This window comes from Glycine max, chromosome 11 (genome assembly GCF_000004515.6).
Source record: "Glycine max cultivar Williams 82 chromosome 11, Glycine_max_v4.0, whole genome shotgun sequence".
NCBI classification, from domain to species: Eukaryota; Viridiplantae; Streptophyta; class Magnoliopsida; order Fabales; family Fabaceae; genus Glycine; species Glycine max.
The window spans coordinates 37,954,940-38,203,231 of NC_038247.2; the positions used below are offsets into that span (position 1 = coordinate 37,954,940).

Below are 248,292 nucleotides of genomic sequence, written 5' to 3' on the forward strand. Positions count from 1 at the left end.
TTTCTTTAAATCATGATTACGTTCCGTTAAGGCACGGACCCATAAATGAAAAAAGTTGTTAAGTCAATGCATATGCCATATGCTACGACCGGTTCCACTAACAAAATCCCGGCTCTCATCGTTATTTACCATGCTGGGGTGCCACGTTGACTGGTTCCACTATTTATTTATTATATTATAAATAAATATAATCAATTTATAATAAAAGTAAAGAGATAAGGAAAGTGATAAATTTGTGTGAATCATCAGGGTCATTCTCAAGAGAGGTAACTCCTTATGACATACTTTTTGGTTTTTTGGTGTAATTTCAAATTTTCAAATTTTGAATTTAAAAACTTGAAAACAATTTTAATTCTTTTAAAAGAAATTTGTAGACTTGATTTAAATTAATCTAATGGCCAAATATGTTTATTGGAATTTTTTTTTTAACAATTTGACATAAGTCTTAAATCTTCTAATTACTTGACTTGTTGGTGTTTAAGATTTTTTTATGTTACTTTGCTTTCACCTTTTTATCATTTACTTGCTGACATCATCAAAACCTACAACATTACATACATAATCACATAGTTATTCACCACCAAAAAGTATTAGTATTCTAGTTCGGTAACTCATTTTTAGTTTTTTTTACTAATTAAAAAATTGTTTGATTGTTTAATAAATAATTTTTTAAGTAATTTTTAGTGCATTTTAAGTATTTTTTTAATGTTTTTTGAAATGTTACTTAAAATAGTATTTTTATAAAAATGCTAGTTTTTATATATATATAATCCTTTAAATATTTATTTAATTTCTTTATTATCCTTTTTAAATATGTTATTTAAAAATTTTCAACTATTAAAATAACTAGTTTTACCAAACACTTATAATTTAACCAGTTATCTTAAAATTGTCTAACCATCAGCTTTCAGCTTTTCCACGAACAATTAACTTTTCCAACTTCCAGTTAATTTTTTCAATTAATTTTGCCAAATATAACCTATATATTTTATTATTATTTTTACTTACCTTTTTCGGTCTTATTATTTTTAAGTTTTATGGTAAATATATAAATAATTAAAAATTAGATAAAGATAATAAATAATATTCTATTATTTTTTACAAAATAAATGAATTTTTTTAATTGATACTTAAAAAGAATGACTATATTAACTAAAATTGACTGCAAGTTAAAAAATTAATCGATAACTAAAAACTCAAAAATTAATTATAAAACCTTACCGAAGATCAGTAACAAATGGTCACATGGATAAAAAGAAAGTGATATTTGTGTCTGAATTTTTATTTTTTTTTTGCTACTTTTATCAAATGTTTCAGTTCGATTATCATTTATTCTTCTACAAATGCAAAACTACGACTTATTTTATACTAGTATTATTCAACGGGACCTTCCACTATTGCTGTGGAGATAGATCTTTCCAATCATGATCTTAAAGTAACGGTGCTGCTTTTTTTTAAAGCTATATTAATGGAGAATTTAACTAATTAAATATTATTGTTGAGAAGAACCGATTTGGAAGGGTGAACACAGTTTTTTTTTTATAATAGGCATCGCTCATCATACTGTGAATTGTGTACATTACATTACATGTACTATTTTTTTAAAATAAAAGATTGAGATGTACTCCCAGCCCCAGGTAAACATATTGTATGAGCCTGATTAGTAGTTACTATTTGGACATTTTTTTTATATTAATAATTTGTTACTACTTACATATTGACTAACGAGTCTCAAATAAAATGCTATATGAGAGCAATCTTATGTGAAATTCTTGAAACCAATTACATTCATATCATATACATAAATATCAATTATAAAAAGAGCTAAAAGTGTACACATAAAGAAGAGATACACAAATAAGTGATTGATTATAGTGATTTTGGATTTAATTTTCTCACATAATGTTTCGTTTCGTAGAGGAAAAAAATGTGATTAAGAGAAAAGATCATACTAAAGATAACCAATTATATTCTCCAAGAATATTCTGCACTAATAGTGATAAAAAAAAAAGAAAAAATACAATTCAAGCATTTTACTTAAAAGAGATTATGAAAAAATTGAAGAGGAAGAATTTTATTAAGACAATAATATTTAAAATATTACAATAGTATTATAAAAAAAATAGAACATACTATTACATTACTATAGTACTTTTTTTAATACAAGTATAAATATTTTTATTAGTACTCCAATAGTTAAAATAATTTAAATATGACAGTACTCAAAAGGACAAACTTTTTTTATATAAAATATTAAATATAATTTTTTGAAAATATTTTATTGATTTAAATTCATTAGCATTGAATAATTTTATGATAAAAATAGAATACATTCATTACATTATGAAATATTTTCGAAGGACTCATGAAACAATAAATTTTAGATTGGGAAAAATCTCCCATTTGAAAAACACATTAAATAAATATTCAATGTGTTTAGCATTAAATAATTATAACTAGGCAAAAAAACATTAAATAATTATTTCAAGGACACATTAAATGTCATACTTTTTTTATATAAAAGATCAAATGCAAAATTTTGAAAACATCTTATTGGTTTAAATTCATTAGCATAAAGTAATTTAATGATAAAAATAGAATACATTCATTACTATAATAAATATTATTCAAGGACTCATGAAACTACATTAAACAAATAAATTAATTAAGGTTTTGTTTGATTTAGAAGATGAAAATAAAAAGAATGAGAATAAAAGAAATTTGTTTTGAATTAAAGTAAATCATTAAAGCCCGTGAATTTCACAAAATAAAGAATATTTTTTTAATAGTATTTTTCTCTTCTATAGTGAACACACCGTTAAAGTTAAGGTGTATACATGCTATGCTGTTTGATTAAAGCTACCTTACGCGTGGCAAACGTTTGAAAGCAACTTAAATATTTATTCAGAATTGGCCCTCTCCTTGAATAAAAAGCCAGTATTTGATACTTAGTACAATAAAACTCGAATTTGGATTAAGATACGACAATTTGACACTATTTATTTACACGTTCGATATTTTTTTTACTCAAACTTAATTATTATAAATATTAATACAAATTTTTAATAGACAAAAAATAATCGTAAACGTGTAGTTTCCAATAATAATAACCTTTATAGTTAGGTGAGAGACTACTTCAATACATACTTGATGAAAGATTCCCCGTTCCATCCAAAATATTTTTTAAATTCCGAAGAATCATATCACATGCTTGGAGTGTCTTTGTTTCAGAATTTTTTATATATTTTACTTTCCATATTTTAAGTGGATTCCATCATTACGCATCACTATTTTTTACTTTTTATAGTTAAAAATAATTTTTTTCCCAATAAAATGTCTATTTTTTTTACTAAATGGGTCTCATAAAAGAACCCTAAATTCTTAAAATTTATGTAACGTTTTATTACTAAATGGTTCATTACAATGCATTATCAACGTATAAGCGCATGACCGTTGAAAGTGTGAAAACGGACATTCTAATGCAAGTTCGACGGATACTTCTAAGTTACAAAGGGGATATTTTGGAAACGTAAGTTGGAGGCCAATGCATTAAGTAACTTAAACTTGCCTTAAATAAACACTTACTTTTTGAGAGGTGCTTAATAGTAAGTGAGAGTTTTCATGACCTGATCAGGCTTAAAAATATTTTAAGAAATTAATATTAGTAACATAGTTATTCTAATATATATTATTTCATTGCTTAATACTTATTAAAAATTACAAAATTAAGAGAGAAATAATGATCCCACCTCCCTTAAAATCCTTTGTGTATATATGAGAAAAAAATATAAGTTAATATTTGTTTAGAAGTTTTCTAGTAGATCATATCTCTAACTTTAACCATAAAATCAATAATAATTTTTTAAATTTAATATTTGTCAAATAACTATTTATTAGAACTTAAACATTTAAATTATTATGTAAAAGAAAAAATTGGTCACCAATTCAATACACTCTTGTATCCGTCTAGAAAGAGTCATTAAATAAAAGTTGAAACTTAAAAAAATTTATGATTTTTAATAAATTTCATCCAATAATAAATAGTATGTTAGAAAGAATGTCTTGTTAGCATTATAAGAATGAGCACAAATTCAAAAAAGTGGACCAAATACATTATAAGAACATGTTTTATATATTAGAAGCGAAAAAAATAACTTTTTTGTCCTAATTATAAGAAATATAGGATTATTTTATTGTTAAAAAAATTCACTCCTAATTAATTGTGAGTCTATTAATAATCTATTCATTTTCTTATGAAAATAAGTACATTTATTGGGCTATTAATAAAATAAGATATAGGCTGAATTTAAACAACGTACCACCTCTAAAAAAATTAATTTCATGGATAATTTTAAAATAAAACTAAAATTTATGACAAATTAATTAATTAATAAATTTTATTGACCTTGATGAATTAACTAATTATTTAGAAGAATTATAAAATATACCATAATAGTATATATGATATTAATTATAATAGTATACTTTAATTCTACCATTTAATTATATGTAATAGTAATATATTGTATCAATAAATCAGATTCACCTGATGTTATTCCCCATATTGGTCGATTGACCCTATTAAAATTTCAAACCGGATTAGAACACAGGCAAACCCTTCCACTTAAGGTACAAATACCCCTATTAATAAGCACAACCCCGACAGCAGGATCTTATTGATATCATTGACATCAGTGCTTGAAAAGTAAATTTAATAAGTTAAACGTGAGTTTTTGGTCCATTATATTTAAATATTTGTCTATTTTAGTATATTAAATTTTAAAAAAATTATTTTGACATTTTATATTTTTTAAAGTTTTAATATATTAAGTTTTAAAAGTTTTATTTTAATTTTTTATATTTAAAAAAAATTATTTTGATTTTATTTTTCATTTTTCATTAATGCTTCATCAATATTTTAAATTTTAAAATAAATAGTTATTTTAAATTAATTATTTTAGTTATCTTTAGTGTCAGATCAAAATTTAAAACACTGATAAAACATAATCGTTTTTAAATGAAAACAAAAGAAATACTCTATATGAAACTTTAAAAACATAAAAAAAATTAAAAACTTAATGTTTTAAAATATCTTTTTTACAAATATAAAAAATTAAAATGAAAATTTTAAAAGTTAAGGTAATAAAAATACGAAAAAAAAAACACTAGAACATAATCAACAAAACCGAAATTTAGTCAACGTAATATAAGCACCGAGGTTGCCTTGATCCACTTTTGACTATAATCAATAACACTATATAATGCGCACTCCGATAAGAAAAGTACACAAATATTGGAAACTGCCATCATCCATTCTTTTGCTTTATGTTATGACAGCAAACTGAGCTAAAGCAGAAGAAGCGCCATCCATGTCTCGGCTTCATAAGTCAACAACAGGTCAGCAGCAACAGTTTCATTCCCTACACCAAATCCTGTCCCCATACATGTCAAGTGTTGTTGTATCCGTTTTATTATGGCATGCCATTGCTGTGCTTTTGCTTTCAAATTTGGCCTCTGCTGAGGGCATTGAGGCCACAAATGGAGGCACAAAACACAGAGGTGAGGTGATCTATGCCCACAATGGCGCTGTTGCCACTGATGACGGTAGATGCTCAAGGATTGGGAAGGATGTTCTGAGAGAAGGAGGGCATGCAGTGGATGCAGCAGTGGCTTCTGCCCTTTGTTTGGGGGTTGTGAGTCCTGCTTCAAGTGGCCTTGGTGGTGGTGCCTTTATGCTTCTCAGGTTTTCTTTTTTTAATTATTATCTACAAATGTTAGTCGTTAATTATTAGTTTTTTTTTATTTTTCCCTCCCTCTTTTTTCTCTTTTCCCACCAAACCAATCTTATAATTCCTTATGCTTCTCAGGTTGAATAATGGGGTGGCAAAGGCTTTTGATATGAGAGAAACTGCTCCTGCTCTTTCTTGCAAGGTACCCTTTTAACTCTTTAACCATCTAAATCATTATTTCCTTTTTCAATTTTTGGATTATTCGTATGCTTATTATAGTTTTTTTTATTTTAAAATTGATGGATTTGTTATACGATTGAGACTCAAGAGAAAAAGAGAGAAAACCATTAAAAAAAACTCAAAATTTTGATCCTTGTTTATTTCATTTTCTTTCATCATTACATAACCTTGTATTGATTTTTTTTTAACACAAAGGCTAATGGTGTCTTTAGGCACTAAATTATTAAAGAAATAAAATAAAAAGTATCTGATAAAAATACAAGGCATGTTTATTTTTTTTTCTGTTTTCATTTTCTGTTTTTATTTTTAATTTACAAAATTGATACATTGTTTTAAACTGTATTCTTAGTTTTCAAAGATTTTTAAGGACGGGAACCCTGAAAAAAACTTTTTTTTTTTGTGTTTTCTGTCAAACATTTGAAAACAGGAAATAGATTGAAAGCAATGTGACAGTTTTACATATCAAAAGTAAAAACATAAATAAAAAAAGGAAATGAATGCAGAAATAAATTAAGTAGTTGTTATATTAAAATAAAATATTTAACCAACATGGGGTGTTAGGGTTAGAAAATAACCATATAGTACAAACATTTGAAAACAGAAAATATATCAAAAACAATGTGACAGTTTTACCAATTAAAAGTAAAAACATAAAATAAAAAAGAGGAAATGGATGCAAAAATAAATTAAGTAGTTGTTATATTAAAATAAAATGTTTAACCAACATGCTGTGTTATGGTTGGAAAATAACCATACAGTACAAACATTTGAAAACAGAAAATAGATTGAAAACAATGTGACAGTTTTACAAATTAAAAGTAAAAACATAAAATAGAAAAGAGGAAATGCATGCAGAAATAAATTAGGTAGTCGTTATGTTAAAATAAAATGTTTAACCAACATGGTGTGTTATGGTTGGAAAATAACCATACACCTTAAGCATGTGGTTAGGAGTTTGATCCTTAGATCCATGTGCATGCTAGAACACATATTGGGAGATATTAATCCATTAAATAGATTTATTTTATCTGGAGGAATCCTTTCTGAGACAAATTTTATTAGGGAAGACAGTATTATTGCATTAGAAACCCAAGTGTGGTAAGTGTTTCCTTTCTTAATAAAATCGTGTTACTTTTGGATGTTTAAAATCAGCACTGATTTTAAAGTTTAAAACATAAAAATTATATAGTACTTAATTTTTTAAATAGTTGTAAACAATTCATAAGGTGTATTAAACATGATTTATCCATTTTTGTCAGGATATGTATGCTGGAAATACTACTTTGAAGGCCAAAGGTGGCCTATCTGTAGCAGTTCCTGGAGAACTTGCTGGCCTTCATGAGGCGTGGAAACAACATGGGAAGCTTCCATGGAAAAGACTTGTAAAGCCAGCTGAGTTTCTAGCACGTAGAGGGTTTAAAGTATCACCATACCTCCACATGCAGATGGAAGCATCAGAGTCAGATATATTGGAAGACAAGGGTCTTCGTAGCATATTTGCACCAAATGGAAAACTCTTGAATATAGGTGACATTTGCTACAATAACAAACTAGCTGAGACTCTCAGAACAATATCCGAGTCTGGTCCACAAGCCTTCTATGATGGATTGATTGGTCTTAATTTAGTTAAAGATGTTCAGAATGCTGGAGGGATATTGAGCATGAAAGACCTCAAAAGTTACACTGTTAAACAGAAGGAACCCATATCTAATGATGTTCTTGGACTAACGCTCCTTGGCATGCCTCCCCCTTCAGGTGGGCATCCAATGATGCTAGTAAGTCTATCTGATTCACTACCTATGTGTTATTGTTAACAAGTTTTTTCTTTTCTTGATATCTACCTTATTATTAGCAAATTAAGGGACTTAGCCAATGCTGTCTTTTGTTACAGCTGCTGAACATTCTAGATCAATATAAGCTCCCTTCTGGCCTTTCTGGTGCCCTTGGCTTCCATCGAGAAATTGAAGCTTTGAAGCATGTATTTGCCGTGAGAATGAATCTTGGTGACCCTGATTTTGTAAATATAACTGGGGTTCTTTCTGATATGCTTTCTCATAGTTTTGCTAAAGTGTTGAAAAATGACATCAATGATAATAAGACTTTTGGCCCCAGTCATTACGGCAGCAGGTAAGCTCCTAAGTTCATTGAGTTTACACTAATTTTCACATTGATTCATGCCTGTGCTAGTTAATTAGGTTCTTTAGATTCCATGTTTGTCTTATGCTACCTCACACACTAGCAATATGCAGCTTTTGGTGTGAATGACAAGAATAAAATGCAGCAAATGTTGACAATTAATGCATCATAACTTGCGCGTCTCCATAAACTAGAGTTGAAAGATTCAATGAAATCAATTTCTTGACCAATTGGTTTCATAATATAGTCAACTTGAAACATATAGAAAGATATATCTTGATTGAGGAAGTGTCTGCAACTTGTATATAAAGGTTGACTTTAGGTGTTTTAGGCATTTGGTCAACTTGATTATGCTGTACGTGTCTATCTAAATTGTATTTGTCCTTAAAAGTAGCCCTGATTTCAGTTTAGTTCAAATTTAATTTAGTTTTTGTAAGTACAAATGATTTTAATTTATAGATGCATTTGGCTTAACGGAAACTGAGAGGTGATGCAGCTATGTTACTACGCGGTTTACAACAGAACAACTATGTAGTGAACGACACGGTTTACAACAGAACAACTATCTAGTATCTAGGCTTATTCAGTTAGAACCACCAATGTCATTTAACCGTCAAGTGAAGTAATGAATTCAATCTTCACAAACCAGCATATAGTAGCAGCCTCACATTACATTCTGTTACTCACAGTGTTAACATGACATGATAAAAAGGAAGTTTAAAATGATTGTATGTATGGGCACTAAGTTGTATTATATATATAAAGATCCAATTAAAAATAAGTTCTAAACTAAAATTAATTTTGTGGCAATACAGAATTCTCAGTTGTGCTGAACTGTGTTTGCAGGTGGAATCCGATAAATGATCATGGTACAAGTCATTTAAGTATAATAGATCCCGAGAGAAACGCCATTTCCATGACTAGCACTGTAAATTCATATTTTGGTTCAAAGATCCTTTCACCAAGTACAGGAATAGTACTGAACAATGAAATGGATGATTTTTCCATCCCTAGAAATGTTACCAAGGATGTTCCACCACCAGCTCCTGCCAATTTCATCAAGCCAGGAAAGCGGCCACTATCATCCATGTCACCCACTATTGTCCTTAAGGTAATCAATCCTTTATCAAGATTTGACTTTCTTAAATGTGGATATCCTCTTCCACATTACCATCCATGTCACCCACTAACATTCATTTCACCCACTACTGCTCAAGTTGAGCTTCATCAAGAGATAGAGATAAAAAGAATTTTAATTTATTAAAGGTTAAATTAGTCAATTGGTCCCTGAACTATTTGAGTGTTTTCAAGTAGATCTTCAAACTAAAATTTATTAATTGGGTTCTTCATCATGTAATTTTTTTAAGTGAATCACTAGGGTTTTTTTGTTTAGGGACTTAATAAAAAAAGAAAGTTTCAAGACCTATTTGAAAATGTTCAAATATTTTAATATTTTAGAAACCAACTGAGTAATTTAACCTTTATTAAATAACACAATCACTCTTATCACGCATACAAAAGAACAAATCTTGATTGCAATGGTTATGAAATCCTTTCACTATTATTAATTCAAGGTACTCATATTCTTTACTTGCAATGATTTCTTACCATGCCTATACAGGATGGGAAGCTAAAAGCTGTAGTAGGTGCAAGTGGAGGTGGTTTCATCATTGGTGGAACTGCAGAAGTACTTTTGAATCACTTCGTTAAAGGACTGAATCCTTTTTCTTCTGTAACGGCTCCAAGGGTCTATCATCAGGTACTCTATTTAAAGTTTTTGGGGGGTTGCTTGTTATTTCTGCCTCTGATTGGTAAGCTCTGATATGCAGAAACTGATAAACAACTTAATTATGTGCTTATTGAATAAGTGTTTGTCATTTAAGTGATGTATAAGTTGTTTCTTTAATTCAAGAGGAAATTAAATATGATTAAACTGTTTTCATAAGTTGTAATTGTTTTCATAAATTATACTGGAGAACAAATTGAATTAAGCTAAGAGCAACTTATGGACAAAATAATAGGCTATTTTCATAAATACTTATGCCACAAGATAAACTGTAATAAATTCTTCCCAACGCACCTTAAGAGTGTTATAGATATATTATATATATAATGAATGGCAGCATTAAAACCGAGGAAAATTTTTATTATCACTTATCAGAATTTAAAACTTCTAACTTGAATCCATATTTTTGTCCCTGTAAGCTGTTTCTCTTTCTCCTATGTATGGTTCATTTCAATTGATAAGAATTTTGTCTTTATGTAGCTACTGTTATTCTGATATTTTTCTCTTTTGTGATTGTGACTACATACTTATCTCGACATGTTGTTTTATGCAGCTACTACCTAACGTGGTTAATTATGAGAATTGGACAACTGTGTTCGGTGACCACTTTGAAGTTCCAGCTGATATCAGGAAAGCCCTTAAAAGTAAGGGTCATGTCCTAAAGGGTCTTGCCGGTGGGACTATTTGCCAATTCATTGTTTTAGACACTATTGTGCCCTCCAAACAAAATAAAGGGATTGAAAACGAAACGCTTGTGGCAGTGAGTGATCCAAGAAAGGGTGGTTTTCCTGCAGGCTTTTGAGATAATTCATCTCATCTATGCAAGTTTTCTCCTTTACATGATTCTTATACTGCTTGCTGTATTTCGTTAATGGGAATAAAAAATCTATACAATTTGGCTTCTGGTTATCTCAAAGTCTCTACAAGTTCAACTACCCTGCTTGTTCTCATCTATGCAATTTTTCTCCTTTACATGATTCTTCTACTGCTAATTGTATTTAAATTGAATAATGGGAATGAAAAATGTACACAATTTTCTTCTGGTTATCTCAACAAGTCTCTACTCCTACTCCAGAAGTTAATTACATCACTTTGCTTCCTCTTCTGCCCTTGAGAGCTTCCTACACCAATCAAATTACAAGAAAAATGATGAAGGTCTGAATTAATTTATACTGGAGTGGATATTACACAAATAGAAGTAATAAATGATAATTTCTATAAACTCTATCAAAATAAAAGGGGAATGCATAGAATTAATCTCTAATTTTCACTTATGAAGAGGATTTATCACTTGATGACTCAATTGATGTACATTTATAAGTCTGCCATGATCACTCCACTAGGAACACACAATCGAGAATGACGCTCTCAACCAGCTTCTTCTGTATATATGCCAGTGTTTTGGTTAACTGTTTTCTCTTTCCTCTAAATTTCCCTAAAATTGGAGTGGAGACAAACATGGAATAGAGATTACAACTCCTTCATTTTCTCTCCATTCTTCATATTTCTAAACCAAATGTGATAATAAAAAAAGTGACCTCTTATTCATTTCCCTTTTATTCAAACACATCTCCCAATAACCAAATGTGTAAAGTCGTGAAGATAGCTTGATCCCATAACTTCATAATTCATAAACACATCTCCCAATTTATTTTTTTAATATTTAGGATTATAGGTTGTCATAGCTGCTACGAACTTTTTTGTTGGTAAGTGATTATTGACTGATTATAGCTGCTATAATTATAACATTTGCTTACCTCAATTATATGATATTAGGCGTGTTTTATTTATTAAAAATTTTCCCTTTAATATGCTAAGAAGACAAATGAGACAAAGCATTCTTGGCCTCCTTTAAGAAATTATTTAGAGATCGATCAGGACGATGGTTGTAGTTGGGCGATCAATTTCAATTGCAATTATACTCATTATATGATTATATTATCATATTGAAGTTCTTTTTATTATAAAATAAAATGCGATGATGGATGGTGTAATTATACGAAGCAACCAAGTGGGGAAGAAAAGGCAATAAAACCACATTATTCAGTCTACTTTTTTCTTTTTTGCTTTAGCACAATCATGGAAAGCAATATATATCTAATAGATGACTTAAAAAATTATTAAACTTTGCATTATCATTTATTACATTACTTAAATAAAATGAATTGCCGCTTAATCTTTTTTTAAGGCTAGCTAATCCAAATTAACACTCTATTAACAAGATTCCATGTCAATTATTCGTGAGACATAGCATGCAAAACATTACAAAATGGATGAGTTTGAGACAAAGGTGTAGGTAGTAGTGTTTACTAAAAGTGGTTAAGACATGGCGATGGTGAAGAGAAGCATTGGTGTTTGTAAGAGGCTTCCTGGTTCTTCTTCTTGTTTGAGCACTTCAACTGCAACAAGTGATAATGATATTGCTCGGAGGCTTCAGCTTCCACCATTTGATTACAAACCACGGCCATACAAAGGACCTTTGGCTGATGAAGTTTTTGCCAAACGGAAAAAGTTCCTTGGTCTTCCTTGTTCCACTTCTATCAAAAACCTGTGAGTCTCCAAAATTGATCAACCTTTTATTAGTTACTATATGATAATCTTTTATCTATGTTTTCTTAATTTTACTTTCTGTGAAAATTGAGTCAAAGAAATGAAGTATAAATAATTGTATTATTTGAAAATGAGTCTCCACAAGGACTATCATATATTTGGCCCATCACCATAAGTGAGGAGGAGTTATAGCTACACATTATTTAATACATTTTGTATGATACTCTTTCATTAAAATTTATGGAGAATTACAAAATTATAAATTATGGAGTAGAATTTATTCTTGGGGTGTCTTTGTTTCAGAATTTTTTTATATTTTACTTTCCATATTTTAAGTGGATTCCATCATTGCTGCATATATATAAAAACACATATTATTAAGGCCACACGAATTGCTCCTTGGCTGAAAGCCAAGTATTTGCAGATTCATAAGTTGAGGATAGCAGAATATGGAACTTATCTTAAAAACAGGAATTTAACTGTAAATAATACAGCATCACAAGAGTTTATATTGTGTAAATGAGAGGCCACGTCATGCTGTGCAGCCATATATATCAAATCCTATTCATGTCCAAAATATTAAGTCCAAAATATTACTTCAAAATATTCTAGCCATATATATTAAGTCCAAAATATTACATCAGAATATTCTAGCCATCAGAATATTTTTTGATGTAATATTTTGGACTTAAGTTGAGGAAAGCCAAGTATTTGCAGATTCACATCATGACGTGGCCTCTCATTTACACATATAAACTCTTGTGATGCGTAATAAATGGATTATGCTCTTAATTCACACGTGCTCTCTTTATGCAGCTACTGTTATTCTGATATTTTTCTCTTTTGTGATTGTGACTACATACTTATCTCGACATGTTATTTTATGCAGCTACTACCTAACGTGGTTAATTATGAGAATTGGACATATCTACCTCTGAATTTAGCCGGACAACTTTTTATGTTAGTGGGTCCAATTCTGACTGGCATAAAGAGAGCACGTGTGAATTAAGAGCATAATCCAGAATGACTATATTAACTAAATTATGCTCTTAATTTACACGTGCTCTCTTTATGCCTGTCAGAATTGGACCATTAACATAGAAAGTTGTCCGGCTAAATTCAGAGGTAGATATGTCCAATTCTCATAATTAACCACGTTAGGTAGTAGCTGCATAAAACAACATGTCGAGATAAGTATGTAGTCACAATCACAAAAGAGAAAAATATCAGAATAACAGTAGCTGCATAAAGAGAGCACGTGTGAATTAAGAGCATAATCCATTTATTACGCATCACAAGAGTTTATATGTGTAAATGAGAGGCCACGTCATGCTGTGAATCTGCAAATACTTAGCTTTCCTCAACTTAAAATATAAGTTCCATATTCTGCTATCCTCAACTTATGAATCTGCAAATACTTGGCTTTCAGCCAAGGAGCAATATTCGTGTGGCCTTAATAATATGTGTTTTTATATATATGCAGCAATGATGGAATCCACTTAAAATATGGAAAGTAAAATATAAAAAAATTCTGAAACAAAGACACTCCAAGCATGTGATATGATTCTTCGGAGTTTAAAAAATATTTTGGATGGAACGGGGAATCTTTCATCAAGTATGTATTGAAGTAGTCTCTCACCTAACTATAAAGGTTATTATTGGAAACTACACGTTTACGATTATTTTTTGTCTATTAAAAATTTGTATTAATATTTATAATAATTAAGTTTGAGTAAAAAAAAAATATCGAACGTCTAAATAAATAGTGTCAAATTGTCGTATCTTAATCCAAATTCGAGTTTTATTGTATTAAGTATCAAATACTTGTGAAATATTCATATATTCCAGAAGATGCCCAGATATCTCAGTCCTTAAACCCCTTGCTAAATCCATATAATATATTCAAAAGACATCGTTACTCGTTAAGATCTATCACTAGTTTGATAACTACTAGAAAACCCCAGATGAAAGAATATGTCCAGTCTTCAAGAATGGACCAATGCTCCTTAACTGCTACTTCTGAGGAGCAATATGTCGATATCGAAATCCCCGAACAACTTATCAGAGGATGGCAACAATAGGGATACACTCATCTTCATTATGGAGCCATTAGACTGGTGTTATCCTTACATGGTAGAAGAGGGCTTCTCGTGACTGCCAGAGTCTCTCTTCTAGACTCCAGTTATATCCATTATGAAAATGCTATGATCGGAACCGTTCTAACTACCCTTCATGCGGGAAGCGTGGTTCTCACCATCTTTCCAAATTACAACGTCAGCTTGAGAGATCCCACTCTCTCACAAAGAATGAAAGTCCAAATCCAGATCACTGGAGCAGAACAAGTATCTGAAGCTCATTCAACTACCTTGCACCATCAGATTATATATAGATTGCAGAATCATGCTGTAAATCTATCTTTGCCTACTAGCCATGACAGTGCTCTATTTGTTCTGGCTAATAACCAAGAAGAAACTCCATCCATTGTCCAGATCCCCAGAAACATTTCTAGGAAAGAATTGCAGGAGTTGATCCCTCTTCAATGGGTAATTGGTTACGAGAAGCTCAGAGAAAATACTAAACCTCTTAGTACTTCTCAGGCTACTTTCAGAAGATCAGTAGATGAGCTTGTGACCACAACCTTCAAGAAACCTGATGAAGCCAGTAGTAGCAACTCTTCAGAAGTTTTTCATTCTTTAATGATAAAACCTAAAGTTAAAGAAGACAGCAGAATGCCTATATTTGCTGTCAAAGCTGATGGAAGTGTGATATATTCAGATAAAGTAAATGGACACTTTATCTGGGATGTTGCTCCAGAAATGTGTGATCCAGACTGTTCTTGTGATGAACACAATGGAGACACAGATGAAGAGGAAGATGATGATGAAGAAGATGAATGGAGGCCAGATCCAAAGCCTTGCAAACCGCCTCCACCACCACAAAGAAGAAGCGATCCCGAGAATGGACCATGGATGAGGATAAAGAAGAAATTCCCGGAGGATCCTTTTTGGAAAGAAAAAAGGATGGCAGAAATCCTAGGTTGGAGTCATCCATCTCTAAAGATTCCAGCAACACCTATACCTTGCATGATGTTTTCCTCCACATCTATGATCAAGAGTTTCCATCTCTTGAAAAGAAGACAGATCCAGTGACAAAAGTTTCAACCAAGCCCTACATAATCCCGACAGAAGTAGGGCCAGAAGGAAAGCTCAAAAGCCCTAGTCAGGCCGAAGAAGTCTTAAACTGGCAGACAGATAATTCCAGAGCTCAAAATCATCTCTTGAAAAAGATAGATGAGAAGATTGACAAGATATGTACCCAAGTGAGCACAAATGATGAGAAGCTATAGTATCTGTCTGATAGGATGAAAAAGCAATACCATCAGCTTTCCAAAGAAATTGTTCGCCTTGAAGAAGAATGGAGAAAGACTACTTTTGGGGCAGCATCTGATGCCAAAGAAAGAGAAATAAGGAGGCTTAAAGCTCAAGTTCAGGATCTAGATCGATACATAGGGTCAAAGATGACAGAAAAACAAAAGTCTGTCTTAGATCCGTATTCCTTTTTAACCCCTCATTCTCCCACTTTCTATTCTCCATTTCCAAACCCTCCAGACTATTTATTTCCCAAAGCTAGCCAATCTTGGTCTTTGCCCACAGCTTCTGCTTATAAGAAAAAACCAGAACCTCCAAAGAAAGAATCTACAAGATTAAATATCTCTTCCCAATAGTCAACTGGATCTCCTACAAGAATGGGAGAAACCCAAAACAATGACCCTCATAACTTTCAGGATTCCCAAGATCCATATTCCCAGTTTTCGATTAAAAAAAAAGCAAAAAGCCTCAGAAGAAACTGATGAAACTGAAACAGAATCTGAAAGATCTTCGTCAGAAACTGAAAGATCTTACTCTGATGAAGAAGAAGAGAATGGATACATGGACATCTCAAATACATTGATGGTTCGCTCCACAGAAGAACCATTCTATGATTCACCTGTAGAAGAGGAACCGGTGATTTCTAAGAGTTCATCTTCCAAGCCAAATACAGGACCCTGGTTTACCCTTGATGATACTCCCCCAAGGGAGTGGAGGAAAAAACTCATCGAGATGGGAGCATGGCTGGACACAAAATTCATGAAAGATGCCGATCCTTACAAAGTGATTGAAGAATTTTGTTGTCGAATGACGGGAACACTGAAGGAATGGTACCACAATCTAGGAGCTGTGCGTCAAAATCAGTTCCATGAACTGGGATCTACCACAGCCGTTCTAGGAACTCTCCATCAATAATTTATTGGAGAAAGGAAAATCATTGAAAGAAAGATGAGGCAAGAATTCGTTGAGATGAGGTGTTGTTCTTTAAAAATAAAATATTTAGACAGACACTTCCAAAGAATGAACTAGAGATTTTATCTTCTCAATGGCCTTAATGATCCAAGCCTAAAGATACATATGTAGCATCATTATCAGAGGAGATACAACCAGAGTTAAACAAGATGGTAACAGCCGCCCAAATGGATTTTTCGACCATGTCTATGGGACAAATCCACCAATTTACTCTGGAGGTCGTTGACAAATTATGCAGGCAACACCAGTATTTCTCTGACATCATGAACAGAAAAGCCAAATATACCAGAGCTTGCAGAAAACCTTACTTGGAGATCAAATGCAGAGAGAAAGCTTGTCACTGCTCACCGAAGAAAAAGAAAGCTATACAAACCCAAACAAAGGAGAAAAGGAGGCCACTAAAGTTCTTCAGGAGAAGCCAAAGGAGAGGAAAATCCAGAGGACAAAGATGTTTCATATGCAACCAGACAGGACATTTTGCAAAAAATTGTCCAAAAAAGTCACAAAAAGCCATAAGACTAATCTCTCATCTCCAAATTGGTGAATATGAAGATATAGAATCTCTGTATTCTGAACAAAGCGAGCCAGATGAGGAGACTGAATTTGCCTTGAACCAGACCGATTCTTCTGATGAAGAATCCTCAGCACCTCCAATTCCCATCTTCTCCATACAAGAAGAACAATCGATCAAGCCTGCAATTCCTCGACCATGCGTTGAAATTCAGGTATTGGCAAAGAAGTTTGAAAAACCAATTAAGGTTATTGCCTTTATTGATACTGGAGCTCAAAGGACGATGATGGATCCAGATATCCTTCCACAAGAATGTTGGAAAAATGAAGTGGCCTACTTTGTAGCAGCGGATGGAAAGGTTTTCAAAACTGACCTAGTGACACATGCTCCTATAGGTATCAAGTTTTTCCCTGATTGTATCATCTGGACCAAGGTGATTGGAAGCAAATTGCGTGATAGAGATCTCCTCATAGGAATGGATGTGTATACTGCTGCCAACAAACTCCAAATACATTCTACTGGGATCAAGTTCAAAAGAGAATTCAAGCCTTTCTCAGAAACTACCAGGCTCTTCTCTTTGGCGGAAGCCCCTCTAGAAGTTGGAGAATTTAAACAAAAAATTTCTTCCCTGTGTGCAGACAGTCATAAAGAATTCAATCATCCATATCCTTTATAGAAAAATGAAGAATACTTTGTTGACTTGAAATTTAAGCTAAATGAAGATATTAATCCAACAAAAGCAACTCATCCAGGAATGACACCATCAGATCTTCAAGCAGCCAGAAAAGAATGCCATGATCTACTAAGGCAAGGATTGATTGAGCCAACTAAGTCAAACTGGGCATGCCAAACTTTCTATGTAGAAAAAAGGGCTGAAAAATTAAGGGGAAAGAAAAGGTTAATCATTGACTATAAGCCTCTTAATCATTTTCTTAAAGATGATAAGTTCCCTATCCCAAAGGCTTCATCTCTCCCCACCTTGATCAGAGAATCAAACTTATTTTCAAAGTTTGATTTAAAATCAGGTTTTTGGCAACTTGGCCTAAAACCAGAAGATCGATACAAAACAGCATTTTGTATTCCAAATGCTCAGTATCAGTGGACAGTCTTACCTTTTGGTTTAAAAGTAGCACCTTCTCTCTTCCAGAAAGCCATGACCAAAATCTTTGAACCCATCTTGGAAAACACTCTTGTCTACATAGATGACATTCTCCTTTTTTCAAAAGATATTGCCTCTCATAAAAAATTGTTGAACCAATTCTTTGAAATAGCAGATCAACATGGGATCATGCTTTCAGAAAAAAAGATCCAGCTTGCCCAATCCCAGATTGATTTCTTAGGGATGCATTTTTCCCAGGGTACCTACAAGCCTCAGCCTCACATAGCTCAAGAGCTATTAAACTTTCCTGATGAAAATCTCACGGTTAAACAAATCCAACAATTCTTAGGAATTGTGAATTATATCCGAGATTTTATCCCCAGAGCAGCCCAATATACCAGTTCTTTATCCAGACTTTTGAAGGAAAACTTTTCTCCATGGTCAGAAGAACAGACGATAGCTATCAAAGAACTCAAAAAGATTGCTCAAAATCCCCCAGCGTTGAAGATCCCTGGAACAGGCCAGAGGATATTACAAATTGATGCAAGTGATCATTATTGGAGAGCTATCATGATAGAACAAGAAGGAGAGAAGAATTATTATTGTGGCCATGCTAGTGGACAATTCAAGGAAGCAGAAAAGCACTATCACACCACATTCAAAGAAGCTTTGGCGGTAAAAAATGGAATCAAAAAATTTTATTTTCATTTAAGGGGACACCGGTTCCAGGTTCATATAGATAATTCATCATTTCCAAAAATCTTGGAGTTCAAAAACAAGATACCACCAGATCCTCAAATCTTAAGGCTCAAGGATTGGTTCTCTAGATATGATTTTTGTGTGAAACACATCAAAGGGAAGAATAATCTGATTCCTGATTTCCTATCCAGGCCAACCCACAAAACTGTTAAGGTAATAACCTCCACTCACTCCTTCCCACTGATATTCATGGCAAAATCATTATCTGAGACAGCCAAGACTGTTAAGATGTTCCCTCCAGGACTAGTCACCCCTACTCCTGCACAAATCCTTGAATATGCCAAGTCCCATTATTTCCATTTTCTACATGAGACCATGAGGTTCAAACATACCCCAACAGAGATATTTAACCCTGAAATACCCTTTGGAGGTATATTTGAATTGTTCTGTGATGTTGGGTGGGATCTGTGTGAACCAACCATTTGGGCCATCTGGTGTAACACAGTGCAGTATTCAATTTCCATCGCCATAAAACCTTTGATGACATACAACATGTTGACAGATCCATACAAGGATGAATATCTTTTATGGACGATGTTAGAATGGTTTTCTCCTTTGGCATGGTGGCGTATGAAGTTGAAGCAAATTCTGGATATTGAAAGACAAAAAGGGATTTTAGAAGATCACATAGAGAATTTAGTTTCTATTGTGATTATTCATCGTCCTTATTTCATGGAACAGGGACAACTCTGGTCTAGAAATGAAGCTTAAGTCTGGGGAACTTTTGAAGCATATCCCTTGGAAGAAAGTTATCGTCATCCGCTAGCAAGGCATCTCTGTGAGATCAATAATTACTCATACAAGACTGTAGATCCAAATCTGCCAACTTCATCTCAAAGGCCAAAAGAAAGTTATCCTACTGATAGGATAATACCCCAGAATACTAACGATGGACAAATCAGAACAGAGTTTTATATTCCAGAACCAGTGTTTCAAAAGGCAGAAGATTTAGCTGATGATTATTCTTCATTAGACAGAGACTGGGAAGACTATAATGCTCAATTAATGGAGGATTTATTGCACAAGAAGAAGTACTGTTATCATCACCCGGTATATGGAAGTCTCACAAGATCAGAGGTGCAAAATTACAACTTGTCATTATCCACCAGATCCGACTACAGGTCAGACTAATGTCGGATGGAAAACAGCTGTACAGAGGTGTGCTGTAGAGAGAGTAATCTTCAGGATAAGGATAACCCTTATCTTATCCTGGTTGTGTGCCACGTGTCAGTAGTTTAAAGGTTGCCTTATCTTGTGACTATGCAACCTTATCTTATCAATAATAAAGTAGATTCTATGTTGTAATAATCTTATCTTTTCACGGATAAGATTTTGGATGTTAGTTTCGAATCCTCTCCTATATAAAGAGGATGAGTCTGTATGTTAAGGCACACTGAATTCAATAATGCTCTCTTCTTACTAAAATGTCTTTCTTCTAAAATTTCTCACTTCTCTGAAACTCTGATTCATATAATGATTATCATTTGAAACTCTCAACAGCTAGTATGTTCTACACTCGCCTCTTAGGAGGATCTTGTGTATCAGAACGTCGAATATTGATATCAATTGGTGTGTTATCTCTTTAGTTTATAGATATCTTGCATCAAAGTTATCATAAACTGCTTAATGTCTTGGGTATGGCTCAACAACATATCGGATATCCTGAGATAATGGATATCTATAATGCTTCAAAGAGACAATCCATACGCTTGGTATAAGTTGCTTTCAAACGTTTGCCACGCGTAAGGTAGCTTTAATCAAACAACATAGCATGTATACACCTTAACTTTAAGGGTGTGTTCACTATAGAAGAGAAAAATAATATTAAAAAAATATTCTTTATTTTGTGAAATTCACGGGCTTTAATGATTTACTTTAATTCAAATCAAATTTCTTTTATTCTCATTCTTTTTATTTTCATCTTCTAAATCAAACAAAACATCTTAAGACCTAAGTGACAAAGTGCTGAATCAAGTTCTGAAGTAGGACGACGAAATTCTAAGGACGAGGTTTTTCGGGGACCACTTGTCCACACCAATCACGTGTTATATATATATATATATATATATATTAACCACGTGTTTATATATATATATATATATATATATATATATAATGAGCTTTTAAATAAAATTAGTATACAGAAATTAATCGGATTTGAGAGTTGGCTGTGAAAATTTATTTTCTATAATGAAGAAAGGAAAATTTAGCATATTTTTTCCATCTAAATGATGAGCACTTTATATAATTTATTCTTAATTAATTTATTTGTTTAATGTAGTTTCATGAGTCCTTGAATAATATTTATTATAGTAATGAATGTATTCTATTTTTATCATTAAATTACTTTATGCTAATGAATTTAAATCAATAAGATGTTTTCAAAATTTTGCATTTAATCTTTTATATAAAAAAAGTATGACATTTAATGTGTCCTTGAAATAATTATTTAATTTTTTTTGCCTAGTTATAATTATTTAATGCTAAACACATTTAATATTTATTTAATGTGTTTTTCAAATGGGAGATTTTTCCTAATCTAAAATTTATTGTTTCATGAGTCCTTCGAAAATATTTCATAATGTAATGAATGTATTCTATTTTTATCATTAAATTATTCAATGCTAATGAATTTAAAACAATAAAATATTTTCAAAAAATTATATTTAATATTTTATATAAAAAAGTCTGTCCTTTTGACTATTGTCATATTTAAATTATTTTAACTATTGGAGTACTAATAAAAATATTTATACTTTGTATTAAAAAAAAGTACTATAGTAATGTAATAGTATGTTCTATTTTTTTTATAATACTGTTGTAATATTTTAAATATTATTGTCCTAATAAAATTCTCTCTCTTCAATTTTTTCATAATCTCTTTTAAGTAAAATGCTTGAATTGTATTTCTTTTTTTTTTTTATCACTATTAGTGCGGAGTATTCTTGGAGAATATGATTAGTTATCTTTAGTATAATCTTTTCTCTCAATCACATTTTTTTCCTCTACGAAACGAAACATTATGTGAGGGAATTAAATTCAAAATCAGTATAATCAATCACTTATTGTATTTCATGTGTACACTTTTAGCTCTTTTTATAATTGATATTTATGTATATGATATGAATGTAATTGGTTTCAAGAATTTCACATAAGATTGCTCTCATATAGCATTTTATTTGAGACTCGTTAGTCAATATGTAAGTAGTAACAAATTATTAATATAAAAAAAATGTCCAAATAGTAACTACTAACCAGGCTCATACAATATGTTTACCTGGGGCTGGGAGTACATCTCAATCTTTTTTTTTTTTAAATAGTACATGTAATGTAATGTACACAATTCACAGTATGATGAGCGATGCCTATTATAAAAAAAAACTGTGTTCACCCTTCCAAATCGGTTCTTCTCAACAATAATATTTAATTAGTTAAATTCTCCATTAATATATAATATATCTATAACACTAGAACATAATCAACAAAACCGAAATTTAGTCAACGTAATATAAGCACCGAGGTTGCCTTGATCCACTTTTGACTATAATCAATAACACTATATAATGCGCACTCCGATAAGAAAAGTACACAAATATTGGAAACTGCCGTCATCCATTTTTTTGCTTTATGTTATGACAGCAAACTGAACTAAAGCAGAAGAAGCGCCATCCATGTCTCGGCTTCATAAGTCAACAACAGGTCAGCAGCAACAGTTTCATTCCCTACACCAAATCCTGTCCCCATACATGTCAAGTGTTGTTGTATCCGTTTTATTATGGCATGCCATTGCTGTGCTTTTGCTTTCAAATTTGGCCTCTGCTGAGGGCATTGAGGCCACAAATGGAGGCACAAAACACAGAGGTAAGGTGATCTATGTCCACAATGGGGCTGTTGCCACTGATGACGGTAGATGCTCAAGGATTGGGAAGGATGTTCTGAGAGAAGGAGGGCATGCAGTGGATGCAGCAGTGGCTTCTGCCCTTTGTTTGGGGGTTGTGAGTCCTGCTTCAAGTGGCCTTGGTGGTGGTGCCTTTATGCTTCTCAGGTTTTCTTTTTTTAATTATTATCTACAAATGTTAGTCGTTAATTATTAGTTTTTTTTATTTTTCCCTCCCTCTTTTTTTCTTTTCCCACCAAACCAATCTTATAATTCCTTATGCTTCTCAGGTTGAATAATGGGGGTGGCAAAGGCTTTTGATATGAGAGAAACTGCTCCTGCTCTTTCTTGCAAGGTACCCTTTTAACTCTTTAACCATCTAAATCATTATTTCCTTTTTCAATTTTTGGATTTTTCGTATGCTTATTATATTTTTATTTTTTTTTAAATTGATGGATTTGTTATATGATTGAGACTCAAGAGAAAAAGAGAGAAAACCATAAAAAAAAACTCAACATTTTGATCCTTGTTTATTTCATTTTCTTTCATCATTACATAACCTTGTATTGATTTTTTTTTTAACACAAAGGCTAATGGTGTCTTTAGGCACTAAATTATTAAAGAAATAAAATAAAAAGTATCTGATAAAAATACAAGGGCATGTTTATTTTTTTTGTGTTTTCATTTTCTATTTTTACTTTTAATTTACAAAATTGATACATTGTTTTAAACTGTATTCTTAGTTTTCAAAGATTTTTAAGGAAGGGAACCCTAAAAAAAACTTTTTTTTTCTGTTTTCTGTACAAACATTTGAAAACAGGAAATAGATTGAAAGCAATGTGACAGTTTTACATATTAAAAGTAAAAACATAAATAAAAAAGGAAATGAATGCAGAAATAAATTAAGTAGTTGTTATATTAAAATAAAATATTTAACCAACATGGGGTGTTAGGGTTAGAAAATAACCATATAGTACAAACATTTGAAAACAGAAAATATATCGAAAACAATGTGACAGTTTTCCCAATTAAAAGTAAAAACATAAAATAAAAAAGAGGAAATGGATGCAAAAATAAATTAAGTAGTTGTTATATTAAAATAAAATGTTTAACCAACATGCTGTGTTATGTGACACCCTCTACCCCTCACATATATATTAATAAAGGAATAAAAATTCAAATATTAATTAAAAGTATTTTTAAAACATTTTTAAATACAAGCTTTTCAAATGGGTAAAAGGCTCACATTCACTTTCTTCTACATCATATTCAAATTTGTCCAAATAAATAATAAAGTCATCTCGACTCAAAGAAAGTCATATAAGTCTCATACAATTAATATAGAACCTATATCCTAATATCACATCCTATCAGAGCGTGGTGTTCTCGTGTCCTCTAGCATGAGGTTCTTCATAGTCATCCACCTATTCATCTGCTCCCCCGAACACAAAGTTCAAGATCATCACAGGATCCAAACACAAACAGCAAACCGGGAGTGAGTCATCACATTGCTAACTACTAGAGAGAAACAACACAACATATAATAGCCAAATACAATTTACTTAGCATATCTCACATTATTTCATCACTTTGTCATTTATCAATCACACTTTTCATCCATCAATCACACCTTTCAATCATCAATCATTATACACAGGAATCACACACTCCGATCAAGACATAATAACACATCAATTTCATAATAAACAATTAGCAAGCGTATGCGACAGTTATGCTAAGACTCAAGCCTATATGCAATGTGGTACCATGTCAGTGAAAAACCACCCTGGGACGCTTAGGAGTACATAACAAGACACACTACACAATGAGTTTGTCAGGTCACTCTCACTAAGTAAGATCATAGGGAGACCAGTCAGGGTCACGATGTTTTGCGAGAATGCTCCAACCATATGGGATCAACATAGGCTTAAAGGAGCACTCAAACCCGGTGACCCCCAAGGCCTACACTCCGAAGAGTCCGTCAGGGCCTCTCCCTTTTGATTCAGGTCCAACCCCTAAAATTATTTTAGCACACAGACACTGTTTGTGAATTATACAATACCCATGACCTCACACTCGTGTTTTAAACACGTACAACATATTGCGCTACAATTTAACATTGGTTCCTAAATAGGAAACCTACGCTTTCTGTTTAACACTGCGCATTTACACTTTTCTCAAGATAACACTGGTCGGGTTATTGTACAATTCACAGCTTACAACACAAATAATGTCACATCAAGAGTTAATCACACACTTATTTATAACCAAAACTCATTCATAATTTCACATCTCATAATGTCACAATCCACCATCACATATTTCATTTATAAGCACTACTCATGAATTATACAATACCCCCGACCTCACACTCGTGTTTCAAACACGTTTAACACATTGTGCTACAATTTAACACTGGTTCCTGAATAGGAAACCTACATTTTCTCTTAAACATTGCGCATCAACGTTTTTCTCAAGATAACACTGGTCGGATTATTGTATAATTCATAGCTCACAACATAATTATTGTCACATCAAGTGTCAAACACACACACTTATTCACAATCAGATATCATGCTCACAATTTAACATCTCATAATATCACATCAATCATCTCATTTTTACATGTATCTCGCAAATTGACACATTCAACTTTGTACTACTCAATCTTCACTATAATATTATAATACCATTATAATAACTTATTACACCTTATAACTTATACACATCACACAATAATAATATTTGCATGATACAAAACATATATATGTATATGTATATAGTAAATTAAACTACATTGTTTTTAATCAAAGAATTTCTTTAACAATCAATTTAATATTACATCAAAAGAAATTACCACTAGACATTAACTTTATAATTTTCTTTAATTTATTATTTTAGTATTACAATAATTATATACACATAACATGTTGATTATCGTCGTAGAAAAATTAGAACAAGATAATAATTTGTATAAAATAAGTCATTGAATAATATTATTTAAAATATAATTTACGTTAATAAAAAGAGCTTAATTTTTCTAAGGGGTTCACACTCAACACAAGAACACATTAATTTCATAGCAATTTCTCATTGGGACATCAACTGATTCATCAAACATATATAATTCACTGTAATAATTAAAAGGATAAAATAAAAATTGCAAGAACACCCCAAAGCCCATTCCAATTGATATCTCTAAGGATCCCTACACATGTTCTCACTAATCTCCAATTGTGAATAACTCATCCCTTACCTCTAAGCGGACTCACGTTCCTGAGATTCCTCCAGTTATTCCTCCGACTGCTCCGATAAAATTCTCAAACGTCAGAGAGACGGAGAAGAGATTGAAGCCTCCACTTGTACTGTCTTCATGCGATTCCTTTTTCTCCTTCCACGAACATTATCTCACAAATCCCAACGGTGAAAGTGTGCGAAATTGAATTTCGAACAACATACCCAAATTTCATGAAAATCCAACGGTTAACGAAACCGGGATCGTAATTTTACTGAGACCGTTTTTGGTTTCTGCGGGAAAGGAAAAGACTACAATGCGAAAGGTATTTCTCTGAGCTCAAACATGATATCAAAATTTCCAACGGTGAGAATTCTCGGAATTGAGCTGCGAACTTAGTGTTCAAATTTCACGACGATGAACGAGTCCGAGATCGTCGTTTTTCTGAGATAGGTTAGGTGGCCTGCGGAAAAAAGAGAGGGTTTTGGGAGAAGAGAAAAAAACGAAATTGTGAGGCAGAGAAAACTGCGGAGTCAGTCTGAAAACTGACCTAGCATGTTGCTATTTATAGCTAGGGGCATTTACGACCTATTATTTACTCTATTTATTTATTTATTATTTTATAAAAACAAACTTTATTTTATTCTCTATCAAACAAATAAATAAAATACTCTTTTTATTTTCTCTCAAATCATTATTTTAATTAATAATTATATCTCCTTATTTATTTATTTATAAAATCTCATCATTTTTTTAAAACTCTATTTATTTATAAATAACAATCTTTTTTAATCTAGTTTACGAAAATTGGGATGTTACATGGTTGGAAAATAACCATACAGTACAAACATTTGAAAACAGAAAATAGATTGAAAACAATGTGACAGTTTTACAAATTAAAAGTAAAAACATAAAATAGAAAAGAGGAAATGAATGCAGAAATAAATTAGGTAGTCGTTATGTTAAAATAAAATGTTTAACTAACATGGTGTGTTATGGTTGGAAAATAGCCATACACCATGTGGTTAGGAGTTTGATCCTTAGATCCATGTGCATGCTAGAACACATATTGGGAGATATTAATCCATTAAATAGATTTATTTTATCTGGAGGAATCCTTTCTGAGAAAAATTTTATTAGGGAAGACAGTATTATTGCATCAGAAACCCAAGTGTGATAAGTGTTTCCTTTCTTAATAAAATCGTGTAACTTTTGGATGTTTAAAATCGGCACTGATTTTAAAGTTTAAAATATAAAAATTATGTAGTACTTAATTTTTTAAATAGTTGTAAACAATTCATAAGGTGTATTAAACATGATTTATCCATTTTTGTCAGGATATGTATGCTGGAAATACTACTTTGAAGGCCAAAGGTGGCCTATCTGTAGCAGTTCCTGGAGAACTTGCTGGCCTTCATGAGGCGTGGAAACAACATGGGAAGCTTCCATGGAAAAGACTTATAAAGCCAGCTGAGTTTCTAGCACGTAGAGGGTTTAAAGTATCACCATTCCTCCACATGCAGATGGAAGCATCAGAGTCAGATATATTGGAAGACAAGGGTCTTCGTAGCATATTTGCACCAAATGGAAAACTCTTGAATATAGGTGACATTTGCTACAATAACAAACTAGCTGAGACTCTCAGAACAATATCCGAGTCTGGTCCACAAGCCTTCTATGATGGATTGATTGGTCTTAATTTAGTTAAAGATGTTCAGAATGCTGGAGGGATATTGAGCATGAAAGACCTCAAAAGTTACACTGTTAAACAGAAGGAACCCATATCTAATGATGTTCTTGGACTAACGCTCCTTGGCATGCCTCCCCCTTCAGGTGGGCATCCAATGATGCTAGTAAGTCTATCTGATTCACTACCTATGTGTTATTGTTAACAAGTTTTTTCTTTTCTTGATATCTACCTTATTATTAGCAAATTAAGGGATTTAGCCAATGCTGTCTTTTGTTACAGCTGCTGAACATTCTAGATCAATATAAGCTCCCTTCTGGCCTTTCTGGTGCCCTTGGCTTCCATCGAGAAATTGAAGCTTTGAAGCATGTATTTGCCGTGAGAATGAATCTTGGTGACCCTGATTTTGTAAATATAACTGAGGTTCTTTCTGATATGCTTTCTCATAGTTTTGCTAAAGTGTTGAAAAATGACATCAATGATAATAAGACTTTTGGCCCCAGTCATTACGGCGGCAGGTAAGCTCCTAAGTTCATTGAGTTTACACTAATTTTCACATTGATTCATGCCTGTGCTAGTTAATTAGGCTCTTTAGATTCCATGTTTGTCTTATGCTACCTCACACACTAGCAATATGCAGCTTTTGGTGTGAATGACAAGAATAAAATGCAGCAAATGTTGACAATTAATGCATCATAACTTGCGCGTCTCCATAAACTAGAGTTGAAAGATTCAATGAAATCAATTTCTTGACCAATTGGTTTCATAATATAGTCAACTTGAAACATATAGAAAGATATATCTTGATTGAGGAAGTGTCTGCAACTTGTATACAAAGGTTGACTTTAGGTGTTTTAGGCATTTGGTCAACTTGATTATGCTGTACGTGTCTATCTAAATTGTATTTGTCCTTAAAAGTAGCCCTGATTACAGTTTAGTTCACATTTAATTTAGTTTTTGTAAGTACAAATGATTTTAATTTATAGATGCATTTGGCTTAACGGAAACTGAGAGGTGATGCAGCTATGTTACTACGCGGTTTACAACAGAACAACTATGTAGTGAACGACACGGTTTACAACAGAACAACTATCTAGTATCTAGGCTTATTCAGTTAGAACCACCAATGTCATTTAACCGTCAAGTGAAGTAATGAATTCAATCTTCACAAACCAGCATATAGTAGCAGCCTCACATTACATTCTGTTACTCACAGTGTTAACATGACATGATAAAAAGGAAGTTTAAAATGATTGTATGTATGGGCACTAAGTTGTATTATATATATAAAGATCCAATTAAAAATAAGTTCTAAACTAAAATTAATTTTGTGGCAATACAGAATTCTCAGTTGTGCTGAACTGTGTTCGCAGGTGGAATCCGATAAATGATCATGGTACAAGTCATTTAAGTATAATAGATCCCGAGAGAAACGCCATTGCCATGACATGCACTGTAAATTCATATTTTGGTTCAAAGATCCTTTCACCAAGTACAGGAATAGTACTGAACAATGAAATGGATGATTTTTCCATCCCTAGAAATGTTACCAAGGATGTTCCACCACCAGCTCCTGCCAATTTCATCATGCCAGGAAAGCGGCCACTATCATCCATGTCACCCACTATTGTCCTTAAGGTAATCAATCCTTTATCAAGATTTGACTTTCTTAAATGTGGATATCCTCTTCCACATTACCATCCATGTCACCCACTAACATTCATTTCACCCACTACTGCTCAAGTTGAGCTTCATCAAGAGATAGAGATAAAAAGAATTTTAATTTATTAAAGGTGAAATTAGTCAATTGGTCCCCGAACTATTTGAGTGTTTTCAAGTAGATCTTGAAACTAAAATTTATTAATTGGGTTCTTCATCATGTAATTTTTTTTAAATGAGTCACTAGGGTTTTTTAGTTTAGGGACTTAATAAAAAAAGAAAGTTTCGAGACCTATTTGAAAATGTTCAAATATTTTAATATTTTAGGAACCAACCGATTAATTTAACCTTTATTAAATAACACAATCACTCTTATCAAGCATACAAAAGAACAAATGTTGATTGCAATGGTTATGAAATCCTTTCACTATTATTAATTCAAGGTACTCATATTCTTTACTTGCAATGATTTCTTACCATGCCTATACAGGATGGGAAGCTAAAAGCTGTAGTAGGTGCAAGTGGAGGTGGTTTCATCATTGGTGGAACTGCAGAAGTACTTTTGAATCACTTCGTTAAAGGACTGAATCCTTTTTCTTCTGTAACGGCTCCAAGGGTCTATCATCAGGTACTCTATTTAAAGTTTTTGGGGGGTTGCTTGTTATTTCTTCCTCTGATTGGTAAGCTCTGATTTGCACAAACTGATAAACAACTTAATTATGTGCTTATTGAATAAGTGTTTGTCATTTAAGTGATTATGTATAAGTTGTTTCTTTAATTCAAGAGGAAATTAAATATGATTAAACTGTTTTCATAAGTTGTAATTGTTTTCATAAATTATACTGGAGAACAAATTGAATTAAGCTAAGAGCAACTTATGGACAAAATAATAGGCTATTTTCATAAATACTTATGCCACATGATAAACTGTAATAAATTCTTCCCAACGCACCTTAAGAGTGTTATAGATATATTATATATATAATGAATGGCAGCATTAAAACCGAGGAAAAATGTTATTATCACTTATCAGAATTTAAAACTTCTAACTTGAATCCATATTTTTGTCCCTGTAAGCTGTTTCTCTTTCTCCTATGGTTCATTTCAATTAATAAGAATTTTGTCTTTATGTAGCTACTGTTATTCTGATATTTTTCTCTTTTGTGATTGTGACTACGTACTTATCTCGACATGTTGTTTTATGCAGCTACTACCTAACGTGGTTAATTATGAGAATTGGACAACTGTGTTCGGTGACCACTTTGAAGTTCCAGCTGATATCAGGAAAGCCCTTAAAAGTAAGGGTCATGTCCTAAAGGGCCTTGCCGGTGGGACTATTTGCCAATTCATTGTTTTAGACACTATTGTGCCCTACGAACAAAATAAAGGGATTGAAAACGAAACGCTTGTGGCAGTGAGTGATCCAAGAAAGGGTGGTTTTCCTGCAGGCTTTTGAGATAATTCATCTCATCTATGCAAGTTTTCTCCTTTACATGATTCTTACACTGCTTGCTGTATTTCGTTAATGGGAATAAAAAATCTATACAATTTGGCTTCTGGTTATCTCAAAGTCTCTACAAGTTCAACTACCCTGCTTGTTCTCATCTATGCAAGTTTTCTCCTTTACATGATTCTTCTACTGCTAATTGTATTTAAATTGAATAATGGGAATGAAAAATGTACACAATTTTCTTCTGGTTATCTCAACAAGTCTCTACTCCTACTCCAGTAGTTAATTACATCACTTTGCTTCCTCTTCTGCCCTTGAGAGCTTCCTACACCAATCAAATTACAAGAAAAATGATGAAGGTCTGAATTAATTTATACTGGAGTGGATATTACACAAATAGAAGTAATAAATGATAATTCCTATAAACTCAATCAAAATAAAAGGGGAATGCATAGAATTAATCTCTAATTTTCACTTATGAAGAGGATTTATCACTTGATGACTCAATTGATGTACATTTATATGTCTGCCATGATCACTCCACTAGGAACACACAATCGAGAATGACGCTCTCAACCAGCTTCTTCTGTATATATGCCAGTGTTTTGGTTAACTGTTTTCTCTTTCCTCTAAATTTCCCTAATATTGGAGTGGAGACAAACATGGAATAGAGATTACAACTCCTTCATTTTCTCTCCATTCTTCATATTTCTAAACCAAATGTGATAATAAAAAAAGTGACCTCTTATTCATTTCCCTTTTATTCAAACACATCTCCCAATAACCAAATGTGTAAAGTCGTGAAGATAGCTTGATCCCATAACTTCATAATTCATAAACACATCTCCCAATTTATTTTTTTAATATTTAGGATTATAGGTTGTCATAGCTGCTACGAACTTTTTTGTTGGTAAGTGATTATTGACTGATTATAGCTGCTATAATTATAACATTTGCTTACCTCAATTATATGATATTAGGCGTGTTTTATTTATTAAAAATTTTCCCTTTAATATGCTAAGAAGACAAATGAGACAAAGCATTCTTGGCCTCCTTTAAGAAATTATTTAGAGATCGATCAGGACGATGGTTGTAGTTGGGCGATCAATTTCAATTGCAATTATACTCATTATATGATTATATTATCATATTGAAGTTCTTTTTATTATAAAATAAAATGCGATGATGGATGGTGTAATTATACGAAGCAACCAAGTGGGGAAGAAAAGGCAATAAAACCACATTATTCAGTCTACTTTTTTCTTTTTTGCTTTAGCACAATCATGGAAAGCAATATATATCTAATAGATGACTTAAAAAATTATTAAACTTTGCATTATCATTTATTACATTACTTAAATAAAATGAATTGCCGCTTAATCTTTTTTTAAGGCTAGCTAATCCAAATTAACACTCTATTAACAAGATTCCATGTCAATTATTCGTGAGACATAGCATGCAAAACATTACAAAATGGATGAGTTTGAGACAAAGGTGTAGGTAGTAGTGTTTACTAAAAGTGGTTAAGACATGGCGATGGTGAAGAGAAGCATTGGTGTTTGTAAGAGGCTTTCTGGTTCTTCTTCTTGTTTGAGCACTTCAACTGCAACAAGTGATAATGATATTGCTCGGAGGCTTCAGCTTCCACCATTTGATTACAAACCACGGCCATACAAAGGACCTTTGGCTGATGAAGTTTTTGCCAAACGGAAAAAGTTCCTTGGTCCTTCCTTGTTCCACTTCTATCAAAAACCTGTGAGTCTCCAAAATTGATCAACCTTTTATTAGTTACTATATGATAATCTTTTATCTATGTTTTCTTAATTTTACTTTCTGTGAAAATTGAGTCAAAGAAATGAAGTATAAATAATTATATTATTTGAAAATGAGTCTCCACAAGGACTATCATATATTTGGCCCATCACCATAAGTGAGGAGGAGTTATAGCTACACATTATTTAATACATTTTGTATGATACTCTTTCATTAAAATTTATGGAGAATTACAAAATTATAAATTATGGAGTAGAATTTATTAAATATGAAAAGAGACCTATTTTTGTAAATTTTAACAAATTTCAATCAATACATATACATAAGTATGTGTTTTTTTTTTTTTTGAAGAAGCATAAGTATGTGTTAAAAAGTGTGTAACTGACTTTTCTCGATAAGTAAATTAGTAAAATACAGAGGACTTCTCACTGAGAAAACCATTTTTTTGTTTATGACTTTATGTAGCTCAACATTGTGGAGGGCAAGATGCAATATCTATTCGATGAGAATGGTAGGCGTTATCTTGATGCTTTTGCTGGAATAGTTACTATCTCCTGTGGACATTGCCATCCTGAAGTTTTGAATGCTATAATGGAGCAAAGTAAACTCTTGCAGCATACAACAACCATATATCTACACCATGCAATAGCTGATTTTGCAGAGGCCTTGGCATCCAAAGTGCCTGGAAACCTTAAGGTCAAATTCATCTTCATAATGTGTGTTTCAGTTACTATATCCGAACAAGGGAAGGATCCTCTTGCATTAATTTTTCACATGATCCAGTCCCATAAAAAATTTGTAATATTTTATATCTGTTTCTCTTAACATAAATATTTACAAATTTTAATAAACCTTTGCCAAATTTAATGTCTATGAAGAAAGATAAATAATGCAATGTGGCATGGCCAAAAAGCCAAATTTGACATTGGAGTACTTCTGCTTAAGGCTTTCATTGGTGGAAAGCAATGTTTGACTTTATAGTGTGCTAGATTATTCAACCAATTGCAATATGGAACATGATGTTCAACTAAGCAATTTATATTGCAGGTTGTTTATTTTGTAAATTCTGGTTCAGAGGCAAATGACTTGGCGATGCTGATGGCCCGTTTATACACTGGTAATATGGGTATGATTTCCTTAAGGAATGCATATCATGGAGGAAGTTCTAGTACAATTGGACTCACCGCGATGAACACATGGAAATACCCAATACCAGAGGTTTGTCCACACACACAAACACGTGTATATATGTATCCAAAAAAACACACAAACATGTATATCATTGTAACCTACTCCATGCTACTCTAGTTGTAACCATATCATTGATTTTTTTATTGACAAATGTTAGTTGTTAGTATTATTAGTTTTTGTTAGTTGAGGGATTCGAATCCGCGAACTCTCCCTCCTTCCCTTCTCCCTTCACCACTAAACCAACATTATATCTCCTATAAGGCAGTAACCATATCATTGTAAACGATGAATTAACTTTGTATTAAAGATGTGGAATGCTAATTTTTTTTTTACAATATTTAACTCTTCAAGGGAGAAGTTCATCATATCATGAATCCAGATCCATACCGTGGAATCTTTGGCTCAGATGCCAATAGGTACGCCAGAGAATTGCAAGATCATATTGACTATGGCACATCAGGAAAAGTTGCTGGATTTATAGCTGAAACAATTCAGGCATGTATAATCCATCCATCATGTTTAATTTCTAAACTTCAGAGTGGTATTTATAGCCACACACACCTTAGTGTGGTTTTCCTATGACTTTTTCCTCATGTCATGGCTTCTTCTAGGGAGCTGGAGGAGCAGTTGAACTGGCACCTGGGTACCTAAAACTGGTCTATGACATTGTACACAAAGCTGGTGGTGTCTGCATTGCTGATGAAGTGCAATGTGGGTTTGCGCGCACAGGAAGCCATTTTTGGGGATTTGAGACACAGGGTGTCATTCCTGATATAGTTACTATGGCAAAGGTCTAGACCCTCATCTCTTCTTTCTAAGTTTTTATTTTTAACTAATTGCAGGAGACAGTGACACCTTAATAATGTACTTCAAGTGCAACATCAGTCTGTTGTAAGGTTCATTATTATTTATGCATATAGGAAGCATGTTCCCATTAGAGGAACTAATTTGATGATACAACTATAAATAGATAATTAAGATTAGGTTTAAGTAAAGCAATCTTAAACATTTAATATATAGTTGAATGTTAAATTAATTCTTCTCACTTGTTGCACTCTTACTGTATAACTTTTAAGCAAAAATTCCATGTTTTTCCTTTTATTGTTTTTAGCTTCATTTTTTTTTTTTTGTGTGTTTTTTCAGTATACTATGTATTTTGTTCTAGCATTACCTTCAGATAGGACCAATTTTTTTTAAGTGCCTCTCATGTACCTTTTCTAGAATTCCATTGTATGATTTGTACCTCATGTTAATATGCATCAGGGTATTGGCAATGGTTTGCCATTAGCAGCTGTAGTTACAACTCCAGAAATAGCGAGTGTGATGGCTCAAAAGCTTCAATTTAATACTTTTGGAGGGAACCCTGTATGTTCTGCCGGGGGACTTGCTGTGCTCAGAGTTCTTGACAAGGAGAAGCGTCAATCTCATTGTGCTGATGTTGGTTCTCACTTGATTCAGCGTTTAAGATCCCTGATGCAAATACATGACAGTACGGTTATCTTGAATCTTATATACCAAAAAGATTCATGCTTTTGTGTTGTGATATATTTTTATTTTTTGATACATTTGCCTTTTCTTATGTATCTATATGAAGCTTCATTACATAGAACATACATATGCCATAATTTTGTTGATTATTTTGATAATTTTTATATATGTCCAGTCATTGGAGATGTAAGAGGAAGAGGCTTAATGGTGGGGATAGAATTTGTCACCGATAGAAAAGAGAAGACACCTGCAAAGGCTGAAACAACAGCATTGCACGAAAGATTCAGAGGTAAGAAATTTGGTTGAATAAAAAGAATTGCATATGAAGCTTTCTTTTCCAAAATTTCTACAAAACATAGTAACTGTTTACTCCTATAAATTGTAGAGCTCGGTATTCTAGTTGGAAAAGGAGGGCTGCATGGAAATGTTTTTAGGATCAAGCCACCAATGTGTTTCACCAAAGATGATGCAGGTATATAAATAAATTCTGTCCTGGCTCTCTTTAACCAAGTTGTGGAGTCCAGATTCTTTGTTGAAGTCCACTGACTGGCTTCCTGATGTGCAGATTTTGTTGTGGATGCCTTGGACTATGCTATATCTAAGTTGTGAGATTCTGCCTGGAATCAAGATATGATTATATATCCTGCTAGCTACAAGTGGATCATCAATCCAATTTTCTATAAGGAAACAAATCCTGCTAGCTGCACTTTTGTACGTGTGTTCATTGCTGTTGTGTATTTCACATACTACCAATAACACTGCAATGCTCCCATTGCAAAGTGAAAATCCTGTAAACAATTGACAATATAAATTGAATGTGAATAAGTGGATTGGTGTGTATGTTTAGTTTCCCAATAGTATATATAGAAAATCAAATGAAAACAAGAAACCTTCAGCACATTAATATTTTCTCACTCAGCATCTTGGACAGAAACTCAAGTATCCATCCAAGAAAAATGAAATTCACGATGAATATTGTTGAGCACTATCACTATCAGAACTTCAAGGAACGAGACAAGTAACACCAACATATTGTGGCCACACACCATAAAGACCAGAGTAGAGAAGAAGATTATCATAGAAAATCATTTTGTAGTTGATTGAATAAAGATACAATAAGACTGTATGAATGCTCTAAATATAGAGCCTATTAGAGTTAACAACTTTCTAACAAACTAATAACAACTGATATTTTTAATAAACTACTCTTAGCAATCACAAAAAATAAATTACGTCCACTAAGAGAGTCTAGAGTTGATTCATTTTCCAAAACACCCAACATAACATTATATGAATTTTACATGACCAACTTCCACACAGACTCATGGCAGATTCTAAATATTTCATTTTTGCAACAATCCGATATACACCATGCGTCCAAAATCAATTTATTTACAAGCCCGTATGCATAAAATGAGCTAGCAGTCATATTTACAACTTCTCCATAACGCAAAACTGCAGGAAAAATGTGAGCAACCTGGACCTCTCATGACACATGGTTTTGATGCTCTTTGCCAAAGAAACTGACCCATATTCATCATCACATCACGTTCATGTTATGAGTTTGCGCTCTTGTAATCTTGTTGTGAGACTAAGCAGGTTCCCGGGGTCTATTAGACCACAGTGAGCTCAAAGCCCTCAGGCGTTGGAAATATTCCCCCAAAGCAAGCAAGCATCGAGCCGCCTGACGGATTGTAAGTATTCGAGACATTTGCTCCAAGGTTTCTTGCCGAAGATGGTCAGCCTGTTTCACATAGAGCATGGTTAAATCTCTAATATTCATTAGCCAAGCTAAAACTTTTTGAAGTTGTAAATTGGTAGTGTATATATAGCAGTTAATGATCTTCAAAGATGTTTCTGTTAATGTATCATTCATTAACCATCACTGTACTTTGTGACCTTACATTTACACTATATAGGCATCCTCAGTGAATCCACCTAAATGCTAAATGGGAAGTTGGTAACGCTAAATGAAAATTTGGCTAGCAAGCACTAAGTGACCAAGATGAATGGGTAAAGCTTTTGAAGTGAATCACAAGTCACAGCTAACGTAATAGATGAAATTAAATGCCAACGGTAATGAGATGCTGAAAATAGATCATAAATCACTAATTATGTTTTTAAACTTTGAATTTATTGATTAAATTGTTGTTTTTCATTTCTACTGAGGATTTCTTTAGAATGGAAAATATTTCAGTTTCAGTATCCGACTATCCTTGCTAAGAATTTGGGAATGGAAATTATTTTATGAAATATTTGTCATCTAGTTGGAATCAAATTATGGGTTTTACACATCAAAAAGTAAATTTAAAATCAACTTCTCTATAGAACAATATATAGAGTGATGTATAACAACTAGTTCAGATATGAAATATCATTGACTTTACAAGATTAATAGCTTCAAATCACTTCAACAGTACCCTCAACCCAAAAAACTATACATTGAAAATAACCAAACATCTGATCCTATTTCATATGACACAATCATGATATTTAAAGCACACCATACAGTTGCTTTTCTATTTTGGATCTATAGTGAGTAGAGCCAGAGAGACAGGCACACAAATAAGCACATGTGGATTAGAAAGTATATTTACAAGAACACATACATAAATTATTTTTTTTCATAGAACACCTGGATAAAAATTGCAACCAGCAGGAGGCATCCATTGTTAGCATGGCAAGTTGTGTAAAGGAAATTTCTACTAAATTGAGAACTAGTGTCTATCAAGAAAACAGGATATATTACCTGTTTCACAAAGCTCACCAGATCTTCCAACTTCTCCATTGCAGAAGTCATCTGTGGAATATACGTTCCTTCCATGAACTGCCCAGCTGCTACACTATCAGCAAGTGTTTGGCGGAGTTTGTCCATACCTTGTGAAAGGGCATCTTCTGCTTGCTGACATGATTGTCCAAGGTTATAGATATTCAAACGCTGTTGCTCCGTCAGGGGTTCAATCAGGGGACCAAGAACCTGCAATTAAATAAAAGTGTCAGCAAGCACCATAGTACATTACAAGCTTACAGCATGATATAGTTGAATATGGCAATAGAAATAATCTCAAATTCATCAAGCATCTCAATAAATCCATTTTTATAAAATTTCAAATTCAGGTGTGGAGATGCTATTCTTGACCAAGGCAAGAAGTCATGACTAAATCTTAAGAGCATTTCAGTAGATCTTGCCTAAAGTATAAAAACTGTAATAAATGAATGCAGTTTCAAATTTCCCCCATTATATCTCTCAAGAAGACTGTAAAAGAAGTTATTAATAAAAATTCAATAATAATGAGAAAGTCCTCAAAGGCAGTGACTGAATTTAGATATACACATTCTATATTTCTATGAAAACATTTTTAACTACTTTCGTTTATTAAATATGAGGCACCACCTTTAGAAGCTCCGAGGGGTGAAAGCCTCCAATCCACAGGAAAAATCTTTCAGCTGTTGTTTTCCACATACCGGACATAACATAGAAAACATCTGCTTTTGCAGCAGCAGATTTCATGCGAAACATTTCGGCATAGTGGCTCATCATACCATCTACTAAAATCCTGAGCTCTACGTCACCAATATGAGCATTTAAAGCATTTCTCAGTTCTGTGATTTGTCTATTTTGCTCATTCACCCAGTGTCCATACTCCATCTCAAAGGTTGTAATTCCTGCAACTATTGTATTATTAGAATGCAAGAACAAATTGGAAAATAGAGTATAACACAAGAAGAAAAGCTGCTCATGGAAAACCAAGAACAATATTACATCAATCAAAACAAACTAACTTAAGCTTGCATAGCACCATGAAAAATTCTGAACAATTAAATAGTTGCATTGCCAATAAGATTCCCGAAAGTTGTGCCTGGGAGCTAGTATAAGACACTTTCAAGATATGTGTACGGTACACAAATTTTTCTCAACTTACCAACAGTTTAGTTATGGTTTTGTACAACATCCAACATAGAAAAGGAATAACAATTTTAATGTATAAGACCTGATAATCTAGCTTGGCAGCACATATCATGCAAGATACATATTAAAAGTTCTCCAACTGGCATATACCAAGACTCTAAACATTCTGCCATTTTCTGGATATTTGGAAGAAAAATAACAAATTCTATTTTAAAACTAATTATGATTTTAAACCAAAAGGTTGCTACAGGACTAAGAAAATGTTTTTTAATATTTTGAGATGGCAGACACAAACAAGATTTTAGTATTTAGATGTCCATTAGTAAGAGATTTAAGCACATTTGGAAAAACTGATTTCGCCACAGAAGAAAATTTTAAAACATCAAGTTACAAAGACATGGAATAGCAAGACACATAAAAACTCCAAGTGCAATGCAAATATATGGCAGCAATAGCATAATAACAAACCAACCTGAATTTACTGATCCAGCAAAACCCAGATGATTAGAATCCAACCCACCACCTATATACATTCCCTGCAGTTTAGTTTCCTCAAGATATTAAAGTGAGAGGAAAAGGAAGGAAGATGCTGATCAACATAATGTGATCCACAAGAGAAACTACAAGTATATTAACTCATCTTCCCCAAACCTGCTGTCTTGCACGTTCAAGTTCTTGCTCCAACTGCATCAACTTCAAACGACTTGATTCTAACTGCTGCACATAGGCCTGTAAGGCAATATCAGCAACCACATGATCATTAGTATATCTAAACACTAATTGCGTGTCAGACAACGAATCAATGCATATTCATTCAAACCTTTTTCCTCAATCGGCTCTTACGAGCAGCCTCTCGATTTTGTGCAAGACGTCTTTGTATCTGCATGTTTGACCATATTAGATTCCTATTTGTTTCCACCATATATAGGCATAAAAGAGAGTATGAATTCAAGCCATATATTGAAATTGAATACAGATTCCTCAAAGTCCAAAATGGCAGGACTAACATACTTGTCACCCTAATTGTATACATGAAGCTCAAGATGGAGGGGAAAGAAATGTGAAAAGGCTGTGATTTGCCATGCCAAAACATTCCCAATAATAACTCTCCATAATTCTAGATGGTTTGATTACTTCATTACATTATAGAACAACACCCTACGGAATAAAACTTGAAGCTTCAAAATGACAACATATTTAATGAAAAAAACATTTAATGTCAGACAAATGTCCCAACGAAAGAAATTAGAAATTTTAATGCTCAATTATCTACATCTGCATTTACAGGTAAGTTGAGCTGACAATTCAGGTATTTTTATTTTATGGAAGTCAGGGAAAACCCTCTGACAGAATGTATTAGAAACCACGTGGGTATGAAACAGTATTTACATCTGCTCTCAGCGGTAAAGAAGTATATATAGTTGCAATTAACAAAATACTACCAAGAAATAAGCCTTCTTTCTTTTCTTTTGTTTGGGGAAGAGATAGGGCAAGACAAAACGAGTTTGCATAACATGTTCTTACCTTATCAGTAGGTTTGCTAGCTTCTTGGTCATACTTATTAGGTTCTCCCAGTATACCATGAGAAGCATCCTCTGACTGGGTATTAAACAGCACAAACGAATTTGGTTAGTAGGCAGAATAGGCCTTATAATCTTATTTACCAATGAAACAAAGCACGGATTTCATAGACTTGCACCTGACTATCAAACTTCATGTCTGCCTCATCAATTAAAGGCATGGCTGCACTTAAATTTCCATTACTTTTGAAGCCTTCTCCCCACATACTAATCTGGTGGATCGGATCGTACACACTCATACTTCTCGGGGAAACAAACTGCGGGGATGCTGAATTCATGTTCTAAGAACTGATCAGTGCTGCAACTCAATAATCATTCAACACATACTCCTATACAGAAAACTGCTGTCAGGAAAAACAGAAAAAAAAAAAGATGAATTAAAGCTTAATCAATCTTAAAATGCATTGAAGATTGCAAGCCAAACACATTCACTTAAAAAATTAATAACTGAAGAAATTTTGTAAGGAAAAAGAGAAAACAAAATAAGAATAAAAGGGTAGCAGGAGCAAGAAGCAAAAAAAGACATAAAAGGGTAGCAAAGTAGATCATGCAATTGCCACTGTTCCAACCTTTCTGATACCAGAAAAGTGACTATGAGAGAGACGAAGAGTGAAATTCCTTAATTAATAGCTACCAATCCATGATAAACAAACAGAACTTTAAAATCTCAAGAAAAAACAGACATCACAAGCTAAAGAGAATCACAAAAAAAAAAACGAATAATTCATTTAATTAAACCGTGTTTTAGTTTCTTCCCCAACCGCGGCCACGTTTGTACGACAACCGCCACAGACAACGCCTATGCAACAGAATCTATAGTACGATTTTCCCATTAATAAGGCAGCAAAACCACCTCATCATTTTTAGTAAACATAGGAACACAAAACCAAATCCTACATAGCACCACCCTTTTACCTTTTTTTTGTTTCCCTTTTTCCAAAGACAACAAAAGTTTTAAGTAACAACTGCCAGAAGAAAAGTACCAGTAATCATAGTAGTTCAAAACAAAGATAAAAATAAAGGCATCAATCTATCTAAGTATCTATTGATGTCATGATATTTAGTTGGCAAAGTACAACCAAACTTTGATCTGTACCAATTTCCTCCCTTGACAGTTATAGAATTATCCACAAAAACTGTAAAATAAAAACTAAAAAGCCAAACCTTGTGATAATAAAAAAAAAAGCCACTTTGTGAAAACGTTATATACGTTGTCTTATTATTTTCCCGCTTAAATCTTCATGCCAACATGGCTAGCTATCAGAACTGCAGAAGAACGCAAGACCCTTCCATTCCATCATTGCGTTGGTTCGGAAGACGACGCTTTCAGAGACAGCCTCTAGCTTCAATTTTTATTATATAATAAAAAAATGGAAACGTAGCCCACCATTTTTAAATGGGGTTACATTATTTATTTATGTATATACAAACAGATAGAAATAAGTTAATGATTCGTTGGAGTGTTATTCAATTCATTTATCAGTGAGGTTTTGGATTGAATTCTATGAATGAAAAAAAAGTAATTAATAAGAAAATAGTATTTTATGGGTTGTCAATTAGATTTTTTTATAAAAATTAATCATTTGTAAAGTTAATAAATATTCGGTATAAACAATATGTTACTAAAATAAATAAAAAATGTATTAGAGGAGTTTTTTTTTGTGTGTGTCTTGTTATTGGAGGGTGGAACTTTTTTTTATGTGTTGTTGTTAAATGCTTGTTGGTGTTGAGCTACAGAGAGTCAAATATATTTTCACAAACCAAGTGTCACAGTCATCGTCATGTTTCCACTATGGCTAATGTGCGCACCAGGTAGATCACGACTGTGACTGTTCCCCTCACTGTTTCAACGCCACCGGAATATATATCATCGCCGGCACTGCTACATTTATATCATATACTATTATAGTATACTATAATATGTAATAATGTAGCATACCATCATATAATATTTCATGGTTGGTTTTGTATTTATATAATTATTTGAGGTAACCTATACTTCTTAGTTGTTAATTATAAGTTATTATTGGTGTCACCATCCACGAAATTACTTACAAATGATAACTTAAGTAGAATGCGGGCACTAACACGGCACCACCAACAATATTAGAAAGTCAAGAAATTATGAGTTTTATATGATTAATTGAGGGTGGGGTGCAGTGTTTAGAGTAGAAGGGAACGTCATACCTTCACACGAGATTGGACAAAACCTAATCATTTCAATATTCTTTTCGTGTCTTACATTATACACACAGCCTAACATTAGGCTGGTTTTATGCGTTGCTTTTCATGCTATTTAAATTACTAATTAACAAATTAATACGAATATTTGTACCTTTGCATTCCCAGCGTTATTAACTATTAACTATTATTGAAATTGCATACTACTTGCGTAGATTGTTATCATCAGAATTGGCAGATACTTACCCTAAACAACCTATTTAAGGTTATTAGATCACTTTTTTGGGTTTCATTATGTCAGATAATATGTAAGAATTTTTATCATTTTTTTTTCTTTTGTAGTAAAATCCAACTTAAATTCTTAGATTTAACTTATATAGAAAAAAAAATAGAAACTCTTTTTTTTTCTCATATGATATTAAAAAATAATATTTTAAAAAAAATATAAATTCTTAAGAACTTTTTTCTTAGAATTCAACTTCCAACGTAAAAAACTTTTAAACAAAAATAATAATAGATTTAATCAACATGTATTCTTTAACTCAATCTTACGTCTCTCTGTTAGATTAGATATTTGATAGGCTAAGGAATATGAATATTAATGAAGACTTTCGAAATGTTGAGTACTTCTATTAGGCTACTTGGCTAGTGATTCGATGCATCCCACTCCACTTTTTTAACCATTGACCTGACCTCCACGATAAATATACCAAATTCCAAAAGCATCTGTGCCTAATAAATCAAAGCATCTAAAGCACTAAACAAGTATCTATCGAGATTAATTAAATCGTGTGGACCCTAAGCATAATATTTAATGCTTATTGATTTCTTTTACGTTAATGTTTATTGATATCTTACCATATGTATCATTCTTTCAGTAATTAAAATATAGTAGAAAAGCATTCAGCAAAAAAAAAAAAAAATATATATATATATATATATATATAGTAGAAAATAATAATAATAATAAATAATAAATAATATGTCAAATCATTATTAAATAAGATTTAAATCATCAATTTCGCCTCACATTATGTTCCACAAATAAAAACTTCACATATAAATTAAAATTAAAAAATTGAATTTTCTATTTTTTTTATCACAATCTTTGACAAAGCATTGTTACGGGTTTTGGTTATTCTTCCTTCCTCGACCTAATCAATCATTCTCCTATTAAGTTTATTTAAGCAATTCACCGTTAATTATAAAAATGTGAACAATTCGTTTTCTTTTCTTAACTGCAATCAAAGCGAAGCTGCTTCAGACCGACTAAATATAGAACGCATGAACAACGGTTGATTTCTCCCTCGATCACAATCAATTTATAGTCATGTGATATCAATGACTTTCGTTCCCGAATAGAATTAAAACAAAGCTTGATTAGGTTTCTTCTAACATCCTAAAATTTTAATATAATAATTATTATTAGTTTTATTTAAAAAATTATTAATATAAGAATTTATTTGAATTAAAATGATTATGATAATATATATATATATATATATATATATATATATATATTTTTGAAATACTTGTATTATGATACATTAAATACCGTTGAAATAATTGAATAATAAAAATTATGTTTGTTTTAATTACTTTATTTAAAATTGATCGAGTTAAATAATTAGTTTATCAATAAAAAAATTAGATGGTTAATATAAGATTTTTGAAATTATTTTTTATAATTATAAAAGAAAGTGTAACAACTCCATATCCTAATTAATAAGATTAAAAGATTATTATTATTGTAAATATAATTATTATAGTAATAATATAACATTACATATTTAGTTTGGATAAGATATTTATTATATTTGAATTTGTGATCATTGAGAATAATTTAAATCTTATCATGTTTTATATTGATGTATCTTGAAGGAAAATAAGATACTAGATTTAATAATTAGATAAATCTATATAATAGAGTAGAAAAAGATAAAGAAAAAATTGATTAGTCAAATCTATCAAGAATATATCTCATGTGATCTAATCTTAAATCATATTCTCTTGTATTATATAAAAATAGACAATTCTCTTATCCTAGAACTCTATAGTGGGTCTCTCTCATAAATAGAACATTAGTAAATCACATAAGCTTGAGAAGACAGAAGAAATAAAGAGAATTTTGTTGACCCACTAAATGGAGAAGATAAATAAAAACGAAGAACACGTGAATTATTATGTGCTTCAAGAGGTGAGTAAAACAACCTTCTTTTTTTAAACTTTCATGCTAAAAATTTTTAGAAATGCGTCTTTTTGAGTTTACCCATTATAAATCGATAAATTGATACATTGATCCTTGCGAGAATTAATTTCTGTGATGATTGCAAAATTTAGATTCCATAGTATTCTTGCATGAAGTTATTTAAGTGTATGATATAATCATACCAACATGTAGATTTTACTATTCATGATTTTACAAAAAGTGGTATTGCAATGTACAAATCTTCATTAGTTGCATATTAAATCTTAGAATTTATTTGAAAATTCATGAATCAGCTTGCTTGAGTTTTACGTTTAATTATCATAACTTATATGATGTTTTAATTTGGGGTATGACTTTGTAATGTATTATTAGTGTATATGATATTAGAGTATTTATTTGCTAGTTATCTCGAATGATGTTTTATAATTATGTGTAAGTTAATCATCATCTTCTAGGAAGTGGTAGTAGTGTATCTTTTATTTTGAGAATTAAATATACATGAAATATCTCTATTTAGGATGAAAAAGAGATATGAAATGCTTCCATCTAAAATGAGAATGAAATAATAGATATATTCACCTGGGACAGGAAAAAGATCCTGAATACCTCCTTTATGACTTGAGAGACAATGTGTGTGTTCATAAATGAAATTTTAAAATTTTTATTCATAGATATTTTAAATTATTTTTTTATGATAACAAATGACGTTACATTTCTAACACACGGAGAATGCAAAAATTGTTTTATTCATAATTATGATCAATTTAGAACAAGTATTGTTTCAAGGCAATTCAAATCAAGATTTTTCTCTCAAGTAGGTTGATGAAGCAATTATTTTTTAGATAATACTTTGATGCATTAATTCAATTCTAGGCAATAGAGCAAAACACTTCAATTGATAATACGTTGAGGGAAATGCTGATTAGGTTGGAAAAAGATGGATAATGACATGAACGTATAAAGGATTCGCCAAAGGTAGTGATAAAAACATTAAAAAATTCGCTTTTTATTTTAATTCACGTGTTAAGTTTTTATTGATGAGGTATAATGTGATATGTGAGACACCCAAGTAAGATTGGTGATTTGAATCCTAGTAAATGTCACTATAAAATTCTAACACTATTTGTTTGTAGTATTAATTAAGAATGCTAGCTATGGGTAATGTATCCATACGAATATCCGCATCTAACAAAAAGATTTATCTGACTTTATATTTATGCGTAAAGCAATGTTTAGCATCATGATCCAGCCTTCCAAAACAAATCCATACTTATATTATACTCAAATGGGTATGTATCCAAACCTGTTGTTAGTATTTTATTCATGGAATATATTTTCTTTTCGATGTATCTTTTTTATAAGTATTAAAGCAAAAATATTTTTTGACATTAAAATTATTTTTATGAAATGAAAATTAAAGGTACAATTTTTTATTTTATTTTTTTAAAATATCTAAAATATTTTTAAACTAATTATAAATATAATAAACAGTTATTTATATAATTATATTTACTGTAGGGGTAATATAGATGTTGGATGAGTGCTATACTACATATATCAGTACCTGTACCATTAAATAAAAAGCTTACATATAAGTAATTATATTGCGTATCCATTACTCTTAAATCCAATTATCATTCTAATACTAATTAAATTCATATTTATTATTTAATACCCTCTTCGCATGTAAATATACAAATTTATTGTAATTAATTTTTATACAAGTAAATTTTAAATATTACATGCAATATAATGAGTTTATAAAAAAAATTAAAAGTGCAATACAATACTAGTAATTAAAACGAAATAGACTACTGATTCACAAATTTTATGGAATTTGAGAAAGATTGACTAAAGCACACACACACAAAAATAACATTTTAGTATAAAAATGAAATTTAATGTGTTAAATTACTTGTTAAGTGTAATATGATATTTTATATTCTTTTTAAATGACATAATTATATAAGATATGAAATTTTATGGAATTTGAGAAAGATTGACTAAAGCACACACACACAAAAATAACATTTTAGTATAAAAATGAAATTTAATGTGTTAATTACTTGTTAAGTGTAATATGATATTTTATACTCTTTTTAAATGGCATAATTATATAAGATATGAAATAGACAGGAGGAGTTTGCATCAGGCCCACATCTTTTTTGTTTTCATGGAAAGATCACATTCTTACACTTAACCCATAAATATTTTCTTATACAATAGTTTCTCCATCCATATTTCTTTACATAATCTTATTTCGTAAAAAATTCATGTAAAGATACCTAAGCCAGTTAGAATCAATACGATGTTGCGTGTAGGATATATTAAAATCCGCATTAATTAATGCTACGCTATGCAGCGCGCACAAACTTGTTCCATTGAGACAAAAGAGTTCAAAACTGACTCGGTAAGTTGTTATCTACATGTCATTCTTTGTCCCTTTTGTCTTTTGGTTTGATATTTTAATTAGCAATCACCACAAACCACACACCTATTTTGTGTCACATATTGGCCTTTCAGATCGTGTTGGGACGAGGATGATGATCATCACACATTTTTCAGTTCCCTTCTTATGGGATGACTTCTTTTTTGTGTGTGCTAGATCCATCGGTTGTATACTATACTTGTATTCACCAAACGTAAACCAAACCAAAACAAAAAATTGGTGATGCGAAAATGCCCATTATGCAAATACTATAGTCGAAAGTGATAAAAAATGTTGTTGCTTCCGTGAATTTGCAGGATTCTAGACCCTCACTCACAGAAGTTTTCGTTATGATTTTGGTTTGAACAATTTCTTACAAACTTTATCTTAAAAAGAGGTGAAAAAGGAAAAGTGCCATTAGAAATTTCTTACTAATAAAAGCAAAGGAAATGCTATGACTATCATTTGTTTGATGATATGAAGTACTGCTTCACACGCGGAAGATAATTTGAGTCCATGTTTGGTTCAGTTTAGATTTGTTTAATAAACTACCCCCAAAAACTATAGATTTATATAATAATGTTTTAAACAATAGTGCAATTCATTGATTCTAGATTATTTTTACACCGATAATAAGTCACAACTGAGTCATTTCCATAGTAAGGTTCTTCCCCTTTTCCTTAATTTATTGTAAGTTACCTTTGCCTACCACTTTAAAATAACCCTTATTTTCTAACTTCGGAATCCAAATCTACTTTGGCACTCTTTTTGGTTCTAGCAATATCTGTTCTAGCCGAACAGCTCAAGTAGGCCCAACATTCCCCAACTAACAATTTACACTCTTTTCTTTGCCCATTTTCTTTTACTTGTTCTCTTTGTTGCTTAATTTTTCCTAGTGACAAGATAGGAGATCCGATCACACTTTAATTTTTTTTCCAACAAGTCAACAATTAAGCATTATACAAACCATGTTAATTTATCAGATTTATTAATTTTAGGGTTATTAATTACTTACTCTTATTTTTTTATGATGAAAAATAATGTGGCTGAAAGTTAGTCAAATTTTATAATAAAAAATAATTATTAATAAAATTAATAAATATTTCACATTTATTACATGATAACATAAAAGTTATATAAAATTCTAAACAAAGTACTTCAAATCAAGACAACACTTGTAAGTTTGAACTACGAGATGCAAGGTTCAATTTTATTTTATTTTCTTTAAAAAAGGGGATCTTTGAATATTAGCTTTTTTTTTTCTCAACTTGTGTTCCTTATTCATTCTTCAATTATATTATAGGTTTATGTTATTTTCAGATAACACTTATTGATGCACATTATTTTGACTAAGACTCCAAATAATGTTTTATTTTAAAAATACAACGATGAAAAATAAGAGTCGGAGATCCTTGGTACTAAAAAAGTAATCAACAATGGAAATTAAAGACAAAAATTATAATGACTATGATTTCGAAAGTTAATTATTAAAAAAAGTTTATAATGATTATTGATAGTTAGGATTGATATCCTAAGTTTTAAATGTTTTTCATATTGACAAGTGGCTATAATATTTTCAACTATTTTAATTTAGAATTTTTATTTTAATATTTTTTATCAATAAATATTCATTATTAATTTATTAGTTTTTTCACTTTATTTTAATACTTTAATTCTTGAACCTACAATTTTAACACTTTATTTCCAACCATTTACATTTTTGCAACATCTCTTTCTCCCTAATTTATCTGCTCTAAACTCAAATCTATTTATATTTTTGTGGTTTCTTTATCCTTATTTTTCTCTCCGCACTATTTTTATCCTTATTTTATTTTTACATTTTTGCAGTCTTTCTCCCTTAATTTTCTACTCCAAATTAAACTTAAACTTATCCATGTTCTTGTAATCTCTTTCTTCCTACATTTTTCTTCTCACAGCTTACACTTTAAGTTTTGGCACCAAAAAATCCCATGATTAGATTACCTAAAAAGAATCAAGTTCTAGGAGCGAGTTCATGGCTTTAAGAATCAAGTTCTACAAAATAAATTTATGAATATACTTAGTATTTATCCGTAAAAAATGTTAATGAATGGATTATATATTTTATTAAATAAATTATGGATAGATTAAGATTATATTAATAAATCTTTAATAGATAATAAATAAATCAATAGATTATTTTAAATGCCGGAAGAAAAAAAGCTTGTCTATCACTTAGAATGTGTGTGTACGTAGAGATATCGCAAAGAAAATTTAACAAGGTGGAGTGAAGATCCGAGCCATGCACCTACACTACCCTTTAGGAGGTCTAGGTGCCTAAAAAAGGAACTTTAATTTCAATGGAAATTTGGAAACACCCTTTACCCAATATGGCCGTCTGGAATCTTCGAATACTCTTCCTAAAATTTTGGGATCTTCTGGTTCTTAGTTTCTATGATTATTATTAATTATTATTATTCCTTTACATTGCTGACCTTAATTTATTCATAAAACATTTGCAAGTAATGAACCATACGTGTATCGGAAAAGGCACAGACAATGAATGAAGCATAAGGGGCGCCCATTGTACTTGCGAGGGACATTGGGACACCTTCACCTTGTGTATTGTATGGTACAATGGCGTCACCAACTGTGTAAGTCTAATATTAAATAAAAAAAAAGCAAAATTGTTGTAATTGTAATTGTAATTGTTGTAAAAGAAAAAAGGCCGAAACGATAAGCAATAGATAAGATTGGATATGGATTGGATTATGTGCTTAAGAAAAGAAGACATTTAAGAAACAATAATTAAAAAAAAAGATTGGATAAGTTTAAATAATTGTATGCAATTAGGTCTCGGTGTAAATGATGTGCATAAAGCTACAATGATGGTGGTGGGTGCATTTGGAATGGCCGATTGACACAAGAGTGATTTTCTTTTTCATATTCCCTATTTTGTGTTGGTTTGAATATAATTAATAATGGCAAGTGATACGTCAAGCAAACACACCCAATTGGCTTTTCCTATTGGTGGTTTTATTTCAAATGGCAATCCAAAGTGGGTTGTCACTAAGAATGGCTATTGGGGCCTCTCAAGTTATGGAAGAATTTAGATTCCCAAATAGTAGCAACCCAACTTGTGTATTTTGGCAAACAATAAAAAATAGCAAGGGACATCAACATTGCATATTAAGAAAGACAAATGTTAATAAGTTATTTTAGGATATTAATTTAAAATTTTAAAATAAAAATATTTTTATTACAAGATAGAAAATTACATTATTTATAAATTTTTTTGTTTTTTTATAATAAATAATTTTCTTTTAATTCCTTAACTATATCCTATTAAAAAAATGGAAAGAAGATGCTAAGTTGGTAACTACTTTCATCATTTATTCAAGACAGTTACACATGGAGATATGTTTTGCGTAATCGTTTAGCATGCTGGAAATTACGGGGAGGAGAAATGTGTTTTTATAGCTGCTTCTATGATGTCTTCCTCTTGCGTCATTGAATCTTCGTTTGATTTTATCAGTGACATCAGGCAATACCTTATTTAGTAACACCATTTCAATGTGATGATGCAGAGTAGTGTTTTTAATTTTTTAATATTTAATTAGAAAAAATATGTTTCTTAATCATAAACGAAACTCAATATTTTTTTTTTCTTTTTTCTTGAAAGAAGTGTATAGGAATGATGAAGAATTTGTAATAATAATATTTCTAAATCATATTGAATTAAGTGAATTCCTCAAAACCCAGCTGCACAATATGTAAAAACAATTATATTTATTCTATCAAGTTCATAGATCAACTACAACAAAATAAATTTAGCTTAATTAGTAATTTTTAATTTAAGTATTAAATATGTAATTAAGTATTAAATATTTAAAGGGTGAAGAATAATCGTGATCTATAAAAATAATTATATTTATAATTTGATAAATACTGAAAAGTCTATGTAATTTTATTTCATTTATTGGCAAATTGAGAAAAAAAATTATAACAATTGTTGAGATTATTTATTTATTTTAAATGGAAAAATATTAATAATGATCATTTAATGTTTTTAGGGAGACTAACCATTTATCTAATACAAAAATAATGATACAGTTTAGTGGAATCAATTTTTCTTTGATTCTTGTAACAAAAACTTTTTGTTTGATTCTCCATCTTTTATTTATTTGTCTTATTCTTGAATTAAAGAATAAAGACCATGCTAAAAGAATTAGTGGATCTTTTAGTCAAATAAATACATGTTAGCACATTTTCTTCATGATAGTTAAATCCTTACTTTGTATTATATATATATATATATATATATATATATATATATATATATATATATATATATATATATATATATATATATATAATTTACATTTTTATACAACATGACACATTTCGAAATATTAAGACATTATCAACAAGAGTTTTTTTCTTCTTCATAATAATAACAGTTCACTTACTGATTAGATAGTTGCCTCAATGGGTAATTTATCACATGCACAAGGCTTTCAATACAACCCCACCTTATCCCTTGTCCCCTTCTTTTTATGTTAATCCATTGTGAGCCTTTTATCTTCCTGATTTTATAGGATAACCTTTAACATTTCATTTTGTTAAAAAAAGAAAAAACATTATAGTTAGTTGACAAAAGGAAGACGTTGAGTCTTACTACACGTTATCTTTTACTTTAAATAAAAGATGAACCGTATTTTAAAAATATTTTATACTTGAGTTAATTTAAGTTGGATCAAGTTGTTTATATACATATGGAGAGTAGGGCTTCTATCATAACATTATCTTATAAGGGAATATAAAAATAACTAATAATAATTATCATATCAAATTTAAAATAATAGTCACTTGAAATTAAAATATATAAAATTTTAAATTTTAATATATCATTAAATCTCTGAAAATTTATCAATAATAAAATTTTTATAAAAGATCTCAATTATCATTTTCTGAAACATCTCAATCAACTCATCACTGTGAAAGTTAATGTCACTGTTACGATTAACGTTACGATTATTGTCGTCACCGATATCATTAGCATAATTATTATTATCGTCGTTACCACCATCATGATCGTAGTTACTATTGTCAATGTCCTCGTGGAATTGTGGTTTCGTGCTGCTAGTTCTTACTAAGAGTGAAAACTCATACATTTCTCTATCAACATTAACATATTTTTTTTCTTTATAATTGATTTCGGATCAATTTACTCATTTTATCATATGCAATCAATTATATATGTAAAAAAATTATGATTTTAATTCTTGAATATAATAATATTAACTTAGCTTAATTATAAATTTTATCACTCATTTTTTATTATTTTGTAAATTTTACAACCTAAGCTTTATTTTTGCAAATTTTGTCATCCATGTTTTCAATTTAGTGAAAAAATTTACAATTAAGGATATTAACTTAATAAAGACAAAAAAACATATTTTAATCTATTTATATTAAATTTATTAAATAAATTAATAAATAATTTATTTTTAATAAAAAGTTGTATATTTCATATACTAAAAATTAACTTTAATTTAATGAGGGTTTTTTTTGTCCCAACTTTAATTTAATGGTTAAAACAATAAAATTTTATATATATATAAAGAATTATTAAAAAGGTAACTTAATTTTCTTTCTGTATATAATTTTTTTCTGCTTTTGTTTTTACGTTAAATAAATAAATTTAATTGACCATTATTTGCACGTGATTAATTGAAAACAATAACGACGACGTGATATAAGTTTGAATGACATATGACGTGATAACATCATATCATTATAAGTATGGATAATAATCTCTCCCGTTTCATTTGTGATGCAAAATGATTATAAAAGAATAACAAATTTACTAGTTTTTTTTTTTATAACAATAGATATTTCAATTTGTAGTTAAAGATTATTTTTTCAAAATATAACGTTTATTTAAAATAATTTTTACTTTTTTTAACATAATTTTTTCCATGAATTTTTATAATTAGACAACCTTGTAATTAGGGCTGTGTCCAACAATTATTAGGCCTAAGACAAAATTTACATTTAAATTTTAATTTATTATTATTTTATTTAATCTATATTTATCAAATTTAATATGTAAATATTTATAATATTTTATTTCAGTATATAAAACGACAAATTTAATTAACCTATTTTTAACATAGGTAATGTTATATAAGATTTAAATAATTTAACTTTTTAATTTTTCAATAATAATTATAGTTGTAATATCTTTATTTTTTAAAAATGAATTAAGAGTTTTAAATTTATTCTCATCTAATATTTTTAATTTTTAGAATTCAAATAAAAAATTGAACATGATTTCATATTTGAAAATGTTTTTAAATTGACTTCCAATTAAAAATGTACATTTGAATACAAAATGGTTGATATAAATAGAATTTTAGTTAAATGTATGATGTTGACATCAATATTTGCACCAAATATTTTTTCTTAATATATATCAATTATAGATTCATTCATTAAAATTAAATTTAAATTTGATACTAATTTCAAAATATATTTTTAGGAAAAAAAGAAAATAGATATAATATAATTTGCTTAATTTTTAAAAATAAATAATAAAATTACACTTAAATTATTTCTAATAATACTTACATCTAAATTTAATATTATGGTCTTATTAATAAAAATAATACTGAATAATATATTATACTATAACATAATTTATCATTTAATAATTAAAATTAATAAAAATTATTTTATTAAAAAATGTATAAAAATATGGAGGCCCTAAAAAAATTGGAGGCCATTTGCTTTAGTGACTTAATCGCTTACACGGCCCTGCTTGTAATTTAATATCATGATGCATGGATGTTAGAGATCTCTTAAGAAATATTTACAATAACAATGATTAGTGATTGAACCCTGGTGCAGAAGCTCTTATTTATTAATTTATTATTATTATTGTTATTATGCGTGGTTGAGCAGAATGGATGTTGTAAATTTTTTAACATAATTTTTTATTTCTATTGATAAAAAAATACTAAATAGAATTCCATGTTCTTTTTCTAAAGATATGGGTATCTGGACTATTAATGAGCCCAAAAAATTGAATTGATGGTCCAAGTCCAAAATCTCCTGACAGCCAGTTCATATCAACTAACACCTAGAATAATTCTAATAATTCTTAAAAAAAAAAACAAATTCTAATAATGTTTTGACCGGACACATATCAATGTAAATTTTCTATGTATTTCTAATTGTTTCAACTTAGTTATTGATGATTTTCGTGATCCAAATGTTAATATAAGATTTTTTTTATACTTAAAAAAAATACTACTTTTTCTTCTTCAAAGATTTTTGGAATGATTTTTAATGGTAGTGGGGAGAAAGAGTTTTTTTGTTATTTTTTTTAAGAATTTAAAACCCTATCCCTAATACTTCTATCATTATCAAAAGACTTAATTAGTACATTTTAACACTTTTACTATTATCCAAAGGCTTAATCATACCTTTTGTTCTTTACTTAAAAAAATTCGTGTATTTTTATCTTTATTTGGACGCCAGAATATCAATGTCGTTCAATGAAATTTATCTCAGCAGTGAATAAAATAAACTAATGCCAATAAATAGTCAACAAGCCGATGACTAAAATTCGTGAAATTTTGAAAATAAAAAACAAAAAGCAGTTATGCACAGAAAAAAGAAAACTTTAGCGACAAATTTCACAAAAATTATAAAAGTAGGAGTGGAAAAACCACAATTAAGCTAGTAATTTGAAATTAAAGAGGTTAAAACGCAGAATTGATGATTATTATTAATCGCAATGGTTAGTTTTGGGAATTCACCGGTTTCACTTTCACTGTAGTTTCGTAACTTGTGTATCTGTGATAACGAAAACTTGAAAAATCAATTCGCACTGGGCAGTTCTAGAGAGAGAAAGAGAAAGATCATCAGTGAGAGATTCTTCATTCTTCTTCTCATTCTCTATTCTAAATTCTTATCTAAGCTAACGATGATGATGAATTAGAAATTCGTGGTTTCCCTAAACCAAACTCGATTCACCCTCTCATTTTCTGAATTTCAATGGCCGATCACTCAGATTCTTCTCCTCTCGTTCCTCCCCTTCCCCTCACCGACCCTTCTGAGATCGACCTCGAAGCTGGTCCCTCCGAACAAATCCAGTGCCGAATTTGTCTCGAAACTGACGGTAATTTCACTTTCATCCTTTTTTTCTTTTTTCTTTTTTCAGTTTTCGTTTTCAGGTTAGGGCAAGGTGCACTTCGATGTCGTTAGAACAATCTATTCTTAATTCTATAGACTAAATAAGCTGTGATTTCGAATTGTACTCGTTCGGTTTATTTAATTCATTTTATTACTTGAATCGGGTGAAGCTGAGAAGCACGGTTATTGGTCAAGCTCGGCTGATTTTGGTTTCAAAGTAAATGAAATGGTTGTATTCGAATAATTTGATAGCATCGCGTTTTTGGCAGTTATGTGTATAGCTGCTATTGGGACTGTTATTGTTCCACGTGTTGGGTATTGCAGCTATGTCTAAGCTTCATGATATGTTTTTTTTTTTTTACTCAGGTAGAGATTTCATAGCCCCTTGTAAGTGCAAAGGTACATCAAAATATGTGCATCGAGAATGTTTGGATCATTGGCGAGCAATTAAGGTAATGATTCCTGATTTATAACATAACAACACAACTTTATAAGTGATGATGATTCGTGATTGATAGCAAGTAAGGATGGCAAGCTACTACTGTTATGTAAAACTGACTGAAGGCTATTTATGGTGCTTGGTAAACCTTTTGTTTGGTTAATCAATTAATCAAATGATCTATGCTATGTTCTCATTTGTTGATCTCGTGATATTTTTTTCTAACCTGTGTCGATTACCCTGTGGTGACGGATTCGAGGGGAGGCATTGCCCCCCATCAAGACTCTTTGTATATGTGAGAAAAAAAATATTAATAGAGAAAAATAAATAAAAAGATAGAATGTTGAGTTAGTGTTTACTTAATTTCCTTCTAGTATTGAATCATATCTCTAGTTTTATACATGAAATTAATAATAAATAATTTTGTGAAATTCATAATTTATTAAATAATCATTTATTAAGTTAAATTTTTAAATAATTGTATAAAAAAAATTCCGACCCCCCTTTCATATATCTCTGGATCTGTCCCTGATAGCCCGTACTTGACTTGGTAACATTTCATATTCTTTCTGATGATTTCTGTTGATTCTTACCCTTCAGCTATCTCTCTCTCTTTGCTACCCATTATCCTATTCGGTGATGAAAAGAGTTTACATGTTTGTCTATTTTATTTTAGGCAGTTTGTGTTTGCAGTTTTGATTTACTCTCCATGGCTTTTAACATGTTTTCCTTGCTCTTGGATCTTTGACCATTGACACATTTTGGTTTAGTAGCTATCTTTATTCTTCCATTCTATTCTTCCTTTTTTTAACGATATAATTATCTTTAAAACGAATTGTTGTGACTTTATCTAATGATGAAAAGTGTAGACCACGGGCTAATTTTTCTTTGAAAATAAATCCTTGAATGAACATGGTGCATTTTATGTGGTGTAAAGTACTGAGTAAATAACCATTGATGGAGAAACACCTGGATATTCCATATTATATACAAGCATCTAGATAATAATATGCACTTTTGTGATGTGCAACCACCTAAACCTTAGTCTTTAAAGTGTGACCCAATATAGGGTGGCAGGACACTTTTTTCCTGTACTCTATGGTTCCATGTGTAAAATGATGTACTTTGCAGTGCTTGACCCAAGAAATATATGGATAATATTTTTTTTTTTAATTGCAGGAAGGGTTTGCCTTTGCTCACTGCACTACATGCAAGGCTCCTTATCATTTGCGTGTCCATGTTGCTGCTGATAGGAAATGGCGTACCCTGAAATTTCGATTTTTTGTCACCAGAGACATGTTGTTTATTTTTCTGTCTGTCCAGCTTGTAGGTGATTTGTTTCCATTAATCTTGCCATCTATATACTTATCCATTTGTACTTTATGAATGCATATAGATGATCTAATTTATCCTCTTAATTGCCTTTATATGCAGGTCATTGCTTCACTGTCATATTTGGTTTATCTAATAGATGGTTACCAGCAGTATTGGCTTCGTCTTCTCTGGGGTTTTGATAGTGAAATGAGCTTTTACTACATATGTGGTAAATTGTGTTAAACTTAAACCATGTCATCAAAATGCTTATACAATATTAGTTTCTGCAAATCCATTTTTTCCTCCATCGCCTTGAGTTTATAGTTTTCCTTGCTCCACATAAAAAGATAGTGTTGGTGTTTATTTTTTGTTGGTATTTTCTAATGCAGGAGCTCTATTGTTTTTTGCCTTGCTTGGCCTCTCTGGGTGCTTCATTACCTGTTATGATCGAAGAGTTCGCAATGATTTAGCTCAGCCTTGTAGAGAATTATGTCTTTGTTGCTGTCAACCTGGGTAATAACCTTGATTTTACAAATTCACAAGCCTCTTATATTGTCAGAACACATGATGAAACTCTGAGCATCTGCATGAGGCATTGTTATAATGCTTGTTTTCTTGCTTAATTGTAGGATGCCAGAAACTATGCTTGGAGTGTAATATATAAGATTTAATTTACACTATATCGCAGGCCCTTCTTTTATTAACTTTTTCTTTCAAAGACAAATTCAGTTGTTAAATTATTCATGCTTGCTTATGCTAAACTGAGAAAGAAGGCTGTCTCATGTTATTAATGAAGTAGGTTATATTTGTAGCAAGTTTGTGACTCAGAATGGCAGTGATTTGTGACTAAGTTTGATTTTTGTTTTGTATGATGTTGCAGAGTTTGTGCAGACTGTCATTTGCCAGGCACTCTTTGTATGTGGACTGATTGCACCACATGCTTTGAGAGTTGTGGAACCATGGCAACTGAATGTGGTGGTTGTTTGGGGGGTGCTGGGGAAGCTGGGCTACCACTATTATTCATTATGGCTTTGATTGTTCTGGGACTTTTTACTGTAATTGGGATATTCTACAGTGTATTGGTTGCTACCATGGTAGGTCAACGGATATGGCAACGTCATTATCACATACTTGCAAAAAGGATGTTAACAAAGGTGTGGTTGGTTTACTTTCTCATCTTTTTGTGCTTTTGGTGCATTGCTATGAGCTGTCAATTCTTGTTGCAATTCAGCTATCAAGTCGTGCTAAATTCCTAACTGATATATGCAATTAGCCCATTTAGCCATCACTTGTTTTTTTTTCCGCATCTAAGTCCTATATAATATCTTCACAGAAACATTTACTAGTATCCAAGAATCTCAACCATAAAATTTTTCTGCTTTTGTAATTGACTTGTTTTTTAGATTCTCTTGCATTAGAGTCATATTGACTGAGGATTTTTCTGATGCTTGATGGTTTTGCGAAAGTAAATGTATTTCAACTACTAGCTTACCTTTACATAATCTTAGAATGTGGGGTTTGTGTTTTTCTCAACATCCCCCCTCACGTCTAGCACTATTGGGTTTGGCATGCGGATGACATGATGGGTGACCCGTTTAATAAATCTAGGATAGACTCTGATATCATCTTAGAATGTAGGTTTGACCCTAACTCAATCCCAAAAGTTAGCTCATGGGGTGAGGGTTGCCCCACTTATATACTCTATATATCTTGGTCTTATTATCTCTAGTTGATGTGAGACTTAGTTTTTCTCAACACCACCCTCACGTCCAGTACTATTGGGTCCAAAAGCTAGCTCATGGGATGAGGGTTGCCCTTCACTTATATATTCTATATATCTTGGCCTAATTTTTTTTTTGATCAGCAAAAATAAGTATTTATATTAATGAAGTACCAGGGGTACTTTAAAGTACAGATATAGGGGTCAGATTTTTGGTTCCATGGCAGACTTAATGTAGTCTAACATAGAACCAGTTTCTGGGTACATAAAATATAATAAACTCTAGTAACAGTCTAACATTACACCCTGAGCTACCTACTAAAACCACTTGTAATGTTACTAGACCAGTGGTTGTAATGGGTAACAAAATCCTTCTCCAAGTTTCGAAGCCATGCCCATAACAAAAAAACTGCATCGTCCATCAGTTTGGTAGCGTCAAATGTTTCATTAGCAAAGATGATTCTGTTCCTATGCCGCCAAATAGTCCATGTCAGGGCTAACCACCACCATTTCCATCTATTGGTCCTTATCCCAAGATTCATGCCTAAAATGTGCTGGAGGAAATGCTGTTTTGGGTTCATTGGGAAGACCCCTACCATGTTCACCCAAGACCATGATGCCCACCAAACTGGTATGACCTTGCTGCAATGAAAAAACAGGTGCCCTTCAATCTCATCCGTACTTCTGCAAAAAGGGCAGCTGCTGTCATTTACCTCTATATGTCTCCGCTGCAAATTAACTTTTGTCGGGAGTCTATTGTTGAGAAGCCGCCATGCGAATACAGAAACTTTAGATGGGATCTTGAGATTCCATAATTCTTCAAAGGTGCTGTCATGACTCTCCTCCGCTGACTCAGCCAGCATCATTTTGTATGCGCTTTTTACAGAATAATGGCCAGTTGGGTCTGCTGTCCACAACCATTGATCTGCTGTGTGAGGCTGAATTGACTTTCCTTCAATATCTTCTAGAAATGATACAGCCATATGTATTTCACTGTCGAACAACGATCTCCTCCACCTAAAGTCCCACACCCATCCTGAATCTTGCTGAAACCCCATCTGCTGAATAAGTTTATCTTGCTAACAGGATATGATGAACAGCCTAGGGTACTTGGTTAGTAGGGAGCCCTCACTGTCCAGCCAATTATCCTCCCAGAACTTAATCTTGTCTAATTATTTCTTAGAATATGGGACTTGTGTTTTTTTCAACACCCCCTTCATGCCTAGTACTATTAAGCTTAGTGCATGAATGACATGGTGGGTTACCTGCTTAATGGATTTAGAATAGACTCTGATACCATCTTAAAATGTGAGACTTGAGTTTTTCTCAACACATAATATGCATTGCTTTTGATGTAGCTGTTTTGATTGACTTCAAAAGGACTTTTTAGTATAATAAAGATGGACAGAGAACTGGAATTATAATATGAAAAGTACTTCCAAACTCTTGTAATAATATACATCCTTGCTATTGATATGTTACCATTATATAGATGAGGATCTTTAATATTGTATAAAAGCTCAGCCAAAAGAAGTAAATATAGAGATATGACAGACTTTGATGGGTCTACTTTCTTCTTCCGAAACTCTTGCTCAGTACATGCTTGCCTCACTTCTTCCTCCCTCCCCCTGATTCTGCTCTCAAAGCAAAACTCCTTTGTCCCACCTGCTGCGTGTGCAGCTGTGTTACATCAAGTTTATCCTCACTCACACCCGTCCCAAGTACATGGGTATGCATTATGCAATCCCCTCCTGCTCTTCCATTGTTTGTATAATTTAGCTAGGGTGGGGCTGTGGTGCTAGGAAGTACTGATGTAACAGAAAGGCTGCCATACCGTTGTCGGACATGTCTCTTATGGATACTCTGAGGACACATTTGGATGTGTCACTGTGGATCGGGATCCTCTCTTGGCTCTGCCACAGGATGTTCTCTGCAGTCAAAATTTGGACCATTTATAATATTTTCTCTCTTTATTAATTACTGTGAAATAACCAATCAACGGTTAAGATTTGGCTGCACACAAAATTGGCTGGTGAGGATGGGATTTGACTCATAGTTTGAGAGTTGATGGGTCTTCACCATTTGGGAGTTGCATTCAATTCATTAGGGAAGTTTACCATAGTTTGAGTTTTTCATCATCTTTTATTTGAAGAGTTTTGTTGGATATATTCTCTTTCCTTAGTCCTTTTTCTGTCTGATAGGACAAGGGTTTTAGATTTGATTTTGCAACTCTCATTTGCTTTTCCGGGTGTGATAGTAATTGGGCTTAGACTTGAATCTGGTATTTTGATGCCTTAAGGCTGGCTTTTGGGCCTCTTTCTGGATTACATTTGACATGGAACACAAACAGTTTGAGATTAGTTGAGTACCAATAATCCCATGTGCTAACTGCGTGTTTTATGAGAACATCATGATGTCCTGAAAAATTCTGACATGGTCTTGATTGTTGATTATGAAATTGTTATTGCTTCTCATCATAGGAGTATGTGGTTGAAGACGCTGATGGAGAGCTGACTGGATCGGATTGGTCTCCCCCGGCTCTCCCACCCGAACATGTTCAGCAGTTGAAAACATTGGGCCTACTATGAGTCCATGAGTTTGGAAGAGTCATCAGTCATCTACTTGATGACGTGAATGCCACTAAAATGTAGATATACATTGGCCCTCCCCATGTTTTGGTAAGCTGGTCCTTTTCATGAAGACCTGCAGTTTATTGATAATTGTGTAATAGGCACTCAATTCACTTTGGCTAGAGTTGTACACTTGTGCTGAACCGCTGATATGTGGAAATTTGTGAATGTCTGACACGTCTACCTAAAGAAAATGGAAGAGGATTCTTTTAATGACCAATAACAAGTTACAGGTACATCGCCATTTCTTTTCCTTGATAGGATTCTGCTTGGCTAGTCAGGTCTTATTGATTGCTGGTCGTATTTGTTTTAAATTTTTATTTTGATTTGGATACTTTACTAATCAAACTCGTACGGTTGCCCCGTGATACAAGCATATTGTTTGGAGTGAGGAAAAATATATGTTTGGTCATGTGTGTTGTTTGTTATAGGTCTTAGTTTTGTCTTCATTCTCTTTCTCCATTAGTTTTGTTTTTTAACTTCTTTTTAGTTACGATGATTTTGTTTCTGTTAAATCTGTTGTGCCGCATAATGGAAGTGAATCTACCTGGCATTTGCATCATTAACTGAGTCTAGAGTTGACAATTAAGCATCCCATAACGCTGTTGATTTGAACAAATGATTATATTGATAATTTTGCATAAAGAAATTTGTTGTTTGTTAGGATCTTATGATCCTTATCATATTCTTAGACTATCTTAGATTATGGCTCGGTTGGTTTAAATTTTAAAAAGTGATTTTTTTAAGAAGCAAATAAAATTTGTTTATGAAAAAAAAGTAGTTTAGACAAAACACAAAAAAAGAGTAGAAAATTGTTATTTTATTAATTTTTTAAAAAAAAACTTAAACAGACAGGCCCTATATCTGATGATTAGTTTTCTCTATTTCCTTGGTTTCCATATTTCTAAATATCTCATGAATTATTTTCTTTTGTAGTTGGGATTATTAATATAAATAGGATATACCGATATAATACTTTATGTTTTCATAAACATATCAGCACATTGTAATAAATTTCATCATATGAATTCCATATCAATCTAATAAAATTTAGTCTATTCTCTATTCTCTTTTTCCTTCGTTTAGTACCTAGAAAAACTCCATTATTTCAAGAGTTCACGCTTCCCCCCATTTTGTTCTTTTACCTCCACACAGCTTTAGCCACCGCAAACCACCATTAATACCTAGTGGTAGTTATGAGAGTTTGCAATATTGGTATGGTTTATTTAGGGCTCAATAGGATTATCATTATTTTTTTTGCGTCAAAAAAGGATTATCATTATTTCTATTTTTCTTCATCCTATTTTTTTAAAAAAAATGTTTCCTTTTGTTTTTTCTATTCATCTGATTTACTTTTGCCTAAAGCAGAGGCAGCAAAAATCATTCGTGTATTTCATTTTTGTCAAAATAAGGAATATCAATCCCACAAAATATTCTTGATAAAATCATAAAATCAAAGCTTGATAAACTTAAGAGCAAAGAAACAAAAATTCATTGAAAAAGAGTTTCAATTTCATGCATGATATTTATTTATTTATATTCTTTTTCACTAGGGAGAAATAGTTTTAACATGAAATGCCCGTTAGCTTAATATTATAAGACGTGTGACTTGGAGAGTTGGTGCTTGGACGTTGCCTCTTGCCTAAGGCATTAATGGAGGTTTGTGGTTGTGGGGATGAAGCTGTGAATGAATCGGAGTTGTGGTTCCTTGAAAAAATAACGAATTTGTGATCGAGTCAAAGCCTGATTCGAACACAGGTTTTTATCGGATTGTATGTAGGTTTACGAAAATAGGCGCGTGTATAATGTTGCATACGTCGTATATCATCACCGACTAGCAATGCCGCGTATATTTTTTTTACATAAACAACGACACATAATTATATTATTATTATTATTGTTGTGGTAAATCAAAGCTATAATGTAAGTATATAACGATAATCTGCACATTGTTTACGTTTAGACATAATTTAGTCTCGTGTCACAAATTATTGATAGTTAATCTTCTTAATTACAGTATTAATTTAGAACTTATATGTGTAAATGTATTTCTAATTTATTATCTGTAAGTACAGCGCATTCAATTAAGAATTAAGAATGCACAGGTTTTACTTGAATATAATGTGTGAATATTATAAATTATATGATATTTTATTCAATTCTTACAAATAAAACAATAATTATTAAGAATCCAATACATAATAAAAATTAAATAAGAATGTGTAAGGGGGTTTATAGTTGGCATGACCATAAGAATTAAATTGATAATATTTGCACGGAGACTAATTTAATAAATTTTTATGTATAAGAGTTCAATTGAAAATTTATGACACATATTAACATATTGAGATTAAATTATTTGTTTAATCTTTACATTTACAATAGACGATGTTGATATTCATACATGTTTTTACTTTCTATTATAGCTTTTATTCAATTCTTTTTTTAACTGCCATAATTTTTACTTTCTATTATAGCTTTTATTACATTTTTTTTATTTCTCGCTTTTGTTTTGACAGGATCTTTTTGTTTCATCATATATACACAATTTTTACTATTATATTTCTTTGGTACATAAAATACATGAAAAACTTTTTACTATTATATGATCTACTATGTCTCTTACTTTTTTTTTATTTCTCTCTTATTTTACTTTCTGTATTTTTCTTTGTTGTTTCATCTTATACACTATTTGTTTATCACATGACATTGTATCTCTTTTCTTTCCCTCTCGTTTTTCTCTTTTGTTTCAATTTGTACACTAAGAAAGTAGGTTGACAAAAATAAAATATATTTAACATATATCTATTTTTTTTTATAACATCATATATTGCATTTATTATTCTTTTCTTTCCATTTTTTCTTTCTAATCTAAAAACCTATATCTAAAAAAAAGGTAGTATTGCATTGCATTTTTAGGATTCCAAAGATAATGGTCCATTCCCTTGTGAAAAAAAATAAATAAAGGACAGGGACAGGCTTGGGCATGTGCATGTCGGTTCTATACGGTGAAAAAGCGTTACACGTGTCCCACGTTTCAATATTTTGTCATTTTCCGATTTGACGACCGACCACAGGGAATGAAATATTAATTTTACAAATCATGCTAAACTCTTGTATGGATTATTACCACAATATTTCAGTTTTTTAAACTTGAAAATTTAATTTCTTCAAAGTAAGAATCTACTTAATACAAAAAAGTAAAAGTATACTTTTGAAAAGGAATTATAATTGTTAATTCAAAAAGTCAATTACTAAAACTGTAACACATACAAATATAACAAATTGTGAAATTATTAAAATTTAATCTGTTTATTTATTTTGTTAATCAACCTATATAATTTTGTATGCTTATCATCTTTGGCCTTTATCGTACAATTTTTTGTACAACATTTATATATAGAAAAACAAAACATTTTCTTATTTTTTTCTCCCTTTTATTTAGTTTCTCCCATATTAAATCTGTGGTATTTGTCCAATCAGATTCAGGACATGTGAATAATATGGGTACGTAGTAGGTTGAAGAAATATCAGTCCTCTGTATTTCCTCAGTAAGTCTTCAGAATTTTTTATGGAAGGACACGTCATAATATATGACCCATCCCTACTGAAAAAGTATAATAATCGAAACTTAACACAATTATTAGGCTTGAGCCTTATCCGAAACTGCTGAACTCCACGTGTATAGAGACGTAGAGTTCCGTCGCTATAAATAGCTTTTGCTTTGAACAAGGTTTTTGTAAGAGCAACAACAATTAACATACATTTAGTGAGAGAATCAATCATCAACCAACCATGTCTGATATTGCCATGTTGGTAGCCGAAGAATATGAGAGAAGGACAAAGCATTATAGGAAGGGTGGTGCTGGCGCTGTACAAGAGAGGAATTTGAACGTGGTTTCTTGTGCTAATTCTTTTTTGGTTCTGAAGGAGAAGATTGAGGTGCAGAAGAAGGAGCTTGTCAAGTGGGTTTTGGAACCCAAAACCCAATTTGCAATTGCTGCTTCTAACAGTTTATTCTCTGCTTGATCGAACAAGTTCAGCTTTCTGGTTGCAATAGTTATTGGCTGTTGGCACCTTATTGTTTTATTATTTTTCCTTTTGTAATCTATATTTAGTTATATTTTGAATTAAAGGTAACTTTGTTCCACGTTCAAAATCTTCGGTGACTCTTTTATATATACTTGGATGCTTATAAATATCGAAAATGTTTGATATTAAATGTTGAGTATGTTTTTGGTCCTCATAAAAAATAAATGTATAATATTTTGATTGGGAGATGATTTTGAGAGATTTCATCCTACATATCAATGTATCAAGTTTTAATTGACAGATATAATCAAGTTTTAATTGACAGATATAATGAACCTGATATTAATAAGTAGGATTCGATATTCTGAATCCAACTTTAAATTAAAATATTACATATTTATATTTTGTAAAAATAAAAAATATACTTAAAATTTTGTAGGGATAAATTTTAAATATTTTAATATTTATAAAATTAAAAAATATATTTGAGCATACATATTTTAACATCTGATCTTATTATGCTTTGTAATTTTTAAACTATTGATTAGATTGACTGGAATTCTAGAGGGTCATAAAGAAACTCATTAGGAGTTGGAGGGATATCTATTGATATAAATAAATTGTAGTGTAAACGCTAGGAAATTAGTATAGATATTTTGATTAAACAAGAAATTAACAGGACATGAAAAACTGTAGTAAATATATGGCAAACGAAGTTGTGTTCGAATGGAAACAGATATCCATGCCCAGCCATATGCGATCTACTTCACAATTTAAAAAGCTTAAATGATGAGAGCTTAAAATTGTATAAAGTTAAATGCACAATAAAGAACGGAAGAGAATGGTTGAAGCAAGTGCTTGAAGGGAAATTTTCAACCAGTACTACCACACACAAGTAAATTTATCATCATATTTTAATTTAAAATTTGTTGAATATTTTTATTCTTATTTAACGTGAAACTTAAAAATTGATACTTAATCTTTTTATTCAATTTTAATATGATACTTTATTTCATACTTATACTTTACATCATAACTTTTTTATATTCTTTTACAAAAATATCCTTTAATAAATACACATTAATGTTGTGAACTCATCGTAACAAAAACATATTTTTATTATAACATAACATAAAAAAGGGATTTCACTTATTAATATATAATAAAAATATATTTTCATTTAACACAATAGTTATTTATTGCAAAAATTATAATAGAATGTAAAAAAAAGTCACACCCAACATAATTTTGAGTATTTTAATAAAAAAATTCTTTCAATTTCTTAACCAATATTTTAAAGACACCTTTATCAATTACCTTATTTTTTAAATAAAACCACAATAATAAGTTTATGTTGTCAACGACTCACTCGCTTTCTTCTTACACTACAACCACTTTCTCACAATAACATCAACACACACCTTCTCACTCACCACACCTATATTTTCTCACACCACACTGACTTTCTTACAATTACATTTACAGTAACACACTAACACACATTCTTTCCCACTGACCACGTCCATTTTCCTACGTCACTTTCTTCTCACACCACATTCTGCACTTACTTTCTCACAATTACAACAACACACCTTTTTTTTCACTCACAATAATAGTGTCATTTTACTTTTTTGTAAAAAAAATATAAAAAATTTCAGTTAATGAAAATTTAACAGAATAAAAACTTGTTTTGGTTGTATTATATTTTTTTGTACAATCCACAATAAAAACATTTCTGTCAAGGATAGTTTTGTTACAAAAAATTCAAGAAAAATATGGGGTGTGAGAATAGAATAACAAAGCCCTGTCTCTTTGTGTACTGCTGGGCCACCTCTTCGGAGACTATTGTTTTATTTGGGTCTGTCGGACCCGTTCTTGTATGATATTGGGCCTAAAAGGGAGGCTTATGGAAATCCAAAACTCTTACGGCTGTCACTTCTTCAATAGTTTTTTTTTTTGGACCATTCTTTTTGGTTAATTTATTAATAGTTAGCCTTTTGTTCTTGAAAAAGAAAATTTGAACTCAACGATCTTTTCTTCCTCCCTTTCTTCTTGAATGATGAACCCAATCTTATAACTCCACTTATTTAATAGTATATATTTTTGAAAAAATATAAAAAAGTATATTAATAAAATTGGAAAATGTAAATAACAATTGCCTTATGTGACCCAACTAAACTCTCAACTCTCCAACTCCAACCCATTCCAGATGTTATACATCATCCTTTACCATCTTGCCTATTAGTATCATGAGCGGAGTTACATATCTTCCTCTTCATTTTTTCATGCCATGCTTTATCTCTATTATGTTTAATTTAATTCTTAACGTTATCGAACCAAAGAAAAAAAATATTTTGGCCTAAAAGATATCACAATTCTTGTTTTGTTTTTATAAAGTTCTAGTTTACATATCGTAATTTCTCATATTTTTTTAGTCTTCATTAGTTTTATCATTTAAGAGTTGTTTGTATGTGTCTTTTCTAAATATCATGTTTTCCTATTGTCTCTAAATATTAATCCCTCATGTTAATTAGCAGTAATATTATCGTTCAACGGATAACAAAATGGAAGTTAATACAAGCATTAGTTACATCAGAATATTTTTTAAAATTTAATAGTGTTTTTCATAAAAAGAAAAATTAAATAAGAAAATGATGATATTTTGAGTAAAAAAGCACATAATTTAGTCCAAAATCAAAATACAAGTGAACAGATCATGCAGACCTAAGAAAATCTCATCATTAAGTCTTTAATGATATATTTGATAAGAAAAAAAAATACAGATAATAATATTTTTTTTCTTTCAATTTTTTTTCTCTCCACTCTCTTTCCTTCATTCCAAACATAAGATAAGAATAAGTTAACACACCCAGCTGATAATGTAGGAATAATGTGTACTCCTATATCTCCTAAAATTAAACAGCAACATTTTTATTTTCCTAAAAACCTGCACAATATGAACCTCACAATTCTTGTCCAACCAATGACGGATAAAGATGAAGAGTACGGATGTCTGGTTAACAAACGATTTTAAAATCACACTCCAACAAAGTACCTGAAAATCAGCACCCCAACATAGTAACTATTTTTCCTTTAGTTAAAATTTTAAAAATTTCTGTATCTCATCAGTTTTAATTTAATTGTTTGAAATTGAAACAAAGGAGCGAGTTAGTGGGTGGAGTACATGATGCTCTTCCACAGGTTTTGTAATTCAATTATTATGTTCACATTCACTACTTCACCGACAGTTCTTAACCATCACATCGATTGGTTGAGCTACTATTTCAACAACTACTCCACTTCCACTATGATCATAGAACCCAGTGACTTTCATTTTCATATAATTTAGTAGTACTATTTTAATACATGCAATGGAATGGAATAGGAATTTCTAGTATAATCCAATTGATGAATAAAAGCTAGTACTTGCTCACTCCACTACGACCAAGTTGCGTACAGTGATCCTTCATTGTCCACAAAATTTGTTTAAACTTTTGATGATATATAATTAAGAAGCTATTTCTAAGGTGACTTTAAGTAGCTCGTTAATTATAAGAAAAATATTTTAAACAGAAAAATGAGAAATTACAATTATTCATTAAAATAATAGTTACAATTTGTAATTTGAAATTTATTACGAAAAATTCGTAACAGAAAGTATATAATAAAGAATTCAGAAAAGAAAAGAGACTGGGACGTGTGATAATATAGTTAATGTGAAATAAAAAAAATATATCATAAAAAAAATTGTGTCTGAAACGCATTTTCCTACTAGAACCAGCAATCCACCGAACATATACATACACATGTCCAACACACCCCAGCAAGAGTACCTGTCAGTTTGATGCATCCCCTGTGTCCAATGATATTGAATTTGTTCATCTACCTCTCAACCATATTATTGAATGTCCTAGGTCACATAATAATTATTCTCCTTTGGTTCTGACACATGATTAGCAAATGACCAAAAGCGATGACAACTTTTTATTTTTAAGTCAAGTCTTTTAAGTTGATGAAGATTCATGTCTTTCCTAGCTATGTGATGACAAACCATCAAACATGCAAGTCAATTAAGCTGGTGGAAAGAAGACACACAACTTTATCGTTACCATTTACTCTTACCTTTTAGTTTTAGGCACATATTCAACCAATCATCTTCTCTTTTCTTAACTTAGGATGTTAATCTCTTTAACCCTTTTTATTGCGTTTATGTAATTAAATTGATTTAAGTATATCATTTTGCTATTTTTGAAACAATTTTGACTGACTTATGGTGCTTAGTGCAATTTATGTGCTGGTAGAAGATCCAAACATAAGCTTTTTGAACAAATTACAAACCTGATATCATTTCTAATATTGGACTTGGTCATATGTATGGAACCCAACCAAAACCTAAACCTATATTATTTAATTCTATGATTTTTATGTTGTGTAATTCTGTGTTTTTTTCACTATTGAGACTATTCATCAACTTTCTTCCATTTTTAATATATCCTTAATTCATATTTGTTTTTAAATCCATATTAACATTAAAACAAACTTTATGAGAATTCAAAAGAATTGCTTGTAGACGTGTCAAACCATAAATTTATTCACCTACCAATTTATTTACCAGTATATTAAGAAAGGGTCTTCCTAGAATATGAGTAGATATCCGTAAAAGAATTAATATGAATACTATGTGTCTGAGAGACTCCACTACCTCATTTGACCAACCAACTGAACTCTACCGTCGGTAGGCATTGAAATTGGGTTTCCTCCATCCAGTGATCCATCACAGTCACAGGATGTTTCTCACCCAAGAATTAAAATGTCCACTTACACAGAAATATGAATATGAATATGAATTTCTAGATAAGACAAACCTTAATTCAAATAACAACCAGAAGTGTGAAATAGAAAAAAGGTAACATCAATCTTTCAATATCTGTAACTATATATATGGTGTACATCCATAGTAATATTCTTCCGAGGAATCCTAGTAAAGGAAGAATAACAAATTAATCCTTTTTCTTCTAAAAATAAAAAACAATTAGGTGGTTTTGTTTTAGCTATATAGTACTAAACTACTATATATATATATATATATATATGTTGAAGGTGATTGAGAGAGGGTTGTTATCTGTTCAAATTAAGTGTTGCCACCACGAAATGCTGAAAAAAGATAGAGAAGATTGTCATCATTCCCATTATTAGAAGCAGCCTCTGCTTGATTCTGATGCAGACGGTGCTTGAACACAACATCATCTGGCAGCACCTGTTTCCGACAAAGTGGGCACGTTGCCCAATACTGTTGCAACCACTTGTCCAAACAATCCCTATGAAAGGTGTGTTGGCATTTCAGTTTCCTCACCTTCTCCCCTTCCTCGAATTCGGACAGACATACCCTACACTCAGTAGCTGTAGCAGCGTGCTCTGCCTTCAAGTTCAATCTTTTGGTGTAGCAAATGGTGGGGTTCTTCTTCTCGATGAGTTTGAGGTATTGGCGGGTGCTGATTGGACGTGATTCCCTTAGTTTTTGAATGAGAATTATGAGTTCTATTAGCAGGGATGCTAATAGCATTATCATTTTCCCACAAAACTTGTTCAAGAGCTTGGAGAGAGGTTTCATGGTGATGATGGCTAATTATATTATGCAACACTAAACTAAAGTCTAAAGGGATTTCTATAATGCACCAATCTTTTCTTGCTTTTTTATTTATATCTAAATACACATTCATGATGTTGTGTTGTTTTGTCTTCACTTTCAGCAGCCAGGCACAATTCTTTAATACAAAAATTTCTCGTCCTGCCTCGTTAAGCGGTTTGACTTATCTATGCTCAAGCGGTTAAGCTTATCTTTGCTTAATTTGTTTGATACAAATAATATGTTTAATATTTAGAAAAATGTTTGTTGTACACTTCTTATATGGACACACGTCAGAGCTAAAACATAAATAATTGATTTAATAGATGGTATAATGTGATAGAAATAAATTAATAAATTAAAATTAGTTATTTTGTTGGTATATATACCTTTAGAATTTATGCATATCCAAATATAACCACCCTTAATATTTATATTAATAGTTTAATTTTGATTGAATAAAAGTTTTACCAACAAGATTTATCTAATATATTAAACCTTTAAGTAAATGATAACTCCTTTCTCAGTGATTGTTTACATTATTTAATTCCTATGGCTACTTTTATCTTTTAGCTTTTGAATCTTAATTACACAAAATATTATAACAAGACTAAAAATATAATTGGGAATCCATTTCATTCTTTAGATGAGATACTGAAAAGAAAGAATATTACTGGAAAAATTATTTTCTTAGTTCTCAAAAATTAAAAATATTTGAAGATGAATCAAATTATATTAGAAGTGACATATAATTAGAGGTGGAAAAGTATATTAAAAATACATTTATAATTAAAAAATAGTTATTTATTATATAGTCATTTTATTCACTAAAAATTCAATGATATGATAAATAATAACGTGTTAAAATATTGATAAACACTTAAATAGTAGTATTATATTTTTCTTCTTCTCAGAGATACAGGTAAAACCTGTCTGTTCAATTGGGAATTGAATACTTTGGTCGCAGTGGTGAACAAGGAAAACAATTAGGATTATAAAATGATTGGAATGACGTGCGCGTTCGGATCAAAATTCTTAAAACGGTGGGTAGCCGGTCAAATTAAGTGGACGAAGTAGTAAGAATTACTACACTATAAATATTGGAAGAATACTAGAATACCATTTTTTGTTGAAGAAAAAGTATCCCAATTCTGACTAGAAAAATAAAATACACAAAATATGTTGCATTTTCCTCTTTGAGCGGCCAAAAAAACGTTATAAAAAAGAAAAAATAAATCAAAGCAGAAGACTGCTTTGCATGGAAATATGAAAATTTTCTTACTTAGGAAGTTGCATTGCACATTCTTGATCCTTATAACCCGCAGTCTTTGAGCAGCCACAAACGAAAAATTACATCAGTTAACCCTAATTTCGATTTGTATTGATTTGTAACATAAAAAATGTGCGGGGCACGATGGCTTTGTGCCTTTTTTTAATTGGAATTAGTGCCGTTAGTCAACAACTAATGCATAGAGATTAAAGGAGGGGGTTCTTTTTATATATATATATATATATATATATATATATATATATATATATATATATATTTGTAATTTTAGTGCTTCATATTTTTCATGTCGTTTGATATATAATTTATATAAGAAAAATTGATACGTACTTATCTTTAACAATTTTTTTTAAAAAGCTAATGGATCAAATTTATTAATAAGAACAAGAAGCACAAGTTGTGCACCGATATATGTATTTCAAAACACGTATACTGCTTTATGTTTTGCAAAAAAAATACAATACAATATGAACAATGCAAACACATATATAACTCATGATTAACCTTCTATTTATCTTCGTTACTGCAACTGCAATGACTCGAAGTTGCAAAAATCATTTTATCTGCGCTATTCCTCAACACAGCAGCTTCGTCAATACAGGGTAGCTATCTAGGCACACATTCATTCTGGTCTGTTTCTTTTCCTTTGACACCAAAAACTCCATTTTTTGTTGCACACTGCACAAGTCCCCTGAATTGAAAACAAAAAAAAAAAAAAGTCACTACCTAGTTCTCGTAACAATTATAAATTGAAAAGTTAAAATTATTCTCCTAATACGCTCTTCTTATCGATCTTTACCACATTTTTCCATGTCCACTCATATTTAACGTTTCAAAATTTTCTGGGAGGTCCTTGCTTCCCATTCCATACGATCGAGAAAGAGTAAAAAAAAATTTCACTATTCATTTTTTGTCTCTTTTTAGATAATTACATCTCCCATTTTATCTCTTTTTTTTTTCTTTCTATTTTCTCTTCTTATTATAAATAATATCGGGTGATATTACGAGAACAACGCTGCTATATGAAGTTTTTTTTCTTTGAGATAGTTATCTTTTTTTTTTTTTTTTGTGTGTGTGTGTGTGAAGAATTTGAGATAGTTATCGATCATATGTAACAACTTGCATCTCTATAATTCTACTGCTCAAGTTTTTATTTACAACAATAAGCTTAAATTGAAAATATTATTTTTGGAGTGAATGTCAACATGCATCTAATGGTTGTGGTACTTCATTTTAGAATTATTAATTATTAACATGTATTTATTTTCTCTTCTATCATCTGATCACCTCATTTTTCTTCTTATCTTCTTTTTTCCATCACATTAAAAAATATAATACTCATATACTAAAAATCAATTAATTAATATTGAGACATGTGTATATTTCCCAATTAATTATATATATCAAAATATATTTATATTATATAATATTATAATTAAGATTGAGTACTTATTTTTAATCAAAATATATTACAAATCAATAAGCAGATAGTTTAAAATTAATCGAATATAGATAAAAATAGTAAGATAATAAAATTATTTTAGAGACGGAACAATTTCTGTATCTAATGAATTATAATTTTTAAAATATTAAAATAAATACATATAAACGAGTTCAGAGACTGATTATGTTAGTAATTATCTGACTAATGTCGTCTCTAAAATCCGCGTCCAAATATTATTAAACAATATAGAGACGAAGTCAGACAAGGAATATTATTATAGAGACAGATCCATTCTTCTATGAATGCCGTCTCCAAGATACAATATTTTTGTTTCGTCTCTTTGTATATACATTTTGTCTCTGTTTTGGTCTTTGATAGAAACGGATAACCATCTGTCTTTGAATTCTGTCTTTATTTAAGTTTTTCTAGTAGTATATAGTAATTTTTTTTTCTTATCCCTTTCTTTTTCCTTATTGTAAAATGTATTTGAAAATAGAGTAATTATAAACATACATCCTAAAATGGGGGGTGTGTTATGGTGGAAAGAAGAGAGAATCATAATGGAAAAAAAATAGAGGGAGAAAATGATAGATGGATATAATAGGTAATGCAATAGAAAAAGAAGAGAGAAAAGGATAAAGAAAATGAAATAGAAATGAGATGAAAGAGAAAGTAAGTAGATTCATGATATTTTTTTTCTTGAAAATATGCTATTAATATAATATTACTCTTTAATTTTTTTCACTATAAAAAATAGGTGAATTGAATTATGAGAATTTAGTAAAATTAAAACAGATATCAAAAGTCAGAGAATACTTAACAAAAATATTTTTAAATTGTTCACCATCAACTTAAATTAATATCTTTGTAAAATCTGAATCATATCTTATCAACTAGTTAGTTATATTATTAGTCTTAAAGTAGATGTACACCACTAACATATATATTATTATCATCCAATCTTATCTTCTCTAAGTTGACCTGATCGAGAGCATGAATTATAATTATATAATAGAATTTATTTAATAGTCACTGAAGAAAAAGAAGAACTTAAATTAAATCGAAGAGGAATTCCATGCAATCAAAGTGTTAGATTGAAAGATAAGCTCTTGTTCCAACATAAGGTTTCGCAATTGCAAGGGTTGGCTAGAACAGAATTTTCGGCTTAATTCCATTATGCAACTCCTGGTTTCATGATAACCTAGCTTTCAGTTAATGGCTTGTGCTTTTAAGCTATAAATTTAATAATATACGTCTAAAAGTTTAGTTGGTGCTGTGTATAATATTAAATCCTACCTCAAACGCTAACACAAAAGCTGCAGTTTCCACGATTAGTGGTCATTAATTAAAGTGTCCCGTGTATGAACTAATATTAGTAATAAACAAAATTAAAGTATTAATTCTGTCTAAAACGTTTCTTCGCTTGTTCTTCGATGTAATCCAACACTTAAGTACCATGCCAATGATTCTTACATTCCCTCTCTCTCATTCTTGCACGTCTGTTGCTCTGTGATGACAAATTATGTATATATATTCATTACAAACCCGTTTTAGGTTACTGCATGCATATGCTAATTGAAACACTTGAATCTTATAATTGATTTATGGCCTTTGCAATATTATAGGTCAATTATTTTGGAGGCAACTTACTGAATAGTCAGAGACATGCAATATATGTGCCATTGTGCAGCCTCCAACTCCTCCCACAGAATATATTATCATCTCAAGCTGACTTGTCATCTGTGTGGCAATAGTGGTTAATGTTGGGATGGCACATAATTAAACTAAGAAGCCCACTTCGGTCATTTTATATTTAATCCATTTCCTGTGTGCTCCGAACCATGTGTATTTTAAATACTTAAGGAATATATTAATACAAATTGTTGCATTAGAACCATAGGATTGTCTATCTTATAGTATTTAGAAAGTTTAGAACACATAAAGATGGTGCGCGGACCAAAACTTCAATTTCCATGCAAAGTATAATGACAACATGGCATTCTATTATTTTTGTGTGTGAGTGCAATTAAGATAATTAATGCTGATTATGCTTGGTTGTAAAGCAAAGCCACAACCGGTACCACAAGGGCATTGGAGAAATGAACGTGACTGCTTATTTGGTTATTCCACATGCTCTCGCATCCAATTCCAACTCCTATAAATACCATCTTTGGCAATTCTAATTTCACAAATTAAGCATTTCTTAGTAGCCAAGTCTAATAATTAGTAAACATTTTTCCAATATTAGTTTGTTGTTTTGCAGAGAATAACATGTCTTCCATTGGGGCACGTTCAGCTGAAATTTATGTTATGGAGAAGAGGCAGAAAGAGAAGTTGAAGAGAATGGAAGAGGAAAGAGTACGAAGAGGTGAGGTGAGTACTGAAGAGAGAAAGGAGATTAGTTCTAGTGTGGGAAAGAACAAGGTGCATCCAGGTAGTGAACAAGGAGTCACATCCGATAATGTCTTTAGGGCGTAATGTAGGATAATAATAACTCCCCAAAACTATAGTTTTTCACATGCCCACCACCATTACCTTTTGTTTTTGTTCTATAACTCTACATGTTTTGTGTGATTAAGTTTTAAATGTTTGTTTGAATAGCTCCCCTAAGCTCACCGAAAAAGAAAACCTTGTTAATTTAGTTATTATATAGAAGTGATAATAGACTGTTAATGTTATTAATGGCGTGGGCTTTTAAATTAGCCGTTTGTAACATGTCTCAATATTGAATGTGTTATGTCAAAAGAGTGCTTTGCCGCTTTGTATCTACGATCAGAATAAAAGCGTCTTCGTGCATATGTTTTCCAAATCTATCTTACTTACTTACATATTCTTTCTTTCTTTTTCCCCCCTTCATAACACGTATCCATATTTCCTATTATATATATAGAATATATTTTATTGGATTGGAGTACTAGGATGCTTCTGCTTCCTTAAGTATAATCTTCCACTTATGCCTCACAGACCATCATTTATATATCACGGCCTTTTTGTTCCACGATATAAAATTGGACATGGAATTGGATCTAATCATCACTTAAATTATAACATTTTTAGAAAAGATGCTAAATATAACACAACTTTTTTCTTCCAAAAGAGAGTTAAATTATATATCAAAAATATTATTACGCAGCATCTCAGCTGAATACCTAAGCCATACACAAAATGCATACCGGATTTGAATTGTCATGATCATATATCACCAAGATAAAATAAGTGATTATTCCTGGGGACAATTACAACACACAAAATATACCCTACACCTAAGACAATACTATTCTTTTGTATAGGTGTTAAGTTTATCTCTTCTTAGTATAATTTTAGTTAAACAAAAATTAAAATGTATAGTAGTATGAATATTGTAATTAAGTTGGCACCAATAATACGATGCATCATTTTGAATGAAGTATTGGATCCATCAATCAAACAAAATGAGAAAGAAATGCAAGGGATGTAAACTATAAGATTTAAGCATCATAAATGAAATAAATGAATGTCTTAATTAACTTTAAAAAAAGGAGTGTCTTGAACATTATAATTAAAATGTAACCAAAACAATATATCATAAGGCCTACAAATATGGATACACTAAATGCAGCAGTTGTTCATTTGCAAACATATTTTCTCACAAACTGTTAGCATCTGAGTCATTTTTCAATCAGAGGTTCCAACCATATTCATCATTTTGAGGCAGCTATGACTCACTATGAGGAAATAACATCGCTACATTAAACGTGCATCAAGTCAAGGGTTATTCTTTCCTCCTTCAATTGCTTGCATCTAGTGATTCTAATTTGGCATCTTGTCCTACAACACCGGATTCTGTGTGTTCCTCGGTTCCTCTTTGATTTTGTGGAAACTCAAGAAACAAAAAATATTATGTCTTGCTCCTCCTCTCAAGTCGTGTATATATCGTCCTTTTGCCTTTCAGCCCTTTCTATCACATATGTGAGGTTCAAATGACTGCCTCGGGTTCTAGCTACAAGATTATTTCATTCTTCACACTCCTGCATTATTGTATTCTGACAGTCAATAATCATCTGGACATATCGTATCTAATCCTAGTTTTCATGAACGCAAAAAGCATATATACTATATATAGTAATCCTGAGATCGAAGCTTTGACTCCAAACCCCTTGAAGCATATTACTTTAGTTATATAGTCACTTCCTTACTCTCTCTATATACGATTGTGCTCTTTAAAAAATCAACCAATTCATTTTGTTTCTTCATCATTATTCTAATAATAATAATAGTATAGAATGATAATATAGAAATGCAAAATTAATTAAGACATCTGTTTTGTCCCCTCTCTTATTAAAGACAAATCATTACATAATTCAAGAACACAAATGTGAGAATCCAAGACCTCGATCATACATGATCTCGTCTCACTCCTAGACTCAATATAGTCTATGACTCCATATTTTTTTCCATTTCCTTCATCTTTTGCAGAGGCCTCAGCTTCTTCTGCTTCCTTTTCATCAGCCATGACAATATTCCACCACTCTTGTCTTTCACTCACATGTTTCACTTCCTCTTCAACTTCAGGTCCCAAGTGAGACATGCAGCTGATTGAGATTCCAAACCTGGTACCCAACATCAACCGAACCGAGGAGGAGACACAACATTCTCCAATTCCTCACCTAAGACACAGGAAACAAGCGAAGCGTACTCAGCAGAATCAAAAAGGCGAGTGTAGTTACTTCCTTGGCGTGACTCAGGTGGGTTCGTGCCTTTGATCTCCACAAGGCTACTTGTCATTGTCTTCAAACGCATGCTTTCCATTATCATCTTTGTGATCGCCGACATGCGACACGCCCCTGTGATGTTGTGGTCTTCCATGCAGAAACCAGAAATCCCTGGGATGTTCCCTAACTCAAAAAGGGTAACTCTTCCAATATTCCTGGTTCATATTGTAGAGTTTGAAGTTAAAAAATAAGATGCATGAAAAGTAAGAATTAATGAAAATTATTCGGTTGTTATAATAATATATTTTTTTCCAAAGAATAAGTAAAATTTTCGCTATTAAAAATATTACAACATTTTTTAATCGTGTAGCACATTGAATAAGGCTTACCGTTTTATTTATTTATTACAGTATATAATTATCCTACGCATAATATAAACATCTTTGTGAGTCACACTGTATGGAGAAGTGCCTGCACGGCCACGATGAGGAGGAGCAACCCAAACGTGTGGTTCTCATCACAGGATATTCCATGGGAGTTCACGGAGAAGAAGTGCAGAGTGGTGGCCACCAGCAGGTTGCGGTCGAGCATGGTAGAGCTGGAACACGACACACAAGAATTCGATGTTCAGTCCGATGAGAGCATGAGTAACGTGGTTGATGCTGTTGTTGACAAGTATGGTCGCAGCATCTATTGAATGGATGGAATAATTAAAATTTTATTCATTTACTAAGTGTGAGTGTATAATATATATATATATATATATAAAGGAATAATAAATTCAAAAATATTTATAACTTAAATTTAAATTGTAATAATTTATCATTAATTACTTTATCAGATTAATAGATTAACATGTACAAGATGGTGAGAATAAAGATAACGTAAATTTTGTTTATGAAAATTTTATGATGCAAAAATATAAGATTTTCGATGAAAAAGTTTGCACATGTCTATAAATATAAACTTAACCATTAAGCATATATCATAACATAAGATTTAACCTCTTAAGAGAAGTAAACACAACTTAACCATCATAAAACAAAATTTAATCATAAAAGTTAACTTATAGAATGAAAATTATCTTCCATTTATATATCATATTGAAAGAATGAAAAATAATTAAGATTTTATTCATACATTAATTAAGGTATATATCTTTCTTCGTCTTTTAACTTGCCTTCTTCATATCTAGAGGGCCAACTCACGATCACTAAGACTATATATATTAAAGTTCAAACTTTAAAAACATCCAAAAAAAAATTATTTGTTTATAATTTTTATAAACAAAACGACCACACATGTTAGAAAAAATCTGAACATAACTTTTTCATTTTAAAAAATAAAAATATCAAAGTCTCACTCTTTTTTGGACTCACATGCATTAGAAAAAGATCTGAACATAAATTTCTCATTTAAAAAATAAAAATCTCAAATTCTCACTCTTATTTTGACTCATCTGCATCAAATCAACTAGAGGCAAGAGTAATTGCAACATGCATAAACCAGCTTGTTCTAATGTTCTTATACAAATTGTTGCTTTGTTATATGTACAAGTTTTTATATAGGCTTCGGTTAGCCTAAATCAATGTGGTGATTTATGGAAACTGGAATCTAGTGGAGTTTAATTAATTGTTTATCGGTTAGGCACTATAATAGATTTTTGTGCATGTATAATATAAAGTCAAAATTTAGTGAATGCAACAATACACAGGTTATAATATACTGAAGTTCGTACCTTAGTAGAATAGGTGGTTGCTTAGAGCATTTATATAAATATATAAATGTTTAGATGAATTGTTTATTATAATTTGATGGTTTTATAATTTCACATAAATTTAAATAATTTACATAAAATTTACTTAAATGTTAAAATTGTTAAAGTAAATTATTAACTTAATTTTACTGGTTCTATAATATTTGAAAATTTTTATTTATGCCACAATGTATCATCTGTTTCAATGAGAAAAAAAGATTAAACAATATTGTTTAAAGTTGAACGAACTCATATAAGCACACGCATTAGAGATGTTATTAGTTGTAAATTAGTGGAATAGAGCAATTATGTTCCATTACATCATGGAGCACTTTGGAGATATATAATTCAATGCTGGGAAGGAAGATTTCAATTCGATCCTCGCCGAATCTTGGAAAAAGGCAATACAATTTCGCAAAAGTGGAAATACATACATAAATAAGGGATGGGATGGAATGGGATGTGGTTCCTGAAATTCGTAAATTTCGCCCTCTTATATTCTGCCAAATGCACCTAATTGAATGTTTATGGTGTTAAATTAAAGTGATCAAATTGATTATCTAACTATTTATAGATTCATACGGAAACCGTTCTATAATTAATTAATTTCTTTGATGCATGAGCTAGAGTACAATGAGGAGTAAACGGGTACCTAACCAATATGTGTATTTATTGTACTAAAGAAAGTGAAAATCGCTGAATTCCCCCTATATAAAAACTTAAACTGTGCCACATGAATGCCAAACAAGTAAAATAACACTTATCATTTTCTAGTTGCGAATAATATGATCTTAGAGAGTCACAGTTTCCTACTAGTCATTTTGGGTTTTCTGGTTATCTGCAAGAGCCAGAGCCAGGGCAATGTTCATTATTATGATTTTGTTGTATGTTTTCAAATGTCCATCACATCAAGTATTTTATAGTGATCAAATATCGTCCTTCCCACCCTAGGGGGGGGGGATATTTACTTACCAAACAGAGAATATCTTTATAACTTCAAGCCCTTGTCTGAGTTTTCTTATATATTACATAATATTATCATCTTGAATGTACTAATAACAATCATAACTTAAGATGTTATTATTATTCAAATTCCCACTCCCCCCAATTAGTAAAGTGGTTTTGTGTTTGGTTTAAAGTGAAAAAAGGAAGAAATGATAAATGCGTATGATATTTTTCATTGTGGGTGGTTGTTGCAGCTGAAAGAAAAGAGTTTCACAAAGTTGTGCAGCACCAAAAGCATATTGACTGTAAATGATAGTTTTCCCGGGCCAATCATTCGTGTTCATAAAGGAGATACAGCTTTTGTTACTGTCCACAATCAAGGAAAATATGGGGTCACTATTCACTGGTTACTTCTCCCTGTCTAACTCTCTTTTAAGTTTTTATCATTTTGCTTCTTCCTTCATTTGGTGTTTGTGCACAGGTAGTCAATCAATTCAATAATTATAGGATAAATTTACATTGACACATAATTAAGTTAAATTAGGTTCACCAACAATATTTGACACAATTAATAGATACTTGTGTCGATCTCTTGAGCATATTATCAGGATTTGATTCCTAATTATGTGCATAAAAAAAAGTAGAGAAATAATACCCACATCTTTATCCTTTATAGGAATTAATCTCCAATTGCCAATTGCAAATCCAAAAAAATTATGTTCAATATTCTTCCCTTTCTTACCTCATATAGATACCCTTAATTTCTATATTAATTAATAACAGAACACCTATCTGATGAAATATTGCTTAAGTTGAGGGTGTGAATGTAATTTGATCATAATTATATGCATCAAAATAGGAAGTTGAAAAGTTGAAACACTTTTACAGGCATGGTGTAAGGGAACCAAGGGATCCTTGGTCAGATGGACCTGAGAACATAACACAATGCCCTATTCAGCCAGGAACAAGTTTCACTCAGAAGGTGGCCTTCACATTGGAAGAAGGAACTCTTTGGTGGCATGCACATAGTAGTTGGACTCGTGCCACTGTCCATGGTGTCATTGTCATTTTACCTGCCAATGGAACTTCATATCCTTTCCCTGAGCCTTATGGACAAGAAACTCTTATCATTGGTCGGTAACTGTCTAATGAAAATTTCCATTCAAATCCTTTATTTATTCAATCACACAACCTCTTAATTATGCTTTTGGTGTTCTTTTAGGAGAATGGTATAAGGGAGATGTGATGCAAATTATAAATTCAGCCCTGGCAACTGGTGACGAGCCCATTACATCAGATGCTTACACCATCAATGGCCAACCTGGTGACTTCTATAATTGCTCAAAAGGTACATTGTTGTCTTGAAGATCTATCCTAAAAGCTACGATTTTTATATATTTACACAAGAGGCCTTTGGACTTGAAACATAGAGAATGCACATGCCCACATGTAAAAAAGGCTACTGGAAACACTAGTGAGGAGAGTAGAATGTTTAGCTTTTAATCCTGTGAAAAAAGGCTAGATGGAGACCAAGAAGGGTATTAGAGAAATTGTTAAAAGAGATCTCATAATAAATAATATTCTTGAGAGTTTGTATGAGGTCTAATAATGTCATATGATACATGTTAACTGATGGGTAAATATATCAATTTTATTATAAGTAGTAAAGATTAAAATAGAAATCTAAGTGTCGAATCCAGAGACCTCGGTTGTACTTAAGTGATGCAAATATAATTATTAAGCAACCACAAGAAGAAATAAAAGAAAAAAAAAATTGTAAGTGTGAAAATTAGGGATAAAAGGAAAAGAAAAAAGATAACAAGAAAATTACACGATAATTTAAATGCAAAAAAATAAAGTTGAAATGTGATAATGTTGGGGTCTAGCATGCCAAAACTACTTATAATGTAATTAAAAAAATTTCTCATCCTTGTTTCCACCCGCATTTACCAATTTATTCTATCTTTGGTTTTCTACACGAAGAGTCTAGTTTATTTATCCTTTTCCCCCAAATTTTTTGCAGAGATAAAAGTAACAAACCACATTATGATAAGAAATGCAAAAATTCTTGGGCAAAACAAATATCAATCTATTTCTAGCAATGAATTTATTTAGATACCCTTACCCAGTTCTAAAATAACCATTTTTCTTAATCCATTACCCTCTAAACATTATATGGATGATTAAGTCATAATATCATAAAAGCACATAGAAGAATAATAGAAACTTAATTGCATTAATAGATAATGGGAAAAAATTACATTACAAGAGTTTGATCTCCAAAAACGAGCTGTCCAATCCTTCTTCAATGTTTTTTCTTTCAGATTTTTCATCAATTTCTTCTAAAAGTACTTGAAATTTTCTTCTTTTGACTTATGTTAATAAAAAATTATAAAGATATTAATTTCTTTGTTATTTCATTAAAATTAATAATAAATTGAAAAAATTATTATCATTATTAATAAAAATTGACTATCAAATTAACTTACATTTCACACTTATGAATCAATGCAATTAACTTCACTTAGTGGGATACTTCTTTTAGTGTTGCGGCATTTCTAAAAATTAATTATAGTTAAGCAACAATTAGATTGTTAGGCCGATCTTTTCTTAGAGATGCCTCTTGTTTTACAGATTATAAAGTTCCGAGTAGCTATTGTTTTTGATACTATGTTTCACTACTTTGATCATTAACATTGTTTTGCAGAAACCACATATCGCTTTTTAATTGATTATGGAAAGACATATCTTTTTCGTATAATAAACGCAGCAATGAACGAAGAACTTGTCTTTGGGGTTGCTAATCACAACCTCACAGTTGTAGGCATTGATGCTGCCTACACAAAGCCCTTAAACACCAATTTCATTGCGATAACACCAGGACAAACAATGGATGTGTTGATCACAGCAAACCAAAAAAGGGGTTTCTATTACATTGCTGCTAGTCCTTTCTATGATGGCACTGCAATGTATGACAATACAACCACAACAGCTATTCTTCAGTACAGTGGCAATTACACACCACCATCATCATCCATTCCCATGCCTATTCTTCCTGCATTGAATGACTCGGGAATGATATTTAATTTTACTAAGAGCTTGAGGGGTTTGGCAAGTCAAGATCACCCTGCCAAAGTGCCAACAAATGTGACTAGAAAAATTTATATGACAGTATCCATGAATGAATTACCTTGTCAAAATCCAAATGGAAGTTGTTTAGGACCTAATGGAACAAGACTGGCTTCAAGTCTAAACAACATAAGTTTTCAGATCCCACAGATTGATATACTTAAAGCATACTACTGGTATACACTTTCATTACAATCCCCCTATTTCATTTAGGGCATGTAGAAAACATTGAACACATGTAGTTTTTAATGTAAACTAAATTAACATTTTTTTTTAAGATTATATGTATTTGCAGGAACATTTCAGGAGTTTTCAGTGAGGACTTTCCGGATCAACCACCTTTCTTTTACAACTTCACAGGAGATACAAGAAGCAATACTCTAATCCCAAGCACAGGAACCAGGGTGCTAATGTTCGACTATAATGAGGTTGTTGAACTTGTGTGGCAAGGAACTAGTGCTCTCACTGCAGAGAATCATGGCATGCACCTTCATGGTTTTAGCTTCTTTGTGGTGGGTGTGGGGACAGGAAATTTCAACAATGTGACAGACCCAAAATCCTACAATTTGATTGATCCACCAGAAGTTAATACCATTGGTCTTCCTAAGGATGGATGGCTTGCCATGAGATTTGTAGCAAACAATCCAGGTAGATTTTTTCACATGCACATGCCAGCGCACAGACACATAAATTAAGATTTAATTTCAAACAATAATTGATCAAATAACAACCAAAAAATTGCTTTTGCAGGGGTATGGTTCATGCATTGTCATCTTGAGAGGCACGCTAGCTGGGGTATGCATACTGTGCTCATTGTGAGAGATGGAGGTACCATGCAAACCAGTATGGTTCCACCTCCTAAATACATGCCACCTTGTTCTTAATGAAGACTAAGTAAATCTCAAACCATCATATGAATAAGTTGAGTCAGGGTGGAATACAGACAAGAGAAACAGACCATGTGTATCTTGAGTCACTGGATCAGTTGATCACGACATTTCAGGGTTGCTTCACTTCTTTTTTTTAAAATAGGTGTAATAAGTTGTAAATTGTTATCTATCTGGAATAGTAAATGTATTGTATCTTGTTACAAATCTTCAAACAAAATAATTAAGCGTTAGAATTGTTCTATCATTATACAATTTATCTAGCAGGGTTGAACTGTTAGCTATAGGCTTCGAAAAAACTAACCCAAAAAATAGTTGGAAAGCTATTTAGAAGCAGAAAGTTGAAAACTAACTAAGTAAAGTATAAATGTTCTATAAGAATTATATGTTAAAATAGTTAAAAATGTAAAATAACAAAATTATGATTTACTTAAAAAAATAACAAAGAGAATGAATAAATAAGTAAAAGATAAAAGTGAAAAAAGATATAAAAAGTTAAAAACTAGAAGTTACATATTAAAAAATATTACTGTAATATTTCAAAAAATGCTAGAAATTACTATTCAATTATTAAAAACAATTTATTTATCAAACATGCAAATAAATTTTTGAGCTAATAAAAAAAAGTTAAAAATTAAACTAAAATGTCTAATTAAAAATAGTTTTAGCATAAATATTTTGGATGCGGTAATTAGTATGATGTATTGTATTATTAATATAGACTTGCAATATTTGTACTAACAAATTAAATAAAAGTTATACCAACGAACGTTAAAACTATTAATTATTAAAATATACAACATTTTTGTAGTTTTAGGATTTTTTTAAACAAATAATCACTTTAAATTTTTCTAGAAGATATATTTCAATATATATATATATATATATATACATATAACTATTTTTTATGAAATAAAATAAATCAAATATTTGTTTAACGGAACATTGAACATATAAGAATGAAGAAAAACCAATGCCATCGTATATAAGCATTAAGTTATAAGAATTGTACCACAAAAAGATAGACACCCGATTTATCTTTCTTAATTAAGTAATTCAGATTTTGAGTTCTCATTAATTATTGTACATGAAATAAATTTTGTTAATAGGTAAATATCTCACATTGTGTGTAATTATGATCCGACGAATATTAGTTACGGTAAAATTAATTCATGTTCAGGAAAAATAAAAAAAGTTACAAGAATTGCTTAACTATAATGAATGGAAGCACCAGACCAATTAAATTAATTGATACCAAATTATTCAATCCTCGACAAGTGCAATATTAAGGGTCAAGCTTCTTTAGAAACACTTATAAAAGAAGAAAAAAGATGAGATGAGCTTTTCTATAAACAAAAATAAGTTTTCCATGAGTTAATTTTTAGAAATTCACTAATACAGTTTCTCTAAAAGATGAGATGACATCTACAAATTAATTAATAAAAAACTCATTTTAATTAATGGAGAATCTTATTTCATTTTTTTCTTCTTATTTTCTTATTCTAGAAATACTTCTAAACAAGCTTACACCCAAACAGGTTCTAAAATATATTGGACGTCTTCTTCATATGACAAACATAAGACTATATATAAGCTATGTTGTTTAGCATCTGAGCCATTTCAATCAGGTTCCAACCTCGTACATGATCTTGTATCACTCCTAGTCTATGACTCCATATTTTTTTCATTGCCTTCATCTTTTGCAGAGGCCTCAGCTTCTTCTTGATCCTTTTCAGCCATGGCATTCCACCACTCTTCTCTAGAACTAACGTGACTCACATATTCCACTTCCTCTTCAACATGGGGTCCCAAGAGAGACATGAAAGACAAAAGGCCCAGCTGATTGAGATTCCAAACCTGGTATCCAACATCAACCGAACCAAACCGTAGAGGAGACACAACATTTTCCAATTTCTCACCTAAGCCACAGGAAACAAGCGAAGCATACTCAGCAGAATCAACAAGGCGAGTGTAGGTACTCGCCACAGCATAGGCTCTTCCTAGGTGTGCCTCAAGTGGGTTTGTGCCATTGATCTCCACAAGGCTACTTGTCATTTTCTTCAAACGCATGCTTTTCTTTATCATCTTTGTGATCGCCGACATGCGACACGCCCTAAGGAAGCTCGAGTTGTGGTCTTCCATGCAGAAACGAGAAATCCCTGGGATGTTCCCTAACTCAAAAAGGGTCTCATGTGCTATGTGTTCAAAATGAGGACGCAAACTTTCCAGCATTCCTGGTTCATTGAACTGCATTGAGCACCCACCTGCATGTAATTAATTATAACCAATATCATCATTGATTTATACAACGACATAGTAGGATTTAGGACAAACAAATGGTTCTAAATAAATTTAATTTTGCACCCGAAAAAGGGAAGAAAATTAGAACCAAATTTATCTGTAATTAGGTCAATAAAAAATTAAGGATACGCATGTAGAAATTCTTATTAATAAATTAGATTAGATAAAATGCAAATTCAAAATTTATTTTTAAAATTTTATACAAAGTATAACGTCTGACAGTCAAACCTTATGGAGAGAAAACTGTAGTCAAAAGAGAAAATCTTATTAAAATTAGTCAATCATATTTTTTAATAAAAATAAAATAATTATGAAAGAAGCCAATGGTAACGAAAATCTTTATTGTAAATTAAATAAAAAATTATTTTATAACAAATTTAAATAAAATTGAAATTAATGAGGAGAGAGACCTAGCTTTTGGGGTCTAAGATCCTGGAAGTGGCCATATTTCGTAAAGACATCTGAAAGGATTCTTAGACTTGGTCGAGTGCAAAGGCTTGGGAATTGAAGGGCATATAAGAGGCCAGGGAGGGCAATGACGTAGGTGCGAGTTGTGACTCGGAGAACAACAGTGTCCTTAGTGAGAGGCCACTTAAATTTATCCACGCAACAGATATGAGCAAGAATGGGACAATTTGTTTGCATTATGATTTTCAGGGTGAAGGGCCCCGTGCTCAGTCTTCTCACTCTCCGATCATTCTCATACTCCATCATGCTCAGTGCACTCTCATGGAACCTAAAAGGTATACTCATGCTTCCTCTGGAGATTCTGCTTTCATCTGGTATCTCTGGGGTTCTTAACCCGAACTGCATCCTACAAAGAAGAGAAGATGTTAATTTGGAGGGATGAATTGAACAAGGGAGGAGCAAGAGTGAAGATTATATAGTGAGGATGCATGCACATAACTAGGGCAATTGTAGTGGGAAAAGACAATCTTATCCTTGTTACCATATATAATTCTAAATTGATTAAGGAATGTTGCTGACTAAGATACAGCATGCATACTGATCCTATGTATGTTTTGTAGAGGAAAAACAAAAATGAAGAAGGAAATGAAAGTTATAAATTTAAATTAGAGAAAAAAAGCAAAAGTTAAGAAAAATTTAAATTTTTGTTTTTAGAAGTCAATTATTTCTTTTATATTTTCTTTCCATTTCCTCTCCAACCAAACAAAAAATATATAGTAATATGTATTTTATTTCCTTTCATTTAATTTTCATCTCTTCAACCAAACAAAAAAAATATCTCAGGAGATTAATTGGGTTATTATATAATTTCAAAATCTCCTATATATTGAGTCTATTTTTTTTTCATTTTCCATTTCGTTATTTGTGTTATTTATAATTTTTTATTTTCTTTTATATTTTCTCTCCTCTATTTCATGTATTTGTGTAAAAAAAACAAATACATCGGTAAAATCTTATGATTTTAATTTTTTTTGTCTTATTAAGTATTTTTCTTCAAAAGTCAATCTTATTAGAGGTTTAAATCTTGATGTACGAGGGACTAATACTTTTGGCCAGACCCAGCCTCTAATAAATTATTATAATTTTAATTATTAAAATGACATGTGAACAAATTGAGGAAATTATTTAATGAAAAAATAGTATATTATTTTGTTATTAATTTATACCATTTATGTAAATTTTACACAAGACTTTTCCCTGTTATTTCATATGTATAAAGAATGGATCCTTAGTTGTCATGCATTCTTCAGATTTCACTAATTAAAAAATCCTTTTGTTTCTTTTTTTATTTTTAAGATGGAAAAATATGGTTTGAATATTCCAGCAAAAAAAAACTTATTCATATTAATTAATCTTTATAAAATCTTAAAGAATTTTAGATAACACTTTAAATAGTAAAAAAAATATTATCTAAAATACTTTAAGGATGAAAAATAAAATAATCACATTTTATAAAGACTAAAATGAAAAAAAAAACTACAACAATAAAAATAAAAAAGCGTTAAATTACAAAGACAAAAAGATATTTAAACCAAAAATATTTATTTGGGTATGAGTTTATTTGACACAATTTTAAAATATTTATTATTATTTAACAAAATTGAAACATTTAAATGTAAATTGTTAATATAAATATATTATATAAAGTGAATTATTTTAATTAATTTTAATTAGAATAAAAGTAAATTTAGTATTTTTTCCAATAAAAAAATAAATTTATTGACTAGAGTAGAGTAAGCAACGCATTGTATCTAACTCGCATTCGATTAGTTAAAATTTATTAATAAAATACAAAATTAGAAGAAAAATAATATTTTTTAATAAATGAGTCAATAATAAATTTATGATTTAAAAAAAATACCCAATAATAAGAAATGTACTAGAAAAGTATGTTATAAGCCACATCACAAAAAAATTGGGTGATACATACCGGGCACATTGCACCATAACTTTTATCATATATATTAAATTAAATTCTATATAAAGTAATATAATTGTTAACTCATTGATAAGTGTATTAATTCGTTCAAGTAGTATTTTAAAATGATGAGTTTCAAGTTCATATAGACTTTAAGTGTACTTAGAGTTTAGGTATATTCAATTTTCAACTAATTAATAAATTGATTCAACTATTTGTGACATGTGACATTAAAAGTAAATTGACATAAAATTAGACAAATCAATTAGCATGTGTAAGGGCAAGAAAAATAAATACTCTGAGCGGTGAAGTAACAGTTGATGTAGAATTATAGATATGATGAGACTTAACCTACCGAAACTACTCTTGATGTAACATTAATAATTTTTTTCTATTCAATATTATTTCAATTATTACCTACATCTACTCGTATACTCTAGTCATGATTCCTCACACGAAAGAACTTAATCTACCTAATTTTTCCCCTAATCCCTTAAGAAATAAACTAGAAAAATTGCATTATAGACAAAGATGTGTAAAACAAACTAAATAACATCATTTTATCTCTAAAGATGAATTATTTAGATGTTCTTTTCCTGTTCTTAAGAGATAAATATTTTTCAATTCCTAAACCCTAAAACATAACATGAACATGGATGATCAAGCCACAAACATGAAAATAAGCGCATAAAAGAAACAATGAAACTGAAATAACATTAAATAAATAGTAAAAATCATTACATTAGAATGTTTGATTGTTAAGCTCCCAACAATGAGTGGTTTAGCCTCTCATTATCATGAGAGACTTATAATTACAAAAAGGGTGAAGGTAGTGGAAGAGAATGGAGGAAAGTGAAGAGGAAGTGAAAGGATGACTCTCAATGGGTGATTCTTCTTTCTCTTAGACGTGCCCTAGCTTTTCTTCTGTGGGAAAATCTCCATTCCATTCCATTCCCTTTCTTCTTCCCCACTTAAAATGCAGCTCAATTCTATTTTTTGTGATTCTGCACGCAAAGTGAGGTTGCGTGTACCACGCGCTACGTGCGTCTTCACATGACATCTACTTACCCAAGTGACTTCTTCGCACTAAGTGAGGGATGCACACTGAGCGATCATGTCGCACTTAGCAAGTGTGGCATGATGAGCGAGAGTCTCCAGATCTTTAACTTTCTTCCATGTCTTCTTTTGTGTTTCTACAAAAAAATATACCACAAAAATACTATAAACGTACCAGTTTGATTAACTATTGGATAAAAACTCAAAAGATGTCAAAATCCTAATGTTTAACCCAAAAAGAAGCAAAAAAGAAAAAAAAATCAAATAATCTTTATGTGACTTATTTACAAAATTTACTTATGCAAAACAATTATCAATAATACGACAAAGAACCTCTTCTCTTGTATGCTCTCGATTTTCTCTCTCCTTATATGCTTGGTAATTTAAATTAAAGGAGAATAATGTAATACTTGTATCTCTAAGGAGAAGTTGAAAGTAGTTTTTCTTAATTTTATCTTTTAAAACAAATTACATCAAGAAATATAAATAATAAAATAATAACATAATCACTTACTTTCTTAAAAATTTAAATATTATTGTATTTTTCTTTTATAATAATAAAAATAAATAATAAAAAACAATTTTAATTTTTGACATGGAATAAATCAATTAATTTTATATTTTTCCTTTTTCTATGAAATTAATGCGTTAGGTAAATGTTCATTGTATCTTAATATTTAAATTTGTTTACTAATAATAAAAAATTAACTTTTTTGGAAGAATAATAATTTTAATATTTTATTAAAAAAGTCAACTTAATTGAAAAAGCAATAAAAAATATTAAATAAAAAGAACAACATTGGAACAATGAAAATTGGTAATGTTAAAAGCTTCTTTTTGTGTATAAATTTATGTTTAAATTTTTATTTATTTATTTTTAATTAATAATAATTAAGTATAATTTTTATAATAAAACAGAGATAGACATAAAATTCAAATATAACATATCCATCATGTACGTGAAAAATGTCTATTTTATGGTAGGATAATGTAACACTAATATTTAAGAATTTCGCTCAATTTTTTAAAAAACTAAAAATAAGGATATATAATTAATTGTTAACAAAAAAATATTTAAATTGAATAATAAAAAAATTCAAATTATAAAGAGTAAATTATAATTTTTAGTATGAAAAGAAATGAATACCTACAATAATTAAAAGTCAAGCAAAATAAAGAGTAAATTATAATTTTGCTTATTGATAGATTAAAATATTAATCTGACAATTAATATGGCACTGATAATTTTTTTACATAAAATAATTCAAAACTTACTATTTATTAGGATTGACCTTATATTGTACGGATGGAATAAACAATATCAAGACATAAAAGCATTTTTAGCTTAGTCCCAGCTAGATTATATTCAATTTTTTTGCCTTGAGGAATTCTTTTTTATGTGGTACTTTTTAACCTGTTGGATTTTTTATTTTTTATTTTACCTAACTCGCGCGAGTTAGGACCAAGTAAGGTAAACTAACTCATTTTAACGACTTTAGTCTCTAATCGTGTTTAGAAGTTTAATATATATATATAAATTTATTAAAAAAATTGTTTAGTCTCTATAATATGATAATATGAAGAACAACAAAAATAAGTAAAAAACTGAAAGTCAATTAAATTATATTGATAAAAATCAAAAGCAGTTTAAACACTAAATTCGTAGATTCTTATAGTATTATTTTTTAGCCTTGAAATTCTTAATAGATATATTCTTGAAATATTATTTTGAGCATTTTTGTAATCATTTGTATAATACTTTTGCTTTCATTGACGATTCACGAGTAACGTATATAGATATAACAGCTCATATTGATATTGATTTTAAAGAGAAAATTATTAAATTTAATCTCAAGTTTTGTTTAATTTTATCACCTACTTAACTTAATTTTAAAATATAGATTATTTATCATAAATTTAAAATATAATTTATATGTTAAAAACATTTATTATAAATTTTAATTATATTGATGTATATATTTAATAGTAATTATTTATGATGAATTTTAGTCATATAAAATAAATATTTATTAAAAATACGAGTTTATATATATGGAGGATTAATATGAGTTGTGTACGTATGCGTCTGTGTATTTCATTCTGTGGGTGTGATTGAACTGATTTCCAAAATTAAATTCAACATTCAATTAACATAAAAAAAAAATATTTTTTTTATTTTCATTTTATTTTCACAGTTTGTATTTAATTTTTCCAATTTTTTTATATATAAACAACTCTTCCTCATAAGCTGTATTATTTTCTGTCCTTATCTCTATTCAGTAGACAAACTTATTTTTTATAAGATATAGATAACAAAAAGTATATTTTCAATCTTATGAAGAGGCAATCTTTTTGCTTTGCTTCTTTTCCCAGTCGCCATTCACCAGCAAGAGGCAACAAAAATATATAGAGAATTTTTAATATATCATCTCAATATTAATATTACTAATTGGAGCAGTTTAGTACCTGCTTATATTTAATTTTCTTTATTAAGAGTACATAAGTAATAATTTCTTATATGCAACCGAATCAACAAGTTCAAGAATACAACGACTCTACACGATAAGATTCTTACTTTATGATAACAGGTTAAGAAACCACATGTTCTAAAAAAGGAATCAAATCGTATGTTGCTCACCATTTTATTTCTGTTTCTTATTAAATAATAATATCTGGATAAAAGAAAATCCTGAGAAATATAAAAGCATCATGTGTATGGAGAAGCACGGCCATGATGAGGAGGAGCAACCCAAACCTGTGGTTCTAATCACAGGATGTTCCACGGGAGGGATAGGCCACGCGCTTGCACGATCCTTCGCAGCGAACAGGTGCAGGGTGGTGGCCACCAGCAGGTCGCGGTGGAGCATGGCGGATCTGGAACACGACCACAGGTTCTTCTTGCAAGAATTGGATGTTCAGTCCGATGAGAGCGTGCGTAAGGTGGTCGATGCTGTTGTCAACAAGTTCGGTCGCATCGACGTGCTTGTTAACAACGCTGGTGTTCAGTGTGTGGGCCCCCTTGCCGAGGTTCCTCTCTCTGCCATTCAAAACACTTTCGATACCAATGTCTTCGGTTAGTATTGCTTTGGCTGTGCTTGTACTACTACCCTTTTTATCTAGTGTGCTTTTGATAGAGTGGAATGAAATGAATTGAAGTGAAAATATTAAATTAGAATAGAGTATAAAAGGTTTGGTGGATTCAAATGAAATGAAACGAAAATGTATTGAAGTGAAAATATTAAATTAGAATAGAGTATAAAAGTGTGACTCCATTTCATTATTTTTTAGTTCTCTTTCACTTCTATCAAACATAGGGCTAGTCTCCAAGAACATGAATTTCATGTTAAACTTGATTGATACTAGATTTCATTGGGCATAAGCATGCAGGTTCGTTGAGAATGATTCAGGCCGTTGTTCCTCATATGGCTGTTAGGAAACAGGGGAAGATAGTCAACGTTGGTAGCGTTGCTGCCTTGGCCTCTGGACCTTGGTCAGGCACTTACAATGCTTCCAAAGCTGCTCTTCATGCTTTCACTGATACATTAAGGTATTAAAAGTAATTGGCAACATAACCCATCTTGTTCTAATGTTCTTAACTTCTTATACAAGTTGCTTTGTTATGTTATGTACAAGCTCAGAGATATAAGGTTGGCCCACTAGCAGAGAAAGGGTGAATCCTTCCAATCCCGATTAACATTTCAAACAAAACTAACAAATTAACATTTGTCATGTCATGTACAAGCTTTTTAGGCTTCAGTTCGCCTAGATTGATGTGGTGATTTCATGAAAACTGGACTTTAGTGGAGTTTAATTGGTTATCGGTCAGGCACTATAATAGATTTATATGCATGTATACTATTAAGTCAAAATTTAGAGAATGCAACAATACACAGTTTAGGATTTGGTGGCTACACAGTGTCCAATTAATTATTTACATTTCATAGTTGATACTCTTTCTTGGTAATTGTTTTTATTTTCAACATGTACATGTCAATGCCATACACAGATTGGAACTTGGACACTTTGGAATCGACGTTGTGAATGTAGTTCCTGGAGCCATCACTTCCAATATTGCAAATAATGCCCTTGCCAATTACAATCGAATGCCTGAATGGAAGTTATTCAAGCCTTTTGAAGCAGCAATCCGAGACAGAGCTTCTTTGTCTCAGGGGTCCAAGTCGACCCCTTCGGAGGAGTTTGCTAAAAACACAGTAGCAGCTGTTCTTAAGAAGAATCCACCTGCATGGTTCTCCTATGGCCATTACTCTACCTTCATGGCTATCATGTATCATTTACCACTCTTTCTTAGAGACTTTTTTTTGAAGAAATTGATGAAATGCTGAGCTACGGTTTCGTGTATCCATCTTTTCCCATGTATAATGTATGTTGATGGACACTGATTAATCTACTTTAAGCACGAGATTTCATTGGAGGGTGTATTGTTAAGACTTCAAATGTTATATATTCAGTTCCATTTTACCATATTCAGTGGCGAACAAATTTTCGAATAAGATTAACGTTTCTCGTGCGAGTCTGTCTGACTATACGATTCTGTAAAATTATTTTTTTTAATAATTAAACAGAAAAGAGAGATATTAATAAAGGAGAAAATACAAAATTTGAATCTTTTAAGAAAATCCTTACAAATTAAGCGAGGTACAGGGTGTACACAAACGATTGTTAGCTGGTAGTAAGTGTACCTACCAAAATCTGAGGTATTTATATTGATGGTCAAGTCAGTAAATGATTAAAATTTGTATCTAATTATTAGATAACCTTACATGTAGTGTACCATGTTATTTACAATACTGAAGAATTTGTACCTTAGTAGAATAGGTGATTACTTAATTGTAAATTAGTGGAATAGAGCAATATGTTCCACTAATCACTTAAATTTATAACCATGACTAGTGCAACAAGTAAATTAAATCCCACCAATAGTCTACTACAGTTTTGGACAATTAATTGCATGGATGAAAAGAAAACTCCAAAACATTATTTTGCTAATTGTGGTGTGTAGGAGGGACAATCGTTGCTCACTTGCTCGGTGGTGTTTCAGCTTGTGACATCTGTGAAATCAGCATTAATTGGATACTGAGACGTACGAGATCAAGGTGAAGCAGTACCTACTCCATTACATCATGGACCACTTTGGAGATATATAATTCAATGCTAGGAAGGAAGATTCAATTCGACCCCGCTGAATCTTAGAAACATGCAATACAATTTAACAAATGTGGAAATGCATAAATAAAGCAAGTGATGGAATATGGTCCTCTTACCTGCCCAAGGCACATGCACCTAATTGAATGTCACTGTTAATTCAACTTTTTTATGGTGTCAAATTAAAGAGATCAAATTGATTAGCTAACTATTTATAGATTCATTCGGAAACCATTCTATCATTAACTAATTTCTTGTCTGATAAAAAATTGAGAAGGAAGAGAGTGCGATTCCCGTCAATAAAAATTAATCATTTACAACTAACAGTTGCTTTGCTGATAAAAAAAATATAAAAAATCTTGTCTGACTGTCTCTGTAATGTATGCTATGGAGACGTAACAACGCTGGTGTTCACTGTGTTGGGTCACTTACCAAGGTTCCTTTCTCTGTCATCCAAAACACTTTTGACAACAATGTTTTTGGTGATCAGTGAGTATTCTGTCCTTTTAGTGCTATCCTTCTTTTAATTTATTTTCATATGGTATTCCTTGTGTTAATTTGGTCTAATCTACGAGAACTAGGTTGCATGTTAAACTCTAGATTAATTCTATATTTCATTGGACACATATATACGCAGGTGCCATGAGAATGATTCGGCTTGTTGTTCCCCATATGGCAACTTGGAAACAGGGAAAGATTCTCAACATTGGTGGTGTTAGTGCCTTGGCCTCTGGACTTTGGTCAGGCACTTACAATGCTTCTAAAGCTGCTCTTCATGCTTTCACAGATACATTAAGGGGGTTTTCTTCTTCTTCTTCTTCTTCTTCTAACTTACCCTACAGTACTTGTACCCTTCATGAATCATGTTAATCAAATCAACAAGAGGAAACATAATTTCTCCTTGTTTTTACAGAAATTAATTAATGTGATTATTTCGTGGAAACTGGAACATATAGTGTAGTTTAATGGCTTAGCCATATATTTGTACTATTAAAGTAAAAAATTAGTGAATGCAACATTAATACACATTTTGTTATTCTCTCTGTGTACGTGATAATTGTTTTTATTTTGAACATGCACATGTCATATATATATACATATTGGAACTTGTACACTTTGGAATTGATGTTGTTAATGTTGTCCCTGGAGCTGTGGTTACAAATATTACGAATTCTGCCATTTCCAACTACAATGGATATGCCTGAATGGAAGCTATTCAAGCATTTCGAAGAAGAATCTACCTGCATGGTTCTCCTATGGCTATCTCTCTACCTTCAAGGCTATCATGTATCATTTACCACTCTTTCTTAGAGACTTTATTTTTAAGAAGTTGATGAAATGCTAAGATTAGGGATGAAAACAGAGCATGTTGGGGAAGGTTTGGCCCTCCTAGTCCTCGCAAAAGACAGAGCAAAATCCATTTTCATACCCATCGAGTTTAGGTATATTTACGGATAGTCTAGTATAATTTTTTTATGTTTAATTTATTTATATATTTTTAGATAAATTATATATTAAGTTTTTAATTATATTTTAATTCAAATAATATATAAATATAATGAATAACAAATAAATTAAATTTAAAAAATTAAGAATTCAATTATGTTTTTAGTTAAATGTATATTTTTTAAGTTGGTTATTTAATTATTTAACTATTAAGATAATTTACTTATATTTTCAAAAATTATAATAATAAATTCTTTAATTTATATATTATGTATATATATGCTATGAAAAAAAATTATATAAAAAATAATAATAACATGTATATGTATGAGTATGAATATGGATATGGATATAATTTGATATTCATTGCTTAAACAACTTATATAATACCCATATCGTATTTATATCAGATCAAAATGAATATTTGTGTTAAAGCTCAGAGTGGATTCAAATGATATATGCGAATACGAGTTTATTTGTTTATTTGTCATGTGAGCTAGGGCTGGGTGTATTTATCTTTTCGCATGCATTCTGATGGACAGTGTATTCACTTTAAGCACCAGATTTCATTGGGGGGCCGGATAACATGTTACAATTGTTTTCAGTTCCACTTGACCGTGTTGTAGTGAACAACATTTCAAATAAGCTGTCTAACTATACATTCTATAAAATTTATTTCTTTTGAAAATAACTATAAAAAAATTAAAGTTGTGGATTTGAATCTCTTCACAATCGGTGACTAATATTTGTTGATAAAAAAATATTGAAAAGAGAGAAATAAAAGAAATATATTTTTATAAAGTTGTTATTGTTCTATATGTAATATATGCAATCTTTTTAAGAAATAAGGTATTTTTTATGTAATTGTGTATGTTAATATGGTTAGTGGATCTCTGTCTCTAAATATAAATATCATTTAACTAATTTAAACCCTTTAAAAAAAATTTCCAATAAAAAAACTTAAAAAATTGATTAGTTTAGTTAATAGTATTAAATTTATTAATAATTTATATTATTTTTTTTAAATCACCCTTAAAAAAATTGGAACTCGTTATCTTACTCTTTTTATTTTATTATTTTTACCTAATTAATCAATGTATATTAGTCTTTTTCTTTAATCTTTTATAAGAAACACAGTGAATCTGTCTTAATAATTTATAGCATATTTATAAAGTAATTAAGAATATTTTGATAAACAAATAATTGATACATAAAACAACTTAATAAGAATCTTATAAAAGTGGACAATTTTTTTTAAAATCTTATATTTAATTACGAGGGTAGTTACATTTTTACTTATAAAAATTTATTCAAAACCTTTAATATCTAAGTTTTCTACTGTGAAGTAGGGATCAATGATAATGTGGTAACTGGTAAGGTAGAAATAGTTAGTAACTATCTTTACTTATCCCATGGGATGAAATGTTATCTTATTCTTGTTTAATATAAATTTTTTTTATAGGTGAAAATTGAACTTAAGTATTAAGAGGTTTACAATAATGCATAAATATCATTTAATCAACTGAGAAAGACTCTTGATTGTTCTACACTAGGAGATTAAAAACAACTCATACATACCACTTAAGTATTCACAATTTTAATAAATATCTATGGATATTTGAAACCCAAAGGTTTGATGTAATTGTATAAGATTTGGTTACATTCATTTATGAGAAAATGATCTATTTAGTAGGACAATTCGGGTTCAATTATCTCTATCGGTAAAATTTCTTTGAGTCAATTACAATCACACACCGCAAACAAGATTAGTCTCTGACTGAATAAGTTGAGAAATAATCATGGTCTCTAACCCAAAAAAAAATCTATGGATATTTTAGTATACTTTTTTACATATAAAATTTTAAACAAAAATTAAAATTAGTAAAATTAATTTTTTTAAAATAGATATATTACAATAAATTTATATAAAGAGAGAGGAAAGAAAAATCTTGGTAATGGCCCAAAGCAATAAAATCTGGTTTATATAAATTAAAAAACAAGAAGACCGATGAGCCCAAATAAATGCCCACAAACAAGTGCACAGGGTATGAAAATGGGCCGGCCGCGTGGGTGTGAATGTGACCCGCTAGGGTTTAGGGTACTGGATAATAGAAGGCACTTTTTTATTTCTTTTTTCCCCTATAAAATCAAAACCCTACACTCTTAAACCCTAACTATTTCAGTAGTTCGGCTGCCTATAAAATCCTCTTAACAAGTTGTTGCTGCTGCGTTGAGCATCAGTTTACAGCTATCGAAGATGGCTCCTCCCAGAGGTAATTTTCCTTTTAATTAGAAAATGGGGTTTGATTATTTTGGTTTATACATTTTACATTAGAACTTTTTTTAAATCGGCAAATGTTAGTTTGGTTAGAATGTAGTGGTAATAGCTTCATTTTTGTTGACGGGTGTTTGAATTTGTGCAGGTCGTGGTGGTTTTGGTGGTGGTGGTGGTGGTGGGTTCAGGGGTGGTGGTAGGGGTGACAGAGGCAGAGGAAGGGGCGGTGGAGGAAGAGGAGGAGACAGAGGTACACCCTTCAAAGCTAGAGGCGGTGGTAGAGGTGGTGGAGGCCGTGGAGGAGGCAGGGGTGGTGGCCGTGGCGGTGGCAGAGGTGGAATGAAGGGTGGTAGCAAGGTTGTTGTTCAGCCCCATAGACATGACGGTATTTTCATTGCCAAGGGTAAAGAAGATGCTCTCGTTACCAAGAATCTTGTTCCCGGTGAAGCTGTTTACAATGAGAAAAGGATTACTGTTCAGGTTCCTTTTCTTTCTCACCATTATTTCTGTTTTTCTTTCCTTGTTGGTACTGAACCATGTATGCATGAATTGATAGTTTCATTTTGCAGAATGAAGATGGTACCAAAGAGGAGTACAGAGTTTGGAATCCTTTCCGATCCAAGTTGGCTGCTGCCATCCTTGGTGGAGTTGACAACATATGGATTGTAAGATTGTCTTTACAACATGAGCTCTGTTTAGTCCTAGTTCTTCGAATACAAACATCATGTTTTTTTAATTATTTTTGTCTTGTGCCTTATGAAGAAACCCGGAGCCAGAGTCCTTTACCTTGGAGCTGCTTCTGGGACCACTGTTTCTCATGTGTCGGACGTTGTTGGCCCTGTAAGTATAATTTAGAATTTAGAATTCCACAATCTTACATTTGTGGAAGTTCTGATTCGAATGTGTTGTTCTTTGTATGTAGACTGGAGTTGTCTATGCAGTAGAATTTTCCCATAGAAGTGGACGTGACTTGGTCAATATGGCAAAGAAAAGAACTAACGTTATACCCATTATTGAAGATGCTAGACATCCAGCTAAATACAGGATGTTGGTTGGAATGGTTGATGTCATATTTTCTGATGTTGCTCAACCTGATCAGGTGTGATTTAAATTTCGTACTACATACCTCTTGAGTTTGGTTTTGGCCTCATTTTTGCAGGCAATATACTAGTGTTCCAAAATATTGATGTACTTAAATCGGTAGTGCCATATGATTATTGTTTGTTTAATTTTCAATTCATCTAGTATTTCGTTTGGTTGTCAAATATTAGCCAGCCATCTACTTACATTACATGTGTATATTTTTGGTGCATCTTCTCTTTTACATTTGTGTATAATTTTTTATTTTTTATTTTCAATGTTATTTTTTTACTTGAATATATTCTGTTAAATTGGAATAATCTGTGCATATGATGAGTTACTCGGATTCCCCTTCAAGACATCATGGATGATGCAGACCCGAGTTTCTGATGCACATAAATTTCTTTTCTTTTTTTTCTAATATTTCATTATTTTGTTTCTTTAAATAGACAGCAGTGGTTGGTCGTCTCTTTTTAGCCTGTTTATGTCCCCATTTTGAATCAACAAGTACTGTATTTTTTTCAATTTTATGTATGTGAATGTGAAATAGTGGAGGGGTGGTTAAAGTCAACTCTTGGAAGTGGATGAAGGCAAGGAGAAAGGGTTTTGTTTATAAAATGTCTTGGTTTTTAAATCCTGCGGCTTGTCTAGGGGTGGTTGCAAATTAGCTTACATGTGTTGGGGTGGGCCTCAGTTGTTATAAGCAGCCTCAATTGGATTATGGACCAGACAGTGTGTGATGATGCGTTATGATAGTATATATCTGCGGCTGGGTCAAGAGGAAATTGTGGCTGTGGTTTGAGTGGTGCATGGATTTTATATTTGTGGATTCCTTTTTAAATTTAAAGGAAATGAATTCTATTCTATTTGAAGATAAAATCCTTTTTGAAACCCCAGTTATATTCTATATTCTATGTATTGGTTTCTTTATGATTTTTGGTGACCATTGCAGGCTAGGATTTTGGGGCTGAATGCTTCATATTATCTGAAAACAGGAGGTCATTTTGTTATTTCAATCAAGGTATGTTCAGATATCTAATCGTCTTTTTATAAAACTTTACGAGTTATATGATCAATAATCAATATGGTAAACATTTAAAGAAAGGGTGACCCAGTACAGATAGTTCCCACCTAGTGGGGGGTCTAAGGAGAGAGTAGAAGGAATCAGCCTTACCCTAAGGCTGTTTTTAGAATTTGAACTTGGGGCTTTCAGGCCTCAAAACATCAAACATATGGAGGTGTCGAGGCTTGCCCTCTATTTATAACATTGGAAAGACAAGTGTTTATGATTACCTTGAATCAATGTTTAGGTTCTTCTGTTCGTAAATGGGAAGTCAAAGTTGTAAAGTGATCTCTTATGTCTTACTATGTCTTAATTATCTGCTAAAATGTTCTCACTTACATTCATTTGTATCTTAGGCTAACTGCATAGACTCCACAGTCCCTGCTGAGGCAGTGTTTGAAAGCGAAGTGAACAAGTTGAAGGCAGATCAATTCAAACCATTCGAGCAAGTCACCCTTGAACCATTTGAGAGGGACCATGCCTGTGTGGTTGGTGGATACAGAATGCCCAAGAAGAAAAAAGATGCTGCTGAGTAGATTGTTTTCCAGTAGCCCGTAGGCGTGTACCAATGTCATTTCATGAGATTTCGTGTTAATTTTGTTTTGAAACCTTGGTTATCAAAATACTTTGTACCTTTTATAGTAAAGTAGTCAAGTTATTTGCCCCCAATATTTACCGTGTTTGCTGTAAAAAATTCACATATAATCTGCCCAAAATTACTTCCTTAGCAGAACGAGATGAGATCAACAGCAATGCTTGTACGTTCTACATGTGAATCTAGTTTATTTAAGTATTGAAAATCTATGATCTATTATTATTAGGGTATGTCAACTTTACACTATCAGTCTATTGTTAATCTATGATCTATTATTATTCAGGTTTGCCATTTAATCTTTCTATATGCTTGAAAATGTATTTATCAACAGCAATGCTTGCACGTTCTACTTGTAAAATAATTTAAATATATTTTTAATGAACATAATATATGTTCATAGGCATAACAAATAAACTTGGATAGGTGGTATCATCCCGAACCGAATATTCGTTTTGATCACATATGGATACTCGTACTTGTTACTAATACATTTTTTATAATTTTTTTATCACAGCATATATATTTACTATTTTATCGTCATAATTTTAAAAATTATAAATTAATTAACTTAATAGTTAAATAATTAAATAAAAACTTAAAATATAATTGAATTCTTAATTTGTAACTTTAATTTACTTGTTATATATTGTTTGAATTAAAATATAATTAAAAATGTAATATGAAATTATAATATTAGTTTTTGTAGTGAATGAATCAGGAGACATAATGGAATTATTTCAATTACTCTAACAACAGTTCGGCTATTGTTATTGTCTTTTTAGTGAATAATACAAAAGAAAATAATACAAGAAATTCTTTTGAATAATAATTAAATAATTCCTTCATATTTTTAGAGATAGGAGATAAAATTTATATGGATATAATAAGTCTTGTTTGGGCTGCTTTAATGATAGTTTTTTCATTTTCCCTAAATAAATTAAAATTATAAAAAAAAGAGTATAGTAGATTACCTGCATACATACTCAAATTTGACGATATGGAAATGAGTTTTAAAATGTCAAACCGGTCTTTTTTTTTAATGGTATCCGTCCCATCTTTTGTATTGTTGACTTACCATTATCAATTAAACTTAATGTGGAATATTTATTCATTACTAAAACATAAAACAGTACCACATTCTAGCAGCACTCTCATTCTTAAATAGTTTATAACACGAAAACCAACTCATATATCCCTCTTATTCTTTATTTGTCACCAAGAGGTGTACGAACGACACTTTCTAATACACTTTTTTAAGACACATTCTAGTATTAATTAAAATATATTAAAAACTAAAAAAACAACAGGAGGTTAAAAAGAGTGTATCATATATTGTGTTGCTTGTTATTGTTAAAAAATGCTTGAATAATTATGAATGTTTTTTATAAAAAATAAATAATGGGCAGATAATTTGAAGAAAAAAAAAACTTATAAAATACGGAAAGCAGTAATTATTTATAAGAACTGAAAGTATAAAAAAATGTTTTCTTAAACTAATCCCATACTCTTTTATGGGACACTAGTCCGTCTTTTAGTATGGGAAACTAATCCCATACTGTTTCATGTAAATAAAAATATAAAATGTATTATCATCTAATATAAACTTAAAAATAATGTTTATTTTTTCTTTTTGATGAGAACAAATAATGTTATTAGTACGTGTCGTAATTAATAGTTGTCATAAATGGATAAATGTATAAGCCATAATAAATGAATGACAGACAAATTTGGTTCTAATAGCTGCTTCTCATTTGATTGTTGTGTACTGTACTGTACTGGTATAGGAATTAGGAAAAGCTGCCATAAAAGTCTCGCGTTTGTTTTGTTAGGTTCCCATTGTTGGCATAGTAACAAGTTGGCACTAATCTCTGTGTCTCTCTCTTTGTATTCTACGATGGATTAAATTAACCATTGTTATAGATAGATTGTAATTATTCTGCAAATGGCTTCTGTTGACTACAGTTACTCCTTGCTAGATATAAATAATGGATTTTGGAATCACCACTCTAAATTAATCTTTTGGGTACCTGAATGTTTCTGTTTGAGATTTTGTTTTCGTTCCAATTTGTCAATTGTTGCCTCAAAGATTGGGCGCAAACAGAATTAGTACTTGTTTGATACCAGTTGAGAGAACTCAAAAGTAGTTTTACTCCCCCAAACTCTAAATTCTTTCTTTATTTTGTGTCTTGAAATCAAGGAATGTACATTGGAACTAAATGCTATGTTGGTGTACAAAATTCACATTCCCAACTTTTATCCAAAAATAGCCTTAGTTGATGCCCAAAACCATGATTTGCTTGCTTAATTAACTAGATGCTATGCTTCATTGGGCATACGCATGCAGGTTCCTTGAGAATGGTTCAGGCGGTTGTTCCTCATATGGCCGTTAGGAAAAAGGGGAAGATTGTCAATATTGGTAACTAGTGAAAATGGTTGCTGCCTTGGCTTCTGGACCTTGGTCAGGAACTTATACAGCTTCTAAAGCTGCTCTTCATGCTTTGACAGATACATTAAGGTATTTTTCTTCTTCAAACTTGCGTTACTCTACACTTGTGCTTCATGTCTGCATCTAGTCAACTAGAGGCAACAGAAATCCCACCTTGTTTTGTTTCTATAGAAATTGTTGGTTTGTTATGTACAAGCTTTTAGGCTTTGGTTGGTCCAGATCAATGTGGTGATTTCATGGAAACTGCAATATAGTGAAAGTTTGTAAAACTTTATATATGATGCACTTCAAAGTCAAAATCGAGTGGATGCAAATGCAACAATTTGGGATTTGGTGACCGGATTTCGTCCTAATTATTTACTCCCTCCGTTTTTTTTATAAACAAAAAAAAACTTTAATTTTTTGATTTCAAATCTAAGTAAAATTTAATTACTTTTATCTTATTTAATAAAATTATGTTAAAAAATCCTTCATTTAATTGGGGATTGTGTTTAATATTAAATTTCAACAAAAAATAATTTAAGAGAAATTATTATTTTTTAATTAAAAATAACACAATTTAATAAAATAAACTCACTTTCTTAATAAGTGTTAAATAAGTTTTTTTTCCTTATAAAATACAACCGAAGGAGTTCATTTTATGCACTAAATTGTTCTCATCTTTAACACGAGTATGTGAGCATACAGACCAGAACTTGGACATTTTGGAATTGATGTTGTCAATGTTGTCCCCGGAGCTATCAAATCAAACATCGGAGATTCAGCCATAGCCAGTTACAACCGCATGCCAGAATGGAAATTATTCAAGCCTTTTGAAGCAGCAATCAGAGATAGAGCTTATTTTTCTCAGAAGTCCAAAACAACCCCTACAGATGAGTTTGCTCTAAACACTGTAGCTGCTGTCCTTAGGGAGAAACCACCTGCATGGGCATTACTCTACTGTCATGGCTATCATGTACCATTTACCAATCTCTGTTAGAGATTTTCTTTTGAAGAAAGCAATGAAAGGTTGAGCTATAGTTGGGTGGTGCATATCAATCTTTCCACATGGACAGCCTATAAAGCAATTTTACTTAACCTTTAGCAACAGAAGAGATATCATCAAGGGATGTCTTGTTCGGTATCATATTCTATTGAACAAAGTTTTTGAATAAAACTTGACCAAACGGAAGATATAGTTTCTTGAAAGTGTGTTTGAAACTTCCCCATTCTTTGAACATGGATCAGCTATTTTTTTTTTCTGCATTTGTTAGTTTTTCTTAGCATTAAAAATGTGTTTTTTCTTGTTTGCATGGTTTTCCATCTCATAAGTTTGCCTTACGGGGCTCCTTTGATAGGATTAGGATTGATTACATCCACAAAAACGTCTTAACTTGAATCCTAATTTTGGGGCATGACAAAGACAGACAACCTCCTGTCTCCTTCAGTTATTAAAAGCACAAATCTATTACAGTTTCAGTCACTGTTCCAAAACAGTAATGCACAATACAAAGTTGTGCAGTCCTGCTAACTGCTTGCTTCCTCTTTCCGAAACTTGGAGGGTGGCTTATGACCTCTCTGCAATCCTTCAATTCTCAAAGTGTGTAACATTTTTTTATACACAGATTGTTTATTTATTAATTTTTATTAATAAAAAAATATTAAATTTATAATTTTTTTTTCTTTCTTAATCATTTAATCAATTTTATATTTCTAATCTGAGTAGCCATAATAATATATGTAAAGATTTAGTATGAAGCAGTATCTTTAATATTCCGGCACTTGTCGTGTCACCTAATAAATTTGACCATTTAGATAAAATCAATTTAATTAATTGATTTTTTTTATTTCAAATTAGTCATATTTAGTTTGGGTCTCAAAAAGAAAAGAAAATTCAGAACCAAGTCAATGTTTCAATTTTTTTTTTAAACTCTTACATCAATATATTTTAGACTTTAGCATTTCAATTTTTTTTACGTTTGTCTATATTTTCTTTTTTATCTTTTTATGATAATATCTAGAGTTATAAAGCATCTTAATTTCATAATGTTTTATTATATAATTTTCTTCAAATTTTTCATTAAAAAATGATTGAAATATATAAAATGATCGGTATAGACAAAATATTAAATAATATAAATAATAAATCAGTATAGAACAAATAATATTTTTATTTTAAATTAATATAAAATTAAAAACTAATAGTATAGATAAGTAAAAATTACAACTTAAAAGAATATAATTTATTTTTATCATAATTCGACAACTCAAACCAAAACTACACGATCTTAATTAAATTATTTTGGTTTCAAGTTGCCAAAAAGTATTTTCTAAACCTGAAACAAACCAACTTAATTAAATATCATCAGGTTAGACTTTACCTAGCCACAAACTCAAACTATTCCAACTCATAAAAACTCCTAATTCTTTAGTTAAATTTCCTTTGCAAAATCGGGGACTGGGTACAGAAACGCCCAGCTAGTTTGAATGGTTTTTACGATCACCAATCTTTACGCGCAGGAGCATTGTAATAGATAAATTATTTGATTGGCCAATTATAAGGACATTATATTAAAAGTTTTCCGGCAAAACACTTGTTTATTTCATTCTTATCATGTTCTTCTATTGCTTTTGTTTTTTGCTTTTTTGGGGGGTGATGGTATCAGTGCCTGGTTCATGAGATCCCCGTTCGCATTAGGGTCGGTCGACTGAATCAGTAACTCAGTTAAAATATTGGGCAAGAGAGTTTCACGTCCCAGGGATGTGATAGTCTTGCTTCCAACATTTGCCAGCTCCCGTCCCAGGGTAGCACTGTCACAAAAATAAAAATAAAAAATTCCAAGTCTCCAGAATTCGTTTGTTTCAATGAAGTCAATGTTAACTACAGTCTACTTACTGTATCGAATGCTGATGATTAGTATAGTACACCATTCCTGGTGGTTGAAGTGGTCGGAAAGTAGGAGGTGCGGGGGCTTGCTGTGTTATTGGTATTTGTTGATGTGGAGTTATTTGCAGGGTCTGATGTGTCAAAGGCACCATAGCCCCAACATGAGTTGGCAGTTGGGGTGCGGGCGGTAATGGTGGGATGCTACCATAACCATATGGAGTGATGATCCCTCCAGTTGACTGCACGAACTGCTGGGATGGCGGATTACTAAGCATGTGAAATTGACCTTGTGATGAAGGAGCAGCATTTTGCAAGGGTGGTGGTTGGGCTACCAAAACTGAAGGATATGAATGGTTTGGTGCGGCAATCAACTGTTGTGGGGACCTAAACATATGGGGATCTGAGCTAGTCATTGGAATCTCGTGTTTTGATGTGGACTCAGAAGTTAGACCAGCATTTTTTGCCTCTTCTGCTGCAAATGTTGACAGAACAGAAGTCATGATCAACTGCGATGACGAAGAAGCTGCAAGCTTATCTGCAACCTCAGCAGCAATTGCTGCAGCCGACTTGGCAACGGACACTTTCTGAGAAAAATCTTCATTATCAAGTATCCTCCGCATGTTGCAAGCCTCTTCTATTTGTGCTTGGGCAACCTAAATATCATTAAACAAACATATAAGCATAATAAAATTCAAATTTGTCATTGTGGTTAGCTGAAAAGCCGCAAACGTATCCAAATGTCAATAATGAAAACAGACTCAACAAGTAATAAGTCGCATTAAAAAAGATTAACAAGAACTTATTTACTCTATAATTGTGTACGGGGATTTCCTAAGCAATTCTCCAACCAAAACTGTTTCTGCTTTCATAAATCGAGATTATTACACTAACCTCCATCAAGATTTATGAAAACTTAAAAGCACCCTATCTAGTTTCAGAAATTGCACTGATCTTCCCCGTTTAAATTTCATCAGGCAAAGCATTCCCTCCTATTTAAACATCTTCCAGACACAACTAAACCCTTGAAAATAAACTATAAGGAGGCGTTCATGTAGGTTTCATAAACTACAAGGAGGTTGAATCCACGTAATTTCTTCTATTACATGTTTTACCACTGTTAACACTAACTATTAGCACTGCAGTGACTTCATCATGTTTAGAATTTTGATTTGCTGATAAAAAAATCATTGTTCGGAATTACCATGAGAGAAGTAATTAAAAGGCAACAAACAATGAACAAAACATATCACAATCACATATGATAAGAAACTAGTCAAAATATGACAACCTTCTGCGCAAAAGAATCATGAATAGTACATACCTGCATCTGTGTACGAACATTCTCTAGTTCAGATTCCTAATACAAAAATGCAAAAACAATTGAAAGACACAGTCAGGAACAACCGAAAACTCAATATATGCACTACAAATACAGAAAATATTGAACATTAGTGTATAACTTACCTGCTCATGCAAAGCTTCTTTTAACTGAGACACAAGGGCTACTCTACTTGCTTCAACTAATTTAAGTTTTTCTACGCATCGTTTCAAAATATTTTCCTCCTCCTCTAGTTCCTTTGCCAAAGTTTTTCTCTTGGGATCTTTGGCTGAAAAAGAAAGCAATATTAGAATCCTAACTTCCATAATTCAGGTGTTACTTCTGTAACTCTGTTCTGCTGTATGCTTACCAACAGAGCATGCAGTATCAACATCTTTTTCCATCTTCCTCACACGCTGAACAGAAGACTTGCATTTACTTATCTCTGCATCTTCAACGGATTGCTCACTGAGCACCAAATGAAATGCAGACACTATTTTTTCCGCTGTACCTCCTATGGACAGTTTCTGGCATCAAGACAATATCAAGAAAGTGAGATATGAAAGAATCATAGCAAACCTCTATGAAGGATGAAATTATCTAACATCAATAAAATGATTTAAGTATGAAACGGGAAGAGGAAGGAGTGTGGTCCCAAAGGCCCTCAGTAACTCAGTCTCACCGATTTGATGGAGTGAGAATCCCTTTTCACAATTCTTACAGAACGTGATCGCTTTTTGCCAAATTCCAATGGTGGAGGTGCATCTTCTCCAAGCATCAAATCTTTAAGGTTCCTAGCCCGGGATCCAAATACTCTCCTTTGCTCCCATATTTCAATCTAAAGTTAGGAAAGATCTAAGTTAATAGATCAATATCGTGGTATGCAAATCATATGATACACCATATTAGGAGTTTCAGCCAAGCATGTAGAACTATCTGCTATGATTTTATATTCAATTCTTTCACAACCCCTTTCCCGTTCATTGATTAACATGGTTGTATTCACTTGAAATACTTGCATCACATACTGTAAAAAGGGCTTACCAATCTAGATACCACACGCGTTCCATGATCATCACCTTTCTTGATAACATCTTTAAGTGCTGCAGGAAGAACCTTCCAAAACTCTGTCACAAATTCATTCCCTTTATGCTTACTGTTCTGCAGAATATCATTTGCAAGATACAAAAGAGGGATCCTTTGAATCATCTCTGATTTGTCAAATTGTTTTTTCCAAGTGGCAACAAACAGTTCAGCTTTGCTCCGGTGAAATATACACCAATGTGATAAAGCTATATCAAAAGTTAAAGGCAACAACTTACATTGCATTAATGACTAATACACAACAAAAACAACAGAAGCCATTTCCACTAGGCAAGACCAGCTACATGGATAAAATAATGTCATTGTATTCTGTTAACACTAATAAATTCAAGTTTCATGAAATTAACTGAAGCTAAGTATGCCATAAACTAAACTGTTTCGAAGAATTAAATAAAATTCATATATAAACACTAGTTAAAAGAAGTCGCACTCCATGTTACATTAACCAAGCAATTTCAAATTAATCCTAAGAATGAAATGTGACTGACAGTAAAATTTCGATGCACCAAAAATCTGACCTGGTAATTAGAATTAGTCCAATGTATTAGTTCCAAGAATGTATTTGTTTCTCTTCCTGCAGTGTTACTATCCTAAAACAATAGTAAAACAGAGCAATGCTACTTACCCAAAAATTGTTAACCGGGCTAACATACTAATATGGCTATATGAAACACCTCAGATTCCAGAAATGAATTTTGTACTCACACACACATAATGAATGAATGAATGAATGAAAGAGGTTTCTTTCTTGATTGCCCTCTTTCTTACTTGATTGCTTTCTTAGTTACTTCAAGATACTTTTAATGCAAATTTATATTGCATTAAACTTCCAAAATAATGCAGTACAGCCCAAGAGTCAATATTCAAACAGAACCAATTGTTTATAAAGGGGGGAAAACTATTAAAGTGCAATAAAAAAAAGGATACTTTCAATGCATTGTTGGGTGTTATTAAGCTTGGACAGCTTGTCTGCAAGTATCTGCTCGCTGAAAACGCCATTCATGTTCTTCACCTCTTTCCCCTCACCAGATATAATTTCAGCAAAACCCTATGCCCCATTGAAACCTTTTATCGAAAACAAACCATGTAGCATCTCAATTTTCGAACACTAAAACCCTATAACAGAATTGGGACCGAAACGAGCTTCAATATCAATAACAACGAGCTAAAAATGTGAAAAGATTAGGTTCGATTGAAAAACAACGAATCCGAAAAATTGAGCTAATGCAAGCATAAAGGAGAAGAAATTGAGCAGAGAAATAGTAGTAGCCACAATGCTGGGGAATCGGGACTAATTGAAACGACCACGTTTTGGGCAAATCAGATTCACGGAGAGATCTTGTATCAAAAAGAAAAAATGGCAGAGCGATAAAGAAACAGAGGGATAGAGACGTTGAAGTATTGGATTCGTGCGTGGTGTTGTGGATTTCGAAAAACCCTAAAAACGGATAACTAAATTTTGCAGATAAAAAAGAGGGGGAAAAGAAAGAAAAAAAAACGCGTTACTTGAAGAGAAAAGGTTTTAAGTTTGGGGTTCACACGCCTATTTTATTTGGCGCAAAACCATGAAAATTGTTTCAACGCCGCAGGATGGATGATACGAATACGATACTCCGTAATACTAACAACCTTTTATTTTTCAAATACATTTTTTTATTATTATTTCTACGAGTAAATTGTACAGTTTTCATGTTTGTTTCACAGTTGTACAAACGGACGTCATCAAGAATGGCTTAGTGTATGTAACCCACGTTTTTTTGTTTCCAAGGGTATTGTTACTTCTCCATTTTGTGCGTTGGAACGAACAAACGGACGTTTGGTGCCTCACAAACGGCAATCCAAACACACCATTAAAGATTCACTGAGTTGAGGAACTACCCAAGTTTGGCACTCCATCCTTGGAACCCAAACTATTCCGTGCACACATAATGGTTTGTCATTTTCTGGTTACTTGAGAATGTTTGCCTAAAAAATTCTTGATAAATATGAGCCTTTCTTCTGTTGTGAACTTGTGATGTTCTCAATTTAGAATATTCATGTTTATTATACACTATACACGTGTAGTTTGATTCAGTTTAAGTAGTTTCTGAAAACAGCGAAATTATAAACCTCGTATTAAAAAAGATACGTTACAGATCATTCATTGTCAAATTAATTATTCAGTATCAATAGAAATAATGTATCATACTAAGATTTGAACGTATAGAAAATCACAACGTCAAAAAAATATATAAAAAAAATTACATTATCATTATAAAAAATGAGTTCCATCATAAGTTATGGTAAAGATAATTTAAATAAAAAGAAAATTAGCATAAATATAATATGCAATTTAGTTAGATTTTCACAATAACCAGCAAAATCCAAGCCATACTGTACAAAAATAAAAAACATGTGATACATTCTCCCAAATGATGGATAAATTGGCAGATCAACCTAAATACGGTGCTAGACCCTGATTTATGTCAAACAAATGACGTGGCTTAGAAGAAATACACTATGGTCAATCAACTGACTAAAATAAATCGACACTCAGCATAAGAAAATACGCGGATCAAGAAAAAGGCAGCTACCGGAAACAAAATACGCGGCTAGGAGAATAAACATAATCTAACGCCAAATTTTTCCATAAAATTTCAGGTAAAGGTTTGCTCAAGCCTAGTTCAAACAGTGGGGAAAATCTATCCAACCCCAGTAGCTCTTAGTTCACGACTTCTAAAACTAAATAAATTTAAGTCTCAAGATACATTAGCAATGACAATTTCTTCCCGAGACAAAACACCACCAGATCTGCCAACAAGACGCATTCAAAATAATCCCATAGCACTAATAAAAATATCCAAATCAGTTAAAGGGCTGCAAGGGAAGATTTGCAGGCTAATGGCCTATCTACTGCCTCCCGCTTTTACCCTGTGTTGAAAGTTTTGCGGCAACTTGCTCTTCAGACAAAGGTAGATAGTAGATCCGAGGAGTTGCTGTGGTTTTGCGGAAGAGATCATCCAGAGTGACAATAGGTGGGTCAACTTTCTCAGGGAGGGGTGGTGGAGATGGAAGCCGTTCTCTTGCTACTGGTGGGGGTTTTGACAATGGTGGTGGAGGTGGGAGAATGACTGGAACTGGATGCTGCTCCCTGTGCAGATGGGGGGAAGGCTCTGGCTGTGAGAAGGGGGGAGCAGGAGGAACTGCTCGATCAGTGCTGTCCGATGCAGCCTGAGTAGGAGGAGGTTCTAACTTCATTTTCACTTCTTCAGGATCAACATACTCTGCAACTAAGAGACGCCCACCATTTGGTGGCCATTGCAAATTATATACAGCATTCCGTGTCTCAATAGCTTCTTCCACAGATGAGTACTATATCACCAAGAAATCAACAAAAGATTACTTAAATGTCAGAACCATGTCATTATATAACAACATCACATGGGAATTTACAGTTGCAGCAAGACGGGGATAAGAATTGTCTTACAGTAACATAGCAATGGGTCTTTATTTGGTCCATCCAGAAGCTGCTGACATTCCCAGTCTTACCAAGAAGTTCTTGCACTGCTTTTAGGGTAAATGGACGGAGGAAACGGTCAATTCTGAGGGAATTAGTTGGGGACCTTTGTGATGGTGGAACTGCCAAAGATTAAAAAAAGACCATTTAACTTGAAAGGCAGAGACAGAAAATACAACACATGGCAGTATGACAACAAAGTAATCCATAAAAGAACATGCTGTACAACATAAACAAAATACACCTATGTGAAAGCACGTGACAACCAACTAGTCAACAACCAAGCATTATCTCAGTAAATGCATGTGCGTGAAAAAATCAACCAGCAGGTAATTATCCATCTTCAAATAAAAACCTCCACAAAAACATTTAAGAGTATAAGATATATGCAACTTGTGCTTCGAGAAGTCTCCAGGATTTAAATCTGAAAGTGCCAGGAATTTATTTATTTGGGCTACAAGCTAGGAATTGAAATTTGATCTCCATTAATGCAACCCCATTACACGACAAACAGGAAGCATCAGTTCTTCATAGATCTACCATAATCACAACAATGTTGACTTACCAATGTGTTCTTTAGGTGTATCATCAGTTGCAGAGGAATCAGACCTAGAGAAGCTGCGTTTCAAAGTAATTGGCTCATCTCTAGGTGTAGTAGCAGGCCTGGGAGTAGTGCTTTGTGCATCTGGACCTTTAACTGTTTCAGTGTTCCACCTGCGTTGCCTTTTGGCAGGCTCACTGTTCCCAACTTCTGAGACAAAATGTTCCAAATAATACAGGATGATAAAAAATACATAAAGAAAAAATAATAACAGCAAAGCAACATATAGTGCATATAATTCTTGCTTGCCCTTAAGGAGTACAACCAATAAAGTTTCAGATAATATGTTGCTTACCATTAAATTTCCGTTTCTCAGTCAGGGCAGCAGGACTAATGTCAATATCTTGGTGGGTATCATCTTTTCCTGCAGATAGACTATCTCCAACAGCTATAGTACTACTTTCCTCCTTCACAATAGGCTTTTCAATCTCTACTTTGTCTTTAAGTTCATCAACATTAAACTTAGAATCAATTTGCTTAGTCTCAGGCAAATCCTCTTCCATAGAATCATCACCAGAACTTCTGTCCAAGTTCAACTTTTCTGAATACCCTACATCATCACTGCTATTGGTCTTGTTCAAGTCTGGACTTGAAACATTATTGATATTTTCTTCAACAGATGCCTTTTTCTCATGCAGCCCTCCAACATCCATTGAATGTGATTCATCATAAGAAACAGGAACATCATTTCTGGATGATGGTTCTTCCACCATCTCCGGCTTAACAATATCTTGTTCTAATTTGACATTATCAGTAATTATAGTATCCTTTAGTTCATTCTTTTGATTAATTGACAGAGAATCAGTAGAAATAGAATCAGATTTTACTTGAGACCCTAAACTAGGGTTGACCTCAGATACCTGGTTTTCTGGAACAGCAGAGTCGGGAACAGGATCCTCATGCAAGGGCTTGGTGTCATAATCCAGTTGGGGCTTTGAGTCCTCACCATCCAGCTGCGCCTTTGACACCTCATTCTCCAGCTGTGCTGCTGAATCCTCATTATTCTTTTCGGCACGATAAGTATCCTCACCACTGGCCACTACTTCTGTTACTACACTCTCAGTGACCGTAATGATAGTCTCCACAGTAGAAGCATGGGCAATTGCCTCATGTCCCACATTTGCATAATCTCCACCAGCTGGCAAGCCCTTAGGTTCAACCTCTTGATCCATAGCTGACACACTATTATTAATGTTAACTTGGTTGGAAACACTGTCCTGCTTGTCATTCTTATCGCTGTCATGATCCACAATCTCCTGAATCTTTTCCACATTTCCCGTTTCAATTGGATCAACAAAACCACCCTTGCCCTTTTCAGCAGTATCAAATGTTTTGGCACTGGCCCTGTCAGTTGAATCAACCATTTCAGCATCCACAGTAACTGCTTCCGGAACTTTTTTCCCATCTGCATGACCATCGAAACCATTGGCCTCATCCTTCTCAGAAGCCTCATCAACCTCCCTTTCCAGACGAAGGACTTCGTCCAAACGTTTGACCAAATCATCCTTCAAACCCTTGGTACTTATCTTCCTCCTCTTCAGCTCATCTTTCAGCTCTGTAACCTTCCACTGATTGATGGGGCGATTGTGGAGAATCTGATATTTTGGCGACATTATGTCCAAACGCAAATCGCTTTCCCTTACCTGAAGCCAACAATCAAATTCACAACAACAAAGAAACAAACAACAATCAATTCCAATAATCACAGTGTTCATCCTAAAATCACTGTAGACTGAACTGGGTGAGAATAAAAAAAACTAAACAATACAAACTATTTGTTAAAATTGAAACCACACTGAAAGAATTTGGTACAGAAAGAAAACTGGACATCAAATTGATAACGACAACATCCAAGGGAACCATGAAATTTCAAACAATAACCTCTAATATTGAAATGCAAAATAATTTATATATGAAAATTCTTTCATATATGCATTATCAATAGAGAGAAAGAGAACGGAGAGGTACCCACAATGATGATAGTTTGCGGAGAATCGAGAAAAGAGGCACTCTCACAGAAACCCTAATTTGAGAACAGAAAAAGAGGCGGCAGAGAAGAAAAAACAGAGAGGCATCGAAGATTCGAGTCCCGAAGCGAAGAACCAAACTGATTGCACTCTCCCTTTGTTACTCCTATCCCTATCTCCCTGAAAACACCGAAGCAGAAGAAGAAGAAGAAAATGTCGAAAAGAAACGAAAACAAGAGAAAATAAAAATTCAATATCAGCAAAATGTTTTATCCAAAACAAATGTAAAAGAAGAGGATGAGATTTTCAGGAGTGAGGAATTGCTTCTCCAAAATCTTTTCTAGGGCTTTTTTTTGTTGTTGTTGTTGTTGTTTGGTTGAGGGTTCTTTTTTCTCTTTGGCGATTGTGTGCGCCTTTTGTTCCGTTTCGTGAGGGAACCCTGAAGTAATACCGAGTGGGTCTCGTTTCCACAGCGGTTGCTAACATTAAGATCTTCTCGTTGTGATGCCGATAATGCCCCTGAAACGTGGCTCAAAGACAATCCAGAATTTCATTCAAAGTTATGAAATCCGGGGTCAATACTCATGAGTTATTAATTAGTCTAATTTGATCCGATATATATTAAAAATTTTAAAATTATATATGTTGAATGAGAAATTTGCGTGCAAACAAAATCAATATAATTCATAAAAAAATGGTTAAAAAATTAGCATGATGCAAAAGAGATTATACATAGAACATTTCAACCATTATAACTTTAACTAATTTAATACTTTGTCAATCAAAGTCCTCAATACAGAGAAAGGGTATGAATCTCAATTTTATTTTCAAACGTCTTGGCTAGTTGTCTAATTAACTTTCCTTTTAAACTTATTAATCCAAATACCCAACAAATAGTATATTTTATCCAATCCCTTGTTATTGTTAATTTATTTTTTTTTTCTTTTTTCCCCTTCCAATTTATCTCTACCAAAAATAGGATGAACTCCCACATGTACAGTGTTCTATCTATCGTATATCAAACCCAGTTGAAGCCATTTAGTGCACAATTCAATACTTCTATAGTTATTTTACCCTTGAAAAAAAGAAGCACGAGTAACAAAATGTGAAACTGTGTAGTTACTAATTACAAAAGTTGAAAGTAAACTCTTTTGAAATTCATGCCTACTCAAACCAAAGATCCAAACTAACATATAAAATCTAGAAAGGCAAGCAAAGTTGAATATTTCAATGAGTGGTTCCATAACCAACCGTGTCATCTTTGAAGAAAGAAAAAAAATTGACAAACCCAATTTCTAGAATCAAAATAATGAAAATATAATTTACAAGGCTACTCTAGCCTAGCCTTAAGAAACTAAAGCAAAGCTTATTAAAACGACTACAAAGTACAAACTTAAGAAGAATATAACTAACATCACCAAAAGCCTTCAAGGATAAAAGTTAGATGCAATTCCATAAGTACTTTTAACGTGTTCTCCAATCAGAATTGGACTATTAGTATCAGGTAATCCATATAGTTAAGGTTTGCATTACCAAGGTGAAACTCAAATTCTCATTGGAGGATAGCAACAAAAGGCACTTAATCATTATATCACACCTAAGTTTTGTCCTCTATTACTTTTCAGCCAAACTCATACAAAACAATGGTTCAAAATGGTCAAGGCAAAGGTTTTTAGCTGAATCCATTTTTTGAATGCAAAATCATATAAGATTGGAAAAATGTTCAACTCATAATAATCTCAAATTCAAAATGGAAAACCAATCCTTAGCTCACCCCAACTTTCACGAAATCTCGTACTTGTCACCCAAAGAAGGGTATTTAGAAAGTATTAGTATTAGTAGATTGGTGTCAGTCACAAAACCAAAAACCAAACTCAGGTTCATCAGGTATCTAAACATGAACAGAAACACAAGGTAGTTCCACTTTGTGTGGAAGAGAACAGACAAAAAATCACAGATAAAACTCACCGGAAATGGGTGCGGTGCGGTGGCGCGACAATGCAGTGGCATGACAGTGCGGTGCCCATCAAGATGAAGAGTATGGTCAAGATCGAGAGAATGAAGAAGATGAGCATGAAGACGGGAGAGAAGTGGTTGAGGTTTTTTAGGGTCATCCATAACGACGTCGTTTTGTAGTATTTTTTTCGTGCAAAAACAGGTTTTAAAAACCAGTCTGAGTCGTCGAGTTTACACAAAACCAGTCAGGTCATCCCGGGACAGATGCATGGCCGGTTCAATAATCAAGATTGAGAGCGAAAGGAAGACATTGGCAAAGTACATTTTCCCAATCGAGTAAAATAATGTTTGACTGGACCAAGTACCAACCCGACAAACCAAAACAGTTCAAGTCCCATAAAAAATTACTAATTTTAATTGGTTCAATTCTTTTTAATATTTTAATAATAAGGCGAACCAGCTCACCCTATTATGGATTCCTTTGCTGATTACGATAAGTTGTAAGTTGTCGTGACTCAACTACTTGTCCCATGTTGTTTTGTTTGTCTTATATTTTTAGCAAATCAAACACATCCTAAATCTCTTTTATAATAACTCAAGTATTTTACTTAATCAATTGATTAAGTTAGACTCTCTTAACGATCTAAATCTTATTTGAAACTAGTATTTTAGTTTAGACAAATGTTTATTTTAATAGAATTAAAATTCATAATAAATATGTATGTTTAAATATATAAATTATATTTGGATTCATAATAAACAATTCAAATATCCTTAAAGACAAACTTATGTGTGCTTTTATTAATTCACTCGCTCTCGTATTCACATACTCTTCTCTCGTGGGTGAACTTCATTGTCCTATCATGCATCGAGTACATATATTACCTTCAAAATTTTAACATGCTCCTCATATGTGTCTAATATACTATCACTTTATGCTTTTAATATTAACTAAACAAACTCTTTAACAAGCTATAACTTAATATCAAAAAATAATTTAAAATGTGTATGTTATCTTTAAAATTTAAACACATTTCTAACATGCATATGATATGTTATTTTATGTTTTTAACATTAACCAGATGATTTAACTTAACTTTTTATCTTTTTTCAAGCTGTCATTATTAATATCTTTAGTTCTGATTTTAATTTAAATATTTTAAAATATATATTAATAAGTAAAATAATAATATATCATAATATAAATTATCTATCGTGAATCTAGAGTATCTATAAGTACAAAACATTTATTTATTGCAAGTTTTAATTATAATATGATTTAAATATTTATAAATGTTTATTTATATAAATTTTAGTTGCATTAAATGAATATTTATTGTATGCAATTAGAGTTCAGCATGTGGGTTTTGGCCGGTAGGCTGCCTATGAAACCTATAAGGCACATGGTATACAAGCCTTTATATTTTGAGCTTGTTTGAATTGCAAGTTTTTTTAGCTTGGTCTGCTTAATCCACGAGTTAAACGAATTTATTGGTGGATCCCTATAAATTTTTTTACAATTTAATATGAAAATATAATTGTAATAAATAAGAGATGTAAACTAAGTATAAATAAATAAAAAAGTATAAAATTTAAGTATTTTACATATGGTTCAACGGTTGGTGAATGATGATATAATATTTTGATTTAGTATAAAATTATAGATTAAATAAACATGATGTAGAAAAATGTTTTTTAAGTAACTCAAGATGCAAATTATGTTAGCATTATGGACAAATAAGTTTTTTAATTAGACAATCCATAGTTAGTTTTTAAAATGGACCAAATTTTATATATTAAAATTTAATTTTCTATTTTTTATTTTGATTTTTTGTCAAATGTGGGTCACATTGCTAAACCCATTGGCTACGTGGGACAGGTGCAACCTTGTTAAAAATAAACTCATGTTAATCTGTACAAATCATACGGATCAACTTGATCCGTATGAAATCTGTATGATTAATATGGATCAAGCTGATCCATATGAGTCATCACTACTCCAATAGTATCAAACGAGGATTATCTTATTTCTGAAACACAACATCCTTTAACACATCTCCTTCTAGCTCTAGGCCATTTCTTGGCTAACATTCAAGGGCCAAAGCAATTTAATTTGCGAATCCCTTAATTCTTCTTTAAGGGTGTATTTGGTTGTGTGGAAGATAAAAAAAAATATGAATTAAAATAAAGAGAAAGAGATGTGAGATTCACATATAATTTTGAAAATTGTGTCTCTTTTTCTTCTATTTCTTCACAATCAAACACACTAACTAACCCATGTTGGTGCAAACAAATAAGATAAGATTATAATTTTCAAAAAGGTTAAAATGTAATTTTGGTATTTTTATTTTTTAAAATCTACGATTTTAGTTCTCTTATTTTTTAATTGAAACATTTTGTTATCTACTTTTAAAAAATCTACAATTTTAGTCCTCCTATTTTTTAATTGAGGCATTTTATCCCTCACTTTTAAAAAATTTGTAATTTTAGTCCTTTTGATCAAGTTCAAGTTTGTTGATGTGTACTTTTTTAATAAATTAAGCTTATTAACAATTAAATAATTTTAAAATAAACATTTTTCATGTGTATAACAAACAAACAGTTGTCAGTTAACATTTACATAGTATATACATCAACGTTTGAAATTAGTCATAATGATTAAAATTATAGATTTTTTAAAAATAGAGGACAAAATATCTTAATTAAAAAATGAGGATTAAATTTATGAACTTTTTAAAAATGGACAATGAAATGTCTCAATTAAAAAATGAGGGGACTAAAAACACAAATTTAAAAAAATAGGAAGATGAAAATTGCATTTTAACCTTTTCAAAAATAATGGTTAATGGAATAAAGTTCTTAGGATTATTATTCAAAACTGTTTGATAATTTACTTGAAGGTGTGTTTAGTTTAGAGGGAAAAAAATTAGAGTGTAAAAGGTGAGTTTCACTTAATAAAGTACAAAATTTATTTGGTATATTATTTTTCTTCTTTATACCAAACATAAACGGAAGAAAAAACTTTATTGTTAATAATAATTTTATCTAACTCAAACGTGATTAATTCAAGTGGAGGGTTTAAAAAAAATATAGATAATAATTGATGCTCTAGTTTGTTGATTCGCAAACTAATTTAACAATATTTCTAAATCCTATAACCTCTAAATAATTCATAAATCATAACCATACAAGTTATATACAGCAAGAAAAAAAATAAAAAAAAATGAATAAAAAGAAATCATAAGTACTTTTTTCATTGTTTAATTAACGAGAAAAAAGAATCTGGGGAGCATTTAAAAAATGTCTCTTCTTAAGTAAACAAAATAATAAAATAATAAATTTACTCAAATAGTATTATAAATCATTAAATATTATTTTAGGTTCGCATAAATTTTTTATAATAACTCGTATGTCATGCTCAATCAATAAATTAGACCCCTCAAAATAAATCATTTAATATAATTTCATGTTTTCACGAATAAAAAAACAAACGAATATTTTTTTTTTTTGCATGTTCTCTTTTTTACTTTTTCTTTCCGACTCAAAAAAGAAGAAAAGAATTAATTTTTTCCCGTCCGAATAAGAAATGAGAAAAAAAACAACAAATTATATTTCCGGTGTGTTTATTTGCTAATGGTCTTGTTTCACAACCATATATTATCCTTAGCAAAAGCGCCAGATAGATGCTCGCTAAGCATTGTATGTGGCAAGTGAGTAAGCAAGCATATACTCATGAGCACTCCTAAATTACTGTGATACGCGTTTCACACAGGCACGCAGTGGTAACATATTCAGTTCATTTCCCTGTCATTTTACAAGTCTCAAATAACTGAATAAGTAGAGTAAATCTATCAAGCAATCATCATCAGAACTGCGAAGACGGAAGGGCGTAATGTGGCCTTCCTGAGAGAGGTTTTGGCTGGGGAGATGGAAGAGAGGCACCACCCGTTTATGGAAGAGGTTGACATTGTGTAATGAAGACTCAAATGTTTATGCTATATAGCCCTGTGTAGCAATGGGGTGTGTGGCATGTCCAATCGGCTATCCCCATTTTATGTGACCTTTGGTAGATAATGAAAACGAAAGCCAAACAAAGGAGAGCTTCATTCCTATCCTTGAAGATGAGGTTTGAATGTAGGAGATTAACTACGAGAGAATGACCATAACCCTATGTCACTTTGGATCACCCACACCCACCTCAATTGTCACATACCCTTTTTGCCATTTACCTTCACAAACCATGTACAACACAAAAAATGGCCATAATTTTTTTAGGGGCACTAATTAAATTTGTTTTCTTGACTTTTGGGGTGCTTAGCACATTGTTACATATGGACCATAATATCAAATAACTGAATAAGTAGAGTAAATCTATCAAGCAATCATCATCAGAACTGATGGATAATCCCTACTAATATCATCAAGAAAACTCATGGATAGTCCCTACTAATATCATGATATCATGGTAAGTCAAAAATCTATGTCATGCACCATAACAATAAAAAATAAAAAAAAAAATCAGTTGCTATAAGCCAACCCAAGAAAGAAAAATTATTCCTTTTTCTGGGTTACTAATTGCTAATTCACGGGCCCAAATTAAACATCCTATGTAGGTTCTTTATTGAAAGACAATACTATTCGAGACAGGGTCGGACACTTAATGAAAAGATCTCTCCGAGCGGAAATTCAAACTTTTATTTTTGTTCAGCACATAAATACAATGACATTATTGTAAGATATAAATGATATGATAATATGAGTGAGATGAAAACAAAGTTACTAGGAGTTGGGGATTGGAGAGCTGACATAGGGTTAATCTCCTTGCAGCAGAAGAAACTGACGTGAAGACACAAGAGGATAACTGGGAAGCCGAGGTTTGTGTGCGGTTAAGATCAGATACAAATGTTGTTGAATAGTAAATTTTGCTTATCGTATTTGTGCTTTGGATGTTTAGTGTGTTCTAAACTTTGTAGTTTCTATGGACAGAAAGCACCTGAAGTGGACCAACCATCAAATTCCTTTCTGCTTCTCTTGAATGGAATTGGAGTATTTTCTTCCGGTGTGTTGGGTGCTCTCTATAAACTTGCTCAGAAAGAAAAGTCCACTGTTGTTGCAACAATAGAAACAGTAAGCTTATATGCACTCTTAGGAGTAAATGTAATGTCATGGAGAAGGAATACAATGACCTAAAGTTCAGTGCTGAAAAGAAGGGTGCTTTGGACTCTCTAAGGTTTTAAGAGAAAAAGAAGAGGAGCTTCATCAGCTAAAGGATCAGTTTGAACTTGCCCTAGGTGAAGCAAGCAAAAGCCAGATCGTCATTGCTGATTTATCCCAAGAAAGAGATGATTTGAAGGAGGCTCTAGATAATGAATCTAGCAAGGTGAATCATTTGAAGCATGAACTCCAAGTTACCCAGGAGAATCTTGCAAAATCAAGAAATGAGTCTGCTGAATTGGAAAACCTTCTAACTTTGTCAAATAAACTGTGCAAAGAGCTCGAGCTCGAGGTCTCTAAGCTCTCGTCTGAGCTCACTGAGGTTAATGAATCGCTACAGAGAAACCTTGATGATGTGAAACATGAGGCAAATTGCTAGCAAGTGAGCTTACAACTGCCAAGGAACACTTGAGGGAAGCACAAGCAGAGCTGCAAGGTGTGTCAAAAGAATTGACAGCTGCTCTTGAAAAGAATGATAGCCTACAAAAAGAATTAGTTGAAGTCTACAAAAAGGCTGAAAGCACAGCAGAGGATTTGAAGGAACAAAAACAGTTAGGTTGCTTCTCTGAACAAAGATTTACGAGCATTAGAGCAGCAAGTCTCAAAAGACAAGGAGTCCCGAAAATCTCTTGAGGGGGACCTGGAGGAGGCGACCAAATCATTAGATGAAATGAACCGAAATGCGGTGATCCTTTCTGGGGAACTACAGAGAGCTAATTCTCTTGTTTCTAGCCTTGAAAAAGAGAAAGATGTGCTTATTAAGTTCCTAAACGACCAAAGAAATGCATGCAAAGAGGCCCAAGACAACATTGAAGATGCTCATAACCTTATCATGAAACTTGGCAAAGAAAGAGAGAATTTAGAGAAAAAAGGTAAGAAATTTGAGGAGGAATTGGCTTCTGCCAAGGGTGAGATATTGTGCTTGAAGAGTCGAATCAATTCTTCAAAAGTTGCTGTTAACAATGACCAAGTGCAGAAAGATGGAGGTGAAAACAAAGGTCAATTCATCAGAAGTTGCTGTTAACAATGGCCCAGTGCAGAAAGATGGAGGTGAAAAAAAGGTCAATTCTTCAAAAGTTGCGGTTAACAGTGAGCAAGCACAGAAAGATGAAGGTGAAAACAAGGTTACTGTAAGCGCACGGAAGACTGTCAGAAGAAGAAAGGCTAATCCACAATAACAGAGAAATTAGAGAGATTTCTATTAAAAATATTCCGATTAGGATCATGATATTCTGTAATAAACTATTTGGAAGTCATTTGATGCCGAACTCTATTCACTTTTGCCATGCAAATATTTTCATGTTGCAATAGTATTGTACAAATGAAATGACACAGTAGGAATTGTTAAGCTAAGCTTTTTGGAGAGTTGATTTCTGATAGTAAACCTAAAAAACAAAAGGTAAGAATACCATTACTAACCTTAGTCTCAATATTAAACATTAGTGTGTATATACAGCTACTTTTCCTTGTCTATGAAGCAAATCGACAAGCTTGTTGCCACTGCTCTTTTTCCTGAACTGTACCATTAGTGATTCGGTTAACTCTGGCTCCTCCCATCTCTTTTATTTGTTGAGAAATGCTAGCAACACAATTTTTATTAATTGAAATTTTATTGGAAACCATAAAATTTTGTTAGTTTCGTGACTTATTTAACGAACTCCACTTATGATTTTGTGATTTCCAATCATTTTTAACCAATAATAGATAGTATGTTAGGAATGCGTTATAAAGTGTGTTTATTAGTGCTTCACTTATTTGTTTTCATTTGTCAGATGTTGTTTTTATCTATTCAGCTAATGTCTTAAAACATTTCGATAGCAACATGTAGTAGAATGAAATCCTGTTATTCAAGCTTTAGTCCATCTAGCAAAATATTACACATTATTACTTCGCGTGATGAATCATTGCTTGTTCTCATAACGTGAAGGTAATATAAATCTAAAGCACAAATGAATATAGTTTGATTAACAACACATGTTGAGTTTGTGGAGAATGATTTGTATTCAATCTTTGTAGAATACACACTGGAGGAGGAATGAGTAACTTAAGTGTGACTAAGTCCCTTAAACTGAGTGATTAGGATTGTTGTTAATAGAAAAAAATATAAACCTAAAGTAGTTGTAATTTTTTTTCCTTTGGAAATTAAAAACAGACAAATATTGTTACCTATTTTACGGCAATTCTTCATAGTAACCAATATCAAAATCCTACAACTTATCTTTTTTACGTTATTTGACAGGGATACTAATGAGAATTGTGATTAATATGCTTTTACTGTTAAAAAGCATGTGAAATGAGTTGTTGAACACTGTACTCCTCACTCCTCAGTTTGAAGCTCGAGGACATTTGTACAACTGCACTTCATACTCGTAAACAAATATATTTTCGGACACTTTAATAATATTTTCGTTTAGCTTTTAAAAAAAATATTTTTTGAAGGATTAAACTTTTTTTATTATGTATGGGCTTACATGCATTTCATTTAAGTAACTGGTTAGTTAAGTGTGTGATTGGATATGGATTTGTAGAATTAGTTTTGAATAAACATCATTTTATAGAATTGATTCTAAGTAAACGTGAGTATATAGTAGCATGATTTTTTTTGGATAACATTAGAAAATTTATTTGGACACACAATGTTTGGAAATTGCACTCAATTAATTTTGATACAATTTTTTTGTATGTAATTACTAAAATGACTTGAGTTAGTATAAACATGGAACAAATAACATGCTTAAAGTTGATCGGCAATCGAATGTCTACATAGTTGGAATGTTTCTATCCACCATCAATGATGCAATAAATAATAGGACTCAAGTTAGTATTGATGCAAAAGCTACTTCTGATAGCTTCAATGGGACTAGAGTTGATCGGCAGTCGAATGTCCACATAGTTGGAATGTTTCTATCCAGCATCTCGCTGTTCTCTAATTTTATTTAGAAGATGAGATTTGAGTTTAAAACTTAGAATCATGATTTCAACACATTGCCAAATATCACGGTCAACGAAAAAATTATGTTTGATTCATCCTAGACTCAAGTTGAGGCATGTAAAATGTGGATCCAAACATGCCTTAACTATATGTTTGAATACCCATTTGAGATTAGTATACATGCAATGTAAGCCATCTTAGCTTGTCTTTTTCTCGAGTTGATATAACGTGACTACTTGGTGTTAATCCAAATTCACAAATAAGTACAACAAACCTGAAATTTTGCACACTGACACAAGAGAGGACAAATCCCAGTTTTGTTACCAGGTATAGTTGAACGTCAGTGTGGTGACTTTTGTTTTCTAACAGGAAAAAAATGAAAACAATATTTATTAAAATATAGAAACAATTAAATAAAGATTGCATTGAGAAATACAAAAAATCCAAAAAAAACTGAAATTCATTCACAAATTCATCCAAATCCTTTTCATGTTTCCAGGATAAAATTAACATTCTTAAATAAAACTTTTAAAATGGGGAAAATCAGGCAAGATCCTCAAGCATGGCTCAGATTTAACTTAAGTTTTATCCCTAGACGTGGACTTATCACCGATCCGGGCTACTTTAGATTGTATCGGATATGCATTCAACTCTGCACTAACACTATTTTTTATACCGGTTAATGCAGTTCAATCAATGACCTACATATTCAACACCTTTACCGGATCAATCATTGGTCCAAGTTTTATAACATTCGTTTTAGTGACTTGCATTGCATGACAAGAGGATAAATATTTCATTGATCACGATAAACATTATGTACATGCAATTTACATCATGCATACGATAAATAGAATAAAAGAATTGCTTAGAGCAGAGTGTCAAAAGAGCACACCGCACAGGGATGAATAAATGTCAACTGTTGGTCACAAGCAGGTTTGGACTCTTTCATATCTACACTTGAAGGGACCCGCTGTATACATAGATAGTATTGCTCTGATCCTAGGCCCTCACTTAAATTTAAACTATCTAAGTTCTAAAATCCAAGAGGTGCATTCTTCGAGAAGTTGGAATTTCTGATGAGAAGCTATGTTCAAGAAAATTTGCATTTTTTCACGAAATTCACTTGCATCTTCCTTGCACCTAAATGAGCCTGCACATACACATTGCTCAGCCAAATGTGCAGCTTTCACCTGATGGCACCTGGTACACACCAGATCTTGCAGCTGGTATAGCCGTTCTCTTTGTCTTACAGTTTGAAGAAGAGCATTTTCCATCACCTCACGATCATAAGGCTGGCCACACTGTGGCACTGCACAACGCCACTCCTCAGTTAATAAAGCCGAATCACGGCACAAATCCAAGTCTCTGCAGTCATTACAATAGCTGTACCCAAAAAGGAAAAATTAATGCAAATACAGAAATCTTAATGCACTTTTTTTAGACCGTGATAAATATTGTTGGATCCAACATATAAAGACAACGTAAAATTCATCCATATAAATCAGGATTAATGCACAAGCTTGAAAATGTATTGCTAACAAATGCCTTTAGAGATCGAGTTAAAAGAGCAACAAATGTCCTTATGGCATTGTCCAACATTTGCCTAAGAAATAATAGATAGATAGATAAACCCCAACCCTACAAGGCAACAAGCAATTGCACAATGTTGGGAGAAACAACACAACGCCAAAAAGACCTTGGCTGTTTCTAATTTTAAATGAATTTATGTTAGCAGTAACCCTTCTTAAGCAAGAAATTTACACAAATCACATACATGGGCCCATAAAAAAACGATCAGACATTATAAGGAACAGTCAATGGTTTTTATTAAACAAAATTCAATAGTCTGGTAAACAATTAATAACAGGGTTGTAGGCACTTCAGGAATAGTCAAACTCGAGCAAGAAATCTTGTCTTCCAATAACGAAAACTTATTAACTCCTAAAACTAATTGATAATCAAAATCTATATATTTTTTTTTTACCTGCATATGACATTGGATAAGACGAAGGAATGACAAGGACCATGAAACTTAGCTTCTGGAGCAAACTCCTTAACATCAACATATTTGAGCAAATTTTTTCTCAAGACCTGCGAGTGGAGGACACAATCAGAACTATTGTTTTGCTCACCAAAATGTAGACCAAAAAAATCAGCAGCAGATGGAGAAAGAAGCCATTCGACTTAAATTACTTAGGCAAGGAAACATATGAATCTGCATGCATTTAACAAGGAAATCTCAATCTCAGACATAAAGTATTCCTATGTGAGACCATGCTGCAGAAGAGCAGCAAGTATATAATATTAATGATACTACTGATTTACAATGTGTTTAGGAATGCGTTAGAGTTGAATGGGAAAAATACACTTTCCAATGCAAAAATTACAAAGCAGCAGGGGAGTTGCTTTTGTGTTGCGTTAAAAAGACCAGACACAAACACACTCTTAGTAATGTCAACACACCTGAGGAAAACAAGTAGAAAAATGAAGCAGCACGTCCTTTGTTACTAGTCCATTTTTTAGAAGTCAATACTTGCTTTAAAATGTGATTGTGTTAAAAGAGTGTTGCTAGCATTGCTCAAACAATTATTACCAAAACTTCATGCTGCACACTGTGGTCAAGGGCGAGGACAGCACAAACATGCTTGATAAATTCCAAGGAAGCATCCCCTCTATGGACATCACCCGTAAGTTGAGGAAGGCCTGATGTACTCTGGTTGTTTTCTGATCTGTTCATACCCTTCATATGAAGACCAATATCGTGAACAATTCCTAGCAGTTTGTGTGTGAAATAAGAGCTAATCTGTGGAATCGAATGTAAAACAAAATAAGAATCAACTAATTTCTCAAACCAAGATAAGATGCAATTTCAATTACTTCTTCTGTCATCGTTATACCTGGTCTTTGGTAAATTCTGTTACTTCTGATTCAAAAGCCTCTGCAGCTCCAATGTTAATTGATGGGGTACAGGAGTCACCATTCTGCAATGAGGCCCTGATTTGTGCTTGTTTTTTTGCATAATTCCAGGGAATATACATGAATTGAGAAACGATGAAAACAAAATGGTCCTGCAGAAATCCATAGTATGAACAACTTAGACACAAATGCAGGCCACTTGTATTAAATCAGTCACCATTTAATTTTCAAATCCAGTAAAATTAATCTTCACACTGTAAAGATTGCTTGCCTTCAGCAGTTCTATAAAAAAAAAAAACTACGTACCTCATTGCCCAGAGGCTCTTCGCTATGCGAAGGTATGAGGAAGGGATGTTGTACGCAGCCTTACCCTTGCATATGCAAAGAGGCTGTTTCCGGATTCGAACCCATGACCAACAAGTCACCAAGGCACAACTTTACCGCTGCACCAGGGCTCGCCCTCGCCTTCAACAGTTCTATATTCAAGCTAAAATTCTTACTGGTTAACTTACTTGGATTTTTTTCGGCAAGTATTCAGCAATATTCCAGCTAGATATAATGTCCACTTGAGATTCATCATTTAGAGCTTCATCAGATTTTGTTGGTATTCCACCATAGTTATACTACAACCAGAAAATCACAATAACGTTAAAAATACTTTAAATTACCACAGTTGACAGTTTTATAGCAAAAATTAATGATCTTTGCAAGCAACTAAACCATCCATCATTAGGCATTTGATATCAAAACAAAAATAGCCCAACTAGAAACAAGTACAGCAAGAGATTTAAATATTTATGACAACTACTATCAGTAACATTTTCCCAATAATAATTGTAAGAAAAATTATTTTTCCCTCACATTTGTAAACTTCCATAGTTCAATCATTTTTTTATTTTTCTAACCAACCATTCAGAATAATAATTATGAAATATGCTTGGCAGTCCTGTACTAATTTATTATTATATCTTAGTGACAAACAAGTCCCCTGGCTATTCAGAATTGCTTTAGAATGATTTGAAGATAGAATTCAAATATTATCTTGAAACCAACCCCAGGCTATTCAGAATTGCTTTATAATATGATGCAGTGGAGGCGCTTATTTTTCGATGCTGAAATAGATATGGCCGCCAAGTTTATGGAGGACATAGAAGGCCTCACAATTCATCCTCGCAGGCATGACAAGTGGGTCTGGAAGGGAGACCCAAGCCCAAGTGGGATTTATTCAGTGGAAATGCCATATGAGAATCAGGATAGAGTCTTTAATGATTTATGGGAACTCCAAATTCCAACTAAAGCCTCTTTCTTTGCTTGGAGATTAATTCGGAACAAATTGCCTACAAAGACCAATTTACGTCGGAGAAATGTGGAAATCAATGGCAGTATGTGTCCATTCTGCAGAAATTTTGAAGAGGATGCAGCACATTTATTCTTTTCCTGTGATAGGGTCATGCCACTATGGTGGAAATCGATGTCTTGGATAAATATGGTGGGAGCTTTCCCACAAACTCCGAGGCACCGTTTCCTCCAACATTCCTTTTGCAGGCTTTCGGGTATCAGGATGCAGCGCTGGCAGAGTAGGTGTATATCCCTAACTAGGAGCATTTGGCACCATAGGAATAGGATTGTCTTCTCAAATGACAATTTCAATGCCAACAAATTGATGGAGGATGCTATATTTCTTTGGCTGGACATGACTTAGAAACCTGGAAAAAGGATTTGACTTACCTTTCCATTACTGGTCTAGTAATATCAGAGATGGTTTTTGTAATAGGGGGGGGGGGGGGGGGGGGAGTATATACTGGGTAGTTATATACCAAGCTTACAGTCAGATGTATGGCAGCCTAATTCTTGTTAATTAGCTTGTATTAGGATACCATATTTCTACACATCTTGGTGCTGATTTGTATTTTGAACAGTAGTTCTTGTACTGCTGATTGTATCCAATATAATAGTATTTTTGCTGATAAAAAAAAATCTTGAAACCAACAACTAAGGTTATGTTTGGATTTTTGGTGGGAAGGTCCAAAAGTATGTTTGAGGGTAAAATTAGTTTGGGTCATGTTTGGTTACCCCTTAAAATTATGTTTGAGTAAAATTTTGCCTGCAAACTCAATTTTGGAGAAGCAAGACTTGGGATACTTTTGCAAACTTAAGTTTAACACAAAACTTTATTCCAAACATGCACTAAAGCAGTGAGGCCTAAACAAAGAACAACAAAAAATATGATCAAACCTGATCCATGAATAGCAACGAGCACCAGAACTGCAGTGGTTCAAGCTCAACCCATTCAAATAGATCTCTACAAGAATAAGAAATACAGGGTTTTATATATAGCGACAAACATCAGTTTTAATGTCAATTAAGCTGAATTTGGCAAAAATAGAAAAGACTCATGAGTGATTCTTTCGTCACAACTTTGTGTAATTCAATTGAATTGTAAATTGTTCATTCTTAAATGAAGTTGGACAAAAGTTTCCAGCTTTTGTTATCTTTGGTTGAATTATCCCAAAGATAGCAAGAATATTTTTTTATATAACAAAAGAAAAATATTTCTATGGCTTTTGAAAGACTGACCTTGATTGTATAGTTCTTAACAAACTATCACAGTAAGCTTTGGCTCTAGACAGATCATATTTCCCGGTGTCTATAACAATCTTTGTAAAGTTTGCAAATACAATCATAGCACCTAACTTGCGGAACTCTGCCAACAACAATGCGAAGACCTTTTGCATGACCTATAAATATCAATGCAATCAAAGGACATGAGTGACATGCAATTAAGAGATTTTAAGTTAGATATGTAAATTGCAATCAAATGAACTAAACAAGGACCTACAAGCCTCCAAATATAACATTAACATCCAAACAGGAGCTATATAATGGAAAACCCAAGTAACAGGTAGGAAAGTAGTATGCAATCTCAGGGAATAATCTAATTCACAAAAGCAATTTGGAAATATAATAAACAAAATTTATGGGAAAAAAAGGAAAAATAAGAAATGAATTTCATTGCATGCACTTAAATAGCTTCTCAGTGTAAATTGTTTACCTTGTGGAGTAACTGGTGGAGAGCTGGATCATGAAGTTTTGATTTAGGGCTGCAACATGGGAAGGAATATAGTAATTAATTAGAAAATATAGGGTGGCTGTTAATATACCTTATAGGCAGTTTGGGCCCATAGGCTCATCTGTGGTAGTTTAACAATGGCAAACAACTAAAGTTAGTCAAAACCTGCAAAGCCATCTATACAGATGTTGCAAAATTGAATCAGCATAAACATTTCCGGATGTAACTGCATCTGCTAGGCACCGCTGGATCAACTGTTTAAGGACTCGAAAGGCTTGTGCACATGAGGTAGACTCATCAAAACCATTTTGATCATTTGTGGAAAATGCTCCAGAATCAAGTTCATGACCAAATCCCAATAGAGTGCCTCCTTCCATTTCATTAACTAGGTTGTACTTGAGAAGAGCATTTACAGCCAGGTGGTGTATCTTCAAATAAATAAAATTCTCATTAATTTTTAAATGCTTGCTCAATTTGGTGAAAGTAACTTCAGATTGTCAAACCTTTAGCTCCACAGTTACGTTTCTATAAGCTCCAGGATATGTAAGAACAGGTTGTTGGACCTATTTTCAAATAGCAAAGCAGTCAATTTAAGGAGATCAAAGATGAACATGTTAAATCATCAAATAATGACTAATAACAAGGAAAAATTATTCCCAGGGGACAACTGAGGCAGAATTTGGGCACCTATAGTATTTATTCCAAAAGGTACAAATCTTTTGAACCCACAGTTAAAATATGATCATAATGTCATAGAGACTGGTGAATTAGTTCACTAACTGTTACTAAAACTGGAAGATGTCCCCCAACAGCAGCTGAGTGTTATAGAAAGTTGTTACCACTTACTACTATTTGTAAATAAAAAATAAAAAAAGAGTAGTTGAGTGTATAGTACAGCAACTGGCCAACAGCAGCTTTCATAGGCATGCAGAAATCATTTGTGATAATGATGATGATAATAATATAATTACTTGAGAACAGAACACTAAAGCTTCGCAAAGTTGATAGGAGGAAAACATTAAAGGTCTGTAAAAAATTGAGTTAATAAAGAACCAAAATATCGTTATGGCATACCTCATCCACAAAACAGTTCTGTTCACCATTAATTCCACCTAAATCTGGAAGGCCATCGTCAGATATCCAAAGTACCTGTACAAATGAATATCTCCTTAATGAACTATCATTTTAGGGAATATACTGAATCACCAAATGTCCTTTAAGAAAAAACTGCACCGACATTTGAATATATCAAAGATAAAATCATTTGGTTCATGTGAGACACAAGGGTGCATTTAAAATCTCAGAAATAGAATTGTTTTCTCAAATGAGGAGTTTAATGGACAGAAATTGATGGAGGACGCAATTTTCTTCTGCTGCCTGTGGCTTAGATATTTAGACAATGATTTTGAACTGCCACTCCACTTCTGGGCCAGCAGTATTAAATCTATTGTGTGTGTGTATATATATATATATAATACATACATACTTTTGCTGACCAAAAAAAATACAAACAAAGAAAAGGAAATAAGTTTCATTTTGTTGATAACATTCCAATACTTCAAAATTAAAATCAGAACCTGTTGATTATCATGCAATGCTCTTGAAAAGAAGATATCCGCAATAAATATAAGCCAGTCAAGTTCAAAGTTCCCCAACGGTACCTGCAAAAGACGTGCATATGAAAACAAAATGTTAGAAAAATTACAAAAAAAATTCTCAACTCAAGTATTTCTGTTGAGAAAAATTTACCACAGTTAACGACATGTAAAGAGTGTTGCATATGTTTTTACTTGTCTTGATTAACCACTTTGTTTGGTAAACTGAAAATTTCTTTAACAAATAAATCCTCTTATCTATGTTTTTATAATTTTCCCAAAGATATGCTACAAAAGATTGAAGTACTTACATGGGCATATCTTGAGAGAGCAATTCTTTGATTTAGCCATTGGACTGATGCAGCACAACGTTGCATTCCAGTTTAGCAGCAACTTGTTGCCAGCCAAGAATCTAAAAAAGCCAAAATTAAATATATTAAACAAAAAGAGTGATCTAAATACAGACATACTTGAATAGGACCACTTGTTTAAAAACATTTTTACCTGGTACTGACTATCACGTGCATTATAAGGAACACTCAGGCATGGAAAATTATCCAGAACTTGGATGCCCAATTTTACTAATTGAACATTTGGGCATTCAATGACAGCAACCATAGGCATGTGATTTTCCCTCCCATGACTAAGATTATCAGAGAAGAACAAAATAACTCAGTCCAAAATAAGTAAATAGGAGACAGAATGGGATATTTTAGAATTTCCAGAGCTTATAGAATTTCATAAAAAAGAGAGAATTGGAAAGCCTCATCAATCTTATGAAAACCATAAAGATCGAGCATTGTAAAAATTTGAAGGTGTTATTACTCATAATCTGCTTTTGAACATTAGTTAATGTAACATGTACACAACAGAGTGGCAGACCCCTACGATTAACTCCCCAAATACATGAGTCAGATCAAAATATGGAATTTATGGCTAAAATCAGGTCCAGACAGACCAAACCTTATTTATATTATATATCAACTCAAGTGCTAGTAGCTTATCTATACTCCAGATTCAAAATCTTGTCTCACTCTTACTACACTACAGGCAACAAATCAGTCAGAATTATTACAAATGTATTCTAAAAGAAGAAACTGCATGAGAAAACTCCCTGTTCTTTTTTACAAGTCACTTTATAAAATCTAAGAAGGATTAGATAGTTTTTCCAAGTCTACCCTTAATCTCTAATTACATCATTTTTAATTAGTCTACACTTTCCTATTAAATCCACTTCTCTAATAATCATGCATTGAAATTAATGTGGCATTATAAAGATAGTTAAGGTGGAGAGAGAAATTATTAGAATTAAATAAGGGTAATTCTAGAAAGTTCAGAAAGCATTGTAGTAAAAAACAAAGATAGAAAAAATAACCTGTGACCATTTATTGCTCTTTGCATCACTGCTTCAGCATCCTTGACATGTGCAACATAGTCCAACTGAATATAGGGCATAATTGTACATAAACATGAAAATAGATAACTTCAGACACTTAAATGGAGAAATTTTAAAAGATAAAATAATTAGAAGAACAAATACAGATTTCAAGATATACTGCAAGTAAATAAAATGATAAAAAATTGTTGTAGATTTACCTTGAAATTAATGCCATTCCTCGGAGGTGAATCAATAGACAAAGACTGGCAAGCATCGTGAAATTGTCTTTCAAGAAAAGTCGGTGATAAATCTTTGTTTTGATAGGGATTAACTACCACAACAGTTATTGCTTTTAATGCAGGAAAATATCCAACATATATAGCCCGTCCCTCAGAGATGCTGAAGTTAATAAATGAATCTTAAATGTAAAACTACAGCATTAAAAAACAATGCACAAATAATGGAAAAGTCATGAAATTAATTTTAAAATCAATGAGTTTTTAACTTAAAAACTGAATGAAGAAAATAATTAAACAATGAGCCTCCACTTACCTATGGTAAAAATAAAAGAAGGATATAGATTGTTCAAGATAAGCGCATTCAACTGTGGTCTTCATGTGCAATTCACTCAAATTCCATGGTTCTTGTAGACTACGTTTATTAGCAGTTTTGTCCACCTTACATACACAACCAAGCTGGACAATTGCATTAAATTCCAGTGGCACCTTAGTTTCATATACTCCCTGACATAAAAATTGAATTCAGATAAATTCAATGTAACTACAAATCACATAAATTACACAATGAACATAAAGTTGACAATATAATTTAAGCTCTTGACTGTACCTTAATAACAACAATCCAAGAAATATACATGGTTGTAAGAAATGAATCAAATTTGAAAGAACTCCCATTTTATCTGACGTAAAAGATCCTCACAAATTGGAACACAACTAGTCCCTTTGCACATAGCCACAGTCATATATGAAAGTTGATATTAAAAAAACAATATTACAACTATTATTAGTCAATATTGATAAGTTCTACATTTACAGCATGAACAAATCTAGTCATTTTCTTATCAAAATAAGCTAAACCTACATATCAAAATGAAAGACACTCAAAGCCAGGAAAATTTTAGAATGAAGCACTGCCTTGCTCAAAAGAAGATACAATCTAGTGGAACCGTGTTTTACTAAGGCCAACCATACTCTTGGATGGCATTGAAGTGAACAACACAGAAAAAACTAATTTAACCCAGGAAAAAAATAAAGACAACCACCTCATTGTAGAAATCAAACTACCAGTACTAGTATAAGGATTTACGGTACATGAAATTAACAATCAAATTATAGGTTATACAACAAATTGTTCATACAAAAGTAGGAATCAAATTATTTCAGGAGAAACTCTTGGCAAAATAAATTCATTCAACAACTCTTTGTATATTTTAAATTTCAATAATTCAACAGTTGAATATTTATTATCTCAACTATCACACACATCAAATTCTTTATAAATTGGGCATTTGTAATGAGATAATCTTATAGTAAACATTTACTTATATTTTCGATAAAGGGCAAATTATGTTTTTAGTACCACAACTATTGGAGGTTTTGGTTTTTAGTTCCCCAACTTTTGTTTGACTGGTCTTTGTCCTCAAAGTATTTTTTCCGTTATACTGTTCACCCCTGCCGTTTGAGAGCTCCATTAACTGATGACATGTCCTTCCACGTGGCAAATAAGTATGTGCCACATGTCAAATTTGCTGACACATGATTACATATCATATTTTGTATTTTAATAATTTTGAAATTATTGAAAATGTTTTTTATTTAATTAGTTTTATTAGCCCTAACTTTCTCCTCCACAGGGTCTGGTCGCATGAGGTGGTGATGGATCATGGCTCAGATTTGGGTCGCGCGAGAAAAAGAGAGAGATTGTTAATGATACTGTGGAGGGGAGAGAGTCAATAAAACTAATTAAAAAAAAACAATTTTTCAATAATTTCAAAATTATTAAAATACAAAAATATGATTTTTAATCATGTGTCGGCGAATTTGACGCATGGCAGATACTTAGTTGTCCCATGGAAGGACGCGTCATCAGTTAACAGAGCTCTCAAACAGCAGGGATGAACAGTATAATGGAAAAATACTTTGAGGATAAAGACCAGTCAAACAAAAGTTGGGGAACTAAAATAAAACCTCCAATAGTTGGGGGACTAAACATAATTTGCCCTTTCGAAAAATATATTACATGTTTAAAATTTAATAAAAATTCATAGAGTTGCTCTATTCGATAATATCTTTTAAAGGTTGAATTATTAAAATTTAATATATACAAGGTATATTATTGAACGAAGTAACCTAATCCTCACACACAGAGTTAGATTATAAAGTATGCAGACCTCAACATCAGGATCTGCTAGAAGAGCTGCAAGTTTTTTGCTTGCTTCCCCATATTGAATTTCATTAATTGAGACCTGCAAAATTTCTAAATTAGTATTGCCACATTTAAATAAAAAGATTAATAAGAAAATCTATTTTTAAAAAAGAAAAGCAAGAACCCAGTACCTCATACAAGTTATAACTATGCCGTCCATGAGGAAGAGTCTTGTTAACACGTTTACCCATAAATTCTTCAGTAATGTCTGATCTTGAATTGAGGTAAAAGACTCTAGGAACAGAAACAGGAATCTTATGCATACTCCCATCAACAACAACCCAAGCAAAAAAGTGGCCTATCAGTGAACTGGGAACTAGTTGTATTATCTGAACCAAAAGATTAGAATAAGGAATTTAAAAAATCATACCAATCATATTGAAAAGCTGACTACTTGTAAAATTTAGCATACCTGCCAGTGACGCTTTGTTAAGTCTACCTCAAGCCTTTTAAGATATGAACTGACATGACTTCTGCCCTGATTCCCCTTACCATTCATTTGTTGAAGAACACCATTTACACGGTCAGATTTCTTTGAATTCTCCAATCTGGGAAAGAAAAATCTCTTCATTAGTCAGGTTTTTGTCCAGCAAACAATGTTTAGGAGTAAAGAATCTCAACCTGGTTACTAGTAAAGTCAGTCACAACCATGGGGGGGAATACCATACCACAAAAGCTAGTTGGTGTAGTTTGAGAGCCTAACATCTTATAAACCCCACACTAGAATCTCATACTTCCATGTGGGACTCAATTCTCATACCATGCAACTGCATCCTACCATCCCACCACACTCCAAAGCTCCAATGCCCACACTGCTAGAAAGTCTCACATCGCCTGACTCAATTCTTAGGGTGTAGCTTATATATCCGTTGGACAACTTCACTTAAAACCAATTGGTTTTAAGCTGAAATCTAACATATTATCAGAGCTTATAGCCCATCTTGGTTCTCGCCTATTCTAGTAGTCTCGCCTATTTTGGCAGGCATTTGTGGAGGGGAGATGTTAGGAGTCCTACATCGCCCGCCTTAGTTCTCAGGGTGTAACTTATATATTTGTTGGACAACTTCACTTAGTGCTAATTAATTTTAAGCTGAAATCTAACACAAGGGTTACATACTAGCCATTTGATTAGTCCCAAGTAAACAATGCAATGCCAGCATCACCACCCATGCCACTCATTTGCAGCTGAGAGACACAAGAAAAGCTTTGATAACAATTGATAAGAACCTTGAGAGAACCACACCATAAAAGCTAGCCATTTCATAGTTCTTGTAATGTAGGTTAGGGTCTAACTCAACCCCAAAAGCTAGCTCATAGGTTGAAGGTTGCCCCCTACTTACATACTATATCTTGACACTATGTCTAGTCAATGTGAGATTTGGATTTTTCTCAATACACCACCTCTCGGCCAACACTTTTTGGACTTGATGCATGGATAACATGGTGGGTATCAGTGTATGTAAATATATAACTGTGAAAACACTTTTTTATATTGATTGTAAGGGCTGTTAGCTTTTGCTAACAGCACCCATATAGTAATAAAAAGCTACTGTAAGGGCTGTTAGCTTTTGCTAACAACACCCATCTAGTGTTAGTCAGTAATTCAGGGTGTGTAAGGGCTTTGCTAACTCCACCTCAATAGGGTCAGGCAGTTATAATTCTGTTAGGATTAGTTAGAATCAGTTATGGTTAGTTCAGCTGTGTAGAGGAAACAGTTATGGTTAGTTCACCTGTATAAATACCTCAATTGTAACTAACTCTAACTAACTTTTTAGATCAATAATATCAGCTTTTCTTCTTCTTTTTCTCCTGTGTTCTCTCTCAGTTTATGGAAAAGTGGGTGATTCCTTTTAATGGATTTAGGATAAGACTTGAATACCATCTTAAAATGTGGTTTTGCACCTAACTCAACCCTAAAAGCTAGCGTGTAGGGTGAGGGTTGCCCCTTACTTATACACTCTATCTTGACACTATCTTTAGCCGATGTGAAACTTGGATTTTTTATGGAACTTGACACTAACCCAACCCCAATAGTAGTCAATGTCTAAGGCCTTACAAAACCCCACAGTAGAACCACATACTTCCAATGTGGGACTCAAGTCCCATACACTGCAATTGGATCCTAACACATTATTCATGGTTGGCCCTTCCAGTAGTTCTGGTGGCATATTCAAAGAAAACTGTAGATATTTGTGGTTATCCTATTGTTGTTCTCCTAATTTGAATATCTTGATTGTTGTTGATTAATTTTAGAATAGCTTAGTAAGTACCAAATTCTTGACATAAGACTTGTCTCATACAAAATTCTGAAACAAAGTAATTGCGCAATATACAGGAATATAAACTTCTACTATAAAGTAAAGGAATTTTTTTCAGTAGATCATCCAGCAGATGTAGGTTTAATACGTTGTTTATCTCTTTCCTTTAAACAACCCAAGACAGTCTTTTGGAAGTTGCTCTTAGAATGGGAACCACCCCAAAGAACTTCCTAATATCGATGCATGAACTTAAATATTTAGGTAGCAATGAGACTTTACCTTCGCTTCTTTCTCCTTTCCAGAATATCTTTCCACGTTTGCTTCTTTATTTGAAGCCATCCTTCATAATCTACATTTTTGTCAACTTTTTGTTGTAATGGTTTATTATGCTGTTGCTCTACATCTTGATCATTGAGCTTCCCTGAATGTCGTTCATTATTAGCTTCATAATGCCGTATAATTGGTCTAGGCCTGCATGTAGAACTCCTGTCCTTGTTTCCAAAGTCCTCCAACTCATTAACAATATCATCATCAATCACAAGAGGGACACGATTTGAGTCATTATGCTTTTTTGAGTGCTCATTCCTATTCATTGATTTAAAGGCATCAACTAATTTCCGTTGGCGAAACTTGTCCTCCTTCTCACGGACCTTCTTATGCAACCAATCAGGATGAACCACCCTAGGGACGGGATTTGCAACCTTCAAGCATTAAACTCTTTCAGAAAAAAAATGAGCAAACAAAAATGGATTATTTCAAATCCAGAAAGAAAAAATTGAATGAACCTTTTGCATTGCAGCAGGAATAGTGATAATTTTTTGAATTGCAGAACTAAGCCGCTGCTTGTAATAGGACCAGTCAATTATGGATCGAATGTCAACATCTGATGAGACCTTGCACCATTTTCGGACATAGAACTTCATTACCTCTGCAAACATTAAGCATACACCTCCTTATTTAGAATGTAAACAAGAATAAATTTGTTATTATTTGTGACTTGAAGAAACTCAAAAATAAAAAGTTACCAGCATCAGTTTCAAATATTGCCACAGGAACAGCACGCTCACTTACTGGCGTGCCCTGCAAAAACAATGACCTTTTAAGATAAAAGTAACTAGGCGATAAAGAAGCTGATTATTGTGGGTAAATGAAAAGGGATAAAATTATGTGATTTATGAATTTTCCATTTTATACATGGATCACACCTTGGGTTCACTTGCTACTATGTACTGACATCGAAGACCTTTATCTTTGACCATTGTATCGCCAAGAAAGTCAGCCAGACGTCTAGCAGTGGCAACAGCACAAGACTTCTGCAGACCATAATCAGCGAAAGATTTGCTCATGGTACTTGATTCTGATATATAATCAAGCAACTCACTGTCTGCAATATCCTTTCCCTGGTTCTGTATGACAGAAAGAGTTGATATAATAAGGAAACAGAAAGTTGTATCAGGTCACAATCATCAATATCTTCCACAAACTAATTTGAGCAAACATATATCAATGCTCTTAAATATCATTCAATTATACTAGGAAGTAGAAATTAAAATGAATATCTTTAGCATACATCAAGAAGATCAAGCCAGCCATTTGCCACCGAAGCAACAGCTGAATAGCATTCCTCTAAAGTTGAACCATGGAGAAACTTGTCAAAAAGTTCAGCCTGTTACAAGAAATGTGTTTCACATTATAAAAATGAGAACTTCAAATGGACATTCTAATTTTGCATTCAGAACAGAATAAACATTAAAAAGAACCTCAACATTGAACAATGGTTCAAGGTTGTGTTTCAGATTTTTTTTAAAAAGATGTGATGACAAGGTATAAATAAAAAATACATCAAGAGAATTTCATCAAAGGTATCACATGAGACAATCCAGAGAATTGACAACCACCAAGTTTGGAGCTACTATTTCTGCAAAATCTAGAAAGTATAATTTTTTAAATACCAATTTCTATCCAAAAAACAAAACTGTTAGTAGTTAATATAATATACAAATTCATCCACTTTAACTAGTTTTGGTTCCACAGATGTTGGCATCCTTGCTTTTCAGCCTTGAATTAAAAACAATGACAGCTACATCATTCCATTATGAAAGAGGTTTCAGGAAGAAACTAAAATTACATATTGTTATTATTATCAGAGCATATTGTATGATTGTATGCTTGGAGCTAATGATCACTATTCTTTATCAACATACCTGGAAAACTTTTATTAGCTTCAGTTCACCTCTGCGTTTGATCTCAAAACCTTTAAGCTCTGCAAGGGTTCCATCATCATTAAAAACGGCATATCGCTTCTTAATTAAAATTCCTTCTTCCTTGGAAGCGGGAAGGATCATTGCCTACATCAAAGAAAACAATATAAGCCATTTAAATATACTCAAACTCAGAAAAACATTTAAATCATAAAGTCAGGCTACATTTTACCTTGTACGGTCCGTCCACCTCAAATTCGATAGAGCATTCACTGCGAGTTGTATACGTTTTCCTGATTGGATCTGTGAGTGTCTGTCAGAAAATTAAAATAGAAAGAATGTAGTAATCAAAAGTAACAGCAAAGCACTAACTGCAAAACACCAAAGCAGAAGAATCTGCATCAATTGTGAATTAAATAAATCATTTACAGATAAAATTAAAAGCTGACCTGGTATTGATCATTTGAGTTATTTATTGCCACATCAACATTAAGCATAACACATGGGTATGAGATTGTAAACTTCTTCTTTGGGTCTCTGAAATCCATTAAATATGATAATCATTTATAATTTCTAGCAATAACAATTTGGAAGAAACAGGGTAAAAAGTAGGTAGGATCCAACCCAATATATTGCCTACAGTCAACAACTGAAGCTACACTAAATGCAGGAGGAATGATGCAAGAATATCCAATCCAATTATCCTAGCTTTGGTTCCTTGCGAGACTGATCTGAGTCTGAGCTTGGAACCATGTTGCTGGCAAGCTAATCTAATTACATGTACTGTTTTGTACCTCTGGTACTCACAATATATATAAATATAATTTATCTTTGCTGATAAAAAAATAAAAAAATAAATAAATAAACAATTAGGCAACCACATCAATGTCGCATTTGAAAGTCATCAATTTCCATAATTTCTTCATAATATGAACAAATTAAAAAATGATCATATTAGAATACCCAGAGTTCAAGCTGCTGTCACTAAAATAAAAACAATCAATTAAAATTTCAATACATGTAGTGTCATCATATATGAACAGAGCATACCTTGTTTTAAAAGTGAAATTTTCTGGAAAAGATCCAGGTAGTGCACACCAGATACCATCAGTGTCTAGTTCAAGTGGTTTTCCTATTTTCTCTACTAGCAAGCGAGCATTCTGAATGATTTTTGCACCAGTATATGTCACTACTCCAGCCATTTCCATGGAGTACCATCTTGCACCCCTGTAAGATAAAAATCAAATCAATGCACGGGATGACTCAGAAGAAAAAATAGCATATGTAACTAAATAAAGTCCAATGATGAAACATCAAGAAACTATAGAGATCAATATACTCACTTGCGCATGACGTATCCATAAAAGGAATTAAGTATACACTTGTGAGCAAGTTGCAATGAATCATAAAGCACAACCATATCCTGATCATGAAATAATAATTAAAATGAAATCCTGTCACAATGAATTGTGGAAGAACCATAACAAATATCATCCATACCTGTGCTTCCTGGATCTTTATAGAATTTCCACTAGCCTTGGCCTCTGACAGTTTTCCCTTCCAAACCTTATTGAGACCTTTATATTCATATCTTCTATCCCGGAAACTTCAACCAGATAGCACAAAACAGAGGCTTAGTACAACGCAAGCAATGAAAAAATGTGGAGTAGAAACTTAAAGAGTATGTCTAAAGGTTAACCTCACATTATATCCATGAGCAATATGACAAATATGGTCCACAGATTATAACATATAAGGACATACTACTTACTCTGCTTCAAACTAGATATGCAAAGGTTAACTTTATTATTCAAAATTAATCTTCAAAGATCTTCACTCACCTGCGAACAGTGTCAACATAAAATGGATTTTCACGCATGCAGATTCCTGCTTCACGAAGTTCGGTAACAGGTTTGTCAAGTACCCGTTTATATGCCTGGGGAATCCATCAAGATTTAGTATATCATAACATTATTTAAACAAGCATGGTCAATAAAACAGCCATAACCTTCTGGCAATATTTCTTTAAACGCTCTTTCAGTCTTGATTGTTGCTCTGCCTTGGGAAGGTCAAGAAAAGATTTTGATGATTTCTCAGAATAGTGAGATAAGGCTCTGTTGTTCTTCTCAGAATCATCAACAAACTCTGATTCAATCTGTGTCTTTAAAGCATAATAGTCACTGAAGAATTTCAAATGAAAGTTATAGTCAATCATCAATCATTTATTAATTTTTCAAAATTGGGCTAAACAATCTTCAGAACAGGAAACATTAAGTAAAAAGAAAATTAAACCTTTTCTTAGCCATGAATGTTTCTCCACGCCAAACCCACTCAAGTTTGCGTAGGCAAGTCTTTCCGGGACGATTAAAATCACATGCAGTGCAAACTTCCTCCGTAACAATTGACGGTGGCTGCAATTAGGAAAGAAACTTCCCTCAGGGAATTGGAGATTCATATTTATCAGAATTTCAAAATTCAGGATGACAATTCCTAGTGGGGTATAGACAAATCAAACAGAAAACAAGCATATCCTTAACTTATCTCCTGGCATTTAACTTTAAATGCTTATCCACACTAAACCTTTCCCATAAAAAGCTAAGAAACAACTCTATCAACAATCACAAGTGTAAGACCACAACAAAATCCATTCCACCAGCTGAGTATTTTCATATATGCCAGAGACTACATAAATGCCATATTCCCATTAAATATGCTTCAACTGCTTATTGCACTTATCCTTGACTTTTACTAGTCTTATTCACATTATTTTGAAAAATCATCTAAGGATAATTGGAGAACACACTAGTGATATTTAAAAACATTCATGCCAAACATATAACACAGTGCAACGTAGGAACAGAAGACTTCAAACAGATAAACAAATTATCTCATTTTTTTTTTTTGGAAGGCTGAAAATATATATTTTATCTCATTTTGTCTACATGTTTTTCTGTTTTGATATTTATATTATTCAATATAGTGGTAAAGACTTAATTTTCAATGAATAAATCTTCAATACCATGGTTAGACCCATGCAGCAAAGGAAGGTCTTACAAGTGTATTCACAAAGGCCATAATCCAAGGCTCAATTGCAATTAGGAGAAGGGGTATGGAAAGCGAGTAACATGGGAATGTGAATCTGACAAATGGGGAAAGCTTTATGTGGTGGGCATCATGTATATCTTTTTTTCTATTTCAGCATCTTATGAATGTGAGTTTGGGCATAACTCAACCCCAAAAGCTAGCTCATATGGTGAGAGTTGTCCCCCACTTATATGCTCTATATTGGTCTTATCTCTAGCCAATGTGGGAATTGGGTTTTTCCCAATACAGCTCATAGCTTGGGGCCAAAGGATTTTCTTCCTTGGCTGGGAGCATTTTGCTCTTTTATTTCTGTAAGTTGTATCTGTTTTCAATCAAAATACACCCTTCAGTTGGATAGTATTAGAGTAGTAGAGTAGAATTACTCCTTTTCTTTTTATTCAGTCTAGCATGATTAGTTATTATAGTTAACTCAACTAACCTTGGGTTAGTTGACAGTTGTATTAACAGAGATGTGTACAGCTGTCTTAGCTCTAGTACAAATATTAGAGGTGTAACTGTTTTTCAGTTGGGTTGTTAATATCAACTTCTTCATTCTCTGTTTAGTGTTTTCTCTCTGTCGTTTATAGAAAGCTTTTAGATAGTGTCTGTTTCTATCAACTTGAATATCCTGCTAAAGAGCAATAATATAAAATACAAATATCATCATACCTGAAGTCGGTTTGTTAAAATTATGTTTGGATACATAGCAGCTACATCCAGATGATAAATGAGGGGACATTCTTCACGTATTGGTGCTTCTCGTAATTTTACAAGCTGCATGCATAAGGAGAAGTATGTCTTATTGATGACAAGCATATTGTAATTTCCAGAGTTTTAGACCACAATAAACAAATGTACAAATCATAGCCATTGTGATGACATATGAGTAGCAAATACTGATCTTTATTCTTGAAAAAATAAAACCAAACAGTTAAAATATTACAGATGTAGACATGATTATTATATGCTAGTAAATACATGAAAATTTGACCAGACAAAAATCAGAATCAGTACCTTTTCCATGATTGCATTCTTTACTTCATCATAATTAGAAACAAATTCCAAATCCATCTTACCCTCCACTGTTATAGCATACTGTAGATCTCGATCAAGGTTGTTGATAAGTTGCTGGAACCATGCCATTCCATGGTTAGTGAAACATACTTACAGAAAGATATCATAATTGAGTTACTAAAATATAAACTACTAGAATTGGAACAAACAACAACTAAACATACAAAAATTGCTAAGATTGTGCATATTTTGTAATATAAAGGAATGCTAGTCACTGGTAAAGTAATTCAAGAAGATAGAAACAACAAACCTGATAGGCGGATGGCTCGAGTTTAAAACTAGATGGAATATCAGATCTGAATACACCACTTTCAAGACACTCCACATGACCACCAATGTACGTCTCACTCTCAAGAAGATGATTGTTATAAAACTTCTCTGGATCAGATTGGTGTTTGTTAGGACATATAACATTAGCCTTGTATGCCTGTAAAAGATGCAAACACAATTACAAGGGAAACCAGCGACCATGAAATGAACAAATTTAAGCAGAGAATTTCAACATGAATGAATACATGCATAAGAGCCCACCTGCACCATAAGCAACATTTCACAGAGGGTTCCACTACCTTTGCGCAAAACCTCATCTGGTGACATGGGTATAATGGTTGCAAGAGAGAAAATAAAGGGATGAACATAAGTTGTATATAAGTAATAAGTTGCCACTGCGTCAGAAACAGAATAGGAGGCCATCATCTGCAATAACAATTAATAAATAAAATGAGTAGCATGTCTCATGACCAACAAGAAGCATAACTTTTCAGATTGAAAACTCCAATGTCAAAGTAGAACATACCCTAACTCTGAAAGAATAAAACAGGGATAAAAATAATGCTCCTTAGTCCTTTCCAACATAAAACAACTTAAAGATTATACAGTTCATCAATTCTTGTTAAACAAAGGCATGATATGTCAGAACAATTTCTTAATTTAAATTGCTTTTTTGCCTTAAGTGAATCTCAGTAATCCAAATTGGGAACAATCATTAAGCTACACCAATCCCATGAACTCAGTGAGTTGGGGTACAAGGATATGCACTATAATCCCACTGTTGAGATATATATTTGCCAGAAGTAGAACCAAACAAATTAGGAAACATCTGTTTTATCCAGAAAATAAGCATCAAGTAAAAGGTCCTCTTTTAATCTAACATAGCAACGTCTATCAAAACCAATTGCACCACAATTTATTAGGCAAATAAGACCACTATTTCACTATCTTCCCTTTCAATGACTGGTGAATAGCAGTGGCAATCAAATCAATACTTAATTTGACCACAATCATGGCATGCAAGCCAACAAGAGAAAAAAGGCATTCAAATATATTCACTACTTATTCATACACTATTTTATCAATAGTCAAAAAACAAAAAAATTCACTACTTACAATGCTTCATCTCCAATACACAACATCAAACCAATTTAATAAACGATACAGATATCACTTCAAATCAATCATACCTGTGGCTTTTCCTTTGCAAAGCAAACCATGTCCTCAGGGTTCACCTCCAATGGATCATAACCCAACTTTGCTTTTGTAACAGCCTAAATAAAAACAAAGGACAAACTTGGTTAATCAGAAATTTATGAGACAATGACTTATTCCTACATTATTTATTATAACAGGCAAGGAAAGTGTTCAAGTTAATGTAAAAATAAAAGTTTTTTTATCAAATGTAACGAATATAAAATTTTGAAAATGATTTTCACAATATAATAAATAAATGAATACATGGTTAAGTGGATAACTTGTTGAACAAATATTATTTTATGACTTTATGCACACAGCACTCCTCCAGGACCAAACTGTTTACAATTCTATCCTGATAATTCAGTGTCACACTGAAAAAGAAATAAATGCATGTCCATCTGAATAAGGTAAAATCATGTCCTACTAAGAAAAATATAGCATGACACTTCATCGCTTGCTCCAAAAGTTGACTGGGCCCATGTAAGCATTGCCCATATAAATGGATAAATTTTTACACAATGAGGAGGTGATATACAGGATCAAAGGATGAGATTGACCCATTGTGAAGCATTTTAATTAGGAAGAGGAATATAATTAGGGAGAAAGCATCCAGGGTAAGTTGGAAGAACGCACATAAATCCTTTTAGCAATGCCAAAAACAACAAAAGGAAAAGAAAATACAAGCTCATCTATCAAAACAAACCCCTCCAATCCTCTGAATATTTGGCATGAAGTTTCAATTATATGTTATAAGCAGAAAGAAGCCATAAAAATTATTTTAACTAATCATAACACTGGAATAACAACACAACCTATAGAATACTAGCACTTCACTCCATTGGAATCAGAGCTTATTAGCCTCAAACTATATTGTCCACTGAGCTGGAAAAAAGCCAAAAACAGTGCACCACAATTGGGATTTTCATTCCTTGCACTTACCAATCCTTTAAAGTTATTAAAACTGAGTTTAACTTTTTTAACTGGGTGAATGGGCATGAATTTAACTGGTTACTCTCTCTAGAAGGTTGTTCCCAATTCACCAATAGCAAATACATCAACTTTTATAGCTGATTTACTGCAAGCAGAGGAAAAGGAAAACAATGTACACTGAAATTGAAGTTTTTCACAAAGGAGTTAAAACCACTAGACTGTTTTCCTTTTTTCTATATTGTATAGTTTTTTTTTGGAAGGCAAAAGAAATATATATTATTAATAATAGAAAAACTAGTACCAGTGGTACTAGAGATAGATACAAAGCACCAGAGTGCTGCCCTCCAAAAAACCCATCCTAAACCATGAGATTAAGGAAACCCAACAAATCTATCCAAAGAACTTCGAAATATTGGAAGACCAGTGGGTGAAGCTAGTATTGAAATCTTTATCTTTAGCCTTGAACCAGGACCAAAGAAGGTAAATGGCATGATCCATGACTTTATAGGGGTTGAATGGGCTTCCTTGGAAAATCAGATTGTTTCTATGGTGCCAAATAGAACTATTCAAGGCAATCCACCAACCACCCCTAATATCCTGATTTACAGGATCCCCAAAGCCTTCACAGAATTGAGTAAAGTGGCACTTTGGATGACTTTACAGTATAGTTATTTTCCAAATCCTTTACCAGATGCCTAGGGCTGGAAATAAAATAAGCTAGTTTAGTTTTTATCAATATATGTCAATATAAGCTAGTTTAGTCTACTAACCCTACTTCATCTGCTTCAGAGTCTCTGTCTATACCCAACTCTATCCCAGTCAATACCCACCCTATGCAAACAAGGTCTAAATATGGTATTCACAACCCTAGACTTCACCCTTCACTTTTTCTCACTCATTCTGAGCCTAAAACTGTGAAACAAGCTCTAGCAAACAAAGATTGGCTCATTGCTATGCAACAGGAGTATGATGCCTTACTGAAAAATCATACTTGGGACTTAGTATCTTTACCTCCTAACAGACAGGCCATTGGCTGTAAATGGGTTTACAGGTTGAAGGAAAATGTTGATGGATCAATTAATAGGTTCAAAGCAAGATTGGTAGCTAAGGGGTTTCATCAAGTTCATGGTTTTGATTTTCATGAAACTTTCTCTCCTGCGATCAAGTCTGTTACTATTCGAATTATTCTTACTCTTGCCCTGTCCTATGGGTGAAAACTATTCCAACTTGATGTGAATAATGCCTTTTTAAATGGTACTCTTGAAGAAACTGTTTTTATGATACAACCTCCTGGTTTTGAAGTTGCAGACAAGTCACTGGTCTGCAGGCTAAATAAAGCTATCTATGGGTTAAAACAGGCTCCAAGGCAATGGTTTGACAGACTCAAGTCCACTCTATTACAGTTTGGGTTTGTTGGCAGCAAAAGTGATTATTCCTTATTTATCTATCGGCATCAAGTGGATGTTGTTTATCTGCTGGTATATGAGGATGATATAATTCTCACAGGTAGCTCAACCACTCTGATTCAGCAGCTCACAAACAGATTGAATACTGTTTTTTCTCTCAAACAGCTCAGTCATCTGGATTATTTCTTGGGTTTGGAAATCAAATATTTGTCCAACAGTGCTATCTTAATGACCCAAAGTAAATACATTCGTGATTTGCTTCACAAAACTCACATGGCTAAAGCTCATTCAATCTCTTCTCCCATGGTTTCTAACTGCAAGTTGTCTAAACATGGTGCTGATGTTTTTCATGATCCTTCTCTCTATAGGTCTGTAGTTGGTGCATTACAATATGTTACTCTCACTAGACCTGAAATTAGTTTTGTTGTCAATAAGGTTTGCCAATTTATGCCTGCTCCTTTGGATTCTCACTAGGCAGTGGTGAAAAGGATTCTATGATATCTTAAAGGTACTCTGTTTCATGGTCTGCTCCTGCAGCCTGCTTCTACTAAAAATCCCTTGGCCATTCGAGCATTCTGTGATGCTGATTGGGCATCTGACATGGATGACAGGTGCTCCACCTCAAGGACTGCCATTTTTCTTGGTCCAAACTTAGTCTCTTGGTGGTCTCGCAAACAAAAGGTTACCGTCAAATCTAGTACTGAAGCTGAATATCGCAGCATTGCTCAAACTTCCACTGAATTGACTTGGATTTATACCCTGCTGACAAGAGTTACAAGTTTCTTTCACTACTCCAGTAATATTTTGGGATAATCAGATCGCAACATTGCTCAAACTTCCACTGAATTGACTTGGATTTATACCCTACTGACAGAGTTACAAGTTTCTTTCGCTACTCCAGTAATATTTTGTGATAATCAAAGTGTTGTTTCTATTGCTCACAATCAAGTTTTTCATAGTCAAACAAAACACATGGAGATTGATGTGTTTTTTTGTCAGAGAGAAGATTTTGGCCAAGCAGCTCTCAATTGTTCATATCCCAGCTCTGGATCAGTGGGCTGATATTCTAACTAAACCCTTGTCTACATCAAGATTTGAGGCTCTGAGAGGCAAACTCAATGTGAAGAGTGTTTCCAATGAAAACTCTCCCCCTTGAGTTTGAGGGGGGGTATCAGTATATGTCAATGCATAACTGTGAAAACAGTTTTGTATTTTGTTTGTAAGGGCTGTTAGCTTTTGCTAACAACACCCATTTCGTGGTAGTTACTAATTCAGGGAGTACAAGGGCTTTTCTAACTACACCTCAATAGGATCAGTTAGTTAGCTTTCTGTTAAAGTTAGTTAGCTTTCTGTTAGAGTTAGTCGGCTTTCTATTATAGTTAGTTTTGTTGTATTTTCTGTTAGAGTTAGTTATAGTTAGTTTTGTTGCATAGAGGTTTATAAATACCTCGATTGTAACTATCTCTAACTAGTTTTTCAGATCAATAAAAATCAGCTTTGTTCTTTTCTTTTTTCTCTGTTATCTCTCTACTTTCCTCTCAGTTTATCAAAAAGTTTTAATGTATAATAATTCTACAGTCTCAATGCTAGCAGTTCTGAAATCCATAAAAAAATTATTAGCACATTCCAAGTTCCAGGTTCCTATCTTTCATTAAGGCTTCTTTCCTTTATAAAGAAAAAGACAGTAGTTAGAATGTGCTTTTTGTTGGCAAGAGAGAAAATACTCTTCTTTGCTTCCAGTTCAACTTTAAGCATTTACTGAGCTCCCTGTTTTCTGCATTAAATTTCATTTGGGAATGTCCAAAATGGAATTTGGCTTAACAATTAACATCTTACATAAAGTCTGCTATGCCATTAGCATTGCTCATAAATCTAATAAAATGTATCAAATACAATGAATCTAATAAAATTTTCTACAGCATCTTATGATTCTTATCAATACTTGGATACTTCTCCATATATGAGCTTTCGGAACTATGGTGTCAGTTTTACTTTTAAATTCAATCTGTCAATTTTGTTACTTTCTTTATTTTTATTTTTATTTTTTTTTTGTTACTTTCTTTGTAAAACAAAAAAACAGACAGTTGGAACTTATCCATCCCTTTACTATACATGGTTTTTGTCCACTATTTCAATGAAATTCATTGGTCAACCAAAGAAAATAAAATGAAAAACATATATAGAAAAAATGTATATATATTATGAGCTTGAAAAAGTAACATTGATCTTAGAATGTGGATTTGGGCCTAACTCGAACCCAAAAGATAGCTCATAAGGTGAGGGTTGTCCTCAATTTATATATTCTATCATGAAATTATCCCTTGCCGATGTGGGACGTGGTTTTTTCCAATACACCCCCGCACACCCAGCACTTTTAGGCGTGGTGCATGAATAATATGGTGGGTGACCCTTTAATGATCTAGAATAGACTATGTACCATCTTAGATTTCAATTTAAAACCAATTGGCATTAAGTGAAGTTACCCAACAGATATATAAACTGCACCCCGAGAACTAAGGCAGACAATGTGGGACTTCCTAACACCCCCTCCACAAAGGTTTGCCAAAACATGCGAGCCTAGCAAAATAGGCAAGAACCAAGATGGGCTATAGGCTCTAATACTGTGTTAGATTTCAACTTAAAAACATCTGACATTAGAGCTAGGTTATTCTTAAGAGAAGAATAATACTGTCCCCGGTGGACCTTTCTACTCACTGCCCGTCTTCCAGCAACCCTATCCACCGCACTTCCCTCTTGTCATTCTGCACCAATGACCTTTCTGAAGATCAGCACATCATCCACGCGCAACCAACTCAAAAAACAGTCATAGTGTCTTGGCGCATGAAGTTCACGCACACAACGTGTGACGCATCTCCAGCTAGTGCCACACTGACTTCTCTCCCTCCATCTCAAGGCATCCCTGGTGGATCTTTTTGCTTTTTTCGCAAGTGAACAATACCTGTTGCCATTGTCGAAGACCGCAATGCCGTCAATGCACGCAGCCAACTAAAAACACCGTTGCACACGGCCCCACGCAGGGCCCTGGTGTGTGAAGTTCATGCACACGATGCATGGCACATCTCCAACGAGCGTCACGCTAGTCTCCATCGTCACTGCGGGCCTTCTTTTCTATCTGGTTGACCACGTTTGTAACAAGTTTGGGGCATATCACACATATGCTCCAACTTGAGGGAGAGTGAGATTATGTTTTGATATTATTCCTAATATTGTATTTATTATTAGAATATTCTATTTCCTATTAATCAATAATCGAATGATCTTGTAATCAATATTGATTCAATTTTCCATATTATAAACAGAATGAGGTGTGGTCTACATTGACACACATCATTACACAATAAAACATTGTTATAGTTGAAACAATAGGAGCGAAAGAATCCTTATTTGACTGCCTTAGAGACTTAGAGCAAGGTTAGCCGTAAGCAAGTCCGACGCCCCACATGAATATAAATAAAATATGAATTTTTCTTTTGAATGCGTATTATATATATATATATATATATATATATATATATATGAGGAGAGCTCAATTTACACGAAGAGTAACATTCATTTTCTTGGAATCTAACGGATAATATTAGTGACTTATCACAACCATTAGATTCTAAGAAAATGAATGGTGAGGATGGGGTTTAAGTTGATCCCTCCTCTACATATATATATATATCATGACAGAAAAAACTTGTCATAAAGAGTTAGTCAGAAACAATTAATAGAATAACACTCATAATTAATAAAATAAATTAAGCAAAATAGATGATAACTAAAGTCCAAACTTTGTACCTTCAGGCCTTGGCTGCCCTGAGGGAGATAACTATCACGTTTAACCCAAGCAAAACAATCTAAATGGCAAGCATATCTAGCACGACATTCCCCTTGATTCGTATCGCATTTGAATCCCAATTCCTGGAAGATTAAATAACAAGCATGAAAATCATTAATAGAAGGAAAAAAGAATAACAAAATCAATTTAAAAGGAAAAACTAATAGGATTCACTACTTTGGAATAAGGATAAAACAGAAACTGAGAATAAACAGACATGATTTGTCCCAAAACTTCTATGCGAAAAATGACTTAAAGAACTATTGTATAACATAGTCGAATTCAAGCTCAAATACTAAGGGAACAGTTCTCAGTTCTCACACTACAGGTTCATAAGCCTTTTATAAAAATAAAAATAAAAGTATATATATCACCATAAAGAAATGAAGAATTGAGCCAACATGCTAGCTAGTACATTTATTTGTTTACCATTTAATAGAAGTCAATTGCCAAAAACCAAAAAGTTGACAACATACATCACTCATTTTGAACCCATGATGGGTTGCCCTTCGTTCCAGGAATGGCCAATCAAAGAAATCGCCGTTATATGTCACATAGATACCAGGTTTCACATCTTGCATATGAGAAAACCATAATCTAAGAAGCTCAATCTGGGAAAAAAGAATAACAAACCTCAACAAATTAGAATCATCATTTAAAAATAAAAAAAATAAAAAACTTAGTGGAACCAAGTTTCAACAAGGAAATAAGATAACATATACAATATACCGTGTTTATGGATTCACATATATCATTACCTCATTTTGAACATTTGTCACCTTAAAACACCCTTCAAACTCTGGTTTTGGAGTGTACTCTATATCCTCTATATCATCCCCGACACACTAAAAACAAAGCAACACAAATATTTAAAGTCATCAGCCCATGACAATGACAAATGCCTTACATTACATTTGCTCAAGGTACAATTTCAGGATCAGTCAACAATCACATTTGATGAATGAGTTAAATAATGTATTATATTCCACTTTGCATAATTTGAAATTGAAAAGGACTTTGTAATCTCTAGTTGTATATCTAAATTTCAGAATCAAGTCCCAACAATATATTCAGTACTCCAATGCAAATTAATTAACCTTGTGCACCCTAAAATAGGCTAAGGAAATGAATCTTTTATGAAAAGAAAGACAAATCAGAAGATATTGATCATGAGAATACTGATGATAAGAGGCTTTTGATGAGATGTGTTTGCTGGTTTCCTTTGTATAAATAAGTAAATAACAGTCAGATTGATAGAGAGATAGCATGAACACTAATATATGACACTTACCTCTCTATTTATGATTAAATACCCTTGACCATCTACCATGTATGAAATCATCATAATTAAATCATAGTCAGCATCAGGAAATTTTAATGGAAGTTTTGTGGTCTCAATGTCAAATGCACAAATACGAACTTCAGCACGCTGCAGAAGATCTGTCTTCTTCTCAAGTGTAACCCCATTATTAGTGGGCACTCCAACATCATACCACTGGCCACACCGTATATCTAGGTCACACGTGATTGCAAGTGTCATGATAAATATAGACAATAGCACAGCATCATAAAATAGGATAACTCAATAAATATTATATATTAAAAAGAAAATTATAAATATCAAAAGGTACCATTGTCAATGGCAAAGCGAACATGATAAGGAACATCATATTCACGAAGATCGGTTATGCAATCTAGAAAATCCTGAGGTCTTTGTTCTCTGCTAAGCAACAAGCAAGCTAGGATCAGATCAGGTAAAAAGAAAAGTTTAAAAAAAAAAAAAAACTTCGTACCCCATTGCCCAGAGGCTCTTCGCTATGCAAAGGTATGGGGGAGGGATATTGTATCCAGCCTTACCCTTGCATATGCAAAGAGGCTATTTCCGGATTCGAACCCATGACCAACAAGTCACCAAGGCACAACTTTACCGCTGCACCAGAGCTCGCCCTCAGGTAAAAAGAAAAGTTTATTTAACTAAAATTATCCGAGATAAAAAAAAAATGGCATTGGATCATTAAAGGAAGTAAAATGTCAATGTGATACTTCAATCTATATAATTTTCTGTCCCAGGAAAATTGATCTACCTTCTTTCTGTTGACATAGACAAAAAGGCTTCTGCAGCATCAGACTTGACCTTATTTCTTTCAACAGTAGGCATCAGGTCTCTCTTCACATCCATCAATTGTTGCACAGTATCAAATGAAAGCTTTAAATAAGATTTTCTTAACCCAGATAAATGGTTTTTCTGTTAAGAATCATGAAAGCAAATCAGAGTCCATTTATGAAGAGAAAGAAAGCAAGCACAGCCTATTTTAATCAAAGCAAAATGATAATTTTAAAGAAATATCATGGCAATCTCAGATTTATTGTCAAAAAGACCTTGTCAAATTCACAAACAATAGCAAGAAACTAATGCAGACTATATCAAGATGAATCGTATTGACTTGACTTTCTTAAGACTCTGGAAAAAATTACCAAATAAAATCCAATAAAAAAATCACTAGTGCAGAATTTTGTATTTTAAAAGCTGATTGTCATGTATCAGACAAGAGATGTATAAATTGCTTACAAGATCCAGGTCTTCTTTCTCTATAATTTCAACATCTGCAATCTGACCTTCATAACGTCTTTTCAGGTATGCTTCAACATCAATCTCCATTTTATCCTATTAAATTTATATAATCATAATCATAATTAACATCGTCATCATCATGATGGTTTCTACAAAATAAAAAGTGAATGAGAATATACCCACGAACACAATGAGCATAGATAATTCCAGTCACACACACGCGCTCAAACCCTAATACACTGCCACGCAACCACATACGACATGTGAATGTTCTCGCTTACCTTTGTAGCTACATAGAAATAAGGCCGAAATCTGAATTTTGTCTTGAATGAAGAGCCATCCTGCAAGAGTAAGCAGGCTCCAATCAATAAACTATTGCCTTTCCCAAGTCACCCATTTTGGTGGAACAAAAAAAAAAGTTGTAACAAAAGAAAGCTTTTGGCAAACAATACCTGCGCAACAAAGTAGAGATCAACGCAACTGTATACTTTGTAACCGTCTTCATCGTCAACAGAAGACTGCAAAAGTATGAACAAACTTGTTTAAGTTCATCAGAAGGACATATATTACTGCAAACCAACTTGTTCTGACTGCATATTTATAAATAGGAACCAAAAAACTCAACCGAGAGTTTTGCAATTCAATCATTCACTAAACACAACTAAGCAAAACAGTTCAATTCATACTTAATCAATGCTTGCGAATTGCAATAGTAATTGCGAAGAGTGAGTGACACTCACTTTCACACCATAACTAGCGAACACGTTCAAATCAAAGGCTGAAAGCTCTCAAAAGAAAAATGAAATAGGAATGTTCTTACGGATGCATAAGTCAGTAACCATCCGAGACGCTTTTCGCCTTCTGTGAAGAGATCGAATCCAAATTTTGCCTCGAGCTCTTCCTCGGGAGTGCGGTTCAGCTTCCGCTTCTTCAATGCTCTGCTGTCTCTCCCGTCACGTCTCCGGCCACCGCTCATCGTTACAACAAGATCGGAGGTTTAGGCGGTGGCGCGCGCTTTCAAATGGAAGTTATGAGAATTTGGGAAAAGTTGAAAACCCTTTTGAAGCTCTGATATAACCTATATCAGAGCTTCAAAACAATAACCTCTAATATTGAAATGCAAAATAATTTATATATGAAAATTCTTTCATATATGCATTATCAAGAGAGAGAAAGAGAACGGAGAAGTACTCACAATGATGATAGTTTGCGGAGAATCGAGAAAAGAGGCACGCTCACGGAAACACTAATTTGAGAACAGAAAAAGAGGCAGCAGAAAAGAAAAAACAGAGAGGCATCAAAGATTCGAGTTCCGAAGCGAAGAACCAAACCGATTGCACTCTCCCTTTGTTACTCCTATCCCTATCTCCCTGAAAACACCGAAGCAGAAGAAGAAGAAAAAAGGTCGAAAAGAAACGAAAACTAGAGAAAATAAAATTCAATATCAGTAAAATGTTTTATCCAAAACAAATGTAAAAGAATAGGATGATATTTTCAGGAGTGAAGAATTGCTTCTACAAAATCTTTTCTGGGACTTTTTTTTGTTGTTGTTATTTGGTTGAGGGTTCTTTTTTCTCTTTGGCGATTGTGTGCGCCTTTTGTTCCGTTTCGTGAGGGAACCCTGAAGTAATACCGAGTGGGCCTCGTTTCCATAGCTGTTGCTACACTAAGATCGTCTCGTTGTGATGCCGCTAATGCCCCTGTAACGTGGCTCAAAGATAATCCAGAATACCTCAATTGATAACTTAATAATTGGTCAGATTTTATCTTATATATATTAAAAAAATTTAAATCATATATGTTGAATGAGAAATTTAGATGCTAACAAAATCAATATAACTTTTAAAGAAATTATTATAAATTCAACATGACACAAAGGTGACAAAAACAGATTATGAAGAGAGCATTTCAACAATTACAACTTTAACCAACTTAATAATTTATCAACCAAAGTCCTCAAACAATGGAGAGAAAGGATATGAATCCTATTTTATTTTCAAACGTGTTCACCAATTGTCTAATTAACTTTCCTTCTAAACTTATTAATCCAAATACCCCAAAAAATAGTATATTTTATCCAATCCCTTATTTTTGTTAATTTATTTTTTATTCTTTTTTTCCTTCCAATTTATCTCAACCAAAAATAGGATGAACCCCTATATGTATAGAGTTTTGTCGTATATCTAACATAATTAAAGCCATTTAGCTCATAGTTCAATACTTTTGCAGTTAATCTATCCTTGAACAAAAAAAAGAAACATGGGTAACAAAATGTGAAACTGTGTAGTTATTAGTTACAAAAGTTGAATGTAAACTCTTTTGAAATCCATGCCTACTCAAACCAAGGATCCTAACTAACATATAAAACCTAGAAAGGCAAGCAAAGTTAAATATTTAAATGAGTGGTTCCATCACCAACGGTGCCATCTTTGAAGAAAGACAAAAAAAATTGACAAACCCAATTTCTAGAATCAAAATAATGAAAATATAATTTACAAGGCTACTCTGTCGTAGCCTTAACAAACTAAAGCAAAGCTCATTAAAATTGACTATGGAGTATTAGGGGTGAGAATAGGTCAGACCAGCCTATATAAAGTCTGGTCTGGACGAACCTATTTAATCAGGCTTTTTTAAAAACTTATTAAATTAAATAGACCAGCCTTAGACTTATTAAAAAACCTTATAAGCCTGATAGGTCGGCCTATATATATGTATATATACTTATATTATTTTTTTTGTACCAATATATATGTGTCATTGCATTGAACACAACACACAATATAATTAATATATTTTTTAGACTAGCAGACTTTGATTACACACTACTGCTCCATAACTTACATTCTTATAATCAAGTAAGACTTTAATTACAATTTAAGTAGTGTGAGTCATGTGCTGACTGTGTTTCATTCTTTTTACTAGTTTTAAGAGATTTAGTTCATTTTCTTTATATTACTCATTATTTTTATTGGCTTATTTTTCTATTCCTTCTAATGTTTCCTTTTCCTATTACGTTTCTCTATGTTGAAGTAAAATAGAGGACACAACTAACAAAAATTACAGAGCAAACAAAAATCGTGTCCTTTTCACTTCAAGCTTTAATAGTTGGCGTTACTATTTTATTGGTAGATATTTTATGTACCACTGAAAGAGAGATGTAGGCTTTATTTTTTGTTTGTAATAGTTAATATGTTGGTTTGATAGACTTGGATGATGCTACCTCAAGTATGAGATTCTCTTTTTATTTTGGATTATTTTATATCATCTCGTGATTTTAATTTATATTATTAATATATTTGTATGACTACCAACTAAATTAACGTTAGATTAAAAATTAAGTATAGAAGGTGTGTTATGTTTTTTTTTGGTAAAAACAACTATCAAGGGAATATTAAAAAGGCCAGACCGAGTTTTTGATAGGCTATAGGCCAGATTCATACCTAAAAAATTCAGGCTAGGTTCAGACCTTTTAAAACATGGTCTGACCTACCTACCCCTATGGAGTATAGACTTAAGAAGAATATATCTGACATCACCAAAAACCTTTAAGGATAAACGTTAGATGCAATTCCATAAGTACATATAATGAAAAATAAATTAAAATTCATGATAGATATGGATATTCAAATATATAAATTATATTTTGAAAATATCCTTATAAACAAACTTGTGCGTGCTCTTATTACTTCACTCGGTCTCTATTTAGATACTCTCGTGGGTAAATTTCATTGTCCTACCATACATCTAATACGTATATTACCTTCAAAATTTAAATATGCTCCTCATGTGTCTAATATATTATCGCCTTATGCTTTTAATATCAACTGAACAATTTGTTTAAGAAGCTATAACTTAATATAAAAAAATAATTTTAAATATGTTATCATTAAAATTTAAACACATTTCTAACATCCCTATGATATGTTATTTTATGTGTTTAACATTAACCAGATGATTTAACTTAACTTTTTTTTGTTTTATCTTTTTTCAAGTTGTCATTATTAATATCTTTAGTTCTGATTTTAATTTAAATATTTTAAAATATATATTAATAATCAAAATAATAATATATGACTTTAGTTCTGAATCCAAATTGGACAATTGTTTCTTTTACCCCATAATATACTTCCTGCATCCCATGGAAATTTTAAAACAAACTAAATGGTAAAAAAATCACTCGAGTGTCTCTTATACTTGGTCCACCTCCTTCCTCTTCCTTGGTGTGCGATACCTTCCCCAATCCCTTTCTTCTTTCTTTTCTTCTTGCACCCGACAAATGCAACAACCACGAAGCACTTTAAGCATTTTGTTGGCGGATTGACCGATCCATGTGGTTGTTGATTTTAAACATTCTCCATAATACGTAATTCAAAAAATCTCCAATACTTTTCAGATTGTTGAATTTGTAGGATACGGAAAAATATCACATCCAAAAAAGCCTTTCCAAAATTATGCTAACATAATTCATGATTACCTTTTCCAAAAAACATGCATTCCAGAAATGCATTTTCAGAATGATGTTAACATAATCTTGGAAATGTTTTTCCATAAGTGTTTTTTTTTTTTTTTTTTTTGTATCTTACGAATTCAGCTATTCGGAAAATATATGCAAATCCGAAAAAAAAAATACCCACTTTGCCGAACATATATACAAACCACGCTTTCTGCGCCTCTAGAATGCGTCAACAAAGGAGAAATGAGAAAGAACGTATAAATGAAGTTATAATAAGGGAAGGTCGATTTGGACATATTCAAAATTATGGGAGTGCATGAAGTAATTTATCAGGTGCATGAAGTAATTTATCAGGTGCATGAAGTAATTCTTTCCAAATTGTCAGTCGCTATACCAATCAACGTGTCTTGGCGGAATTAAGCTCTCGATGCATCCAACGTGGTTTTGGGAGTTACCAAACAGAGGGCAAAAATTGGATGGAATCACTTTTTCTTTTTCTTTTGAAAAGAAAGTCCTTATTAGGCATAATATCTTGGAGGGCTTACTAGGCCTAAGCAGAGCACATGTGGTAATTGAAACAAGGAAATATTATATTACACTCTTTTAAACACTTTTTATTACTAATTGAAATTAATTATAAATTTCATTTTTTTGTGAATCTTACTGCCCAATTAATGATTTTTTTCCTAATGAAACCTAAAGGATTAGGATAGCAAAACTCGACTTTTGACCCGCCTAATTGTCAAGAGGTGAATACCAACTTCCATGAATTAGTATTTTGAGTAGAGATGGAATGAAATAACAAAAGCCACTTGGTCATCTGGATTTGCTTTAAAAAAAAGAGATAAAAAATAAGGATGTGTGCAATGCAAATGAACAAGGGGTAAGACAGTATAGGGGATTAGACAAATGGAAGGAAATTAACATTAACATGCAATACAATTGCTGTTAGTTTAATTTAAGACTGCAATAATAAAACAAGTAATGGGTGGTTTAGCGAGCTGGTATTGTGCAGGGTCCCTATCATTGCATGATAATTAAAAGCAAATGCTTACAGGGTGCAAGTGCGAATAACATGACCCACTTTGATTTTATTGCATAATAATTTAACCTCATGACTTGCCAGCTGGTGCATATAATATATGCTAGTAATAATAATAAGGTTTGAACATGAATGTAGCTTGGTAGCTTTGTCTTTAACTTCTGCGCCCCACCTCTCACAGCTTATAATATAAGACTAATTTCTTATATGCCTTTTATTACTATCTTTGAAAAATCTAAAGGATTCCATTGCCATCAAACGCTTCACTGTGCAATAGAGTGAGAGAGAAAATATACTTTTGCCAACTAAGCACAAAAAAACCCGGATATAATTGAGATGACTTTTAACTTTTTTTTTTTATATTTTGATGTAGCCTATGGCTTGGCCAAAATCAAGAGCTCAAGCTAAGCTAAAATGAAAACCATGTGGGCATATGCAACGAATAATTGAAGTTTTTTTTAAGTCGAATAATTGGAGTTTGGTTCTTAATTATTGGATCAAAACAATATCTTTTTTTTTCATTATGAAAAATTCAATTGTGAGTTTGGATCAGATTAGTATTTTGTAAATATGATTTTAAATCATTTTAATTTTATAAAATTTTCTTTGATTAAAGATGAGATTAAAGTAAAGTTGTTTCGATAAAAAGAAATATTTTTACTTTGTAAATGGTGATAAAAAAAAACTTTTAAGTAAACAGTTTATTCGTAAAAAAATGTAAATATAAGTGAATAAATATTGTAATAGTAAATCAACATTGTAATAAACAACTCATTTACTGTATTATTGTTGTCATGCAAATTACGAAGTTTTCAAAACTAAGGGGCAAATTACAAAGCTATCGGTTTTATTAAATCGGATAAAAAGGACAACATTGTACCAATTTTAAAAATTAAAAGGTGAAGTTGAACCTTTTAATAATAAAGGAACTGAATTGATCTAACTAAATAAAAGGAAAAAGTAATTTAACCGAAAAAAGTTGGGAAAAAAATCTAAAATCCTCAAATTTAGAAAAAAAATCACAAAAATTCATTAATTGACTTCAAATAACGAATGCATATATGTTTGTTATTAGTGGGAAGAGCAGGGGCTGATCGTAGTTGATCCATAAGACTTCACTTTTCTATATATATATATATATATATATATATATAATTATAATTATTCGTATAATTTGGAATACAATAAAAAAAGAACTCAATCTATAATATGAATATATTGTCGATCTACACTCATTTTTTTTTATATATTAAAATTGTTCTCACGGCTTAAGAACTACTCTGAAGTTTAAGAATATGTAAGTAGCATTATATTGTCCATTTGGCTTACTTTACAATCCCGGGTAGAATCTAATTTAGAAATATTTTTATTAAAAAATTTCCAGTTTCTTTTTATTGAATCAAACACTAATTAACTCTGTAATATATATATATATATATATATATATATATATATATATATACCACGTCGTATTCTGTAAGAAATTGGTGCTGGTATCATTTTTATTTCATAGACATATGGTCAATAAAATTATCGAGTTGTTCGTATCGTTATATAATGTATTATGTATACGACCTTTAGTTGGAACATTGAAAGTTTAATTGAAGTAGTTGGTTAACGTATTTAAAAAAAATATTCTTAGGCAAACATTATTTATTGTATACATTAATTCCTTCACAACCACAAGTTAACATTTGCAATGTTATGCAAGCTATATTAGAAATATAGATATTTTCAAAGAACCATCATTTTAAAACACGTGCAATTTCAGACTAACATGCAGAATCTAAATTATTTATTTTTACGAAACTTTAAAATTAAAATGACAATTGGTAATTATGTTTCGCAATTTAATTAAAAGGATACTAGTTACGTGTATTCCAAAATTAATAACCTTAACCTTCTAATTTATAATTTTAAGAAGATAGAAAAAAAATTAAATCACTGATGAAAATAAGAGAGTGATTTTCAACAAATTTATAATTTATGAAACATGTATATATAAAATTAATCGTGATTTTCTATTAGTGATTTTTTTTCTCTAAAATAAATTGCTTAGTTTGAAGAAGTTTGACATGCATGAATATAAGCAACTATTTATTTGTACGTGAAATGGAAACACATGAATATAAAATGACACTCGGTACTTGTGTTTGTTTCGCAATTCAAAAGGATAGTTACGAGTACTCCAAAAATTAATAACCTCAACCATCTAATTTATAATTTAAGAGAAGACAAAAAATCTTTAAAGAAATTCAACCACTGATGAAATTTTAAGAGAGTGATTTACAACAAATTTATAATTTACGAAACATGTATTAATACTTAATAGTGATTTTCACATGATATTTAAAATCTTTAAAATTGTAAATAAGTTATTTTTCTTTTATTATTTTTAAATAAAAAATATAAAAATTGATTAGCATAAAACTCAACAAAACCTTCTCTTGTGTCCCATCATTAGTACCAGATGGGTTTTAATCTTTTTTTAAACGAGTTGTTTATTTTTCTTCTTCTTTACATTTTTGTCTCTCCGTTTGCAATGAAATATATATACATACCTATAATAACTTATAATATTTATGTTAATAATTATTATTCATTAATATAAATATAATATTTATAATACTTATCAATAAATTTTGTATGTCTAAAACTAATAATGATATGCATACAAAAGAAAAAGATGATAAGTATTGATTATTGTCTACTCTGAAAGGAAATAGATTGAAGTAGACATAGAAGGAAAAAAAATATATATAAAAAAATAATAATAAATGATAAATGTATAAAGAGGTAGATTATTTATTTCCACGTGATTCTATTCTATCGAAAGCGGTGGCTCAAGCGAACGTGAAGGCTGAGCCTATGAGCTTGCAGGCTGAAGCTGTTGTCGGTGCTCATTATGTAATGAAAATGTCTGTGATTCTCCTCCATCACCGCAAAACCAATCGATTCGCTTCTCAGTCTCTGAAGGTCTTTTTCGTTCTCTCTCACCTCTTCAATTTTCACTAGCATTCATTCCTTTCCTGCATTTCGTCTTAACCGCTTTGACTTTTTCGTTGACTCACGCGCTGCACGCTTTCCATTCCCATTCCTCGGTGGTAGTAGCTGCTGTTGATCTGCTACCTCCATTCGCTCTAACTGTCTCTCGCGCTATTCAATCTTAACCGATTCCATTTTTTTTAACAGTGTTTTGGTTAGGTCACCGTGTGTTTAGTTTTTAATTTGTGGAATTTGCGTTTGCGATTTTGGTGCAATTGCTGTTTTTTTTTTCTGATCTGAATTACCGTGTGGTGTGGACAGGGAGGCTTTGATGTGCTGACAGACTCTCCAGTGTAGATCTGGAGAGGGAGCAGTGTCCTGGTTGATCTGCTTGGGAGAGTCTTCGAACGCAAAGCGAAGCTGGCGACTACACTCACTTGGAGGTTTGCTGCCAGTAATGGCAGCACCCTTGCTGCTAATGATATGGTACGTTTTCATTATTTCTTCTTTTATTTTTTCTTTCATTTTATGCCATCACTTCATCATTGCTGGTAGAGGAAAAGTGTTTTCAGTATTGGTATAAACAATTAGTTTTATGAATCCTTAACTTGACCTGTACATATTGGATATACATATACCATTTCTTCAGATTGCTTGGTGGTCATCTATGTTTTTTAAATTTCGGTCGTGGTTATGCTGTGATTTTAGAAATCACAGACAGTGGTAGGAAGATGCAACGGCATTTGTGGTTGTGGAGACTCCTAAAACTGCAATATTGGTAGCCACAATTGCGTTGTGAACCGCTGTCTAAAACTAGCCCAACAGCCCTGGATTTGTGCTTTTTTTTTTGTTTTTTGTACCAAATATAAAATAATTCTAGAAAGTACAGCAAGAGGCTCTGTGATTTCATTTCGCTATCTGTTTCTTATCTCCTATAGGAATGGAACATATCTGTAACCATTCTTTGAATTGAGATGCTCATGCTTTTATAAATATCATGAAGTTGATGAGAAATATTCTATTTTAGATTAGCAAGCATTATTTTAGTCATGCACTCTAACATCATTTGGTATATGCTTCTACACATCCTTGCCACTAGGATTGGGTGCAGGGTAATGCTAGAAAATGAAAAAAAAAAGTGGCATTATTAGATTCTCTTAAAAATATAGTATTCATGTCCATCTATCTTAAATTCTTAATGGGTTAGTTATGGTGTTTATTCTACACTGGAGTGTAATATACAAAGGCTTTGCTGCATTACTTATTGCTGTATAGTTTTTATTTCATTTTATATCTCGCCTCTGTTTTGTGCAATAAGATTCTATCCTTAATGATAATTAGTCAACTGTAACAGAAGCAGCAATCATGTGCGTTTAATACTTTTAAAATCTTCAATTACTTGATACAAAATGAAATCAAGTTGTGATATATGGTTTAGCCGTTTAGCTATATTCCTTTTCAACTTCCTTTTCCATTTCTCCTCTTATAGAACTTCAAGGTTGATCTTTGTTCTTTATCCATATTGTACTGAATCTAATATATTGTTTCTATCTTTATGTTAAATTTTTGTTACTTCCATCATTTACAGATATACAGACATTCCGTTTAAACGTGTTTACTGTGATTATTTTGATTGCAGGAAAGAAATGGTGATGGGAAGGCTCAAGATTCAGAGGCTCTACCTCCTCATTCTGTTCTGAAGATGGGATTGAGGTTGGTTACAGCTTAGGATATGCCTTTTAATTAAGTCAAAAAATAACATTTTATGGCTTAAAAAACCACCAAATCAATTACTTACAATGCTCTGCTAAAATCCATGCAGTTACATTAGCACTTCTGTTTGCAGCTAAGCTAAGACTTGTGAGTCCCACTTATTGTGTTATCTGTGTCAAAAGTTTTAAGGCAGAAAAAAGATGTTCCCCTCTCACCCCCTTAGAGAGTCTCATACATAGAAGATAATGAATTTTGAGCATAAAATCTAATGTGCAAACTTTTGTATCTTACATTCCTAATTTTTTGCAGAGAACGTAGCAACAGCAGCAGCATGGAGGATCCAGATGGGACATTAGCAAGTGTTGCCCAATGCATTGAGCAGCTGCGTCAGAGCTCATCTTCTATGCAAGAGAAAGAGTATTCTTTGAAGCAGTTATTGGAGCTTATTGATATGCGAGAAAACGCTTTCAGTGCTGTTGGCTCTCATTCTCAGGCAGTTCCAGTACTTGTTTCCCTTCTCCGGTCAGGGTCATTGAATGTGAAGATACAGGCAGCAACTGTCTTGGGCTCACTTTGTAAAGAAAATGAGCTTAGGGTGAAAGTCTTGCTTGGAGGTTGCATTCCTCCTTTGCTTGGTCTACTCAAGTCCAGTTCTGCTGAAGGTCAAGTAGCTGCGGCAAAGACTATTTTTGCTGTCTCTCAAGGTGGTGCCAAAGATCATGTTGGATCAAAAATTTTTTCAACTGAAGGAGTTGTTCCAGTGCTATGGGAGCAGCTGCAAAAGGGCCTGAAGACTGGAAATGTAGTTGATAATTTATTGACTGGGGCATTGAAAAATCTCTCCAGTAGCACTGAGAGATTCTGGAATGCCACAATACAAGCTGGAGGAGTGGACATATTAATTAAGTTACTGACAACAGGGCAGTCTAGCACTTTAGCAAATGTGTGCTTTTTACTGGCTTGTATGATGATGGAGGATGCATCTGTTTGTTCAAAGTTGTTGACAGCAGAGGCAACAAAACAACTCCTCAAACTTTTAGGCCCTGGTAATGATGCCCCTGTCAGGGCTGAGGCAGCCGGTGCTCTTAAAGCTCTATCTGCCCAGTGCAAAGATGCAAGGAAAGAGATAGCCAATTCCAATGGCATTCCTGCTTTGATTAATGCTACCATAGCTCCTTCCAAAGAGTTCATGCAGGGTGAGTATGCTCAAGCGTTACAGGAGAATGCTATGTGTGCTTTAGCAAACATTTCTGGTGGTTTGTCATATGTCATCTCCAGTCTTGGTCAAAGCCTTGAATCATGCTCCTCTCCTACTCAAGCTGCCGACACATTGGGGGCTTTAGCTTCAGCTCTTATGATATATGATGACAAGGCAGAATCTACCAGGGCATCAGATCCTTTGGTAGTAGAGCAGACATTACTTGAACAATTTAAACCCGGCTTACCATTCCTTGTGCAGGAACGGACCATTGAAGCCCTAGCTAGTTTGTATAGCAATCCTATACTGTCAATTAAACTTACAAATTCTGATGCAAAGCGTTTGCTTGTTGGTTTAATAACAATGGCTGCTAATGAAGTGCAAGATGAGCTTCTAAAATCTCTCTTGACATTGTGCAATACTGAATGCAGTCTATGGCTTGCACTTCAAGGCCGTGAAGGAGTTCAGCTGTTGATATCTCTTCTGGGGCTTTCATCAGAACAGCAGCAAGAATGTGCTGTTTCCCTCCTTTGCCTTTTATCTAATGAAAATGATGAAAGCAAATGGGCCATTACTGCTGCTGGTGGTATACCTCCTCTTGTTCAAATTTTGGAGTCAGGATCTGCAAAAGCAAAGGAAGACTCAGCAACAATCCTTAGGAACCTATGCGATCACAGTGAGGATATACGTGCTTGTGTTGAAAGTGCTGATGCCGTTCCTGCATTGCTGTGGCTGTTGAAGAATGGAAGCCCAAATGGGAAGGAGATTGCAGCCAAGACTTTGAATCACTTAATTCATAAATCTGATACAGCAACTATCAGTCAGCTTACAGCATTATTGACCAGTGATTTACCTGAATCTAAGGTTTATGTTTTAGATGCTTTGAGGAGTATGCTTTCAGTTGTTGCTCTTACTGATCTTCTACGTGAAGGTAGTGCTGCCAGTGATGCAATTGTTACAATGATAAAACTTTTGAGCTCAACCAAGGAAGAAACTCAGGCAAAGTCTGCATCTGCTCTGGCGGGAATTTTCGAAACGAGGAAAGATGTGCGTGAAAGCAGCATTGCTGTTAAAACTCTTTGGTCAGCAATGAAGTTGCTTAATGTTGAATCTGAAAGTATCTTAATGGAGTCCTCGCGCTGCTTGGCTGCAATATTTCTTTCCATCAAAGAGAACAAGGATGTGGCTGCTATTGCTAGAGATGCATTACTCTCCCTAGTTGCACTAGCTAACTCTTCAGTTTTAGAAGTGGCAGAGCTGGCAACATGTGCTGTGGCAAATCTTATTTTGGATAGTGAAATTGCTGAGAAAGCTGTTGCAGAAGAGGTCATCTTGGCTGCTACCAGAGTATTACGTGAAGGCACAATTTCTGGAAAAACACATGCTGCTGCAGCAATTGCTCGCCTCTTACATTGTAAGAGGCAAGTTGATTATGCTGTAACTGATTGTGTGAATCGAGCTGGCACTGTTCTTGCATTAGTTTCTTTCTTAGATTTTGCTATTGATGGACATAGTTCCACATCAGAAGCTCTTGAAGCACTTGCCATGCTGTCCAGGTCAGATGTGACCGGTGCACACAGTAAACCTGCTTGGGCAGTTTTAGCTGAATTTCCTAAAAGCATAAGCCCGATAGTTTTGTCTATTGCTGATTCAACGTCAGTGTTGCAGGATAAAGCTATTGAAATATTATCTCGATTATGTAAGGATCAGCCTTTTGTTCTGGGAGACAGTGTTGTTACTGCCTCTGGATGTATATCTTCTATAGCTAAGAGGATAATCAATTCCACTTCTAAAAATGTAAAGGTCAAAATTGGAGGGGCTGCTGTTCTTATTTGTGCTGCTAAACTAAATCATCAGAGGCTGGTGGAGGATCTCAATAGATCAAACTTGTGTGCTAATCTTGTTCAGTCTCTGGTCGATATGCTTATTTCTTCACAGGCTACTTTGGATAATCAGGGTGATGACAGCAGGGAAGTTATCAGCATTTGCAGGCATACAAAAGAAGCCAATGATGGTAAATCAAACACTGGTACCGCTATTATTTCTGGTGCCAACTTAGCTGTATGGTTACTGTCTGTTCTTGCTTGCCATGATGAAAAAAGTAAAATTGCAATAATGGAGGCAGGAGCAATTGAGGTTCTCACTGACAGGATTGCAGATTGTTTCTCACAATATAGTCAGGTATTCTAGTGCTATGTTTTCAGCCAATTTGAAATAGACAGTGGTATCTGATTCTTTCCATAGTAAATATTTACTTATTTGCATAGATCCATCCATATCTTTTAAAGTTGTTCACAAATACACCCCTCCTCATTGACATAATAATTAGATAGCAGATTTGTATATAACTATTATTTTTGTGTTAATCTTTGTTTCTTAATGGTGATATGATATGCAGATTGACTATAAAGAAGATAGCAGCATGTGGATTTGTGCTTTGTTGTTGGCAATATTATTTCAAGATAGGGATATCATACGAGCACATGCAACCATGAAATCTATACCAGCCCTTGCCAACTTATTGAAGTCAGAGGAATCAGCGAACAGATATTTTGCTGCACAATCAATAGCTAGCCTAGTCTGTAATGGTAGCAGGGGAACACTTCTGTCTGTGGCAAATTCTGGGGCAGCAGGTGGACTTATCTCCTTGCTTGGCTGTGCTGATTCTGATATACAGGATCTTCTGGAATTGTCAGATGAATTTTCTTTGGTGCATTATCCTGACCAAGTTGCTCTCGAGAGGTTGTTTAGAGTTGATGACATAAGAATTGGTGCCACTTCTCGGAAGGCAATACCTGCTTTAGTTGATCTGCTCAAACCAATTCCAGAACGCCCAGGAGCACCATTTTTAGCACTTGGGCTTTTGACTCAGCTTTCTATAGATTGTCCATCAAATAAGATTGTAATGGTTGAGGCAGGGGCCCTAGAGGCTCTTTCTAAGTATCTTTCACTAGGTCCACAAGATGCAACGGAAGAAGCTGCTACAGATCTGTTAGGAATTCTGTTTAGCAGTGCAGAAATTCGAAGACATGAGTCAGCAGTTGGAGCTGTTACTCAACTTGTAGCTGTCCTGCGTTTAGGAGGAAGAGCTGCAAGATATAGGGCTGCAAAAGCTTTGGAAAGTTTATTCTCTGCTGACCATATTAGAAATGCAGAGACTGCTCGACAAGCTGTTCAACCCTTGGTGGAGATTCTTAATACTGGTTTAGAGAGAGAGCAGCATGCTGCAATTGCTGCATTGGTTAGGTTACTGAGTGAAAACCCTTCAAAAGCACTTGCTGTTGCAGATGTTGAGATGAATGCAGTGGATGTTCTTTGCAGGATTCTCTCATCAGATTGCTCAATGGACCTCAAAGGGGATGCTGCTGAATTATGTTCTGTTCTTTTTGGAAATACCAGGATTCGGTCCACAATGGCTGCTGCACGTTGTGTTGAACCTCTGGTCTCTCTCCTTGTAAGTGAGTTTAGTCCTGCTCACCATTCAGTTGTCCGTGCATTGGATAGGCTTGTTGATGATGAGCAACTGGCTGAATTAGTTGCTGCACATGGTGCAGTTATTCCTCTTGTTGGCCTACTTTATGGTAGGAATTATGTACTTCACGAGGCCATTTCCAGAGCTCTGGTCAAGTTAGGAAAAGACAGGCCAGCTTGTAAAATGGAAATGGTGAAAGCTGGAGTTATTGAAAGCATACTTGACATCCTTCATGAAGCACCTGATTATCTGTGTGCAGCTTTTGCAGAATTGTTGCGTATATTGACCAACAATGCTAGCATAGCTAAAGGGCCATCGGCTGCTAAAGTAGTTGAACCCCTGTTTATGTTGCTGACAAGAGAAGAATTTGGGCCAGATGGACAACATAGTGCATTGCAGGTTTTAGTTAATATCTTAGAACATCCGCAGTGTCGTGCTGATTACTCATTGACTTCTCACCAAGTTATTGAACCTCTTATCCCTTTGCTTGATTCTCCAATATCAGCAGTGCAACAGTTGGCTGCTGAGCTTCTCTCGCATCTACTTTTAGAAGAACACCTTCAGAAAGATCCGGTGACGCAACAGGTAATTGGCCCTCTTATACGAGTTCTTGGTTCTGGTATACATATATTGCAGCAAAGAGCTATAAAGGCCCTGGTTAGTATTGCACTGATATGGCCAAATGAAATTGCAAAAGAAGGTGGTGTTATTGAAATTTCAAAAGTTATATTGCAATCTGATCCTTCCATTCCTCATGCTTTATGGGAGTCTGCTGCCTCTGTTTTGGCTAGTATTCTACAATTTAGTTCTGAATACTACTTGGAAGTTCCTGTTGCTGTTTTGGTTAGGCTGCTTCGATCTGGCTTAGAAAGCACTGTTGTTGGTGCATTAAATGCTCTTCTTGTGTTGGAAAGTGATGATGGAACTAGTGCTGAAGCAATGGCTGAAAGTGGTGCTATAGAGGCTCTCTTGGAGCTCCTGGGATCTCATCAGTGCGAGGAAACTGCTGCAAGACTGTTGGAAGTTTTGCTCCACAATGTAAAGATCAGAGAAACAAAAGTTACTAAGTCAGCCATCTTACCATTATCCCATTATCTCTTGGACCCACAAACCCAAGCACAACAAGCAAGGTTGTTAGCAACTTTGGCTCTTGGTGATCTATTTCAGAATGAGGGTCTTGCTCGGACAAGTGATGCAGTTTCAGCTTGTCGCGCTTTAGTGAATGTGCTTGAAGACCAACCAACTGAAGAAATGAAAGTTGTAGCCATATGTGCTCTGCAAAACCTTGTGATGTACAGTCGATCAAATAAAAGAGCAGTTGCAGAGGCGGGTGGGGTTCAGGTTATACTGGATCTGATAGGTTCAAGTGATCCTGAAACATCTGTTCAGGCTGCAATGTTTATTAAACTTCTATTTTCAAATCATACCATTCAAGAGTATGCTTCTAGTGAAACAGTCAGAGCAATAACTGGTGAGTTATTTTCCTATCGTGCAGTGTTAAATACTTGTTATTTTTATTCTGAACTACTACGGTATATCTTATCTTCACTTTTCCTCATATAGAATGGTGTATTTGTTACTTTTCACATGGTAATTTCTGATGCTGGTTTTCTTGTTACACGTGACTTTTAATACATCTTTTGGAAAAACAGCAGAGCTGATTTTTTTTGGTTGATTATTGGTCATGAAACCAAAAATTAGGGGAAGGAACAAATGAATAGTAAAACTTGTGGCCTGTACACTTAATTGCTTCATAAGTTGAACAGATTGACTCTTATTTGTGCTATATAACCTCTTCTAGCTAAAATAGGCACCTAGTCTTCTGTAAATATTCATTAATGTATCTGAAAAAGTATAGGTTGAATTTAAAAGTATTGTCTGTAGATAAAGGTGCTATTTCTAATCTGAATTCATTGGTGAGCAATGTTGATTCTGTGTCTAACAATAAGTTGCTTCACCTTGATAACCTCTCTCTAGAGTCTAGAGTATGTAAATATAGCCTAACATTTTTTTTGGGTTCTTTTAGCTGCTATTGAAAAGGACTTATGGGCTACTGGATCTGTGAACGATGAGTATCTTAAAGCCTTAAATTCTCTATTTAGCAACTTCCCAAGACTGAGAGCAACTGAACCAGCAACACTTAGCATTCCCCATTTGGTTACGTCCTTAAAGACAGGCTCTGAGGCTACTCAGGAAGCTGCCTTGGATGCACTTTTCCTGCTTAGGCAAGCTTGGTCAGCATGTCCAGCAGAAGTTTCAAGAGCTCAGTCAATAGCAGCTGCAGATGCTATTCCTTTGCTGCAGTACTTAATCCAGTCTGGCCCACCTCGCTTTCAGGAGAAGGCAGAATTTTTATTGCAGTGTTTGCCAGGAACGTTGGTGGTGATCATCAAGTGTGGTAACAATATGAAGCAATCTGTTGGAAACCCAAGTGTTTTTTGCAAGCTTACACTAGGAAACACTCCTCCAAGGCAAACCAAGGTATTTTTAATAATGATTTCATATTTATTATCTTGTGTTGTGATCTTGTCCTCTAATGCACTAGGATTAGTTGAAATGGGTAACGTGCTTGTTTTATGTGAGACTAATGTATGACTGTATCTCCATGTCAATCTTTTGCATAAATTCCCAATAAATAATGTCATCTGCCATGTCCCTAAGGAAATTATGCCAATATTAGAAAATGCCCAATTAGGATATAGACCTTTATATTTGCTTCCTAGAAAAAATCCAGTTGACTATTTTTACATATTCCACTGTAGTTCTGTTGCCAGACTTTAGAATCCAGATTCACCCAAATTGTTACCACGGGTGTTTAGTTTAGTTGGTTGAGTAGAATGTGTAAGTGTTGTAAACCTCCTGGTACCATGTTCAATTCCTAAGGATAAAAAAAAGATTCACCCAACTTGATTTTTTCTTTCCTTTTGAAGTAGCTTTGACTTAAATGTGATTAGTTTACAATATTGATATGGAAGTATATGGTTGTCACTGGTCAAGAGCCACGCCCACTTCAGTTTCATTTCTATTGTTTTAAACGCAAGGGACAAGGATTTGCAGTCTGAATATGTGGTTATCATTGTAATATACAATTTGAGGAAAATCATGTTTTCTTCTTGATAGATACAAATTCTATTTTGATGTGATTTCCTCCTCGGAAAGTGAATGTGCTAATTATGATGAGAATGTGCTGATCAGGTGGTCTCAACTGGCCCTAATCCGGAGTGGGATGAGAGCTTTACATGGTCGTTTGAGAGTCCTCCAAAAGGTCAGAAGCTTCACATTTCTTGCAAAAACAAGAGCAAAATGGGAAAGGTAATTGCAAGAAAATGGGACTTGTAAATGCAGTATATTCACCTTCAATTATCTTGGTTTTAAGCTTCCGCTTAACCCCTCTATTTTTTTGTATCTGATGACAGAGTTCATTTGGGAAAGTGACGATCCAGATTGATCGGGTAGTAATGCTTGGAGCAGTATCTGGTGAGTACACTCTGTTGCCGGAAAGTAAAAGTGGACCCTCGAGGAATTTAGAAATTGAATTTCAGTGGTCTAACAAGTGATATACCTGTTTCCGTCTTTACTGTGACGGCTTTGAAATTGGAACACGGTTGAAAAGAAATTTTTGTCTAAATTTTGTATTATTTATCTTGCTAGTGTACATAGCCACAGTTATTTGTTTTTTGGTCTATAGTCCCAAACAAATTCTTTTAAAATAATATTCTTTTGTAACTTGATCCTTCGTTCCCTAGGTTAAATGCTAGGGGCACACGAAGTAATCTGCTTCGAATACCTGTATGATTTTGCACGTTGTCAATTTAAGATGGGTTGTTTATATATAAATATATATCTAAGATTTTTTTATTTTTTTATGTGAGAGTGATAAATAAATATTAACGTGTAGATCTTATTATGAATACTTAAGATTTTTTTCCAGTGTATAATCCTTTCTTTTCACAAAATTACTTAATAGTCTAGAACTGAATTCCCAGTAAGAGATATGAAAATTCAAGTGTCTACTTTTACACGGAAAGAGTTAGAATAAAAGGATGGCTTAAATATTTTTTAGTTTTTAATATTTTTTGTTCTTATAATATTTTAGATAATACTTTTTTTATTATTTAAAATACTTTAAGGATTAAAAATAAAATAAATATAATTTATAAGGATTATAAATAAAAAAAAATAAAAAAATCTTAAATTATAAGGACTAAAAAATATTTAAACCTAACATATTTGGACTTTGATTTATTAGTGAAAAACCGTCATTAACTTTTGAATTACGAAAATAAAATATTTTTTTACTAATAAATCAAAGTTCAAAATTATTTTATTTTATTTTTTTATATTAAAGTAGCAACTTTTAAAATTTTCATATCGCTGGTTGGGAATTCAGTTAAAGACTATGGAGTAGATACTTGAATACTTTTCAAATACATATACGTGACTCAGACTAATAAGAAAAAAGTAAAAATAAAAAGCTCTCACTAGTATCTTTCATATTACTAACCATTAAAAAAATACTATTAGGCGAATATGTTTTTTTACAAAAATTAAAAAAAGCTGGACAAACATTACCTAAATATCCTTCACATATTGTCAAATTCCGTCCATTAGTACGTTCTTAAACTTCATTCACATCTTGGACCACCCCACCTTGTCGGAGCCCTTGCACATGAGTTATCTTCACCTATTGGTTGTCTCAGTCTCTGAACGCATTCCATCTTTATCATTACACATCATTGGCGGCACAACCTACGATTCTGTGAACAGAATAACATAACAACGACAAGGGGAATTTAAGATTCCATAGAGTGCAATTATAACTATTATCTTGAAACTTATCAGTTCAGTTGAGATCATAATAATATTACATAGAATGAAATTACAAAATATTAATCCTCATTTTTTTTTATTAATTATTATAATTATACTTTATCTTTTAAAATACGTCTCCTTCGCTAAAAGCATTAATTAGTCAAATTATCATGCCTCAATTGTTTTCTACTTTTCTTCAATAATTTTATATTTCTTTTAAAAACAATTAATATGTTCAGCTGTTTATCTAGGCATTTATTTTATTTACTATTTATATATAATGAAACTAAATAAGAAACCTTTTGCCTTATGTGTTTGGTAAAAGGAAAGGAATGAAAATAGATGTGGGGGAGCCCACAGTGGCAAAGACAAATCGACACCGGCAATAAAAGCCCGTTTTATTCTCAAGCACGTAAAGACACGGTGGGGCCACCGTTGCGTGACGTTTGGCTTCGTCGCTGCATTGTTTCCTTTCCCCATTAATTAAGCACTTAGTAACAGTCTAATTCCACCCCTAACAAAATGCACTAGTTTGTTTTATCCACTCACTCAGCCACACAGGGACGAAACGAAACGAAACGAAACGATCCATAACGATGATGATGCACACTGTGCAGTGCGCACGCTCACTTCGCTAATTAACACTAATCGTTACTTAAATCAGTTACAACGAGTCATCGGAACAAGTGCCAGTGCGCCAGATCTCGATCTCGATCTCGATGCAGTGGCGGTTGCTGCTTTTGTTGCTTTTGGAGCTAACGGCTCGCGCAATGCCGTATCCGATCACTTTTTCCGCGCGCCTCGTTCACCGCTTCGCCGACGAAATGAAACCGGTTCGGCCTCCGACCGGCTACTGGCCGGACCAGCGGAGCATGCGCTACTACCAGATGCTTCTCACCGGCGACATTCTCCGGCGCAAGATCAAAGTCGGAGGCACACGCTACCAGCTACTGTTTCCTTCTCACGGCAGCAAAACGATGTCGCTCGGCAACGACTTCGGCTGGTAATAATAATGCTAATCTCTAATTCCTCTCTCTTCTTCGGCTTGAATCTGATAATGCGTCTCTGTTGATTAGGTTACATTACACGTGGATTGATATAGGAACACCGAGTACTTCGTTTCTCGTGGCGTTGGACGCAGGGAGTGATCTTCTTTGGATTCCGTGTGATTGCGTACAGTGCGCTCCATTGTCATCGAGCTACTATTCCAATCTGGTATGAATATCATACCGAACCTATCTCTTCTTTCTTTGATTTCTCTTACTATGCTGAGTAAACTATGATTAAGCATAACGAGGTGTCACATTAGTTCTTGAAACTACGGATATTTAAAATAAGTCCATGGAATTTCCAGTTGTTTCATCTTGAGATTTTGGTCTCTAAACATATGATAATATTATCATTTAAGTCACATTTTTTTTGAACTTTGGATTAATGCGATTGGCGGATTGCAGTTTCAGGGACTTATTTGAAGTTTCTTAGTTTCGGGGACTAATGTGACTAAGCTATGTACTTTCAGGAACTAAAATGTTTTTATAGTCTACTATGGAAGTTGTAGTCTTAATAACTAATAATAATACAACATCGGATTGTATTAGCTTGTTTTATTGATTGTTTAAAAAATAGTTAATCATGCGAAATGCAAATCCTTAATTTGGATAAGGTTTTAATTTAAGTGTAATGTGACACTAACACAAAACATGGCATCTTTCTGGGTGCAGTGGTTCAATGAGGTTTAGAGTCTATAACAGGTTTAGCACTTATTTCCAGTAATTGATTGGCAGGTGCTCCTTCACATATGGGGCATCTATTATGCAGGATAGAGACCTGAATGAGTATAGTCCGTCTCGGTCGCTATCCAGTAAGCATCTATCTTGCAGTCATCGGTTGTGTGATAAGGGTTCCAATTGTAAAAGTTCCCAGCAGCAGTGTCCATACATGGTCAGTTACTTGTCGGAGAACACGTCGAGTTCTGGATTGTTAGTTGAGGACATACTGCATCTTCAGTCAGGCGGCACTTTATCAAACTCATCTGTTCAGGCTCCAGTTGTTCTTGGGTGTGGCTGACTGCCCTGTCTTTTTTACTTAAACATTAATTACCCTGATGGTTTTTTTTTTTTTAACAAAAAGCCAGTTTCCTGGTTTTTTCTCTGATGTCAGTTTTGTTGAATGCAGGTGTGGTATGAAGCAAAGTGGTGGTTATTTGGATGGGGTTGCTCCAGATGGCCTATTAGGTTTGGGGCCTGGGGAGAGTTCAGTTCCAAGTTTTCTTGCTAAATCAGGATTAATCCACTATTCTTTTTCATTGTGCTTTAATGAAGATGATTCTGGTAGAATGTTTTTTGGGGACCAGGGACCAACCAGCCAACAGTCTACTTCATTCTTGCCTTTGGATGGATTATAGTATGAAATTCTGTACTTTAAATTAGTTTAGAATGTTTCACTGCACTAAAAAATACTTTACAAAATGGTGTCACAATGGTAATTATGATAAATTTCCTGGCCAGTTCAACCTACATTATTGGAGTGGAGTCATGTTGTATTGGGAATTCTTGTCTTAAAATGACAAGTTTTAAAGCACAGGTGGATAGTGGGACGTCATTTACATTTCTTCCTGGCCATGTGTATGGAGCAATAACTGAGGAGGTACTTTTGTTTTCTGAACCCCATTTTTGCAAAATTCTTCTCGGTCTTTACATTTCTTCCTGGCCATGTGTATGGAGCAATAGCTGAGGTGGTACTTTTGTTTTCTGAATTCCATTATTGTAAATTTATTCTCGGTCTTTTAATATGATTTTATTTGTGATAGTTTGATCAACAAGTAAATGGTTCAAGATCTAGCTTTGAAGGATCTCCTTGGGAGTATTGTTATGTTCCCAGGTGAGTTTTCTGGATAGATCTCTGTCTGTATTGCTTCGCTCTTGTGTTGGTGCATGATTTCCTAATTGGTAGAATTTTCTGGTCCCTTTGATGCCTTTATTTATATAGTTTTTTTTTTTTGAGACAGTTCGCAAGACTTGCCAAAAGTTCCCAGCTTTACTCTCATGTTCCAACGCAATAACAGTTTTGTGGTCTATGATCCCGTGTTTGTATTCTATGGCAATGAGGTGGGTGTGAATTAAGCGATCCTGGACTAAAATTTTGAAATATAATTAACGATGTTACAAGAGGCTTCATTATAAGAATAGTTGTAGCTAAATTAGGTAGATCGATCCTTTCTGTGCAGGGAGTCATTGGATTTTGTTTAGCCATATTGCCAACTGAAGGAGATATGGGAACAATTGGACGTAAGTTTACATGTTTTCCTCATCAAAGTCTACTGGTTATCGATACTCTGGAATATGGTATTAAAAGATACTTTGATCTTAAAACTAATAAAATCTTTTGGCAGAGAACTTCATGACAGGATACCGTTTGGTATTTGATAGGGGAAACAAGAAGCTAGCATGGTCACGCTCAAATTGTGAGTCATAGTACTTTTAAGTTTATAGCTAATTTTATTTTAGCTTTAGTTCTAATCATTCTACTTAGGCAATGAAGCTGACTTCTTGGTCTCTTAACCATTTGCCTGATGCTTGAGGCAAAGGCTTTTTTCTACCTTAACTCTGTTCTTCCCATCTCCCTTTCTATTCCTTTTGCTTATATACAGTCCACATGCATCTGTAGGTCAGGATCTGAGTCTAGGCAAGAGGATGCCCCTTTCTCCAAATGAGACTTCATCAAACCCATTGCCTACAGATGAGCAACAAAGAACGAATGGGCATGCAGTTGCTCCAGCTGTTGCTGGAAGAGCTCCCCACAAACCTTCGGCTGCTTCATCTCGGATGATTTCATCGTGCCGGGTACATTGGCACTGCTATTTGTTTCTTCTACTTCTACTTGTGTCTGCCCTTTACTGAGACAGACGTGTTCTTATTCTTATGTATGTCAACTAGCCTGTCTAGATAGCGTTACATGTATATCCAAATCTGTATCCATTTTGTCCTCCTCCTAGCTTTGTAAGTATTTTAGATCTTACACCATCCGATGCTGTTATTTTTTTTAACATTGCCAGCACGTTAGATTACTAACATGTACTGGGCCATTATCTGTTAACCCCGCTTTTGGTCTGGTAGGTTATGTAAATTAATATGCCTGGTGTTATCCATTGACTGCGTTGTAGTTTAATTCATTTTTTCAGTCAACTAATTTATGTAACTTTGTTGATTTTGTTTGAAATTCTAGGGGACTGTGAAATATCGTGTGGAGTATGACATTTAATTTTTAAAATATTTTGTATAAAATAAATTCTGAATCTAGTGTAGGTTTTTCTATTTTATAGTAGTATTTGATATAACAACAAAACTTAACCATGTTTCTCATATATTTTTTCAATACTGTAACAAATAAAATTACCTAACCTTTAATGCAAATTATCATGCGAATTATTGAGACAAAATTAATTATAAAAAGGTCAAAGTGAAATTTTAAATAGCCAATAGCCTCCTGTGAAGAGCAAAGCTATTTGCATTTGCTGCCTTCAAATACGTTCATTTAAATGCTCTGAAGAATAGAGAACCCTGCGCTTATTTATCCAAAAATCTTGAAATCATTCTCTTTTTGTGCATGAGCATCATCATATTGATAATCAAGGGCATTTCTAGTTTAGTAATCGTATTGGGTGATACACCCGTCCGTGTTTTTCATGACAGAATGAACTACTAAAATATATGTACCTAAGATGCTAATTTTTAATTAAGAAAATATAATATATTGTTTATCTTAATTAATGATAAGTGAAACATCAAAATCACTTTTCTGATGCATGCTTCTCTTCTGTTCTCATCCACTTTTCGTTGCATTTTCCTATTTTTATCTTTTCCTTATCACTCTACTTTTGTTTTCTAAAAGTGGAACTGAGCTTTCAGCACTTTTGCTAATTGCAAAAAGATTATGTAGTACTGGGTTAGTTAAATGATTTAAATTGCTTCTTTTGGCTCCCTTTATAGAAATATCTTAGAATCAGAAGCTAAAATGTTAGCTTTAGTACCGACAAAATATCATTGAGAATCAAATATCCCAAATTCAAACAATATGGGAAAATAACTTTGAAAGAGGAGACTTATTATTTATTAATCTTGCCGAGTTTCTTCATCAGGATATATTAAAAGTAACTAGCCTAGGTTCACAAAAAGAAGGGAAAAAGGCTTATTAGGTCAAGTAGTTTGTGCCTTGTTGGTATGGGATGATCATGACTCTTCCAACTTCTTCGTGACTAAGCTAAAAGAAATTGCTCATCACAAAATAATGCTTCATACTTTTATAGATAACATTAGCAAGTACTTTTAGGAAATTGTTTAAAGAATTAAATGTGTAGAGATTTTATGAGAAGAAAGTGTTATGAGTATTGTTACAACATGTGTGTACCAAAGGGTATCAAAATGAGAGTGAGAGACGATTGAAATTTTTTTAGAAGACTGAAATTTAATTAAAAATGAGTTTGAATTGGATTCATGAGTCTGGCTATGTACGTATAAGTGGCGATTTTGTGAATTTTATTTTAGCTTGATATATAGATAACTTTCTTATTCTCTTTTTGCAAAGCAGTGTTATATATATATATATATATATATATATATATATATATATATATATATATATATATATATATATATATATATATATATATATATATATATATATATATATATATATATATATATATATATATATATATATAGTACTAACACAAATTAAACTTTACTATAAAGTATAAACTTTAGAGATATGTGATGTTTATTGGCTTTAATTTGACGGAAATTTTAATGGAGGGTAAAAGGTTCATATATAGCCGTTGCAATATGAAGAATTAAGTTTGTCAATGGTGCTAAATGCTTGTACTTGCAGCACTTCAAATACAATCCCCGTCATTATCTGTTCCAAATTATGTTGTTCATTCGATTGGATATATGAATCGGTGGCAGCTGCTTTCAGTCTTTCACTTTCGTCCTCAATAAATTATTGCTCTTCAATAAGAGAGTTCTCATTAGCTGTCATTTGATATGTCCATTTCTTTTTACATATCAAATAAATAACTTTGTCAAGTGTCAACTGAACCGCAAGCAGTACCATTAATTCTTACTATTTATATTTGCGAAAGAAAAGGTGATACAGGAACGCGTTCCTTCTTATCTAACTTTCTTGAACCCCACGTAAAAATTTTCTCCATTAAGAAGTTATAACCCGTTTTAAGGTTCTTGTTTAGTGGCGTAGGTAGGGCCCACTATACCCATCCATTCATATCATTGAATCTGAATGGTGAAAAAGCCTATAAATAATTAAGTTAGTTAGCCTGCTGCGTGGTAAAAATATCTCAAGGTAAGTAAAAAAAAGTTCTTCAAAGAGCAGCATTGGTGTTTGGATCATTAGAAGGTAAGTAAGGAATCTGTTTCTGTTTTTCAAGAAAGTTCCTTGTAACTTCTTTTGGTTTTGGACCTTGCTTTCTCTCTAACTATATAAATTCATCTCCTACGTTCACTCCATCAATGGTTCAAACCCATCTGATATCCTCTACTCAAGAACTTCCCAACTTAATTGCTTTTACATCCATTGGCAAGTGGTAATACACAAAAGTTAATGGGGGTTGGAGATTATTTGTCTCATTTAATTGGAAGTGGCAATGGAAACCACCAACACAAGAACAAGAACAAGAAGCAATTACAGACCGTAGAGCTGAAGGTGATGATGGATTGTGACGGCTGTGTGCTCAAGGTTAAGAAAGCTCTCTCTTCATTAGATGGTAAGTTACGTTTTCCTCCATTTTATTCTTACTCAGCTTCCATGTGAGTAGTGCCATATTATAATTATAATAATATATAAAAAATGCTAATACAACATTCTTCTAAGTTTTAACAAACATCTTCTTTAAGTACAATATGCTATATGTTAGAAATTTGTTGAGAATCACAAAAAATGTTTGGTAGGCATCACTTTTTATTTTATGAGTTTCACTTATAATTTATTGTTGTTGTTCTAGAAAAAAATTTTAGGATTTGAGGTTGATTATGAAAAACATGAGAGTGTGTAATCTACATTATTATATAACTTATATTAAACCTAAAAGATAAGACAAATTACACACTCTCATATCTAGATAGAAAACTTCAAATCCTAAAAAATCTTTTCTTGGAACAGTTTTTAATAAATTTTAACTAATAATAATAAATAATATGTTAAAAGTATCAGAGTGTTATACATATAACATGTAACATGAGGGTGGTGAAACTAAAAAATGGTGGTGAAGTGCAGGAGTAAAATCGGTGGAGATAAACAGGAAGCAGCAGAAAGTGACAGTAACCGGTTATGTGGAACCAAACAAGGTCTTAAAGAAGGCCAATTCAACAGGGAAGAAGGCTGAGATTTGGCCTTACGTGCCATTCAACATGGTGGCTAATCCATATGCTGTTCAAGCTTATGACAAGAAAGCTCCTCCGGGATATGTGAGGAGAGTGGACAACTCTTCTGTCACCATTGGAACAGTGACAACAGCATATGCAGATCCATACACCACCATGTTCAGTGATGAAAACCCAAATGCATGTTCTATCATGTAGACACTGGACTAGACAGAAGATTATTATGAGACAAATAAATTAAAAGTAGTGGTGTTTTACTGTTTTTCGCACGGCACTGTAAATTTTCAAGTTTTAAATATATATAGTTTGCTTTATTTTAAGGTATTTTTGTTTTGGTATAGCGTGTAGTAATGTGAAGAGACGTGCTTGTTTGTGATCCTTTTCCTAAACTTTGCTTCAATAATGGTCCTGACCTGACTCCTGAACCGTAATGTGTGGTAGTTTTGTAGTGTGTAGTCTTGACGATTGGAACCTGAAATTGGGTTTGGTTGTTACTTGTTTAGGGAGGCAACCTTTGATTTGATGAGCTATGTTGTTCTTTCAGACTGTTTACGTATGAATTGTGGCTTTCTTTGTTGCATGGCGCTATAGGCAAACCGAACCCTATATGTCTGACAAGTTGAACCATAGGAACACGTACAAATTTGCATTTCGGAGGAGAGCGAACTACAATAATCTTTATGAACATATTATTAGGGCGTGTTTGTATTTGGAAATCAGTTGACACCAACTTGAATGGACTTTTTCTTTGATGGCACAAATTGTTCTTTCTCTAGTCGTTGATGCTTTGGAATTAATGTGTCAATGATCGTTTGTTGCAGCATATATTTCAAACAGATTTCCCCAAACATGCTCTTACTAATTGTGGATGAATTCACGAAAATAATGGTTATAATATCAATTATATATCAACACAACACATGAACCATATTTGAACATTTTCTATTGTTCAGTATGGTTAATTAATTCTAATGCCGCGTTTCATTGCTCAAAGCAAACAGGAACTTTCCTATTTCAGGCAAGAACAAAGACTTTTAAATTTGAGTTTTTTTAGGATAAATTTGAGAATTATTAAATATACTGTGTTTAAGTGTTTTTAATTATGAAGGATTTTTTTTATATATTTTAAACTGCCTTTTTATTTCCCAAGCAAAAGTGTTTCTCAATCCAACGTTAAGGGTTTGTTTGAGCGAATATTAGCAAAAATATTTTATAAAATCGATTTTGAAATAAGATGATTTATATTTAGATATTTTTATTTTAAAAGTAAATTAGTTGTAAAATTTAGTATAATTATTTTTATCATGAGAAAAGTGATTCCACAATTAATTTACATTCATCAATTGTTGTATATATTAAACTGTAAGCTAGATAAATAGCATGTTTGGTCAAACATTAAGATAACCTCAACCATTTAGCGTGTTTGTAAAAAAAAAAAAAAACCCATTTAATATGTGAATTAACATACGAAAAACTTTATCGATTCTAATAAAAAAAGTGTTATAAAAAAATATTAAAATATCTCGTGAGATTATTTGTTTAGAATCATTATAATTCCAAAATTAATTTATCATTAAATTATACTCTTAAACATAATTGTGATATTTTTTACACACATTAAATTCAATGGTAATATAAAAATTTTCGTTCTTTCCGAGATTAACTTATCACCTGTCTACTTTCATTTATATGTTTTATTATTATTTTTTCAACTTTACCTTTCATAAAGAGATTTTACAACACAATTATTCCTTTATGGGCCTAAAATCTTGCTGGACCAGCTAAACCCAATCAACGCTTGCTCTTTGCTCTTTGCAGTGTTTACTATTTTTCGCTGACTCCGGCGAGATCCGTGTCACTTCTCCAGCATCACTTGTCTCAGTTCCGTCCACCGGCGTTGCAATGGAATCGGAATCTTCAATCTCCGATTCTGAAACACACCCTCTCTCGGACCAAATCGACGACGCGTGCCACGACATGAGCTCCCTGGAAGAGCTCGCGAGTCGCGGCGCTTGGCGTTCCATCATCGACAAGGTCTCACGCGCCCGCGCTCTCTCTCTCCTCCACAAGCCCCACGACCACCTCACCTACCTCGCTTTCAACGCCCTCGCCTTCACAAAACTACGTCGTTTCAACGAAGCCTCCGCGGAACTCGATTCCCTCGAAGACCTCCACAGTTCCCACTACCGCTACGAAACCTACCCCAAAATCTACCCCAATCGGATTGGATCCATGGTCCCTTTCTCCCTCCGCTGGGTCCACGCCCTAATTCCCATCAAATTAGGGCAACGTCAGCAAGGCATGGATCGCTTCTACATTCTTCTCGATTTCGTGCGTGGAAAGATTAATGAAAAGGAGAAACAGAACAACCTCGGTGTCTCCCTTAATCTGTGGCGTAAAAGAGAGGTTTTTGTCGTGAATTGCATCATAGGGAACCATTTGAGTCAGAAAGAGTTTGGTGTGTGCTTAAGCTTGATGAAGGAGCTTCTCTCTCGCGATTGTTCTGACCCTTTGCTGGTTTCGCAGCTTGGGTATATGCAGTTGCAGATTGGGGACTTGGAGGGTGCGAAAATTTCGTTCTTGAAGGTGGAGGAATTGGGGAAGAGTAATAATGGTTCATTGAGTGAGGTTGAGTTCAGGAACCTTGTGAATAGGAACAAGGCGTTGGTGTATTTGGTTGGGAAGGATTATGTGTCTGCGGTGAGGGAGTACGAGGAGTGCATTGAGAGGGACAGTGCGGATGTTGTGGCAGTGAACAACAAGGCTCTGTGTTTGATGTATCTGAGGGACTTGTCGGATTCTATTAAGGTGTTGGAGAGTGCGCTTGAGAGAGTTCCCACTGTGGCTCTCAATGAGACGCTTGTTGTCAATTTGTGTAGTATGTATGAGTTGGCGTATGTTAATCACTCTGATGTTAAGAGAACGCTTAGTAGCTGGATTGCTCGTGTTGCACCTGATGATTTTGATGCATCTTGTACTCGTACATGAGGTAGGTAGTTACTTTTTTCTTTTTTACATTTTGATTGTAACTGGTGTTCCTTCTAATGTAATCACCAATTTGTGTTTTTTTTCATTATACAAAACTTAAACACAGTTTCATAGGTGCTTTTGGTGGTGTTTTCCAATCAGAGTTGAAGTTTTATCTCAGTAATTTATGTTGATCGTTAATGCAAACCTTTATTATGCGAATCATCGAGGTGAAACTCTACTTCTGATTGGAGAACAGCATCAAAAGTACTTAAGAAACTGCATCTAAGTTCTGTTTTGTTTAATTTATAGGATACGATGCTACTTTTCTTGGTTTGTATACCTTTCAATAACTTCTTTTGCCTGTCTGTCTACGTGTCGTATTGATGGAATTAGATGTTCATTAGTCATTCATTGAATCTCAATGTACTTGAAGCATGCTGTACTGAGCTGCGGGTGGATTGTGCAATATCTTCTCTTATATCTTATCCTATGCTTACTCTCTTAGCCTAATATAAGTTTGATTCCACTTGATTTTTCCTTTCGGTTTGTCACGAGGGATGCAAAATAACTGTCTCAGCTGTAAAATATCAAGATTTCTGAGTATCATGGATTCCTGAATCTGTCTGTTAGTTCGTATGAGGTTAAGGCTTCTACAATGTGAGAGCTAGGAAGGGGGCCTTTGGATATTTAACTCCATGGAGTCTTTTGTTTTGATTTGTGGTTATTGTCTTGTGGGTGAAACTTTCATGCTGCAAATAGGTGACTTCTGGTTATGATGGGCATCATGGGTTGGCTTCAATGCTAAATTACTTCTTGTCTCTCTTGTGTGATCCTGTTAGACCAAGTCACATCTTTGGATTGATGATTTGATTTGAAAATATGAGTCTTTATTTGTAATATGCTTTTAATTGCTTTGGAGATGCACTTGGAAGATGGAAAACTCTGTATTTTCTGATACGTTCAGTATTGGTGCACCTTGTTTTTATTTTTGTGAATGGTAGTGCTATTAACCTGCTAGGACTTAGTTGTGAGAAAAAAATACGTTTCTCTTCTTGCAAGACAAAAATGGTGGTCGATTTTATGTTTTGTTGAAGAGGGGAGGAGGAAGGATTGTGCTTGCATTTTTTAATTCTAAGTTGTGAAAGCTGTGAGATTCTTTACTCTTACTTTTTGGCTAGAAGATAATTGTTGTAAAATATGTAGAAGTTGCCAGGGAAATCAATCTGAAGAAATATTTTGAGACATTTGGAAGATATATTTCTTATATAGAATTACTGTTCTCTTGTTGATCTATTTATATGCAGAATTAGTGGAGACTCGGTGTGTTTGTTACTGTTTGTGCTTAAAACACCTAGAAAATGCAACTCGCCAGCATGAACTAGGAAGGTAATTGATGATCAACCATTAGACAGCAAGTTCATTCTGGGTCTTGTGCACACTGCTGGCCATGCCTGGTGAAGAGGTACAAATATGGACAAAAATAAGTAGGTGTTTGGTTCACATCTTGTTCATCTGTAAGCTTTCAAAACCCGACAGTGTCAAAATTGTATACAATTGAGAGGCTAATGATTATAACAAAACTCTTGCATTACATTCATTAAATTCATCATAAAGGGCATTGCAATGTTTTAGCGTTGGTTTCTTTATTACAGTATCCTGCTACAAAAAAGGAAGATCTCAGTATTTTAGTTGGCTTATTCCTGTTGACTATACTGCAAGTCTGCAAATTGGTACTATTTGCATATAGCTTTTATTTCCTCATTGGACCTCGCTTCTGTTTATTGAATATGATTGGTAGACAGTGACATAAAAATGTAATCCTTAGCAACTGATGATTTGTTTGACTACAAGGAGCTGCAATTTTTCGTATGTTCTCATTTGATTCAATGTATACTGTTTAGGCTATTGTCTGTGTCTTGAAGAATGATTTGGTTAGAGTCGAATAGAGTGGTTTATAATAAAGTCAAAATGGTATTAACGTGAATTAGATATAGACATATAGCACAAGGTACTTGTCCCGCACAAAGTCCCGAAATAGGTTTGAATTTCTGTTGGAATAGTACATTCAATGTCTGATTTTGACCCGAGTAAGATTGCCTTTATGATAGATGCCTGTAATGAAACAAATAAGTAATAATAAAGTGAAATAGTTTGACTGTTTAAGAAGAAAAATAACTAAATAAGATAGAGGGATGGGGGATCTTTCTTTGAAGTGAAAAATGCTGTCCAAATAGTCCAGTAACAAAAAAAAGTTGTCCATATAGAAGCGAGAGAAATTAGTGAATAAATAAGACTAAAAAAAACGTAATGTATCTCTCCAACTTAACTCAGTTTATTTTATTATTATTATTTTTTGTGAAGGTGATTGAATATGATGCCTGGGTTATTATAAACCCCTGAACTCAGTCTTTGATAAAAAAAAAAAAAACTCTATTTTTCGTTGTCGTGGACCTTCCTTCCCGGAAATATAACCTTTAAAATCTTGATAAGAGTTATGGTAGTGAAATACAATTATTTAAATCACCGACGATCAATAGATATGCTTTTTAATTATTGTTCTCATCCTTCGCATCCATAACTTAGTCTGCCGAGTAGGATACTAATAATTTAATTGATTATACAACTTGGAAACGAAGTACGTGAAGCTATCGGGTTTGTTTGTTTTTCAATTCAATTATGTAAAATTATGTTCGTTCTCAATTATTGTATCCGAATCTCATATCTCTACCTGCCATTCTCTAACTAGTCACTCAAGTATACTTACGAGTTAGGAAAAAAATATATAACGTATAAATTTTGAATCAATCATGATCAATATTTTAAAACAGCGTGTTTCACTTCCAAATAGTTTTGTTCTTATCTTCTCAAGCCCGAAAGGAGAACAAAAAAATCAACAATTTTTACATGTAAAGTGGAGGTCACTTGCACCATGACCAAAATTATGAATACAGTTATGAGCAGGTTGGCACATTCTGAGATTATCTTAAAAAATAAACTAACATTGACACAGCGTGCACCGATTTTTTTTTAAAATACTACCTAACGTTCACCATATACGTTCGTGAAGCTCAATTGGACATTGTTACCCAACACAAACAAGAAATTATTAGTTTACGTTAGAGACAGAGACTTGAAGAAAGAGACAAGTTCTCCTTTTTTTTAAGGCAAATGCTAACTTAAAAAGAATTAAAAAGAGATTTTTTTTTTATTGGAGCGCTTAAAATTGCATTTTTGATGACTTTTTTTTTCGTTCTTTCTTAACCAATGCATTCATCAGGGTCAGGACATGCCTTACAAAGAAGTCCTCACATCGATGTTTGAGACAAGTTCCGTTTAGCTTTGTTTCTTTTCACTACTTGCAATTCACTTAGTCAACTCCATACCCCCAACACAATCTTCCCCTACATCTTGGTGTTTGAACGTTGCATAGCTTCTCATTTACCATGGCCAATGCACTACATAACGCTGCCATCTCCAGAGTCATGTTTGGAGACCAATATTCCATTTCTCGTTGCGTGGTTCCATCCCTATCCACTCTTCCTCTCAGGTGAGACTTCAATTCCTTTGTGTCTTTCAGCTTCAGCATCACTTGTTGCTAATGCTTATATTGCCTCTGTAGAGCCATGCACAAAGGAAAACACGTTGAGCTGAACAGAACGGTTATGGTGGTAAAGGCAAAGACTAATAGTGATTTTGATGACTCAGACGTTGACATTTCTTTGAGCCACAGAGTTAATGCTGTGAAACTTTCCAAAACTCTATCCATATGTGATCATGCCACTGCTCTTTTACAAGCTGGAGTTCCCGTTATTCGCCTATTTTTCGGAGAATCTGATTTCGACACACCTGGTGCTATAGCTGAGGTGAGTTCTTTCTAAATTGTCAATACAAGTGTTTATTCTTCTTTCTTTTTTGTCCCTTTTCTTTTTATATGTATCAAGAATTCATGATCATGTCATGACATGTATGGGGATGCCAGGCTGGGATGAATGCAATTCGTGAAGGTTACACGAGATATACCCCCAATGCTGGAACATTAGAATTGCGCCAAGCAATTTGTCATAAGCTAAAAGGTTACTTCAGAATGCTGATGCTTCACGTGTTTGATTTTTGATTTTTTTTTTATTCTTATATTATGTGAGATTGGGAGTTTGACAATGTGTCAGGACTGTTTCTGCAGAGGAGAATGGAATTACGTATTCTCCTGATCAGATTGTGGTCAGTAATGGAGCCAAGCAAAGTATTGTTCAAGCAGTGCTTGCAGTTTGTTCCCCAGGGGATGAGGCATGAAACAGTTTTTATACTCTACCATAATCATTTAAATTTGCTTATGCTACTAAGTCATTTTAAAGTCAAAGAAAATTGTCCAATGCATTTAATTTTTTTTGCTGCCAATAGGAAGAGAATAAAATTGAGTTAAATAACATATGTAGCTTCAGAAGTGCTCTCCTTTTGATGCCTTCTTCTTGTATGAGATCACATACTTGCAAATTGTAATAATATCATTCTGTAATCAGTCTGAATTAGACATGGCTTCTTTTGTTCAAAAAATTCTGCGACTGGGCATTCATTTCCAAACTTCTATGATACTTTTATCCTACATGTTTTGTTTCTCTGTTTTACTTGGTCAATATGATTATCATATATTCCAGGTCCAGCAAGCTTTTCTCTTACCATTATTCAAACAAAAATTTACTCCAGCTATTTTTGTGGTTTTGGAAAACTTATTACATAGATGCTATTTATCCTTTTGCAAGCTGTGGTCGTTTTCATTTACCTTGTGCTGTGAATGCTTCAGGTTATTATTCCAGCTCCATTCTATGTGAGTTACCCAGAAATGGCAAGATTGGCTCATGCAACACCTGTGATTCTTCCAAGCCACATATCTAGTAACTTTCTTTTGGATTCCAAACTGCTTGAAGCCAACCTTACCGAAAGATCCAGACTGCTTATTCTTTGTTCACCGTGTAACCCCACAGGATCTGTCTACTCGAAGAAATTACTTGAAGAGATAGCCCAAATTGTAGCAAAGCACCCCAGGCTTCTGGTACAGACATACATCCATGATGCCTGCATGTGTTCTTCTCAATGATAGATCCTTTCAAAAATCTCTAAGGCTGTTTTATACAGGTTCTCTCTGATGAAAATTATGAACACATAATTTATGCACCGGCAACTCATACAAGCTTTGCATCGTTACCGGGAATGTGGGACAGAACTCTAATTGTGAATGGACTTTCCAAGGTTGGTCTGTAGGGATATCATGATATGTGCTCTTAGTGGTAGTGTAAATTCTAATTACTACAAATTTTCTTTTGGGCATGCTGGTGTTTGTGTTGTTAATCCCTTGTTTTTGTTTTAATCTCGATGTAAATTCTGTATTTCGTAGAATGTCTTGTAAATTATGGCAATGTAGAAAGCCTCGGGTCTGAATTATGATGGTTTTCAACTGTGTTCTTGTAGACATTTGCAATGACTGGTTGGCGGCTTGGGTATATTGCTGGTCCAAAACATTTTGTTGCTGCATGTGAAAAGATTCAAAGCCAGGTATGCTGTATTTTCCGTTTCCATTTTTTTGTTTATGCACAACTGAAGTTTTTATTTCCTTTTGCTCCAATACATAATAGATATTTAAGTTTTACCATATGTTGCAATTAAGAGGAAACTTTCTAAGAAAATTTCCACCATTCATTTGGAGGGTTGGACTAGTTGAGAACCAGATTAGAAAAATAAGAGAAGAAAAGAAAGATTGTATTTTAAGAACAAGGAGATTAGTTCTCTCAAATGATACAAGACTGAGTCCCCACTCTTCTACCCCGTCCTCCTATTTATCCTTTCACCCTTTTTAACTAACGGATAATTCTAACTAAACTATTGATACTCTACTATAGCTAACTCTTAACTAATGATATTTGGGGATATCTAACACATTTGATTGAACACAGTTTACTTCAGGGGCAAGTAGTATATCTCAGAAAGCTGGGGTTGCTGCATTGGGACTAGGCTATGCAGGTGGGGAAGCTGTTTCTACCATGGTGAAAGCTTTCAGGGAAAGAAGGGATTTCTTGGTTGAAAGCTTTAGAGAAATGGATGGTGTGAAAATATGTGAACCACAGGTGTGAACTTATTATCCTTTTTTGATCGTTAACCTCTCTATTTTTAGTTTCTTCCTTTTTTCTTGAAATATATACCATTCTTTTCACTTTCAGGGGGGATTTTATGTATTCCTTGATTTCAGCTCTTATTATGGAAGAGAAGCCGAAGGGTTCGGTGTAATTGAGAATTCTGACTCCCTCTGTCGATACCTGCTGGACAAGGGCCTGGTATACTCATTTAATAGCCTTTAGGATTTTAGTGATAATCTGATATTTATCAGCGGAAATATTTTAAGTGATTTTTCCCCCCACCACATTCTCTAAAAAATTCATCCATGTTACTTTTCAATAAAGCATTGATCATCATCATCTAAAAGGTTCAAAGTCATAACTTGCTGTTTTGATGCTTTGACCCACAACAGGTTGCCTTGGTGCCGGGGGAGTGCATTTGGAGATGATACTTGCATCCGCATCTCTTTTGCAGAATCCCTTACTACTTTAAAAACAGCCGTTGAGAGAATTAAGAAAGCACTTATCCCTCTAAGCTCTTCTGCGCTTGTTTAATTAATGGCAATTGTGTTCTCTCTTCTTCTTATGTTTTACTTTTTAGTTGCAGTATGTAGTATGTTTACTATGAAAATGAGTAATGTGGCAATTGGCATCCTCTTATTATATTTTCTTACAGATCTTCTTAATATGTTATAAAGTAAATATTAAATGATGAAATGAATGCATTTAGTATCTTGTAAACCTAAAATGCATTCAATTCTTTATTTAGTAAATAAGGTGTGTTTGGTTCACTTCTTATTCATCGATCTGTAAGGTTTCAAAACCTGACACTGACAGCGTCAAAATTCTATTACATAGTTGAGGCCTTGAGAGGCTAATGATTACAACAAAAGTCTGGCATTTTCCTGCTGCAAAAAGATCTCAGTATTTTAGTTGGCTTATTCCTGTTGAATCTACTGCAAGTCTGCAAATTGATATTTGCAAATTGTTCGCGTGTTTCTGGTTGATGTAAAATTATGATCGTGGATCACAATCCAATCATTGTACCTGAATCAGCTCATATCTCTACTACCCTGCCATTCTCTAACTATTCACTCAAGTATATATTTGTGTTAGGAAACAAAATATAAGGTATAAATAACATTCTTTTTCTAGACAGAAATTTCGAATCATTCATGATCAATAATTTAAAGCATATCATTCACTTCCAATATATTCTTGTTCTTCTCGTCTCAAGCCCAAAATGTGCACAAAAGAAAGAACAATTTTTGCATGCTGAGACTGGAGTGTGGAGGTGACTTGCACCAAGACCAAAATCGTGAATGCTTAGAAGTGCAGCTGGTTAGCACATTCTGAGATTATTTTTTTAAAGCTTTCTAAAAAAATTGTTTTTTTAACACACTACAAGTTTAATTTTTATGCATCATCTGAAAAAAAATACATAATAATTTGTGATTAAATAAAAATATAACATGATTTTAAATTACAGTCAGAAATTACATTACAGGAAAATTTGATGCAGTCACAATTGTGATTAGTTATGATGACCAGAATATCTTGACAAATGACAATGCAATCATAATTGCGGCTGGGGAATGCTATTTAAAACCATGAAGTATAGTATTGATATTTTCTCAAATGCCATTACACTGACCCAGTGCACTAACTCTACCTACCTACACGTACTACTCCACTTTATTTTTATATATTTAAGTTTTAACATTCTTCGTCTACGTTCCTTAAGTTGAATTCGACATTGTTGACCAACACAAACAAGAAACTATTATTTGTTCACGTTTCCAAAGACTCCAAGAAAAAGAGAAGTTCACCTTAGCTTTGCTTCTTTCCACTGATACGTTGCACTTTAGCACGCACCAACTAACTCTCTGCCACCAACCCCATCAATTCCTTTATCTCTTCTTGTTGTTTGAACGTTGCATTGCATTGCATTGCATTGCTTCCTCTCATTTACCTATCCAACGTAAGTATTGCACCCTTGTGATTTCCATGGCCAGTGTACTACTTACCGCCACCATCTCCACGATCACCTTCGGAGACCAATATTCCATTTCTCGTTGTGCTTTTCCATCCCTATCCACTCTTCATCTCAGGTGATGATTTCGACTCCCGTGTTTCATTTCGCTTCAGCATATCACTTTATTGTTGTTAATGCTTATATATTGCCTTTGTAGAGCCACACAGAAAGGAATTCACGTTGAGATGAACAAAAGGGTAGTGGTGGTAAAGGCAATGACGACTAAGAGTGATTTTGATGACACAGACGTTGATATTTCTTTGAGCCACAGAGTTAATGCTGTGAAGCCTTCCAAAACTGTAGCCATAAGTGATCATGCCACTGCTCTTTTACAATCTGGAGTTCCCGTTATTCGCTTAGCTGCTGGAGAACCTGATTTTGACACACCCGCTGTTATAGCTGAGGTGAATTCTTTGTAAATTTCCCTTTGTTAAGTTGTCAGTAGAAGTGTTTATTCCTTTCTTTTTGTGAGTATCTTGGATTTATGACCATGACATGTCATGTATGGGGATGGTAGGCTGGAATGAATGCAATTCGTGAAGGTTACACAAGATATACCCCTAATGCTGGAACATTAGAATTGCGGCAAGCAATATGTCACAAGCTAAAAGGTTACTTCAGAATTTAGATACTTCATCTGTATACTTTTCATTTTTGTTATTATTATTATTATGTGAGAGTAGGAGTTTAACAATGTGACAGGACTATTTCTGCAGAGGAGAATGAAATTACATACACTCCTGATGAGATTGTGGTCAGTAATGGAGCTAAGCAGAGTGTTGTTCAAGCAGTGCTTGCAGTTTGTTCCCCAGGAGATGAGGTATCATATTCTACCATAAGCATTTAGAATTACTTGGTGTGTGTTTGGGTGAGCATTTAGGGAATTCATTTTGAATATAATTGATTTTGGTTAAATTTATTTTAAAATGATGTGATTTATGTTTGGATTTTTTATTCTAAAAACAAGTTAATACTAAAACTCGATCAATATAATTTTTTTTATTCAATACCAAAGTTACTTATACTTGTTTCAATTCAAAATAAATTTTTTATTGTGAAACCCAACAGGTGAACATTTATCTAAAATCATATAGAAATATTAATGATATTGTAGAAGTCAACGTGAACCCAAATAAAACACTTATGCTGCTAAGTCATTTAGAAGTAAGAAAATTTTCAAATGGATTTAAAATCTCTGCTATCTGCTGCCAATAGGAGGAGAAAAAAATTGAGTTCAATAACATAAGCTGCTTCAGAAGTGCTCTCCTTTTGATTCTTTCTTCTTGTATGTTTGCACATACTTGCAAATTGTAATTCATATCATTCTCTAATCAGTGCGAACTTATTGACATGGCTTCTTTTTCTTAAAAAATTGTGCAACTGGGTATTTATTTTCTTACTTCTACATCCTCCATGTTTTATTTCTCTGGTTTTACTTACTAAGTATGATTATCATATATTCCAGGTCCAGCAAGATTTGTTCTTACCATTATGCAAATAAAAACTTACTCAATATTGTGCACCTGTTTCCATTTATAAAATTGAATTTTTTGTGGTTTTAGAAAACTTGTTATATATCCTTTTGCTAGCTGTGGTCGTTTTCATTTACCTTGTGCTGTGAATGTTTCAGGTTATTATTCCAGCTCCATTCTATACGAGTTATCCGGAAATGGCAAGATTGGCTGATGCAACACCTGTGATTCTTCCAAGCCATATATCTAATAATTTTCTTTTAGATCCCAAACTGCTCGAAGCCAATCTTACCGAAAGATCAAGACTACTTATTCTTTGTTCACCGTGCAACCCAACAGGATCTGTCTACTCTAAGAAATTACTTGAAGAGATAGCCCAAATTGTTGCAAAGCACCCCAGGCTTCTGGTACATACATACATCCATGATGCTAGAATGTGTTTTCTCAATGATAATTCCTTTCAAAAATCTCTAAGGCTGTTTTATACAGGTTCTCTCTGATGAAATATATGAACACATAATTTACGCACCAGCAACTCATACAAGCTTTGCATCTTTACCTGGAATGTGGGACCGAACTCTAACTGTGAATGGATTTTCCAAGGTTGGTCTGTATTCTGTAATGCTATGAGCTCTTACAGTCTTATTGATAAAATGTAATTTCTAGTTAGTATAAATTTTCTTTAAGGCATGTTGGTGTTTGTGTAATTGTGTTGTACTGTTGTTAATCCCTTGTTTTTGTTTTCTACTCAGTCCAAATCTGTATTTTTTAGAATGTTTGTATGTTTTGACAATGTAGAAAGCCTCAAGTCTGTCTTACGATTGTTTTCAATTGTGTTATTGTAGACATTTGCAATGACTGGTTGGCGGCTTGGGTACATTGCTGGTACAAAACATTTTGTTGCAGCATGCGGAAAGATTCAAAGTCAGGTATGATGAATTTTTATTTCCATTTTTGTGAATTATGCACAACTCAATATCAAACTTCTCTTGATTTCTTTTTCCTCCAAGACATCTAAATTAGATGCTTAAGTTTTACCATATTTGGCAATTGAGACTTGAGAGAGAACTTTTTAAGAAAATTCCCAACTTTCATTTAGATGGTTGGACTAGTGTTTCTATTTATGTTATATGCAACATATAATGTCTGACACATTTTGTTAGGAACCGGATTAGAAAAAATAAAAAAAGAGTTTCTGCTTAGTTTATTTTTTATGGATAAATGTTAGTTTTGTTAGAATTATCTATTGAAGGGATTCAAACCCGTGACCTCTTCCCCTTCTCTTCTCCCTTCATTATTCTCTAACCACTAGACTAACCTTATATCTTTGAGTTTTTGCTTAGTTCTCTCAAATGATACAAGATGGAGCGAGTCCCCGCTCTTTTAGCTAACTAACTAACCGATTATTTTAATAACTATTGATACTCTACTGTTGCTAACTTGTAACTTATAACTATTGATATTTGAGAATATGTAACACATTTTATTGAATACAGTTCACTTCAGGTGCAAGTAGTATATCTCAGAAAGCTGGAGTTGCTGCATTAGGACTAGGCTATGCTGGTGGGGAAGCTGTTTCAACCATGGTGAAAGCCTTCAGGGAAAGAAGGGATTTCTTGGTTGAAAGCTTTAGAGAAATGGATGGTGTGAAAATATCTGAACCACAGGTACGAATTTATTAGCTTGTTGCTTGACAGTTATTCTCTCTATTTTTAGTTTCTTCCTTTTCTTAAAATATGTACTATTCTATTTGTCACTTTCAGGGAGCATTTTATCTATTCATTGATTTCAGCTCCTATTATGGAAGAGAAGTTGAAGGGTTCGGTATAATTGAGAATTCTGACTCCCTCTGTCGATACCTGCTGGACAAGGGCCTGGTATACTCATTTAATGTCCTTTAAGATTTTATTAGTGTTATTTTATCAACTTGAAAAAATTTAAGTGACTTGATTTTCGTCACTATATTCTCTAAGAAGTAGTCATTGAACTTAATATTATTGGCAGAAAGGATTTTCTCTTTCTTGAAATATGAAAGCTACTCTTTAAGGCTTTATCCATGTTGCTTTTCAATATAGCATTGATCATCATCATCTAGATACTACTTTGCATAGAAAGTTCAAAAATAGGGGCTGGCCCGGAAGTAGTGCAAACTTAAATACATGCAGGGTTAACTCAATCCATGAGTGAAGTCTAAAACAAAATTTAAGAAAAGTATTTTATTTTAAATGTGATAGTGATATAGTAGTAGATCTTTTCTGTCAACATACATGAAATTTTTACAACATATGAGACCTCTTCACTTTATAAAAACTAATAGTTAATAATTTGTTGTTGTTGATGGGTCTAAAGTTTAAGTTTTAGTTGTTTTACTTTTGGGTCGATGTTGAGTATATGAGCCTAAGTCATGCATAACTTGGTGTTTTGCTGTTTTTTTTACTCATAACAGGTTGCCTTGGTGCCGGGGAGTGCATTTGGAGATGATTCTTGCATCCGCATCTCTTATGCCGAATCCCTTACTAATTTAAAGACAGCCGTGGAGAGGATTAAGAAAGCACTTATCCCTCTAATTAGCTCTGCTGCACTTGTTTAACTAATACTAATTAATTGCTCTCTTCTACTTATTGTGTTTTATTTTTTATTTGCAATTTATTAGTGTTTATATATCACGAAAATGAGTAATGATGAATCCCTTACTATATCCTCCTATAAATCCTTTTAATACTAAATTATACAGTAAGTGTTACATGAAAAGTGAAAACATTAGTAATTGATACATTGAAAAATACTATTAAATACGTTTTTTTTTATTATTTATTTGGTAGGAAGAATGGTAAGAATGCATTGCATGTGGTCACAGCTAAATACAATAGCCTCATGTATGTTTAAACATTACTAGTAGTGTTGGAAATCTAGCTTTTCATATGTTATCTCCGTAATGAACTGAGTCATCGGTTATTGTTCGAGTATTTTTTCCGAAATATCATAGCTGCGTGCGTGTATGTGACTTGCGATTTGAATCTCTCATAGGAGTACTAAGTAAGATCAAATGTTATGTTGTGACTTTGATAAATAGAACAAAATAGACCAAAAGTTACGCACTTGTCGGCAATTAATGTTAACTGGAAGGAAGAAAGCATTATGATTAACAACTTAAAAAAAATATATCCTGGTAGTGGAAGAGCAACGTGCTTCTTATATATTATGTGTGTGTGGTGTTTCAACTTACTTTAAAAAAAATTATTTAATTTTGTTAACACTTAAAATCTTTAAAAAATCCTTAACATCTTTACTAGAATTTCTGCATAAATTAAAAGAGAAAACTCAATATTCATTGAATCTAGACAAGTTTTCACGTACAGCATCTTGTAAGCAATGCTCAGAGAGAAAAAGTTAGGCATAAAGTTACTTAGTGGCTTCAGCTTCATGACACTAAACATAGAGCACTAATCTGATCATCTTACTGCATGAATCTAGACGTAATTCTGTCGAAGAACACATGAAGCACTAAACTTACGATTTTCAACTCTCCTGTCAACCCAAGAATAAATTAAACAAAGAAAGCACTCCGGTATAATATGAGTCAGTAAAGCAGAGGTGTGTGTTTTTTACAATATGAAATTTTTTAACCAACATTCATTTTTATAATTAATTATGACTAAAAAAATAATATACAATCTTTTTTACTTTTCTAAAAATATATTTGTATATATCGGTTCTTACTTTTCTAAAGTATTCACGTCAAAATTAATAAAAAGCCCATTAATGAACTTACGTACATTCAGCAGCTTTCAATAAAAATCTTGGATCAACAATGATACTAGTATTTTCCAGCATTTTTACACACGCCATTTCAAACTGCTATTTTATTAAGCACATACATGATAAATGAACAGAAACTCACAGTCACAGCATCTCCAACATGAATTACGAGATGACTTATTCTAATTTCCCATTTCGTACATAACGTACTTGGGAGTGGAAATACAAAGGAACAATTCACAAGAACTACTGTTAAGATTTTCCACAAAGACAAATAGATATTAAACACTGTTTTTATTTTGCCACATGAGATCATGAAACTAAGGTGTGTTTATCGAATTTAGCAGCGGCTCTTGCAGCCAACAGCTTCTTCAACAGTCAGAAAGACTCTGCCACCGATTTTGCCGACAAAGTTGGACACCTTTAGCTTGTGTATCACTTGCCACCTAGGGTTCGCAATGGCTAACTGAGAACAACACAAAAAACACTATGTCAACATGCATTACATTCCCTAAAAAAACATGCATTGTTACACTATTTGAAAATACTAAAAAGTTTAATATATAGTGGGTTTATTATCCAATTCCTAACTAAATCTTAAAAATATATGAAAGGTGTTGTGATCATTTCCCTTGATTATCATTTTTCATTTTAATGATGCCCCATATACCATAAACATTAGATTGATTTGTCTTTTTATTTTATAGAAATTAATCAAGCAATTAGTATAAACATTATTAATCAATATTAAAATAGAATTATCATAAATTATATGATTCATCGGTAATATATATCTCAATTTTTCATGTTAATAAATTTGTATGCTAACGTGAGACATATACTTTTATCATAACTAATAAGTTTGTGATTTTTTTTTAGTTGAGCCATTGAAGCAACCTACATATAACTTAATGTCCTAAACAAAAAGAAGTCACCTGTTTTCCTTGTGAAGACAAACTCTTATGCAGTTCCTCTAGAGCAGTAATTCCAGAGGTGTCAATGTTCACCAAATCTATCGCAAGAGAACATCATTAACCAATAAAAAGAAAAACAACAATTAATCGAGATTGTAAAATTTTTAACCACAACTTTCTCGCCAACAGTTTTATAATATTCTAATATATATATATATGAAAGGAGATCTGCTTGTAATTTTTTAAAGTTATTTATTATTTTTATCATTTATTTTTTTAAGATTTAATGGTTATAATAAGTAATTAATTTTAATCATTAGATCTTAAAAAAATAAATGTGAGGATGAATAATATTTGTAAAAAAGTTATTCTTGAAGTAGATACATCATTCATGTCTCTCTTTCTTTGTCTATATGTATATAGGTGGAATCAATTTAAAAGAATTGATTTTTTGTATAATTAATTTTAAGAAAATTAATTTATGTTTAGCTAGCAAGTAAACAAGAATTATTTTTTAATTAATAGAGTAGAATTACAATCAAAATACTATAAAATCAACAATCTGCATGGGAGGATGTACACTCATCTTTATCTCTTTTATATACACTTAAAAGTTTAGAAGAATTAGATTTTGAAGACTCTACAAAATTATGACAAATCTTATTTAAAGCTCAAAACACACTTATATAAATTATCCACCAACCAATTAAGTCTGGGCTAGATCTTTATTTCTTTTTTTCCAATTTCATCACAACAACTATATCATATTTATTTATTTATTTTCGTATTATCTTATCTCGGTTCATTCTCACTTGAGACATAACTTTAAGGAGTCAGATGATCTTTTTGTATCCTTTTATACATCAGAGCTCAATGTCCTATTATATTATACAATACGTATTATTCAGTACTCGTAACCCATGTATTTTTCCAAATTCTATATAGGTCAAATCCAACAAAACGTGAGTTATATATATATATATATGTGTGTGTGTGTAATTTTTTCTTTATGCAATCAGTTATTATAGATTTATAGGTACTTTGGTAAAAGTAAAAGATGCAAAAAGTTCTGTTAATTTCATTTTTTTTCCTTTTTGTGGAAAGATAAATAAATATCCGTATTTTAATAACAAGAGTCAGAAAGCCTCACTGGAGGTGTCAAGAATTACGAGTTGAATGGTGCTTCTTGAATTTCCCTTGTCATCTTCTGATTCTTCCTCAGTGACCCATTTGATGATCCTTGAAACAAAAATTGAAGACTATTAGATTAATTATTCATGTTTCTGACACAAATTTCTCACTAGCTTTGGAAATACTGTAGCAAATACCTTTCTCTAACGAAATTGGCATTTGCAAAGCAAAGCAACGCAGACTTGACTCGTATTATCATAACCCCGGGAATCTTAACTGCCATAGGATACTGATAGACATCGCAGAACAAATCAGTTCCGGGAATTTTTCCTAGAGTTTCTGTCCCTGGTCGAATTGAGATCAGAATGATCTTTGAAAATGATATTAACACCTGCAAATTAAGAAAATCCAAATTTAATGTATAAATTTATGCGTGTGTCAGTGTAATTTTTTTTTTACACAATCAATCAATGAGAAACTATATCATTGATATAATTTTAAAAATAATTATTATAAAAATCAATAAAATTATTATACATCATAATCATTTGTAATTAAATAAGTGATGATGTATTATTAACCTAGATCCTTTATCTAAGTAAGATCCCTTAAGCCTAAGCAATATTTTTTCCTTCATTAATTTTCTTTAAAATATCTTGTGTCAACTAATGGACGTTGTTGTTTCTGCTAGAACACAATGTTAATTAATAATTTGTCGATAAATTTTTTGTACATAACTGTCACTTCCAAAAGAGAAAAGGACTACTCGATCTATGCCATTTAGAACAAAGAAACAATTTGACCTATTACCTTTAAGTGTTTTAAAGATCTCTGTCAAGTGATTGCAACCCAAGCAAGGAATATCATTCCACAATGAGAATTTATTAGGTGGCTCTAATTTTCATGCTATAAATCTGTCCCAACTAGAGACAATATGCAGTTTTTCAACGGTGCACATCCATTCTGCATCACACTTGGTGCCAAATATGTGGGTCCAGTGAAGTGGTGGGGGGGCTTGCTTATTATATAATGGAGAAGTTAGGCTTTGGACCATGCCATCACCAATATTTATGAATACTAGAATTTCTTATTTTGGGGAAAACCCATAATCCTAAACAGTAAAACTACGTTGCAAGCTTTTAGATATCCACTCATAGTGTCATTGTCTTCACATACAGAACTGTTGAAATATTATTGCGTTTCATAATTGTTTTCGACACTAAAGCTGAGTTTGGGTGCCTGTACAGAATCACTATATATGAACTTATACTCGTGTATCATACATATATAATTTATTTATTATTTCGGGTGGCACAAACAGTCGAAATGGAGAGTAATGTGGCATAAAGATGCTAATAATGTTGATTCTTCAAGAATATAGAAATTAAATTACTTGAAAGCTCTTTCAATGAAAATACATATATATGCTACATTAGTATACTAGTGCTTTATCACTAGCCATATATATATATATATATATATATATATAAATTATCTATCAAGGAAAAATTTATAGTATAGTTTTTCAAATATCTTTCAAATTCGCCTATATGATAGAAAATTACCAATATTCTTATTATTTTATTTTTGATAAATACTAATCAGTATCAATGTATTTAATTCTTAGGAAATTAGTTAAAAAATTAAAAAAATATATTTTTATTAAAATACATAAAATTATGTTATTTACAATTTTTTATTTTAAATAACAAATTAGAATTAATAAGTGAAGTCATTTAAGAAGTGAGAAGATGTGGAAGTGGCAATGATTACCGCAACAAGTAGACCAATCTCCACAGAAGCAAACAGTACTCCAAAGAATGCCCCAGCGCAAGCAAGAAAGTCTATCTTATCCACCTTCCAAATTTTGTAAGCTTCACTAACGTCAATGAGTCCTGGGAGGGCAGAGAGGATCACAGAAGCAAGAATAGCTGTTGGAGTATAATACAATAGCTTTGTCAAAAACTGCAATGATATCAAGACTGTTATGGCCATCACAATGTTTGACACCAAAGTTTCACACCCAGCTGCATAATTAACAGCCGTACGGGAGAATGAACCTGCCACAATTAATATGCTTCATTATAATCAATTAAACAAAACAACCTTCATTATTAAAATAATTTTCTATTCGTTGATGTCCTTGCCAAAGCACCTTAATGTGTCGCAAGAAAAAAAATCGTTTTACCTAGCTAGCTAGCTCTAAAAAGCATTAATTCTAAATTTACCTTTTCCAATAAGAAGAGGTCAAAGGAGAAGAACGTCATGGTTTGATTAATTCAGTTATTCAATGATTTTGGAATATTTTTTTTTGTTTTTTATTTTGGAATATTGCTCTTATATATGCTTTCCAAAAGTAATGATAAAAGACTTGAAAGATACCGAAAGAAAAGAAAATTTAACATACGTGTTCGTACGTAGCATTTCATCTTGATTATAAAAATCGGTCGTATATATACCGAGTTTCAACTTTCAAGACAGTTTAATTGGTAAAAGTGTGAGGAATATTGCAATAAGAATATAAAACTATATATAAATTCCGCAATGTATTTTTCTACTTTTGAAGCCTAAAAAAATCTTTTATATACTTTCTCTTTTGCATAAATTATATACGAAGAAAACTACATGTTAATTAGGATATCGATCATGCTTCTAAAACTACTTGCACCTTTTGTCCTTTTAAACACAAAAACACATATACTTGAAAATATAATCAAATGTCATTCGCGTATTGATTTATTTCAACTTCCACGTTAATTTATTTATCATCATAACAATTCAAAGCAGCATTAATTTGCAAACAACTTAATTAACATAAATAATCACCACTCCAATTTTGTTATTTTCATCTCTCTGTATTAGTTGAGAATTATGAATAGACTTTGATAAATTAAAAGAATTATACCGGTTGCAACGTAGCAGGAGGTGAAAGATCCTATGATGTTTGTCAAACCTATTGACATCATCTCCTTGTTTCCATCAAGTTGGTATCCTTTGATGGATGCAAAGGATCGCCCAACAGCAATAGACTCCTATAATGGGTAAGGCACCAATGCAAGTTGTATCAACGTGAAATGGAAAATAATTAGCAAACAAATTAAACAAAAATATAAAGGGAATGAATATGGTAACTCCAAATATTGCACTGTTAATTAAGTTGAGGGTTTTATATTAACTAATTATAATTATAGTTGGTTACTCACAGTAAGGGCAACGACAGCAACCACTAGTCCAATTTTGGCCACTTCTCCAATGTAGGGGTTATTGAAGTCTAACTGATGGAGGGAGCTTGGATTCAACCCCCCTTTGACATGTTTCACAATTTTAACTCCATTTTTATCAGCTCTTGTGAGAAACACAATTAGAGTTGACAGAACAACGGATACAAGAGGAGAGATTGATGCCAACCAGAACAGCTTCTTCTTCCTTTTACCCTGGAAATTAATTAGCAAAAATTTCAAACTAGAACTGCAGGCAAGAGGGAATTTTAAAGGACTTGGTAATATTTAAGAGCTGGTTCAGTTATATGGCTCACCAAAAATCTCGTCGTTAGGATGAAGACCAAGAAGGAGCATCCCAGGATAAAATTTCGAGGGCTCCACTGTATTTCAACATATATATGTTAGCATTAATATGCATGCATGATAAAATTATATTTATTAGTTCTTGGAAATTTTAATTACTGCATTTCTAGTGCCCAGGGGCGGAGGGAGGGGGGACCTGCAGGGCCATGTTTCCCCGAAAATTTTTCAAATGTACTAAACTAGAATGAAAAAAAAATTATGTTCCCCTTAAAATTTATAATAAAATTATAGAAAAATGATATATAAAAATTATTATGTTAAATGATACATAGGAAGATAAAAAGAGAGAAATATATAAGTATGATAGTTAATATGATCTAATATTTTCCAGAAAGATAAAGAGAAATTATAAGTATTTATGAAATGTTGATAATATTGAGGTCCCAATATATAATTATTTTATCTATCTATTTTTTTTCATATAGTATTAACTTTGTACTTAATGTAGTTATATATATATATATATATATATATTTATTTATTTATGAAAAAATATTCAATATATATAATAATATATTAATGTCTTTAATATTTTTTGCATGCAAAAATTTATTTATTTATTTATAAAATTATATAACTTTTTTCTTGGCCCCTGGAATCAATTTTCTGTACACCCCTGTTTGTGCCGGTTTAATTTGGAAGCTTGGAGAGATGAAATTGTAATAGGAGCATTATTTATTAATTATTGTTATCATTTTACCTTTCTCTAATAAATGGATGCAGAATATGAGTGATTATTTTTTTAAAATAAATCAAATCAAACACGTAGCGAATCCATCATATTTTAATAGGCAAATGAATTATGTGCTATATGTTTTTTAATCTTTAAACTTATGCTTATGGATATTTATAATTAAATTTATTATAATAAATGTACTGAATGGTGAATTGGAATCTGCTCCAAAACCTATCTTTATTCTTAGTTCCCCTCCCCCACCATATATAGCTCCAAATTTATAGGGAAAAGAAAGGAAGAAGTAGCATACTGGATTATGAACTGCTTCCCAAACAGCTTTCATGACAGAGACTATGTCGGTTTTGGTCGTAAAATGGGTGATTCCTAAGAGTCCCTTTAACTGTTGAAGCCCAATCACAATGGCTGCTCCTGCTACAAATCCTACTATTGCAGCATGGGATAGGAAATCCACAAGGAACCCAAGCCTGCAGTTAAATGGTAATTAATTGATGCCAAAGTAAAAAAAAAAAAAAAAAAAACATCACTCTCAACCTTATGGGAAAATTATAAAAATATAGTTTATAATGAAAGGAACACGAGCATAGTATATTAATTAATTGTTCACCTGAAGAGTCCAAAGGAAGTCTGAAAGATACCAGCAAAGAGAGTAGCAAGCAAAATCAGCTTTGTATAACCCACTGGATCAGTAGCAGGGTCTACTAATTTCACCATCATTGATGATAACAGCAGAGAAACCACTGCCACAGGACCAATTGCTATCTCTCTAGAAGTTCCCATTACAGCATAGATAAGTGGTGGTACCACACTTGTATCTAAATCATTTCATTATACATATTAGTAAATTAACCAATATCAATTCCTAAACTTGTTAAAAAAAAAGCCTCAAAAGGAATGAAAAAAAAAAAGTGGCTTACAAAGGCCATATTGAGGATCAAGATGTGCTAAGGTGGCATATCCGATGCTCTGCGTTGAAAATTGAAAACATCACACAACATGCAGAAGTAGTGTTATATCAATTGCAAGTGTTGCCTATAGCTAGCTTAATTATGAATGAATTAGAATAACATATGTAATATGTATACCTGGGGAATACAAAGACTAGCAATAGTGAGGCCTGCAAGAAGATCTTTCCTGAACTTAGTAGCAGTGTAGTTTCTGCCCCAAGCAAGAATAGGAAAAATGACCCGCAGAACTGAAAGGAGGAGTGTGGTGCAAGGTTGATCTGTGAGAGAGGAAAGCTTATGTTTATAGTGGGAGATGGTTTTGCTCACAGAATCTGCAACCACACGCCATGGACTCGGGGGCTCAGGAGCGTTAAGCACCCACTGAGACCTTATGTCCTGCGCCTTCTTCTCAATGTCAACCTGCATGTGCAAATCCTCGGATATGCAGGTTTCCATAGCTGAAGAAGCCATGTTGAAGTGTTTGGGAGAACTTTGTCTCGTGAAAAAACTGGTCGACTACACTCTCATGTGATGTGACTTACCTGTGAATTGCAGAGCTATGAAGTTGAAGGACTTCGGGGTTAGAAAGCACCTTATATAGAGCAACAAAAGGCCTTGCTTCAGTTTCACACCAAATTAAATATATAATATATAAGAGATGAACTAAATATATAATATATAAGAGATGAACTAAGGGATTCCTCGAATAAAGTTGGATAAATTTCACATTTTACTGGGTGACAATAATTGAACACTCTTAATATGAGAATAAGAGTTTCTCACTTCCATAGGTGAAAGTAAGATTTCCACCATGGAAGGCCCAGATGTATTCATATGTAATTAGTCTAACTTAAGCGGTGATCATGAGTTTGAGTTATGCAGTTGAATTAAATATTCATAAAAAAAATTCGTTTAAAATGATTTTATTTGTGCTTGAATAATAGTCTCTTTTAAAAGATACTTGTACTTTAACTATAAACTTTTTTTTCACAAAGTTTAAGTAAATGTAAAATTACTAATTTTTTTAATAGAAATGATAGTAAATATATGATTTTTAGGATAAAATACAATTTTGATCTTATTTTTTTACTTAATCTACAGTTTTGGTTTCCCTAAAATATGCAGATCTTTGATTTTATTTTTTTCAAAATCAAGAGTTTTGGTTCAACGGACATTCTTGGGGCATTAACTGTTAATAAAAATATATTGACTGCTAAATCATTGATGTGACTCTGTAATATTAGATTTTTTAATTAAATTCTTATGTGTTTTAAAGAGATTTTTTAATCAAATTCTTATTAAATTAATGTTTACTAATTCGACTCTAGAAAAAGTTAGACTCAGTACATTTTGAGATCGGGTCCATATTATGTTCTTGGTCGTCCCAATCCAACCTAATGTCATTCTTTTAAAAAGTGTAATTTTTACAATAATTATATATTAATTATATATATAATAAAACTTCTTGAATTAATAAACAATGTTTTGTCATGCATCATATTAAATTTATGTTAATATTATTTATCTATCTATCTATATATATATATATATATTAATTGTAGATGTATATTTCTTTAATTTTATGATTTAACTATATATGATATTAAAATTAATATATTATGTCAATAACTCGGATTAATTCAATTTTGTCCCTTAGGTTGTTGGATTTTAATCAGTTTGCGTTCACATAATAAACCTATCAAAATATCGGGTCGAGTAGGAACACAGGTAAATCTGTCCTAACCCATCCCACAAACAACCATTCCAGATAACCAAGATTTAATTGAAAATTAGAGTAATAATAAAATGCGACCGCGCTACTGAAATAAGAAAACTTTAATGAATTCTTGATCGACGGTAAAAAAATTAATATACAAAGTGATTTTTTAAATCATTAATTAGCCGTACAACTGATTTGAGAGTTGATAATTGTTATGTTTAAGTAATTTGAATATTTAAATTATATAGTAATTATTTAATATTTTTTTATTGTTTTTTTTGTGTTAAAATATTAGGAATTTAGTTTCTTTTAAATTTTTGTTTAGTTAAAGTTACTTAATTTATAGTGTTTTGGGTGTATTTTTTGTAGAATTATACTGTAAGAGACTTGGAAAAGGGTTGAAAAATTAGAGCAGCCCACTCATGCGTCAACATTCACTTAATATGAGAAGCCAACTTGAAGGCCAAGCTTAGCCCGCATCTGGCGGCTCAACGTGCATTGACGGCTTAACGCGCATCTGACAACTTAGCACAAAGTCACTTATACCAATTGGACTTTGCATATGTGTTTAGCGAACACATGTAGGCTTAGCGCATAGTTAATGTCAAAAAACATAATTGTGTTGCATTTTAAAAAGAAAAGAAGGGAGAAATCATGGAGTTCTTTTGGGGGATCAAAATAAGAGGCTAGGGCACGAGAGGAGAGAGAGAATTCACTCACTTGGGGATCTTTTCCTTCATCTTCTTTCACATCTCTTGTTTTCTTTTTGTATTGGTAAACCTCTCATGACAATGAGAGGCAAAATCATCCATTGTTAGGAGCTCAACAACCAAACACTCTTGATGTAATGATTCTAACTATCAATTCAATGTTATTTTGATATTATTGTCTCTTTTTTGTGCTTAATATCATGTTTATGGCTTGATCACCCATGCTTATGTAGTGTTATAAGGTTTATGCATTGTAAAATATTTATCTTCTAAGAACTTGAAAAGAGCATCAAGGTAATCCATGTCTAGGGATAAAATGATATTATTTAGTCTTATTTATTCATCTTTATTCTTAAAGCAAATTATTTGATGTAGCTCTTAAGGGATTAGGAGTGAAATTAGATAATTTGGACTCTTTCACATGAGGGATCATGGTTAGGGTATGTTAGTGGATGAAGGTAATAATCGAAATAACATTAAATAGTAAAAAATCCTTAATGTTGCATCAAGAGTAATTTTGGTAGGCTGAGTTTTAACACGCTCTGTAATTCTACTTCAACCGGAAACTCACCCGCTGAGTGTTTGTATTCTATCTCTTTAACGTGATTTGGTTAATTATCTTCATTTATGTCAAATTTTATATTCAAATCATTATTTGACCAATATCAAATTTAGTTCACTGATTGCTTAAAATTAAACATATACAACCTCTAGATAGTACATTCAAAATCTATATGAATTCGACACTTGATTTTACCATTTTAAAATACTATTTGGATGAATTGATACATTTGTCAATAAGTTAACAAGAGTCTTATCAATAATTTCGAAAGTTAAAGAAGGCATCAACATTCTATATCGATTGTACCAAAAACTTTCTAGATAAGTTGTATAATTGATAAACAAAGTATGTCTTGTAAACAAAATCAAAAGTGGTAGGGAGACATTTATATTCTAGATTGACAAATAGAAAATTGTTCTAAAATGTATTTTCTACATCAATACTTAGTTCAATGGTATAAAAAGTAATGTTAATTTTCTAGATCGATTTTAAATAAATCGATGAAGAACATTCATTCTAATTCTACAAAAATATCAGTATCTTATATATTGCCCAATTCTCTAAAAGCTGTTATAATTTTTTATATTAAAAACTTTTTTTTACTAGTACCTTAATAAATGGGATTAAAAATATAGGAAGGCCAAAAAAGGCAAATAAAAATATTTTGTTGCTTCTAAACTAAGAAGAAAAAAAAAACATAAAGTCAAAACAAGTCACAATTGAGTTAAGCCGGCCAATTAAACACGAGGAAAAGAGTTGGGAATAAATCCTACATTAGCATAATTAGAAACAAATAAAAGAGTGTACAAACAAGATTATTACAAGTATAAATTAAAGTAGATAGTATTTTCAAATAAACAGTTCACTGCAAACTACAAGTCCATCCACCACAACTCACCATCTCACGATCGTATATGCCCCCCACAAATTTTAATACGCTGAAAATGCTGTTACAGAACATATAACAGTAGTAGTACAGATAGATATAGTTTCAGCTTTCAGTGTATGTGTCTGACGGACATCAGAAAATCGATGTCATTAATTTTTAGCATATGCTAATATTGTGAAATATTGTATCTCTTGTGAGCTAAAAAAAATATCATTAATTTCATTTTGTTTATAAGAAAAAAAATGATGAGTTAACAATTTTATATTAAATTCGGTTATTAATATAAAAATTATAAATTAAAATCACTTTATTTTAAATTTGTTATTAATTTTATATTTATAATCATTGAAAATTGAATTTGTAATGGTTGACTCAAATACAGTTTTCTCTCCCTCTCTCTCATGTCACTATGGCCTCAGTCTCACCTTTGTCATCAGTCATCACTTTTTTCTTAGGACATTGATAAGGATATACACATCAGACATGATGGATAATTGAAATATCCAGAAAGGAACAACAACTTATACATCAACCACATAAAAGAAACTAGTTTATTTTTATACGTTTGTTACTGAAAATAAAATGTTTTAAAAAACTAATTTGTGTTTATAATGAGTAATATTTTATTATTTTAAAACCAAATTTAAAAAATAATTTTATTTCAATGATAAAGCAATTAAAAGAAATTAAAGTGGAAATATAAATGTATTTTAAAAATTTTGTGAATTTTATTCCCCCGTAAATTAATATATAGAAAAATTGCAAAATGTAACCAAACGACCGAATTAAACATGAATATGAGTGCTAATCCAAACAAGCACAAAAGTTTGTGAAAATTGATACTATACTGTCCAATTATATGATATCAGATGTAGTACTTAGAATTAACAAAACAAACCATGATGAAAAGGCAATCCTTGAACGACCACAAAAGGGTAAAATCAATAAAAACATTCTCCATAGGCATAACTCATTTGAATATTAATATATATAAACCAAGTAGAAGTGGTTAATAATAAATGTGAGCTAAAGCACCTTGTCTTTGGTCCACTATAATAGGCGCCAACACCTGATCATTCCGATACATTGAATGCAGACATGTTTTTCATGAGAACTACTCTAAATAACAATTGAATATGAGAGAAGGAGAAAGTGAATGACATGGAAGCCATATATAGTAATCTTGCTTAAGGATTAGTACACATTTTAATTTGAATACCGTGTCCATAAGCAAGTAAGTTAATTAATGAGTTTTTTTAAAAACAAAATTAGGTCAGATGAAACTCGTTGATCAGTTCCAAAGCTTAAAAAAAGAAAGACCTTAGCGAATATTCCTGGAATTTGAATCAATTAAAGTTACGCAATTATTATAAGTGAGTGTTTAAGTTAGTTCATTTTAAATAAATAAACACTTTCATTTTGTTAGTTTTTTAGAAAACATTAAAAAATATATTACTACTTTATTTCTTTATATATAACTTCACACAATTTAAAATCATATTAATAAGGGCATATTTTGATTTAAAAAAATCTTTGTAAAATTAAAAAATAAGAAGATAAAATGACTTAAACTCCTCTCATATAAGTAAAAATTTGTTGATACGTACAGAAGTTAAAAACATTTTTTGAATAAGTTAAATAATTCTTTTTCATAAATTAACTTATGTATAAATTAATTTTAACTTATATATAAGATAAATTTAATTCACGTTATCTTTTTATTTTTTTCCTATAAATTTTTATAAAGAAGTTTATCTACCATGAACCCAATTATGAACTTTATTTAACGGTTTTGTTAATGTTAATATTCTTTTTGTGGTAGATTATTTGATTTTTTTGGGTACATATTAATATTAATCTTTATGGTTGAGATTATAAAATAAAAATATTTAAGGTTGAGTTTAAGTAAATTATTTTTTCTAATAAAACTTATAAATTTTAGATGTTTAATCAAATCATCTTTAAGGATTGATACTAATATTTTCCGTTTAAGCCACCTAGTAAATATCAAAGAATTATTACTCTATTATTTACGAGCTAGAGGAATAGTTTTAAATTTTTGGGCAACATATTTTTTCGAATTCTCTTATTTAATAAATTAAAAAAGTATTATATAATAATTTTTATGTGTCAAAGATAATAACTTATTTATGTTTAATTTCCTTTTTTTAAATGTATCAGAAAAATATTATTAACACGTATAACATTACTTTAAGAATAAATAAGAGTAAAATAAATAAAGTTAATTATAACATAATGTTAAAATGTAATTTTTAAGAAAATGTTTTTTTAATTCGTATGAAAAGGATAATATATTTTTAGTCCTTATAAATTGGTAATACTTACTTTTAATTCACGAACAATTATCTCCTTTTAATCATGATCATATGTAAAATTTGTCATTATTGATCTCTAATTTTGTAAACGAGTAAAAGGAGACAATATTTTTTATAAATTGCAATTTCAAAAATGGGGAACCAAAATAAAGGAAAATTTATTTGAAGAACTGAAAGCAAATATTTTTATATTTATAGGAATTATATATATATATATATATATATTAAATAAAGTTAAAACTAAACTTGAAGTTTAAAAATAATTTTAAATAAACCAAAGACATTAGTTGCATGTATTTATCTATGTACCACTAACTTAAGTGGATAAATAAATAAAAAAATCGAAGGTAGTATTCCCTAAAAAATGACTCCTAAACATGTAGCAATAATGTTTCTTTTTCAACCCATAATTTTTTGGTCTAGAAAACCTCATATCTAGACGCGATTAAATAATAAAAAAATATTCTATAAATATTTAACATATTAAGATCAAATTTTTATTAAAGGAATTAATTATATTATATTTCTTATTTTAGCCATTTAAAGGAATTAGATTAAATCTATAAATATGAATATTTTTCTTTTTATTTTACCAATTATAAATTTTCTGTTGATTGTGTAAAAATGGAAGTTCTGACTTTAAAAAAAAGTGTTGGATTTGTATCCACCCAAAATTTTCTCGTAAACCTTATGTACGCTTAGCGAAATTCCAGAGTAAACACATTCAATAAAACTTCATTTTTAAATGAAATTAATTTATATTATTTATTGAAGTCTTGCAGCAACAATAAAACGATTTTCAAGTTTCAAGTTAGATTTTAGTTCTTTTAAGGAAAAAAGTTGCATTACTCTCAATGTTTGGGTTAGACGCAAACTTGTCTTTAGTGTTTAATAGTGTATAAATTAATTTCCTAGTACTTGTAAACGGTGTACAATGCACATTTTGAAATATTTGTGATAAAATTAATAACTAACAAATGTTTGACAGTTTGCTCCAGATACAAAAAACAATTTAATCCATAGAAAGCCAAATTGTTGTTGGTTATACAACAACCATTATTTTAGTGCCAACACATGCATCTACTGCTTCTCCCACAGAAAGGAAAATCCTTCCTCCAATTTTGCTCACGAAGTTAGCTAATCTTAGCTTGTGAATTACATGCCACCTAGGGTTAGCGATAGCTAACTGAAAGAAAGGGAGAGGAGGAATTAATATCAATCTTCAGGGTAAAAATAAAAGGTGTAAAATTGATTTATCAATTGCAAGCTAAGCTAGATTAAAAGAAAGTAATACGAAATTAAGAAAAACGATCACCTTTACTCCCCGTGAAATCAGATTTTTGTTGAGCTCCACCAGAGAAGCTATTCCCGCGGTGTCAATATTCGTAAGACCTATCATGTTATTAAGGCACAATTATTTTTTATCAGCGTTATCAGGGCAATGTTTAATTTCATGCAAGATCATATGCTTATATAAGTTAGGTTAATGCATGCTTTAATACGATACTCACTTGAGGCATCAATAATGACGTATGTGAAGGTGCTTTCTCTTCCTTCCTTAGCTTTTGCATTGTTCACCCATCTCTCAATCCTTTTCAATATAATTAATGTGTACTCAAATTTTCATCAAAATTTTCAGGACCCATAAACACAGGCAAATAGTAAATTAAGGGTAGTGGAGATAACAAATACCTTTCCTCCACAAGATTTGCATTTGCAAAACAAAGCCAAGAAGATTTTAAAGAGACTATCAAAACCCCAGGAATGTTAACCGCCATTGGATATTGTTCAACATCGCCGAATGCATCCGTTCCTGGAAGCCTTCCAATAACCGCTGTAGCAGGTTGAATTGAGGTTATAATTATCTTCGCAAATGATATCGTGATCTGCACTAGAAGAATCAAATATACTATAATTAATCTATTTTAACACAAACAAACACCTTAAAGATGAAATGCATGTTATGATTAGGCCTATTAGAGAATATACTACCAATGACGGCAAAAAATCATAGAGAAAAATTTGTCACTAGAGAATAATATTCCCATTGAAATAACTTAAAGTTTACTATATTATAGTTTTAAGAGAAGGATAATACATTTTTAAAAATTAATATTTATAAGTGTTTATTTTTAGATAATTAAAACTCACAATAATTAAATATTTTTTTAGTATATAAATTATATTAAAATTAAAATTCATAATAAATAAACATCTTTGAATATACAATTTTTATTTTTATTTATAATAAATAATTTAAATTGTGATATAAAATTATTCTATCTATTACAATAATTTTTAAAATAATTATTGAAATCCAATTTTCAAGTCGGGATAATTAAAAACATGTGGTAGATTATAAAAATTGACAAATAAGAAGATCGAGTATTCAAATAAAGAAAACATATACTTAAGACAGGACTATTTGAGTCATGAGCTAGCCCTCCAATATATTTTCTTTTATATAAAACAAATGGGGCAAGAAAGCCCAAGGAAAATTAATTGAACGACAACTACTCTAGACATAGAATCATTAATCTCATCTTGTCTAATTAAGCATATAGGCAAGAAATTAAAATTGTTTAGATTCTTGTTAGGAGTAGTGCTCCAAATTCAATTTGAAAAGTAATCTTAGTTTGTTGGGATATTTGATTGGTCTCAACAGCATATTCGCCCAATTATATTTTGTCTTAAATCAAGTTTTGATAAAAGCAAAATCAAGGTTCTTATAGCAAATTCAATTTGCAAAATGAAAATTACTCCAAATGTTTGTCAGCTTTAACCCAAACATGTACTGAAGATAAATATGAATTTCTTTCTGGGCTCAAATTTCTTTTTGGTCAAAAGTGTTTTTAAAATTTAAGATAATATCTTTCAAAATAAATAAGTATTTGTTAGGTAATGTTTACTTTTTTAGTTTAAAAAATAGGAGAGTAAGGAAAGAAAGAGAACAAAGGTTTTTTTTTTCTTTCTAAAAAGCTACTTCATTAAACTTTATGCTAATTTTTTTTATAGAAGTTAAATTACTTAATTTTTGAAGGACTTTTTAAAAAATATCTTTAGTCTGACTTTTCATTTTAAGGGGGAAAAAACTTAAAACAGTTCAGTTAAACATTAGTTAATTAGGAAAAAGTAATCCACTATATATAACCTAAGTTAGCCAAATACTGCATACTGCAATTGGTACATCTATTAGTTTCTTTAAAAGCGTGTGCATGGCTAAGGACATTATCCATTCATGTCAATTATTATTATTATTATTATTATTATATGGGTATCCACATGGGCTGCAAATTTATCTTTCAACATTTAATTGAAGTTAACCATGTCACAAAAAAATTTAAAGAAAAAAAAAACAAAAATATACCCCAATTGCAAGGCCTATTTCTGCAGATGCAAACAAGACTCCCAAAAAGGCTCCAGTGCAAGCAAGGAAATCCATTTTATCAACATTCCAAATTTCACGTGCTTTGTTAAGGTCAATCAGTCCCGGTACGGCCGAGAGAATTATTGCTGCAAGGATTGCTTTCGGAGTGAAATACAAAAGCCCCGTCAAAAATTTAAGTGACATGAGAACCGTCAGTGCCATCACTATGTTCGACACCATTGTTTCAGAGCCAGCATTGTAGTTTACAGCAGTACGTGACAAAGATCCTGAATGGTTAATTAGCCATAGTCATCAGCAAACACTGTTGTAAATTTGTTACTGTCGATACCAAATTAGAGTGTTCTCTTGTTGCTTACTTATATTCTTCTATTTAGATATTATAAATATCAAAATAGAGTTTTTCACTATTAATATTATGTGATATAATTAATACATAATTTTATTGTTTTTAAATATGTGGTTAAGATTTGATTTCTGATTTATGTGTATGAAAAAATATTTATCTTTTAAATGAATTTTAATACTTTGAGGAATTAGTACTTGATTTTTAACTAAAAAATATCCAAATTCACCAATAAATTTGTTTACTTTTACGAATTGTTCTGAAGTAATGTTAAAGAGACATGAAGAGGAATTTACCTGATGCAATATAGCAAGAAGTTAAGGATCCAACAATGTTCATTATGCCCAAGGACACCACTTCTCTGTTGGGATCAATACTGTGTCCTTTTAGAGATGCAAATGATCGGCCAACAGCAATAGATCCCTATGGTTGTACAACAAAATTAAAATGTATATATATAATTAGAAAGATTAATTCCCGTCATCACTACAGATTGACAATTAATTAATAGAAATAGTTTGAATATGGGGGTACCCCACCGTGAGTGAAATAATAGCAATGGTGAGCCCTATTCTGATCAAATGACCCACAACTTGGCTATCAAATGTTAACTGATGGAGTGAGCTTGGATTCGAGCTGCCCCCTTTAATTGGTCCCAAGACTTCAACTTTGTAGTCCTTCACTTGAAGCTCGTTAAAGTTTATTTTGTATGCAACAACAGAGGATACAATAACAGAAAGGAGAGGAGCAACGTGTGACAACCACATCAGTTTCTTGTTCCTTTTGCCCTAATTAATTGGATATCAATAATATAGTTTAACTTTATAAGTACAACAAATTCAGATATATAGAAAATGAACCGCAAGTGTAAGAATTAGTTAGTTTCCACTTTCTAGTAAAACTATTACAAGAAGAAAAAAATAATACTAATAGTACATTACTAACCAGGAATCTGGTAAATAGGATGAAACAGAGAAATGAGAATCCAATAATTAAATTGTAGGGATGCCAGGCTGACTGCAAAAATGCAAGTGAAAGAAAAATTAATATTTAAGCAATTAACTAGCAAAAAGTAATAATGAACTTTGAGTTTTAATCTATCAAATTTAATTTCCATCGGAACTGTACTTTTCTTACTTGGTTTTTGAACGATGTCCAAAGAGATTTGACCACGGAAAATAAACCAGTTTTGTTGGTAAAGTTAACGATCCCAAATAATCCTTTCAATTGTTGTAGCCCAATGCTCACGGCAGCTGCTGCCAAGAACCCCACGATCGTGGGATCTGAAAGATATTCCACCAGAAAACCAAACCTGTAAAATGTGACAATTAACAGGCTTAGCCATGCCATAATAATTAGTGTGTTTGGTTTGACACCCTCAAACATGATTTTTCAGGTTTATGAAAGATTAATAGTTATAGTTTCTATATTTCAAGTGTACGTAATTCCTTCTCATCGGATCTTCAAACTCGCGTTTTAGCAAAAACTATACATGGCATTGACAAGATGAAAATGTGGCCGGGATAAACCATATTTACAATTGTTTATTTCTTAATTATCTAGTTAAATATCTTTCACTATAGTATACATGTGGAATATTCACTTTGTTAGACAATTATTTTTTATTGAAAAATTTGACTGATTATTTTAAAGATTACCAAAATATCTTTTAACACTTTTAAAATTTTAAGTTAATTAATTATTATCAAAATTATAAATTACCTTGCTTTAATTATATTTTTATTTTTTATTTACTTTTATATCTAAAAATTTTAAATAATGTTATGAAAATTGGTTCGATCATTGATTTGATTGACATAGTGGATCAATGATCCACCAGTGGACTAATAATTAATTCAATTTAATCCGATATATGTTAAAAATTTAAAATTATATATATCATGTAAGTATATAATTAAAATGAATCAAAACACATTAAGACATCATGATAAATGTAGCTCCTTCCCTTGATGCCAAAGAGGTGTCTATCCCAAAAATTGATCAACACCAAGTTTGTGATCCCCAAACTAGTCATGTCTTCAAATCAAAATCACAAATATACCAATCTCCAACCACCTCCTTCTCCACGCCTACTACTTCGAGAACCTCTTCGAATTCGTCGATCGCCCATGCCTCATCGTCGGACCCACTACCAAAACCTTCACCTACGTCAAGACGCACCTCGTTTCATGCAAGATCGTCGCAGGATTGTCCAACCCCGGAATCTGTAAGGGCGACGTTGTCATGACCCTCCTCCAAAACTCTGTCGAGTTCTTCTTCTCCTTCCTCGCAGCCTTCATGATCGGCGACGTCACCACCATCACAGAGATCGAGGAGGTGAGCACCACGCGCTTAACGCCCATGTGCCTTGCGGCGATTAGGACGTTCAAGGTGTCCTGAACCGTGGGTTTGAGAAGGTCTCTTTGAGGGTCTGTGGGGTCCTCAAGGGTGTAGAGGAAGGCCCCGTGGAAGACGCCGGAGCAGGCGAAGAGGACGACAGAGTCAAGGAGGTTGGCAGGGAAAAGGTTGAGGCGAGTGGCAGCGAAGGGATGGAGGTTGAAGAGGTGGGAGGTGTTGGAGTCGGGGAAGATGGTGGTGTGGATGATGGTCCATTTTTTTTGGTGTGTGCATAGCACAATTCGGGTTTGTAAATCCGGTGGGGTCGCCAAATTTTCTCAAAATCAATATGGTTTGGTTGAGTCATTTCACGCCAGATGTATGAACGATCCAATATAGATAAGTCATCAGATCCCTGACTCGACTAGCTGAGCCGAACCGATTTTTATAGCACGACTTCTAAATAACTATGTCCTAAATAAGTAAAATTTTTCATTGTATGATAAAATAAGGTCTTATTTTATATAAAAATAATATATATATATATATATATATATATATATATATATATATATTGTAATTTTCTTATAAATGTGACTTTATTTTTATTTAACACTTTTTTTTATAATTTTTAAATTAATTTCTTTATATTGAAATTTATTTCTTTAAGTTCAGTTTTCTCAAAAAAGTATTTTTAATACTTAAATCTTTTTCTTAGATCTGAAAATATCATTAAATTATTTTCTTTAAATTTGTAGAAGATGATGATATTTTTTCTAAAATTAATTTACATATACTTTTTTATTAATTAATTGTACATTTTTTTATTATACATTAAAATTTGTAAAAAAAAAATACTAATTTAATTTATATTTTAAATTTTATTCAAGTAAAAAATATTTGAATAATACGCAAAATACTTGCTAATTATGTATTAACATACGGTTAGTTCTAATGAAATTAAGTTTAAATCTCTTAAGAAATAAAAAAAAATATAATTAAAATTAGACAAGATTTTACTATAGATTGAATTTTTAATAAATATTAATTATTTATAAAATTAATAAATATTTTATATCAATAAGATGTTGACCTAAATATATTATTTAGGTTCTCATACGATTTTCATGAAAATTGATGCTCCACTTATCATTATATGAGTCGTTGGCAATGGAGCACTAGCTATATATAGCGGTTGTCACAAGTCACAACACATTCCAATATTCCATACATAAACCATATGTCCATATCAAACCCTTTTGATTTAATTAATTAACTTGGTGTAAACAACACTTACCTAAAGAGCCCGAAAGCAACTTGAAAGATGCCCGCAAAAAAAGTCACAGTGAAAACAAGTTGGTTGTAAGTAATAGAATCATGAATAGGAACTTTCAATGTCTGGATCATTGAGGAAAGTAGCAGTGAATCCACAGATCCAGGTCCGATCACTATCTCCCTTGAACTCGCCAGCATGGCATAAATAAGAGGTGGGACAATTCCTGTATCTGACCAAATCATCATCATCCATAATTTAGATATATATATATATATATATATATATATATATATATATATATATATATATATATATATATATATATATATAATATTCCTAATTAACCTTAAGGGCATTAATGTTAGAACCAATGTGCCTAACTTTTTAGAAAAATAAGTCACACTGTTTATGCAACTTACAGAGGCCATATTCAGGACTTAGCCGCGCCAATGTCGCATTTCCCATACACTGCAACACCAATTAAAGGCATCAACTTTGATTGATTCATTAATTATATCATCATGTGTATTCGTAATTACAAATTTTAAGTGCTAATATCATCCTCTATCTGCTACCGTGATTTTAAATTGACGACGCATGTTATATGTACTAACTATAATTTACCGTAATGCCAATAAATGTGAATTAGAAACTGTTACTGCAACCATTTTCAAAAACCTTGGTCAAAATCATTACAGACTTTTTTTTAAAAACCTTGGTACTAATGATGCATGAGAAGAAAAATAAAATAGGTGAACCTGAGGAATAGCGAAGATTGCAAGGGTTAGACCGGCCATGAAATCGCACTTGAACTTTTGGGCATTGTAGTTATGGAGTGAAGGAAGAATGGGAAACAAGTCTTGCAACAAGGCAAAGGCACGTTTGGAAAAGGGTTGGTTCCTGAGATAAGAGAATGTCTTTGGATTTGGATGTGGCAAGAGGGTGTCCTTGACGTTGTCCACGACCTGACGCAGCATGGAAGGTGGCTCTGGAGCATTGAGCACCCACTTAGCCATGTTTTTCTCAATGTCCAAAATCTCTCCTAACGTGGTTTTGTTTGAAGCAACCACCTCTGAGTTAGTAGAGCTCCAACGCATTTCAAGAACCTAGTGCTGTCAGAGAAGGTGCTTCAATTCTTCACTCCTTCTAGCTAGCTAGCTAGCTTCTTTATTTGGACATGCATGCCAGTTATTATACACGCAAGGACCAGGGAACTTCAATTGTTTTCCTATTGTTTAATCAACAAATTGGAGCAACTCTTAATCTTTTGTTGAGTCGTATTCGCATCTGAATCTTGTTTTATTTAGAGTATGTTTGCCACATTTCTATATAAAAATAGTTTAATTCTCATGTTAATATAAAAGTTTTTTATATTCTTAACTAATTACAAAAATATAACCTTTTATTTATTTTATTAATCATATTATCAATACGGAGTATCTTTGATTTTATCGATGATTAACACCTTATTTAAAGAGATCGAGTTGAATATTATTTGAACAAATAAATTATTGATATTTTTAAAATAATTATTATAAAAGTAATAATCTGATTATATATGATAGTTTATGATTAAGTGTTAGTATATATAAAATATATTCACACCATAAGGAATGCTAGCAATATTTTCTATGATATTTTCCTTCGAGTATTTTTTTGTGATAGGTGAAATTTGAAAACTTAATTTGAATTCCTCTTTGCACCATTAGTACATTCCAATTAATTGTTTTGAAAAAAAAAATCACTTCTAACAATTTTTAATGTGTTTATTTAATTTAAAAAAAACATGAGTTTCTTTTATTTTGAGAACCTAGTTTGAAAAAAAATGAAATTATAAATAATTCTTAAAATAAATAAGAGTTTTTTATGATTACAAATAAATGGAAAATATTTTCTTTTAAAGAAACAAACAAATAGATCTTTAATAAATTAATTTATTATTCAATAAAAATTTAAATTATATAAATTTAAAAAAGAGGGTGTTATATTTTTTGTATATAAACTATAACATTAATAAAAAGTGAATGAAAGAAGAGGTAAGTGGTGGATAAAAGTTAACAAATTAATTATTAATATTTATCAATAAAAAATTAAAAAGAATATAAATAGGAATCGCCGTAAAAGAATCTAATTAATTAGTTAACGGATGCAGTGGAGCGATTATTTTAAAAGTTGAATTGATATATGTGTCTCTCAATAGAATGCTGAGGGCGATTACAGAATAAATTCATTTGTTTACGTGCAGGTGTTTACCTCTTCCTAATTAGAATATAATATATAGCTATCAGAAGTAAACAAAAAAGAAAAGCCTTGTCTGTTCTTGATGCTGAAAGAAAAAAGGTCCATAAAAAATATTAAACTATATTACAATTTGTCTGGCATGAATCTGCCTGCTAAAGCAATTAAGGAGACAAGGCTATAAAATTATACATTTTTATGCATTAGTGTTTTTTTATAAAAATAATTTATAAATTAATTAAAAGTTAATAAATTAATTTGAACTTTTTTTAACTGAAAATTAATTTGAACTTCACCAAGTTAACTTGAGAAAATAAATATATTTATAAGTAATTATTAGTTTAGTTTAATTTTGATAAAATCTGAGAATAGAGATTTACGATTTAATTGTATTTTTGTTCTTGTAATTAATCAAATGAGTTATTTTAACTGATTAAATCAAATTTTTATGCTTTTAAAATTAATAAAATTCTAATCTAACACTTAATTTGACAGATTTAAACCCACTGTTCTTTTTTTGTGAATTTAAATTCACAATTCTATACTTTAATACTATATATAAGAATCGCTATGACTCTTAACTTATTTAAAATATATATTATATATAACTTAATAGTGTTTGGTAAGTCATTCTAATATCTTATAAGCTACTTTAACTTATATTTTTTAATATTATATATCTTAATTATGGCTTCATCATTCTACATTAAATACTTTTTTATATAGAATTGTATTTTTTATATTTTAGTTACTAAAATAAGATCATATTATTTATGTAATATTTTTTTGTTTGTATTTTATTAAAAAATTAAAAATTAAAATATAATTTTTAATAATATCTTGAAAATTTATTGTATTTAAATATTGTAATTAAAATTGAAATAAAATTTTAATAATATCTTCAAAATTACTATTATTGTTTAGTTTATACATTTTACTAAAAATATTATATTAATAATAATATCTTATTTCAGTCACTAAATTAACTGCTTAAAATAATAGCATACTCAATTTATTAATCATTAATTATTTCTTCTTGTATGTGATTAATTTGTTTTGCGTTTTTTATTTAACGATCGGTAAAATGTTTCTTTCTCTTTTCTGTTTCTACTTTCCAGTCAATTTTTTCCTTGTGTTGAGTTGGACTAGTTGCCAAAGCCCAACTCCCCATGTATTCCCGTGCCAATTTTAGACGGGCTTACTAGATCAATCCATGAGCTCCAACTCCAATATGACCATTTTAGTCTTTTGGTCTTTATTGGGGATATTCTAGAAGATTATATTAAAAATTTGAAATAAAATTTAATAAAAATAAATTAAATACAAAAGAAAAAAGTAAGAAAAATTTCTAATTTTCACTGCACTGCTCATGTGATTTGCGTGGACATCATTTGTCTCGTGTGAAAATCTCAGCATTAAAGTTGGTATAGAAAACTTTAATTATGGGCTAAGGAACCACAATAATAAATGTTACTGTAGTACTCAAATACTTTTAATATATGTAGCTTGTTGAGTTTAAATGAAGCCTCACATGCATTGATGACGTACTGCAAGTTGTAATAGGCTAGGTGTGTGTTGTGTAATTGTGTTGTGCTGTTTGTCTTTGGCAAGCTCAATCTTGGTCTTGTTTTAGCTAAAAGAAAAGTAGTTCGTTGAAGTTAAGACTTAAAAGTTTAACAAGTAAAAGGAGTTTTTTTAGAAGACTGAAATATGTGAATCAGCTAATAAAATTGAATGTTATACATGTTTCATTAAGTCTAGTTATGAATAAAAATGTTAAAAATGTCTAATCCATTATTTTGGTATTGAAAATTGAGATTCTATGCAGGGTAATCAATTATAGTGCTTAGAAATTGTTTTATGAAATTTACTAGTTTCCTTTAATCAGATCATGAGACATACCTCCTTTGGGGTAAGATTGGATACAACAGGTAATTTACTTACGTAAATTGGTATTAGCTATATCTTCCAAAAAAAGAAAAATGAGGGGGTTTAGGAGTCAAAGATCTAGAATTATTCAACTTGGCTCTATTAGTGAAATGAAAATAGGAAGAAGCTTTATGGAATAGGGTAATAATTTCAAAAATATGGAAAATATGCGTATGAGAGAGTGGGGAACGCTAGAGTTTTTTTTTTTTTTTTTAAAAAAGGGTGAATATGGTGGAAGAAGTTAAGATTGATAGAAAAAATAGAACAATGAAAGAATACTAGTTTCAAAATGTAGTAAGCATAAAAATGGGCAATGGGGGTTATACACTATTCTAGTATGGTAGATAGGTGAGTGAAATTGAGTTGCAGGATGTTTAGTAGAGTGTTTTCGATATCAACGTGTAAAGAAATGATTGAAGTAAAATGGGTTCTTGGAAAAATGGAGATTGGAAATGGAGTTTTTTCTAGCATAAAGTATTAGAACGTGAGAAGGAATTACCGAATAATTTGACTAACCATATTAACATTGTAATTTTGTATCTTAGGACTGCTCATAATTGAGTTCTAGAAAGAAAATTGAACCAAACTCAACCAAATTTTAAAAAAAAATAGTTAAAACGAGAAATTAGGGCAAGTTGTGCATGATGCAGGTCGCTGGTCTTGGCAGGTATCCCAAATCACTAAACACTGATGCATGCACTTTAAATGACATTAAACAAAAGAGGGGGGCACATAAGAAATAAGAAAGAGGGGGGATCCTTGACAATTCGAAAAGAGGAACAAGTGCACTGAACCACTCTGAAGGAACATTTCATCTATAAACTGAACTTAATAAGAAGTTCGATTGATTTATTTTTTAAAAATAGTTCAGTTTTTATAGACTAACTCTTTTAATTTCTCCAATAATTCAGTTCAAATTAAACAACGCTTTTGAACATCCCTAGCTAGTTTTGCTTGTAAACAAACTAAACCATTAGATACGGATGAACAAGGCATTAGGAAGTTACTCAGTGAATCAACATATAATTAAGCATCTTCAGCATTAGAATTCCCATAAGGATAACAATCTTTCTAATTATCGTTGTAACTCTAAAGTCTAAAATGCATTGCTCTAGCTTGGTATGCCCTACAAGTTACAATAGAATCCCAACAAAAGACAAAATATTTAGGAGTGAGGTTTTGTTTTATCACAATCAATTGCTTTATGTTTTCTTCAAATTAATATGTCTTGGAATCAACAAAAATTTATTCTTTAAATGTCTAGTTTCATATCACATACTATAGCAGCAATGCTATGATTGATTGGGTAAGGGTACATACAAAACATTATTGTGTCGTGGAAAAATAAATTTTGGTTTGGGTCCTATCTATATCAATAGGAATTTTGAAAAAGAAAATAGAAACCAATTCAACTTTGTATCATATGAAAGGACAAGAAAAGCTAGATAAATCGCAGGTATGAATCTCTCTTCTAACAAAAATTAATAATTAATATTTACCAATAAAAAAATTATCAATATAGTTATGCATGAATCAAATTTCTTCCAATTCTTCTCAACCCTTTTTTCTCCAAAGTAAAATGATCAAGTTAGAAATTGATTATAGATTAAGGTTAGATTTAACAATGCATCTATGAAGTTTTATGAATTGTGACAGAATTCGATTCCTTGATCTTCTTTTGTTATATCTTAAAATCTCTAGAGGTAATTCCATTAAAAAATTATTGACGTGCTTAAGGAGATTATTCCTTGTATTCCAGTTTATAATATATTTTTTCTTTTTCCAAAAAAAGAAAAGTCTATCACAATTCAAAAGCTACCATGTATGGCTTCACATTTAGCTAGTATGGAAGCCTTTTGAAGTAAAGTTGATAAGAATTAAGATCTACTATTCCTTTTCTTGTAAGGAGCCACTTATGGTTTGTAGTTAATTAGTGTATTAATGTAGACATAATTGAGAACGACATTGAAGATGTCCATGTTAGGGAATTATATTGCCTTGTTGGTATCCTCATGAAAAAAATATAAAGTAATACATAGTTGAATAAATTGAGGCAACCATTCAAAAAATTAAGAATAAAAATTGTTAGACAAGAACCCATCACCTATTAGAAAAGAACACCTGTAAGTATAATTGACGGGAATGATGTTGATGGGTCCGTCTCATGACGACACCACATATCCTATATATCTTTGGTGCTAGGCTTGACAATAATTCAAATATTATACTTTTCGTCTTCTGTTCCATTTTTTATATTAGAATTAAGCAAATAAGCAAGGCACCCAATAATTGAGACTAATAGGCCAACAATTATTGCCGAATATGCAAACTATTTTTTAAATCCAAATTAAAAAAAATATAGTATTTTGAATTAGGGAGAAAGATCCTGAACAAATTACATAACATGATAGTTATATTGTTAATAATATACCATGCAAATTATTGTGATTGTATGTAATTTAACGTAATTCATTTTTTAAAGATGAAATGTCATTACATTACATGGATATAAAGATTAGTGATTATGGTGTCAGTAATATGCTAGCTAGAGTCTCAAAAGGCAGGTGAAATTATAAATATTTACTATGTACAGAAGTGTGGTTTTGGAAAGAAAAAGGAGGGTTAATATTTTAATTTTAAATTGATAGAATTATATATATTTATAAAACACAAATAAAATTCTAAGAAATCAAGTTTATGTTAATTTATTATTCAAAAAAAAAAGAAGCTACAAGAATATGACCATCATCCAGAAACAACTCGTTTTTTTATCAGCAACAATTATATATATATATATATATATATATATATATATATATATATATATGCACAAGAGGTGCTAAGATGATTACATGAACATCAACCAACCAAAACAATCTCACCAGAGATTCAAGAGAGCACTCGTTAAGGGAAATTCGATCTCATACTTTTAAAAAGGACATAATCTTGTTTAAAACTCTAAATAATTTGCTTTAACCTGCATTAGCTCCAATTTTATTTTCAATTGAAATAGAATGAATATTAAATTAAAGTACATTCAAACAATATTTTTTTTAAAAATATATCGATATATTTTTATTATTGTATATGATCGAACTATCCAGTAGGCACTCAAACAATTAGATCCGTTCATTATAATTCCTCTCAAGATCAGCATAAAAATACTGATAGAGAACATTCATAATTAACTTTTTAAAGTGGACTGAAATCAAACTAAGATAATAACTCTAGTATTTTTTTTTCATTAGTATTAGGATTGGTCAATTAATTTTTAGTTGGGTTTAATAAACTCTTAAACCCACAACTATACCAAAAAAAAGATAATGAAACAATAAATCATATTTAATTTGTTTATATATATATATATATATATATATATATATATATATATATATATATATATATATATATATATATATATATATATATATATATGACATTTTTTAATCTTACTATTTTTTTCATTTAAAACATCAAAGTTGTCTCTTCTCCAAATTATTTTATCGCCCCAATATTATGAAAATTTCTCAATTATCAAAGTTCAAAACTTACAAGTTTGTTAAATTAATTATTACTTAAGATAACTCAGATTTAAGTAGTTATCCTATCATATTCTAATATATTCTGGCCATCCAAAGGAGTAAATCGAGTTAAGTTTTTATTTCCTTAAAAAGTTTTAAATTTAAATTTTGTAGATAAAAAAATAGTTTCAATTATTTTACAGATACTTAAGTTTTTTTTTTATCAAAATTTTAACTAGATTCATGAATTTGTTTGGCTTCATTTAGGTGTTTCAACTTATTTTTTAATTAAGTTCATGTTGGATCTAATTAAAAAATAAATATAAATTTTGAAACCTAATTTAAAAAAAGTTCAAACACCAATTTAAAAATAATAAATAATTTAAAAACCTAATTAAAAAAAATGCAAATCTGTCTAGGTAAGGATTTTTAATTAGTCCTGCATAAGTAATACTTGAGTTTAGAACATGCAGAAGTACGAATATTGGCTTGTAGAGGTGAGATCAAATGATCGACATGCAGAGGATGGTAATTTTCAATTAAGTGTCTAAATTATTCTTACCTTTGAATTATTTTTTTTCAATTGAGTTCTTGAATTTATATTTATTTTAGTTAGATCTCCATTGAAAATTAATAAATTGAGAAAAAACGAAATATAATTTTTTTTAATCATATTATTAATATAGAATATTATCAGTTTTATTGATAATTGATTTTTATAAAAAAAAAAAATTATACCATTCAATAAGATTTGACTTTAATAATTTGTTTAAAGAAGGGAATAATGATTTATTAGTAAAACAAAAGAAGTTTGAAAAGAAAGAGGAGTGGTGGAGTTTGAAAACACTAGATGAGCAGGTACCAAGCATTGGGTAAACATAGTAATAGGTGTCAATTTCTGGTTTGGTTGTGTTGTGCTTATTACGTGATTGGTCAAGTCAAGTTGTGTTGTGTTCTTATGCGCCATTCACTCAATCATTGCCCTGTTGCTCTTCGCTGCTCACCACTCACCACCGCCAACCACGCTCGGACCCACTCTTTTTCCTTTTCCCTTGCCCTATGCCATACCAACACCATCATCCTTCTCTTTTAATTATATGATATTATAAATAATATTTGAAAAATGTTTAACATGATAAGAGTTTTAATGTGATAAAGAAGAAAAATAAGAAATTTTTGTTAGATATTTAATAAGAGTCTTGTTAATCACCAACCTTCTTTCATGCTTAACATAAAGGGCCTATCGTTTTTCATCGCATCACAGCGGTTTTGAAACACTAAACCAGAGAGATATTTACGCCTTCAATACCAGTCCAGTGATGCTTGAATATGGCGATTAATTTGAGGAAGGAAAACTAAAGAAAATGACTCCTACTGTAAAACTTCTTGCTTTTACGTGGTATGAAGATTGGAGAGTAACCGCATCTACTGTCAAAAGGTTAATTACAATATAATAATGTAGCCTTACCTTAACGGATCGTAATTATTTACAATTGGCTAATCCCTTGCCATGAAAATCCTTCTAAAAGTTAATCCTCTCTTTCGCCCTTGGATGTTAATTTCATCCTTTTTCCCCCGTTCTTTAAATGACTATGTCAGCAGTGTAACAGATAATTTGGGCATTTATTATCATGAAAGATCAATGTATTTTTACTTTACTATTAATTTTCTATTCAAAAAGAATCACACGTTAATTAATTTGTGAGTAGTTTATGCTTTAAAAACTTAATTATTTTTTAAATGCAAAGTATACATTGAAATATTCAGTAAAGATTATTTTAATTAATTTTTTTTACTAAGAATAAAACTTAATTCAAATTTAATAATGTAAAAATTTGAAAAATTTAATTTAAATAGTACATTAAGAAAGACTGAAAGAGTTTAATTAATACTGGTCATCTGCAGTATCTTATTCTGTTAATTTGAAAAATTAAGAAAAAATATTTTTGAATGAATAATTAATTAAAAATAATAGTTTTAAATCATTCCACTTTAAAAACTCAAATCTAATCCTTCCATTTGGCACACAAATAAAGCAGAGTGAAACAGTAATCTCATTCCATTTGTTTTATATTTTACAAGTTTATACTATTATTTGTATGATAGATTATACTAAAGGGTTTTAGCTTCATAAATTAAACTAATGGAATATTTTTAGAGAAAGATATATGCCAATGTATATATATAAACAAGTGAAGGTGGCGTGTTTGGTGTGGCCATGTATACTGTGGTAAGACATAAAATCCACAGGCTTAGGCAAGTGGCCTCAAGTTGAGGTGAAAGGCCGTAAATCGGCCGGGGCAATGGCATGCATGAATACGATTTGGGCATATAACCATAGCATAACTTTATCAAATATAAGATTAGTCGAATAATTAAGAAAAAAAATCAAAATTTGATTTCTTTAACTAACAAAATAATAATAATAATAATTTGATATTAACATTTATCAATAAAAAATTTATTATTATCAAGATATGTAGTCCCATAGTAGTTAATTGTAGTGTTGGGACTTGAATCATGCATGTCTAGAAAAAAAAAAGTAAAAAAAAAAAAGAATTAATTCAAGTATTCAAATATATTTCTCTCAACTGGGTAAGACCTAAACTTCATCAAACATTCATGCCTACTTATTACTACTAACTTTTGTTTCCAAATAGTTTATTTATGCGCGCAATATTCAATACACTTCTATAAAAATTAAGTCTTCACATTTTCAAAGACAAATAATGATATTTATATGTCCCGATAAGTAAAGGCATTTCAATTAATTACTTACTACAATAGCACAAGAAAAATAATTACAATTACTCTATACTATCACACCCCTATGCCTTTAAAAAAAACTATTACAACCTTATGTTAAGTAATTATAAACTCTTACTATACTAATATTGATTAAAGAATAACAAATAAATGCTCAGTAATTATATAATTTCAAATTCCATATTTTTTTATACATATATCACCTTTCTTTTTTATTTTAATTAACTTGTAATTATTTAACTTCATATCACTTTTTCAATATATATATATATATATATATATTAAATATAAAATTAATTAAAATGCATAAACACAATGCCATCCAATTAAGATTGTAGTGTATAATAAATTTATTAATTTTTTATTAACTACTTTAAAAGAAAGTAATAATGTATATATAAAAATTAAACTCTTAAATATAAAATAAAATTCATATACGTATTATGTTTTGTATATGCTTTTTTTATACCCATGCTTTAATTATTTCTTTTTTTACCAGATGAATATGAAAATACGATTTGACAAGTGGCAGTTATATTTGGCTCGACAATAATAGCGTATTAAGAAAGGATAGTCAAAGAGTCGATTTGATTGGAATGCCAATATCTCGATTTCATAGAGCATCGGTCTAACTATGTCCAATCAAATTAATTTAACTTTCATTTTCATGTTTATCAAAATTTAACTGACTTTTAGGTATAGAAAGAAGCAATAAGTATGGTCCAACAACATTAATTAGTGTGACCGGCAAATCTTAAACAAGATCTAGGTGTGTAAAAGTGGAAGAAATTTGAATAGTAACTAGTACTAGTAGTAACTTGTTTCAATGTTTTTGGCACCCAGCCCCAAAATATTCACACATTCCATATAATTTAATAAAAAAAAAATAGTTATATGAACTAGTATGAAGTACTGCTAGTACTATATATATTAAAGTCACACAATTTATATTACATAAAGCGAGATAAATTTTAACTGTATGAAAAATATTCACCCACGCATGAAATTCTATTATTTAGATTAAAAGAAGTTTTTTTTATAAAAAAATATATTCATTGTAATAGTAAAACGTTCATTATCTTAGGCATAACTTTTAAAATACTTATTATAAAACGGATTAACGAACATAGATCACAATTTATAATTAGATGAATTTAATTAGAATAATTTTTTTTACCATGTTTGTGTATTTTAGTTAAGTTCATTAAAAATATTAACAAGTAAAAAATCATTTATTATATTAAAAATACATAATCTACCTCTACTCACTTTAAAAAACGACATTGAAAAATATTTATGTTAATATAATAAATTAATTTTAATTAGTATATCTCTAAAAAAGAGGACGAGCCCTGGTGCAGCGATAAAGTTGTGTTTTGGTGACTTGTTGGTCATGCATTCGAATCCGGAAACAGCCTCTTTGCATATGCAAGGGTAAGGCTGGATACAATATCCCTCCCCCATACCTTCGCATAATCCCCCATACCTTCGCATAGCGAAGAGCCTCTGGATAATAGGGTATTAAATTTTTAGTATATCTCCAAAAAAGATCTAGAAAATAAATATGATAATTTTCTTAAATTTTTCTCATTTAAAAAAGTATTAAAATTCAAGAAATAGAGATCACATGTTGTTTTGTTATCTTTTAATTTAATCTATAAATTAACAGCCTTTACTTGATTTTTAATTAATTGAGTCAGTTTTCAAGACTAATTCTGTTTCCACGGAAGTTGGCAATCTCAGAATATTACTTAATTAATTAACTAACACCATTAGCAGTAAGACTCCAAAGTAGCATATTCCTAATATATATCTCATGATTTGTCAAATAAAGCTTATTATTAAATTTGATATTTGATTGGGAAGGAAGGATGAAAGATGCTATAAAACCCAAAACATCTTTCGTTCTAAGTAGAGTTTTTGAGAGCCTGACGTGGGGTGGTATAGCTTTTTTTTTAATCTGTTGTTAGTTTGGTTATAAATATTAGTTGGAAGATTAATTAGAATCTGTAATTTTTTCTTTCTTTCTTTTTTTCTCAAATAATATAATAAACTCGAAAGCAACGGCTGAGATTGGCTTTGAGGGTTGACACGTCCCTTTTATCTTCCACACTCAGTTCCCACCTTTCCTTCTCAGTCACACAAACTCACACCATGTTGTGTCAAGTGTGAACTCAAAACATATTTCTCTCTTTCTTTGTTTCGATTTTGGAGTGGTGTTGCTATCTCTAGCTCCATGAACTTTTTCTAACACACAACACAAGAGGAGGAAGAAGGGGAACAAGAAGATCGAAGAAGAAGAAGAAAGTTAAGATATGTTGCTTGGAAAACGTCCTCGGGCACCGATTATGAAAAGAACTACAAGCATGAGTGGTGGTTTGGCCGTGGAAACCAAAACAAGCAAGGAGGAAGAAGTACTCATGTCTGATAACATGAAACTCGTGGATCCACATGTTAACGTTGTTGCCATGGGAACACCAAATGATCAATTCGTGCCTAACCACACCAAAAATGTTTCTCAGGCCAACGGTTCATATGTATATGGTGACCGTTTGATGGGCATGGGCGTCAACATGAGCATGCCTCTTTCCCCGACAACCTCAAATAACCATCGTCACCACATGACTCACAACCATACAACAAACACTAACAACATACATACTACTTCTCACTTTCTTCGGACTTGTGGCCTCTGCAACTGTCATTTGGCACCTGGCCGAGATATCTATATGTATAGGTATGTATATGTATATGTATAGCTTTATGAATATTTTTTATATTATTCTCCTATCAGAATTAGAGTTTTATCTCGAAGCCGACATCAAATGTCCTAAATATTTGTTATGTGTATTATTAAGGTAAAGCTTTCAATTCTTATTGCAATTGATTAACAACACTTTGAAGTATTTAGGAATTATGCACTATCTAAGTTTTCTCTCTCAACCATTTACAAGTATGCATTCATTCATGCTCTAAAGGTTACTTTTTGTCTGAATTCATTATTCATCAAATTTTGGTTTAGAGGATGTTGTTAGTGTAATTTGATTGAAACAAAATTGTTTCATTTTATTTCAGGGGGGACACGGCATTTTGCAGTTTGGAGTGTAGGGAGAAGCAGATGAAGCAGGACCAGAGGAAAGAGAAGTGGAAGGCGGGGTCTAATAAGGAGCACCACCGTGCATCGCCACCGGGCGCCACCGCGAAGGCTTCTTGTAATTGAAGGGTAATTTGAAAGGTCATTGCACAATTATAAGGTGAAATAGTACAATATATTTGAGGAGAAAATTAAGAAAGAAAAAGGCCAAGCAAGCTAATTAACTGGTGCCTCATGTCATGTGCACTTACCACAAGGCTAGCTATATCATCTCATATCTTCCGCCGTCCCTCTTAATTTCATCTATATATGGTTCTTGATTTCACACCTACGCTACTTGTTCGTTCTTATTGACATAATTCTGCTAGGAATTAAATTGTACAAAATTAAGGTGTGGTACGCTGTTGCTGTATTGCTTATGTCAATTTTAATCTTTCAATCTAAAATTCCCCCTAAATCTGTCTAGCATCTAGTTCATCATCACAAGCCTTTTCCTTGGTGTGGTTGTTGTGTTTAACTCAAACCGTTGCAAACAAAAACAAAGGATTAACGTATGTATATAGTTTCCAGGGGCAATTTTTCATTTTTTTTTAATGTGCATATATATATATATATATATATATATATATATATATATATATATATATAATACTTATTTTAATATAAGTTTAATTATGTTTTTAAAAAAAAAAGAGGTTTAATTATGTAAATAATGCTAATCAATATATTTTTAAGATGAATTATAATTTTCATATTTGATCCCCGTCATTAAATCCTGAGTCCGCCACTGATAGTTTCTACTTCGTGATTTGCAAATGGAAAGGCGAATATCAGTGTATCTGATATACTAGTATTGTTGAATTAAAGTATATGTGCATGTTTGGAACAGCTATTAGAAGATGATTATTTTTTCAAAACAAATTGAACCAAATTAATGCGTACTTCATTCACAACTCACTAGCAAATATTATAGTAAAATGCATATTGGTTTAACAAGCTTAGTTTTCTTTAAATAAAGTTTCATATTCAAGTTTTATTTTATGAATAAAGAAAATAGGTCTTAAAAAATTATCAAGTTCACCTTATTCAACTCAAATTAATTGTATTGTAGTACAGAAAAAAAAAATATGTATTACAAATTAAGTAATATTAGCAGTAACAAAGCTGCTATATATGCTTTATAGTCTGAATTTTCCTGTAGTGTAAATTTGATAAACGAGGCCTCACAATTCACATATACCTGATACTGATGGAATTAGCAAATAAACCTTTCCGCAATAACAACAATTAATTAAACTGAGCATCTTTTAAGAAATTAATATAAATAAACTGATAGTGTCATGTACTGTTTTTTATAATACTATTCTTTAAATAAATTTTCTTTAAATAAATTCAAAGAATGTAACTCAGTTAATAATATATATTAAGTTTGTTAGGAAAATTTGGATTGAATTTCCAAAAAAACATCTTTGGTCGAAGAAGTATAAAAAACTTTAGTACGTGTCACTAAATCCTAAATTAAGTATTAATCTCATACCCCACTTAAAAAATGAAAACTTATGGGAATATCTACACAAAAACCATTATATTCCTGGTGATTTCTATTTGGTTGAAATTATAAAAATTGCATAAAAATAAACTTCCCTTTTAAATATAAGAAGTCATCTTGTGATTATCTTTATAGTTGCAAAAACTATCACACTATGCCTATGCTCCCCTCACTTTAGAAAGAAAGAAAAAAAAGTCGTACATCAGTGATATACTGATATATATCTATGAGTTTTATGACGTACTACGTTAACACCATGTCTAAACTTATTGCGCTACTTTTGCAAAGTGGTAAACGTAATAGAGAGGCAGTTGACAAAATTAAATGCAACAATGCTAACATACATGTTGGACCCACGTTAAAATCGTAAAAGCAATAGAAATGAGCTAAGGAACGAAAACAAGAATCTCAAACTTTAATTTATTTATTCCAATACTTTATCGCCCTCTCATTGAATGGTAGATCTGAGGGGCACGGAAGCATGCACATTCCCTTCCCTCTTGTTTTTTTCTCCCGAAAATAATTAAAAAGATCAATCTATAAAAGAAAATATTTTATGAATGAATGAAGGAGATTGATGGTACATCAACTCATTACTCATCACCTTCAAGGATCCATGCGGGAACTTGGTTATGTGATGCCAAGGCAAGTAGGTCTTGAAATGATGAAATGTTTTTTTTTATTATTATTGGTATCTCTTCTCTCTTTATTTTTCTTTTCCCCTCTTTCCCGTGCTGTTTTATTTAGTGCCCCGAAATATAGACATTACGTTATGGAATCGCCGTGGTCCCTACCCTAAAACCCATCTTCGAACAGTTAATATTTGTGTTTGGACATTCCACTCTCACCGATGAGGTAGTATTATAAACCAATAGAATAGACCATAGTCTCAAAATTGTTCACGGCCCATATTAATGTACTTTCGCATGTTTAGTTAAATTAACTTAGTTAACGATGATAAAAAGATTTAACTCAATTGATTAAGGAAAGTGCATAAATTATTATAAATTTTTTGATATTATTTTATATTCGATCATTACGGATAAAAACAATATAATTTCATGATGGTGCATGATGGCAATATGGGAGGCCAAGGGGGAATTAATTCATGTAGCTAGGTTGCCGGTGGGTTTAAATAAACTTTGAAATATTGGAATAGAATAGGACAAGATGCCTCCAATTATCATAATAACTGAAACGGACTAAATTGGGGTTTAGTGGTGAAAGGCAAGGGCGTGGGGACATGGCCAACACGCATAAAGTCACAGCTCTTTTTGTCACAATGGGACCAATTAGTACTCTCTCTCACACATTAATTGGTGTGACTCTACATAGCTGAGGTCCCCCCATATGGGTTTTGTTCATTGAGATCGATGATGGAGTTTAGTTGCATCAATAATAATGCAGTGCTGGTACTTAATCAGTGGTGCTTTGCATTTTCCCTGGAAAGTGAAAAAAATAAAAACCAAGCAACAAAGCAAAAGGTGTGACTATGAAGCGCACTAGATGTGGTAATAAATTAGACCTCACTTTTTAGGAGGAGGAGGCCCACACAACAAGGAGATACCTAGTTCAAAAACCCCATGATCTTGATTTTAAACTGCGGTCCAATCATCTGATGCTTGAATCACAGACACAATCTCATAATATTCAGGCAGATGAAGATGGGAAAATCTTAAATTTCAACATATGTCCAGATTCTCTTTGGACCCTTTCTTCATCGCCCTGTCTTTATCTTTCTATTATTATTACTAGCTAGCTGAAAGATGATATTATTATTATGAGAATCCAATTCAGATTTCGTTCATTCAATTGGAAAGAGAAAAACTATGAGCTGTTTCATCTCATGTGTCGCTTACTAATAATCTTTTTGCACTTTCTCAATGAGAATGCCAAATAACAGTACACATGCAATTGATACATATAAGCAAATTCCTTCAACTACACCCATTAATCAAGTTGTAGCCTCTGCTGAAGGCTTGATGCTTGCTAGCTTGAACATACATTCAATATTTTTAGAGGGTTGTGGAGTGTGAGGTAAGAATTAGAGTATAAAGAAATAAGTTATTGACTAATAAATGCGTAAATCATGTCAACGTTGCTGATTCTCATTCATATTCTTATTTACTTTTTCTCGTAAGTTGCAATAAACAAAGCAAGATGATTCCCCTTGTTTATCGAAGGTACTTGCTACTTGATGTCACCGTCATTGTATTATTTTAATCAATAATATATATGTATACACTAAAATATATTTTTGTCTTCTATATTAGTATAAAAAATTGTCTTAGTCGTTTATTTTTTTTAAAAAAAAAATAGTCATTTGACTCTTAAAAAAATTGAGTTAATGTCATCCTTCAAAATAGTTATCATTTTTTTAGCATGATTTTTTTAATTTATTTTAATAATTCAAGATGTAAAATTTATCTATTAAATTTAACTATAAAAACTATGAAACACTTATAATATTCAAACCTAAAAAAGTCATAAATATCGTGAAATTCACGTAAAATTGAGTTTCATAATTTTTAAGTAGAGAGATTTAGCTGATAAGATAAATTTCATGTTTTGAATTAATTAAAAAACACTTTAAATTTTTGCACCAAAATTAAAAGAAAAACAATTACTGTTTTAAAAGAACAACATTAACTCAAATTGAGAGCTAAAAACTATAATGAATTTTTTAAAACATAAAAGATTAAAAGGATTTTTCACAATAAAATAAAATAAAACAAAAAATATTTTTAACCTATATATAAAAATATATTATTCATCATATTTGTATTTGTTATTATAACTTTTTTTAAATGAAAATTGATTTTTTTTTTAAATGTAAACATTATAGCCAACTATAAGATGCATATTGATGATATATAACAACCGGTATGGTCTTTTTGTAAGAATTAAATTAAAAAGAATGTTTGATCTTTTTTTATAAGAATTAATTTAAGATGTATCTTGTATTATTATTATTTTTTTGCAGAAATACCCGTAGTTATTTTTTTAAAAGTTCAATAAGTGAAATACATTAATGTTTTTATACTTTTAGAGTCTAACTTTGTCCTAAACAGCATTTTGGGAATTTTACTTCTTCTTTTTTGTGTGAACCGGACCTTTCTTTGGTTTAAAAGTGAAAAGTAAGGACTAATTTTGAGGTACTAAAATTTATCTAAGGAATTGATTTTTCTTATCAAATACTTTTTTCATATGTATATTCTGATTAAATATTTAAAAAATAAAATTATCTGGGAATCATGTTATATTGATTTTGAGAAAGGATAAGGTGTAGCCTTAAACAATTGAATATCCACACAATTAATTCGTCAATGAAAATGTGATATAAATTAAGTGATTTCTTTTGTTTTGAAAGGCAAATTAAGTGATTATTTTATGCAGTTGATTTTCCTGATTAACATCATTTTTCATTATGCGCGCGGCTGATTGTTATTCAGTAAATAAAATATGGATCCCCTCGTCCTCCTTCCAAGACCAAAAAAACATGGATGAAAAAGTTTTGGTTGGAAGCAGAATGTAAATTAGCTCTCTTGGTCTCTTGCGTCCCTCTCTACCTAGTCTGTTTTCAATCAAAGGGAAAGTTTCTTAATTTTATCCATACATAAAAGATAGAGATGTTATACTACAGTGTAAAGTCATGTGAGAAAAATTGTCGAAATGATCACTTGACCTGGCCTTGGTGGTGGGCAAAAGAATGAAAATTACCCCCCAAGGATAGGTCAAATTGACCCCTTTTTTATATTAAATTATACCTATTTTATAAGAAAAAAATTAAAATATCAAGCCAAACAGGTTTGGTAATTTTCGGGCCAGCATTTGACCAGGCTAACCCGGCCCATCTCTCCCATTGGGTTAGATCTAATTGGCCCACTTAGGCTCCTAATTGAAGAGTCTAGCAAGCCATTTTTACAGTTATAGGAAATATAGAGATAAGAGGTTTTGGAGTATGTTTGGTAGGAGTGAGATAGCACATAAGAGAAATAAAAATAAAAATAAAACAAGTGTCGGTGATTGATTTATCTAGCGATGAGAATTGATTGATTTTCTTATACGGTGGCAATCGATTGCTTTCGCAAAAACAATTAATTGTTTACAAAAAAAAAAAAAATCAATTATTTGTTAAAAAGTTGGTTTTTTTCTTTATTTCTATTCAACCCAAAACTCCTATTTACATTTATTCTATTTCTTACTTATTTTTATTCACTCTGTTACTCTCTTTTTTACTTTTTATTTATCTTCTTTCTCACTTATTTACTTCCTACGTCCAGTCGACCACACCCTTTAAGTAAGAAAACTGTCCACAAGATAAGTGATAACTACGCATCTTTTTTCATCTAACTAGTGATAACTATGCATCACTAATTACTATAACAATAGGAACTTTTATATTTTGGTCCAAATCTTGATTGAAACTTGAAATGATGACCATGCGATGCCTTACAAGTGGAACAATGGTTCTAGTACAATTGTGGACTAATACGATAAAGGGCACAAATGAATCACGGTTCACGGAACACTTATTTACCACCCAAGCAAGCTCGTGTGCTTTTGGACTTTGATGGTAGTGACTAGTGATGTTGTGAAACAAGCAGAATAGTCTAATTGGTGTCTCAAATTATTTTTGCTGTCTATACAACGTGTCTCATTTTCATTCAAACAATTCAGCTCTCGTATGGTTGATTGGAATGGTGTTGCTTCTTCCCAATATCATTGAAAAAAACCTTAGTCGTCCTTACAACATAAGCATGCTGATATGTACTTAAATCCAAGAGTATGTGTAACAATCAGAATGAAGCCTATGAGAAAAACTTTAAACAAAAAGAACGCACTTGATTCCTCTGATTGATCAAAATTCCAGGATCTTAACTATATTGTTACTTTAAACAAAGTATTGAAGTCTGACAACAAAGTGGATTGTGGCCTCATATTGATCCATTTTTGCTGATCTGTAAATTATTTAAGGATCTGTTTTTTCAAACTACACAGACTCTTAATCGAAGGATCATTTTCAAACTATGGTTATGTCATGTCTGTGTGGACTGTGGAGCATTTGGAAGAAAAGGAACGAAATAGTGTGGAATGTAAAGTTGGAACAAGCTGATGCAGAGCTGAATAGAGCCAAGTTTGCTCTTGCTGATTGGCTAAATGCTGGCTGATTCGAAGTTGAATATTGAGGTGCAGCACGCGTGGATTCCTCCACCATTTAGAACATTGAAGTGCAATTGTGATGCAGCATTTTTCGTTGAGGAAGGCATCACGGATTTTGGAGCCTGTTTAAGGAATGGAGGTGGTGATTTTTTACAAGCTAGAACTTCTTTGTTAAAGCAAATATGTCAGTCAAGGAGGGTGAAGAACAAGTGGTGTCTTACAGGCTCTAATTTGGCTCAATAATCAACAAGTTCTCATTGTGATTACTGAATCGTATAGTAAATTGGTAGTGGATCAGATTCACAGTAATGAGAAAGATATTTCTGAGTGTGGGATGATTTTCAACCAAATTAAGGATATTATGAGATCTTCTCCTTCTATTATTGTTCGATATAGTAGTAGAAGGGAATGTAGTTTGGTATCTCATTCATACTGGTGTAAGAAAAAAAAAAACTATATTGTTACGTTGTATATAGATAGAGTGTTATTTCATCTACGGTCCTTCAACAGTTTGATGTCACGGCCAGAAGATTTGCAGGATATCAAATATTGAGTTCTGCACCAAGAGATAATCTCAAATGGTCCCCCTTCTAAATAGCAGTCAATATCAGGAGTTTGTCTTGTTGCACTATGTATTCCAACTTTTATCTTATACTAGAAGAGAAGGAAAATTACTGCAGCAACGGAACCAATTGCTTAAGGAAACCTGGCCCTGACATTAACAAAGTCAAAACTTTTACTGCAGTAAGTGCTTAAGCACCAAAAATTGCTACTGCAATATTTCAAAATGATTCCAGCCCATATGAACCGAAGTGGAGGTGGCTGCAGTTCAATTTTAGCATCAATTTTAATCGCATGAGGATTGATATTTGATTTTTGACTAGTAAAAAATTATTGTAACCATGTAGTTACTATTGTAATCTCTGATTTTGTAGGTTTTAAGAAAATACTTTTAACGTTATACCATGTATATTATTAATGTTGTCGCTTGCCTCTAATATATACTAAAAATGGAGAAGGGTAGGAGGATAAAGTACACAAAATTATACTACATTCATTCATGTTCCTAGTAAACAGAATATGCCCCGCTCTAAAGCATTAATGAAGCTGATGCATTCAATTACACTTGCAAAATTATAAGCAAACATATTATTAACATAAAACATTCAGCTAGGCTACCCCAACTATATTATTCTTCGGTCCCATGCTTCACTTGTACTCGAGAATCATGTTATTCTCTGGGGCCAATCCAACACAAGCCCTCATTATGTTTTCCAGCATTGCACGCTGCTTTGACAATGCATTCACCACTGGTGTACCCGGTGGAACCTGTGAGAGTACTGTTGTGAGTAACCTTGCCAACTTTTGATAAAAAAAAATCATAAGGACAAAAAAGGGAAATTCACTGAACAACAATGATTTAACTTCACAATTGGAACAATTTTATCTCGATACTAAAATTCAGAGGATATGTTTCTTTCAACTTAATTCCTATATAGAAATAAGGATATGTACTCATCAATCATCATTGAATAAGATTAGATTAAACTCACCAGAGGAGCCTTGGTGAGGTAGCTGAGGATGGTAGCAACTGGGTGGAATGAGTGGAATTTTCCCTGCAGCAATCACCACAACATAGTGACCTCAGAAGGCTGAAAAAAATACAATGACTAATACAATCAAGCAATGAAATTATTTAGCAATGCATACAGACCTCATTTTCAGCTTTAAACTCGATTCTAGTGCTGAGCTCAGCAAGAAGGACCAAGTCCAAGATAATAGGAGCAGCTAAGAGGGAATCCTCGCATGTGTTGTGCAAAACAATGGTGCTCTTTCCACCCATGAATATCTCTGAAGTGTACTCATCCATGGCTCTCTTGCTGTCCCCTACGTAAGGCACATACTGCAAAGGCAACAAAGCAGATAGAATAATCAAAGCCCTGACAAGAGAAAGAAACAGAAAAATGGGTGAAACAAAATTTACCTTAATAACAACAACATGGTCTGGATGTTCACCAGGCTCATAGAGGATGGCATTGCTGTTGACCATATCATCAACAACGTTGCTCTTGGAGATTTCCTTGGAACGGAAAGTTTGTGGAGCCGAAAGATTCATACCATCATTGTTTCCCAGATGGTTGTAACTGACTATAGATGTTGGCTGCCAATCATCAACAGAACATTTGAAAAAATCAACTCGTTTCTCCATTTTTGCCATATAAAATTAGCACAATGCATAAATTTTAAACAAAGCATGCAAAGGATAGATAGTGCTAGTAAAAATAACACCAATGATATGACATTAGTATAAAATCAATGTACCTTGATACCAGCCCCCACAAGGAAATCAACCAACACAGATTTCATTTTGGTCTGACCACTCTTGAAGTCATCTCCACCAATCAAAGTGTTCCTCGCGATGGCAAGATCAATCAGCCCTGTTGACAACACAAGCCAAGTTAATAAATGAATTAGCATAAATACAAACAATTTAAAGTTGTGGAGGGAACATAAAGGCAAGCATCCAACCTGGTACAAAAGTGTTCTGAGGGCTTCCATTAATGAAAGGAACATTTTCCATAACACAAGCAATGGCATACAAGGTGGAAGGAGAAATCTCAGCCTCATTTCTGTCCACAGCAGCCAAGAGATTCTCCATGGTGTCATTAAGGCCCACAACCAAATTACTGTACCTCTCTGTGTTGGCAGTCCACAGTACAACCACCTTGTCCACTTTGGTGGCTTCCTTAAACGCCCTGAGTTCATAATCATGTCAACAGTTAGAAGCTGAAAAAAAAATACATACTGATCACACATATCATGATGATTTTGTAGATTATTATTGAAGTAGGGCATACTTGATGTCTTTGATGATTTGTTGAACTTGCTCTTGCTTTGTGCCCTTGATGACGTTGTTGGCACGCTCCTCTTGGTTGGCAGCAATGAAATCCGGGTCATAGATTCCGGGGAGTGGAAGCATGGATTCCATGTAAGGCCTCAACTGCTTCTGCAAATCGATGTCAAACACCTTTGCCCTGGCCATGGCATCAGCCAGGTTCATGTTGCTGATATCCCATCCCCCAAACACAATGTCGTCAGGGTTAACCTGCCAACAGATTTATTTCAAGAATATAAGCTAAGTTTATTACCTTAACTACAACAAGTGGGCATGTATCAAAAAATTCAATCAACACTAATAAATCTGATAAAAAAAAATGATAAATTGCTGCAATAATGATGATATACCATTGGAAGCAGGCTCTTGAATGGGGCATAGATTTCCTCTCCCTGGAAGGACCCAACTCGGATAGCTGAGGCTTGGGTGAGGGAGCCAAAGTAATTGGCTTGTTGAATCTTGTCCTTTGTAGCCCATGAAATGCCCCTGAGGATAATAAAACACAAAAATGTTAGCATAAATAACACAAGGTTTCTCTTAATACCAAAAGACAGAGGCTAAGAAATCGAAACTAACTCTCGGTTAGCAATAACACCACCGGTGAGGGTTGAGCCGTTGTTTCCACCCCAACCCACAAGCATTACCCTGAGAATCAAGCAACCAATTAAACAAATCAGCAAAACGAAAACAAAAAATTAATTAAAAAAAAAGGAGGTTGATGTGAGACCTAACCCTAATTTAGGAACATGGATGTTGGTTTTAAATTCGTATTTGACAGATTTGGGTTTGACAATCCACTGATAGGTGCCATTCCTGTTCTCGTGAACAAGTTCGGTGGTTTCGTAGTTGTACACGGACTGAATCTCAGTCTCGGTGTACTTCACATTAGGACACTCAACCTTAAAATTCTCGATGAACATTATTTTTCACAAAGATTAAGAATGAATGAAATTACAAAAGGAATAAAGAAGAGAATCCTATACTACACACACTTGTGTTGGGTGAAGGAGGTCCTATATATAGAGGAACGAGATAGAATGCTTATACACGTGTCACAACTTGAGTGGGTTGCGGGTTACATCATTGATGATTCTGAAATGCTCCATTTCAAAGCCCAGCGCTTGCCTTGGCCATTTGCAAAGGCACCACCCTTTCTTCCTTCTCAATCTTAAATAGTAAACTGTCCATTTTGGCATGCGCCAATCAAATTTGTTCATTTGCTTGTCTACTAGTATTGTTTTCAACTTTCAACTTAAACTTGTTTTGTATTTTCAATTTTAATGCATATTTTCAATCAATGAGTATACTTATCTTAGTTTTTTTTAAATAGTTTGACAAATGCAACTATTTTTATAAGAAAAAAAATATCATTAGAGGTAAAAAAAATGAAATTTAACAATAATTTACTCATATGTTATATGTTATTTATAATTAGTAAAAAAAAATATTATTATTTGTTTCTTATATATATGGCCTATAACAAGTCTTAACTAGATTTTATACTTATGTGATACACGAATTTATTTAATTACAAATTTTTAAATTTATACTTAGTATTATTTGTACTTTTTCTTAATTAAAAAATATGTACCATTAGTTGCTATGTTTCTAAAAAAAAAATTTATAATCTTAATTGTTGTATGAACTAATTATGTATTATAACTAATGTTTTTAATTTGAATAACATTAATTATTTTTATTTTTGAAATAATGCAATTAAGTGATGATGCCTTTTTTAAAGGCGTAAATGCTGGATTTTATTGATGGAAAGAAAGATAGAGCAGCAGCTACATCATTTGCTATGATTTGGTTCAACTAATAAGGAACCTCCTCAATCCAGCAATTATCCAAATGAGAAAAAACTGAAGTTGTCATACTCTGTGCAACATTGTTAACCCGTTCTCCTGGTAAAACTAAGCAATTTGAAAGAAGAGTTAGATAACAACTTTCTACCGTCTTCCATTTAGATCATGGAACAAAAATATTCTAGTCACCTCCTTGATTTGGCACTGTTAGCCATTATGATTGCCCACCTAAAAGCATAAGCCTCACCATCTCTCAACTCCAGAACACCATCCCCCATAAGTGTGAAGCAGTGGCTACAACATTGTCCTCCTCGTCACGAATCACCAACCCGACACCTGATCCAACATTCTCCCTCACTGCAGCATCAAAATTTACCTTGTAGAATACCTTAAATGCTTTGTCTTGTCTTTATTTGATGTAAAGCACGTAAATGTTGCAAGTTAGACAAAAATATTTAAATAAAAGTGAATATGAGTGATAATGAGAAGAGTAGAGGCAGCAAGAAGCAGATAAAGTTAGATATTGTTCTCTAAAGTTTGTATATATATAAATATTCTTAATTTAAAGCTTTTAAAAATTTTACGGTTTAAAATATTTTAATTGGTTATTTTCATTCTTACATAAGATTATTAGATTATTCTTATATGATATATCCTTTATTTATATATATATATATATATATATATATATATATAAATAATTTTTATATAATTGGATGAGATTATTTTGGATTAATATTTTTAAAAGAAAATAAAAGTCATATATAAAACATACAATTTATTTAGTAAAAGGAAATTAATTTAAATGAATGAATATTTATAAAATATAAAAGAATTATTTCTTTCACTTGATGATTTTTAATACAATTAAACGGAAGAAAAAAGATGAGTAGGCAACTTATCTTATACATGTTTAGTGACTCATGCCACTGCATGTCATGGGAGAGGCCAAGTGGCAAGTGTTTGGCTTTTTTATTATTGTTGATATTATTAGTTAATAGTATTATTAGTTTTTATTATTAAATATGAGATCTGTCACTTTTTTCCTCATTACTTTATATATCCAGAAGTGTTTGACTTTAGTGGGTGAGTAAACATAACATAAGAAAGAAATTAATTCCCTTCAAAAACAAGAAAAATAAATTAGTCAATAATAATAAACAAAATTTGACAGTTGAAATAAGTGGGATCAAATTATAAAATTAACCAGAGAAAAAATAACAATATAAATATTCTCATGATTTTCTAAAATTGAGAGCCTTGACCACTGCATGTTATGGGAGAGGCCAAGTGGCAAGTGTTAGAGTGTGTGGTGGGGTGAGTTTGGCTTTGGGAAGAGACTGGAACACTGCATGAATGCATGAGATGGGACCATGTAAACGTAGTACAGTAGCAGTAACGTGACTCGTGATTGCAGTGTGTACTTACCTGAATCAGATTCTGGAAAAATTCGGCCACTTCTGGAATCGTAACCACATTACTCACTTCCTTCCACGCGTGTCTACACGATTCACAATTGTTGCTTACTCAATATCTGACAAGTGTCCCACACCAACACGTGCTGTGATTACAATACGTTCGTGAAGGTGACTCGGTGACACCAAAGTGGAGATGCCAACTAGAACCTCCACGTGTGACATTTTTTATTCCAAACCGAAGGGGCTCATAGCATCCGTTTGC

At 32.2% G+C, this 248,292-nt stretch overlaps 22 protein-coding genes, 4 long non-coding RNA genes, 2 other non-coding genes and 1 pseudogene across 61 annotated transcripts; 19 read left to right on the plus strand and 10 right to left on the minus strand.

Moving 5' to 3' along the window:
• Nucleotides 1–5,269: 5,269 nt before the first annotated feature.
• On the plus strand, nucleotides 5,270–10,938 carry LOC100819288 (glutathione hydrolase 1). Its single transcript, XM_003538456.5, has 7 exons — nucleotides 5,270–5,743; nucleotides 5,868–5,931; nucleotides 7,229–7,744; nucleotides 7,861–8,096; nucleotides 8,952–9,216; nucleotides 9,727–9,864; nucleotides 10,445–10,938. The coding sequence occupies exons 1-7, from the start codon at nucleotides 5,370–5,372 to the stop codon at nucleotides 10,691–10,693; spliced, it is 1,842 nt and encodes a 613-aa protein (XP_003538504.1). The 5' UTR covers nucleotides 5,270–5,369; the 3' UTR covers nucleotides 10,694–10,938.
• LOC100813586 (glutathione hydrolase 1) lies at nucleotides 5,697–31,309 on the plus strand. 5 transcript variants are annotated; one of them, XM_041006930.1, is made up of 9 exons: nucleotides 5,697–5,743; nucleotides 5,868–5,931; nucleotides 22,790–23,195; nucleotides 23,318–23,382; nucleotides 27,600–28,115; nucleotides 28,232–28,467; nucleotides 29,323–29,587; nucleotides 30,099–30,236; nucleotides 30,816–31,309. In XM_041006930.1, the coding sequence occupies exons 4-9, from the start codon at nucleotides 23,326–23,328 to the stop codon at nucleotides 31,062–31,064; spliced, it is 1,461 nt and encodes a 486-aa protein (XP_040862864.1). In that variant the 5' UTR covers nucleotides 5,697–5,743; nucleotides 5,868–5,931; nucleotides 22,790–23,195; nucleotides 23,318–23,325; the 3' UTR covers nucleotides 31,065–31,309. The 5 variants fall into 5 exon arrangements, 4 of the variants coding, with proteins under 4 accessions (XP_040862864.1, XP_040862865.1, XP_014619731.1 ...); XM_041006931.1 differs by lacking the exons at nucleotides 5,697–5,743; nucleotides 5,868–5,931 and adding an exon at nucleotides 12,017–12,441 and having other exon boundaries at nucleotides 22,790–23,198; nucleotides 23,322–23,382; XM_014764245.3 differs by lacking the exons at nucleotides 5,697–5,743; nucleotides 5,868–5,931 and adding an exon at nucleotides 12,017–12,441.
• A 1,121-nt stretch (nucleotides 31,310–32,430) lies between these two features.
• Nucleotides 32,431–36,350, plus strand: LOC100819821 (alanine--glyoxylate aminotransferase 2 homolog 1, mitochondrial). Of its 2 annotated transcripts, XM_003538457.5 has the most exons (9): nucleotides 32,438–32,813; nucleotides 33,297–33,527; nucleotides 33,879–34,049; nucleotides 34,374–34,517; nucleotides 34,634–34,813; nucleotides 35,286–35,511; nucleotides 35,686–35,799; nucleotides 35,896–35,982; nucleotides 36,076–36,350. In XM_003538457.5, the coding sequence occupies exons 1-9, from the start codon at nucleotides 32,589–32,591 to the stop codon at nucleotides 36,117–36,119; spliced, it is 1,422 nt and encodes a 473-aa protein (XP_003538505.1). In that variant the 5' UTR covers nucleotides 32,438–32,588; the 3' UTR covers nucleotides 36,120–36,350. The 2 variants fall into 2 exon arrangements, with proteins under 2 accessions (XP_040862866.1, XP_003538505.1); XM_041006932.1 differs by having other exon boundaries at nucleotides 32,431–32,813; nucleotides 35,286–35,799.
• Nucleotides 36,351–36,571: 221 nt separating this feature from the next.
• On the minus strand, nucleotides 36,572–42,678 carry SOYSTGA (bZIP transcription factor). 23 transcript variants are annotated; one of them, NM_001251358.2, is made up of 9 exons: nucleotides 42,165–42,314; nucleotides 41,120–41,329; nucleotides 40,945–41,019; nucleotides 40,241–40,300; nucleotides 40,072–40,149; nucleotides 39,893–39,956; nucleotides 38,905–39,176; nucleotides 38,260–38,487; nucleotides 36,572–37,254 (listed from the first exon to the last, which is right to left on the minus strand). In NM_001251358.2, the coding sequence occupies exons 2-9, from the start codon at nucleotides 41,276–41,278 to the stop codon at nucleotides 37,102–37,104; spliced, it is 1,089 nt and encodes a 362-aa protein (NP_001238287.2). In that variant the 5' UTR covers nucleotides 41,279–41,329; nucleotides 42,165–42,314; the 3' UTR covers nucleotides 36,572–37,101. The 23 variants fall into 23 exon arrangements, with proteins under 23 accessions (NP_001238287.2, XP_040862408.1, XP_006590374.1 ...); XM_041006474.1 differs by having other exon boundaries at nucleotides 36,583–37,254; nucleotides 42,211–42,678; XM_006590311.4 differs by having other exon boundaries at nucleotides 36,583–37,254; nucleotides 38,905–39,182; nucleotides 42,211–42,678.
• Nucleotides 42,679–45,245: 2,567 nt separating this feature from the next.
• Nucleotides 45,246–48,780, plus strand: LOC121173087 (uncharacterized). The gene is made up of 3 exons (XR_005887234.1): nucleotides 45,246–45,378; nucleotides 47,753–47,800; nucleotides 47,914–48,780. It is a non-coding gene; the product is annotated as an uncharacterized lncRNA (long non-coding RNA).
• A 6,765-nt stretch (nucleotides 48,781–55,545) lies between these two features.
• Nucleotides 55,546–66,261, plus strand: LOC100820355 (uncharacterized). 2 transcript variants are annotated; one of them, XR_005887235.1, is made up of 8 exons: nucleotides 55,623–55,985; nucleotides 56,366–56,451; nucleotides 57,618–57,764; nucleotides 57,873–57,981; nucleotides 58,142–58,265; nucleotides 58,633–58,906; nucleotides 61,953–62,150; nucleotides 62,226–66,261. XR_005887235.1 is itself a non-coding variant. In XM_003538458.5 (7 exons), exons 1-7 carry the CDS (start codon nucleotides 55,862–55,864, stop codon nucleotides 62,058–62,060), a joined length of 972 nt encoding a protein of 323 aa, XP_003538506.1. In that variant the 5' UTR covers nucleotides 55,546–55,861; the 3' UTR covers nucleotides 62,061–66,261. The 2 variants fall into 2 exon arrangements, 1 of the variants encoding a protein (XP_003538506.1); XM_003538458.5 differs by having other exon boundaries at nucleotides 55,546–55,985; nucleotides 61,953–66,261.
• LOC100306576 (uncharacterized) lies at nucleotides 65,796–66,261 on the plus strand. Its single transcript, XM_003538459.5, has one exon. It carries the CDS (start codon nucleotides 65,898–65,900, stop codon nucleotides 66,129–66,131), a length of 234 nt encoding a protein of 77 aa, XP_003538507.1. The 5' UTR covers nucleotides 65,796–65,897; the 3' UTR covers nucleotides 66,132–66,261.
• A 4,769-nt stretch (nucleotides 66,262–71,030) lies between these two features.
• On the minus strand, nucleotides 71,031–72,016 carry LOC102661897 (probable E3 ubiquitin-protein ligase XERICO). Its single transcript, XM_006591339.4, has one exon. The coding sequence runs from the start codon at nucleotides 71,743–71,745 to the stop codon at nucleotides 71,266–71,268; it is 480 nt and encodes a 159-aa protein (XP_006591402.1). The 5' UTR covers nucleotides 71,746–72,016; the 3' UTR covers nucleotides 71,031–71,265.
• A 1,461-nt stretch (nucleotides 72,017–73,477) lies between these two features.
• Nucleotides 73,478–77,301, plus strand: LOC106795209 (uncharacterized). Its single transcript, XR_001383623.3, has 2 exons — nucleotides 73,478–73,678; nucleotides 76,118–77,301. It is a non-coding gene; the product is annotated as an uncharacterized lncRNA (long non-coding RNA).
• A 4,362-nt stretch (nucleotides 77,302–81,663) lies between these two features.
• Nucleotides 81,664–86,132, plus strand: LOC100814128 (laccase-14). Its single transcript, XM_003537454.5, has 7 exons — nucleotides 81,664–81,823; nucleotides 82,139–82,290; nucleotides 82,773–83,017; nucleotides 83,107–83,232; nucleotides 84,592–85,189; nucleotides 85,309–85,661; nucleotides 85,764–86,132. The coding sequence occupies exons 1-7, from the start codon at nucleotides 81,725–81,727 to the stop codon at nucleotides 85,895–85,897; spliced, it is 1,707 nt and encodes a 568-aa protein (XP_003537502.1). The 5' UTR covers nucleotides 81,664–81,724; the 3' UTR covers nucleotides 85,898–86,132.
• A 7,758-nt stretch (nucleotides 86,133–93,890) lies between these two features.
• LOC100775989 (short-chain dehydrogenase RED1) lies at nucleotides 93,891–96,125 on the plus strand. The gene is made up of 3 exons (XM_003538460.5): nucleotides 93,891–94,716; nucleotides 95,031–95,190; nucleotides 95,650–96,125. Exons 1-3 carry the CDS (start codon nucleotides 94,353–94,355, stop codon nucleotides 95,984–95,986), a joined length of 861 nt encoding a protein of 286 aa, XP_003538508.2. The 5' UTR covers nucleotides 93,891–94,352; the 3' UTR covers nucleotides 95,987–96,125.
• A 392-nt stretch (nucleotides 96,126–96,517) lies between these two features.
• On the plus strand, nucleotides 96,518–107,791 carry LOC102662627 (short-chain dehydrogenase virD). The gene is made up of 3 exons (XR_005887236.1): nucleotides 96,518–97,288; nucleotides 105,610–105,780; nucleotides 106,399–107,791. It is a non-coding gene; the product is annotated as a short-chain dehydrogenase virD (transcript).
• On the plus strand, nucleotides 100,397–103,470 carry LOC100814656 (rRNA 2'-O-methyltransferase fibrillarin 2). Its single transcript, XM_003537455.5, has 7 exons — nucleotides 100,397–100,525; nucleotides 100,676–101,007; nucleotides 101,097–101,192; nucleotides 101,290–101,367; nucleotides 101,450–101,626; nucleotides 102,560–102,628; nucleotides 103,027–103,470. The coding sequence occupies exons 1-7, from the start codon at nucleotides 100,510–100,512 to the stop codon at nucleotides 103,204–103,206; spliced, it is 948 nt and encodes a 315-aa protein (XP_003537503.1). The 5' UTR covers nucleotides 100,397–100,509; the 3' UTR covers nucleotides 103,207–103,470.
• On the plus strand, nucleotides 101,931–102,001 carry LOC112998420 (small nucleolar RNA snoR60). Its single transcript, XR_003263521.1, has one exon. It is a non-coding gene; the product is annotated as a small nucleolar RNA snoR60 (small nucleolar RNA).
• A 421-nt stretch (nucleotides 107,792–108,212) lies between the features above and the next one.
• Nucleotides 108,213–112,596, minus strand: LOC100815709 (uncharacterized). Its single transcript, XM_003537457.5, has 8 exons — nucleotides 111,927–112,596; nucleotides 110,940–111,187; nucleotides 110,578–110,733; nucleotides 110,266–110,422; nucleotides 110,042–110,184; nucleotides 109,899–109,934; nucleotides 108,587–109,230; nucleotides 108,213–108,501 (listed from the first exon to the last, which is right to left on the minus strand). Exons 1-8 carry the CDS (start codon nucleotides 112,000–112,002, stop codon nucleotides 108,303–108,305), a joined length of 1,659 nt encoding a protein of 552 aa, XP_003537505.1. The 5' UTR covers nucleotides 112,003–112,596; the 3' UTR covers nucleotides 108,213–108,302.
• Nucleotides 112,597–113,605: 1,009 nt separating this feature from the next.
• Nucleotides 113,606–117,521, minus strand: LOC100816245 (apoptotic chromatin condensation inducer in the nucleus). 4 transcript variants are annotated; one of them, XM_003537458.4, is made up of 5 exons: nucleotides 117,069–117,521; nucleotides 115,392–116,739; nucleotides 115,061–115,246; nucleotides 114,466–114,617; nucleotides 113,606–114,350 (listed from the first exon to the last, which is right to left on the minus strand). In XM_003537458.4, the coding sequence occupies exons 2-5, from the start codon at nucleotides 116,707–116,709 to the stop codon at nucleotides 113,889–113,891; spliced, it is 2,118 nt and encodes a 705-aa protein (XP_003537506.1). In that variant the 5' UTR covers nucleotides 116,710–116,739; nucleotides 117,069–117,521; the 3' UTR covers nucleotides 113,606–113,888. The 4 variants fall into 4 exon arrangements, with proteins under 4 accessions (XP_003537506.1, XP_006591405.1, XP_040862867.1 ...); XM_006591342.3 differs by having other exon boundaries at nucleotides 115,061–115,243; nucleotides 117,069–117,520; XM_041006933.1 differs by having other exon boundaries at nucleotides 115,061–115,243; nucleotides 117,065–117,520.
• A 10,523-nt stretch (nucleotides 117,522–128,044) lies between these two features.
• Nucleotides 128,045–159,075, minus strand: LOC100778115 (DNA polymerase epsilon catalytic subunit A-like). The gene is given in 51 exon segments (XM_014764248.3): nucleotides 128,045–128,551; nucleotides 129,153–129,259; nucleotides 129,762–129,971; nucleotides 130,066–130,236; nucleotides 130,597–130,707; nucleotides 132,320–132,386; nucleotides 132,662–132,822; nucleotides 133,137–133,185; nucleotides 133,320–133,582; nucleotides 133,658–133,717; nucleotides 134,229–134,303; nucleotides 134,732–134,815; nucleotides 135,061–135,128; nucleotides 135,131–135,161; nucleotides 135,254–135,392; nucleotides 136,125–136,189; nucleotides 136,346–136,526; nucleotides 136,680–136,870; nucleotides 138,538–138,612; nucleotides 138,704–138,901; nucleotides 138,985–139,120; nucleotides 141,110–141,531; nucleotides 141,616–141,758; nucleotides 141,856–141,910; nucleotides 142,036–142,236; nucleotides 142,401–142,496; nucleotides 143,035–143,178; nucleotides 143,264–143,344; nucleotides 143,481–143,568; nucleotides 144,082–144,258; nucleotides 144,375–144,454; nucleotides 144,532–144,637; nucleotides 144,873–144,967; nucleotides 145,040–145,211; nucleotides 145,324–145,442; nucleotides 146,785–146,889; nucleotides 147,130–147,243; nucleotides 147,440–147,616; nucleotides 147,721–147,885; nucleotides 148,650–148,733; nucleotides 154,800–154,922; nucleotides 155,316–155,450; nucleotides 155,598–155,684; nucleotides 156,131–156,351; nucleotides 156,471–156,559; nucleotides 156,924–157,084; nucleotides 157,409–157,504; nucleotides 157,693–157,752; nucleotides 157,864–157,929; nucleotides 158,232–158,425; nucleotides 158,607–159,075. Coding segments are annotated over 50 exon segments (6,621 nt in total). The 5' UTR covers nucleotides 158,388–158,425; nucleotides 158,607–159,075; the 3' UTR covers nucleotides 128,045–128,190.
• A 7,179-nt stretch (nucleotides 159,076–166,254) lies between these two features.
• On the plus strand, nucleotides 166,255–176,111 carry LOC100816765 (protein CELLULOSE SYNTHASE INTERACTIVE 1; the record flags this gene model as incomplete). Its single annotated transcript, XM_026124330.2, has 7 exons — nucleotides 166,255–166,377; nucleotides 167,531–167,604; nucleotides 167,914–170,983; nucleotides 171,201–173,745; nucleotides 174,301–174,755; nucleotides 175,470–175,586; nucleotides 175,691–176,111. Coding segments are annotated over 7 exons (6,525 nt in total), but the record flags the coding sequence as incomplete, so codon positions are not given.
• A 1,382-nt stretch (nucleotides 176,112–177,493) lies between these two features.
• LOC100817311 (aspartic proteinase-like protein 1) lies at nucleotides 177,494–181,274 on the plus strand. The gene is made up of 10 exons (XM_003537460.5): nucleotides 177,494–178,089; nucleotides 178,163–178,301; nucleotides 178,905–179,143; nucleotides 179,262–179,489; nucleotides 179,594–179,732; nucleotides 179,896–179,966; nucleotides 180,094–180,193; nucleotides 180,313–180,373; nucleotides 180,478–180,549; nucleotides 180,753–181,274. Exons 1-10 carry the CDS (start codon nucleotides 177,806–177,808, stop codon nucleotides 180,983–180,985), a joined length of 1,566 nt encoding a protein of 521 aa, XP_003537508.1. The 5' UTR covers nucleotides 177,494–177,805; the 3' UTR covers nucleotides 180,986–181,274.
• Nucleotides 181,275–183,612: 2,338 nt separating this feature from the next.
• LOC100778653 (uncharacterized) lies at nucleotides 183,613–184,796 on the plus strand. Its single transcript, NM_001254159.2, has 2 exons — nucleotides 183,613–183,864; nucleotides 184,374–184,796. Exons 1-2 carry the CDS (start codon nucleotides 183,702–183,704, stop codon nucleotides 184,676–184,678), a joined length of 468 nt encoding a protein of 155 aa, NP_001241088.1. The 5' UTR covers nucleotides 183,613–183,701; the 3' UTR covers nucleotides 184,679–184,796.
• Nucleotides 184,797–186,228: 1,432 nt separating this feature from the next.
• On the plus strand, nucleotides 186,229–189,081 carry LOC100779190 (trafficking protein particle complex subunit 12). The gene is made up of 2 exons (XM_003538465.4): nucleotides 186,229–187,469; nucleotides 188,755–189,081. The coding sequence occupies exon 1, from the start codon at nucleotides 186,383–186,385 to the stop codon at nucleotides 187,466–187,468; it is 1,086 nt and encodes a 361-aa protein (XP_003538513.1). The 5' UTR covers nucleotides 186,229–186,382; the 3' UTR covers nucleotide 187,469; nucleotides 188,755–189,081.
• A 265-nt stretch (nucleotides 189,082–189,346) lies between these two features.
• Nucleotides 189,347–194,227, plus strand: LOC100779719 (bifunctional aspartate aminotransferase and glutamate/aspartate-prephenate aminotransferase-like; annotated as a pseudogene). Its single transcript, XR_003263486.2, has 10 exons — nucleotides 189,347–190,997; nucleotides 191,070–191,313; nucleotides 191,430–191,523; nucleotides 191,631–191,734; nucleotides 192,249–192,497; nucleotides 192,581–192,694; nucleotides 192,914–192,997; nucleotides 193,396–193,566; nucleotides 193,660–193,773; nucleotides 193,968–194,227. The product of XR_003263486.2 is annotated as a bifunctional aspartate aminotransferase and glutamate/aspartate-prephenate aminotransferase-like (transcript).
• Nucleotides 194,228–195,354: 1,127 nt separating this feature from the next.
• LOC100780254 (aminotransferase superfamily protein) lies at nucleotides 195,355–199,759 on the plus strand. Its single transcript, NM_001255843.2, has 10 exons — nucleotides 195,355–195,665; nucleotides 195,747–195,993; nucleotides 196,107–196,200; nucleotides 196,306–196,409; nucleotides 197,220–197,468; nucleotides 197,551–197,664; nucleotides 197,907–197,990; nucleotides 198,558–198,728; nucleotides 198,825–198,938; nucleotides 199,508–199,759. The coding sequence occupies exons 1-10, from the start codon at nucleotides 195,562–195,564 to the stop codon at nucleotides 199,649–199,651; spliced, it is 1,425 nt and encodes a 474-aa protein (NP_001242772.2). The 5' UTR covers nucleotides 195,355–195,561; the 3' UTR covers nucleotides 199,652–199,759.
• Nucleotides 199,760–200,909: 1,150 nt separating this feature from the next.
• On the minus strand, nucleotides 200,910–208,953 carry LOC100781327 (sulfate transporter 2.1). The gene is made up of 12 exons (XM_003538469.4): nucleotides 208,229–208,953; nucleotides 208,061–208,109; nucleotides 207,751–207,958; nucleotides 207,436–207,610; nucleotides 206,401–206,466; nucleotides 206,069–206,299; nucleotides 205,771–205,897; nucleotides 204,639–204,925; nucleotides 203,063–203,256; nucleotides 202,885–202,973; nucleotides 201,756–201,832; nucleotides 200,910–201,286 (listed from the first exon to the last, which is right to left on the minus strand). The coding sequence occupies exons 1-12, from the start codon at nucleotides 208,559–208,561 to the stop codon at nucleotides 201,161–201,163; spliced, it is 1,962 nt and encodes a 653-aa protein (XP_003538517.1). The 5' UTR covers nucleotides 208,562–208,953; the 3' UTR covers nucleotides 200,910–201,160.
• Nucleotides 208,954–215,248: 6,295 nt separating this feature from the next.
• On the minus strand, nucleotides 215,249–222,969 carry LOC100817841 (early nodulin-70). Its single transcript, XM_014763702.3, has 12 exons — nucleotides 222,410–222,969; nucleotides 222,071–222,119; nucleotides 221,673–221,880; nucleotides 219,176–219,350; nucleotides 218,984–219,055; nucleotides 218,578–218,826; nucleotides 218,335–218,461; nucleotides 217,675–217,961; nucleotides 216,000–216,193; nucleotides 215,819–215,898; nucleotides 215,623–215,699; nucleotides 215,249–215,493 (listed from the first exon to the last, which is right to left on the minus strand). Exons 1-12 carry the CDS (start codon nucleotides 222,746–222,748, stop codon nucleotides 215,350–215,352), a joined length of 2,001 nt encoding a protein of 666 aa, XP_014619188.1. The 5' UTR covers nucleotides 222,749–222,969; the 3' UTR covers nucleotides 215,249–215,349.
• A 7,138-nt stretch (nucleotides 222,970–230,107) lies between these two features.
• LOC121173088 (uncharacterized) lies at nucleotides 230,108–230,873 on the minus strand. The gene is made up of 2 exons (XR_005887237.1): nucleotides 230,554–230,873; nucleotides 230,108–230,396 (listed from the first exon to the last, which is right to left on the minus strand). It is a non-coding gene; the product is annotated as an uncharacterized lncRNA (long non-coding RNA).
• Nucleotides 230,874–234,236: 3,363 nt separating this feature from the next.
• On the plus strand, nucleotides 234,237–235,709 carry LOC100500658 (zf-FCS-like C2-C2 zinc finger domain-containing protein). Its single transcript, NM_001250565.2, has 2 exons — nucleotides 234,237–234,842; nucleotides 235,181–235,709. Exons 1-2 carry the CDS (start codon nucleotides 234,421–234,423, stop codon nucleotides 235,323–235,325), a joined length of 567 nt encoding a protein of 188 aa, NP_001237494.2. The 5' UTR covers nucleotides 234,237–234,420; the 3' UTR covers nucleotides 235,326–235,709.
• Nucleotides 235,710–242,945: 7,236 nt separating this feature from the next.
• MIPS (myo-inositol-3-phosphate synthase) lies at nucleotides 242,946–245,951 on the minus strand. Of its 2 annotated transcripts, NM_001248320.2 has the most exons (10): nucleotides 245,540–245,951; nucleotides 245,384–245,452; nucleotides 245,158–245,293; nucleotides 244,770–245,017; nucleotides 244,441–244,667; nucleotides 244,234–244,349; nucleotides 243,896–244,072; nucleotides 243,626–243,814; nucleotides 243,465–243,527; nucleotides 242,946–243,240 (listed from the first exon to the last, which is right to left on the minus strand). In NM_001248320.2, the coding sequence occupies exons 1-10, from the start codon at nucleotides 245,725–245,727 to the stop codon at nucleotides 243,121–243,123; spliced, it is 1,533 nt and encodes a 510-aa protein (NP_001235249.2). In that variant the 5' UTR covers nucleotides 245,728–245,951; the 3' UTR covers nucleotides 242,946–243,120. The 2 variants fall into 2 exon arrangements, with proteins under 2 accessions (NP_001235249.2, XP_040862394.1); XM_041006460.1 differs by having other exon boundaries at nucleotides 243,626–244,072; nucleotides 245,540–245,950.
• Nucleotides 245,952–246,538: 587 nt separating this feature from the next.
• LOC112998345 (uncharacterized) lies at nucleotides 246,539–247,106 on the minus strand. The gene is made up of 2 exons (XR_003263352.2): nucleotides 246,802–247,106; nucleotides 246,539–246,720 (listed from the first exon to the last, which is right to left on the minus strand). It is a non-coding gene; the product is annotated as an uncharacterized lncRNA (long non-coding RNA).
• Between the last annotated feature and the right edge of the window lie 1,186 nt (nucleotides 247,107–248,292).

Bases quoted from the DNA above. Each gene is read 5' to 3' on its own strand.
- LOC100819288 (XM_003538456.5), top strand. From the start codon at position 5,370: ATGTCTCGGCTTCATAAGTCAACAACAGGTCAGCAGCAACAGTTTCAT. The intron at 8,097-8,951 runs GTAAGCTCCTAA...CTGTGTTTGCAG, and splicing joins CCCAGTCATTACGGCAGCAG to GTGGAATCCGATAAATGATC. The intron at 9,865-10,444 runs GTACTCTATTTA...TGTTTTATGCAG, and splicing joins CTCCAAGGGTCTATCATCAG to CTACTACCTAACGTGGTTAA.
- LOC100813586 (XM_041006931.1), top strand. From the start codon at position 22,822: ATGTCTCGGCTTCATAAGTCAACAACAGGTCAGCAGCAACAGTTTCAT. The intron at 23,383-27,599 runs GTACCCTTTTAA...CATTTTTGTCAG, and splicing joins CTCCTGCTCTTTCTTGCAAG to GATATGTATGCTGGAAATAC. The intron at 29,588-30,098 runs GTAATCAATCCT...ATGCCTATACAG, and splicing joins CACCCACTATTGTCCTTAAG to GATGGGAAGCTAAAAGCTGT.
- LOC100819821 (XM_041006932.1), top strand. From the start codon at position 32,589: ATGGCGATGGTGAAGAGAAGCATTGGTGTTTGTAAGAGGCTTTCTGGT. The intron at 33,528-33,878 runs GTCAAATTCATC...TTTATATTGCAG, and splicing joins AAGTGCCTGGAAACCTTAAG to GTTGTTTATTTTGTAAATTC. The intron at 34,050-34,373 runs GTTTGTCCACAC...TAACTCTTCAAG, and splicing joins GGAAATACCCAATACCAGAG to GGAGAAGTTCATCATATCAT.
- SOYSTGA (XM_006590311.4), bottom strand. From the start codon at position 41,278: ATGAATTCAGCATCCCCGCAGTTTGTTTCCCCGAGAAGTATGAGTGTG. The intron at 41,020-41,119 runs GTGCAAGTCTAT...TTTAATACCCAG, and splicing joins ACATGAAGTTTGATAGTCAG to TCAGAGGATGCTTCTCATGG. The intron at 39,183-39,892 runs GTTGGTTTGTTA...ATAATACAATAG, and splicing joins TGCTGGATCAGTAAATTCAG to TTGCAGGAATTACAACCTTT.
- LOC100820355 (XM_003538458.5), top strand. From the start codon at position 55,862: ATGGCCGATCACTCAGATTCTTCTCCTCTCGTTCCTCCCCTTCCCCTC. The intron at 56,452-57,617 runs GTAATGATTCCT...TTTTAATTGCAG, and splicing joins ATCATTGGCGAGCAATTAAG to GAAGGGTTTGCCTTTGCTCA. The intron at 58,266-58,632 runs GTAATAACCTTG...ATGATGTTGCAG, and splicing joins CTTTGTTGCTGTCAACCTGG to AGTTTGTGCAGACTGTCATT.
- LOC100306576 (XM_003538459.5), top strand. From the start codon at position 65,898: ATGTCTGATATTGCCATGTTGGTAGCCGAAGAATATGAGAGAAGGACA.
- LOC102661897 (XM_006591339.4), bottom strand. From the start codon at position 71,745: ATGAAACCTCTCTCCAAGCTCTTGAACAAGTTTTGTGGGAAAATGATA.
- LOC100814128 (XM_003537454.5), top strand. From the start codon at position 81,725: ATGATCTTAGAGAGTCACAGTTTCCTACTAGTCATTTTGGGTTTTCTG. The intron at 83,233-84,591 runs GTACATTGTTGT...ATTGTTTTGCAG, and splicing joins CTTCTATAATTGCTCAAAAG to AAACCACATATCGCTTTTTA. The intron at 85,662-85,763 runs GTAGATTTTTTC...TTGCTTTTGCAG, and splicing joins ATTTGTAGCAAACAATCCAG to GGGTATGGTTCATGCATTGT.
- LOC100775989 (XM_003538460.5), top strand. From the start codon at position 94,353: ATGTGTATGGAGAAGCACGGCCATGATGAGGAGGAGCAACCCAAACCT. The intron at 94,717-95,030 runs GTTAGTATTGCT...ATAAGCATGCAG, and splicing joins TTTCGATACCAATGTCTTCG to GTTCGTTGAGAATGATTCAG. The intron at 95,191-95,649 runs GTATTAAAAGTA...TGCCATACACAG, and splicing joins GCTTTCACTGATACATTAAG to ATTGGAACTTGGACACTTTG.
- LOC100814656 (XM_003537455.5), top strand. The intron at 101,193-101,289 runs GTAAGATTGTCT...TGCCTTATGAAG, and splicing joins GAGTTGACAACATATGGATT to AAACCCGGAGCCAGAGTCCT. The intron at 101,627-102,559 runs GTGTGATTTAAA...TGACCATTGCAG, and splicing joins ATGTTGCTCAACCTGATCAG to GCTAGGATTTTGGGGCTGAA.
- LOC100815709 (XM_003537457.5), bottom strand. From the start codon at position 112,002: ATGAATGGCGTTTTCAGCGAGCAGATACTTGCAGACAAGCTGTCCAAG. The intron at 111,188-111,926 runs GTATCCTTTTTT...CTTTTGATATAG, and splicing joins CACCCAACAATGCATTGAAA to CTTTATCACATTGGTGTATA. The intron at 108,502-108,586 runs GTAAGTAGACTG...TTTTTGTGACAG, and splicing joins AATCATCAGCATTCGATACA to TGCTACCCTGGGACGGGAGC.
- LOC100816245 (XM_003537458.4), bottom strand. From the start codon at position 116,709: ATGTCGCCAAAATATCAGATTCTCCACAATCGCCCCATCAATCAGTGG. The intron at 115,247-115,391 runs GTAAGCAACATA...ATTTTGTCTCAG, and splicing joins TGAGAAACGGAAATTTAATG to AAGTTGGGAACAGTGAGCCT. The intron at 114,351-114,465 runs GTAAGACAATTC...TTGGTGATATAG, and splicing joins AGACCCATTGCTATGTTACT to TACTCATCTGTGGAAGAAGC.
- LOC100817311 (XM_003537460.5), top strand. From the start codon at position 177,806: ATGCAGTGGCGGTTGCTGCTTTTGTTGCTTTTGGAGCTAACGGCTCGC. The intron at 178,302-178,904 runs GTATGAATATCA...TCTATTATGCAG, and splicing joins CGAGCTACTATTCCAATCTG to GATAGAGACCTGAATGAGTA. The intron at 179,490-179,593 runs GTATGAAATTCT...TTTCCTGGCCAG, and splicing joins TTGCCTTTGGATGGATTATA to TTCAACCTACATTATTGGAG.
- LOC100778653 (NM_001254159.2), top strand. From the start codon at position 183,702: ATGGGGGTTGGAGATTATTTGTCTCATTTAATTGGAAGTGGCAATGGA. The intron at 183,865-184,373 runs GTAAGTTACGTT...GGTGAAGTGCAG, and splicing joins AGCTCTCTCTTCATTAGATG to GAGTAAAATCGGTGGAGATA.
- LOC100779190 (XM_003538465.4), top strand. From the start codon at position 186,383: ATGGAATCGGAATCTTCAATCTCCGATTCTGAAACACACCCTCTCTCG.
- LOC100780254 (NM_001255843.2), top strand. From the start codon at position 195,562: ATGGCCAGTGTACTACTTACCGCCACCATCTCCACGATCACCTTCGGA. The intron at 197,665-197,906 runs GTTGGTCTGTAT...GTGTTATTGTAG, and splicing joins CTGTGAATGGATTTTCCAAG to ACATTTGCAATGACTGGTTG. The intron at 198,729-198,824 runs GTACGAATTTAT...TGTCACTTTCAG, and splicing joins TGAAAATATCTGAACCACAG to GGAGCATTTTATCTATTCAT.
- LOC100781327 (XM_003538469.4), bottom strand. From the start codon at position 208,561: ATGGCTTCTTCAGCTATGGAAACCTGCATATCCGAGGATTTGCACATG. The intron at 206,467-207,435 runs GTATGCTACTTC...GTTGAAATACAG, and splicing joins GGGAAGCAGTTCATAATCCA to TGGAGCCCTCGAAATTTTAT. The intron at 201,287-201,755 runs GTGACTTCTTTT...TGTTGTTCTCAG, and splicing joins TGTCTTCACAAGGAAAACAG to TTAGCCATTGCGAACCCTAG.
- LOC100817841 (XM_014763702.3), bottom strand. From the start codon at position 222,748: ATGCGTTGGAGCTCTACTAACTCAGAGGTGGTTGCTTCAAACAAAACC. The intron at 221,881-222,070 runs GTAAGTTGCATA...TGATTTGGTCAG, and splicing joins AAGTCCTGAATATGGCCTCT to ATACAGGAATTGTCCCACCT. The intron at 215,700-215,818 runs GTGAGTATCGTA...ATAACATGATAG, and splicing joins CGTCATTATTGATGCCTCAA to GTCTTACGAATATTGACACC.
- LOC100500658 (NM_001250565.2), top strand. From the start codon at position 234,421: ATGTTGCTTGGAAAACGTCCTCGGGCACCGATTATGAAAAGAACTACA. The intron at 234,843-235,180 runs GTATGTATATGT...ATTTTATTTCAG, and splicing joins CGAGATATCTATATGTATAG to GGGGGACACGGCATTTTGCA.
- MIPS (XM_041006460.1), bottom strand. From the start codon at position 245,727: ATGTTCATCGAGAATTTTAAGGTTGAGTGTCCTAATGTGAAGTACACC. The intron at 245,294-245,383 runs GTTAGTTTCGAT...TATTATCCTCAG, and splicing joins GGTGTTATTGCTAACCGAGA to GGGCATTTCATGGGCTACAA. The intron at 243,528-243,625 runs GTCTGTATGCAT...TGATTGCTGCAG, and splicing joins AGTTTAAAGCTGAAAATGAG to GGAAAATTCCACTCATTCCA.